At 40.7% G+C, this 246,454-nt stretch overlaps 2 protein-coding genes and 2 long non-coding RNA genes across 12 annotated transcripts; 2 read left to right on the forward strand and 2 right to left on the reverse strand.

Annotated features, from left to right (window-relative positions):
* Nucleotides 1-4,083: 4,083 nt before the first annotated feature.
* On the reverse strand, nt 4,084-5,556 carry LOC130602832 (uncharacterized). Its single transcript, XR_008972989.1, has 2 exons — nt 4,701-5,556; nt 4,084-4,662 (listed from the first exon to the last, which is right to left on the reverse strand). It is a non-coding gene; the product is annotated as an uncharacterized LOC130602832 (long non-coding RNA).
* A 3,477-nt stretch (nt 5,557-9,033) lies between these two features.
* SGPP1 (sphingosine-1-phosphate phosphatase 1) lies at nt 9,034-25,670 on the reverse strand. Its single transcript, XM_057416061.1, has 3 exons — nt 24,809-25,670; nt 12,722-12,811; nt 9,034-10,430 (listed from the first exon to the last, which is right to left on the reverse strand). The coding sequence occupies exons 1-3, from the start codon at nt 25,421-25,423 to the stop codon at nt 9,879-9,881; spliced, it is 1,257 nt and encodes a 418-aa protein (XP_057272044.1). The 5' UTR covers nt 25,424-25,670; the 3' UTR covers nt 9,034-9,878.
* LOC130602833 (uncharacterized) lies at nt 25,020-53,104 on the forward strand. The gene is made up of 4 exons (XR_008972990.1): nt 25,020-25,154; nt 32,914-33,121; nt 42,866-42,973; nt 52,970-53,104. It is a non-coding gene; the product is annotated as an uncharacterized LOC130602833 (long non-coding RNA).
* Nucleotides 53,105-57,952: 4,848 nt separating this feature from the next.
* On the forward strand, nt 57,953-242,733 carry SYNE2 (spectrin repeat containing nuclear envelope protein 2). Of its 9 annotated transcripts, XM_057416222.1 has the most exons (115): nt 57,953-58,072; nt 76,190-76,305; nt 84,727-84,788; nt 85,428-85,523; nt 85,787-85,864; nt 85,954-86,046; nt 87,363-87,544; nt 88,741-88,937; nt 89,407-89,507; nt 90,272-90,373; nt 91,152-91,289; nt 92,191-92,355; nt 94,264-94,376; nt 95,072-95,228; nt 96,951-97,047; nt 97,207-97,394; nt 97,543-97,707; nt 98,964-99,137; nt 100,912-101,067; nt 101,343-101,516; nt 102,708-102,842; nt 102,997-103,152; nt 104,312-104,523; nt 104,790-104,865; nt 105,941-106,059; nt 106,624-106,747; nt 107,602-107,759; nt 108,213-108,360; nt 110,029-110,627; nt 111,491-111,670; nt 112,663-112,813; nt 115,354-115,512; nt 116,201-116,362; nt 118,829-118,930; nt 120,184-120,384; nt 121,366-121,531; nt 122,256-122,368; nt 123,124-123,326; nt 123,696-123,815; nt 123,909-124,197; nt 124,953-125,122; nt 126,988-127,300; nt 128,025-128,189; nt 129,091-129,447; nt 129,909-130,043; nt 130,889-131,053; nt 132,276-132,422; nt 135,242-135,397; nt 135,800-136,065; nt 137,195-139,304; nt 140,800-141,122; nt 142,642-142,786; nt 143,525-143,740; nt 144,099-144,364; nt 145,050-145,203; nt 148,520-148,675; nt 151,498-151,638; nt 152,019-152,201; nt 152,745-152,882; nt 154,288-154,473; nt 155,877-155,999; nt 157,335-157,517; nt 161,355-161,477; nt 163,733-163,927; nt 164,506-164,580; nt 165,960-166,079; nt 166,741-166,848; nt 169,977-170,192; nt 171,962-172,129; nt 174,389-174,501; nt 174,752-174,893; nt 175,862-175,993; nt 176,567-176,719; nt 176,965-177,171; nt 178,321-178,422; nt 179,677-179,796; nt 179,965-180,165; nt 181,733-181,906; nt 182,454-182,585; nt 183,898-184,094; nt 185,148-185,280; nt 185,963-186,145; nt 186,569-186,715; nt 188,065-188,241; nt 190,017-190,172; nt 192,356-192,505; nt 196,521-196,691; nt 197,511-197,644; nt 197,949-198,153; nt 200,111-200,290; nt 200,935-201,063; nt 202,126-202,280; nt 202,602-202,743; nt 203,945-204,039; nt 206,010-206,244; nt 207,708-207,902; nt 208,630-208,755; nt 210,621-210,776; nt 214,487-214,645; nt 215,634-215,800; nt 227,606-227,768; nt 231,426-231,613; nt 231,777-231,927; nt 232,406-232,588; nt 233,745-233,882; nt 234,767-234,961; nt 235,758-236,040; nt 236,397-236,465; nt 237,268-237,404; nt 238,300-238,429; nt 239,580-239,791; nt 240,266-240,454; nt 241,137-241,226; nt 241,429-241,475; nt 242,433-242,733. In XM_057416222.1, exons 2-115 carry the CDS (start codon nt 76,227-76,229, stop codon nt 242,656-242,658), a joined length of 20,562 nt encoding a protein of 6,853 aa, XP_057272205.1. In that variant the 5' UTR covers nt 57,953-58,072; nt 76,190-76,226; the 3' UTR covers nt 242,659-242,733. The 9 variants fall into 9 exon arrangements, with proteins under 9 accessions (XP_057272205.1, XP_057272197.1, XP_057272200.1 ...); XM_057416214.1 differs by lacking the exons at nt 129,909-130,043; nt 241,429-241,475; nt 242,433-242,733 and having other exon boundaries at nt 164,506-164,589; nt 241,137-241,364; XM_057416217.1 differs by lacking the exons at nt 129,909-130,043; nt 241,429-241,475; nt 242,433-242,733 and having other exon boundaries at nt 241,137-241,364.
* Nucleotides 242,734-246,454: the final 3,721 nt, after the last annotated feature.

Genomic DNA, 246,454 nt, shown 5'->3' on the forward strand with positions numbered 1-246,454 from the left:
AACAGGCATTTTTTGGGCAATCTTCCCAAGGCAGTTGTGGACTTGATTAGCCACCAGAACTGAATTATCCACAGCAGGAATTACCCAAATATGGCTGTTGGCACACCAGGAGAGATGCTCAAACATGATGGATTAAATAATTCAGAGGAAATTTTTGTCTTTAACTGATATGGAAGCAGAATATTATGCTTATGCTTACTAAGCTATCATGTCAAATTAGCGTTATACACTTAAGAGGACTATAACTTTCAGAAAATGAACTTGATTGTTTTGGGTTTTTTTGGTTGTTCATTTTTATGTTTTGGATTTTTTTTTAAGATTCTGAAAAGATTAACTGCTGAATCCATCTAGAAAATCAAATATGAAACTACTTGTAATCAAACTGCATTAGAATTAGTACAGGCAATGAACTGTTCTCTGGCTACCATAGCAGATGACCACAACCCTAAGCCAAAATTGCTCCCCACTCTCAACTTCAGGGACAAAAAAAGAATAACATATTTTTTTTAAAGTTATTAAAAGATGGAATTGTTCCTAACTCCAAGGATGTTCTGAAAAGTGGAAAGGATTTATAGCTCCTGCCTTATTCACAACACTATTTATTCCTCAGCTCACTACTTTCCAACATCTCTGCAATTCTTTATGTCCTCCACTTACCTATTCCCACAACCCTTTTCTTCTCCATATCCAGTATCTTGCCTCTGCTATACACAGGTGCCTTCCCCCTCTTTCTTTCTTCCATGATCTAGTGACAAACTTTCTTGCTGTTTCTCACCCTCAGCAATCTTACTCTGCACATTTTAGACCAGACACTGTGTAATGCAGAAGGGAGATACCTGACCATGCAGAAGATGCATACCTGAAGGATATCAGAGTTTGGCACATGAAAGCTCTCTGTTGTGAGGTGAAAGAACCTTGTGCTGTGGCTTGTCACCAAGCATGAAGTATGGCTGTAGAGCTTGGAAGGATGCTGTTCTTTGGAGCTACCTGAAAAGAAAAAGCTGAAAAGTAAACGAGAAGTAAGTGTCAGCAAAGGTGAGGAAAATAGCATGTAGCACATGGGAAGGCTGCACATAGGAAAGCACCAGATGGCTGGGAGGCAAGTGGCCACTTGTACAGAATCAGAAAATCATTGCTTTCCCACCCAGGAAAGGCCGATCAGCATCTAGTTGAAGGTAATTTTGCCTACTGCTCACTGGCTGTTTTCTATCACTAACTTGGAGTGTTTTCTAGAGTAGAACAAATGCTTTAGTTCTGCTGAACTAACAAGTTTTAGAATAGTATCCACAGAAATAAGATCCTCTTGTTGAGTGGTCTAAACTTCTCTGAATTTCATTATGAAGGATCTGTTTAAGCAGCAGCTTTTCACTGATTTTTATGGCAGTGTAAAGGAATCTTGCTACTTTACTCCTGAGATTAAGAAAACTAGTTTGGCTCCCCTACAAATGGCTGCAATGCCTTTAGAGGGGAAAAAAAACAACCAAACAAACAACAAACCCCACAGATTATTAGCAGATTTAGAATCATTTCCCACACCTAAAAGATTTATTATGTAGTAAAAACACGAAAATACTTCTCTTCAGGATGTAAGCTATGTTCACTAGATGTGGGGACAGAAGAATGTATTTGTCCCAGAAGGGGAGGGAGGGTTGGAACATTAGAGGCAAGTAAAAAACAAGCATACCAGCCATACTTAGAAAGGAATGCTATAAACTGTACCAAACCCACCTCATCTGTAAACCAAGTATTTGCCATGCTATCTGGAAGAAGTTATTGTATGTGGTCAGAATAATTCACTTGTATAAAATCAGAGCATTCAGTTAAGTCAATAATAAATGGTGTAATAAATATTTTACAATTAAAAGGATAGTAAGAAAATCCTTCAAACAAGTAAACCAAGTGTCTCTACATCCAGTTGTTCTTCAGACCAAGTTCAAAGCACAGAGAAAGCTCTGAAACAAAATGTGAAATGGAGGGACAGTTCCCAGTGGAATGCAGTTCTAAGCTTTTGGGTTAGAACTTGCTTTTACTTTTGCAAAGTAATTAGCAAGTAAAAAATTAAATCAGACAATCTACATGTAAATCGTGGCTAAACTGATGTCAGGGTAATATTAGAGATGATTTGTACCTATAAAGGTTTATGTAGTTATCTTGTATCTCATCCACTCTTTTCATTGTAAAGTCTCATGGAAGGAGCAACAAATATACAACTGAGGAAGATCCAAATCTTAGGTCTATGGAGATTTAATTACCAATTCAGAAATATTTGGTCAGGATTGGCTTATCAGAAGAGCTCCAATTACACCTTTCTGGTTTCAATTCAGTAGCATAAACTAAACTGTCATGAGTCTATCAATTAAGCTCCATCAGCTGTTGAAGCAAAGAATGAATAATTCAAATCCTTTCAAAAATATTTCATTTAGTACTAATAATTAGACTAAGCACATATGAGTCACTTCATGAAGCAAGGGACCAGAGATTTACTTTAGTAACAACTTAAATCCTTACAATAAACCTTTGTTTCCTCAGCGGAGACCATAAATAGATAAAACATCAGTGGAATGATGAATTAAAATCTTGCCATCAAGGAGGTGAGATTTAGTTATATTTGTTGAGGTTCTTTTGAGTTTATCCTTTAGGGGGGTTGAGTGTTGGGTTTTTTTGTTGTCATTGGGGCTTTTGGGGGCATGTTTTTGTGTTGGGTTTGTTTTTTTTTATTTATTCCCCCCCCCCCCCATTTGTCTCAGCATCTTCAGAAGTAGCTTGAAACTTACAGAACAAACTCTTAACCAACAGATCGTGCACTGCTGTTGTGCTTGGATTTAACATCCTAGTCATCTACATTTTTGACAGCTGTAACAGGACAGAAAGGCTTTGGTAGGACAACAAAACAAAAGTCAGAGCAATCTCTTCAAGTGGCAGGACATTTGGTTAGCATAAAAGTGTTTACCTTATGTAACAAGTAGAATCTCCTGAACTATCTCCACATAAATCTTTCAGGCTATCAAACGGAGGAATGCTTTACAGTGCCCCATTAATGGATCTGAAATGGCCTAACAGCTTCTTTCCAAGGGGCAGTTACCACCTCTTATAGAGTGTTCTGCAACACTGTTCCGAAACATTACTTAACTGCTGAAACTTCCTCACTGGGCACTGTACACAGCAGGGAGAGAGGAAGTGAGAGTTGTGCCGACCAGTATTTTTTTTGCTGCACTTCTCCAAGTAACTTAAGGCTATTTAAAGGTAATGCAAATACACAAATGAACTAATACTTTCTCATGCCCGTATATTAAACAGCAGTTAAAGCATCTTGGGACCATGGTAAAACAAAATTCACAGCATTTGAAATTAATAGTATTCTGCAATTAAGCCTGTTTTACTAAGGAAGCAAAGCTCATGCAGATATACTGCCTACATAAATTCCATGGAAATCTGTAGATATTTAATAGTCTGAGGAATAAAAATACCCACAGTTGGCCAATTTTCAGAGCAGATTCAGGCGGCAGGTAGAAATCACTAGAAGGTGATCAATAGGATACAAATTCATCTGGTTGTTTTCCATAAGGACTCTGATTTCAGTCAAGGACTGAGCTGCCTCATTAAACTGACTGTGCAGTGTAAGTCAAAGCAGCTGTCAGACTGGAAATCGAAACTGAACAGTTCCAGAATTTGGGATATGATTCCTTTTTCCCCAAACAGGCACTTTCATAGAAAGCAAGTTTCTTGTCAGTTAGACTGAAAGCTTCCTTCCGTATTCATTTATCAGTGTGCAGCAATTGACAAAAGCTGTAGACAGACAGAACTTAAATCTTTGTTTACAGTTTGATCAATAGCTTGTTTTATTGTTTATATGAAGCTAAATAGTCCAGATTTTAAAGCAGTGGAAAAAGAAAAACCTCATTTCAGAATTTCCTTGTTCTTTTTTCCTAAACTTATGCATCTTAAGCCCACACCTTAAAAGACGATATTGCTCTAACAGTTACTGATAGATGAGTTTTCTTGTGATCCGTGTTTTACGCTTGTGGTATGTGTCCAACCACATGCCCCTCAGCACTGGAAGGAATAAAGACAACAAAACACAAGTGAATCCAACAATACTTTATTACCCACTCATTGCAGATGAAGTTAAGACGCTTCAGTTACCAGTCAATATGAGTTTAAACATTAGTTGACAACTGCAGAAGTGTACAATGAGTACAAAATCATTAAGGATAATATAACAAAAAGTTCCAATGTATTAATTTTTAAAACATCAGTTCTACACTATTATACAGCAACCATTATATGATACTCTACTAACTCAGGGCTTGCATTTGAAAGGTTTTTGTTTGTTTGTTTGTTTTGCTTTGTTTTTTTAAGTAGTTCTCCAAGAGGTTGAGATACTGGGGGTTACAGCTGCATTCTTTCCTGAAATACTACTAACACAAAACCTTGCCTTGTACAGACAAAGCTGGTTTATATTTCATGAACACTTGCTTTTATCAGGGAATGCAGTAACAAGAAAAAATCTTACATAAAAAATTAAACTCCAATATGCAAATTTTATATATATTATATTACAGATTTCATATAAATCAAGTATAGGCCAAATTTTGGCATTGTTTTTAAGTGCATTAATACAAAATCCTCCTCAGACTTTGCTCTTACTTTTCAGTTTACTGGCTCATGAACTGATCATTCTCAGTTACAATACCTCAGACATCTAGAACTGATCATTCTCAGTTACAATAATTTAGACATCTAGAACAGCCTTAAGATCTAATTTCCATTTCAGGAATATCACGCCTGTCTTTCTTTACGCTTCCTAACAGCAATTAAGTTGTGGGAAGACTGTAGTGACTAATTTAGTCAAAGTTTAGTGACTAATAAAAATTTCCAACTTGACAGGACTTTTTACTTACTTGTCAATAACTTGAAGATAATAGTCTCCTTTGTACTCCTCCATTCCTCTTTGATTCTCCAGGAACTGTTATTATTATATGCTGCAAACACATATTGCTTTGAAAGGACTCTTACCAACATACATATTATTTCTGGTGCAGAACAGAGTGCAGAGAAATGTTTCTAATGCATAGTTATATTTGCTTAAACTTCAACATGTGGTATTCGCTTTTTAGAGAACACCTACAGAGCTGTATCTTCTCTGCCATACAGTATCACATTCTGTTTCAATTAAGCTTTGTTTGCCTTTGTTTCATGAGTGACCCAACTAATCTATCAATTTGACAAATACAGTATTTACAGTAAACTTTAAAATAGGCTTATGTATTTTTGCTGAAACAAAAAGGCCACTTAAGCTTTTCCACTAGAATAAAGTTCTGGCATGAAGTCATTCAATAATACTTCCTCCTACAAAAAAAAGGTCAAAATTTCCTCAAAGACATTTGTAGAATATAGAAATTAATTGTATAACCTAGAAACAGCCTATATTAGATCAAAAAAACACCCAAGAATCAATTACAGTAAATTGAGTCACAGTACCGCAAGAAATCAATTCTCTCATTCTTTTACATACTGACATTATTCTGGGATCTCGGCATTCAGTGCAATCATGGTACAGAGTACTGCAAACATACAGCCAAATCCATCGACAGAAACAGCTTCCAAGTTAAGCCCTTTAAAAGTCTTGTAAAAACAGGGCTAAGTGTGAGTTTAAAAACAGCAATCTCAGACCTCAAAAGCAAGACTATTACATTTACACCTTAGAAAGCAAGTCACTTCACACACACTGATGCCTGCACGTTAGTGCATAGACATGACCTTCAGAACAGGAATTTAACAGCAATGCCTCTTCATATTATTGAGTTATTAAGTATCTGATGTATTTACTGTGTGAGAAAAGAAAAATCTCAATTTTGTATTGAGAAAGTAAATACTGAAATAGAAACAACTTTTAGCACAACAGATGTATTTACTTACAGCATGCAAGGTTTGTTTTTGTGTATTGGAGCAGCTAACAGCCACTAACAGCCCTTAAGTTTTTACAAGTTCAAAATTACAATCTTCACATAAGTAGCAATTGCTTACAAAAAGTTCAGGACAATCCCTGGGAAATAAGCAAGAAATGGAGTAATAAAAACTGAAAGCAGTATTAGCAAGATAGTAGTAAAGGAAAGCATAATAGCTTTTAAAATCCAGACAATTTAACACTGTTCTGGTAATAAAAAAATAAAAAAGCCACATAACCACATTTAGAGATGCCATTTTAAAAGAAATGCATCTTTCTGATTTTTTGTCTGGGTTTTTTTTGTTTATTTACTATTCTCTCCCACAGGAGACAATGTGTACATAAGCTTAAAAAACAAATCTCTAAGTAAGTAAACAAAATACAACACCCTTTGGTTCACCAATTTAACTTAAAATAGCTTATCCACCTCCTCTGCCCCCCAGTTTGCAAGGTAAGTGGTAAGGCAAATGTGATAAAATACTGAACAGCTTCATAGGTGAGCTTCATAGGAGAAAGATGCTTCAACCCCAGTGCATGATATGGGAAGCAGAAGTAATAGTTTTTTTTATAAACATGATTTTTTTCCCCGAAATAATAGCTTCTCAGAGTTGCCCAAGATGCAATGCATATGTTAGTTCTGACTGAGGGCCAGGTCAAGAAAAATCCTATTCCTGTGTTTAACACAGCCTGAGAATAATTCGAGTCTCTTCAGCCTCTTGGAAAACAGAATTTCATGCCAAATTGCACTCTACATGATTGTTTGTTTCAGGTGTTATTTCATATAGTAATCGAAGACAAATTTAACTCGTGGCTTTTTGTAATAAATGTGCATTTGTATCTGCTTCTATACGGTAGCAGTATTTATCTCCTTGGGACGATACAACCTGGAACTAGCAGTGACATGAATGTTTTTGCACCACTTCATGAAAGGTTTAATGTGTACTGTCCTTCTGAAGAGTCATTTAACTACCTTTTAAAGTTATGTTAAATTTATTTATAAATAATTTGGTACCAGCTGATGCTTATACAAGAACCAGTTTTCATGTTCAACTCTAGGAATTGCTTTGTGTAAAGGAAGTGCTCCAGTTATACCTGCTGTTTCATTATGCCCAATTTGAAGGATCTTAGATTCTTATTAGACATAAATATATTAAAATACAAGTATTTCATATTTAAAGTGGATTTTTACATTTTTGCATTTTTTATTCTTTATAACCGTATTCATATTGCATGATATTTTGTGCTCAACTACCCTCATGACTGTAACTCCTTATAAAACATGAAAATAGAATAGTAATATTTTTTTCATGTAAACTTCAGTAGAGTTGTTGCAGTCTTAGAAACAGGGTTGTGAAGGTGCATTGTGAAGTTGCTGTATAAACACTGATATACATTTTCTGTGGACTAGACTATGTGGTACATGGAACATGACATTTTGAAGTTACCCAATGTAATGTATAAAAATATAAAATATACCTTTATGAGTAACAGTAGTATATGGTACAGTGCAATTTTACTTCGCCCATTGAAAGCCCTACCTGCATATGTTTTTTTTCTCCCATTCTAGTTCTTCCACAGTGGATTTTATTTTCCATTCATAGAAGAGAGCAAGCACGGCTAGGAAAGACAGCTTTAAGAATACCCTTATGCTGTAAATCTGAAGTTCCTAGAATTCAAAAATGTACCGTAAAAGATCAGTCTTGCTTACTTGTCTCTTCTGTGCTACAATTTATACATTTTTTCGCTATAAAATGTAAAGCTAGGATATTCAAGAAGAATATGCCTTAAACTTCAGAGAAAGTTATCCTATTGTTTTCACCAGTCCTCAAACTAGTTTAATCTGATTTGAACTACATCGCTTGCTCAGGGCTTTAAGTGTAAGGCATTTTGTGTGCATTCCCCCCAGCTGTTTATTTAATGACTGTCTTAGTGTGCAAAGCCAAACAAGTGGAAATCCCTCCCTCAAAACCTTGGAAACCAATTTACCTTTTACTGCACATTCAGCATTAAACTGCAAAAGAGGGACAGAGAGAAAAATCAAATCCAGAAACACGCACTGAAATAAGCTAACCATTTTCTACTAAGGAAGGTCTTCTCAACTGTAGAAGTTGTTTAATACACTATCAGTTCTGAATACATCAGTTTGAGTACATTCATAGTGGTACATTCTTAGTGAACTGAAGAAATGCATCAGAAAAGTTAGTTTTTTACATCACCTAGTGCTGGCGTACCATAACTTTGCTGCTCTGAAGAAAGAGATTAACTTTTTTAATTTACATATTAACAGTTTGGAGTTACGAGCTCCAATACGAAAAATCTTTCCAATTCCAAATATTATTTACAAAAAAATTTAAGCTTTGTATTGTATTCTGTCACTAGACTTTTCAACCAAATTATGATTTTCCTGGGGGGAAAAAAAGTTCAATACAAAACTAAGTCATTCACATCTGGCCAGACAATGAGTCTGTTCCTGACATGGGAAGAACAGATTAAGCAACACGTGAACATAGACAAAATGAAATACAAGAGGCACATGAAATTCCAGTTGAAGGGTCATATTCTACTCATCACTGGGAAAAGGATCATGAAAAGCTGAAAAGTGCATAATAATTCAGTAATACTTAGATATGCACAAACTGTTTATACATTGACCATATTGTCTTGGCTGCTCACAATCTACCTATCAGAATGATTAAAAATTTAATTTGATCATTATATTGTCTTATAGCTATTTAAATGAAGTAAAAGTGATTTTTACCTTTAAATATGTTAATGAATAAAAATATGTGTAATTTTTTGAGAATAAGGATTATATTTCCTAAGAAAGTATCTAAAACCAATGTTTTTTCTAAATTAGTTTGGAATAATAAGTGAAGCCCATTTCTTTGCAGAATGGCATGTTTTTATTGTTTATATGTTTAGATAATTAATTTTGAATATATGTCCACTATATAAACAATCTCCAGAAAAATATATCCTCTTCCAGTAACTTACAATACACATTAAAAATACTTACAAAAGGGATTATTGTCCATTTACAACATTTTGAGCTTAAGAACATGATTCTTGCGTTATTTCATTTATGCATTTACAACATCTTGAGCTTAAGGATGTGATTCTTACGTTATTTCATTTATGCAATTTTGATTAGGCTAAACTGAATACTTTCCAGTTAACTTGAACCATGCCAGCAACATGATGGACAATCTAACATTTAAAAATATCTGCCTAATTATGTAGTATTTTAAATAAAATTTGGCATTTTTACATCACAGTAATATGGCATTTCTTAATTTAGTAACAGAAAGGCACAGTTATTAAACCATAAAATACAGTACCTGGATCATGTACACTTTAGTGGTATCTACCAATACAGTCCAGATATTTTACTCTGTAGAGCGGGGTAAAGAAAAAGGCTTCTGTTTACTTCTTTAGAAAAATTCAAACTCATTACAAGTTTGGTCCATTAGAAATGCCTATTAGCTGAAACATCTTGAAGCAAGGCTTCAGGAAAGAATAGAGGAAAACAAATTTAGCAGTCTATGGTCCAACAATTTGAGTAAGTTATTATGAAATGGCAAACAGGTCATGAATGAAGCTTTCTGATCAGCTGACATACCTGTTAAAATGTCAATGTACACAGGTACAGACATTCCAGATACATTAATTGCATCACACACACAGACTTTGTTACAGCAATAAGTCTAGACACAGCATTTATAGAGTTCAGCACTTCTTGTGGATTGATATTTGACTTTTGGCCCCATACCATACCCAAAGATGTGCAAAGTTCTTTAAATGCTTTGCCTTCTATGTATTGCTGTTAAAGTGAAGACCCTGCCAAAGTGAAGCTCACTAGCCTTGCCTTAGCAGACTGTGCACCTCTTTGAAAAACAACTAGCTCTGTTCTATTGAAAGTGATAAAACTGCATCAAGAAAGACCAATGAAGTGGAAGAGGCAAGGAACAATGAACATGAGGGAGAACCCAACCGTTCCATATGTAATATAACGATAGGGAAGCTCAACTTCCATGCGTTGTCTTGCTTTCCGTACATCATCATGTGGTATGCAAAATATTTTACATGCCAGTGGAATAGTGGCTTTTTTCATTGCTACTTTTGTTAACAGCAGAACTATTACTCCGATTAACAATCGCAATATGGCTTTTCCAAACACAGTCACAGTGAGAGAGGAAAGTGATAAAGGTAAAGTCTTGGGAGGAGGATCTAGATTGAGACCCATCATGTAGTTAATGTGAGAGCCGCAGGCTACTCCAGCACCACAGCCCAGTATCTGAGCTGTGTCGCCTCGAGATGTGCTCCAGGTGTCTAGAGTGAAAGAGAAGATGCCCAGGGCTAAATGGAGACTGATGATAATTAAAGGTGCATATTTGTAAGTTAAGTTGAAGTTATCAATCAGGTCCACAACTGGATGGAAGACAACCAAGATAAGAATAGCATACAGAAAGCCAGCAATAACATCCTGTTGAAGAGAGACAAAAATATGGTTTCAGTGTAATAACTATTTCAAAAAATAATTTAAGTTACTTTAGCAAGAAGAGAAATCTCATTGATCTGTTAAAAGCAACTTGTGAATTCCCATCTTCTTCCATTTACTGTCCACAATTACATTTTTTTTTTATGTTAAGGGTAAGGAATTGCATTTGACCACCTATTAATAGGACACCTGCATCATAATCAGATCATGAATGGAACTATGATCAAATGATCCATTATCAGAGTTGTAGATCTACAGATTTTCTAGCAAAGCCTGCAGTGAGAAGACAACAGGTACTTGTTTTAAACTAAAAGAGGGTACATCTAGACTAGATGCAAGGTAGAAATTTTTCACAATGAGGGTGGTAAAACACTGGAACCAGTTTCCTAGTGAGGTGACAGATGTCCCATCCCTGGAAACATGCAAGGTCAGGTTGGACAGGGCTATGAACAACCTCATCTAGGTTGCTCAACAACATGTTGAAGATGTTCCTGTTCATTGCAGGGATGTAGAATCAGATAGCCTTTAAAGGTCCCTGCCATTCCAGACCATTCTGTGATTCTTCTATGACTGTATTTGCTGGCTACAGTGGTCCTTATCCAGGCACCCAGCACAGCACTAGCTAGTCCAGTTAGGTCAGTTCTGCCAGCTGAGTCTGCTGTAACAGCTCAACACTGGATCTGAGTGCCAAGAGTGCCAAGACACAGGCACACTGGCAGCAACAGCTGGTAAGGCAGTGAAGGACCACTGCAGCTAGTCATTACAGTGGCTTAGACTTTCCACTCCAGCTTCAGAATTAACACTGCAAGAATAGAGAATTGTTTGCCACTATTAAAGGAGAGGAAGAAGTAACTTCTGTGGCTTCATACTTGATTTTCAGTTTTATTATTGCTTTTAAAATGTCTTTTCTTAATTAAAAGGTTCCTCAAATTCTTTTTTAATTTAACACTAAATTTCAGTTACTGCTGATTGATCACTCAGTTCCACAGAATTATCTGCAGCTTTTGTCACCTTTACTTTTTAAGGAGGAATTTTTTGAGAGCTTTTGGAAATCCAAGCTGTAGAAACAAGATCACCTTAATTCACATTTAACAACTTTTCCACATGAGCCAGGGGTAGGACATGCATCAGCAGTATTTGTATTGCTCCATCTTCAATGAATCACTCACTTCCACTAATAGAATGCTTGATAAAAGCTCTAACAGAATTGACTGAGAGGAAAATCAGACTTTCTCATTTCAAAAGCAATCACAACACCTTTCTCCCATATTTACCACCTTGAACCCTTCCTCCTTCCTCCTCCAACTTAAGCACCATGGTTGATTTTATTACAGGTAACACATGGTTAATTGTATTCATTCAAACATTACGGAGGAATCAGATATGAAACTGCTGAATAACCTACTCTACATGATGAATCACTATTTGTTGCATGACTTATAGACTATCTATCAGCTGACACTGTAATCTAAAATATCAGTTCATCCCACCGTCCCCCACATGTTCTGACTTGTGAAGCCTCCTAATCACTAATGCAAATATGTCAGTCAGTTTTTCCAAGCTGCCTTATTTTCATATGCTCCTTCTACACTGTGTTCATCAACCAGCTACTCACTACCAGGCTTGCTGTTTTCTGTTAACTTTTCTCCTTCTACCAAGTGATCCTCAAAAACCACTTTAACCATTCCTATTAATCGTCTTAAATTCTGATTACCATTTTATAGTGATCTTATTTTCCCATTCTTACATTGCTTGTATTTGAGTTTCAGTTTTATTCTTTTTAATCCTTTTTAATAAGCAACTCCCTTTTTCAAAGATGACAACTTTGTTATTTTGTTTTAGAAGTTTGTTAAGGGAAACTCTAGCATTTGGCATGGCATTCTGAAATGCACATGCTTTGAGTAGGTGATGTGGAACCCGAGTGGACATTTACAGCCACTCTCTCATCCCGCAAAATTATTTCTACTCTGCAGAGGAAACCTTAAGTCTATGATTTAGTGGGTGTCAATTTCAAAACTTAGCTGAAACATCAGCTAAGTTTCAACTGTGGATTGAGTTTATGAAAGAAAAGTATAAATTAACAGAAGTTTGACATCTAGTTTTAGCTATTGTACTCATGTACTGCTGGAGAAGTGCAAGTATTCTGTTCCTGTATGGTAGGCCATCCTGTAAAATGATCTACATACAATTACTGCACTGTAAAAGCTTAAGTGTGATGGAAGTTTATGAAATTAGAACAACATTAAAATAGAAGTTTAGTAGGATTATTTTCTTACCAAAATTGAATGCATTCCCATGTAAATTCGACTACAGCAAACCAACAAACACCAGCAGAATGCAAGGATGAGTCCAAACATAAGGGGATACTGGTAGGGAAAAAAGGTGGAGAGACTGTATTAGAGTTTTGAAAAAAATAATCTAAAAGAAATCACTCTAAGAATTCTGTAATAATTAATTATGTAATTAATTCCTATTAATGCAACTTATGCTTACCCTTTTCCTTGCCCTAGCCTACCCAAGCCTATTAGACCACCTCAAGGAAATCCACTTTTCATAACAGCAAAACATTATTAATGTTTTTCAACTTTTTCCTTGTCCTCTTCCTTTGCATTCAAGATATGAAGTTCAGCGCTTTGATCATATCTTCTCAGACAAAGCAGTAAGAAGTTAACAGATTTCAGTAGCAATTAGTCTTGCCTTCTTAACAGATCCTAAATTGGCAATATGGGCAGAGACAAGCCTTGTGTTATAAACTGCAGAAAAGTTTCACACTGTAGATTAACAATTATCCAGGCATAATCTAGTAGCTTCACCCTTCTTCTGAAAAGGAAGAACTCGTAACAATTTACAAATAAAGTCAATTCCTTTCTGTAGTCCCTGACTCAATATCTGAGCATCCATGTGAAACTCCTGGAATAGTAATCATTTTTGCTCTCCACAAACCCATATAAGTTTCCTATTGCAATCCATATTTATTGAACATAATCAAGGAATTATTTCAAATTATTTCCATCTTCTGATAGATTTTTAAATTAATAAGTACTGTTTACCAGGAACAAACAAAACACTTCATTTTAATCAGCATGTATCAGCATGTGCAGAAACCTAGCATTTTAACTTCCTTAGGTTTTGGATAAAAGCATTCCAATTCACATCTTGCAACACATTATGAAATACTTTCCCTAACTACCACATTGCAAAACATTGTACAAGACAGGATATGGCTTCCTCCTTTCAGTATTAATTATTCTATAAAAGAAGCAGTCACAAGACAAAATAGCATGCTTCCAACACTGCTTCACTTCCTACATGATAAGCATTTTCAATACAAACAGGCAGTGTAGATGTACTCAAATCCTGGAACACAAACTAAGAACTGCAGGCAGTTCTCTTGCCTTCTGCCTTGCTCCTTTCATGGGTAACCTGAAGGGTAGAACATCTAACAAATAAGAGAAAGTATCTTTAATCTTATTAGAGAAAGGTGTATATCCTCTCTGAAGGCCACTTGACAGACTGATAAGCTTCTCAATCAGTTTTTCAGTCAAAGGTTTGGGAGAAGATTATAAGTCTTCCACATTATTCCAACATTCTTTGAATTCTTAGCTCCAGGAGCACATTAGCATGACAAACCTAAAGAATTTCTTAAACTAATGGAAAATTGGGAAGCTTATGCTTCACATACAAAACAAATTTCACATTAAAATCAATTCTAAATGCCCAGCTCACAGTTGTGTTACATCTAGTTTAAACTCTAATTCCTGTATCAACATGTGTCTTTTTTTATAAGACATTCACCTACAAATTGTAACCTAAACAAAATTGCGTATTTAATGATTCATTTCTAACTGAAATGAAGAAGGAACAAATTCAGTTTCCTGCCTTTCAGAATTATGCTAATAACGGGCAATACACCACTAACTAGGTCACACTCAAGACATGACTGCAGAGTCATCAGATGCCAGCATTGTTACAGTAGCCACAAAAGCAGTCCTTGTTCCCTGTGCTGCCCCACCAGAATACATTACGCCGTTATGCCTCTTCCATCACTTCCATTGATCTCAGGGTACAAGTAGTGCTGCCTGCACCTGGAAGACACTTCAGCCACACAACCTCCTGCTCCACTCCCCCCTCACCCCTGAGGACGACCGAAGCAGAAATGCTGCATGTATATAGAGGGGTAAGTATATCCTATACTCTCTGAAGTAGAGAGGAGCTTCTAGCACATCCTTACCTGCTCCACAACATGAAAGCCTGGGAAGACAGACTTCTTGTTTCCCAGAGAGAAACTAGCAAGGGAAGATTAGTAACTCCAGAAGCAATGCAGACCTCTTGACTAGAAAAATTAATACCATCACAATTACTTGGTGGTAGAATGAACTTACATGTGTTCATATGGAAGTTTCAAACATTTTTGCGCATCACTTGATACCACCATATGCCCATTCTTGTTTCCTGGCACACATCTTTAGTCCTTTCAGGCCCTAATCAAGAATAAGATTTTTCTTTAATAAAGATTTTTCCTGTGTTTCTGAAACACCTGACAGAAACAGAAGCTGGAGCTTTAGCAAGAAGACCTATGAAGTGTCAGGCTCAGCAGGCTGTAGCAGCTAATGATACCATGGTTGGGGAGAAGTTACAGCAGCTAAAAAAGCAAGACTCTAAAAAGTATGAAGAAAAAAGTGTATGTGAGAAGTCTTATTTTAAGAGTCCTGGGCAGGTCATTGTGAACAGCAGGGAGAGTCAGATAAATTCTGAAAAGTAAAAGAAATGCTTGCTCTCAGTCAGGAGCTCTCAAGGGAGGAGTGTTTGAGGAAGAAGGGAATTGTCAGAAGCTCCAACTTTCAAGAAAAGTTCAAAAAGAGTATTTGACTCTCTCATATCTCACTCTAATTCTGTTTTTAATAATATCGAAAATACCCATTAAAATACCTGAAACCACTGGCTAGTTTAGTTCTTCTGTAGCAAAGCACCTGTATCTAAGAGCTCAAACACTTCCTTATTGAATCATAAATAAAATCCAATTATACATTTCACCCCAATTCATATCATCTTAAAGTGAAAGATATTTTAACTTAAACCCAGACAAAATATTCGTACTGAAATAGCTTTAGCATGATTTGTGCACAAATGTATCTGCAGTATTAGGGACATGCTGATTTATGGTATTTTTAATGCATGGTAATAATAATCATAGAAGTCCTAAACCCAGTTTATTTCCACCAAGAGTTTACTCACTACAGTGTGCTGAGCTGGGTTGTCCACAATGAAAAAGCAGAAGAACCAAACAATTATTCTAATTTCCTCTGGAATACTCCACAATACAACAGTTAAGTGTATTTTTGTGCTTAGTTCCCACACAAACCATTCTCTTCTATGCTCTCCCACTATATAACCAGCACTCTTTGACAACTGTCAGTTTATGTCTGAAGCTTACTTACCGACCAGTAAAATAACTATCAGTTTAAAGACATCTTTTCATATGAAGTATGGAAATAAAATTTCACCTAAAGAAGGTTTTAACCTTCATCTGTCCTGGTTTCTCCCCATGTTACATCCATACTTCCCTGCATTACTGATCAGAATTTCTTCCCACAACCCCAGCACCCCACTGCAGAGCATCATAAAGCTGTACATACACTTTGGGCCTTCACAGTTCACTGGCCTCCTTAGATACCACTAGAAATCAAGCAGAACCATCCACTACTTAAATACAAATAAAGCTCACAAATACCCTGCCTCCTCCTCGGACTGCTTTTTCACTCATACCATTTAAAAGCAGCCATTGGTTTCAAGAATTCCTAGGACACCAAACTGGCAGCACCTGCTTAAAAATATACCCTCAGGTGATAAGGCAACCACATGTTTTATCCTCACACATACAGATAAGTGTACAAGGTGACTAAAGGAGAATATTAACACTCCCACACATCTTTTAGCTTAGCAAGAAAACAGCTCAGCAGCATGCCAACCTGACATCACCTTGATGCCATAAATTTACTTTCAAATCACTGCCTGAAAATAAAGCAATGTCAAGGTACTAGCAAACATTTTCTACATGTTGTTTCATCTATAAATGATTAACTGCATGTATTTTGCATATATACATTGGGTATACCATGGTTGTATATCTGTAACCTCCCACTGCCCAGGCATAAGAAATCCGCTTAAATATCAAATACCTTCTATTAGTACAGTGCCTTAAACAACCCTTTTTAGACATAAAGGTCTCAAACCCTGTCTCCATGCCCTCAAGAGCATCGCATGTATATCCTCAAAAATTCATTATACTTACTATCTCCATAGCTATCATGCCACCCCAAAAATTTTTAGTATGGGGAATATTTATTGAACTGCATACTGCTTTCTTTTTTGCCAAATTAAGGAAAAATCCCAACTTGTGATCTGAAAATACTAATCTTATGCAAAAATAAAGATACTTGCATAGTACACTTAATGTGAACTTCAGAATCACATGTTGGCTCAAAACCAATATTTACCTGTCACTAATTCTCCTTGAGAAAAGTACCCACATTCCATATTAAATCAAATCACTGATATCTGGCTAGCACAAGCATTTTTCTGAAGGCCAGAATACAACTTTGATAATATGCATAAGCATGTAGTACAACTACAAGATTAGAATATGAAGTAAAAGCAGGTGGAATTGCAGCAAGGCAGAGATCAGGAACAGACACAAATTCAACACAGATATTAAAAAGATACTTTCGCCAGTATTTTGGCTTTAAAGTGTTTGAGGGCATCATACCCATTAAGAAGTGTCCAAGTGTTGACATGTGTGACTAAGGGACAGATCACCAAGCATCTTAATAAAAAAACAAAACAAAAACAAAAAAAATCCCCCCAAAACCCAACAAAATGGTTTATTGATTTCTTAAATTCACATATAAAGTTAAAGAAAAAGCTAGAAATAAAGCTGATTGAATCAACTACTCATCTGCTCTCAGACCTCAGTTTTGTTCCCAGATCCAGAATCTTGTTAATCAAAGAAACTGCATTAAATTGGTCCTATTTGGAAGTGAAACTATTTCCAATAAGCCTTTCAGAATTGTATGCTCTATATTTTCAATAGAAAATTCCCATTTTATTTGATTACATCCTCCAAAACATGCTTGCAAGCTTCTGACTGGATCTCATCAAAAATGTTTCCCTTAGCTGCCTATCCTCCTCCCTCCCAGTCTTCTTCTGACTTTTTGCCAAGAGTCTTAATAACATAACCATTGTTTGAAAATGCTCATAAGGAAGCAATCTGTCCTAAAAGCTTTGACCTAGGTCAGAAAATTCCTTCTTTCATAATGGAACATTCTGAAAATAAACTCTAGATACCCATTTCTTTACTTTTTTAAAGCACATTCTACACTGGGGAAGTTTCCAGCATCCACAAAGGGATCCAAACTATTTCCTAATATTTTCCGTATTCTACAATATTACTCAATGATCTTTTAAAATCATATGATAACTCAGAAGTCTACCTTCAGTTTGAGACAATTATTTTGTGCCAGAGTTCACTGAACGAATCTAAGCATCATACTTTGAAGAAGATATTTGGGCTATGTATTTGCATTAGTCATACAAAAAGCAGAGCATATAAATGATTGTGTGGACAGAGCAGAAAAGAAAGGAGAAGAGGATAATTAAAGAGGAAAGACCACTTATCTTTTTAGGAAAGATACAGACAAATCCCTGTTTTTTCAAAGGAGGCCAAGTGATAAATAACACTGATTAACCTGCATTTATCAATTATTTCCTTCTTTCTTGACTGACAAACATCAAAAAGCATAAAAGTTTGAGAATGCTACATGCCATTGCAAGAAACTCTTCTTTAAATTCCAAGACAAAGCTTTGAACACCAGCCCTGCTGGGAGTTAAAAGGTTTACTTTTCTGCTATACATCTTCTGAAAAGAAATCAAGGAGTGACAATAGGAATTGGAGCCTGTTACTTCTCTTATATCCTTAAAAATAAAAAAATCCCTCCCTGAACACACCCAGCAAGAATCACCTCCAGCTTGCTCTGCTTATGCCACCAACACCTAAAAATTATTTTCCTGCAAACTGAAGTCTGCTCAGGTTTAATCAGCACATCCTATTTGAAAGTGTGAGGAATGCTTTGTGTGTGTGTACAATCCACTAAGAAGGAAGAACTTGCATGAGAAAGATTACTTTTGAATCCTCTCCTCTTCAAAAACTGCATTTAAGTTTACAGCATTTTTTTACATATCCCCCCCCCCCCCGGATCATTTACATTAATTAAAGATCTGCTTATGAAAATCTGAAAAATATATTTAATGCCCGTCAACAGAGTTTACTAGGGCAGGATGCTGCATACTTCTGGCAAAGATCCCCATGAGATTTGTATGAACTGGCTATGCTCTTTTTAAACATTTAGGAGCACCCACATCAAACAGGCCACACAACTTTTCCCAGCTTCCTTTACAAATGAACTACAGACATTAATACGGCCCGCGAAATAAGACCTTATAACTCAAATGTACAAGACAAGGCAAGTGCTGACCCTCCAGATTGCCATCTTTCTGTCTCAGGAGCTCTTCAGTGCATAGGCAATTCTAGGATATCAGCAAAGCTTTTCATGTCAGAAGAGTTTTTGTTTGCTTATTTTAAGAAACACATCTAAGAAAACCAATTAGACAAGCACGTATCTCTTTGCCTGAGTTTCTTCACCACATTTTAGTATTTAAACCAAAATCCATTTGGGCTTCTCTGAGGTGAAGCATCTCTTCCCCAAAAGAATCTGTACTTGCTCTTACACACAGAATTTGTACAGAAGGGATGGCTTCCTATGTGTAGCTTCCAATTTTATCATCACATCAGCCTTAAACGATTATGCAAGCCTTTCAGCAAGGAGAGACACTTAAAGCTAGGATTTGCCCACTTCCACTAAAATTCTCACTATAGCACTGTCATTATACTATTCATCCAACCCCAACAACCAATTTTTCCTCATTCCCAGTGGGGATCTGAAATAAGCCTTTTGAATGGAAGAGCAGGAGGACAATCCTATAGGTAATAATTCATAATAGTCAATCTCAGAATCACAGAACTATGCAAATCCCTCTGGAATCCCAAAACAGATCCTCTCAAACCCACCTCCTCTGATTAGATTCATCAGCTTTGATTGACAGAAGTAATGATGCAGATGAAAGATTTCTGGAAAGGTGCTGGATGCAGTACAATGTGACAGTCTTACACAGTCAGAATTAAGGATAGAGTCAACAAATCACTAAGTAAATAAAAACTGAAAAATAATTTTAGGTGTGTCAGTCATAGAATCATAGAACAGTAAGGGTTGGAAAGGACCTTAAGGTCACCTAATTCCAACCCCTCTGCCATGGGCAGGGACACCTTCCACTAAACCATGCCACCCAAGGCTCTGTCCAACCTGGCCTTGAACACTGCCAGGGATGGAGCATTCACAAACTTCCTTGGGCAACTCATCCCAGTGCCTCACCACCCTTACAGTAATGAACTTCTTCCTTATATCCAATCTAAACTTCCCCTGTTTAAGTTTGAACCCGTTACCCTTGTCTTGTCACTACAGTCCCTAATGAAGAGTCCCTCCCCAGCATCCCTATAGGCCCCCTTCAGATACTGGAAGGCTGCTTTGAGGTCTCCACGCAGCCTTCTCTTCTCCAGGCTGAACAGCTCCAGCTTTCTCAGCCTGTCTTCATACGGGAGGTGCTCCAGTCCCCTGATCATCCTCGTGGCCCTCCTCTGGACTTGTTCCAACAGTTCCATGTCCTTTTTATGTTGAAGACACCAGAACTGTACACAATACTCCAAGTGAGATCTCATGAGAGCAGAGTAGAGGGGCAGGATCACCTCCTTCAACCTGCTGGTCACGCTCCTTTTGATGCAGCCCAGGATACGGTTGGCTTTCTGGGCTGCAAGCGCACGCTGAAGCCGGCTCGTGTTCATTTTCTCATCCACCAACACCCCCAAGTCCTTCTCCACAGGGCTGCTCTGAATCTCTTCTCTGCCCAACCTGTAGCTGTGCCTGAGATTGCTCCGACCCAGGTGTAGGACCTTGCACTTGTCATGGTTAAACCTCATGAGGTTGGCATCTGCCCACCTCACAAGCGTGTCAAGGTCCCTCTGGATGGCATTCCTTCCCTCCAGGGTATCAACCGAACCACACAGCTTGGTGTCATCGGCAAACTTGCTGAGGGCGCACTCAATCCCACTGTCTGTGTCAGTGACGAAGATGTTGAATAAGACCGGTCCCAACACCGATTCCTGAGGGACACCACTTGTTACTGGTCTCCAGCCGGACATTGAGCCATTGACCACAACTCTTTGTGTGCAGCCATCCAGCCAGTTCTTTATCCACTGAGTGGTCCATCTATCAAACTGATGTCTCTCCAATTTAGAGACAAAGTCAGCCATTAGCCATTTGGAGACAGTCAAGCCATTACAGAACAGATGCACTTGACTGCAGAAGTCACTGATGATAGGATTTGCAGACAAGCACACAGGGAGGACAATGCTGTCATATTTAAACTTCTTCAGAAGAGAAGTCCATTCAAACAGTGTTAATATAGAGAGCAGCTACTGCTCAGTTAGAGTTCTGGGTTCCTGATGAATATCAACTTAAAATTTGCTAACAGTGAGAATCGGCAGTTTCTGACTCAGCTTATTAATGCAGAGCTCAGGAGGGAGTGTTAAACCATCACTTCGTAACCTGAACAACTATTGCTAGAGCCAGGCTGCATCCTGGAGGTACTCTGGAAGAAAAGCATATTTTCTGTGTCTCTTTTTTTATTGTTGTTGTTTTTTCCCCTCCTCAAAATAAAACAGTAGGGTTATGACACATTCGGGTACCATCAACTCAAGCAACACTTCTAGTAAAATATGTAGTTCTATCTATTTGAAATCAGCTATTCAAAGGAATCAAATACAATATAAAAAGACACTTTTTTCCAGTAATCTCAGCCTGAGGCTTTTGGAAATTTTGTAGGTAATAAGCAACTGACACTATCTCTTCCTCCCCATTGAGAACATGATATAAGCCAGCCTGGCTCAAACTGTCAGTATTTCAAGGAAAGCAGGTTTTCCCCAGTGTGATGAAGTTATATTTCTTCCCCACATTGCATTGAGATCTACAACCTCACTGTCTTTTAAGAGTTTGCCCTTCTTTTTTAGGGTATAAAAGCTTCAATGACAGAAAGAAAAATATTAACATCTATAACACTCCTAAATTCTCATGAGCCTTTGTCATGCATGTTAAATTTCAAGATTACTGAAGTGTCTTCGAAACAAGTGGTTTTCCTGCTGAGCTTTAACAATAATAAATACAGATTATGCAAGCAGAATCAAAAGTTTTAAGCAAGCTCTTATAATACAATGAAAACCTGAAAATTTATATTCCAGAATGGACAGAACAGTCCATTGAAGATTCTCTTAACACATGTCTATCTGGAAGTCATTTGCATTGCATATTCCCTGTGTCCAAAGTATCTAATTGTAAATTGCCACAACCTTCTTTAAAATATCTTAATACTGAAAGTACTTTACTTGAACAATGACATTTATAAGCAAGTATTTTAGTTTTTCTCTGTATAGTCAAAACCTTTTTGAATACTACATGAAAGGAAAACAGTTGTAATAGGATTACTGTTAGGCATTGAAAACTTGGAAAGCACAAACTCAGTTCAACAGGTTAAAAGTAAACCTAGTGGAGTCAAAAAGTGTTGGTTTTAAATAGATAATTTGGGCCATACATAGAAAAGTAAGAACAGATATGCTCTGTTCTATTGTTCAAAGGAAAGACTCATAGATTGACAGAAACACCGTAGTACACAGGAAGTCATAGCTCAATGAAAGCAAACTCCAAATAAGCAATACAGGAAGGTGATTTCCTTCACACTGGAGTTAACCTCTTTTAGAACAAGAGTGACTTTATTTGGTTTAGTGTAAATTTCGAAGTGACAAACTCAATTAAAGTTACCTGTATTCCAGAATAAAAGTCTCTGCACAAAACTTATAGCTGTATCTGGTCAAAATCATGCTCAGTCTTGCTCCGCCATGACTTTTCTGAACAAGCAGTCCTAAAATGTGGACCCATCATGATCATGATCAGTGTAATGCTTGCTTTTATGGAATATATAGAAAGACTGAACCCAAACATTTGCTGACAAGTTTAAATCTAATCATCTGTATGTACTAATATGTCTAATTTAATAAAAAAAAACAGTTATTAAAAGCTTCTTTATCATTAATAGTTTCCCAAGAAGTTCTGAGGTCAGTCAGTAACCCCACCTATTTCCAGAAAAGTAAGACGAGAAGTTGTCATATAGATTCTGCTCCCTTTCAGTGCAAGTAAAATATGAAGAACAGAAGCAGCATTAGATGAAAGCTTAACTCTCTTTAGGGGTAAAACAAAAGATACTCAACATGCCATAGGTTAACTTTTGATGAATATTTGGAAATAAATTTAAAATACTAAGCCTGTTTTTTTCTTAAATTAATATTTTGAAAAAGCAGAAGTCGGTTTCAGAGAGCTATGTTATTCATAGCCATTTCATAAGAAGAAGGAATTAAAATTAAGACTCAAACATTTTGCTTCCTCATTTCTTAAGCATGGTTCTAAATAAATAACAACAAGACTCAATGTTGATGATTTCTTAATATGCATTCATTATAAATATGTTTAGTCAATTAGCACAGTATTTCACAGACCACAGTTGCAGGGCTGGCAAGCTGAAGATCTAACATGGCTCACTGGCAAAAATACCATTTCACACATTGTCAGTTTGCTGGTACTGGAAGAGCAATCAAACCAAGTTCTTCTCTGCACACATGACAACAGTCCATGTAAAGCCAATCGACTGATACTACTTAATGAAGTTTCGCACATGCAGAGAAACAGAAATCCAGTTCATTCTTCCAACTGGCATCAGCCCTACGTCTCTAACAAGTAATAAGCAAGCATTCCCATTTTAGTCATTTAAAAAAACAAAACAGATACCCAACAACCTGAAGAGCAAGTATCTCACTGTCAGAACTGCAAATACGTATTTCAAGCACCCACAAAACATGGCATTATATCTGATGCCTGTTCAACTCTAGCAAAGTGATACTTCATATTTTCCTAGCAAAGAATATAAACCCCTAATAGGTTTCTTTGGGGAACGCTGTATCACCCTGCAGTACTAACTTTGATTAAAGAGAAGCAAAATACAATCTGTAACTTTCAACTACCTTCTTCCTTTCAGGTACCCATTCCGTAGCTGAGATAAAACCACCAAGTGTCACACTGTAACAGCACAGAACTGCTAATTGTTAACAGTAACTGGAAAGACAAGAGTTCAGCCCCAGAAGAAAGTTCAAAGAGAGTTCTCTCTACCAAGATGACAAACATCTGACTTAAAATAGGCAGGTGTTATAGTAAGAGTCTGTAAACATTAACAACTTAACAGTAGCCTTATTACATAACTTCTTAAACATCACACACAGCACCCTCAAAACCCTACACTGAATATTTGTTGCCTGGGAAAGCCTTCCCCCTCATTGGGGCAGTGATTTAGAGAGCAGAGTATATGTTGTGCTTTCTTTAGAGTTCTTACTGTTGCCCATACTGCAAACAACAAGTGCTGAAGCAAATGCCTCAGATGCTCAACGGTCTTACTTCATCTATTAACCCAAAGTGCAACAGGCAGATCTTAAAATTCTGCTGAATTAAGGTGCTGAAAGGATCAGAGGTTATCCGTTCCTGCTATTTATTAGTACATTATTAGTAGTAAAAACACCTGAAGATATATGGACTCCTCAGAACACAAATAGTCATTTCCACTTCATGGGTAATGAGACTAAAAGCATTTTAAAGTCTAAAGCTACAGTCTAACTATATAAAGTGATGTAAAAGTAAAGAAGAATCAGCAAAAAAGCCTGTCTCTTCACCAAGTTTTCAGTCAGCAAACCCAAACGCCTTTAGAAACATAAGATGCTTATAGAACTTTGTACAAAGCACTTACCCTACAAGAAGTTTAAAAAAAAAAGAAAACTCACAAGAACAAAATGCAGATTGTTAACGCAGACGTTTAATGAACACTGAGCTAATCGTTCGGAAAGTCAGCAGAACTTCGACTCCGAAGACAGAATTATTAGAATAGGTCTTGTTACCTGAGCAATCGCGTGGATCACAGAAATAGCAAAAAAAAAAGGGGGGGGGGGGGGGGGGGGAACAAAGAAAAAAAGGCACAAATTTCACACTTTCCCAACCTCATTCAGCCACCTCCCCTCCAAAAAGAAAACAGGTCTGCCACATTGCCACATCCCCATACGCCGGGGCTGGGAAACACTGGTTGAAGGGCAAGAAGGTGCGCGTTACCTGCCAGCGGCCGTAGCTGAGCAGCAGGAGCGCCAGGGGGATGGCGGTGCCCGACATCGCGTGAGTGGAGGGCATGCTGTACTCCGAGTTGTAGAACACTTCCAGCTTCACCACAGGCGGGGAGGCAGGCCGCGGCCAGCGGATGACATCCTTGGTGCACTGCCCCAGGTACATCACCCATACCCAGATGATGATAAGCCTCCGGCCCAGCCAGGCGTCCAAGTTCCAAATGCAGAAGGGGAAGAAGAGGATGTAGAAAAGCTCGTTGCCGAGCTCCGTGCCCAGGCTGAAGAGATAGTAGAGGAAGCGACTACGGGTGGAGAACTCCTGGCTGCCGTCCTCCTCCGTGAGGGAGTTGCGCCGCGGCCTCCTCCACCGCTGCGGGGGACCCGCCCCAGCGGGCACAGTCCCGTTCCCGGCGGGATGCTCCTGCCCTCCCGCCCGCCCCGCGGCCGGCGGGCTGCCGTTAGCCACCGGCCCCCGGGCTCCGGCTCGCTGCTCCGCATCGGCCCAGCCCGTAGGCCCCTCCACCCCGCAGAGCCGTTGGAAGGCGGCCACTTTCTGTGGGTCTTGCAGGTGGGCGGCCAGCCGGGACAGGCGCCGGCAGAGAGCCATGACTGGAGGACGAGGCCGCCCGCGAGGGGCGGGCCGAAGGCGGCTAGGTTCTGCCCGGGCAAGCGGACGGGAAGCTGAGGGGGCTTCGCTTGCGGGGCTGCGGAAAGGACGGGGTATCCCGTGCGTGCGGCGGGGAAGAGAACGGTTCCCTCAGGAGAAACCCGCTCGAGGGCGAGGCGTCGCGGAGCGCGGCCACCGCCCGGCCCGAGCCGCCACCACCGCCCTCGCCTCAGCCCGGCTCCCCGCGCCGCTCTGGTGCCGGCTGGCTCGATCACTCTCTGTCGATCTCCCTCGCGCGCGCGCGACGGCCCGACACCGCCCCTCGCCGACACCACCCCGCCGCGCATGCGTACAGCAGCCGCTCGCGGGTACGGGGACCCCCGCAGGAAACCTCATCGCAGTGCGGATTGGCTGCTGCTCTCTCCCGATCCCGCCCCTCTGCTGAGGGGGATCCAGTCAGAGCTCGGCTTTGCGCGAGGCAGCGGGCGGCGTGCCTCGGCCTCGAGCGTGAAGAGCCGAAGCGGGTGCGGTGGTGGTGGTGGTTGTTCTCCGCTGGCTGTTAGTCTGGCTTGCGGTGCTCAGCGAGCCGGTTGCCCTTCCTTCGCGTTTACGGTGAGCCACTGCTGCCCTCGCCTCAGCCACCGTCTGGCTGCCTCTGCCCTCCTCTTCCTCCTTCTCCCACTGCCCGCGTCGACCCAGAAGGAGGAATCTGGTGGTATAAACATGAGCGGGAGAGCTGGTTTCAGACAGAGACTGTGAGTGGTCTTGACCCTGGCAGACAGGCCGTTTAGCTGTGGGGGTGGTGAGTTACCCACAGGGATGCAGAGCTGACAGGCACTTCGGGGGGGTCTGCAGGGTATTACGAGAGGAGGTTCCACGCCTCCCTGGCTGGGCGTGCATGGCTTAAAGTTCAGCAGGACCAGAACATTTGCAGTCAGGTACTTTGGAAGTCCACCGTTGCTGGGGTTTCCATCCTAGAAATGCCATGAGAAATGAAAGCTTCAGTCACCAGCGCTCTCTGATGCTGCTGTTTTAAAAAGAGTGAGCTATATGACCCAAATGACTGGTTAGCTTAATAGCTATCCTAACCAAAATAGAACATCTGATATAGAACTTAAATAATTAAAAGTTGAAATTAAAGAATATAACATAAGTCTACACAGTATTTTCGTAAAAACAGATGTTAACACTGTTCTGAAGAGGTACTTGACTCAGACTTAGTGCTTCATGATACTGTTACTAGCATTGGGTGCATGCAGTGCCAGTCAACCATGTAAATGGAATTTGCTGCCAGATCTCAAGAAGAGGAAGAGCTTAGTTGAAAGAAACGGTGTCTGAAGACGTTCCAGGAGTAGGTTCTATGTTGTACTATATTTTAGCAATGATCTGGAAGCAGGTCTGAACCTGCTGCTGCAAGAATTGAACTGCAGGATTAATGGAGTCATAAATAATGGTGAAGGTGGGCCAATGATCAGAATGGTCGGTACAAGCAGCCCATTCAAATGTCACTATTTTAATCCGGCAAACTATAAAGTTGTCTCTTCAGAAACTGTGGAGGCTGTAACTGGAGAATAAAAGACTGTAGCCTGGGAAGGTAATGACTTTGAGAAGGATTTAGGGGTCAGAATAAGCAAGCAATCAGATAAGGGCTGTCTTGTATGCGGCTATGGCAGAAAAGGATTAATCAATATATAAACAAAGGAATAAAAAAAATCTTTATTTTACCTCTCATGTTTGGCCTCAAAAATGTCATCCACGGGATAGTGCATACAGTTCCAGTTTTCAGATTTTAAGAAGCATGCTGGAAAATAAGAAAGACTGAAGCAAAATGTTCTGATGGTTAGAGAAAATGCATTACACTGGGAGGTTTTAAGCGCTCAGGCTGTTAAAATTTATCTCAAAGTGGACTGGGAGGTGATTTAATTGTAGTGTATAGGAATATTCCTGGGGGAAAATCCAGGATATTAAAGGGCTCTTTAATCTATTGAAGAGAGGCATAATAAGAAGTAATGGCCAGAGGCAAAAGCCAGACAAACTCAAATAGGAAATAAACCACACATTTTTACACCAGAACTCATTCCCAAGAGAAGCTGCATATTTTCTATCGTTTTATGTCTTCTCTTAAAGATAAGATGTATTTCTGAAAATTATTTTTAGCTGAGCAGAAATTATATTTTATCTGTTGAATGAATACAGTTTGAAATCTGATGGTCCATGGTATACATAGTGTCAGGTTAATCTAATGGGACCATCATGGTTTAAATTTTAAATGCCAGAAGCAGACATTTTCTTAATAACCGTGAGCATTAAAATAAATTTTTATTTTGCCTTAAAATATTTATGTGCTGTAAAAAAGCTGATCTAAATTAAGCTTTTGGCAGCAGAATGCACTTACTAAGACAGTATCTAAAGGTTTTGACCTTTTGCTTCCTAAATTAACACTTTGGGGATTATTTGGAAAAATTTATCTGCTTTTTAATTTAAACTTCTGAAGGAATGGGTCCTTAGAAGTAATTCATTTGGTGCATTCTGATTCTCTTGGCCTTGAGGCAATTTTACATAATTGATGTTCACATTATAAAATATTTCTTGGAGAAATATTACCCAGAGTGCTCAGATAACAATGCACCAAATGAATCCTGATAAATTTCCTATATTCTACAATATGTATATTTGTATGTTGCATATGTTTGCATCCTACATCCTTAACCTCCCTTGAGGCATTATAATAAACAATTATCAATGGAGGAGCAGCTATTACTGGAAGAGGGATGAATGAAATGTAAGTAAGATTTCAGATCATCAGCTTGGCAGAGAAACATGAAAAAAACACCCTGGAAATGGTACATGATCAATTTTTCTATCTCAAGAACGTAAGATATGTTGTCATTTCTCTGCCTTCTCTGAGAAATGAGCAACACTAATCCTGTGAGGAACATGTGTTTCCTAATTTACGTGCTTCCCTGGCTCTTGAGCAGAAAATGCAAAGACAGGAGCTGAAAAACAAGCTGCTGCCTTCTTTTGTGCCATTTTCCCAGAGTCAAGCCACAAACAATCTCCCCTTAAACACAGAACCACTGAAATCTGTTAATTAACTTGATGATGAATTCTGGAACGAGATCTGAATAACTGTACAGGGGAAAAAAATGCAGTGATTACAAATGATGAAGTGAGATGTCTTTCTGGTATGTACTTGGGAACTTGAAAAGCAGAAAGTTTTTTTGTGTGTGGTTGAAACTTGTTTAGTTTGACTTTGAACTGTTAGTGTGAAAATTATGCAACCTATACTACTGAAGGAGCTTTTAAATCACCTTTGCACATTTAAGCTAAGAAGCGATTGCAGTGGGCACTCCAAGAACAGTGTGGAGTGCACCTGATAATGGAACTTTTCCAGAAAATGTGTTTCTTTGTCCTGTCTGCAATAGCTGGCCCCAAAGATGTTCTGAATACATTTCAGGTTACTGCACAAGTGCTGCCATCTGAGCGTGACATCCATAACGCATGCATTTTCAGGGTTGCCTGGCAAAACAGCCTAATCACAGCCACATTCCCACAGGCTGTAAGAATTTGACATGACAGCTGAGGGAATCAATGGCAAATGAGGTGTACAGAATACATCAAGCTTGCAGCTGCTGCTGTGACCATCCTGCCCAAGTGACAAGAGCAGAACCAGGAGTTCATCTTTGAAGCAGAACATCTTGCTTGGCATCTATTTGGATGACCACTGTTTACTGAGTGTATTTAAGGTACTGGTTTTGCCTTGCAAAGCTTTAAACAATTGGAGACCAGTTTGAGTCATCAGCAGTCAGTTGTTTTCCTCTCCTAATATAACTGAAGGAGCAGGTGGCAGGACATTCTCTAGGACTGTGGGACTTATTTTCTGTCATCATCTGCAGTAGCTTGAATCAGGTCATCTTTTTGTGCAAAAGACATCTGTTTGATACCATTTTGTGAAGGAGAAATGAAATTATTTTCCAGAGTGATGAAGGATGGAAGGAGTATCAGTAGAGGTCTGAATGGCTAGTTTCCTGTTGAAATAATTATTCTAATGCTGCTAGGATTTTATTATATTATTAATGATGTTAAAGTGCCTAGAGTCAGAGGAAGGCTTCATTTTAGATTGTTTTGAATGTAAATGAATGTAAATCCAGTGAGAGCAGAATTATTTTAAGTTCTATTGGAAAAGCTATCATTAGTAAACATGTAAATAATGAACCAATGTATCACTTCTCTTAGATAGGTCTAACAAATATGTTAAGTCTCCATGGGTAAAAAAAGTTAAAGACTTTGGAAAGAATGAGGCTTGGTTCTTGTCTCTTTGGTATTCTGATTGCTATACTAAAAACTTTACCGACTGCAATAAAAGTAAGTTCAATGACTTGCTGCAATCCCCTGATTTCAGTTTTGCCTGGTTATGTATTTATTTCTGTAGGATGATGTCAAAGTTCCATATATAAGTGGTTTATTTTTTGTTTTTATAAAACTTTGTATTATTCTGAAAATTTGCTAAACTGTTCACGCACTATTAAATTGCTGTAGCATTTGGATATGATAGGGAAAGGTCACTGGATACCTCGGAAATCTGATCCGGTGGCAGATCAGACAAAGTGAACATGAAAGCCCAAACAATATTAACTTAGCAATAGCACTGTAAGCAACAAAAGCAAAAAATACAGGCTTTTTTTAAATGGTGGATGTTTGGCTTCAGAGTTACAAGCCTGGATTTCCAGGGAATGGAATCAGGTGGCTTTGCTGTGTTGCTATTTTAGCATGGAGTTGCACAGCAGCACATATTCTCATGTCACAAGACACTTCTTATACTGTCGCCTCATTCAGATGAGGGCTGAGTATGCCCATCATTACTGAATCTGCCCAGCTGCTTGGGTTGGGTTTTCTTTTTTTCTCTAGGTGTTTATATTGGCACATAATCTTGGAAAGGCACAGAATTTTAGTGACTAGGTAATTGTATGCAGATGCAAGGTGTACAATGTTGTTATTTGTTATAGCAAATAATAAGTAAAAAGTTAAAAATAAGTAATAAAAGAGACTGCAGCCGTAGGGTCTCCTCTGTAAAGTCATTCTAGGAATGCAGTTGTTGCAATCTTATCATTCTTCTCTGAACTTAAATCCATCTGTTTAACCATGTCCCATGCCATTTCAAACATAGATAGGGTGACATTATTTAAGGAGTGTTTCTATTGTGTTAAAAAGGAGATTATTCTGATTTTGACATTATCTTAAATTATTACATGTCCTCAGTTATAGCATGAGAGTATTTTACAGTCATTAATTGACACCTCCTCAGAACAACTCTATAAAGGAGTGGAATGTGTAATTGTCACCCCTGTCACTTTTCACCTAGGAATGAGATACAGATTTGGTAACAGTTTCAATATACTTCCATTTATTCCGTTTTCCAGGTTCCTGTAATTTTAATTTTTAAATTTTGTAATCTACTGTCTGTATGGTGAGAAAATTGAGGTTTTTTTCCCCATGATGTCTCAAAGTGACTAACAAATCCTAAAGCAATTACAAACCCTTTGTCTTTTTGCCTCCTCATGCCAGGATTTGGAATTGAAAGCAACTGAATTTTGGAAGGTGGAGGGAGAGGTTGGTTGCTTTGTGGGTGGGTACGGTTTGTTTGCTCTGTCTACCAGGAATTAAATTGTATAATTGCTTGCTTTTGCTTGGAATAGCTGACTGTACCTTCATTCCCATGCTCTGCTTGATTATTCACACCACTTGTCTATGGAAGAGACATGTTATTAACCAGATGCATGCACCTCTTTGGGTACCATCCCTGTATTATTTTATAGCTATATTTTATTACTAGCAAGACAGCAGAGGAAGGGTAGAATTAAAAAAAAAAAATTTGTGCATAACTCTTTATCAACCTAAAGACCAGAATTAGAGGGTTCCTTCTTCCCCACATCATCTGAACTTTTGTGCTTATACAATACTTGCAGCCTTTTTATCACTGTAATTTCTGCAGATCCCTTAAAAGATATTTGTCCTTTAAGAAATGAGTAAGTTCTTTCATGCTGACTTGCATTAACTGCAATTACTGCATATTGGATCAAATTTTGTGTGCAAGAGTAGGAGTTACATCAGTGTCTGCAAGCCAGCTGTGCTGCCAGGGCAAACAACTGCTGAGAACTCTCACCAGCAGGAAGCTTCTTGTTGGAACATGCCAAGAGCAGCAGGGATCCCAGCTCCCAGTTCCCCAGAGGCAGAACCTGCTTGCTGATGGGCCAGTTTAAAGAGCATATCCCCAGTCCAAGGATGAGAACAAGCCTCTCCACAGGGCACTGAAGAGTTGGGGTGGGGGCAGGACTCCCATCAGAGACAAGTGATCACATCCTAGGAGTTACAGCTTCATGAAGAAAAAGAAAAAGCAGCTTTTCAAGAGGCTAAACCTGTTCTGATTACTTGAACTTCTCAAAGGGGTGCACCCCACACTAGACCCAAGGGAAGGAAATAATGGGAATCAACCTGATTAGCGGATACAGAGAGTTTACCACGTGGCATCCTGGAACATGAGAGGCAGAGAAAGGAAACATGTTCAAATCCTACCATCAGGCTCAAAAGCTCATGGGCAGGAAACTAGGCAAGGCATGTACATACCAAATGAATCATTAGGGAAGCCAGATTCGATATGATGAGAAAATCAGGATACAAAGTATAAGATATACAGCAGATAGGAATTTGCCTTAACATGCCAGATGCATGTTTTAATCAGTTCTGGACTTTTTTTCCTTGAAAAACCCCAAATTGCCAAGTCTATGAAATCAAGCCAGTTCATGTTCAAGTTATTCATCATTAGAGGAGGAAGAGTGAAAGCTTCCTTAGGCTTCTTTCTGACATTTGTTCATTTTCCATTCAAAGGTGGAAAAGAAGCCACAGTTTGGGGAATATGTTCATAATTTACACTAATTAGGAATTCTCTTGGGTTTCAGCAGCGCCATTTGCAGCGATAGCTGTTATTATACATGAGGTCATCCGTATTTGAAGATTTGATCTGCAGCCAATAAAAAAGATATGTGTGAGCATGTTTAGCACTGCAGTATTGTAACCCCTAACATTCAGACTATAATCTAGAGTCCCTTACACTCTTCCTGCAATTCAATGGAGAAGGCAGATGCCTTGACAGACAGAACAGGAAGTCTACAGGCTGACGAGAGAGCTGTTTGGAGTTAGCTGATAACAAACCAAATGTGAGGATGGCTGTGAAACTCAATCCCACACCTCAGGCATGACTAAAAGTGAGATACCTTGAATTATGTGTGATATAGGATCTCCTCATGGTAGTCAGTTACAAGTACTTTTATTAATAATTGGGTAGATCTCACTTTCTTACAGGATAGGATGCCCACTTTTGATGTAAATGCCAAGTGGTCAGAGCTTTGTCCTGAGAAAGGACCTTTCTAAGCTCCTTTAACAATGTGATAGCCAATATTAATTCATTTTCACTATGGTATTGTTTGTTGCAGGTGTATTGAGAACATTCACAACACCACCAAGAGCCTCCTTCATTCAATCTGCTGAAAATGCCAATGAGCCACCTCCCTCAGTCTTCCATCTTTGAGATATTAAGTGCTCCCAGTCCTGGGAAGGTTCTTCAGAAAAGGCCAGGTGTGCTCAACACACATGATGATACTCAGAATACCTTGCTTGCCTTACTGCTGCACCCTTTTCAAGGTAATGCAACCTATGCATCCCAGAGCAATTCAGAACCTGTATGGCAAGTATTTTGAATGTAACCAGTCGTTCTACAGGCTCTTGCTTTCAGGGTAGCATGAACATTGCTGCTTTTCTTAATTACACAGAAAGTGCTCAGAGTTATGTGTCTGTGATATTCCCTCAAATGTAAATTAACCCTTAAAGTATCAACATGAAGTAGTAATTAAAATTTTAGGGTGGTGAGTTAAAATAGATAGGGGTTATATGACTTGCCCTCAGTCATCCAGGTCCTTAAATAAGTGCATTTTCATGATGAATAAGTTCTACAGTACTTACTTTGGGCACCAGAAATGGATTCATTTGGCCAAGTTAAAGAAAACTACCTATAAAAATCGCCCACTGTGGCAACTGTCTGACCCTACAGGTATGTAAAAGTTCCTACTACCTACTCATTTGTCCTGGCAGTTCTCCAGGTCACTAAACTGGAATGCCCATGGCTGCACAGGCAGCAGTGACAGGTGGGGCCAGGCTCTTGTCTGAATCCTGCCCTGGTCAAGGACAGCAAAGACATACCTATGTTCCAGCTGAATCCCTGGAGGAGCTTATTATGTTATGGACACTCGGAGCCTTGTAGAGCTGACTTCAGCCTTGTTCACAGAGAAGCCACAGGGTTCTGTGGAAAGGATGAAGAAAGAAGCACTAGAGCTTATCCTTCCCATAATAGCTTAATAAATGTAGTCATCTAGGGAGTGGGAAATCTTACTTCAGTTTCACCTTGGCCTGATAGGATGCAACCCACTCATGACTCAGAAGGCTGCTGTAGCCGCCAGGTTATGACAGAATCCAGGGCATTGCGTCTTTCATCCCTCCTCCTGAATTTACACTGTTGGCTGTAAAACACAGGGGGCTAGAAAGAGATCCAGCAAGGCTTTACATGACTTACAGTTTGGTGATTGGGATGTAGGATATCTACATTTGATGGAGCTTAACTGCTTTGGCTCGAAAGGGAGCAGAGGCACTTGATTAGGCGATCTGAATTGCCAGGTGTTGGAAGTTGCAATACTTGTATTGGAGGTCGCCTGAGTCCTGCTCTTGGAGTTTAGTGAGGTTAGTCATGTGACAGAAGTTAAGCAGATGTAGATTTGGAGTCAGGATATGTAAATGGTAGAAGTTGGCCAAGAACACAAGACTGCTGATTCACAGAGCTGTGGTGCAAGCATGCTTAAAGCATAACTTTAAGTTGCAGGAGTTCTGTTTTAGTTTGCCCATACATCTTGTGATATATCCTTGTGATCTGCTGTGTCTGCTGAAAAGCAAGCAATAAAATACAATATATAGTAAGAGAAGTATTTTTTAAATAAGTTATTAATATTTGGAGGCAGTGGAAGACTGCAGATTTTTTTTGACCACTGTATTTTAGAGAAAAAAAATATGTTCATAACTAAACAGGACTGGAGCAACTTGCAGTGTAGATTTATCAGTGAAGAGCGAAGAGCCTGAGTGTTCTAAAGATTGTTTAGTTTTGCACCTTTATTGTGTTAGAAACTACATACTGCTGATGAAGGGGCTTTTAAAACCAGCTGGGTCAGAGAACAAAGGAAGACAGAACACTATTCATGAAGGAGCTGGAGTTGTCACACTCATCCCAAATTTTGCAGTTTTTCTGGCTAATCAGATGTTTCTTCTCCTGATTTCTTGTAGGCTGTATATGCTCACTTTCTCTAATGTGGTTTTGCCTCATGACTGTCCTGCTCTCCACCTCTGTATATCTAGATAGAGACATATACGTATGCATGTACACCTTTTTTATATGCCGCTTTGTTTGGCCAATACTTAACCCATGTGTAGAGTCAGGAAGACCCTCAAAACCCTCTTTGTTTTTGTGTCATAGTGTGTAGGGCAGAGCTTTTGCAACCGCAAACTGTGCAGCCGTTTCTGTCCTAGTCTTTAATCCTACCAGCACTGGTGGACTGCTCACACTTCTGGTCATATTATAATACCAGGGTCATATTGCTGCATCTTAATGTGGTTTTCTCAGTGGCAGCTGAAGGAGGGTACTGACAGGGTCGTGACAATGACAGTAACAAGGGCAAAATTGGATTTGTTCTGGAAAAAAAAAAAAATAGTCCAGACAGAATCACTCCTTTAGCAGAGTCATTTGTTTGGAGGATATGGTTTATAAGTCCTACCTAGGACAGAACTCTTCCCCATTTTTCCTAGTGAACTTCGATTTCATTAAGAAACTGGAGACACAAAGTGACCCACTTGCTTGAGGACATATGTCTTTGGATGAGTATAATTATCCAATATCATTTATACAACCAAATCATAAACAAAGTATAACTAAAATGGCAAAGCTTCATAGATAGAATTGCAGGTTTCTGTGTATGTAAATAGAGCTTTTGTCCTAGAGAAATTTCCAGCCTCTGAGTTCGCAAGATCTGGCGTTCATGCTAGCAGTGGCTTGCTCAGTGTTGTGTCCAAAGAGTAATGGAGAGAACAAGACAAACGCAGTATAGCAATTACTAACAGCCCTGTTTCAGGTGCAGATTTAATAGGAACACCTTCTTAGGTCAACAAAATCACCACCCTCCAACCACGACTATAATGAGACCAGGACTTCTGGCACCTAGATGGTGCAAGAGGCTGTCCATCTAAATCTGTTGCATATCATGTTCAGGGGAATCCTGGCCAACAGGACTTTGCTGAAGTGACAGAACATATTGTTTAGCTAAATGACAACTGCCTGCAAGATTTTTAATGAAGATGATGTAGTTTCTTCCTGCAACGTAACAAGCTGGTTTGATTTTTAAAACAAGTGCTTGGAAAAGCCACGTCAGGCTCTTAATACGAGCTTGGTCTCTGTTGAGGTGCAGTCTTGCAGCACGCCAACAAACTGAGCAGAGGAGCCCTAGTGATGGCAGCTGCAAAGCTACAAGGAGGTATGGCCATGTTCAAGCCAGGAAGGCAAGTCAAGGAAGCAAAGACAGGATATGACAAAAGGACAGGCATAGAACGGCCTGGAAGAGACTTCTCACAGCTCTTTTCCCTGCGATCTTGTCCCTTCAAGGGACAGAGGTTACAGAGCTGACCCTGAAGATGGTCATCAAACCCCTCGGAGTGCCTGAAGAGGTTGCAGTGTGTTGATTTACAAAGGATCCTGACAGTGTGAAAACTAAAACGCAGTTGCATTTGTTAGGGCATGCAAAATACTTGCAAGAAAACCTGAAGCCAGCATAAAACAGAAATGTGAAGCTCAGATCAGATTTCTGTATAAACCTAGCTAAGTTTTATGATCTGTATCACTGCGCCATGTGTTCAACAAATCTGGCTTGATTTATATATTTGGCTTAAATGGTTTAAAGCCTGAAGTTTAAAACGTTTGTATAAATAGGCATTTACAGCCTTCTGGTTTCAGCTGCCTTTTTGCCACAATTACTAATATAACTACTCTTTTCATGCAGAGCTGGGGGAAGCCTGTATGCATGAACCTGGGTGGCATTAAAAAAAAAAAAAAGAAAAAAAGAAAAACTTAGAAAATGCCACCTTTTAAGGGTTATTTCTTATTTCTTACAAGGCAGTCTTTGTAGGCTTTCAGCATGAAGTGAGCTCTGAATTAAAGCAGCCACACCAGGCTCCCAAATGTGTACTTACAAAAAATACCTCTTTGTAATACCTCACCATCTGGAGAGGGTCTTTTTACAAGGGCATGTAGTGACAGGACAAGGGGGAATGGCTTTAAGCTGACAGAGGGGAAATTTAGATTTGATATTAGGAAGAAGTTCTTTATTGTGAGGGTAGTGAGGCACTGGCACAGGTTGCCCAGAGAAGCTGTGGTTGCCACATCCCTGGCAGTGTTCAAGGCCAGATTAGATGGGGCTTTAGGCAACCTGCTGTAGTACAAGGTATCCCTGCCCATGGCAGGGTGCTGGAACTGAATGAGCTTTCAGGTCCCTTCCAACTTAAACCATTCTATTATACTATGAGAAGTTTAATTTCCAGCGAAGATACCGACCGGTGCTGTGATTCTGCAAGGATTTATCCTTATGCATTATGCTCACACATCTCTTTGGAGTCATGTGGGTTGCACTCATTGCTGAAAATTGGACATACCTGAATCTTGGCAAGGTCGTAAAATCTTTTGAATGAGTTTTAAGAAACCTGTGCGACTACTGCAAACAGAATTAAGATGTAACTTCCTTTCTTGGTGTTGAAATAGTTGCTTAATGGGCCTCCAGGGCTCTCAATGGCAAATAAAGTCAAAGGGAAGCAAATATCTTCAACACCTCTGCAAGCCATTATCTTGTTAGCAGGCATAAACTGTAGCAAGCCCTTTTTCCAAACTGTGCTTCTGTACCAGTAAGAAGGAAATAAGGACACTCTTTTCCTTTGCAGATCATCTGATGAAAAGTGCCAGAAAAGCTGCTATCAATGAATACCTGCATTTGTGAATAATTTTCACATAGCCTTTCAGATGCAGGAACCGTGGTATCCATGTAGAAAAATACTATTACATTGAATCCACTGTTTTTAAATTATCGTTACAAATTAAAATATGAGGTATAAGCACAGTCCTTGATAAAAAAAAATCTGTTCTTTTCAAAAGGTGTTTTCACACTCTTCTCCATATGGTTTAGCTATACTCAAAAGAAAATTATTGAGAATATAGGATTATAATAACATTTGTTTGTTGTGCTGGAAAATCGATTTCAAAGTCCTTTACATGTCCTTCTAACTATACCAAAGCAGTAAAAAACATCACACCACAGCACCCATGTTTCCCATGTTTAGCATAAAACTGTTTCACAAAGGCATAAAAATATAGAATAGAATAAAATAATTCTGAAGATGATAAGAGAGGAGAAGCTTTCCAGAGGCATATCTAATAGAAATACTGACCTACATAAAGCATATGAAGTATTCCCATGACCAAGAGCCACAGCCTCTGTAGTGGATATCTCCAAGGGCTGGGGAGAAGGTTTAGGGCCTTTGTGGGCAGGAGGTGGCCTTGGCCTCAGTGGCTGGCAAGGCTGGGAGAGGTGTCCAGCTGCCTCCCACAGCAGCCCCAGGCTGTTACTTTGCTGTTCCCATCTGGGTGATGTCTCTGCCAGGGCTTGTACTAAGTGACAGGTATCACACAGAAACCCCTTTGTGCCCCCAGACCTGCAGCAGGTCAGGAAGCAGCCCTGGCACAGAAACCAGGCTCGCACTGCTCCTGTGCCACAGCTGTCTGCTCCAGCTTGTGGGCACAGTGACATAAGAAGAGTTGGTAGGAATTCATGGAAGGAAGCGTTTGAAAAGCGTGCAGGACTGGGATCGGAGTTTGCTTCCACAAGGACTGTTGGGCATGTAAATAAAGCTCCATGAGGTGGAGAAGGGACAAGAGAGTGTTTCACCTGAAAAAAAGTTTTGTATAAAGAGCAGAGCTGGCAGAAGAGTACAAAGTTTGATTTAAAAAAAACATCACAGGGCAAAATTTACAGATGTTGGCATGAGGAGGGGAGGCTGCAAAATGCTTACCCAGGGAGAGGGACATGGAACTGTTTTTTAATTACTCTGTCTGGGAAAAGATTATATAGAGATTAAGGGAAGCACATGTTTGCAGAGATAATACACCTTGAGGGACAGCCAAGAGATCAGAGGTTGTCCTGAGCTTTCCCAGTTGTCCTGTGCCTTTTAGTCACATACTGCGGCACTCACTGGTAGTGAAATACTGCCAGCACTGACTGGCAGGGTTATATTTCATGCTGTGCAGGTGCTTTAAGCTATGCTGGGCCAAAGCAAAAGCATGGATTATGATGAAAGGACTTGAGCATGACAAATCAGAACTTTTTTTTTGTTACGATTACTGTAACTGGACAGTCTGTCAGTAACTGGTCAGTCTGGACATGCACACCTACATGGAATACTGCAGGTAGGTCAGGGTATGTCAGTGTGGCACACACTGGGATACTGCAGGTGGCTTTTACCTGTGCTCCATGCTCACCAAAAGCTGTGTGCCTGCATTCATGTGGTGCTGAGCCCCAGTAGAAAAGCCCCTAGGAGCCGATTACATTGATTTTGAATCAGCACCAACCTAATGTGGTAACATGGCTTTTAAGCTCGCTGCTTGGACAGAGCTCACTTGAGTCTGAGTGGGTTATACCATGGGCTGTTACACTATGTAAAGGCTGCGTGAAAGTGCTTGTATAATGAAAACAAATGTATTCTCAATTGCTTTATTTATTGAGCTATATTACTGCCGTTTTACTAAGTGCCAGTTTGCTGTAATAAATTTCATTATTATCCTCTACTTCCCCCAGAAATCTGCTGTTAGTCCAGGGCCTCTGGGAAAGCTGTGCATTGAAAACCAGTTGGTGTAAAAAGCTGTCTGCTACAATCAGGGCAGAGACTTGGATCAAAACAGTGCACATCAGCACATGGCAACCCAGAGCAAGTAGTGCTGCATCAAAACAGAGCAGCTCCCAGTGCATTTTTCTCAGCCTCTTGCCAGCCTGGGTCCATCTTTGCTGATTATCTGCAGGTGGGAACCAGCTGTTAGAGGTAATCAAGTTCAAATGCAGCTCTGCTGTTTCCTAAAGCAGGAACTTTCTCCAGCTTTTTCATCAGCAACTGGCTTTCATCTTTGAAATCTTATCTGATGTGTGTAAAATTAGTTTCAGGATTAGTCCCCCTAAAATTTGTGTGTTTATCTCGTGTGTTACTGTGTTCTGCCTGAAAGAGCTGTTGGTGCAGCTTTTCATACCACTGAAGGGGACTTGGCAGGAGAGAGGTTTGTGGTTTCTCTCTAGCCATGTTTGTAATGGAAAATAAGAGTTAACTATATGAAAGGAAAAAATGTCTGAAATGAATGAAAAAGGCAAATCCTGAGCTCACCTGCCAAACTTAATATCTCTGAGGTCTGTGTCTACTCAACCCAGCTATATTTTACTTCCAATAAAACACTTGTTACTGAACATGGCCAAACTTAAAGAAAAACTAGGGGGGTGGTTGGTCTTTTTTAACACAGCTGTGGATTTATGACCCTCATCCTTCCCCCCACACTCTTCTGCACTCTAGTCAATGAGCCCCTCAGGGCTTTTCTCTTTTTAGACATTGAGTGCTCCTTGAAAAAGATACTGTCAATAGCCAGATATTTGCAGTGTTTAGGTGTGAGTAAAGATCTGTAGTTAAAAGGTTTAAGTGAAGTTAAAAACCAGAGTTAAATATCTGAAAAGGCAAACCCTGAGACCATGGTGAGTGAGACAATGCATTTCATTAAATAGTACACATCCTGTTTCTGGGTTATTAATTGGTTTATTCTGATAAATTACAAAAGTGTCTATCACAAAATCAGACACACTAGTAGTTTGCAAAGTTTCATACCTATACAGAAACATATCTGAGCAAATACGCTACTCAAAATCTAGAAGTAAGCTAGCTAGCTGTAACTAACTAGAAACTAACATTAGAAGGATAAAGATATTTCACTGTAAAAGTATGGGGAATTTAAGAGTTCAGCTGCTGAAGGATTAGCTTTCTTCTCCACCAGTTTAATTGCTGCACTTAAGAGCAGATTCATTGTACTTGTAGTGACCTCGAAGAAAGAAAGAAAAAGTACCGGCTGGAAAAGCCACCTAGTGGTATAGAGAAATGCTTCCAAGCAGAAGCAGGAGGCTCTGAGTTCCGAAGAAAGATTTGTTCTCATACTGGACCAGTGTGCTGTGGCATACTATGAAGGCTGTTTGTTATTACTCATGGGAGCCTAGAATGTGTATTACACACAAACAGGAAATCCACAGACATATTAAATACTTTTTCCAAAGGACAGTACTACAAAACTTTATGTTGGATCATTGCCTGTTCTATATATGCAGTGTAAACTACAAAATCTCATTTAGAGCTATTTCAGAGAATTAAACAAGGATGAATGAGTTTGCCCCATTTTGCTTTTCACCTGTCCAAATAAATGGAGGAGTTACTACTGTCCGCAGCCCAGAAAGAGAAGAAAGCCTATAAAGCATCTGCATTATTTACTTTAATCTTCATTATGTCATTGCTTTAAAGCACAACTTAATGTGTTTGTAGCGCTAAGGAATAGCTTTGGTTAGCTGTAGCTCTTTTCTGGATTCCCATGGTTGCTTTTTTTGAGGGTAATTTCTGCATCTGTTGGAAAGAACTGGGAAAGACACACAATTTGGGAAAGCAGAAAATCAAGCAAAAGGCTGTAGGTGAGGCAGATTCAAGACAGCACATGATCAACACGTGAAAGTCTGCCTCTTAAGAAAGGCTGAGAGCAGTTGGCAAATGATTACAACAGCTCCATTCCTTCAGGACCCTTCATCTCAGCTCAGGCAGTGAAGAATGAAGGCATACCTCCTCTCAGCACATCAATGATTAAACCAGAGCCTTTGTAAATAGTAATAGAATGGGTGGCATGTTCTTATCTACGTAGTCAAAATGCAAAGTTACGACTCGTATGCTGGAGGCTTGGTTTTTACAATGCCAAGATCTTTGCAGCTTTGTGCTCATTCCATAGTGCTTTCTCAGTTGTAGATTCATCTGTGAATGCACAGATCAGGGAGTTTTGCAAACATGGAGGGATTAGCTCATACACGTATGCAGCTATGCATATTGCTTAACCAGACCTTATAGGGTTCTTCAGCCTGTGCTGGTTGTGAGTGGGGATGGAGGGAGGGAGAAAGGGACACCATGCCAAACTACAGCTGGCTTATTGACCTGTTAGGAATTGTGGGACTGTGCAAGCAAACAGACCTTACTGCAGACTGCCTGTGACATGTGCATCTAGCTCTGAGGATTAAGCAGCCCGAGTCACTGCCTACCTCTAATGTAAGGAGCCATGGTGTGGGAAAGGGGGGATGGCAAAGCCCTATAAAAGACTAATATGAAAGAGGGGTCTATAAGATGGAGCTTCTTTAGGTAAATGGATTTTATCTTCAGAATTGGAAGCTTAACAAGTCAAGTTAGGCAATTAGAGTAATTATCCCTAAATGTTTAATTACATAAATGCATAAAGTACACACACACCAGGCCTGAGGTTTACTACATGTTGTAAGTGCATAAATGTGCCAATCTGCGCATCAAATAAATCACAGCATTTATGAAAGTGCACCAAGAGAACTGCATCTGCTGAGCTAAAGGACCAGTGAAGACATGCAGGAAAGTACTGGCATTGCCCCAGCTGACATCTCTCCTAGCTGGTAGCTAGGGATATCAGGCTGCAGGAGCAGGGAGCAAGGACAGCTAACCTTACAACTGGCTTGTGCACAATGGGACCTGCTTCAAGTCATGGGGTGTTGCTCTGAAGACATTAATTTCTTCTTTCTGTGGCAGTTGGCTACTGTAAGCCTTTGAGGCACCCTTAAGGCAGGTATGGCGTGGGCAGAGAGAAACCTAAACCAGGGGCATAGAAATCTGTGGCAGAAACCTGAGAAAGAAGTTCTGGAAATATGCCCAATTTGTAGGGTTGTGAGGAGCAGCATTCCCAGCTTGTGTGCACAGACATTACACATAGCATGGAGTAAATTAGTCATCTTTCCAGGTGAAGGTAGAGAAACCTGTGTGAGTGTGAGAAAGCACACGTAATCCTCCCAGGACACTCAAATTTGGTTCTTCCTGCTTATTAAAGGTAATGAGAATAGGAGGGTAATTTGGAGGATGTGGGGGTGTGTGTCAGAGTGCCTGAAAGTGCTAGCAATTACAGATGGACTCAGAGCTCCCATACGTCCCCTGCTTTTCTCTGGTTCTTTCTGTTTGCTAAAGATTTCCAGAAGTGTGGCAGCCAGAATCTCAGTGGACAATCTCCGTGACCACTTCCTGCATGTCAAGACATCCTGCATGACTGTAGAACCTGCATGCTGTGCTGCACATGTGTACAGCCTGTCCTCTGTTCTTCAGAAAACCTCAGCCACTGGGGCACGTTCAGTCCAGCTGCTTGATATATGTCCCAAATGGATTTAGGAGCATCACCCATGTGGGAATCACCATCATAAAAAATCTCACATGATGCTAGTATCCTTGAGTAAGACTGGTTACAGGCAGAGCCGCCTCATCTGGCACCTTTCCAAGCTTTAATAAAGGCTTTTAAAAGACACTGGGAAGTCACTGTGGTTTGCACTCTGGTCACTGTGGTGATGGTAAAGAGAAATGTGGAAGTTTCACGAGCAGATACTCTGATGAAATTTCTGCAATAGCTTTTCCCAGTATGCCCAGATTCCCAAATCTCCTCCTGCATTGTATCACCAAAAAAGGTGATCAGTAGAAATTTAGCAGCCTTCTATTTACTTCAACAGGGGAAAAAGAAACCCAAACCTGTTACAGTAAGCTGTTACCATCTCACTGTTTTTCAGTGAAGTTTCTTTGCTGCCCTTCCACAGAGCAAGTTCTCATCCACAAATCCCTTCACTGACAAGGAGCACTCAGAGCTTTCAAACACTGTTTTGTGATTATCTGGTTGTCAACCTGCATAACACAGGCCAGCACATTTCACATGGTACTTCTGCACTGCATCCCTCATTTTTGTGGGGAGTTTTAAAAGATCACAAATGAGCCTGTTGAAATCAGTTGGGCTTAATACTGGAGTAAAGTTCTGCTTGGCAAGGACAGCAAGAATACAGGCACATAACCTATAAGAAGTTACTGATCCATAATAAACTACTGTTTGAGTAAGGATAGATTAAAGGGGGCTGCATCGTGGGGGTTGTGTATCTGCCTTTTTCTGTACAGCTCTGAATACACAACTGGGAAATAAACCCTCCTGCTTTCATTGCTTTCCTGCTTGTGCACTGGTTTGTGCTTTATGGGCACACAGTGGGGACAAAAATCATTAAATCAGTAAAAAAGAAGCGCTGCTGCCTGAGTCACCTTGAGTGGAGAGTAGAGGAGATTTCCCAAGTCTTGGCAACGAGTTCGGTTGTCTGTGTCAGTAACTCCTGTTGTGTGAAGGAAAGGGGAACCCCAAGTTTGCACACTGAATTATAACATTAATTGAGAAGAGGATCAGGACTTGAAGGTTTTTGATCAGTAACATTCAAAGTTGCCTGCAAGCTGCTGGGAGCTGTAAAACATAAGTGGGTATGCATAACACAGCAGCAGCTTTACCACCCTCCATACTCAGGCAGAGTGCAGTGCTGCTGTGCATGTTATCTGTTGTTGTGCATATGCCCCTAAGGTGGGCGCTGGTGTGCCTGGTCCCAGTGTTCAAAAAGAGAAAGTAAATACGTATATATGGTGGGTCTGAAATACTGACACTGTTCTGGCCAAAGAAGCAATGCTGGGAGTTGGTTTTCAGTCTCTAGACCTGGCATTGGAGGTGGTAAGATAATAGTACAAGGCAGTCAAATTCAGATGTGCTTGCATGTTTGATATCATAGAATCACAGAATGGTTTGGGTTGGCAGGGACCTTAAAGCTCATCCAGTTTCAGCCCCCTGCCATCGGCAGGGACACCTTCCACTAGACCAGGTTGCTCCAAGCCCTGTCCAGCCTGGCCATGGATGAGGCAGCCACAGCTTCTCTGGGCAACCTGTGCCAAAGCCTCACCACCCTTCATAGTGATGAACTTATTTCCAATAATAATCTAAATCTACCCTGTTTCAGTCTGTACAGTCCACTTTGCTCTGAGCAGACACACCTCAGTGCTGGCAGGGATTACTTTCTGTCTTTCTCCAGCAGCTGCACATTTGCTTCAGCCAAGTTTCAAGTTAGGGTCCTAATAAAGCCTTAGCAAAACACCAAACTGCAAACACAAACAAAAGAGAGAAAAAAGGATACCAATAAGTAATGTGTAAAATCCTGTTGTATGACTGCAAGAACATAGGACACTGGGAACTGCTTGTGAAGACCACTTGCTTTAAAAGAAGCTATCCCAGTGGAAATCACTTCAGAAAAGTGCTCCTGCTTTCCAGTGTTTCTGTGTGCACCCACGGTGTGTGGATGAGGAGTCAACATCCCTCCATATCCAAGTCCTGCCATTCTTGCTGAGTCAGGCAGGGAGCCTTGCAGGGGGTGAAAGGGACATTGTGAGACACAAGACCCTTTATTCAGGGAGAAGTTTTATTGCCTATTCAATACACTCCCAGAGCAGAGAACATGAGAACATTTACCTTGAGATTTAGGTTGAACGCTACAGTAATCCCGAACAATCCCAGAGTTCTCTATTATTGTTAGGTTTTAAGGAACAAGCCTAAACTGAGGAATGCTTTAGTTCTCTGTGTAACTGAGCTCATTGTTTAAGGTCTTGATTAATTTTTCTCTTTGTCAAAAACTCATGCTGTTTGCAAAGTCTGTGGGACTGGGCAGCCCTGCCAATACTGCCTCACTGCCCCTCTCCCTGGGGAAGTCCTTGGAAGCCGCTTCTGACCCCATGTTGTCCTGTAGGCAAACTGGATCTTGCAGGAAGTTTAACCGACACAATCTGAAGACTATGCCCTGACATGCAACAGCTTTTTCCAAACAGGATATTTATGGGTAGACCTCATGCATTTTGAGTTGAAGAAGCAAAATAAACCTTAAATGCAGATCTCTCTCCTGGTTTTTCAGCTTCTCCTTACTGGCTTTGGTGGTAGAAGGTTTTTTTGGTAGCCTGCCATAGGCTCTCCCTCTTTAGTCTCACATTTATTTCTACACCATGGGAGGCTTATCATTCCCTTTAATATCTTTCTTATCAGTACTATAGAATGGGCTATAGCCTTTTCAGGTTTCTAGGGAAACAATTCCTCGTTTAACTTCTGATCCAACGTGTTGGCAAACCGTCCTTTAAAATCACAGAGAAGCAAGAGCTACAGGCACAACAATTCTCATTTCACGGTATCTCATGTCAGATATAACTGCGGAGGAGCAATACATAGCATGTGTCTCTATTTGGTGTTTACATAAACATGCAACATTAATCTCTCTAGTACAAAATAGGCAAAATATAGAGTTAAGATCGACAGTGAGATCCCTTCCTTCTGCTGCTTTAACCCTGCAGTTTTAAGTCTCGAACAAGAGGATTTGATTCCATGGTGCTTGAAATCGAATACAAACCAACAGGGCTGGTCTTAGCGGTGGGTATCAGCTCCCCCCAGAAACTCGAGGTCATGTAACGTTTACAGATAATTGGGACAGACTTTCAGTTTTTGTTCGTTGTTGATGCCTTTCCACCCACTCGCAACAGTGGTGCTAAGTCCCCCTTGGAAAAATCCCTTCCAAACGCTCATTACTTGCTGCCTGCAGGATTAACTGCGATTTTCCCGTTAGCGTAAATAATGCGCTTCCCCGCTAGATGTCATTGTTGCTTCTGCAAATCACATGGGGTTTGATTAAAAGCATTTAATAAAGGTCCCTCATTTAGACAGGCCTTCACCACACTGAGGAGAGAGTCCCCTACCTGCTGGCACTGGGACGAAACGCTTTCTGTAAGAGTTCTGTACCAAAATGCTTTTGACTCCCCTGTCAAGATTTGTCATGTCAGTATGTGTCACCAGGAGCACACCTACTACCCCTGCGCCTGGTGCCGTGCTCCAAAAGCCCACTAAGATCATTGGAGTTGTCTAATTTTCTTTGCTTTGTTGGAAATAAGGCTGTTTGTAATTAAATATGACCCACAGCACCCCAGTTTCACACAGCCATAAAGTCCCTGTGGATTTCAGTGCCCGTATCCTGACAAGTTGCTCTGGTTTGAGGGTCCAGCAGCCAGCGCTGGCACGGGGCAGGGTCCTGGCTTCAGCAAGAGCCTGCTCTGCAGGAGCAGAAGAGTGTTTGTCATTTTAAATGTGTTCAGTTACCTGGTTAAGGATAGCTCAAGAAATTGACAACTGAAAAAGCAGGAAAACTTGTTTTCTCCCTTTTACGTAAGAAGACAGCTGAGAAAGAGAACTAGCACTTCTGGAACCTTGAGATCCAGAAAAAAATCTACATCCAGTTACAAAGAAAGCTTGTTTATTGAATAAATCAGTTTTAATCTTTTATAAAGTATGAGTTCTGTGTCTTGTATATATCCAGTACAGGTAGGATATCTTTATAGTAAAAATACATCTTTAAGCACTTGTTTACTCATTTTTAATTGCAACCTGACCTCCATCCAGTCTGATCCAAGTGAAAAATAATATTGTTAACAAAAAGCATCATTTGATATTTCTAATAGTTTTATTAAAAAGGTAATTAGGAATCTGAATAAATCCATATGGCATACATACTCACTTGAATAAGTAAAACCGACAGGTACCCTCCTGGTTAGTCACATCTAATTAATTCTAGCAGTTGTTGAAATCAATATTTCTTTAAAAATTGAAATAATCCTGGAGACTCAATGTAAAAAGAAAATAAAAATACCAGATAGGTTTTTAAAATTAAGATTTCCTGATTGCTGAACTCTGTCATTGTTAAAGTTCATCTTTTCAGTCCATCCCTGGAATATACTGTTAATTGTCTCTTCTAAATACAATGCACAGGAGGCAGTTACCCTTTTGCAGCTACATCTCTGGATTCAGCTTTTTCATTAAAAAAATTTCGAAGTCATCATGAAAATAAAGGATTGGTAGCATTGAAAATGAAAGGTTGATGGCACGAACCAAACATGAGCAATGAGCAACTTCTGTTTGTATTTCAGCTCTGGCCTTTTACCCCATTCCCATTTCACTTCTGGACTTGCCTGAAGTGAATAAGGAGAACTGAGCCAAATTATACAGTGAACTTTGTTATTAAAACAGCATGGGATAATACTTTGGACTTGAGAGAGATTTACATTTTGGTTTAGACCATGGTGGCAATGGAATAACAGCATCTCTGTGTCACACAGGGCTTTCTTTGGGCCTATCTGGCACTAGCAGATGAGTTGTTTCATTGCTCCAGCAAGTACATGCTCTCCCACATCCAGCCTACCTTTGTCTGCAGTACCAAGAGTTCAGTTTTGTCCTAAAAGATGTGTTCTGTTATAGAAATACAGTCCGTTCACGCACACCTACCTGCAGCTTGTTTGCATTGCTGGAATGACCTTGACCTGGCTTTTTGTTCCACGCTGGTGAAATATCTGGAGCCCTGCGCTGCACCTCGCTACACAAGTGAGTGCTGCCACATGGCAGGACAGTTCATCGCACATCTGTGTGTGAGCATCAGTGTCTGCCTGCTGGCTGGCACTGCAGGTCTTGCTGTAGACCAACTCTGCTTCAAGGTCATATTGGAGGGGTGGCTTTAGGGTACAGCTCAGTGCATCAAATGCTGTCAAATCCAGCTCCCCTGATCCCTCGCGGTGGTGCTTACTGGCACAGTGAGTCACAGTGTGCAACCAGCCCAGACAGAAGCTATTTTTAATTTCTGCAATGAACTGTTGGTTGCTTCAGCTCCCTGAAGGGCAAGATTGCTGTGTGGTCAGTGCCAGTGCTGCAGTCCTGCCCAGCCACACGTGTCATGGGGAGGGGAACAGGGACCCAGCCATCCACACTGAGGCCTATGGGCAGGTAAATGGGTTCAGCCACATCAAAAAAAACCCATGCTTAAAATTACTACCTTTGCACTGCAGCTGTGATGACATGACCATGGGATGAACTTGTTCAGTATGCTCTTCTGATTGATCAGAAGCATCCCAAAAAGTACCTCCATGAAAGAGCAGAATAGAATATTTCAGCTGGAAAAGACCTACAGCCATCACCTAGTCCAACTGCCTGACCACTTCAGGGCTGACCGCAAGTTAAAACATGTAATTACAGGCATTGTCCAAATGCCTCTTAAATACTGATGGTCTTGGGGCATTAACTACCTCTCTAGGAAGCCTGTTCAGTGTTTGATCACCCTGTCAATAAGGAAAGGCTTCCTGCTAGTCTTCTGTTGGATCTCCTAGTTGAACTGACTCACCTTGGCAGCCTCTCATCACTAAATCTGGTGTAGGATGGAAGAAGAGGACACAGCTAGGGCGGCTCAGGATGTGATCACCCTACTGTGACTGCCCTGCTTAGGTCAGCGGAAACAAAATGCTGGGTCATGCTCACCTACGTGGACAGAGCTGCCAGAACCTGCAGCCTGTGCCCTGCCTGCCCCCCCCTTCTCTGATCGATCAGCCATGGACCCTTGCAGTGACTCCAACCACCCAACTGAAAACCAACTACATGCCTTTTTTCCTGACAATTCTGCAGCTGCATTGGCTCATTTAAGCTGGGATTTATGGCTCCCACATGCACCAGTCCTGGTGCAGAGATGTGAACAGCATCCGGCTAGAGGTGGTGGGGAAGGACAGAAATGCCTCTTGGAGCAGCAGCAAGGTTTTCTGTCAGCTGCCCTCCACCCAAGCTCTGGCCCTGCCAGGAGTTTATCATTCTTCACACTCAGGTTTCCCCCCTCCTTGACCTGCTCCTTCTCATCTCTGTGAGCTTCTGCTCTGCTGGGGACTCCTCTGCTCCTGTCTTCCTCTGGATGCTCACTGGGACCATCTTGCTCCATGTCCACCAAACCCTGAGAAGCCTTAAGCATCAGTTCGACTAATTTAGGCTAGAACAGGTCCAACCTCCACCTGCCTCCATTAGGAACAAGCTCCTGCATGGGCGCCCATAATGAGTCTATTGGCTCTGACACCTCCAGGGATGTGCACAGGCTCCTTTTACCCCTTTTTCTGCTACTGGCAGTGATATGCCCCTTTGCCACAGGAGAGTCTTGGATTTTATGCACTGCAAATCCTAATAATAACAACCCCCAGAAGAACTGCAAGCATCACAAAATTTCTGACCTGCAAGGCGTGCTTCTTTGACCTTTTTCCAGTGCAAGCAGTATACGACACATGATAATGTACTGCCCTGGCCTATATATCAGTGGATATTATCCAGAAATTAAAATTTGGAAAGAGCATTTATTTTGTTTCTGCAGAATAAGGGCCAGGGATTCACTGTACAGCAGATGCCCAGCAGCCCAAAGCTGGAGGGGGCAGCTGAGCACTCTGCTGCAGACCAAGACCCAGTCTTGGTAGCTTGTATCCAAGTACGTGATCTGGGACTTTCTGCAGGACAAGTCCACGTCACGAGCAATTTAGGAGCAATAATGAGTGGAGTAACCCTGATTGGCAAAGGAGACAAGGGGTTATCACTGCCCTTCAGGGATGAGGGAGCCCAAAGCTGGCTGCAGGAGGTGCGATTGTCAGTCTCTGAGAGCTGGGCTTGCCTAGGGGCTGGCAGCCACTGTGGTGGGTGAGCTCACCCTGACAAGTTGGCTGTGGGGAGCAGCATCCCCAGGGTGGGAGAGGTGTGGGGAGAATGGGGGCTGTGGGGTCCCACCCCGGGGCCCTGCAGGGCCTGGGATGTGATGACAGCAGTGCTGCACTGATCCTAGTAATTTAACCCCACCTTTGTTCTGCTACCAGCTCTTTTTGTGGTCATTTTCCTTTCCTTTGTTTGAGGTGCGTGGTGACTGCTGACAGCCCACAGCTCCATGGCTGGGCTAAGTGCAAAACAGTGTTTTTTTCCCCTGCCAATTGCAAGCAAGGTGTTCTGCAGTCAGCCCCGGGCAGAGGAAGTGCAAGCAAACCTGTAACCAGTACTAACAAGTGGCTGGTGGCTGCCCCCATGTGAGGGGCTGGTGGTACATACACTGCTGCAGAGCAGAAGGTCCCGCAGCACCCGGCACTGGTGCCTTCATAGCCAAAAATAGCTGGGCCTGTTGCAGAAGAGGAATACTGCCAGGGAGCAGGGGCCACATTTCAAGGGACAGTCTGTCACACAGAAAACACAACAGCATCTTATTTAGCATGCATTTCCCTTGGTTTCAGGAAAACTATTTACAAATAAATACCAGATATTTTGCTCAGCATAAGAGGAGTTGGCTAAAATCCTGCTGTGCAGCTGCACAAGTGTTTGGTAGCTCAGGATCCTCACACTGTTTTTAAGGGAGAAGACGTGTCACCTAATGCTGCTTTTAAAATAGACCAGTGTATAAATGAAAGAGCACTTTAAGGACTCTGGGTGTTGCAGGACAGCGAACAATATGGGAGCTGTCCCCACACAAATTATAGCAGATGACAGTTTACCAAACATACCTGAAGTGCCAAAACAAACAGCAGTAAACACCAAAACAAGAGGTCACTGAAGCCTGTCTTCCATGCGCCACAACTTTTCTTTCTGATCTGCAAGGTATTTTCTATTATAGAGTGTATGCAAGTGTCTGCTGGGGAGATGGATTCCCCCCTTGGAAAACACTATCAGTTGTGCCTTCTAGGGACAGTGCAATATCTCATTATAGTCCCTACCTATCCCTGTGACCAAAAAAGTCACAGTCACCCACAAAATCTTACACTGAAGACAACAATATTAAATGGGCGAGGACTGAGACTTTCGAGCTAGAGACCATTATAAATTGGAAAATAATAAAGGCAATGAAAAGTTAATTGTATCTCTTGCCCTGAAGTACATTTCAGATCCTGTCTGCTTTCCAGGCTTGTGCATAAATATGCATAATTCTGCATCTTTAATTGAAATATGTATTCAGCTTAGCTGTCTTTCTGATGACAGCTCAGTGGAGTTACACTGTTAATAATCGTAACAGTTATTCAGTGGTATTGCAGTCCTGCTATGAGAGCTGAGCCATGCTCTAAGAATATAGAAACCTCGAATCAAAATATATTCCCAGCCCAAGAGCTGAAATCCAATCATAAATTACATAGTAAAAAACCCTTTTCTTTCCTTTGTATGAAAATATCAGCCTAAGGGAGTCAGGAACCCACATCAAACTGAAACTCTTAGAAACCATAAATTTAATTCCCTCGGTCCTTCTTGCAAAGCCCGGCCAACTGCGTCAGCACTAAAATAATCATTTTAGTGGGATTCTTACATAGGCCCCTGCACAGGTCTCATCCCAAGTAAAAGCAGTACAGATCAGGGCAGTATCCAGGCAGGCTCATGTTCGCCTGAGCCTTGCAGACAAAATCCTGAACTCAAATGCATGGAAGATTGCTGTTGCTAATCTTATTTCACAGGAAAAAAAACATGTACTTCAACCAGCATCTGGCAAGATACAAGCTGTTAACTTCTGACTTAGAAGAAATGTTGTATGCATACACTTCATTGGCTGGTGAAGTTTCTGGAACTACCTTTTTCCTTTACAATTTTGAAGATGCAGCCTGAATTCCCCTTTCTGTGCTATCAATCACTGCCCAGTGGCAACAGAGCTGTAGACATTTCATAGGCCACAAAACCAGAATGGGCTTAATCCTCTTCTCACACTAGATTTACATTTGTGTTACTGTTAGTAAAGTTTGCAGCAAAGATGTTGACAGGGCTGAGGGCTGGCTGGGGTCCAAGGGCACTAATTTTTAAAGGTGGTGATCAGGATTAGTAAACCCTGCTTCCAAAAGAAGCCTTAGCCCCACTTCCTACCCTCAAGAGCTTTTTTGTTCTCAATTTAATCATCATTAAGAATTGGCTGTAGCCACCCAAGACATGTATGTGTTGCAGTGGAAGCAGAGGCAAATCAAACCCCTGCTGCCTGAGAGCTGCTGGAGGGTGCCCTACTCTGATGATGGAGGTGTGAGAAGGGTGCCCTGCATAGTGTGAGCGGGAGGCACATGCTGATGTTGTTTCTGTAGTCCTCAGCCCAGGTGTCCTAGAACTATCAAGACCTGCAACTACGGAGAAAGAGGCTTTTCCTGGAGGTGGCAAGGAAAGGGAAAAGGCTGTCAGGAGATTAAAATAGCCTCTGCTTAAAGTGAAACTACTGTAGGTCTTGGCTGAGCCTAAATAAAAGGGCTTCAGAAGTGAGAGGAGGCCATCAACTAAAACAGTGCATAAGACCTTGGGTGCCTTTTGCTGTCCAGTTCTGCTTTACAAGCACTGGGGCTTGCAGATGGCCTATTGGAGCTATTTTGCAAAGAAGCTGCTTACCAGTGGCTGTCATTTCCTTGTATATCCTGCAGGTTTCTGAATCCAGACCTGGCATTTGACACCTATGCCCTGCTTTTCCAGCTTCTGCTATGGTCACCTGAATAGTGTTTCTTGGCAGGCTCCTCTCACCCAGCTTCTGAAAAATAGAGCCAAAACTGAGATGCTAAACTGGTGGTGGGTACAGTGTGCCTGGAAGGTATCAGTCCACCTCGGAGCATGAGGGTAAGTGGATAGGACCAGTGTGATCTCGACCGCAGCCTCGTCACAGTGCTCTTACAAATACACTGCAGTACAAGTGCTGCAGCAGCGACAGTCTAAGGATAGGAGAGGTGATATTTTTTATTAGAATGGCTAATGTAAGTGAAAAAAAGTGGTTAAACTTCTGGGTTTAAGATAAGAGGATTCTGAGCCCAAAACCTTTGTGAGTTTAGCGATGAGATCTTGCTAAGGTCTAAAGGTCCATAAGACCATGACCCAGTCTTATCAGGAGCCTAACAGACTCATAGAACAGTCTGCTAAGCCCACAAAGCCCATCAGGAATGCAAGGCTTCAGGTGGGATCCAAAAAGGCACTTTAGCAGCTGATGCAAGAGGTGGACAGGTTGGAGGTTCCTCAAGTAGAAACAAGTGATCCAAGAGATTCCACTTAGCTGGTTTTGAGGGCTGGGAGAGCTCAGCTTTGAATTTTGATTTTCAGGGTGGAACCTGAAGTTACATCTCTTTGTGTAACAAACTTACTTTGCACCTAACTAAGAAAGTGGGGCACTTTGGAAGATGGGAAAATGTAGACTGGAAACCTTTATTCATGTACAGTGCCAGCATTATAAATGCAGCAGAATGAGCCCTGCCCGGTTCAGATTGCAGATGCCTGTCTTCAGGAGACACTTCGCATGAGCGGAGGCCGATGCCTCTGCTCTGAAAGATTTTGGGGTTCACATCAAACTGTCAGTTCAACATTAAGATAGCTACCCCCTTGAAACACCCCACTTATGCAATGCTGTACAGGAAGATGTAAGTGTAGGCTCATGGATGCTGCTGTAAGGTTCAGTCACTAATTTGTCAGTGTAGAAGTCTTCAGGGGAGAAAGGGAACTGAAGAAAAGGTTAGGATATTTACTTTGAGAAGTGTAGATTTACTAATTATGAACCTATTCCAGGAGATTTACTACAGATTTGCTGTGACTTCAGTGTTAATAACCTGTTTTTCAATTTTGGAGCTCTGCTGCTGTCCTTAAATTAGCCCATGACCTAACAAAAGCATTTAAGCATGTACAGCTTTAGTCATCTACATGTTTCCACTGACTTCAGCAGGAAAGATCAGGTGTTAAAGGCAGCATCCATGCCTAAGTGGTCTGTCTGCTGGATTGCCATCTTACGCACTGGAGACAGTGTCATACGTAATGTTTAGATTAAATGGGAGGAGAAGAGTGAGCATTTCTAACATGACTACAGTCAGATTTCCTTCTATGTTTTGCACAGGAAAATAGTATGCAAATGCTGCACATGCCTACATGGATTCAACCTTTCTTTCCTCTTTTTTGGTGTCTCCAGTTCTGACAAACAAGTTGCCTGTGACTGCTGAAGAGAAATTCTCCCTGAGGTTTTGGGCCATGGGGAGAGGCACTGCGGATTTAGGCAGACCCCTGTTTGCCTGCTTCTGGCTACACTTTCCTACTCTAACACTCTTCCTCCAGTTGCACAGTGGAGATGAGGTGATTTGTGCTTGGGAACTGAGCCAAAATAACTCAGGTGGGGAGTGCGCCGCTTTTTTAAAGAAGCCTCCCGGTCTGTTTCACGACACAATGGCACAAAGAGCTGCACCCGCACAGTGAAGGAGCATAACCCAACCACTCCATCAAAGTGCTGCTACCAAAAATGATGTCTGCAAAACCACAGCCTTGTTGTCTTATTTTCTTATTTCCTTATTTCCTGTGCCAGCAGCATGGAAGGTGGAAGAGTCCAAACGTGAGTTCCTACTCTCACCCCTCCCTCTCTTTCCCAATCCTTCTCTCTCCTGTGAGGGATGGGGTGAGTAGAAAACAGCTGAGCATGGAGGCTGATGTTTCTGGCATGGCACAGATGCCTTGTTCTTTTGCTGTATCATCCTGTTCCCAGCTCCAGCTTGTGCTGTGCATTCCTGTCCTTGTGCTGGACCCTGCTGCCCCCTAGTCATGCTGACTAGTGTATGTCCACACTGCAATCAAATCCTGGGAGCAATCCAGCTGAAAACAAGTATTCTTCTTCCAGGCTAATTTTTCTTCTGGCTTCCAGCTCCCCTGTGCAAGCATGGCACAGGGCGATGCACACAGGGAAAGAGGAGAGTCACTAGGCCAAAGGTTTGTAGCAGACTACAGAGCAAACATGACTTGAAGTATCCAAACAAACTCGGTTTACACAGCCATCACTACCTTTCACAGTTAACACTATCCAGTGGACTTGGGGCATTTGATCTCCCTCCAATGCTGGAATCTAATAGTGCAAATTCTGCATTACAAAAGGAATATCCTACCACAAAGCTCATGCCGTTCACCCACGTGGGGTCTGCAAGTGTGAGCGACTTGGATGCCTTGTACGAGAGATACCCAGCTTCGAGTTTGCTGCCAAAGGTGGTGTGGGAAGGCTGGGGCAAGACACACTGCTTAACTGACCATACATGTGTTGAGGAGTCACATGGGAATTGTGAGGGTCTCTCATCCTCACCAGAGTTATCTTCAAATTGTTGGTCATAGCTTGCACTGCTGCTCTGCAAGTCTTTCCCCCAGTGCGCCATGTATCCATGCAGGCATCTTGTTCTGGACACCCGTGGGCAGTAGGCGAGAGCCCTGCTCACACAACTTTCATCTGTTCACCTTCCACAAAGGCTGACCCCATGGCAGTCACTTGCTAGCTTTGCTGACAGCACCCATATACCTTTCAAGGCATTAGTCTGAGCTCAGGGCTTTAGCAGCTCCTAGCTGGAAGGCTGTGTGTAAAAAGAGATGAAAGTGAATTTTCAGAGTGCCAGGCTGTACTAAGTAATCAAGAGCCAAGAAATATGTATGTAAAGTAGGCATATGTGACTTAATTCTACCTTTGTGTCATGCACCTATTTTAAATAGTATTACTATGTAATTGCTTGCATTATGCCTGTCCAATAATACCATTTAGTGTTAGTAATACTTAGTGTCGTATCTTCAAAGTGGTTTACAAGGTAGTTATGAAATGCATAATTTAAGTGAAAACAAGCACCTTGGGGTGGGACCTGTGCTGGTGTTTGACAAAGCCTGGCAGGTGCCTGCAGTGCTGTGTAGCTCTGTGATACATAGCAGGGTTAAACTGGTGAGAGGAGCATGGAGTGACAGTGCAGGTGGTGTTCTTCAAGGCAGAAAAGTTCAAGACTCCATGAGACTTCTTCTGAATTTGATGGCAGGTGGAAGAGATTCAGATGATCAAGAGGGGTTTGAAATAATTCTTCAAGTAATAGAGCTTGGGTTTGAAACTGCATCTTCTTCTTTCTTAAACAGACTGAAATCTGGCAGTCAAAAGTACTGTATCAGTCAGAAACGCTTGTTTCGCTTCAAGGACATGTTAAAGCAGCCGTAACACAGAAGTTAGGAGACTACAGCACAGCTTGAATGCAGTCCTTTGCCTTCAACCATGTCCATGGAGTATTGAAAACAACTGTGTCAGAATACAAACACTAATTAATCCTCAATAAAACAGGTAAACAAAGTACACAAAGAGCACTCACAGGTCAATTTGCTGCAAGGACAGCATGAATTGCTGCAGGTGTTTTCCAACTCAGGGCAATCCTGACCAGCTTTGACAGATGTGTCCTTGTTCTTGGGCTCCAGCTGAAATAACACTCAAAAAGGTGCAGGGGTCACTTTTGCCTGGAGAAGAAAAATTTCCTTACATAAAATCTGGGCTCCAAATCTGGCAGAGTTTCTTCAGACACATCTGTGGGTAAAAGCTTGAGCAAGTAAGTGTATTTGGCTTTGTAGCCTTCAAATACAAGACCTCAGTTCCACTTTTTTAAGTCAATGTTTTATCAGCACAGGTGGAGGAGAAATATGATGTATTAGCACTGGCAGGAAGCAGCTTTTGGTAAGTTCCAGTTTTCTTTGGATAGCCAGTAAACCTCTGCGTAGGTAAAGCAAACCTCAATCTCAGTATTTGTGTCCTCTCACTTTGTTACAGCCAAAAATTATCCAGTATCAAATGGAGCCAATCTAATAAATTCCTTCTTTCTCCAAAACCCTTCCTCTGAAGTTCTGAAGAGCCCCTGATTTGCTCCATGTTCACATACCTGGTCCCCATCTAGAGTTCTGGCTGGGCAAGTCCAGGTGATACTGTCCCTAAAACTGAGGGAGGTCTGAATCTTGGAAGAGGAGGGAAAGTGCTCATGCCTGGGATGCGTGCGTAAGCTGGAGGGAGCCGGGCCTGAGGAGAGCTATGGTCGCTGTGTAGGAACCAGAGAGGTCTCCAATTTGTACCCACTTATATTCCATACCTTCTAAATCTGATTCAGGGGTGCTGCAGATTTGCGAAGTATTTTATTTCTTTATATCACCAGGGACCCCAAATCTTCCCAGCCCATAAACCGATTCTTAACACACTCTGTGGCCCTGCCTGGCTGTTCCCAGGGGGTGGGAGCAGCGGCACCGTCCCGATTAGCGCTGGGAGGGAAAACACCTGGAACTCCCAGCATGAAACCCAAGCCTGAGGACATGCGTGCCTGGGGAGCCGGGGGTCCTCCCCTTTCTCTCGCTGGGGCACCCCACGGAACACGCACGGCAGCCGGTTACTGGGGGGTTCTGGCAGGGAACTGCCGCCCCAGGGTAGGGAGCAAAGCCGCGGCAGCTCCTGCCTGCCTCAGATCTGGGTGCGGGGCTCAGAGCCCGCCCCGCTGATCCCCATCCGGCAGGACGGGCCCTCCCGCGGCAGCGGCGGGAGGCGGAGCGCGGCCGGCCCGGGCTGGACTGGGCTGGGCTGCGGGGGCCGCAGCCGCGCCGTCTTCCCGCCCGCGGGCGGTGAGCGCGCTCGCTCGCTGGCAGTGGTCGGGGCGGGGAGCGGCCGGTCCCTCCTCCTCCTCCTCCCAACCGCCCGCTCGCCCTCGCCACCCGCGCCCGCCGCCGATGCCGGGACTGCGCCCGCGGTGAGTCTGCCCGCCCGCGGGAAGTTGCTGCGCGGCCCGGCCGCGTCTCTGTCCGGGGAGCGGCTGCTCTGCGCGCCCCAGCCTCAGCCCCGGCCCCGGCCCCACCGGTGCCGCCTCCCGCCTGGCCCCGCTCCCCTCTGCTGCTCCGCCGCGCCGGTACCTGCCGCTCTTTGTTCCCCGCCGCCTCCTTTGTTCCCTCGGTGCCGGCGTCACCTTCGGCACCGCCCGTGCCCTGCGGGACCCCGCTCCCAGAGCGGCTCCATGTTGTCCCCCCGGCCCGGCTGCCCCCCCAGCCCTTTTGCTGGGGACAGGGGGAAACGGAACGAGGCAGCGGCGGCAATTCTCTTGGCGGAGGGGGGGCAGAGCGGCGGGGCTCTGCCGGCGGCGGGAGCGGGTCCTGTGGGTCCTCCGCCGCGCCCTGCCTCCCCGGAGCGGTGTCCGGCTCTGCGGGACAGTTTCCCCCGCTGAAAGCCAGAGTGGGCTCGTTGTGGGTGACGGGGAGCGCGCAGGTAAACGGGGCTGTCCTGCACCTCCCGTCCTGGGCAGGTGCCATGGATCGTCGCTTATAAAGTCGCTGTTTCTTGGGTTATGCCTGTGAAAACTGGTGGGGGATACTTTTCGGGCAAAGTTTTCGGTAAAAGGAGTGACTGCTTTCCTGCGAAAGCCACAGGAGGTACAAGCGCAGGGAGGCTTTTCTTCAGCCGCTGTATTTATGAGCCCGAAGTCGCTGCTGCTGCTTCTGCCCTGGATAGAATATGTCCTGCTGAGGGTTCACGCTCGCTGTTCTCACTGCATGTGGGCTTCTTCCCCGCCTTGTGAGCCGGCTTGCCTCCTGCCTTCCCTCCCTTCCCTCTCACAAGGGCTCCTGGCAGCCTCCCGTTTCCTCTCAGAGCAGTTATTACGGATCTGTGTTACTGCAGCTCAGGGCGCTGCTGCATGTAGGGCTCTCGGTCTGTAACTTGGTGCTCACTTTGTGTCAGGTGCTGCGTGTGTAAGGATTTAAGAGCAGGCGCGCTGTCCTCCTGTCACCTCCATGACTAAAGCCAGGCTCAGTGCTCTGCCTGTCCCCTCAAAACAGGGTTGTTGTTGTTCTCTGTTTTGCCCGAGAGCTGCTGGAGGAGTTGGGAGGTAGAGCAGGTTCATGCTAAAGTTACTCAAAATGTACAGAGAAAAAACTTGGAGCAAGTTTGTTTGAGTTTCTCCCAGCCTGTGTCAGATCAGCCACCGTGTTCCACTCACACCTCCACTTCCCTCTGTCAGGGTGCCTCATGTCCTTCTCTCCCTCTCTTTCCATCATTTCCATGTTTTCCTCCCTGTCAGCTTTCAGGATGATCTCCCATCACAGGGCAGACAGACCAAGACGTGAGTGCCATGTGCAGGATCTTAGCTCATCATGGTGACTATTGGCCAAGCTGACAAAACTGTATCTTGGCGGGCACATTTGTTTACACCTCTGTTCAAAACGCAGTTTCTGCAGGGGTCACATACGCGGCCTCTGGTGCCTGGTGAGCTGAGTTGTGGCCTTCAGCTCCTACTGGGGTGGCTTTACAGCTCTGAGAAGGAGCACGGTGGTGGCTGGTAGTGCTGCCCACAATAGCAGTATCCACCACCCCACAGGCGCACAGGCAGGCACCTCACAGTGAAATCAGGGCAGCCTAAATAATTGATTTCTGATGCAGAACAAGGCATGGCATAGCAGGAGAGGACGGGGTAGTGTGGAGCAAGTGTGAGGCAGTAGGGGAGCAGAAGCCTTGGCATCTGCAAGCAATGGCAGCAAGGATCTGCTGAAGCTGAGAAGGATGAGCAGTGACACCTGGGAACTTGGAGGGGTGGTGAAACATCAGCAGTGACCCGAATCAACGTTTTGCCCTGTACTGCTGTGTACTATGGTGAAGTTTGGGCCCCCCTTGTGCAGGGTGCTGTACAAACGTGTATTCAGAAGAGTATACATGGTGTTTGTTCTTCCCTTCATAACACAAGGTAATGAACGATAATTGCCTTTTTACCCTAGTTATCAATAAAAACGTATAGTAAAGTTCCTTTATTTAAACAGTTCTTTACAGATGAGTTCAGGAAACTGTATTTTAAGTGCTGTTGGTGTCATACCGTGCTAAAAGTTGAGCATGATGGTTTAAGAGGGGCAAAGGAACTTATTTTTCACCAGTTAAATCTGAACAAAGTTCATTAAAGTAAATGAGAACTTTGTTGGTGTCAGTAGCACTCAGCAAGTCCTGCAGTGTGCTAGCTACTTTTTATTTTTTCCATCAGGCACAGATTTTGAGCATAGACACAATGGAGTAATTCAAGAAGCAGCATGCATTACTGGCTAATGATCTAATAGGCTGAAAATGCTTTATCTCCCTAGCTGTTAATTTGAAGTTTTATGGTATAAGGGAAAGTAACAAAAGAAAAAGATGTTACTGTTTGTTCCTCTGCAGTTTTAACTGTGGGGTTTAGCTTATTTCTTCTGATAGGTTTTTGGGCAAAGTTGCTCCATATATCAGGAGAAAACTGCTTTGTTTGGGGGAAAAATGGACCACAGTTTAGCCATTTTACTGAGCTCTTTATACACACTTCAAAACCCCTTTACCAGTAATTAATTCTCTAAATGATGAGTTCAGCCCTGCTTGGTTTTCTTGCCATCTGAATATAGAAATGAACTAAAGCAAAAAGCCAAAGGGAGGCATGAAGTAGCACAGCTTGGAAGATCAGGTATAAAGAGCTTCATTCATGTTGGTTTATCTGTAGTACAGGGATATGCCCTTACTGCATGAATCATCTCCTGACATCTGTTTGCAGCGCTGTTTTCTTAGCAACTATGGCTCTGTTTTAGATCTGGACTCTCACTGGCTGGGTTTGTATGGAGAGATACGAAGAGACATCCAAACTCCTCCTCGCAAAGCTGTGGCTTTCAGCCCATTTACCCAATTCATTTTCTTCCCTGGGGCACAATAAATACCGGTTTTAAAAGTCTACCAGCTGAGATGCTGTTTCTGTGTATGCGCAGAGATGATTATCTGTTGCTTACCACAACTGAAGTGTTTCCCCAACAAGATCTGGCAGCGTGGGAGAGCACCCGTCAGGTTGCAGTGGTCTGTCCGTGTTGTTTCTCATGTCGAAGGAATGAGCCCTGTGTGCCACCACACTTGCTCTAGCTTTCCTGCAGTTTGTTTTGAACTGTCATGAGACTCTTAGATGTGGGAGAGGACGTGGTCTTGGAGGAATGCTGGAAATGTAGACAGTGGTGGCAAGGACCCACTCCTAGCAACGTGCCTGTTTGAACAAGTAGTCGGATTAGGTGGTGGGATTATACGTGTGGAGTGCTGTATGAGTAATGCTTCAGGGCTGGATCCATAAGATGTGATTAAAGGCAAGGTGACATTCCATACACCTCTCACCTAATCTTTCTTTGCCTGAATTTCATCCCTGGCTGGTGCAGGTTGAAGACTCCTGTAACTGAAACACAGGTGTCCATATAGCCACTGGGAGATGAGGTTGATTTGATTTTTCCCAGCTGTGCTTTGTGGAGGGGATCAAGGCTTCAATTGGGTTTGGGAGAATTTTTTACTTCAGCTGATGTGGATGAATTGGTCTGGAGTGTAAATATATGTTTGGGAGTAAAAATGGTATGTCCATGCTAAGGGCCAGGCTGTGTTCACCCTGCTTCTTCCTCTGCCAACATGCAGCTTCCCCAGGAGGAGCAGGAGATTATACCTGCAGTAGCACCTACAACTACTGGACTAAGAATCAAAAATACAGTGTATGTTACCCCACAGGACATGGGTTTGACTGTCTTAATCTTTCCTGGGCTGACTTCCATCCTGTGGAGCGTGAAGGGTGTCATCAGCAAGTGGTCACTGTGAAGGATGAATGTATTTCAGCTTGGGAGGGGACAGACCCCTGATATCTGGAGATTCTGTCTGCAAGGACATTGCAGAGTGGAAATGGGAAGGTTAACAGTGTCTCTGAATACTGGCCAGCTTCCTGTGACCTTCATGGATCACACAAAAATCCCAGTGTTTGTGGGGAAATGAAGAAGACAGGCACTACCTGAATCACAGTGTTTGTAGCAGGAGATGAAGCAAGCAGCTTCTATGGAGATGCGAAAGGGCCAGGATGGGTAAAGAAGAGGGGGTGGAGAAAACACTTCTGTTTAGCTCAGCTGCACACACAGGAAGGGAGCAGAAATCTGTGCTGGGGAAAGGGCTGGTGCAGAACAGGCTCTTATCTCCCCACAGGAGGGGAAATGGGGCAGAGCTTTGACTATGGACTTAACTTTGGTCTCTGGTCTCTTGTAGGGATGCATGTTTGCTTTCTGACCTTCCTGCAGCCTGCTGATAAGTCCCTACACAATATAGTGGCACAGATTGGCTCAAGAGGCTTTTAAGGAATTGCTGACCCTGGTACGAGAAGTACTGTTTGTGGCCAGGGATGGTGAAGAAGAGAAAAGAATGCTATTAGAGCTTTTTAATGGAGCTTTAAGACTCAGGCTGTAAGTTCTATCAAAGGAAATGACAATTAGGATGGAAAACAAAGCACTTGTAATTCCTTTCATGTAAGTGTAGGGAGGAGACAGAAATATGGGTTTTACAGGAAAAAGTTTTGCTTTCTGAATCTTTTGGCCTGTTGGTTGCCAGGAGAAAGACAAGAAGTTGGTGAATGATGGAGTGAAAAGGTGTGGCAGGGAGGAGAATGAATATGCTGCTGAGCATGTGCCTTGTCAGTCTGTGGCAAGCAGCCTGCATAGAGCTGGCCCTGAAAAGGTAGAGATATTTCATTAATGGGTTCAGTACAGTTTGCATTAATGACACCTGTGTTTCGTGTTGGGTTGGCTTGTGTTGACAATAACCACCAAAACTATACAGGGAGAGAAATGAAACTGCTCCACAAGCAGCATGTCCTGCTTCTTAGAGGCTCTTGTGTAGTGGGCAACATGGAGCTTTGCTTGCAGGAGTAGTTGGTAAAAGCTTCAAGTTCAATGACTAAATGAAGCTTTTCTAGGAAAGCCGAACCCTCTCTGTGGAGGTGGTTTCATGGTGTGTGTGTGACAAGATGTTTATGAGGGAGGAAAGCACAGAGCACTTGCACAGTGTATCCCTGGTGGAATCGACCTTTCTCACTTAAGTGTAAACTGAAGGGGGTGCTTGTTTACTTACTTCCTTTCCCCCAACTTAAAAGGGTGAAATTAATCTTGCCCAACTACAACATAATTATCTGCATGAGAGACAGTTCTCCAGACTACTTTCATAGTCACTAGAGAGGAGCAAACACTTTTGGGCCATGATTCATCCCTTGTGAGTTGGGTATCTAAAAATCATTGGATGCACTGCCTTAAAAGTGCCTGTTTCTCTCCATTGTTTCTGCAGAGTTCAAACAATGAATGCACATGGAGGCATCTCTTGTGTAGCTGTTTAGTGTCAGGAGAGCTGAATCTCAGCCAAAGTGTCTCATATCTGAGCAGAGATTCTAGGAGGGCTCCCAGTGTCCTCATTTCTATGAGACTCTGAATCTCCGTGTAGGGTGTAGGTCGCACAGCATAAGGTGGTGTGCCTGGAGTGCAGACTGTGATGTCCAGTTCAAAGCCATCCTCCTCCTCCCCTGGTCGGTCATTGGATTCGGAAAAGCTTCAGGCTGGACCCACAGCACCAGACAATCTTCTGCTATAAATAAGAGGCTGAAGGGGATTTGTGGAGTGGCTTTTTCAAGGTCGCACATCAGGTTAGTGGCAGAGATGGAAGCAATGAGGACGACCGCAGGCTCTCGGAGGTCTGTTCCTTCCCCTGCCCGTGCTCCTCACAGCTGCCTTGCAATCTGCTGCTCTGCTGCGGGTGAGACTGGCTGCCTGGCTCCTGGAGATGGACAGAACCCAGTAGGTGCTCCTTTCCTTTCTGTGAAAACTTTCTGCAAAATTACATAGCTCGTTACTCATCCTCCTTTCCCTTCCAAAAATCCATAGTTCAGGAACATATATACAAGCCTATATATATATATATATAGCCTATATATAGGCTTGTAGTAGCTTAAGACAACATGTGTGATTTTTCAGTGGTGTTCAGATGATAGGAGGAGACTCTTTAAACAGACATATCTAAACCTTGCAATACATATCTAAATGCAAACTTGGGGAGTTCTGGAGCTGCACAGGGAGCTGTGACCTGCTCTGCTCTGGACTGCTACTGGCACTTCTGTGTTATTTAGCGGCCTGGAAAAAAAAATCACTAGGTTTTCTGGAAAAAGTCTAACTTATCTGTGCAGGTAAACCAAATAGAGTAAGGATGAAATTCCTCCTGTGGGGAGAACTGGTTTACAGCAGAAAGACTTCTTTTGCTAAATGAGCTGTCTAGGGGGAGAATTTGTTGAAGGAATTTGCTTGAACAGCAGAGATACGGAGTACAGGCAAGTACTCAGTGTTAAAACACATCCTGCGCATTTCTGATTTCAGACAAATACCAGGGCTTTCTCCTATCTTTTTTGATATATGAGAAAGAACATGGTAACTGTGAAACAGAAAGAATGTGTTGCCTGAGCCAGGATTTGATTCCTTAAGCTCTGCTTAGGAGGTCCATGGGTGAACTCCAAGAGGTGAAACAAATTGCAATTTGATCCCAGGGAGAACAGCTGGGGAGAGGAGGGAAAGAGCAAACTATTAAATAAGAACCGGGAGAAAAGCCAGTCTCCAAAAATAAACATTGAAGATCAGTTCCAGGTATTTCCTGGTATTGTCATCCTGCTTCATCAACCACTTGGACTGTAACAAGTGGTTACAGTCTGTTTGCAGACTGGCAGGTTTAGGGTTGTTTTGGTTTGGGGGTTTGGATTTTTTTAGAGGAAAAAAAAGGTGTCTGGTAGATTGTTTGCAGTGTTGTTTCTTACGTGGAACTGGGTGGGATGCTGGTGATGAAATACCCCCGGGATGGGGAAAGCAGAGCTTGTAAGAGGGAAGCAAGAGAAGAGTCAGCTTCGTTTTGGAGGAGTGAAAAGACTGAATCTGAATTTTCTTCCCAGTCACATGCCCAGGGCACTTCACCAGTTCCTAAGGGGGAGGAAGCAGATACCTGTGTAATGCAGGTGTGAGCAAACATTGTTTCTGCAGAGCAGTTGTGCCTTACTAATGCTGTAGGTAGACTTGGAATAATAATTTCTGTTTACAGATAATGTTTGCAAGCTTCACCTTTGAGAAGCCTGGAGGTGACTCTGAACGTGTTTCTTCTTCCAAAGATTCTCTGAAAAGCCAGTCCAGGAGTTTACTGTACTGAAAGCCAGTGCATGATTGTAAGGAAATTGAAGCATATCCTGTTCCAGGGACTTGCACTGGTGGTCACACGACAGCTCCTTGCTGCCGTTTTGTACTGGATGATGACTCAGAGAGGTGTGTCTCTCCAAACGGTACAGAGCCATGCTTTGGTGGGCTGGAGTTGGCTTGGGCAGCCAGCTGTGGCTCGCAGCTTACTCACCTGCTTGGCTGTGGCCTTGCTTCACTGCCTGGCCCAGGAGGGAACGGTATGGCAGCTCTGTTTACGCAACACGCATTCTCTGTTGCTTGACTGAACCTGTGTAAAAGTAACTTCTGTGTTAGTAATGTTGCTGCCTTTCCGTGAGGGAGATGCACGGGGCTCATGGGCGTTCGTCCTCTTTTGTCTATGTTGTAAGAAATCTTGATTCTCAAAGAAAGCAGCCTGAACAGCTCTGCGATTCAGACACTGTTGAGGAGACTGTCATCCTGCATATGCGGAAGGTGAATGTGTGAAATACGTAAGGCATCCTTTAGTCTGGGCTATTTCTGCTATGGAGTCCTTGGCTTTGCAATTGCCACTGGTTTGGGTTTTTTTTTTTAGTACTGTTATTTTGCATAGTTTATTTAGTACTGTTATTTTGCATAGTTTATTCTAGCAGGTTATTGAGTAGCACCAAGTTCTTTCTCTTGGGTTGTCTGTGTGCAGTCTGACTGTTTGATCCTCTGTGACAACAGTACTGGTAAGAATAACAGTGTTTGGCCTGCTTTTCACTGCGCACAAGAAGTTATTCTACAAGTTTGAAACTATGCTATAAATCAGAGATTTAGATTTGTATGGTCAGCTAATTCTTTGAAAACAGAAACACATTGTATTTTTCTTAAGCAACAAACACAAGTGCTTTACCTGGCCAAGTGGTGCAGAAGCTCTCCTGAGTTGCCTGAGTGAAGCACTGGCTTTCTCCTGGTGCAGAGGGTCCTGTGTGGTCAGTGTGGGAGACACCATCATCAAAGGGCTCTCTTCGTGTGTGCAGAACCAGCACAGGCATGTGCTGCACTTGCTCCTTTGCCTACAAACCTTGAATTACATGGGACAGAAGGTATAAAACCAACCAAACAAGACCCTGGCTAGCACTTTGGAGGGTATTTTCAGCTGGAAGAATTACATGGACGTGGAAAACATTTTGGAGAGGCAGCCCCTCCGTGTCAGAGTGGAGGTGTGCTGGGGGAGGAGTGATAGTTTGCATTGCTGTAGCCTCTGTTGGACATACTTGAGAGAGAAGTTGATGAATTCACGGCTGCCAGTCTAGGACCTATTATTTAAATTGGAATTTGTCCTTCAAATTTGGCAAGCTTCATTTGCAGTTTGCTTGACAAATCTCTCTTTTGTGTTCTTCTGACTGCGTAAAACAGCAAGCACTGCTGGAGAGAGCTACTTGCAGTAGATTCCTTTTCTCTGCTGTATTTAGTGATCAAAACAAGTTTGTGATCTTTACAGGAATACTGCCAAAGCAGATAGGTTTAGCATGAGACATGCCTTTTCTCTTTTGGCTCCCAAATACACATTGCATTTCACTTTCCTTCCCTTTCCTGGCAGCCTCAATGGCTCTGTGCGCAGAGGTCTGTTGTGCAAACACTGCACTGCTGCTTCCAGTGATTTTGCTCAGTAAGGACAAGTCCCTGCTTCAGTGAAAACACCTGCATTTAGATTGCCACTATCCTTACCTTTCCCTTTGCTTAATTTCCTGGAAGAACAAATTACTGCTCTTCAGGAAGATCTTTGGGAACAAGAACAGCCTCACAATTTAATTGAGTAACTCCAGGCTTTTTATTCCTTAGGCGAGCTTCACTCAACAGAATAATCTGTTTGTTAACCATCTACTGTTCCCTTTATTTTGGGGAAAAGAGAATTAGGAAGGCAGTGGAAAAGAAACATTTCAGTTCCTTCAAAGGAAGAATATTCCTGGGAGCCTGATTCTCATTAATATCATGTCATTAATATAAAGCAGGTATAGTTATTACATACTGCTACTTTAAATACCTTTTTACACCATGTGAAGTGGCTCCAGTGTTAATGGGAAGCTGGCTGTGAATCTCTATTAAAACACGAACCAAAGAATCTCAGTTGCCATCCAGGGGAAAGAAAGAAACACTTGTAAATAGAAGAAAGAACTTCCGGCAATACTTCTTGCTTGCTTAAAGCCAGCAGTGTTGTCCAGTTTGCTCTCATCAGGCAGTCCCCAGCATGAAGGTTAAACTTGCTCTGATTGCAGGCAATACCCTCCCCCTTCCCTTCTTTATTGTAAAAACTGACCCTGAGCCAGGAAGCGCTGAGGATGGGGAGCAATGAGCTGTGGGACCCACTTCACTTTTGTGATGGGAACTGCACGCCTGAAGGTCAGAGGTCTGTTTGCGCCCTGCAGTGCTAGGGCTGCTGTAGCCACGCTGCCCTCTTTCCCCTTTCTGAAAGGAAGCCAGGCAGAGTGTGGCTACTCAGCGCTGTGCCTGGCCACTAGCCTTGTCTCAGCTCATGTAGCCGAGGCAATGGGGACACAGAGAGGCGTCTTCGTGTGAAAATGCAGAAGGGCTTGTAGGAGTGAAACGACAGCAATTGTCATCCTGTTGCCTGCTTTCCTTGTTACCCAAGTGGGTAGGAAGAGGTTATGTTTATGCACTGGATGTGTTTCCCAGGTACAGTGCAGCTCTTGAGCCAGCTTGTGTTTCTCATGTTGTTTTTACGATAACCGTTCCCCACAGCCCCGTTATCTGTGGGAAGCAACCTTGGGGCTGCGGCGTGGCTGGTGTTCTGGGTGGCAGGGAGGCGTGTGAATCACCCTGCTTTGGAAAAGCTTTTCCTTTCTGGCCTTGCTGCAACACGCCGTATAAACAACATGGCTTTTGCACAGCATTGGAGGCTTCTGGGCATTGCACAGGTAGATTTTGGCTGGGATGTGCTTACGGGCTGCGTGTTTTAGAGACTGAATTGTTATCCAGCCGCTTGACTTCAGTGGAGCCATTGAGTCACCATAATATTTTTTGCTTCCTGCATAGCAGTGTACCCAGGGGTGATGGAGAGGCATGGCACCAGCTTCCTGAGCTTCCAAGCTTATCACTCCCCTTTTTACATTAAGGATTATGATTTTGAATTCAATGTGGGAAAACTTGGGAACCAGTTGAAAACTGAATGTTTTCTCCAACTTTTGTAAGTATGCTTTAGCGCTGTATTTCCCCGTGGGAATAGATAAATGTGAGATAGGCTCGTATTTTGGGGCAAGCAAATACATCATGCACCGCCACAAGTCAGCTTTTGTGGTTGTGTGAACAAGGCTTAGCTCTATTGATGAAAGCATTTATGTGTGTGTTTGTGAACAACAGCATGTAGTTAGTGCAGTTCTCAAATTGTGTAATTGTACCAGGATGACATATATATTATCACCCCACCAAAAAAAAAAAGGTCAAGAAAGATACTTTTCTGATCACGTTTTTAAATTGATTAATGCAATGAGAAGATCTGTTATGCTTCTATAATAGAAAGTATTACTGATGTGTAAATCAAAGACAAACCAGCAACATTTGCTGGCCTTAAAAAGTGTTGTGGCTTTTGTATGCTCATATGCTTATCCTGGCATGTTTTCAAAAGCTATAAATAGATCACTGGGAAGTCCCTGGACAACAAAAATGTACTGCTGGTTGTCATAAATAAACTAATAAGAGATGTCTTGATCTTGCAGCTATTATTCTTCGGCAGAGTCCTTATTGTGCATATAGTTTCAGTGTGTCAGTTCATACAAGGCAAGACTCTTTCTGTGGCAGTCGAGTGTAGCTTTGTGTCAGTCTCTGGTTCTCTGCAGATCTAATGCTCTCTGGGCTTAGTTCATTCTGAGCAGAGTTGTTCAGCCTTTTCCAGGCTTTTCCCTTTTCAATTCCTTCATCTCCAGCTACTGATAGCTGAGGAAGACCCAAGGCTGGACTTGTTTCAGTGTGTTATCCCAGGCAGTGCAGACCCTTTCTAATGCCATGTGCTCTAATACCACTTACTAAAGACTGGCTGATACCCATCTGACTGCTGTTGGGTATTATGTAGGATCAGAAGGCTATAGCCTCTTTTCTCTATCACCTTCAAAGTGATGGAAACCTAATGAAGCCCTTTTCTTCCTCCAGGAAAGTGCAGAGAATGTGCCATTGTTGCTTACTGGCTGATGAAAAATACTTTTTTTCCTGCCAGAGAGAAGTTGTTGGCTCCTCAAGTCAGGAAGTTGGGGTAGATCTGTCAGTATGTTTGCTGTGTGATCCCACCCCTGCTGTTGACATGCATACAGTCTGAGATCACCCACAAAAGCAATATTGACAAGCATTTTGAATGTGTAAGGAATGAACTTCAGTCTGAAGTAGCACCTTAAGAAAACAGAGCACTTTAGTACAAAGATCTTGGAAAATGCATGTTTTCCTTCCTCCCCACCCCGACACAGGGTAAAAAGATGTTCAAACCCTTGTAAATGAAGTGTTGAGGAGAAAGCATAACCATCAAAATTAAGTGCTGTGTGAAATTCTCTGACTTGAGAGGTGTGAGACATTGGAAGTCAGGGGAAAAGAAAATATTATAAAAAGTCAAAACCCCAAAACAACATTATATAAGGGATATGATTTAGATTCCAACAAGTTGCCTTTAGGGAGGCTGTGACAGACTTAGGGAAAAATAGTTTGCCAAAAGAAGGCATCTCAGCAGCACTTTGAAGGGTTCAAGACTTGCACTTCTGAACGTTACTGCTTCTTTCTGAAGGTAAAACAAACAGATCTTTATTAATAACCAGAAAGTAAAAGGGTCTTCAGTCACTTTGCATGGTGGAGCTACTTCCTTTGGACTAGTTCACCAAAGATAAAAATCTGCCCTTTCTGTTCATGAGTTTGGCTCGACTGAATACATGAGTAATAATCTGTTGCTAGGAACAGACTTCAGTTTACATGTAGAGGCCTCTATGGAGGGAAAGTCTTTCGAGTCCCTGAGTGGGTCATAAATAATCAGTGGCACTTCAAAGGAGGCATAGTAAAAGCAAGCGGTTGGAGATGCCATGCGAAGATGTCTGTAATTCCTATTGCAACACCAGCGGAAAGCAACATAATTGGGAAAATATGGGGCATGTGTCTACAAAGGCAAAACCAACGAAGCAAGGATTTACTATCAGTGGGTGATAATACTCAGCTACCTCTAGCTGGGCTTGTTTACAAGGTATCTGCTGCTTTCAGCTTTAAGGAGTGTATATCTGGGCTAATTTCATGCCATATGATTTTCTAAGATTGGCTCCCAGGGAGGAGTCTGAGGGTGCGTTTGTGCAGCAGGCTGCAGCACAGTGTAAGGGTACAGAGCGGTTAGCAGTAAACTCGGAAGCTGAAGACTCTCTTACCTCGGACAGCGTTGAAATCACACCAAGTAGTTTACCTTGCTTACTAGTTAGATTGCACAGCTGTTTTGTAGAAGTAACCTTAAATAATTAATGAAATGCACATTTTATATTTTTACTATAGTTAAATAGTTTTTTTCATACAATGAAATCTTACCATGCTAAATACTTGGAACAGCGGAAAGGCAAGGTTTGCAAACCACCCCGATCTAAACTGTAACATTAAGGCTATGCAATCATTGCCAATGAATCCTCCAAATCCATCTGAAACTTTTTTCCCCCTTTCTTATGGGACAAGAATGTCCTTACAAAGACCCTGCTTAGGAAGAGCATCTCTTAGGTCTCACTGGGACTTAGGCTTCACTGGAGACATGGTTGTCAGTGTTGTTTGTTCTTATGATAATAGAACGTAAAGCTTTGGTATATTATCCAGTTAGTTCCTTGAGATTTGCAGTCTGCTGCTTGCTCTTAGGTTTCTCTCTGTCAACGTGCTTGTGTCTGTATGGTAATTCTCAGGAGGTTTTTTTCACTCTGCTGGCTAATTTCAACTGAACTTGGGAAAGGAGGAGAGATTCCAAGAGAGTGAAGTTGAAATTACATTGTATGACTGTGTTAATCTAATTCCTATCTGTATTTTCAGCTGGAGAGGTAAGGGAGAAATATTCTCTGAATACCCACTAGAGATTTGAGTTTTATGATTGCCCTTAACAAAGGAAAAGATTTTGTTGATGGTTGAACCATTTGAGCTGCAGGTTCAGCCCAGGTGGTCAAGAAGTTACACATTTGGAAAACACCATGGAAAGCTTTCCTCTTGATGAGGACATATATATTGCACCTTTCTTGTGTGACTTCTCCCATGCTGAATTAAAGATGAGCTTGGACAGCAATTCTGGTGCAGTTCATATAAGTTAATCAACAGGAAACAAATCCATTGGAAAGAAGGTCCCAGTGTTCCTGGAACTTTCTCTTTGGCTCTGTGATACTTCAGAGGTTATCCCAGGCTGTGAGCAGTTAATGCTTCTCTCATTAATGCTAGATTCTCCAGAAAGAGGGAAGGACATCATTCTCTTTACTTTTTGTTTTATTCCTGCTGAAAAGGCATGGTGTCATTCAAAAACATTTGGTTTACTTTCAGCCCTTTGGGTATATATTTCCTAGTTGTCCAGCGTTTCAGAGAAATGAAGGATTGGTTTAGCTGTGCAGTTTTTTAGTTGTTGTGGAACAAAATATTTGACTTAGATACGAAGCAGAAAAGTTGATTGTTCCTACTGTTTATGAAGAGCATTGCTAAGCAATCTTATGGATAGCTTGACTGTTTTAGACTCTTCAGAGATTGCTATGATATAGTTACACTTCATATGCATTATTTGGATGAAATTCAGGGGCAGGGAGGGCAAAGGGACTATCATATTGTTCCTGTATAATCCCTTCTCAGACAATCTGTACCTTGTACTATTTGAAGAATACTAATCCTTATGATATGTCCTCCAAGAGTGTGTGTCTCCCTTTCAAACCAGCTGTGGAGTCTTCTGCTGAGACAGGGCAGTAACCAGAGGCAGGACAAAGTATTGGGGTTATGCTGTGTTGGATAGTGAATGAAGGTTTTCAGGGACATGAAAGCTTATCATAAACTTACCTTGTATTAGCTGTGCATTTTTATAACCTGCACTGTGGATTTTTTGGGTGGATTTCTACATGTAATTAAAAAGTAATTTAAAATCCCACATTCTGTTGGGAAGGAGGCCATAGTTTGACCTTAGGAGCATATGCTTGCCTTTTTTTTTTCTTTATTTTTTTTTTCCAATTGTACATGTTCTATGATCATGTGCCATAATTTAACTTAATTAGTTACTAAATTAAGTAACTTAATAAAAGTTAATGCATTAAGGCTTAATGTACTTTCTGCTTTAAAATCCTGAAAGTTTTATTAACTTCAGCTACTTTCATGCTTGGAGACCTGAGCTGAGATTGGGGTCCCATCAGATGAAGTGCAGTATGGGCACATAAAAGCAGCCAGTATGTACTGTGTGGTTGTATAGCTACCGTAGGATGGGGACAGAGGAGGAACAGCCACAAAAAGGTTAAAAATGCATTTTGTTTGTTTATGAAACTTCCAACAGTGCTGTTCATGCCTCTTGCATATTTTCCTGTTATTATTGAGGAATTTTAATGCCAAATCCTGCTCCCTTTCTCTGGACTATGCTGCCAATGACTTCAGCATTGGAAAGGTTAGGTGAAGATGACTTGTCACCATCTCAAATTTGAATGTGTTGAAGTTGAACGGATGTGTTTTTACTGGGGATTTTGTGCTGCTTTTGTGCTTTAAAAGAAAATCCTTGATTAGTGATTAGTTTCAAATAAAATAAAAAATAAAGAGAATAAACATGTGTTAAAAGGAGTGTATGTTGTCACTGGTGTTGAGTGCATGCCCCAGAACCACAGGAACATAGATATATGCATAGTTTTCAGAATGTCCTGCTTGCAGGCTATGCTGATGTGGCCATGGTGGGTGTCTGTGTGTTTGCTTCTAGTCCTGTCCTCCTGCTTTACATGATACCTAATTTGAGTTACAACCTCAGGTTCAAATTCAGGCAAGCTCATTGATGTTACCCATGGATTCACTGTTGTCCAGGATGTACTATTACGTAATTATTTCTGAAGGCCTACTGGAAAATTCAAGGTGGAGCAAATGAAACTCCCTGTGTCCCGAGAGCAAAAAGCAACAAATCTGATGTGGTTTGGATTTTGCTTACATACTTCCCATTTGGGTCTTGCTGCTAACTTAATAGCCTTCAAGGTGGCAATCACAAAATCAAATTAAGGGCATACAGTGTTACCAAAAAAGGTTTTAAGGCCATCTGTCATTTTGCATATTTAGATTTTGGTTTTGTATTGCCTGCTCTTGAGATAAAGGGAAGGAGTTTCCCAGGAAAGATTGCACTGCCTTGGGCATAGGCAGTGCTGCTGGCAGAACTGGATTCTTGTTCAGCCCTTGCCCTTGCTCACTTCCTGCAAGATGTTAGCCATGGCACTTAAACCTCAGTTTTTGTCAGTGGTATCTGTGTGGTTTTATCTGGTTGTCTGACTTGTGAATTTTACTTCTGTCTTGAGAACAGAGGACTTCTGAAAGTTCTCCAGGGTTGGAAGTCCAAGAGTCCCTTTATTAAAGGCAATAACTTTGTTGTCTATTTCTGAAAAATGCCAATCTTAAAGTCATGTAAAGTTTTTGTGCTGCTTGCCAGTATGGGAAGGTTTTGTTAGAACCCAATATTTATCGTAGAATACCATGTTGGAAGGGACCTCAAGGATCATCTGGTCCAACCTTTCTTAGCAAAAGCACAATCTACCAGGGTGTCCCAGCACCCTGTCCAGCTGAATCTTAAAAGTGTCCAATATTGGGGAATCCACCACTTCCCTGGGGAGATGATTCCAATGGCTGATTGTTCTCATTGTGAAAACTTTTCCTCTTGTGTTCAGTCAGAATCTTCCTGGGAGTAACTTGTGCCCATTACCCCTTGTCTTTTCTATGTGACCCCTTGTAAAAAGGGAGTCTCAATCTTCTTTGTTGCCACCCTTTCAATACTGGAACATGGTGATAAGGTCTCCCCTGAGCCTTCTTTTCTCAAGGCCTACACAAGCCCATCTCTCCCAGCCTTTCCTCACATGGCTTCCCAGTCCTATCATCCTCATGGCCCTTCTCTGAACCCTCTCCAGCCTGTCCACTTTTTTTTTGTATAGTGGGGACCAAAACTGAACCCAGTATTCTAGGTGTGGCCTGACAAATGCGGAGTGGGACAATGACTTCTTTATCTCTGCTGGTGATGTCCTTGTTGATGCAACCCAGCGTCTTGTTGGTTTTCTTGATTTCCATTCTAACCTCAAGACATGGCTGATTTGTATCATCTTGTGCCTGCCAAAGATTGAATTAGTCCTTTTTCTCCTCTTTTTGCCAGGCCCCAGCTAGAATTCCCCTTTCTTGAATCTTGTGTGTTGAGTTTCAGTTTTAAGTTGTCAGTGACTTGTAGAAATGCTGCATACTCGCCACAGTAGCTGAATCAGTGCTTCAGTAAAATGAACGAATGTCCATTTTCTGGAAGATTAGAGTCAAATTAGCCACTGTTTTTTCCCTTTATTTTTTCTGTGCCTTTGGTAGTTGTTGGTAAAACAATGTTCTGTGGCAGGGCATTTGGACTTACATGATCTTTAAAGATCCTTTCCAACCCAAACTGTTCTGTGGTTCTAAATGTGGGCAATAACCCCTGATCTCACATAGATGCTGTAAACATGAATTGATTGATGTTTGTGAAGTGTTCAGATGCTGGGGTGATAAGTGCCATAGAAAATTGTGTGAGGGACTTAATAATCCTGTCATCAGAGGAGCTCTTGGATAAAGCACAAGGACACACATGGTTCAGAGTGAGGAAAACAAAATATTGAATAGCTCCTCATTAAATGCATGTTGTCCTTTCTGTGCAGTGGGGGAGACAGGGAGTGAGGAAAATATAGCATACAGTAGAGTAAACAAAGGCTACCTCATGATTCATATGAACAAGGGAATGAAGGTAGAATTTCTTTGGCATTCTTTAATGTTGTGTTTCTTTACTCATCTATTCATGCCCTTTATTTTGTCGTGTTCTTGGTGGATTAATTATGAACATAAACTGTGTAAATCCTGGTACTTCTGATGAAAAGGTTAGAGTTAGTTAGGTTGCAAAGTTTGTTTAAGGTTAGCCCTTATTTAATTTTCAGCTTTATTTCTTTTAGAATTTGTTTAAATTTATAATTCTTGATTAAAATGTGTCTGTATTTAAGTATATGGGTTTTACTACAGTGGCAGATTGATCATTGTACATATTGCAGTACCAGAAACAGTGTTAGTATTTGAAGAAAGATATTGTTCACTAAATCTGCATTAGAGATGGGGAGGTATCCATGGATTGGAAAATGGAGGAGTTGGAAAAAGAAACTCCTTCATGGGAGTTGAGGAGTAACAAAGGTACCAGAGACAGTGGTTGTGATTATTCTTATAATCGCTGCTTTTTCATTTCACCTTAATCTGTGTAGATTCTGCCTAAATTGTTCACATTTTGCAGTAATTATCTGGACAGGAAGAAAGGCTTGAAAAATACAAAGATCTTAAAAAATGAGGTTTGGCAGCAACAAATCTTCAAAAAGGCACCCTGGCTTTCTCAAAGAAAGCAACAGTGTTGTAATTTCCCTAGTCCCAGTGCTTTTGTTTTCATGGCAAGACACACTGGGGCCCGTGGTTGTGGAGTACTGCTGGCCACTGTTAGAGAAGTCAAGGGGCCAAAGCTTGGATTCACACAGTAGGAGCAGTTGCTGTATTCTGTATAAGCTAAGGAAACAGCCTACCAAGGGAAGAAAACCCAAAGCAAAATGCATGTCTTAGCACTGTACACTTGAACATCATCAGTTTTTATATAGAACTTTACTGATTTTTTTTTTTCTTTTTTCCTATGATTTTAGTTTGGAAATTGATTAAAGATTCTCCGTAGAATTCAGTATGGCATCAAAACAGTCATCTCCCTCAACAGAGGAGCAGGCTTCCTCTGAAATAGATGATCTCTATTTGTCGCTGCAAGGTAAGTTACTGTACCTTTTTAATGTAGATTTTTGGCAAAAAACTGTGACTGTGTGTAAGTTGAAGAGAATTCTGAGAAACCTGTAAAAAGTAGCATATGATCATTGTAGTTAGGCTGTGCTTCTTTGCAGATGTTTCTGTGTTTCATGAGACACCCTTTGGCAGCGAAATGAGAAATAACAGCTCTTGTCCTTTCTTGGGATATTTTCAGATGTGGTGCCTTTTGTGGTACAGATGTGGTCATCTTTCTTACCTTTTGTTACTCAGAATACATGTTACTGTAAACTATTTTCAAAGGAACTGCCAGCATGAAAACAGTTATGTCATTTTGTTAGTTTCCTTGCTTTCAATTTGCTGGCAATTAGTTGGTTGCATTAATGAGACTTAATTACAGTACAGTTTTATTTGTTTTTCTGTTCTTACTGCTATATCCCCAAGTGTAGAAGGATAGCTTGTGGCCAAAACATGTAGAAAAGTTTTGTGGCTTGTAAACAAATTTCTTGCAGGTCAGAGTCTTTCATCCTTACTTGTAGTGAGTTACAACTTGTAAAGGAAGCACTCACTGACTGATTTTTAATTCTTCCAATTTAATGGCAGCTACCTGGACTAGTTAGGTGATAATGAGCGCGTCAGAGCTGGCCTCTTGGATAGGCTTTATGGGTTTTCCCTAGTCACATGCTGAGTTTCCTGGGAAGGCTGGTTTTCCTCTGGATGTATACGTGAAAACATTAATGGAGGCTATCTAGGAGGCTAGTCCAGGCAGCAGGACCAATGCTGCTGGTAAGCCTGTCTTTGATGTGTTTAGAGCCTGATTATTCTAGGAAGGATGGAGTAAGTCATGTTTCCACAGAGCTATTTCCTTTTAGCTCACTTGCAATGAAATTACTATGGTGCTTAGTTGAGAAAAAATGTGTTTCAAACAGATGGTGCAAAAGAATATTGCACCGAGTGACTTTTACGATCCATATTTGCACCTGTGTTGTTGAAGCAGTGTGTTTTGATGAGTGAGTGTTAACAGTGGTCTACAGCCAAATGTCTTTAATGGTGAATTTTCTTCCATTTTGCTTCAGTATTACATTTCAGGAGAGCAAGCAAAACCTCATAGCAGACAGGAGCTAGTCTGCCTGTTGCACCAAGCACAGATTGTCAGACACACATTTGTTGTGCAAAACTCAGCTTTTTGTAGAAAGACTGAGTTGGCTGTTGTCATGAAATGGGTTTGGAAAGCCCTTTCTAGCTTTAAAGGAGAGAGTGCTGAATTAGTTACATGTGATGGTAGAATAAGGTTTTATTTTGAAGTAATATTAATGCTGCTTTCCGAAAAGTCATATTGGTGTTTATGTGTCCAATAACAGTAGTTTAGTCCGGGGATTTTACTCAGTGGAGGAGCCCTGATTGTTAAAATTGAAATGACTAAATTATATTTCTCTGCTGTAATAATTTGATCTCCTAGATGACGCTGAAATGAACACACTGCAAATCAGGGGTCAAGTTGTATGTACCTGACTGTTGTAAAACATTTGGAGACATCCCTTAGAAGTGACATAAGCAATTTTTGTAATGATTAAAGATGCAACAAACGGTACAGATGCATTCTATGTGTGGAGCTGTGACGCTGCAGCATTCACCCTTGGTCAAACAAAATGCAGCATTGTTTTTGGCTACCTGAACTAAGGAGGCATGTCACCTCCTTTGGAAAGAGAAGGGCTTTGTGGCAGTGCTTTGAGAACGGCTGGAGATTGACTACTCTACTGATGAGCAGGAGTGCGGGATTACAGTAAGGAGAATGTGGAAATATTTTTTGCTTTTGGGATGTAAATCTATACCTGTGGGAGGATCCAACCCCACTTTCCCTCCCATGCACAAATCCTTCCCCTTTCTTCCCTAGGACAGCAAACAGACACTATGTGTTATGCTTCCCCCCAAGTCTGTGCAGAACTCTATTTTCCCTTTCCTTTCTACCTTGCTGAACTAAGTCAGATACAGGAAAGTGTGTTTCAGGTCTCGGAGTTTGGAGCATGTGCTTCCTCTTTCACTGTTTAACTGCAGGGGTCCTAATTTTTGGCTCTGCTTATTAATCCCCGTACATATGACTGTCTATTACTGTAACCCAAACGATGATCATTTAAGAATGTGGCTGCTGAAACTGTTTTAAAAGTCTTTAATAATATAAATAAATCATGCTATTTTCATGCAGTTATGTCTAATCCTTTATGAGTAATTTCTTTTCAAGTGAGATTGAAAATATGGCGATATGTATGCATAGGTTTGTTGTGCAGCCTGTAGTAGTTTGCATTTATCTCCAATTAAAGAGACCTATTTAATTCATCCTGAGGTCAGGTAGACTACGAATTCTTACCCATCTTTTTTGTTGTTTCATTTCTAGCTGTACGCCTCATCTGTTGCAGCCAGGATGTTATTACAACTATACTTTGTTCTTTCTTTAACCAGGATAATAGAATCATAGAACAGTTTGTGTTGGAAGGGACCTTAAAGATCTAGTTCCAACCCCCCTGCCATAGGCAGGGGCACCTTCACTAGACCAGGTTGCTCAAAGCCTCACCCACCTGGCCTTGAGCACTGCCAGGGATGGGGCAGCCACAGCTTCTCTGGGCAACCTGTGCCAGTGCCTCAACACCTACATTAGACATTTTCCTAATGTCTAATCTAAATCTCCCCTCTTTCATCTTAAAGCCATTACCCATTTTTCTTTAACTACATGCTCTTGTAAAAAGTCCCTCTCCAGCTTTCTTGTAGGCCCCTTTAGGTACTGGAAGCTGCTCTGAGTTCTCCCCAAGAGTCTTCTCCAGGGTGAGCAACCCCAACTCTCTCAGCCTGTCTTTGCAGGAGAGGTGTTCCAGCCCTCTGATCATGTTTATTATGGTTTTTCAAGGTAACTTTTACAAATAGAAGAGTCCTATAGCAGCCACATAGGAATGTATGCCCTGTCTATGCTGCTTACTGTCTGGGCGAGGAGCTGGTCTGCAGTTTGGGTAACTGCATAGCTTCGTGGCATGTGATAGGGCTGATGGCACTGGAGAGGCAGCTAACACATGATGCTGCCTAAAAAAGAGTAAGTCATGGGTATTTTTGTCCATTTCACATGCCTAATGAATAAATAGATTGTATAGTTGTATAAATGTGTTCCCTACTAGATAAATGTCAATTTGTTAAATGCATTATCAAGTGCATAACTGGTTAAAAACTGGCATTAAAATGCCTAAGGAGTGGATGGCTTCAGAGGCGGCTATATAGAGCACTGAATGCCATTTATAGTCAATCCTCTGCTTCATTTGTGGCTTTTCTTTAAAATGTTAGAAAAGCCACTTAAGCCCTTATCTTTAAAAGTTTGTTGATTTCTAAATGATATGGCTTAATACCTGAATTTAACCTGCAGCCTCTCTATGCCCTCAAGTACTGCAGTACTAGTTCATGGGCTGTTGTGGCAGTAAAGACAGTGGTGGTTCCAGGCAGAGCTGCTCCACGATCCCAGCAATGAGAAGAGCAAAAGGGTTTAAGAAAGCCAGAGGCCAAAACTCACTGTGAACACATTTCCTGAGTTAGCAGCACCTGTGGTAAATTGGTAATTTGCTTTCAAAAGGAAAAGGAGGTTGAAAGGAATAGTACAGAAAGGAAAGTTCCCACTTGCTGCACAGACATGGCAGCAGTTAATTTGTTAATATTTATGCGATATTTGGTTTTGCAAAGACCCATTCCTGTAGAAGCATTTTCATCACCTTCCTGTGGATAAACTTTTCAATCTTGATTTAAAACATACTGTGGGGTTTTGTTTTGGTTTTAATTGCTTAACGCCATGTTGCTTAACATAAATGCTGGAAGTAAGTGTTTTCCCTGCTTTCCTGTCTGCAGAGAATCAAACTCTTACTGGGTGGAAGGGAAAGGATTATATAAAGGGTTCAGGGGTGAATTGCTCACTCTCTCTCTCCCTGGGCTGGCAAGTACTTAACAGTTCTTCTTATAGTTCCTGTCACTCACGCTCTGTGGTTTAGCTCAGATCAGCAGTACTCTCTTGAAGGAGTTCTCCCAGTTATCCGTTCTGACCATGCTTTGGTTCATTTCGTTGAGCCATCAGGGAGTGTGGAAATTGTTATTTGGGATGAAACTGAAATAAATGCTCCAAGGATGGAGCACTCCATGGCCCTCTGTGGGCATTCAGGCTAGATAGAGCTAGTCTAACACAGCCTTTCTGACCTGCGCATGTGGTGGGTGCTCTACTTCCTGAACACCAGCTCTTTTGAATTGCTGATCTGTTCCTGTTGAGCTCTGCTGCTTGCTACTGTAGATGTAGCCTGAGCTGACCTGAATGGTGAAAGGAAGATAACAAAAATATCATACAAAAGAGATAATGCCTTCTGACAGAGCAGAGATGGGAAGATGGCAGACAGACTTGTGCTCATTAATTTCAAATAATGATTTAATTTTTAAAAATTTATTTTAAAGAAAAAAGCCTCACAGTTTTAAATGGTTCACTGGTAGTGATGCACCAGTCCTCGCGACAGAAGAAAACCCATTTGCTGTTTGGTGATGTTGCTTGATGAGTGTGGATAGACAGGCTACGTCTGTTCTGCATAGTCTGATTCCCCCAGCTCCCTGCCAAGGGAGGAGATGGTGCTTTCCCTGGAGCTGCTGTCTCCCACCACAGGAAGGGAGGCACGGCAGACAACAGAGGAGAGGAGGTTAATATTAAGTCTGGCTTTTCTGTATTGCCGTTAAAGGAAGTCTGAGAGTAAAACCGTGACTGGCAGTGCTGCTGCCCCCCTCTTCCTCCTGGGAGAGCTCAGCACTGCCATGGTTCCCCCTGAGTCTCCATACTGCAGCCCTTAATGATTAGTGTGGTTTGTAGCACTTGCTGATAGCTCATTACTGGGTAAAACAGTCATTGTCCAGCGGTGTGTGTTGATTTTTGGCTAGCCTGTGTAACACACTGCTTCTATGTGTTATTCCTCTCTAAAGAGTTGTTCTGGCGATTACCTTTAAAACACAGGGTGAAATGTGATAGATTTTGAGTGGTTTAAGATTAGGGACTTCTTACTTTGTTTTCTACTTCCACTTTTTGACTTGGTGACTTTTGGCCCAAAGTGAATGAAATTATCAGGGTTTTTTTTTTTTTAATTCTGGGTCAATGACATTTTTAAAAGTAGGGCAAGAGAAAACCAAGGTCGCTCAGTGCCCTATAAAAAGGCCTAACAAAGAATCTATTCATCCTCATAAAAATAAAAATCTGTATTAATTGACCACGTGGTAGAGATAAGAATTTGAGAGCTTGATTAAATCATTAGCACCTCTGAACAGTAGAGTCAAGATGGAAGGTGGGAGGGAAAACAAAGCCTGAAAATTGCTATAAGACTGTCTGCCACGGTGACAGAAGCACATCTGTACCAAGCTTTGGGTTGTGTGGTCTGGGTGGAAGCAGTGAGTGCTGCACTACAGTCTGGGGAAATATTGGCAAGCATGGAATTTTGTTATTAATTCAGGAAGAGATTTTATTACTGTTATTAATTTGGGTAGGAAAATAAGCCACACTGCAGCTGAGGTGGCAGCTGCTTGGAAGACAGCTTCATGGGTTGCACTAGGCAGCGGCTGTAGCTTAGGGAAGGTTTAAGGTGTACTTAAGTGTGTGCAGTGAAATAACCGGCTTGTACATTCACCAGGCGAGACATTTGCCTGAAAGCTGCCAATGTGAATCAACACTTGCAGTGTCTGGCCCATATTGCATAATATAGCACTTTAGTAGGGAGAGATTTGACCACAAGACTAAACATCCTCATCCTAACCCTCTTTCTGTGACCAACCCAGGAGGAAGTTCTCTAAATCAGTAACAATAGAGTGTGGTTGGCGAGAGCTACAGCTGGCAGAATCACTGGCGTCAGGCAAAGCAGTCAATATTTGTTTTCCATTCCTTTCGAGTGCCAGCAATACCAGCCTTGCCTGCCTGATAAAATTGAGCGCAGCTACTCGATAATCACTCATTAGGTAATTGGAATGGCTCCCGCATGCATATTCAACCAAAGGGTGTGGATGAGCCCTGTGCTAACATGAAGCCAGTATCTCCATGCTATTTATGTCCTCCTTGTGAGCATTGAAACGCTGATCGGTCTGTGTGGCATGTTGCGCTTATTTTCTGTTTTCCAAACAAAACAGAATTTTGAGGTTGCATTTTTGTTCATGGCCTCAGGTCTGCCCTTATCTTACAGTACATCACAATCTCTCTAACACTTAAACACAAGCACAAAACAATCCAGCAAGTGGGGGAAATAGGCTGTTTCAGCTCTGACATGATCATAGTGGTGGAGACTAGAGGAGGACTGTTGAAAGATGTGTTAACTGCAGAATGCAAAACAGCCCTCAACACATGTAAGGAGGTCTGTGGGTTGGATGGTGGGTTTGGGAGCAGGAGTCTGTGTTATCCTTGCACAGCTTGCTTTGCTTCACGAGCTGATGAAGCTCTGTGCAGCAGGCCCTTCAGGCAATCCTGGATGATGAAAAGCCACCCAGAGCTGGGGTTTGTGGCTGCCAGATTCTCAGAGTGATAAACTGTGGGCCATTTTACTTTGAGTGGCATTTTCATATTCAGAGCAGTCAGGATTTTGTTTTTTTTTTTTTCCCCAAGGGCTTGCTATTTTTGGTATCTTTCATCATGCCCAGCCTACAAAAACATACATATCTATTACTGAGTAGCGTTGCACTTGCCTTATGATGTCAAACTTGCCTTCACGTTAACCTTTTGTGCAAGAGAGTGCTTTCAGAGACAGAAGAGATGATCTCTCCCACCCCATCTCCCTGCTTTGTTTCTTCTTGCAAACTGATGGCCTTGTCAGTCTCCAGCTGTGCTGCCCCTGCAGTGGGAGGATTTACCTCAGCTGGGAGGTGGGCAGTGAGTACTGCCGCAGCTGCCTTGCCCACCATCTTTCTCCAGGCCTGGCACACTGCCTGACCACCTGCTGGAGGTCAGGGAGCTGCACTGGGGCCATGGTGCACAACACGCATCATCCTCCTCTATCCGGCTGGCAGGGCTGGCATCACAAGGCCCATCTGCCTCCTTGTATGCAGGAGCTCGGATCCTCTGTGTCTGAGCCCCATCCTCCACTCCAGGCTACCTCATGCAGCCCCTCCTGCTGCCTGGCACAGCAGGGATAGGAGCTTGCTCTCGCTTGCTGCTTTTTACCTCTCCTGTCTCTCACAGTTTGCTTCTCTGCTGCCTGCAGTGAGAGACAGGAGCATTGCAGGCCAATCCCTGGGGAAGCTGCCTGTAGCCATGCATGGAGGGGTGTAACCTCAGGGCCAACACTTCTCTGCTGTTACCTCAGACCTGTTTACAGACGTTTAGCAGGAATGTGTGGTTTTGGTGGTGGTGTGTCTTGGGAATGGGATGGTTTTTTGGGGAGGAGCAAGGGCTGTGTCCCATGGACTGTGACCATAGACACGAATGGAGAGCTGGTCTCATCCACTTCTGCTGCTCGCACTCTGCTTCACCTTTGGGGGAATCAGACTTTTCTTCATCTCTGCTCCCCACAAACCATGGAGAAAGGCTTTTTCCTCTCTTTAACTCTACATTGGTGCAAGAAGCAGTTTAAATATTCTGATCTTTGAAACATGGGCTTAACCAACTTCCTATCTCCCTTCACAACTGCTGGTAGTTTATCACTGCGTACTGGCCTGGAGGACCTGGGTGAAGAGCTGGATCTCTGCATGATCAAGTCACGCTTTGAGTCCCATTTCACTGTTTTTTTTACTGGGGCATGAGATCCAGCATTTCCTCCTTCTTCCCTCTTATTCTAAGACCCCATGTGCCCCTTTCTGGCCAGATTAATGGTCTGTATACCCTAGGGAAGGCCCAGCACTGGAAAGGATATAGAGGGTATATTCACAGATGACAGCCTAATAACTCTCCCCAGCCTTTCAGTTAGGCAAGACATCCCATTCCTTGGCTTCACCCACAGGTCTGCATTTATCACCTGACGCCAGCCTCCCTCCATTGGTCTCTTCACCCAACCACATTAATGGCTTTTCCCAGATTTCAGGATGGATCTTGTACTGATGATATCCTTGAGCCTTACAAGAAATACATAGGAATGGATGGAGTTATTCTACATGTATTGCTCTGTAGAATTATGTGTTTATAACACTGTTTGCCTTTATTGAACTTTTGGGAAAATCTTCATTAGTTGCTCTTTGCTGTATTCAGTAGAAGTACGCTTGCTGGTTGTAGAGGTCCTTGCAGTGCAAGCAAGAAAATACCAGCTCTAAAATAAGAGTTGAAATAAAGCGGTATTAAATATCTCTTAATATCTGACCTTAGGTGTGAGATGGATGCCATGTATCTTTTTGAGAAAGAGAAATAAAACCAGATAATTTTTCCATTAATCGTTGATTTCTTCTTCCCCATGCCCCACCCCCCCAGTGCAGCGAGAGTTTACACAGAAGAAAACCTTCACTAGCTGGATAAATTCAATATTGGCAAAGGTAAGAAGGGGATTCTTTAAGAAAGACATGCTTTTTGCCTTTTTTGCTTCAGATGTGCTGCTTGGAGATTAAAAATTTTGGAAATAAACATTAAAGATTATTAGGTACTGCCTGGAAAAACAGCCTATGGAAAGCATTTGTTTTATAGGTGCAACAGCATTGTTCTGGTGATTGTCCAAGGACATTCGTAAGGTGTTCTGTAAGAAGAGAATAGTATCTTTCTTGCTGATGTGGTGAAATAAAAAAACTTGTGCTAGATTGTGGCACATGTTTCGGGGTTTTATGGGGGTCTGTATTTGTGCTTGGGATTGTCCTGACCCAAACGCAGGACCTTGCACCTTTCCCTTTGTCAGAGTTTTGGGGTCTTTTGCCACATGCCTCCTTGGAAAGTACAAATGATGCCTAAATAACCCTTATAAAATACAGAGGTAAGGCAAAAGGGAATACGAGACAAATGTAATAATGGGTTATAGAAGCAGGATATGGCTGGTTAGATGTAGGATTTATATTTCACTGTATTGAAAAATTAAAGGATGCTAAGAATTTTTTTTAACAGCAGAGTAACCTGTGATGTTCTGTAGCATGTTGAAGTCAAAATGACAAAAGATGGTGTGACAAGCATTGAAATTTATTTTGCAGCATACACCTCCTTATGTTATCTCAGACCTCTATACAGACATACAGCAAGGACATTTGCTTTTGGATCTGTTGGAAGTGCTTTCAGGTCAACATCTGGTAAGACAGAGTAGTAAAAATAATACCTCAATCCTTCATCAAATCCAGCAAAGATTTCTGGGTATGCTTAATTGTAATCATATGATTGATCCCTCTGGAGTCATAGAGCTTTCTGCAAGTAACTTATACCACTGACACTGAAACACACTGGAATAAGTTGATCCAAAGTAATTTGTGAATCTTTGTAGGACCTCCCTTATCAAAATATAAAATAAAATGAGTTTTTACAACTGAGGGTGTAACCTGTTCTTTCTGCTTTACAGCCACGGGAAAAAGGATTTAATATCTTCCAGTGCAGAAGTAACATAGAAAATGCTTTGACATTTTTAAAGAGCAGATCAGTGAGTATTAACTTCCAAATTCACAACTAAAGACAGTTTAGCTGGTGGAACATTTTCTTTGTTAACAATGATCCTTTTTTTTCCTGTAGCTCAAGCTCATAAATATTCATGTTGCTGACATTATTGAAGGAAAACCTTCCATTGTGCTTGGCCTAATTTGGACAATTATATTTCATTTTCACGTAAGTATTTCAGTGATGCAAGAGAATTTTAGTAGAGGGGAGAAACACAAAAATGTGTTGACTAAACGTGGTTGAAAAATGAGTTAGTACAAAGGAGAAGATTATATTCTGAGATCTGGAAGTAATGGCTCAGGGAGGAGATGCACCAGTACATCTTCCGTGTGTCTCTTAGCTGCTTCACCAATGCAACGATTGCAGCCTAATTGATGAATGCTATCTAGCTGCAAATGTTAAGAAGAAAAGATACTGAGTTTTTTTTAAAGTAGCCAATTAAAAAGTAGGCCAAACTTTGCCTGTATAAGGCCTGTGATGATATGTAGGCTGAATACAGCCTGCATTCAAACCCTTCCTTGCAGGAACTTTGTTGGGGGATTTGCAAGAAACAGAGACTAGAGAGACCAGATAATACAAATATAGATGTCTGATTTTATGTAGATTGATGAATTTCACGTTGTGGTCACTTCCACATTCAGGTCAAAGATGTAGCAGCTGGAGGCAGAATGCTTACATGCAGAATTGTTTTGGCAGGCACTTACAAGTGGCAGTGCCTGAAATAACATGGAGGCTGTCACAGTGATGTGTCTTATACAAGATACTGAGCTTGTATCTTGCATGGCATGAGTTTATGGCGATCTTTGAAAGCACATGGTGTTGCTTTAATCATGTTGTGGGACTCTAGAGGATGATGGAGCCAAACTGTCTTCTAGCAAGAACACAGCAGTGAATTAATATGGGCATGCTGGGGGTGAACTGGTGACTGGGGCTCAGGAGAACACTAAGAAGCAAAGTTATTTTAACATTATTGTAGCCTACATTTTTCTTGGTAAAGGTACTTTGGTGTTGAAGATTGTTGTACTGTAAGTAGACTGTGCATTATCTTTTTACCAAAACCAAGCTTCTCTAACCAAATGCAGATCTCTGAGGTCTGTTGAGATCTTTCCTGCACTCCAAGTGAGCAGGCAAACTCTGGGCACACCTAATACATGACACTGTTGACAACACAAAACCCAGCTGCCAGAGGCTGCTTTCACTGCTAGGAGGAGTGGAAAAGTGCATTGAGTTGAGAGGTCCATTACTGGTACCCATATGGAAGTCTTTGGATGAATATTTCCTGCCAAAAAATCACCTGAAGATGGTAATACAGCGCGAAATGATTTAGATTGAACAGATAAAAAAACCTGATCTGATCTTTGGGGGCAGAGTACTAATGGTACAGCTGTGACTGAGTTCTTTCCAATTGTCTGTGATTTTTCTGCCAATGTTGTCGTTGTAATTTTTCACTGAAGCTTGATTAACTCTCTCATCATCTCTGACAGATTGAAGAACTTGCCAGGACACTTGCTTGTACTTACAGTCAGCCTTCACTTGGTTGTTCAAGTGCTGTTGACTCCTCTCCAAAGGCAAGCCGATCAGCTAAGAAAAGTGCTAAAATTAAGGAACGGTGGAAGATGTCTGCTACAAAGGCTCTTTTGCTGTGGGCAAAAGAACAGTGTTCACTGTAAGTTTCATCCAAGACTTACAAATAATATATTACAAGTTGTATTTACTGTTTTCCTCTAAATGTGGTGATATTTCCCCAGTTTTTAAACATATTAGTGACAGCTTAGCAGAAAATCCTTTAAATTTTTACATGTTGTTACCAGTACTTTTAGCATCAATCAGGCCTTAAATGTTTTGACATGAGCCCTTTAAATATAATAATGTGAAGCTAATCCTACTAATAAGATACCACAATGTAAATTGAGTTGTTTGGGTTTTCTCTTTTAGGAGCTTCTGTGTAGTAAGTTCAGTAGAATGTTTACTAGCCTTAATCCTCATGGTTGGCACTGGTTCACAAAGTCTCAATTCTTTTTATTCTTTTCTGATGGAAAATGTAGGCCCTCTGCATTTCCTACGTCTCTTGTTTCTCTGTCAAAACACAGCATTGCTTGTTTCTCAGCAATATTGCTGTCTGTCCTGTAGCATCCTTTCTGAACTGTGATTGTGTTGAATGATTTTATTATCAGTGCATACTGTAGCTTTTGGTAAAGGAACAAATCTTGTAAGTCCTGGCCCATTGTTCTGTAACTAAATTTGGTCACCCAAAACCCCACTTCTTTTCCATTCGATAACATACTCACAATATGGAGGCTGTTTCTGGAAAGTTGTCCCAGAATTCACTGTGGTTTGCAGAGCTGGACACCTCAGAACACTGTCCAGGCACCACTTAATAGAAGATGTTTTAAAGACACTAAGCTAAATAAGGGAAAAAATATTTTTCTTGCAGAGGTAGATCAGTTTTAAGGTCTGTATTTTCTAAAATGGCAGAGATGATTCTGGTACTCAGTGCATTTACAGACAAATACCTACACGTTCTTCAGTGCTTTTCTAGTTGTTTTTCCATCCCATAGAATACATTGATACTGAGCTCCAATGTGATGTTCAGAAAGGATGTTGGATCAACAAGAGTTCATCTTCAGAATGCTACATAAGATAAAACGATTGAGTTATTTTGCAAAAAAAGTATAAAATATGTAATTGTAGCCATTGATAATACTGGCTCTATTGTTGTCTGATGAAGCATCTGCAGAAGTTCTCAATAACTCCTTGGTTCATACTCCATTTTCTTGAATGTATGTTCTATTTCTAAATTTGTACTTAACACATCCGAGGAAACAGACTATAACATTTTGTTTCTAATCATTTTGGGGATAGGCACGGCTCTATCAATGTGACCGATTTCAGGTCAAGCTGGAGAAGTGGTCTCCCTTTTTTAGCCATTATCCAGACCTTACGACCAGGTCTAGTTGATTTGGAGAAGGCAAAAGCTAGAAGCAATAAAGAAAACCTGAAAGAGGCTTTCAGAATTGCAGAACTGGAGCTGAATATTCCACGGCTTCTTGAACCTGAAGGTAAACAATTTGCCTTTTTTTAATCATTGTAATCAAGAGTGAGATTAATATAATCCTGTATGTGTGGACTTGTAATGCAGGAAAAGACTGCTTAAGTTTGAAATGGAACATTGTTCTTTACTGTAGTGTTCAAACCTGAGATTCTTTATATTATAACGCCAACTGCACTTAGGATTTTTAGGATTTTTGAATTGGTAGTAAATGCAGGAACAATATGCATAAGAAAGGGTATGAAACTTTCCTGTTCATGGGAGAAACTTTTTCAATTTTTGATCATGCTATATTAAAATATTCCCAAGGAAAAAAATGTTCACTACACATTAATTTCTGTCAGTGGTATGTTAACTGAGATGCTGTAAAATAAACATGTTTATGGTAATGTGTTTTAGTACCTGCAGCATAGCGTGTAATTACATGATCAGGCCTAGAAGGCTGCATGATTATGTAAATGGTGTATTGGCTCTTGTAGATGTTGACATTATGAATCCAGATGAAAAATCCATCATGACTTATGTGGCTCAGTTTTTGCAATACTCCAGGAATTCTCCTGAGTCTGAAGAAGACATGCAGGTATGTCATATGGTTTATCACTGAGGCGCTTTTAAATGAACATGTATCATGGATGTCAAGAATATCAGTACTGTCTTTGTCCAGTTTCTAACCTAACAACAGATAGTAGATCTTCTGACACAGCTATTGTCAGGGCTGAATTGGCTTGAATCTTCTGATGCTCTTTTGTGGTAGTCAGGACTCAATGTAATAGATATTTGATGATATATGTGGAAATGCTGTGCAGGTTGTGTTGTTTTTTTCATTTAGCTATTGCAAAGGACATTTTCAAGCCTCGTTGTCTTCATGTGTGCTCTGAAGTCTAGTCTGTCTACCTCTAGGGTAGAGGCAGACAGATTTGCAAATGTGCAAAACAACCAGCTTTAAATTTAATAGCTCACATGTAAACTGGACAGAAATTGTCTCTCATAGATTACCCTGGTTGAAAAAAACAAGTTTTCTGTTCCCTATATTCTCCTGTAAGAGCTTATGTATCAATTAGTTATTCACATATCTCCATACTGATAACCTCCTTTTGGCAGGACTGCAGTCAGTCTCTTTTCAGATGCCTTTATGTATCAAGGTGCCAGGTTTAAAACTTTGGCCTTGCTCTATAATAGTGGCTGACCTAAAATTCATTAGAGTCCAAGGAATTACTGTTTTTTTTAAAATAGCTTTGAACAGGGTTTATCATATGCTCAATATGTGCTGTTTTAATGGCACAATGTCAATTAAAAACAAGGCTTTCAAAATGGGAAAATGAAATTTTCTGTTCTTATTACCAGGAAATAGTAAGACAGGCCAAGAGCTGGTTGGCTGCACAGGAGAAGAAGTTAGCGAAGTTGCTGATCGATACAGAGAGTGAGACATATTATCAGAAGTACAAAGTAAGTTGCGTTTCATATTTAACTGCTTCTGTGAAAAGAATATATGTTTCTGGGAACATTTTTAATATTTTTCATCTTCATTGCCTAAATAGAAGCATTAAATAACCTTTTAAACAAGAGCTGGAAATCTGGCAATGAATTTGATAAGTGTCCTCATCTGATTAAGGGCACTTATCAAAGGGAAGGGTAGGATAAAATCCTTATTGTTAGGGAAAAGATGTGCTGCTTGGTTTCTGAACAGAGAAAGGGTTTTTTGGAGTTTTTTTTGAGTGATTAAATTAGTGTCTTAATTGACATAGTTGAAGACTTGGACAAAACTCAACACGCAAGTCCTTTACAGGGTCACCTTCACCATTTCTGTGATAATAATAACAGTAGGTTTTACCCAATTAATGTTGGGTAGTAGCTGAAATGTTTGCTGTAGATTGTATTGAAGTAAAATTTCCTTTAGTTTATATTGTAGCCAGAGTTTGTAATAAAATGGCCCATGGGGGACAGTGAGGGGAGGAATTTTCCCCTTTGCCTGGTGGGAGGGGAGAACCATGACTTGACTGCACTGACATTATATTAAATACAGATTTTGCTAGTGAATGGCACCTATAATTTCAGACACAAATACTGTCTGGAGGCAGCTTTGCCTCTTCCATCTTGCCTTCCTGTGCATCACACCCTTTGAAGTTAATGGAAGTCATACTAACTTGTTCAAAGGCAGTGCTTGGCTTCATGAGCTTGTATCTGAAGTCTTCTTCCATGAATTAATTTTTCTTTTTATCCCTAGGAAATGATGTCATTTACAGAAGCATTTAACCAAGGAAAAAAACCCTTTCTGCCTGTGTTGTCATCAAAAAGAAGTGAAGCTGAGCTGAGTGAAGGCCAGCAGCAGATAATAGAAGAGTGGGATAAACTGATCTCTCAGGTTAGAGGCATTTTTAGCTCACCTTGTTACCATCATGAGCATGTTTAATGGAGAAGCCTAAGTTTACCCCAGAAACTTGCACAGGGAGAAGTGGGGAGGTGATGCTTTATTTGGATTGGTAAAAGAGGTATTGACCCTGAACCTGAAGTCCAGACAAATTGAGTGGTGTACAGTGGCTGAGAGGAGGCAGAAGATGACTTTGTATTTCCCTTCTGAATCTTGAGCCTCAGGACTCTGAAACCTCTGCAAAAAATGGCCTGCACCTGATCATCTTTAAGCACTCTTCTGATCAAAGTTTTTGGCCAATCTATGCTTTAATTCTTTTGGGACATAATTATGGCTCAGATAATGATGCAGCTGGTAGAAGTGTGTTAATATATTCTTACCCGTGGCATGGATAGTGATATAGTGAAATCTGATTGGTCAGTGCTTTGCAGTGAGTTTGACTCTGTCATCTCCATCTGCCATGAGTGGGGATGTAGTGGTCCTTGCTGGTAATGCTCTTTAAGGATGTTCTCCTGTCACGCCCATGATGAAGGCTGTCCAGAGCATCCCTGTTTTGCCTCTGTTCTGCAACTAGTTTACTGTAAATTTACCTGTTGCTGGGCCTTGAGATGGTCACCAGCCAAGGATATCAACTGCCAAATTTTCTGTAGTATTTACAGAGAATACAGGCTGAAGATCAAACCTGGGTCTCAGGTAAACATAGCTGATTAGCAGCTGACTTCATTGGAAGCTCCCTTTTCTCAGTGGTGACAGGTGTTTATTTGTTTTGTTTTGTTGTATTTTTTTTTTTTCCCTGGGATGTTTTGAGCATCAGTTTATGGAGTTTATATCACTATCTTAGGGATGGGAAAGACAATAATAGTGAGAAATTTAATCATTTGGTTTTCTTTTTAAGATTAATGAATGGAAAGTGAAGCTAGACCAGATGTTGCCCTCCCCTCTGGATAGCATTGAGGCTTGGCTTCAGGAAGTAGAACATCTGGAGGCAGAAGATTTGCCTGATTTACAGCACCCATTTAAAGCAATGTTTGTCTTCAGAGAAATCATTGTAATATTTAAGGTATGCTGATCACAACGGAACATTCTGCCACAGTCTGACCTAGCAAAGTACTTGTTATGGAATTGCTGTTTGACATTTAGGTAGTGGTGTGTATATGTTTATCTTCTGAAGAGTAAAAGCTCTTATGAGCATACCTTTGAACAATGATGAATGTTGTGAAGTCACTTCATGAGTCTATAAGGAAGGTTTTTGACTTCACTGGGGTGAAATTAAATTTGAATGCTATCTGAACGAGTAAATTAAGGTATTCTTTTTATGTGGTTCCTGCAACTCGTTTGTTTGTTAGGTAGTAACATAGGGTAATTGCATCCTTATCTTTATGCTTAGTGCATACCTGTTCAGAAAAGCACTTGGGCTCAGGGTTACATTCCAGTGAGTTCACAAAGTTTGTGTGTTGAAAGTTAAGTATTTGCTGAATCACTCTGTAATTCCATTCAAAGCAATAGGAGGTATTTTGATAACCACGCAGGTGATTTATTCTGATCTTTTAATCATTGCACTGATAATAGTTTAAATGTCCTTTTGAGTCTGAAAAATCAGAAAAGAGTAGATGTGTTGATGCCTGGTTGATCGTCATAGTTTGTTTTTTTTTTTTTTAAATGAATGGGGAGAAGCTGGATGTTTTCGTGGCATGTCCTTAAAGAGAATTTGAAAGAATGGGAAATAGAGGTTCTTGAGTGGCTTGGTAACGTCACTTCTTTTTACTATTGCTAGTCAGTTCCTTATATGAGAGATGTTTTTTAACTGGTAACAGGTTTGCCAGACTTCAGCCATTTTATCTATGATTTATATTGTTCAGCCTCAGTAGTTCTGGCATTTCTAAGAATGAGATAGGGATATCATTGTTTTAGGGGTTCTTCTTTCCCATTGAACATGTATATAAAATCATTAAGTTCCTTAAGAAGAAACCCAAGACACTTAATTCCTGTCAAGCCCACTTTTCCTAATGGGAAGGCATTCTGCTGAGAATTCTCCACCCCAACCCCCACCTTTCCTCTAGTCAGGCCTTCCAGTATGTCTCATGTAGGGATCTTGTTGCCAAGGTGGTGCCTTATAATGGAAACTTTACTTTCTCTTAAGATCCATCAGATTACCTGCCAATGTTCATAACTGTCTGACTGTAATAGTATTAAGGTTACAAAATCAAGGATTTAAAATATGTGCACTACTTTTGGGGTTGAGGGCTGCCCCAGGATGTAGCCATTTCCATTAACATGTTTTGGCAGGTTGTATTACATAGAAATGAACTTTAAACATACTTCTTTTTATGCCACTTACGAATATGTGTATATTCTGTGCAATGCATTTTATGCTTGATTTTTACATAGCAAATTTGGTGCTCAGACACGTGCCTGTAAAATATTTCCCAGTCATGTGAAACTGGCCATCAGAAGATTACTGTGATATGCCATCAGCATGGTTTTAGATGGAAATTTATTGAGCAATCAGATAAAGTATTAAGCAATAGGAGTGACATAATAGGTTTGTTTGGGCATCCACAGCTTCTCTGGGCAACCTGTTCCAGTATCTCAGCACCCTCATAGTAAAGAATTTCTTCCTTTAATCTAAATCTATCCTCTGTCAGCTTAAAGCCACCCCCCTTTGTCCTATCACAGCCTGCCCTTATGAAAGTGCAGAAAAAACTGATAGGATGGGTAGTGTTGGTTAACGTTTCTTAACTAGATGCATAGTGCTAAGAGAAATCAGGCAGTACTGCACTAAATATGCACTTTATGAGGTGATGAGAGAAATACTTGCATTGTACTTTTATGAGTAAAGACACTGAAATATTGTCTTGTGCTGGCTAGTTCTTAATAGCTCTCACTCTAATGGCAGGTGACTTGCTGATTCCCGGATGTAAGACTCTAGAATTAACATGAAAGGCTTACCATGTCTTTTTCTCCCCAGGGCTTGATGGATTGTTTTGATTCTCATTTGGATGCCCTTCAGTCATTTAAGAATGAAGATGAGAAGAATACCCCACTAGTCCTGCCTGAAAAGTTAGAGGAAATGAAAAGAAGGTTGTGATCTTCATATTCCTGCTACTTTGACTGTGTTGTATTCTAACTCTGCTATTGACTTGCTCTGCTATTCTGAAAAAAGCATATAATTTATCCATGCCTTGCAGGAAAACAGCATTTTCCACCTAAGCATGGATTAACTGTTAAGTGGAGCAGGCACTTACTTATTCACTTATTGGTCCAGTGAATGTCTAATTATGTGTACAGAATGGGGCTCATCAACAGGACCTTTTTAAATGCCTTTTTCTAGTGTGGATAGGAAACATCCATTAGGGGTAGGAAACATGAATATTTTGTATGTGAAAATTTCTCAGGGGGATTTTGAAATTTCTAACTTCCACCTTTTAAAATCGCTGAGATCTACAGGTTGTGCAACCCCATATATCTGTTGGAGGATATTTTAAAAAATGACCAGTGAATCTATGTCCGTAACCTGAGACACTTTGACATACAGATGGCAGATGCTCCTTTTCTGGGTATTTAAGGTTTTTCATAAATTGAGCAGTCAATATTAACTCAAAATTGTTGCTACTTAAAAAAATGAACTGTCATTATCTTAAAATTTTACTCTTGTCATATCAAAATAATGTTTACATATATGTAATTTGGGGTTTTTAAGCTAAAAACCTTATCCATTAATGCTTTCTATATCCAATGATTTTGAATCAACTTTTAGAATGTTTCACTGTTTGCAGATTCAGCAATATTCGTTTCACAAACTTCAGCGCCTTTCTTGAATACCACTATGGACTGTGCTCAGCTATAGCCAATGAGGTGATGTTAAAGCTAAATATCTGGGACATGAAATATGGTACAAAAGACTCTGTGGAATCACTGCTGGAAAGTTGGAATGTAAGTTTAAAATATATATATCACACCCTGACAATAATTCTTCTTCCCACCTCTCTTTGAGTCAAGTTTGTGTCTGTCTTCATTGGAAGACAGTACAGTAGTTGATAGAAGAATGGCAAACTTGTGAAATCTGGAATTTATGTAAAGAAGGACAGGTAGACTTCTATAGAAGTTTTCTTCCCCCCCCCCCCCCCCCCAGCATCTTCCCATTTTACTCTGAATGAGAGTTCTTTCTTTAGTTTGGAGAAATAGAGCAAGCTGTGACTGTAATTTTCTCTCTGTCCTTTTTTATTCTTTATTGTGAAAATTTCTTTCTTTCTTTCTAGATGATAGAACCAGCAGTAGCAGCCCTTCCCTAGCTTAAATCAACACACACCTCTCTGGGGTAGTTCTGTAGTTCCTATCTTCAAAGCCAACTATGATTCACAATGCTGGTTAATGCTGCATTTTGCTGTTGCCTTTTCCTTTTCCCAGCTTCTTTACCTCCTTATGCTTCGTAGTGAATATGAATTGCCTTGGTTCATTTTGTGCTTAGCTCAGCTTCTGGGCTCAAATTATTAAAATGATGTCACATGTAGACTTATAGGAGGCACTGGATTACCCTACCCCAAATATTGACTAAGCATACTGCATAAAGAACAGAGGCAGAGATGTGAAAATGCTATGCCATCAATTTTGTTCCACTTCTAGTTAATGGGACTCCTTGTGAATTCCATTTTAAGAGTTTCTCAGAGGCTTTTCAGAGTGGCACATCACTAGTTAAATTAGCAGGAATTATACCAGCGTTAGAACTGTGGAAAGAGACAGCAAGAGGTTGTATAAATATCGGTTTTCCTGAGCAGTATTAACCTTCCCTCTGGTGAGATGGGAGTACAGACTTAAATCTGTGCTGAGTTTCTTGATTCAGTTGGTTTAATAAATACTTAATCATGTTATTTCTACAGTTGTGGTTCATGGCTCATGTTATTTCTACAGTTGTGGTCTTTCTCAGGCTGGTAGAATATAGAGCTTTCCCAAGGAGTTTAAGGCTTCTTGCTGGCTCTTCTTCTGGTCTCATGATGTGCAGTCCTGGCTGAGTGGTGGCGTGGTGGCCCAGGTTTGTCATGGTCACAGCAGAGGTTGTTCTTTAGCCTGCTGGATAGGGCATTTGTAGAAATGAGGAGCTCTAGCATGAGATGCTACTCAGAGTGGGGCTGAGAATCAACCCTTCTTCCCTGGGTTGAATGTTCAAAGCAGAAGTCCCCTCCTCTGCTCCCATTTCTTCCTCTTTCACTCTTTCCATCCCCAGTTTGGACCTTGCTTGATCTGTGGTAGGAACTAGACATGTCAATATTTCTGTGCATGCAGGGAAACCTACTTTTCATCACTTTTCTGATGTAGGTGACTAAATTCTGCCTGACTTGTTCTAGATACCATTTATAAGTATTGCCCTAGGGCTGTAACTTTTTGAAATAAGCAACCCTGATTCATGCAAACCTATGACTCAGACAATGGCATTGAGGAATTAATATTCTCATTTAAGTTACTCTCTGTGCAGAAAAAAGCCTAGGTCTTTTTAAGACTACAGGGTGCAAATGAGTTGCTGAATGGGCTTTGCTCAATTCACTTTTAATGGCAGGTTTTGGACTCATATTAAAAAAGAAATATATCCCAATCTGCATTTCCTACTTAGTTTTTTGTGGGTTAGTGTTACCCATGAGAATTACTTTTCCCTTTGGGCAGAATTTCATTGAAGAAGAGAGAGTTGAAACACAGCTAGAAACTGCTACTCACATCTGTGAAGATTTGAAAAATAAAAACATAACTGGTCCTGACTTAGGTAAGTGTGCACATAAACTGGTATGAAGACCTCTTATTTTGAACTGATGTGCTGTCACCAGTTTTACTTCCCTCTTATATTTTGTGTAAAATACTGCTTCAATGTAATTAACCTCCCTGTTTCCAAACATATAACGCTATTCCCTATTTGATGTCCTAGCTGGAAATCCTCAAGAAATTAGCAGACTCTTTAAGACAGTGGAGTCAAAGATTTCTGTGTGCAGAGACTATATTTCCAATGTAAATACCACCCTACAGAAAGTCCTATCTTCCTGGAGTAATTATACAGAAAACATCCATTTGCTAAAGATGTGGCTGGAAGAAAAACGGAATGAGAATCCAAATGAGGTAATGTAATGACAGAGATACTTTGAAGCCTCCTGGATGGAAAGCATTATATAGGACAGTGGTGGTTGTTGTTGCTTTTCTGTTCTTCATTTTGGAAATAAACTTCTGACAGGGTTCTGCTTAAAATTATTTCAATGCCTCTGTCTAGATCCCTGCTGAGATCCTGGCAAAGTGGAATTTGGTTCATGCTTCCTTAAATGAAGCTGGTAACTATCTCATTGAAGTCAGCAAAGACCAAGTTGGATCGAATATTGCCAAAGAGCTGAAGAAGTTGAACAGGAGATGGGCTAAATTCATCAAGAGAGCACAGTTTGTAAGTTTATTAGTTTCATATGACTCTTTTGCCATGCAGCCTTCAAAGTCCTGTTTTCTGGACTTAACAGCTTGCTAATCAGAGATGAATAAATCTTTCAGTCAACTCACTATTGCCTATTTTAAAATGGGAACAGAGAATACACAAGGGCATTCCGTTCTTAAGTCTTTGTGACTCAGTTAAATGCTCTTCATAACACACTGGAAAATGTTCAAATTTTTAAATAGAATATTTTAAACCACTTATAAAAGGAAATCTTTTTGCAGAATAAAGCTCTTTATTCAGTTTTAGAGATGGAAGTAATCAATTTGTTAAGAGCTAGTGAGCCTCTGCTAAATTTTATAATCTCTGCCTCAGCTAGTAGAAAGAAATTATTGCAGCATAGATGTTTCTAGGGTTGTGCCATGTTACACCAGCTCACTTAGCAGGTTTTTAGGCTGCTATAAATTCCTATACAACATGCTTAATGTTACACATATTAAATTTCCTAGAATACTTTCACAAGAATGACATTTTCATTCTGCCTGGGAATATTGGAGCTCTTAATTTTCTAAGCTGAGCCTTTCACTGACCTTTATTAAAGGTACTGCTGTGACATTAAATGGTGGCAAAAGATTACAGTATCTTTGTAGATGAGCTTAGTGAGAATGCAAGAAGATCAAAGGAAACATATTCCCTAGGGTGGGGATATCCAGGGTTTCCTAGAAAAACCCTTAGTAGGAGGTGCTATTAGGAAATACATTCATAAAGCAGAGATAAAAAGGCCTCTTGTACTCTTACAAGGCCTTAAAGACTTCAGGAGTTATTTTTCTGTCCTTGCTTTGGACATTGTGGCTATAATATAGGTAATACTTACCTTTTTGTATGAAAAGGCAAGGGCAAATGCTTGAGCTTGCCCTGTGACTGCTGTACCATTAAATTGTTAGCATGCTCCTTGGTCTTGGTTTGACCAGCACCAGGTGGGGGATGCTGCAGCCAAGGAGTTGTTCTCCATGATAGTGTGGCTGTGGCTGCTTGCTTGTAAGGGAGGGAAACAGTTTGTGCTATTCCACTTGAACAGGTTATGCTATTCCACTTGCCCTCTGAGTTGAAAAACTGAACCTCACATGCCTTATGCGTTTACTTGTCCTTTGATCCCTGTTGGGGGCAACAGCTGGGAAGTAACCTAAGAGATGACTGTGTGTTACAGGAAGGTAGTGGAGAGACACGTGAACTGATGACAGGAATGAACATCTTATCCTGCTCTTTGTTTATAGCTTGGTGAAGAGAGCACAGATACTGCTGGAAAGACCAGAGAACTTCCAGGGAGCTTGGAGAAAATAGAAGAGCTCCTTGGCAGGGTGGACAGCTGGACAGCAGAGACTGGGCGCCTGCTTAGTGAGATCAGTCATGAGGGGCCTGTGGAGTCTGAGATGGAGGAACATTTGCAGGTAAAAATGGAAATATACTGCTTAAAATATCTGTTCGTCAGATTCTCATCTTTCAGCATGGAATTCATGGCTGGGGTAAAATGAGCCATCACTGGTGAAGTAGAAATGAATGTGGATTTTGTGCTGTAACACTGGTAAAAAATCAAAGCAATGCTAGTGCTTTGTTATTTTTCAGGATCACTCCCAGATGAGCTATAAATGAATCTTCCAGCATCAGTGTGTCCAGGTGACAGGCAGGTGCCAATGAAATGCCATTGGCGCTGCTGATCGGCAGCTTGCTCTAGAGTGATACTAATTACTCCCTGCCCAGCACAACATTTGCAGCAGTCTAAAACTTTGCAGGGTGCCAAGCTGAGAATTTCCCCTTGTCATACAGTCCTTTCTAGCGCCTACCTTCCAGTGCAGGGAGGCTGTTTGAGGCAACTTTGGCTGTATTGAAGGCTTTCCTGTCAAAAACTGGAATACTCGAAGTGTTTTCAGGAGCATGCTGGGTAATTTGTGTATCTCGGCATATAGACAGTTGCTCTACAGATTCGCAGTGAGCACTGATGAATTTCTTCCGCTAGTCTCCATTGTTTTCCATGTTTGTCTGCCAGGGATCACTACCCACCCCCTACCCCCTGCAGATGGCGGGTGGCAGTATGTACATATAACTTGTTAGCTTCAGTACAATGTCAGATTTGTTTTCTTCATCTGCCAGTGAAGGTGAGACTGAAGAAAGATGCCAACCTTAGCACTAGAGAAGGTGGAGCACTGTCTTATGTTGCCTTTTGCTATTCCTGCAGCAGGGCCAGTATAATCTAACAGTAGAAAGATGACCACCAGAAGGGAGGTATCACTGGAGCTGTTCTGACTAAGAGCTAAAATTAAGCAGAAATCTTTTTTAGTACATTAAATCCACTTACAGTAACTGTGAATCAGAATTACTGTTAGTTTACTTTTGGTTTGCCCCTTTTTGCACTATGTTTAGTCGACAGAATTATGAGTGTGAGCCTACAAAAAGAATCTATTCATATTTTTGTAATTATGGGCATATGCTTATAAAATAAGCCTCATTTTGCAGTATAACAGTAGTTTGTTAAATAACAATGAAGTAACTAAATACAGCCTCCAAAAACGTGACTGTTACTGTATCTCTGTGTCTTTGAGCAGAAGAGATCATGTCACTTATTACCTGCAGTACAATAGGTTGAAATCTAGAATAAAGCACTGATTATCAATAGAAGAATGCTAACTGACAACTTCAAACAGGAAAACGTGTTGAATATTCATAGATAAAAACAGCTCTCAGAATGACATTTCATGATAAATATTCAAATACTGCACACGGCTTTTGCATGCAAAATATTCAGCTGCTTCCTGCTTTTTGGTAGTGAATGCCACAAGAAAATCAGAGCCTTAATAGGTGCTTACTTTTGGATGACTTCATGATCAGACAATGCATATCCAAATGTGTGGTTTGTACATTCATTTGGAAAGCTATGTGGATGGGAGCGCATATTTAAAAAATACTTGTAATTGGCTCTGAGGCAAAGACATGAGAGAGATCACATTGACAGACTGTTTCAGCAAACGGAATCCCCTGTGGATGGCAGCAAACATCTTTCTCTACACAGAGATTTTGCAGTACAATCCACTCACCACAATTGGAATATAAGATTTTAATTTGACCAAATATTGATCATCCATGATCAAGACTGGCTTTTTCATTCAGTTCCTTTAAACAAAAAGACATAAATGCCATAGAGGCTTCTAATATTTTTCATTCAACCAGAGCTTGGCTGCAAGGGGAACTTCATGCCGAGAACAAGTTGTGGCAGCAGAAGAGAGATTGCAATCCCTGACGCAAAATGTTTCAAGTCAGTTGCCCCAACAGCATTCTTATGCTGGGCTGCAGGCACGAATTAAAGAAGCCAAAGACAAAATAGAGGTACAACTTTATTTATCATTTCTTTTTTATTGTACTTTATACACGCAGACATCTCTTCTCTAAATTTAGCATTATGTGATTATGAAGACTCCTTGTCAGTCATGTAAAATAGAAAAGGCTGTTGGAATTGGTCTCCCAGGCTCTTGCTGGGGCAAAACCAAGAACATTGCAAAGATCAGTATCTCAACCAGAAAAACTTGAGTGATGTTATGAAGCAATAACTTTATGTAATTACTGACACTCGGGCACGTTCTGAAAAGTCTCTTTCTTCCAAGGCTGTTATGGGTGACATGAATAACTTCTTGTTTAAATCTGAGAAGAGACCCACAGAGAAGGAGGCTTTGCTCAATTTTGAAGAATCCCAGAAAGAACTAGAGGCCTTCATTTCCAAGGCTGTGCAACTTGTCAGTCAAGAGTTCAGTCCTGAAGAATCTATTTCAAGATATGAGGTGGGTTTGTTTTCCTAGATAGCTGAATCTGAGTATTTCTTAGTGCTGTTTAGTCTCTAAAAGTCTAAGGTACCGCAGGGAGAAAAATACTGGCTTTTTTTTTAATAGTTATTAATGCTTTTCTCAGTTTTTTGATTTTAACACTGTTATCATATATTATCTTGGCAGACAGCTTGGAGAGGAACTTTACGCAAGAGCATGTATTCGTAAGACAAGGTGTAATGGCTTTAAGTTGAAAGTGGATATAGATATAGATACAGATATAAGGAAGAAATTATTTACTGTGAGGGTGTTGAGACATTGGAACAGGTTGCCCAGAGAAACTTGGGCTGCCTCATACCTGGCAGTATTCAAGGCCAGGTTGGACAGGACTTTGGGCAACCTGGACTAGTGAAAGATGTCCCTGCCCATGGCAGGGTGGTTGGAACAAGGTGATCTTAAGGTCCCTTCCAGCCCAAAACACAATAATTCTGTGATTCTGTAGAAATGTCAGTCTGTACAGGAGTTAGTTCAGGACCCTGTCTTAAATTACTCCATCACCCCATCAGAACTCCTTATCTTCTGAACTACAGCCATTTTTATTGCTTTATTACTAATGACGATTCCCACCAAGAATACTATGCCTGAATTCCTGGACTGGTTTTTAAAGTGTTATTATAAATATTGAATCTCTTCTTTATCCCAGTGTCAGACTAGTAAAAGAAAGTGTCCAATCTCAAAATCTGGATCTCTTGAAGGGGGTCCTTAGTGAGATACCAAAATGGAAGTGCCCAAATTTGTGTTGCCTCGTCTTGCACAGTGAGGCCTTGGCAGTCATGTGCTGGGAGCAGCGCCGAGCCTCGCTCCAGACTGTCTCTAGGACCCCATTGCACTGATGCAGGCCTGTCACCCTCTCTCTGACAGGCAGAGTACATGACCTTGTATATTCCCTAGAAATGAGGCAGAGTTCAGGGACCTTAATCTTTTTTTGGTACCGAATTTGCCTGCAAGAGAACAGCTACAAGAAAACCATGTACTTTTCTCCAAAAAGCATACACTCATACTGCCTGCAGAATGGTCTTGTACCCCCTCATACAAGGTATGCATGTTTTATGGGTGGTTTTTGTGTACTATTCATGTAATTTTCTTAGGTAAATAAGCTACATTCAGTTCTGGGTTTTTTTTTTTTTCATTATGATGCTTTTCTTGCAGGAATTTTATAATTCCCTGGACAATAAAGCTCTTGACAAATTCTTGAAAACAGCTGAACAACTGAAAAATATTTCATCAGATTGTGAAAAGGTGTCAGTGGAAGAAAAGAGTAAAGATGTTCGTAAAAGATGGGAGGTGAGGTAATATAGGAAGAAGGATCCACTGTTTGTTCTCATTAGGCCTGACACCTTTGAAAAACAATTTTTTTTTGTCACAATGTGTTCTGTGATTATTTACTTAGTAATAGTGTCTCACCGCCTCACAGAGACAATATGTTTGATTTTTGCAGGCAGTTCATCATGAAATTACATCCTGCCTCCAGCTCATAGTAGAAAGGGAAAAAAAGAAATTTAATGCAACTTTAAAAAAAATCAATAAGCAATTAGGCAAAGAGAAGAAACTCCTAAGTATGGATAAAACCAGAGGGCTCATCAAGGAGCATGAGGTACCTGACACACTCACTTTCTGCTCACCTCCTCTTTGTGAATACTTTGTCTGTCCTTGCTCCTTTTTAGGTACATTATTGCCACATGTATTTGTGGAACATGGCCCTCGTTCTGCCTGCTACATAAATACATAACCAGGAGGCCACCTAAATTATTCCTTTGCCTATTTTGACTGCAGATGTTTGCCTCCTTGCAGACTTTCAGAATTGTTGCGTGGATGGTATCTTTTTTCCATTTCTTTTTTTGTGACAGCCTTGAAACATTAAAACAGATCTACTTGTGCAGAGTATAAAGATAAGAATGATTACCTGTTCTGCCAGTCCCTTGATTTGTTACAGTTGCACAGATGGTGTTAGATGCCTTCAAGTGAGAGTATCTTCTCACAGTGTAATAGCTGCCCTTTACCTCTGTGTTTGTGATATAAGCCACAGAGTTAGACATCAGAAGTTCATGTTTCTTTTGCCAGTGTGAGTTACAGTGAATCTTACATATTACATAAGCAATGGGTTTCACACTTCATTGCTTCTAGTATTTTACTTCATCTTGCTCTTTGAGATGCATTGATCTGGCCAGTTTACTACTTACAAGGGTAAGAAATTGCTCTGTGATGAAATTCTGGTCTTTAAGGATTTCAGTGGAGTTTTAGTCTTTGCTTCTCATGGATTCCTAATCAGCAAATATTAGGTATGCAAGAGTAAAGAGAAATAGGTGTTTTCAGGTGCATTCTTCTGCTCATATTTTTCTTAGATGTTTAGTATATCTTGATTTCACTATGGGAAGTATTAATATTGATGGGAAATATTTAAAATAGGTTTTCCAATTCTGCTTCTGTTGTCAATGAGACATGTCAGTGTGAGGAGGATTTGGGACTTCTCATTATGTTATTACAATTTTCCCTACTTTAATTTCAAAGTCAAGCAAGAGTCAGTATAGTCTTGTGAAAGAAGCTGGGGAACGTGTTGCCAGAAATCCTAATGTCGTTCCTGGCTCTATTTGAAAAAGAACTGAGGGAAAATAAATGTTTCTTTCCTGGTTTGACAGCTTACACTTTAAGTGCACTCATCCGAGAAGACAATGAAAATAGAAAAAACTGTATGAGAATAACAGCATATCTGTGTGACTTAACATTAAGGTTATTCTTTGCTTTTCTTTGTTTAGGCCTTTTTTTCACATGAAGGCAGCCTGAGGGAACTTAGCAAGTCATTAGAAGACCTTAAAATACTGGGAAGACTATTAGAAGAAACTGTCCCAGGGGTACGGACACTGACTGCAGACTGTGAACAAAAGCTAGAAAAGATTCAACAAATTGTGGCAGATACTCACACAGCTCTGCTGTCTCGAGCTGGAAAAGGACAGTCATCTAAGAAAGGGTGGGTGACTCGGTGCCTGATGTGCTGTAGCTTCATTGAAGTCAGATATATGGATAGATTTTATGATACTGTAAATGTACTGCCAAGTATATTACTGTGGACAACTGTACATTTAAACATTTACTGTTAAGCGTCATAAACTAGCAAGTACAATATTTGAGTACCTTTCATCACAGATACACTGTTTTTTAATCATTAGCCAGGATTTCTTTTTCCCCTTGTATTTCATGTTTTGATCTTCAGCTGAAATTTCTTTTAAACCATAGGAGCTCCATTACTGCTTCTGAGAATGGAGAAAAGCCCGGTTCTTCTCAACAAATAGATATTGTTTCAGTACAGGAGGTAAGAAGTCTGTACTTACTGTAGAAAACAGTGCTCTGTCTAGGGGAGATCATTGCCAAAAGGAAAACTGATTATTTCTCTTACTATTTTTATTGTGGAAGGACCTCAGGCCTCTGCTCAGATGTCAAAAACCCATTGTGCTTGGGAATGTGGACTGAGTAAATACTAAAAAGTAACATGCAAGGAACAGAACTGGGCATCTGAGGAGATGTCTCCAACTTTGCATTTTATTTTTCTAAAGGGTGGTTTTCAGCTGCAAGAATCGTGTGTGAAGCTGTGTTCAAGTGCAAATCCTCCATAGTGTCCCAGTAATCTGATCAATTTTCAGAGGACAGATTTAAAGTAGTGAGGAGTTGGAGGTATTTGCCTTAGAAAAATACAGGGAGAAACAGAACACATGTATTTTCTTAGAAATAACTTCAAGGAGAGAATATGCTGCACTTCGCCATTTGTATGCCACAGAAGATGTCTCATTTAGGGTAAACATTAATGCAAGTAAGGCTGAAGACAGCTCATCAGACAGCCTTCTGAATGGTGATTTCTAGGAAGGGACCTGCTGCATTTACATGGAGTTTGAAGATATGTAGGAATTGGCTATTGAGAAGGAACATCTCTTGTAAGGCTGCTAATACTGTCCCTAATACAATGATGAAATCTGTTCTGGGTAATCAAAAGTATGAATTGTATAACATCAGTTGGCTTCAAATTGAGTAGTAGAAAGCATGCTGGAATACAGGCAGGAGATACGCAAAAGCATTTGATATAAGCAGCCTGACAAAAGCTGCAGAAGACAGTTGTGGTTTGCCCATGTATGTCCATGGAACTGCAGCAAAAACTTTCACAGGGGATTGTGCATGCCAAGGACCCACTATCTGTGGAAGGAATGAATGACCTGGCTGCAAGTGTTCAAAAATTTGCTCTTTTGGTTCATGATAGAGTTTAAAAACAATTTGTATTCATGAATGGTATCTCCCATCTCCTGTGGAACACTTGAGCAATTGGTCTTCTATGTTTGTTGGTCTTCACTATTGACACATGATGCAGAGGTCACTGTCACCTTTTTATTTTTACGTAGCCCTCAAGACCTGTTGCAGATACAGTTTTGGAACCAGATGTGAAACATCATAATGGAGAAAGCTGTGTAAAGAAATTTGAGGAGGACAGTGATTTATCCGTATCAGCTTTATTAGAGAGGTATTTTTTAAAGGATAAAATGCATGTATATTAAAAGATGATACTATGCTAGACATTCATAAATCAACTGAATGTAATAAACATAGGGTACACTTTTGCTATTCAGAACTCTGTTGAATACTTTACTGATTGTTGCTCTGTAATTGATAAGAAAGCACTACAGTAGCTACACGCTTCAACCATTAGGATTTTCTAGCAAGAACACTTAAAGTTATAAAACTTCTTCTGCTCTTTTCTTGGGCCAGAAAAATTTGTACCTGCCTTACTAATAACTTAAAATATTGCAAAATTTTAAAGAACTGTAATTTTTGCATTCATAAAACTTAATGTAGAGTGTGCAGGCAGGCATTCATACTTGAAAATTAGCCAGATGAGCAATTTATCAGCTGTTTTATATGCTTCTCATCTATGCCCATTCATTTCGGATTTAGGTAAAAATATGCATTTGCAATAGACCGTGCTTATTTTATATGGTAATCTATTGGTCAGCAAGTCCCATACCCTGCTATGTTCCATTAAATTACAAGTAACAGTGTTTCTGCAAGTGACTGCTTCTTTCTTTAGCTATAATACACAGATAGGGAACATGGAGGAACTTCTACACATCAGCAGAGATAAAGTAGCATCTGGCTTTACTGATGAAATAAGAGGCACTTCATGCCTTCAGAATAAGCTGATGGAACTACAGGTAAGTATTTGTCTTTCACAAATATACTTGGTGCCTAAATTGTTATTTTCTCACCTTTCTCTTATGTGTATTGAGGAAAAAGGGGCATCCTTACAACCAGGTTTATTAGAAGTAGAGGGGAAATCAAAGGTTTAGCATTCGGGAGAACTGCATTCCTACTTAGCACTAGAGTTTTATGAGTGCTGCTGGAAGAAGAAATTAGGGTGTCTCAGTTTGTGATCTGCAGGCTGAAGTAGGTCTAATGCAAAAAATAACTACAGAAAGCAGCTTTTTTTTCAGCAGGAGCGGTAAGTGGTGGACCATGGTCAGGGCTGGAGGAGTCATCACTGAACCATCAAATGGCAGTGGTTTATGTGCAGAATGGAACTGTTCCAGAACTTATAACTTGATTATGTTTGTGAGAACCTTAAGGGGATGATAAAAGGCCCATAATTGATGTTGAGAAATTTATTACTGCAATTTTTCAAATCTTTGTTTGAAAAGAATACAAAGTTCATCTAGCATCTCAGAACTTCGTTCAGTTCTACGTTTGTTTTTTGTTCTTTCAAGAAGAGCTAAGTTGAGGTATCTTCCATTCAGTCTTGTAGTAAAAATGGTTGAGCCATATTTATTGAACCTTCTCTAAAATGTAGACAAGGTATATGTCTGACCTGGGAATTTTCATCATAAAAAGTTGTGAGGGATTTGCATGTAGCTAAAAATAATTAATGAAGAAGAAAGCAATAGATAACTCTTACTTTTGGGTGATAATTTCACTTTTTCTGTAGACTCTTGTGACTGTAATTTTATGAACTGCCCAATCCATTGAGAAATACATTATGATATTAATGCAGGTAGTGCTGCATATCTTTCAGGTGATAGAGAGTGAAATGAGTTCTGGTTGGACACAATTGGAAAACATCTCATCTACCTTAGAAAATCTTGTGGTTGAAGCACAGCAGGCTGCTATCTCTGAGACAAGAGGCAAACTGAAAGGAGAATGGAAAGAGCTTCAAGATATTATAAGTACCAGGTATAGAATAACATTTCATAATATTAGCTAAGAAACAGTTCATTGTAACTAATTTGTGTATTGTGAAGGGAATAGTGTGTGTTACAGAAAATACCTGCACATTTTTAACCTTTAAAAAAAGTAATTAATATGATTAAGCTTTTCTTAATTATCCTTGCTTCATACACACACTGCAGACAGGATGAATCTCTCCAATAAGCACAGCGCCAGATCTTCGTAACATGACTGTGCAGTATTCCCGTTTGCTGTTAGTTCCTTCAACCTTTTGGCTAAATTCACTGGGATTCACACTGCTTTTTTTATAAATCAATAGAAAAACTCCTTTGACCTCAGGAGGACTAGGATCAGATCTGTTAGTCAATTACATTATCTTTGTGGCTTTTTGTGCTGTAAAATATTGTGTGTCTTTTCTTGTTTGTTTTCACAGTTCATGTTTTGTTACCTTTCTTGTAGAACAAACTCATTAAGGACTGCATTGGAAATTGTTTTGCCAATAGAAAATGAATCCATTCTTCTATGTGAATTAGATCAGCGGATGAAAAAAAAGGACATTCAGCAGTTTAATCTGATGAATAGTGATCTTGCTTATAGGGAACTAAAGGTAAGGGAAAATGCAGAGACCACACCTTAGCCAGAATGTTTTTTAGTACATCTAGTAACTGGGGAACTTCATGGGATTTTCACTTGGGAGTTTGGGACCACTTCCCAGATCTTCTAAAGACAGTAACAGCATTTTACTTCCTTTGCTTTAAATGTCATTGCTCCTGTAGAGCCAGACAGGGACCCTCGGTAGGTTCTACTATAAAAACCATGGTCGTGAACATCTTGGCTTACTTTCCTTTGATCCAGATTTTGTCTTCCCTCCTGGCTTTTGTATCACTTGAGTTATTTACATAATGTGGTGTTAATCTGTGAGCCAAGCTAAGCTACCTGTGTCATATCTGCTGAGGTGTCTGAGCAAACCTCAGGATGCTTTTGGAAGCTTCATGTATGCAGTAACTTGTTCACCTGCTATCAATATCTTATTCTTAGGCTCTGCTCTGTCTATTAGACAGGGTGAATATTCATAGAATCATAGAATGGTTAGGGTTGGAAAGGACCTTAAGATCATCTAGTGCCAATGCCCCTGCCATGGTCAGGGACGCCTCACTCTAGACCGTGCTGCCCAAGGCTCTGTCCAACTTGGCCTTGAGCACCTCCAGGGATGAAGCATTCACAACTTCATTAGGCAACCTGTGCCATTGCCTCACCTCCCTCGCAGTAAAAAACTTCTTCCTTATATCTAATCTAAACTTCCCCTGTTTAAGTTTAAACCTATTATCCCTTGTCCTATTGCTACAGTCCCTGATGAAGAATCCTCTCTGGCATCCCTAAAGGCCCTGTCAGATACTGGAAGGCTGCTATGAGGTCTTCACACACCTGTCTTTTCCACGCTGAACAGCCCGTGTCTTTTTTTTCAGTCCTCACTCTCATAGACTTATCAAACCAAACTCTTTTTCTGCATAGGAGACTGTTTTTCCATCTGTCTCTTCCCAGTTTCTCAGCCTTACTTCATATGTGAGGTGCTCCAGCTGTCCAGAACTGCAAGTTTGCATTTGTCTGTCCTTGGCTCTCAAGCAAAGCATGGTTTAGGTGTCTCAAGCTGTAGGGCAGCGAGTATGTGCACTCTCTGTCTGAGGTAACTCTTTTTGGCTGGAAGGACCCAGATTTCTTTCCCAGGTCTTAGCACTTTTGGAGTTTCATAACACTGACACACTGCTGTTTGCCTGAGGGCTGTAACCAGGTAGAACGCAGACTTCACCAAGAGATTTTTAAATGCATGTAAGTCTCCTCAAAAAGTATAGCACAAAGAAATTAAAAGTCAGCAGAGTAACATCTATGTGCCTGCCTGTGCTCTGGGTGATCTCCCACTGCAAGAGCCTGCTGGTTTCAGTCTCAGGACTTTCATCATCTTTCTCTCCTTTTTGACTGATTGCTGGAAAGAGGCTTGGGGTTTCTGTCATACTGACCAAATTCCCTGTGTGTAGCGATTTAGCTGTTTCTTTCTTCCTTCCACTGGAGTGTAGATTAGGGAAAAAGGGGTTTTCTTTCTTCACTGCCCTTAATAAAATTAATATAAATAAATACAATAATAACCACCCTAATAACGTAAGTTTAGTGCTTATTTTATTGCTAGTATAATTTATTTTTCAGTCATAAGTTCAGCTTTAATGCAGGATACAGGTTTTCCTTCACTTGCTAACACTGTTGGTCATTCTCTCAATTTTAGGAACTGCAGAGATCCATATTAAATCAGATTGAAGTGTGCAAACAATTGGAACACCTTGATAGTTCAGCAAGAGATGAATTTAATCCAATAGATCTGCAAGCTGCAAGTAAAATTATGTTTTACTATCAAAATCAGTTTGAAGAAATGAGCCATAAAATGCAGATCCGTGAGACAGTCCTTAAAGATCTGGAAATTTTCATGGCCTCATTGAGGAAGATTCAGTGTTCCATAAAATGCCTCACAGATCTCCCAGGTGAGCCTGAAATGCATGGAAAAGCATTGAGAGAGGCTGCACAAGAAGTTTCTCGTATGGCAGAAGAGGCCAAATGTTTGGATGAACGCTTGAAAACAGTTGATATCTCTTTGGAAGATTCTGAATGCGGGAGAAAGACTTGCTGTGAAAACCTTGTTCTGACTTTATCTGAAGAGCTAAATGTGACTTATGATCCCTCAAGGGAGCAGATGCTTACAGACGAAAAAGACTTATACAAGACTTTTTCTGCAAAAAACAGTGAACTCCTTAAAAGCATTCAGGATCTACGTGACAGAATTAATAAAATAGGCTTGAAGGATCCAACAGTTCCAGCTATTCAACAAAGGTGAATTTGTTTTTAAAGCTCTTTCACTTTCATAATTTCAGTGAACTCAGAGAGCCTGTGGCACTTTCACTGAAATCTGAATGTGTGGTGAAGCATCTGTGGAGCTTTGGAAGAAACAGTAAACTTAACATTTTATTTCTTTTGCTATAGCCTAAATAAGGAAGCCTTCTCCGTGTTTTCTTTCAAACTCCTATTTATGTGTTTGTTTGAAGCAGTGTTAATGAAGAAAAAATAGGAGGAGGTTGATTATGATCTTAATTTTGAGTGAGAAAACTGTCAAACAGGGAGATGGGTCTTCTTGCTGAGCACTAATGCACGTGGTCTGAAACTTCGCCTTCTGTTACTTTACCACAACCTGAGAAAGCAATAACATGATCTATGTGTCTCAGATAATGTTATTGGCTGTCAGAGGAGCTTTGTGCAGCCTTGCAAAGGATGAATAAACAACTTAGTACTGTTTATAGGAAGGAAAAAAGTGAGGGGAGAGGGGATGATAAGATGTGACCATTTTTAAGTTATGGAATCCCACACTATGGTATAGCTTCCTTTCTTAGACCATATTTTAAGATAGCCAGAATGTGCTTAAATTTTAATACAAAAGAATTCACTACGTTCATACAGACCCTATTGGTCTCCAGGATTTCTGATTACTTTGTCAAAGGGCTTAGGTCAGCATAACTCATCTGAAGGACCGTGTCAAATTACTTCAAAAACTGAAGATAAATTTAGACTTTCTGTGATGTCATTCAGTATAGTATGTGCAGCTCGAGATGAATTTCTTAGGAAATTTCTATAATTACATTGGGGAAAAATCAGAGGCTTACTTTAATATAAAGCTGTATTTCATTTTTTTCCTAATGAAGGGTAAAATCATTAACAGAATTGGAAGAAGAATTGGCTTGTGCTGCTGTTGAAATGAAACCTATGCAAGAAATTGCTAATAAGCTCCTACAGATCAAAGAGGAAAAAGCAGAGGAAGCCAATGAACTGTGCAGAGTTACAGAGAGATTATGGGAGGATACAAAATTCTTGCTTGCTGAATGGTAAGGAGAAAGGCTACATCTTAAAGTAGAATTGTACAAGTAAGAAGTTTGCTTGTAAAATGAAACAGCAAAAAAGCCTTAGACCATACTTTAAAGTAAATGAAATACTGGTACAGTAGCAAATGTTACTGTTAAGATGCTAGAACTGTCATAAAGGAAAGAATTGTACATGGAAGTTTGCATCCAGTGCTCCTGAACGTTACATATTTTAAAGACATCACAGTCTCATCATTTAGCAGGTATGTAGTGGTATGTTGGACTTAGTTGGTACCCAAAATAAAAACCTGGCTGCTGCAGGGAATGCTGTGCTTTCTGTATTTGCTGTGAATTTCATGCCAGCACATTCAAAAAGAAAAGTCAAACTGAAGCAAACGAAAGAAGAGAGCTGGAAAAACAGTCTCTTATTCAGGAAAAGACTAAAGGAGCTTGGCTTGGTAAGTCTGTGAGAGTGAGGACTGGGAAAGGCTATGATTGATCACCCAGGGCATCTGTCCTTCTCTTACAGTTTTTAAAGGTGCCTGGAATCTTTGTATGGACTGGCACAGTTCTGCTAATCCTCATGGTTTGCACAGGTGTCAGTAGGAATAATCTGTTTCCATATCCCACTGAAGGCTGGGCTGAGGTGGCATTTCCCACTGCCCAGCACCCAAGCTGCATGTTGTATTCCAGTTTACTGGTGACTGAGCATGCCTTTCATGTGGAGAGTATCATACAGACAGAACTGCTCAATTCAGATCACAATTAAATGTAAATCAGAAGCATCCAATGGTGAAGGGAATTTTTGATTGCAAAACCTGTCCAAATACCACACCAGGTATCCCATAGTATCGCGGGGTTTATGACTGGTACAATTTATCTCCCTTTTCTCTCTTCCAGATATAGTAATATAAAATCCCCACATGTTTGAATATAGAAGAAGGAAACTGACAAGAGGTTGAGGCTGCTGTTTTATGCTTGGGCCTTAAATAATGCATCTCTTTTATTTTTAATAGCCAGGAGCAGTGTGCAAGGGCTCTGGAGCTCCTGAAGCAATATCAAAGCTGCAAAACTAGTCTGACCAGCATCATCCAGAAACAGGAGATTGTGCTTTCCCAGCAAACTTCTTACATGGGGAAGGAGAATTTGAACAGACTAATAACAAAGGTGAGTTACAAGAACTTACTGAAAAGGAAACAAAAGCCTTTCCTGGGAGCGTTTATATGTAAGTTTGCCCTTGTACACTCAGCCTTCAAGGAGTATGTTAAGACCTTGCTTCCACTTCAGCTTCCAAAATAGATTTAGAGCCCATACCCTGGTTTTGTTTTAAGTTGATGTCTAGTTCTGCATAGTGAGTCTATGTCTTGCTTCATAGATTCGGAAGGATTAAAAACCCACCAACCAACCAGCCAAACCCAAAACAAACACAAAACTCGACAACAAGGGAAAACTACGATCTAGTATGAAAATAAGACAAAATCCTGTTCTACCAAAACTTCATGTTGGAATCAGCCATTTTCACCCATACCCATTAGAATATTTATTTTCTACCAAGTTAAACAGCTTATAGTGGGCAGTTTGTAACTATACAAAATTAGTGAATTAATCTGTTGCTAAGAAGATGCTTTAAAATGTTGTACCACCAAAAGCTAAAATAATAGGTAATGCAGCTCCTTGTGGCTGCTTTTTTCTCTGCCATCACTGTAGCTTATAACCAAGAATTTAGACCTGTATTATCTCCTTGCTCATGTTGCTGGGTCCCAGGCCGGGCTGTGGGGTTTGTCTGCACTGTCCAGTGCTGTGCAGAAATCTTCAAGCAAGCTGGATCAGGAACAGTAGCAGTAAGGTTATGTCAGCATGGCACATCTGCTCAGAGACTGTGTCATGACAGATCTATCCTGCTTCCCAGGCTGGAGCTTGTGTACCTCACTATATGTCATTGCCACCAGGGACAGCGTGGAGCTTGGCTGGCGTGCTGCTACCTTAGGATGTGGATTAGGAGGCCAAAATGGTTTTGAGTGATTTTACAGTGTTTCCTTGAGCTGCTTACATTTGCAGCATGATTCTCTGCCATCACACTGACTTTGCTGACCAAAATTTGTTGTGGTTAGAAGTCATAACAACATAGTTCAGTATTTCTCCTCTCACTTGTCTTATGTCACAAACATACTTGGAAGACAGACCTTCTGTATAATAGCCTTGGCCTCTGTCATTAGCATTTGCTGCATGCTGTCTGTGATAGCAGTTCAAACATTTGCAGTAGCTTTTACATTAGCTGAGGAGACTGAATGAGCAGGTATTGCTGGACACCCCCTCAATTTAGTTTACCACCTTTTCAGGCAAAAAATTGGATAGCTAGCTACATTCTTAGCTAAGTGAATACAATCATTGGACATAATTGTCCTTGGCTAATGGGATTACTGAACAGCAGCATGTCCATTGTGACCATTTTACTGTACAGGTTTCACGTTTCCTGGATGGGTTATATAGTGGGCTGTTCAGATCTGATTTTTAGGCTTTCTCATGAAGCATCACCCATATGAACACTTGCTCTCAGGCAGTGCCTGGGATGGTTAAATTCAAGAAGGAATGTAAGGTTTCTTCCTCCAGGCTTTGGTACGGTGTCTCTGTGTGCCACACTGTTTAGGTGAGACAGAATGAGACTCTGGCATCTCGTATCACTCAGGCGTATCACATCATTTCACCAGTGAGACTTCTGGCATGCCATATCACTCAGGCTCCTGCTGCAGGGGATATTGCCTGCATACCCTGGTCCCTGCTTGTATGAAGACCCCTCTCTCTGGTTGCAGCTCTTCATCCTCGCCCTCAGTTTTGCAATTGCCACTCTCAGAACTGTGGTCTGCAATAGCTGTGGCACAGTACAGGCATGTCCTTGAGGCCTGGTAATTTTTTTATTTATAATTATATAAATAGTAGCAGAGAAGCTCCTCTACTTTGTTCTGATCTGTGAGTGCTGCTCCGCTTATCACAGTGGCTGTAACAGGCTCGTCTCCGTGACTTGAGAGCTTTTAATATCAAGTTGTCTAACACTAGAGGTCAGTGTTTCTTTTCCATCGAGCTTCCATGTTGTTTGTAAACACTGATGTTACAATTAAGCACAAAGAAGCAGTCTAGTGTTTAAATAGAAAGTAGGAAAAAGGGACATACCAGTTTCTGGCAATGGCATATTTGACAGTGCTATATTTAAGTAGGATTTAAGCTTTTTTAAAACAGCAGTTAAAAACCTAGGGATCAGAATGCCAGGTTATATTTTTTTATTAGTTGTAATAGTATCTCAGACAATTTTTATATTATGCATTGTGTATTTCTGTGATTGAGGTTCTGTGTATAGATGTACAGTCCCCTTAGATCTTTCAATTGCAAATTTTAAAGCAAACCATAGTTTTGGCTCTTTTAGTCATAAATACATTATCCATAGTTCCCACTCAGCTGCTTTGTAACCAATAACAGAATAATACAGTTTTCTAACAAAGAAATGTTCCTATCAGCATGACAGGGATATAACAATGCAGAATACATTCTTAGTCTCGTTATATATGAAATTCCTGATATAAAAAATAGGTTATTTTTTGTAAGGCTGTTGTTTCTCTAAACTGAAAAGAGCAGTGCATCATTTAAAAATATTTTGCTGAATAAACAGTCATAAGTAAGCATATTCATAAGTATCCATTTGACATTTTTCACAGATTGAAGAGGCAAAAGAGGAATTTAATGATCATGCTGAAGATGTAGACAAAATAAATCAGATCTGCAAAAATCTTCAATTCCAGCTCAATAAAATGAGAAGCTTTGAGGAGTCTCCGTTTGAGAATGAGGCTAACGTTATTGTGGACAGATGGCTGGATGTATGTAAAAAGTAAATTATCAGGGTGGTCTTATCTCTTATGCATTATAGTAATTGATTCTGACATGTGTGTAATATTTGCAATAAATTAAGTGCAGAGATTCTTAAGAGATAAATCCAAGTGTTTACCAGAGCAGAGCTTGTCGAGCGGCTATTGGCGTAACGTTTCTCATCCCTCAGGTAGTTTATATCATGGGTACTCCTTGGCGGTAAATAAATCTAGAAAAGGCAGAAAGGCAATATTTGAGCTTTCTGCATGAATCTGTAAGCTTCCATAACAACTTCTGTGGATTTAGACTTTGGAGACAATCTGGAGAATTACAGTGCTGGTGCTTTTGGTGAGAAATGTTTGCCACTGTCAATCTAAGCAGTGCATCAGTACTGAGATTAGATAGTATTTTCTGAGAGTAGATAAACATACATGAGCAAGGCTCCTTCCTAAACCTGCCCTAAAACTGGCAAGCTGCTGTTGTGATTGGTATGTTTGGTGACATGTGTGGCAGGGATTTAAATATCTTCTCCATGACCAGTTCACTGTGAAGGCATGAGATTTATTTTTTTTCCCTTGCCCCACTTGTTTTTGTGGGTGGTTTCATTTTGCTCTGATTTTATTATGCTGATTTTGCTTTTAGAATATAACTCTCATTTTGAAATCCGTGTGTGTTTTCTGTACATAAATCTCATGGTAGATCAGTGAAAAGACTGAAAACTACTGTGATAATTTGGGAAGAGCTCAGGCTTTGTGGGACAAACTTCTTAGTTTATCTGGCACAATCGACGCTTGGGCACATGCAGAACTTAAGAACGCAGAAGGCCATTGTCTGACTGAAGAGAACCTTACACAGTTGAAGGTAAGTTGAATGGAAATTTTTTATTCTTAACTGGAGTGATATGGACTTTGGACTGTAAACATGCACATCACAGAAATATCAGCACTGCAAAAGCGAGGAAGTTGTAACATTTGCAATTGTATATGCGTAGTTTCACTCAAGATACTGTACAATATATTGGGGTGCAAGTCTTGGAAACATAAATGGAGTATATGTGTACTAAATTGTTTGAAATTAATGCAACACGGCAAATGCTGCTTTAGACTACAGAAACCCTCTCATTCCTTTGTGCTGTACAAACAGCAAGGAAGGCTTGGGAAGCTTGTAGTCTAGAGTACAATGGTGCACGTTTCCTTGTGCCTAGAGAAGAAAGAGAAGAGGTTGTGTATAGGGTAGTTGCTAGTTTTCTAGTTAGAAATTGCCTATCAGTGAAGATGCTGGAGCCTCAGAAATGACTGGACAATGCACAGTTCAGGAAGAGGTTGCAGAGATGGCTTATTTGTTCCTGCAATCTTCATTCCGGTGTGCTCTCCAGCAAACATAGTGTGGCCTTAGTAGTGGCTGGCTGCTAAAGGTCTCCAGAGGCTGCATCAGCAGAGCCTGAGCTGCCCATGCCCCTGTTGCACAGACTGTGTCTTTAACTCTTGGTATCATGGTGCAGTTGGATGTAAAAACACACACACAAGCTCTGTGCCATTGAAGATCCTCACATACAGGGGTAAATATTTAGATTTCTGGCTTTAGATCCATAACTGACCAGCTATGCCACTTTGTTGGTATATACTACCTATATGCCAGTATCTACTAAACAAAAATATTTCCTGCTTGCATAGGGTTGAGACATAAATATATCTCATATGTGCTTGTCTGAAAATATGCATGCATTTTTTTCTCAGTGTTTACACACTACAAATGCCCTGGTTTTAATTACACTTATTTGCAGCATTTCTGCTACTGTTAGCACAGAGCACAGCTCATTTATTTTAATTTGCAGAGCAGTAAAAAGCCAAGGTCTTCTTTTTATATAGATTTTCTCAATGAGCCAGTAGTATAAACACTGTGCAGAGGTTGATATTTTGTCACATTGTTATTGCCTTTACCATTGTATGGTTGGAATTTACCTGGGGTGGTTCAGGTCCCTGATGGCTCCAGTAAAAATGCACCAGCTGGCAACTGCATTTTAAGAGCCATTTTGTTACCTGGAAACTGCTCAAGCCCAGCATGATGTGACCATGCCCCCAGCACGCCTCTGTTGGTGCTTAGGAAGGGCTGTGCTGGAAGTGGCTGCGATAAGGTTCCTCTGCTGCTCCTTGCGAGAGGATGGCTCTCAGAGGGGAGAAAAGGGCAAGGGAAAGAGAAACCATGTTTCCTATGAGCTACTATAAAAGCAGAATAGAGGAGAGAAAACTGAACTCTATGTGTTGCTATTTTTTTTTTTTTAATACCTCAGAGCACCTCAGGTTCATGTATCCATTTACTATTATTTCTTTTGTTGTTGATCCTGAAGCATCTCTACATTAATGTTAATTACAAAAAAAAAAACAACCCAGGGTCCTTTGTGACCACTCAACAGAACACTGGTGCTCCTGCTTTCAAGAAGCCTGCCACCAAAGAAAAGAGTAATGAATTATTTGCCTGTATACTTAAAAATAATTTCACTATAAATAATGTGAGAGAAGTCCTGCTTTCCACTGTAGCAAGTCTGCAAACACAAATGGGAACTCTTTTAAGGGCTGCAGCACATGAGCTGGTTTTGATGATTGCTTGTATAGAGGCTGTAGAAAGAGTACTTTGTCCTGAGGGAGTTTGGAGTACCAGTTTGGGAATATGAGACAACGTGACTATCCTGTTTCGTAAGTTGAACCTGGTATTTTACTTCCACATTACTGGCTTGTTCCAAAGTCCATTCAAAGGTAGAGGTCTTTTCATATACAAAGGATCTACATTAAAAAAGTGCTTAGAGCATGACTTGTATTTTATCGAGTCCCTAGCAAAGTGTATCATCAGGATGCCAGTTCTAGGCTGAAACGTCTAAGAATATCCCTTTTTATTAGTAGCAGCAAAAAATAAATACAAAATTAAAGATTATTTTCTTGCAAATATATTTTGCTTAATATAGAATAAGTTATTCTACAACAAAAATAATATATAATAATAATATAGAATATTATAGAATAAATATTCATAATAATATATTTATATATTATTATAATAATTATATAAATGTAATCATACAATAAAATAATAACTATTGTTAACTTTATGGTAGATTTGCATTAACAACTGCTTTGCCTGCAAAACAGTGTTTCTGACTCTGACACAAAAAGAAGTCTGAATTATTAAAATGAAAATCAGGATATGGATTAGCTGTGAAAGCTCTATATGCCGCATTGCAGAATCACAATATAAGCCATGTAATTTTCTAAGAGAAAGATGGAAGTTTAATCTGGGGGAAACACAGTTACCAATGTGTTTTTCCACCTTTAGGCATGCTTACAAGCCCAAGAGGAGAAACTGCAGAAGTTTGATAACACAGTGGCTGAGATAGAAGAACTTCTAAATAGTAATGAACCTCCACTGGAGCTACAGGTATGAAGGCACTTTTACAGCTAATACACCAGTACTTCTATTATCATCTTTGCCACAAGCATGTCTTGGTTTGACTTAAATCAAGCCAAAGAGAATTGGAAGCATTTTGTTGGCTGTTAGCAGCGACTTTTCATTTGTTGCCTTCCTACAGCTGTTAGAACCAAACCTGTCATTTTAAACACAAAGGCCTCTTTCAGTCCTGCGCCTTTTAGGAACTTAGCCATGACCCAACTGTTGTGCAGACCTGCTGAAAGAGGCCAATATGAGTGATATCTGGCTTTTAGCTGTTGGCCAGTAACAGTGGGCCTCATCATCCCTTTGGTGATCCCAGTAACTCAGCATGCTGACTGTTTTAAACTGTACCTTTATCTGGATACGGCATAAGGTAGCTTGGTAGCATGTAGCTATTTGCATAGAGTGGTGTTTTCCTGTGATGTTTTCCTTTGGGATATTATAAGGAAATCTACATCTTTTTGTGTTAACTTCACACAGCAAAGAATAAATTTATTCTCCACTGCTTGAGACCACGTTAGCCTACGTTTATCCTGTACCAGTTCCCTAAACACGTGATTCCGGTGTCCGTCAGATGCACCTTGAGCTTGACCTGGTTTGCCTATTTGTGTTTATCCTCAGCAAGCAGTGAACTCAGAGGAGATTCACTGGGTAAAGTGATCTAAGGAGCTTAGGAAAGGACTCGGCAACCTTGTACCATGCACACTGCTCCTTGAGAGCACCAGATGCCCTTGAGTTGCTGTCTCTTGCAAATCTGCGCAAGCCTTAAGGACAAGGTTAAGGACCTATTGTTCCTTGTGACTGGTCTGAGCCAGAGCTCCCCGCCTTTCTGCTCTCCTTGCCTGTTGTTTGGATCAGCATGGGGAATTTCCCCTAGTGGGATCACTGCAGGGAGGTGTGTTACAGGGAGAGCTGGCACCCTCTTTTTCATGGTAGCCAAAGTGCAGGTAAGGCCGTCATCCACCTGAGGGTAGACTGACAAATAAATTTGTTAGTAAAGCAGCACCAGTAAATGACATCACAAATAAAGATGAAATCAGCCATGCTAGGAAGAACAGGGCTTAAATACTATTATTTTTCAATTTGTGGAGTGGGAGAGAAAGAAACTGAAACAAGCTGTGATTGAAATATCTGGATTTCAGGTAATTTTATTGCTTTTTAAGTCTGTCATGGAGTTCAGTAATATTCTAGGACATCAATCTGCTATGGTTTCTTAACTATGTTTTATTTTCAATTTTAAGGTCATCAGATCATCTGTTGTGCAAAAAATGGAGCTAATAAAAGAGCTCTTGTCAACGAAGAGGGGGACCAGCGAACTCAGCTTGAATACAGCAGAACTAAAAGGAGACCTTGATTTGGCCAAGACACAGATTGGAATGACTGAATCTCTTTTAAAAGCTTTATCTCCTTCTGACACCTTAGAGATCTTTACTAAGTTAGAGGTAGCGTGCCACAAATTATGCATCTTTTATAATTTTGTTCATTATTTCTCTCCTGGGCAAGACTTCATAAGTGTTTCTCCTATGTATGTTGTAAAGTGCTAGAATAATTCAGGTGAAGAGCCTGGCTTGAATATTTTCTTAAGCTGCCAGAAGCATGAAAGAAGGCCTGTTTTCACTAGATGTTATCAGATGTAGTTAGTTAATCCTTGCAGCTATTGCAAAGAGTTAGTGATGGGCATGACAACAGTGTACTATCGACTGTAGGTTGAAGCAGTAGGGGGGGTACTAGGTTATATCTTTTCCAAGACTGGGTAACACACAGAGGTTTTCTTTGTGCAAGGGAAGCTCCCAGTAGACAATTTGAGCCAACTTTTCATACTCTTTGCAGCAGGGATAGAGGTGAATAAAGCTACTTCTTGATTAGAGCTTGAAGGCTGGCAAGATTTAAGCCTTCTGTTGAGGAGTGGATTATGCACATTCTGAGCATCAGACTGCTAGTGTTTGGGGCCGTGAAATCACAGGCATTGGAAGAAAGATGCTTTTTAAAGCTCCCTCCAAGTTGTTTTTCAACCCACAGGGACTTGACCTACAGAGTAAGGCATTTAGGGGTAGAATAATACCTGTGGCAGCTAAGGCATTATAGTTTCTAAATATTATATTCTCTGGAACATACTATATTACTGTGAACGTCACAAACCTATTTTGTGTGATGCCAAAATGTTCAAGGGTGACTATATGTGTGATTATGTATGCATACAGATGTATACATACTGCTCAAGGAGAGTTTAGTGCTTGTATTTACCTATTTGATTGCCTTATTAATTCGGTATACTTTCAGAAATTATTTTGGCACATAGACAGGACTAAATCCTTTTGCAAAACCCCGGTTGGTACGACAGCAGCTCTGTACAGGGAACTTCTGCTTGCACTTCAGCATTTTTTTTGTAACAGTTGTCCTTTTTTTTTTTTTTTTATATTCAGGAGATACACCAGAAAATTCTGCAGCAAGAACACTATGTGACATTACTCCAAGAAGAGACAGATTGTCCTGATGTGGATGAATTAAATAAGCAGCTTAAATGTGTCACTGATTTATTTAATAAGAAGAAACATGTGTTTCAAGATCACTTTATTGGTGTTCTGAACCGTAAGCAAACATATTTCACATTTACATAGGTTTATAGGTTTGTATTGACCGTCATAATCTCTTAAAGGTTATACAATTAATTTATTCTTGGCTTGGTGTCTGAAACTGCTTCAATAGCTCAAACAGCTTCAGGGTTCTGAACAAGATAAAGATTTGGATAAAAATGGCTTTTGATTCCAAAAAACCACTCAGTCTGAATCAAAGTATTTTGTTTCTTATTTTCACATGTAATAAAATAGGTAAATATAAATATAATTCAGGAAAATATGTCAGAACATTACCTGAAAAAAATACAAAAATCAAAATATTTTCATTTTTGCCAGTCATTTTTTACTTAAACTTAGTTATGAGAATGAATAACATTATTAGGTAATTTTTAGTTTTATACAGATACAGGGTTGTGCAGGTGTAGAATTAGGCCCGAAGGTAGTCTCATCTTCAGATAGTTTTTGAGTGATATTTATTTGTGTGGAAATGCTAAGAGTTGCCAGTAGGCAAACTTGGGACGGACACTGTCCCTCGCAAATGAACAGTTATGTTTATTGCCAATTAAAAAAAAGTATGAGCTACAGCATTTTTTGTCACGAGTCCTAGTGTGCAAAGCAACCTTTGACAGTAGCACTGACAAATGTAATTACATATTGTCTGAAATCTTCATGTTAAATAGGATTTTCTTTTACACAATACAGTTAATGAAGAAAATTGGAATGTATGCTTTTTTCAGGTCAATGCAAGAATTTTAATGACTGGTTCAGCAGCACTCAGCTGTCTTTGAAGGACTGCTTTGACCCCTTGGAAACAAAACCGATACTGGAAGACAGACTGCAGAGGCTAAAGGTAAAGTATTAAAATGTTCAAATTTCTAAAGTTGACTGTACTCTGTTTTATTTTTTACACAGCAGACTGTTCTTGGGAGCAAATTCATCTACAGTAGTTTTGTAACTTGAGGCTGAAAGAACATTTCTTGTAACTTAAAGCATTATGTCAGTAAGTAGATTGAAAATAAACTATTTCAAAATGGAGTATCAGTGTTCATGTTCAGACATAGCTGGGCAAGTGAGAGACAGGACAGTAGTTAGTGAAAGTCAATGGACCAAGTACTTCAGTGTGCAAAGATGCAGAAAATCAAATAGGGGAGAGTAAAATGAAATTCTGACTCCCATTTGACTCAAATATGAAAAAATTGCATTCACTTTTCTGTGTCCAGATTTTCACTCTAAGTCAGACAGAATCAACAGAAAAGAGGGAAAGTCACAACATCTGTGAGCAGCAATCACACTTAAGCAGCAGCAAAAGACATAGTGATGCCAGTGCTAGATATGAATGCTGCTTGCCTATTTCTTCTCTGTGTATTTGTACTGTAGAGAGGAAAATCGAAGTCATCTGCCTCCCTTTCTCCTTATTTTGCAAACAGCAACTTTTCCATTTACAAGTGGAATCGTCAGCAAACTGTCAAATAACATATATTCTGTTTCAGGGACTGGAAGGAAATATTATGGAGATAACAGGAATTGAAAAACTCTTGTAACATAAGTATCTATTATACAACAGAAAATTTGACAGATGCATCTTGTGTTTATTCTCTTATTCAGCACTTCCTAACATCGGAAGGTAAAGACAGAGATATCCAAGAGGTTAAAACTTTGTTGAATAAAGTGAAGCATTACTTGCCCAAAGCAAGCATTAACCACCTTAACAGCCGTGTAAGAGATCAAGAAGCAGAACTACAAAGATTGATCTCCAGATGTCAGAAACGGGCAAAGGAACTTGGTGCTTCTCTCCAGAAGCTCAGTAGGTAGGGAACTCATGTAGTTTCTGACATTTTAATCACAAAGGATGCAAAATGATTCATTATTAAACAGCCGTAGTGAATGGCAAACAACCTTGCTTTTTTATTAAAGATGGATTTTCATAAAGGGTAATGAGTGTTTTGTTGTATGGTTTGTGTGTTTTTTCACTTCATAGCAGACTCGGTGTTATATGGGAGTATGTGCTTATGGATAGTCTCAGTGACATGAACGGAGATACTAAAAATTAAGCTTATGCTTAAAACTGCATGATGAGGCACATTACATTACTTTTTCAGCAAAACACTGCTATCAGCAGGTTTTAGTCATGTAATGTCTCTTATTTTGACCTATGTTTGTATTTATATTCTCTTTAGCCTTGAAGAAAGCAGTACAGTCTTGGAAGGATGGCTCACTGCTCAGGAAGAAAAACTGAAAGAGATTAAAAACGATGAGACAAAACTTGAAAAGTTGTATAGAACACTGTTAATGCAGAGGTATTGTTTTCTTTGGTCTCTGTTGAAGAACTGTCTTCTAAAGAAGTTGTTGTCACAGCAAATAGATGTTTATTAATTTTTTGTATTTTTCAGAAAACCATTTGACTCCATGGCTCAGCTTGCAAGTTCCTTGAGGGAGGTTGGGCTAACAGAATATCAAACTGTTTCAGAAGCCAGTGGTCTTATTAGTAGATACCAGACACTGATAACACATGTAAGTGAAATGGCAGGGAATACTGAGAGACTTCCTGTGGAAGGACAGAATTTTGAAGAATTTGCCCAGGATGTTTCTTGCTGGATCAAAAAGCTCGAGGAGGCTATTAATAAGCTGAATTCACAGGAAAGTGAGTTGCCATCAGACGAAAGGATTAATCAAGTAAAGGTATTGGGTAAAAAGTATTCCTTTTCCACTTCATAGTTCATGCTAATATCAGAGGAAAGTTTTATGAGTCACTACCCCGTAAAAGATACTGTCCCTGCTGATTGCCTGTGGTTTTGGGACTTATTTGGGGGCAGAGAAGTGTGTTTGGATGGGTTGATTGATTTGGTTTTGTGTAGTTTATTATGCACATAAGATGAGATTCTCTGTTGTATGTCTGGGTGGAGCAGCACCCGGTGGTTGTGCAGCTTCCCATCATAGCCTGTTCCAGAGGTGAAGTGGGTGGTCAGTATTATAGCTGGGACATCTCTCATGGCTTTGCAGGTGTGCTGAAGTGCCATTGTGCTGGGCTGCTCCACTGCCTGGGTGGTGGGTCTCTCAGGCCTCTTCTGTATCTCCTCTCTCTGAGGAGTTAGGATAAAGATGCTGGGTTTTACACGTGGAAGGGGTGGCATTGTGACAAATCTCTTTCTCTAAGATTTGAAGCATTTTTTTTTTTTTTTATCAGCACAATACTGTGGGTTGGGTTTGGTTTTTTTTAATGTAGAGAGCAATTAATATATCAGCTTCATTATCCCAGACATTCTAAAACTAGGTGATCTGTCCATCTATGAATCAATTACGTAATATATTGGAAGGAGAATTCTTTTGTCTTGAACAGGAGTGTACAAAAGTGTGAACAAATTGTTGGTAGTACCTTCTATTTTGTACCCAAAAATAGTTGTGGATGTACTGTGTCTGCTTCTTGTTTAATACAGGAAATCACAGCTCTCAGAGATGCAGGAGAGGCCAAAATACAGCACATGGTAGCTCTAGGAGAAACTTTAATGAGAAATGAAAAAAATAAAAAGCCAATAGTTCAGCAGACTATTTCTGAGCTCCGGCACAAGTGGGAAAGCACCTGTCAGCTAGCCACAGAATACAGAAGGTAATGTGGAATTTGCCAAGAGGTAATTCTGCTATACTGACTTTGTTCTCTTCTTCCTGTACCAGTTCCACTGGATTTGTGTTCTCTGGGGGCAGAACGAGATAGCTACAGAAATCACTGGCTTTCTGCAGTGTTGGGTTGAAAGGTCAAGTGGGGGATGTAGCCAGGATGTGTTAGGGATGTGGCAGGACAGCTGATGGGGTCTGCCCAGCTTGCCTCAGATTTGCTTTTGATACTGAAGTAGCTCAGCCACTCCTGTAAGGAAATGAAAAAAAAAACAAAACCAACCCAAACAAATATGCACCCAATGCTCCTTGTTTCATTAGGCTGTGCAGTGAGGGTACACTGATTTAGCCACTGTGGTGGCCCTTCCATGCTCTGTGCCCCAGGCATTGGGGTGGGATCCACCTTTCCACAAATTTGTACTGTTTCAGAAGAGAGTTTGGGATAAATCCAGGAGGTTGGGATTTTTTAATTGTTTTTAAAGCCTATTTTAGTCTGGCTTTCTGAGAGGCTTTTTTGGCTCTAGCAGCTGGTAAAGGCACTTTGGTGTTGCTGGCACTGTGGCAACTGTGTCTGAGAGCCAGATTGATCCTTTAAAACATACCAGATGATTTCAGGTGTGTTGCATGAACATAAACTTGCACATACAGACACTTTCAAGATATTTGTTTGCCATAACCTCCTTGAACCAGCTTTAAGTAAAAGCACTGGAAACTTTGCTGTATGCTTCTTTAAAATCGTCCAGGGAATGAATTACTAAAACAAGTATTTTTTGAGAATATTCAGTTGCCTTCTCTTATTACTGAGCACTTGGTGCAAGCAATACGAGTGGCATTCAGAAAGGTAGAGCTTTGGCTGTATTGGATCCAATACAGCAAAATGCAGAGCACCCTCTTCACAATGTGTTGGAGGGAGGAGATGGGGTGCTGAGTACATCTGAAGAGTTTTTCAGGACTTTACAGGATCAGATCTATGAATAACAGGTGTGACATGGTAATGGCAGCAGTGCAAAGCTGGAATAGGGAACTTGAAGCAAAGAGTACTTAACACATGTGAGGCTAACACTTTATTTCTCGTTTTCCAAAAAATACGAATCATAAGGGGCAAAAAATGAAACACTTAAGCTTTGCTTTTGTCCTCACTTATCCTCATGTACTTTACAGAATTATAACCAGACTTTATTTATTTGGATTTGATTGTGTGGGATCATAATTTCAAATGTTGGCATTTAAGTTCCATCTGGAAAATATCTGAGTTTCATCACTAAATGTGAACATAGAAATCTCACTTTTGTCTCACTGATCATAGTTGCATATTTCCTGTGGGCAAATGCAACTTGTTCACCTACAGCAGGCCAGCATGCATGGTCATAAAGCACACAATCTGCAGTCCAATGTCAAGGTCAGGAAAGTAGGCACTGGGTTGTGCTAGCATGACCCATATTCCATATGCTAGTTTTGTTGTCTATATCTCTAAAACACTCCTGCACCTCCCATCTCAACTAATGCAATGTGTATCATCTACAGAACATTCCCTTTCAGGAGACTGTCATAAGAAGTTGTTAAAGAAAATGAATTCATAGCCATACTGTAGTTTTTAAACAGAACTTCTGCTGTAATGAAAAGTGAAAAAATATGAAGCCTGAGCGTCATGTCTCAGATGCTAGAAACTAAGGCTTTAGAAGACTAAGGTTTAAGCAGGTTAGTCACTTGTCCAGTTCAGTAGCAATAACTTCAATAATTTAAAACCTGAAAAAAAAGTATTCAGCATGCTCTAAGTTCAGTCTAATTATTGACTTGTTCAGTTTGACATTTTCTAAGAAATTAATAAAAAATTTTAATAAACACAGTATTTTTTCTTAGTCCTCAGGAGCAGCTTCAGTTCAACAGGGAGCAATATGAACAAAGCAAAGAAGATCTGAGACTGGCTTTAACCAATCTGGAGAAAAAGCAACAGGAGATAGGTTTTGCCCTTCAACCTGGTTTACAAGAGAAGCAAGCTCAGCTGACAAATTATTCCAGCCTCCTGCAGAAAGCAGAAGATTTGACTTCCCTATTTAATGAATTGAAAAGCCAAGAAGATCACCTACGGGGTCATGCTGGGGATACTTGCTTCACAGAGTTGGAATGGTTGGAATTAAAGCAACAACATGAAAATCTGCTTAGCCAGCTACAGGTTGGAACCTCCCTCTCTTTCCTTTCAGGATTATTGGTATGCCTGTTGATTGCAGCTCTCACTGTTTGCCTGTAGTGTCATTCAGTTGGCAAGTTTATAGGTAAAACTGGGGGTTGAAATTTCCTCTGTAGAGCAGGGAATTTCCCCTTCCCCCCGTAGGAAAAAGAGCACCAGAAGATCATTTTTTTCACCACCTTGTGCTTTGCAGAGGGATAAATTTAAACAAATGAAACCACAGTATGTACGAAGAACATTTTGTACCTGTATAAACAAATTCAGATAGCTGTAATATGAAGCATTTGTTCCTATAATAAGTTGGTTATTTTTTTTTTTTTTCTTTTTGGAAGGATGAATGGCTTTTTCTGCATCTTGTTTGTTATTGGTTCCATCCAGTTTAGCGCAAATTGCTTTTGCACCCTGTGTGGCATTCTGCATCTAATCTTTAATCTATTTTGAGTAGCAGACATCACTTTTAGAGGTATATTATTATGGAGGGCAAATTCCTCTGCTTTCTGCTACTAATGAGCATTTTGTTCACCATGGAGGCCATGATGTGCTGGGAAGAGGGACAGGTATTTCTTGTGCACCTATGGTTAGCTATGTATTTTATAGCAGGCCGGTTTTTTGTGCTGCTGAGGTCCTGGGAAAGCTGTAATAGTCTGTGGGTAAATTACATTTGTTTGAGCTAATGGTAGACTAATCCTAGAAATTCCTTGGCTTCTAGACCATAGTGCAGACATTAGAAAGTCATGTTCAAGAGCACCAGCAGTTTCAGGATATGGTATCAGACCTGAGCACTGAGCCGAAAACTCCCTCTGAGAAGCTTGCTGATTGTGAAGGTCCAGCAACAGAGCAAACATCAGTGGAGCAAGCCCAGTTGAAATCACAGGTATGCTCCATGTTTTGCATCATGGAGAAAGTGGGTCAATGTCCTAGGGGCTTGTACAGACAATCATTAACAAGAACTGGTAATGTGTCAAACCCCCCAAAAATAAGAAATGTTTCCAAAATACAAAGTATATGTTATATTCATTTTATCAAGATAACTGTAGGCCTAAACACAGTCTTAATGAACTGAGTGGACTTTTATTGTCAGCTGAACTGAAAACAGGATTGTCCTAGCTCAAGCAAGGCTTCTTCAATTTTGTTGTTTTGTTTGGGTTTTTTTGCTGTTGTTGTTTGATTTTTGTGGGTTTTTTTTTTGTTTTCTCTCTGGGCATAACTAGGAGAGAGATTAAATTTGGTGTTAGTCGGTGTCTTTAAATTAGCCAGAGCAGAAAGTTTAGGAAGATGTTGGTGAACATTTTTAAGAAGTGTCCTTCACACATGAGTAGACATTCGTTTGCACTGTGGCAGGTTGGGTAACAAAGTCTTGTAGCTGTGAGCATAGAGAGCTACTGAAAGCTGAGACAATAGCTCAGATATGGATCACTGCAATTCCCCATTCTCCAGTATTTGCTATACCTCTAACTAGGAAAAAGGAGTAAGAGAAGGTGGGGATTATTTGCTCAGAACTTGGAAAGATCATCATACACTTCGCAGCATACCGTCTGATTATTTTATCTTGTCTTGATGCTTATAGCTTCAGGTGTTCTCTGCTTATTAAAATGACTCGCTAAAATTACTGGTTTAGTATTTGACCTTTTGCAGCAAATAGGTCTGCCTGTGCTTTTCAGCACACTTTGTTGCTCACAACAAATACTTATGATTTTAATGATTGACTTTAGATCTTAACATTAAATATATTGAGTGAGGATACTTTCCAATAAAATGTTTCTTTGTGTTTAAAGGAACAACAAGGACCTCTTAGTAGAGGTGAAGACACGTTAAAGAAGATTTCGGTTTTAGCAGAAACTGTTAAACAAAACACCTCTTCATCAGGACAGAAGTTTAGCAAGGATGAGATTGAAACACTTCAAAGTGAACACAGAAGTCTGGAAGAGAAACTTGAAAATGTCAAGCAAAAGAAAGAAAATGTTTCAAGTGGAGCCCTTGAGTTTAAAGATGAGTTTGGTACTGAAATACAGATGAAAGTTAAGGCAGATACAATGTTGAAGAGAGACATACAGATCACTTCTGATACTCCTGTTGCTGCAGAAGAGAGCCTGACTGCACTGGAGTTAAAGGAGCCTTCGGAAAAGCATGATGTGAGTATATTTGTTGACAGTTATGACAGTGGAAGACAGATTAAAAAGGCATCTGTCTCTCAGATGCATCCTTTATTTCATTGAAATTAAACCTGTAAGTACATGTGTATAAAAATCAAATATGTGGTGAAGAGCTCCCTTAACTTGTTATACGAAGTCTGTAACAAGCCAGTAGTATCTGTTCAAAAGTGTAGTACAGCTTTGTCTTGCACTTAATTAGAGCAGGTATCTTTAATCAGGACACAGAGGGAGAAGGTATATAGATGAGAAAATTTCAGATACACTTCTGCAAAAGAACTCTGAGAGCTTCTTTTAAACCAGTAAGACTTGTTTACAACTGCAGCACAATATTTGTTCTGTTTGTTTTCCTAGAAAACAATTTTTGCCATTCAGAGATTTAATGGTAAAATACAATATTTACAGTCACACAAGTGGGTTTTGTTTGATATCATTTCTCTTAGGGTCAAGATGTAAATGGAAGTATGCCAGAGAAAGAGAAGCAAAATGATCCACTTTTGGAGGAAAACAGTGTATTGTCAGACAGCCCTTTACAGGGTGTCTGTCAAAGCAAGGATAAATTGGGGCAGACTGTTCAGGTGCTTGACCAATATGTTGCAATACATGTCAGTGTATATATATCCGTGTGTGTCTGTCCACTAGAAATGCATATGTAATTCCTTAAAATTTGTAGTCTTACAGAGACTTAATTTACTTATCTGATGAAGGGAATAATAAAGTATCTTCTCCAAATTATCCGTTCAGCCTTGCACATGAGAAGTGTGTGAGAGATCAATGTGATGATCTCTGTAAGCCCACAGGGCTTGGACGCGCTTTCTCCATGATGCAAAACCTGTAACATACCTGTAATTTCAACAAGTTTGGTCAACTATGTGGTGACAAATGAGATGTAATGAGAGGTCACTGACCTGGAACTGCTGATCTTTAGGGGACGTAAAGAAAGACATTCACACTGTAAACGACTTCACATGCACAAAGCTGAGGGAACAATTTAGAGAACTTCCTCACTGACCTGAACATGGAGTGGTAACAGCAGTAGGGAGAGATCAACATTATGAGAATAGAAACATCAACATTATGAGAGTAGAAACCGTCTGTACTGGCATTTCTGGAGAAGGAGCAAGACCAGTAGTTAAAAGTTGCCAAATGTGTCTAAATAGAAACTTCTGTGACAGTATTAAAAATCATGTGAGCACTTATTCCAGTTCAGTTTCTCCTGGAACTCTTCATTGTGATTAAGGTCGTGATATGGCAAAATGAACTGAACAGGTGTTACTAAAAGACTCTGAGTTTGGGTTACCTCAGCCATTTCCTTCATTCATTAAGTTAATTGAAGATGGCTTGTGGAGTGTGTCATTCCTTTGTAAACTCAGATTTTGGACTGTGGCTTTTACTAGTTGTAAACATTTTGTATTTTTCAAAGCAGGGGGATGCCAATAAAGAGAGCCCAAGTATGGAAAAGCATGGTAGGGTTCAAGATGAAGTTCTGGACAGTGCAGTTCAGGGTGGTGAAGCAGAACTGGAAAGACATCAGAATGGTGTTGGTATTGAAGGTGATGACACAAGAAAGGCGACCCATCCAGCAGAGGTAACTGGACAGGAGATTATGCAACAGTGATTGAGTCTAAGGGTATATGTAGTGGGGATACTTCTAATAAATAGTGAAAACCTCAAGTTACATCAAGCTATTTTTGTCTGATGTGCTGTATACTTAGTATGCATTAACCCTCTGAATCCTTTTCTGTACATTTAAAATCAATATGGAGGGATTTATGTTTTCTTCATTAGTGGCTTCCTGAGGATATTGCATTCTGAGGCACCTGTATGTATTGTGAGGTCATCTTACCATTTTCCTTGAATTCTGTTATTGTGCTTGAGTCTCATTTATTTAGATTTCTAATTTACATATTCTGCATTTATGAGGCTGCGTTTGAAATGCTGTGTCCTGTTTTGTGCACCCTGGTACAAGGGGAATTTTGACAGACTAGAACAGCGTTTAGGAGTTGGAACCATAATAAGTGGGAAGAGGCTAAGTTCGTGTTAGACATAGAAAGCCTAAGAGGCATATAAGCAGTGTATTTGTGACAAGATGGAGCACAGTATGCACCCATGAGCTGGCTGAGAATTAGGGTAAATTCATTTATTCTGGCTGTTCTTGGCTACTTTCACTACATCTAAATTGTAGCCACCAGCTGAGATATCTGTGCAGCATGGACAGGTCCCTGATGCTGTGTTCTCCCCCATGGTCATACTGTAAGGATTTGCCATTCTTTAGTTTGTGTGGTTGGCTGATTTATTTTATCTGTCTCCATATGATAAACAAACTTGGGCAGAACTTACAGTCAGCAAATACCTTAGCATGTACATGCAGCAAATCCCCAGGCTGCCCCTGGGAATATCCTGCCTGGCTGGGTGTCATAACCACAGACTGTCTGTCTACAGTACAAGATTGGAGCCCCAGGAAGAAGCTAAACCTTCTAAAAAATGCATTCAAGACTGTATCCAGGGGTACACAGTCCATGCTTAGAATAATGAAAGATGAACAGCGTAGGTCAGAGGAATTATATCTGCACTTTTTCTACAAATTTATAACAAAATTATAGCACTGCTGCTTCTAAATGGTTTCATCTGCCATAACCCTGCCCACAATAGAGATGTAACTGTGGTTTTCCTCATCTGCCTATAATTACGGGCTTTGTAACTCTTGTCATCTTGAGCACTGTTATTAGTACTGAGCAGGTTTGATTAGGGCTTTTTGAATACTTGTATGTTTGTTTGTTTGGGTTTTTTTTTCATTTCTTACAAAAAAGGAGAAATGTAGTGATGTCAAGAATCAGTCATATAAAGAAGACTTGGAGCAGGTTCAACAAAAGGTGTGCCAGAAGAGTTGTGTCCCAGAATCTTCAGCAGCTGAGAGAGATAGTCTGGAACCTAATCCCTCAGTTTTTGCACATCAGGTAACCCACATTCTGTTATTTCAAGCTAAATTTCTCACTCATTGCCTTTTTTGTTTCCACATGGGCTTCAGCTGAAGTTCTGTTGTAAAAGAAGAGGAATTATTGTCACATCAAAATCGAGACCATTGTGTGTAGTTCTGCTTTGTGTCCATGGTAGTTACAAACTTTATCCAAAGGGCTAGCCGCACCATATTTTTCAGTGGATCTGTTCAAAAAGAGAAATATTGGTTTTCAGAGCCATCATAATCAATCTTTATGATATTTAGAGTTTCTATTTAAGTTATTAATCAATGCAACTTATTTCCATGTTATTGTCGTTAGCTGTGATAGTTTTGCCATCACAGGGAGGGCAGATCAGAAAACTGAAATCCAAGGTGATCCAGCATAAGAAAATAAAGGAAATAGAGAAAGGAGAATTAATTCAAGCCGAATGAATAACAATTTACAAATTTGAGAAGGATGTAAAAGTCCTTGAATGCATCCAGAGGAGAGCAACAAAGCTTGTGAAAGGGCTGTAAGATTTGACCTATTAGGAGCAGCTATGGACTTTGGTGTTGTCTAGTTTGAAGAAAAGGAGGCTGAGGGGTGACCTCATTGCTCTCTACAGCTTCCTGAGGAGGAGAGGTGGAGAAGGGTGGTGCTGATCTCCCTGTTATTCGTGATAGCATGCATGGGAATGGTCCAAAGCTGCACTAGGAGGGGTTTAGACTAGGCATTTGGAAGCATGTCTTTACCAAGAGGGTGGTCAAAAACTGAACAGGCTTCCTAGAGAGGTGGTTGATGCCTGTCAGTTTTTAAGAGTCATTTGGACAGTGCCTTTAATAACATGCTTTAACTTTTGGTCAGCCCTGAAGTGCTTAGACAGTTGGACTAGGTGATGGCTGTAGGTACCTTCCAACTGAAAATATTTTATTCTATTCTAGATTGACTAATTTTCAGTTTTAAATGTGATCTTTAAGCATGACAAACTTGGGGTTTGCAAAGAGAAAGGGATGTAGGTTTTGCTGATTTCCTGAGGAAGGTATTGGATAAGAAAGGATTTTGAGTGAGGGCTATGCCTTAGCCTGAAGCCAGAGTCATGTTTTGTCAGTTTCCCTTGGCCCTACACTGTGAAGAGTCAGCAGTGGAGCCCTGGCTGCTCTGTACCTGAAAGACAGTAGCTGATTAGCAACACCCATGCTCTTACCTTCTCATTTTTTCATCCCTCTCCAACCATCTGATGATACTGAAAACATTAAAACTAGTGTCTGGGGAGAATGATACTGTCTGTATGTCTGTGTATATGGGGAGGCAGTGCCACAATATACGTTGAGAACATGATGGAACAAGCAAAATGTCTACACAGCAAGCCTGGGGTTTTCCTTAGTGTTAGGACACTTTACTGTGTGTTTTGATGTGTTTATATTTTATTCTGCTAAAGTGGATTTACTCCTCACTCTGTGATAACTTACCTGAGTTTTTCAGCTTACTTAATTCAATGGCACTCCAAAGTTTCCTAAGATGAAATCTTATGTTTGAATTGATACAACTGTTGCAGATGTTTACACAGAGAAATGAAAAAGTTCTCTGATGGACTATTTTTTGAGAGCTCCCCTTCAGTTTTGACTGAAAAGAACCAAAAGAGTTCAAATGAATAGAGTTATTATTTTCTGATAATGTCTACAATGTGCTACCTGTTTCGCACAATTGGAAGCAGGTATATTTTGGATAGCTCATGACCAGCAGGGAGACAGAGACAGTGATAGCTTACAAGGGATATGGCTGCTGGGATAGCTGGCTGCTTCCTAGTAAAATAATCTAAAGTATCAATATAGTAAATTTGTCAAACAAGAATATGTCATTGTTACTCGTTTATATGTTGGTACTATGAACAAGCTCACACTGTAGTTGCATCTGTATATCTGTATGTATTCACTCACACAAAGTCTATACGTGAAACACATCACAGTTTACACCAGGTATAGGGGGAAGGTAAGCACAGAAAGATTTTTAAGTTATTGCCATGTGACAATAAGCCTGTGACATTTCATTTATATTGTTGTCTGCAATAGCTGAAGCTGATATAAAGGATTACATTTTGCATCTGAACTGAGTTGAGATGAGAGTATCCACCTGGGCAACCTCAGCTCAGCTGATGGGCTGTTAAACCTGGCACACCCCAAGTGACTTGTCCTTCTGTCATTGTGGGAATTGATGTGCCAGGGTCTGGTTCAGGAGCCCCCTATTCCCTTCCTCCCCACCCCAACTGAGACATGGCTCCCTAGCACTCTTGTCTTACCCCTGATGTCAGATAGCATTTGTAGTAGCAGCCGTGGCTTTGTGTCACATGCCTGAGTTGCTTTGTGCTTCATGCATGAGTTGCCCTGTGAAGAACAGCTGAAGAAAAGGTCCTGGTAAAGGCTGCATCAGTGTATCAAGGCATGTGCTGAGCAGAAGGAATGTGGGGATGAGGGGAGACTAAAGATCTATGAATTTATAAGGAAGAGGGGAAAAAGACAGGATAGACCTGTGAATATATCAGTAGGAGAGGTGGGTGCAGGGAGAATGTTATTTGAAGGTGGGGATATCAGAATTTCAAATTTAAAATGATGGGCAGGAATTACATAGCTAGCTGAGCAGTGCTGTCAAGCTGGGGTGACCACAAAGGTGGGTGGTTGTGGTGTAGGTTCCAACCTCTGGGTCGTGGTTGACCCACAAAGGCTGTGGAGGATGCTGCAGTAGGATTTAGGCATGACTTAAACATGTGAAGCCAAGTGCTGCAATCAGAAAACTTTCTGGTTTAGGACCTTCAGAAATAAGAATCCTGTTTTGTGTTGTAGGACACAGATGCAGAAGTGGTTGTCCAGAAGGAGCTACTTCCTGGGGTGCAAATAAACACTGAATATTTTGAAGAGGAACAAAAGGTCAATGAGCTGAAAAATGAAGCGGCTGAACTGGATATTGTGCTTATAAATGAACAATTAAAAGAGCTGGAGGTATGGAAAGTGCAAAGCCATTCCTCATTGTTAATGTAGTGATACACTTACAGAATTATGATTCACTTGGGCAAAATGAAATTGTTGCATATCATCCTATCTGAAGTTTGACTGCATGATTAGTCAGTATGTCTACCAGGTAATCTAAAAACACTGTGCCTTAATGCAAGTATGTCTATGTAAATACCATATTTTGTAGTGCTGTTCTAGAGTGCAGTAGTAGATACATCTATGATTGCACATGTGCTTCCATGATGTACACAGGCATGGATGTTCATTTGCATGTGAATGAACAAGTGTATATTTGTAGATATATTGGTATTTAACTGTATTTTGTGTTGAAAGCTGAAAGTGGTTTGAGATCCTCTTTTAATCCCCTCTCTGTGGTGGGCTTGATTGTAGAATTTACAAGCTGAACTGGAAACATGGAAGGCAAAATCTTTGTGTCATAGTCAAGAAGCTTTTCCCAATGCAACAGGATCGAACAGAGCAGGGCTGCAAACCACAGATTCTGCAGTGCCCTGCTGGGACAGGCTGCTTCAAGAACTTGATGCTGTTAAGGCAGTGAAGCAACAACAGTACTGTTTAATTAATGAGTACCAGAAAAATCTTTCTGCTGCACAGTCCTCAATGAAAAATCTGTCAACAGAAAAAGATAACATAAAGCTGTAAGTATAATTGAGAGTTTCTGATAATAGGTTGCAGAACAAATATGGTCCTAGACTGAACTTTGTGCCATGCCTGAATAATACTCAGCAAGAACACGATGTTTTATCCATCTCATTAATAATTGGGTACCCAGAGAAGTTTCATTGGTTTGTAAATTTAAGAACCTTAAACAGAAGCATTTTGGGGGGTTCTCTGCTAATCTTTAGCAACATCAACTCTTCTATTTTTTAGGCAAAACAAAGAAATGGTTGCTGTGATCAAAACCTATGTAAAAGCCATATTAAAATAATTTTTAAAAATTATGGTAGATGTGAAATATTAATTTTTCTTTAAGGACTCATCAGTTCTGTTTTTTCCTGAGTGAAATATCTCATTACTCTGAAAATTAATCTTATTTGATGGGAAGAATTCTGTGGCAGGAAGTAAGTCTACGGTATCAATTCAGAGGTAACGATGCACACAAAATATTTAGCACCTTTTATGAATTAGCCTTCAAAACATGGAACTAGCCTATCATTCACAATAATGTATCACAATAATTTTAAAATCTTTAAAATAAATAATGTTAATTTACAGCACAGAGATTCACAAAAATAAAAATCTAGCTGCTGAATGTATTTTAGGTGGGAATTTCAAAATACTCCTGGAAATAAAAGATGAATAGATAATCTCTTGAATAAATGGGAATTTTTAAAGTTTTTCTTATAACTAAGCTCTATCTTCATCATAAATAAGAAATTACCATAAAGTATTAATTCACTTAGAGATGAACAAACACTTTTGCTGATTTTTAAAATTTTATTTATTATAACTTTAAAGGGAGGTTACATTCCTTTAGGAAATCACAAATTAACAAATACTGCAGTTTTAGAGAATATAAATTAGAATATACCTTTCTTGCAGAGTTATCTATAAATAACTAGTGATGTACAAATAAGCAAGAAATAATGATACTGAAACAGTGGTGAGGAAATTTGTGAGAGAGCATTGAGAGATACATATGATTAAATGAATAAAGTGAGTGAATAATTTTCTAAAAACTAAAATAACTTTTTTTTTTTAAATGTGTCTATTCCATGTTTTAGGAGTTGCTTTGTTATTCTAAAACACTACTCATATTTTTGGCAGGGGCCCTATGAACAACACAGTTCTTCTGGAGAAAATTAAGGCATGCATAGAGTCCTTAAAAAAAGAAAGAGATGTCTTAAACCAGTTGAAGACTCAGCAAGAAAGTTTATCTCAGCATTTAACATGCATGGATAAAGTGTTAACTGAAAGCCAAATGAGGCAACTGGAACAATGGTGGCAACACATGGAACAAACAGTGCAAAAGAAGCATGATCAAGTTGTAGCAGAAATCGATGAATTTAACCTGCTTATGGATAAAGCACGTGATATTCAGAGACTGATACAAGAACAGTATGTACAAGCAGAGTTACATTCTTCAGCTGCAGGAAAAGCCAATTACCCTGTACTTTGGACTACAGAGCTACAGGACATTAAACATGGTCTTTCTCTATTAAAAAGAAGGATTGAACTGCAGATGAAAAGAATTTGGAGTGATCAAGAGAAGGTAGCTTTGGAGAACTCTATACATGATTTGCAGAGCAAATTGGAAGCATTATCAGCACAACAAACTCTTCGAGAGGATGTTCAGGTCACTGGTCCTGCTCTCATGAAAAATGAAATTATGAAGAAGCTGAAAGAAAATATTTCATGGGTCAAAGATTCACTGTCCTCTCTTGATCAAAAAGCAGCACTTTTTCCCAGTAATGTTAAATCACAAATCGGAAGTTGTCAGCTTCTGATCACAGAAGTTCAAAACAGAGAACCTGTGATTCTGTCACTGAATTATGGACTCCAGCACATCATTCCCAGCTTAAAGCCAGAGGAGAGCTCTGATATGACCTTCCTTGTACAAACATTGCAGAATTCATACAAGGCTCTTGTTTTAAAATCTGCTCAAAGATTACAGCACCTAGAGCTCCAGCTGGAGGAGAGGCAAAAACTTATTGCAGAAGTAGAAAAAGTTCACTGTCAGCTTCGCAATGCTGAGATTCTTGCTAGGCCTGACATGAACCAAAGCAGCACGTGGTCAGAGTTAATCAATCAACAAGCCATTTTAAAGGAGATTTTGAAGGATATACAGGAAATAGAAGGGCTGATCTCATCCCACTGTACAGAAAGCCAGGTCACAGCTGGGGAGCTGAGCCTGTCTGAACAACTATTTTTGATTGATCAGTTAAGAAGTCTGAAGAACAGAGCAAGGAAGACACAGAGGCAAATTCAGAGTAAACTTCATGAAGTAGAAAGAAAGATAGTTGTCTACAAAGAGTTTGCTGAGGGAGTAATTTTACTGCAGAGAGATCTTGATGATCTGCATTCTGGTGAAATTAACCTGGAAGAAGATGAATTATTAAGTGCCCAGGTGGAAGTGAAGGATAAATGCAAGGCACTTCAAGAAAAAGTAATAGTGTTTCAATCCAATTTGTCACAAATCATGAAGTACAAAGAAATCTTTGAATGTGTAGGCCTAAAATGGGACTCACTGCAGCTGGATGAATTGCGAACTAATTTTTTAAAAATTAAAAATAAAATTAAAGGGAAGATAATACATTTTGATAATGTTGTTAGGGAATATGATAAGATTCAAGCACTGCTAAATGAAATCCAGACTGTGATATCTACTGTAAGAAAAGAAGCTAACATTCTAAATGATAGCTGTAGCTCTTCTCCAGCTGAGGATCTTATATCTGCCCTGATTCTGTTTCAGACCGTTCAACAAATATTGTACTTAATCCAGGAGGCAGCAAATCAACTAAACAAAAATGAGGTCTTTGATACACCATTCAAAGAATCTAAGAGGAAAGAAATAAAGAACCTGGAGAAAGATGTTGAGGAATTGAATCAGCTTCTTAAAAACTTGGTCTCTGGTCTCCAGGGTATAAACAAGGAAGGTAGTCAGAATGAATCAGAGCATCTATCCCACATCATAAAGTATATTCAATCAGAGCTCCAGCAGCCACTTCTGGTAGATATAAAAACAATGCAGTATGAAAAAATACGATGGGAAGCAATTCAGAATATGATCCAAGCAAAGTTTTCTGCTATTAAATGTGTAATGGAAAAAGAGAGGGAAGAAAAACAAGAAAAATTTATTGCTGCTGGTACAGATGCAAAATTAGAGACACTGCAGGATCATGGAATACAGCTGAAGACAGACATTGCTGCCCGTGTTGTAAGTATATTTAATAAAAGTAAGGTATGGCTTTATGTCTTTTCACAATAATCAGATGATCTGTGGGTGACTAGCATTTATATTTTCAGGACTTATATCCTTGGCTCATGATCATCTCTGCGTTGGGGGATATGATAGGAATCATGATAAGAAAATAACGATCCAGAAAAATTGTTTTTTTTCAATTTGATTATAATCAAGCAGTGGGGATTTGCATAAAAGAAAAGTAAAGGGGAGGAAGGAAAAGGTTGAGTTGAATATTGAGCTGAAGAGAGACTGGGTGCAATTTTTGTGGGACTATTCTTGGGACTGATTTTATGTACCATTTTCAACTGTGACAATGATAAAAAATCCCAGAAGTTCGTTGTTTCTACTGTAAAGAAAAAGCTTATAAGTTGGGAATGATCAAGGAGAGTAAAGCACGGGTCAAACCAATGGGATCAGGGCTCAGGAAGAGTGAGGAAAGGAATGGCAACCAGGATCCAGGGCTTCAATTACAAGTATATAAGTCATTGATAAAGGATTGTTGGAGGGTTGACCTGATTCTTGATGCTTTTGTCAGGTAAAGTCCACTTAAAAAAGAGCAGATGGTGTTAGAGGGATGAGGAGTGTTGAGAGCAGTTAATAAAAGTGAATTTGCTCAAGCTGGTAAACTGTGGACAAATGGGAAATCTAGCTGAGATATAATTAAGCAAGGGGTAGACTTAATGGATTGAAAAGGACTGCTTAAGCTAAAGAGAAGTGTTAATACAAAGAGAAAGTGTTTGTGATAAATTTATGTTGGAAACCAAAAGATGGTAATTTTCCTAGCAGAGAGGTTCTGGAATTGTGTTGTGATCAAGAAAACCTGTGCCTTGACTGCTCAAGAGATTCATGGGGACAAACAAGGAAATATAAGGTAGTAGCTAATAACAGGGAGCAGAACTCAGTGTCCCTGATGGACTTACGGTCCTGCTGCCAGATTTCCTGGTTTGCTGTGTTACATCTTTGCTGCTTGGGTATTGTGTGGAAAGCACAATGCCAAAAGTTCTCTGCCATGTGGGAATCCAGTAGCTGGCAAAGTCACACGTCACACATTATTCTGTGTATAAATATATACAAGAAGAGGCTTTAGCTTGAAGCAGTTCTGCAAGTCATAGCAGAGATATCCCCTCCATAAACAAATACAGCATCAATGTTTGGGCTTTCCTTGTCTGAACGGATCATAAGATTGTATACTGCCATATCCATAAGGGATCTTGCAGCTCTTGTGTTCTGCCATCCTTCTCTATTGACTTTTCTAGTTTTGACCTGTTCCTATGGTTGAGGGCAGTCAGTCCATACTTGCAGCACTGCTCTGTGACTGCCTACGGAGTATAGTCACCTCCTCAGGCCAATTACGGGGAATATTAGTCTCAGTGACAGCCAGGTGTGAAAATCTGAGAAGACTATCTGGTATCCAGAGGAGCACAGTAGCTTTTTTTTGATTGTTCCTGTGTCTTTTTAACATTTTCAGAGTACTCTGGAGGAGGCATGTAAGGCTGGTGAGCTTTATACCGTGGCTGTTCAGAGGGCTGCCAGGTTGCTTGAGGACTACAAAACTCAAGTCCAGTCTGCCGCACCAGAGCTCAGTGGCTCAGAGGAGGGCTATCAGACCCCACAGTGGGAACCAGAAGTGTTCAACTCTGCAAAGGCTAACATAGAAAACCTGTACTCCAAGCTGAAAAGCCTAGTGAAACCAGAAGACAAAACATATCTGGAAAATACTTTAACAGAATTAATCAATAAGAGCTTGGCATTAAAGAATAAGGCTCACAGAAAGGAAGCTGATGAACAGAGGTAGGTTTTAGAGATCTTAATGTTCCTTATTATAAGAAATTCGACTGATAATAAATGCAGTGTTGGTTTTATGGTAATTTAGCAGAAAGAACTTTAAGCATTTCTGTTGCTCCAAGGTGTGATTGGAAGGAAAATTACTAGACAATAATTACATTGCTACTAATTTACAATGCAGTCATTTTTAGCATATTCAAAGAAGTATCTATGGGATATGACTGAGGGTCATAGGGTACCACAATCAGAAGAAAGCATATTTCCATTGTCTCTAATCAGTGCTGGTGGAGGTTAGAACAATCTTCAGAGGTGCCAAGGGACTCTAATGCATGTCTTCCATAGACTATTCTGATGAATTAAGAAAGTAAAGACCAAACAAGATGCAGGCCATAGTTTCTTTCCTTCAAATATAGGTATGGAAGAGAGCTGAAGGTGCATACCTTCAGATGTACCTCCATGTGTATACACTGAAAAAGTTTGTGAGATAGTGTAAAAGGTCCTGCACCTGCGTCAGGGCAATCCCAAGCACAGATAAATGCTGGGCAGATAATGGATTGAGAGCAGCCCTGAGAAGAAAGACTTAGGGGGGTTGATGGACAGGAAGCTCAGCATAACCTGGCAATGTGCACTTGCAGCCTAGAAAGCCAGCTGTATACTGGGCTATATCAAAAGAAATGTGACCAGAAGGTTGACGGAGGCCATTCTCCCCTCTACTCCTCTCTTACCCCACCTGGAGTACTGTATCCAACATAAGAAGGGCCTGTAATGGCTTTAAACTGAAACAGGGTAGATTTAAGTTACATATTGGGAAGAAATTCTTTACTGTGAGGGTTTTTTGACACTGGAACAGGTTGTCCAGAGAAGTTGTGGATGCCCCATCCCTTGCAGTGTTCAAGGCCAGGTTGGGTGAGGCTTTGAGCAATCTGGTCTAGCAGAAGGTGTCTCTGCCCATGGCAGGGGGTTGGAACTAGCTGGTCTTTAAGGTCTCTTCCAACCCAAACCATTCAATCATTCTATGTTTCTAAAATTGTGTGCTGATGATCCAGTGCTTCTGGTTCTGTTGAGCATAACCTTCAAATCTCCTTTTAGAATAAAAGAATTGGATGACTTTAAAGGCTTTATTAATAACAAAGAGATAGCAAGATATAGAAATAAAAAAAAACAGAATTGTACAGTCCCCACGCATTGTAGGGACAAATAGACTGTGTGGAATATATGAATGTGTGGGAACTAACTTTTGGTAATGCCTGGGGAGGACGGAGACTTAGATCACAGCATACAATTCTTTTGAGTAGCTCCATGTCTGATATATGGATATATATACCTGCTTTTCTTTACCTCTGGGGCACTTAGGCCTCTTGACCTAATAACAATGCTCCAGTGCCCTAAGAACAAATGCTAATTGAAGATAATTTCTAAAATAGTAAGGACTACCAGCTCAGAAGATTTTCTTTTTAATTCTAGTGAGCATTATGGTTGGAGAGAGCAACCGCAACAAATTTGATTGGTCTATTGTTTCCTACAGGTATTTAGAAAAATATGAAAGCTACATAAAAACCAAAGATAAGGTGTGTGATAATCTTAACAGACTGGAGAAGATGCTTAGACAGTCTTTGTCTCAATCACCAATGTCTTATAAAGAAGCTTTGGACCACTTAGAAGAAAGCAAGGTAAAAAAGGCTCTGAAGAACTGAAAAATCTCATGCAAAACTGTTATGCAGTTATGAACACTGTATGAACACTGTTCCATCCTAGTAGAAAGAAGTGAAATTCTTTGACCTATATTTCTGTATATATAAACCCACATGATACGTTTATATACCTATAAAAAGACTGGATTATAATAGGCCATGTCAGATGAGTACATCTTACTGCTGTAGAAATCACACATTATCAGTGCCTATGGTAGTGCTGCATTTCTGTTCTGATTCCTTGTTGCTTCTTTGCAGCACCTGGACTGATCAGTTTTCTAACATTGCTGTTGTTTTCCCTCAGAAGTGGAAATCTGAGATTTTCCAGTTTCCTGGGAAGTTTTCCCTTGCTGTTTTCCCCATCAAGCCACTGCTATAAGCAGCCTCTTGGCTGCCTTCTATTTTACTACTCATTGTATTGCAAGCTTATCATTTTATGTATCTGTAACTCCTGCTCATTTCTCTTCCTTTCCAAATAACAACAAAAAAGTAAGAACAATGTAATTGCCTAGGCCCACTGTTCTGTTTGCTTTGTTTTATTTACCCCATCTTTCTCCATATTCTTAGCAAAGAGAATTCTTGTATTGCAACCATATTTAACCAGCTCAGGGGAGTGACTGCCATTTTATTTGAGGATCCTAATCATGTTACTGAATGCTTCATTAACACTTCTGACTGCATTATTTTGTCGATTTATTGATTTATTTTTCCTATAAGATTTTAGTCTCCAACATTGAGTCTGCTGAAGATGATCTTGTGAAGCTGAGGCAGGTCTCTGGAGAGTTGATGAGATTATGCAGGAGAAGTGACAGGGCCCTGCGCAGGATGGTGACAGCACTGTGGGAAAATTGGCTGGGTTTGCTTGAGGTGGCAAAAGGGCTGGAAATAAACTGTGAAGAACTAAAGCAGGAATGGAAATTCATCAATGAAGAGGTGAGTTGCTCAACAAACCATAAATTTTGGGGAATGTGGTAGAGATGAGGTTGAGGTTAGTGCAGAACATCATTTCTTTCCCACTGATCAGCCACTTATCCCCAGCCTTTCTTGAACTTAGATACAGAAATGATGGGGATATTTATAGCATGAGTTCTCTAGACCCAGAGGTACTCTATGGGGGGATTATGTGCTTTGTTAGAGCAAACCCAAATGTTTTGGCACACTAAAGAGATCAAGCTCTCTGGCTATGTAATTCCCAATAGTTAGTCATGCGTATGAGTAAATGAATAATGTAACTTAAGGTGATAGAATAAAAGAGCACTTTATCTCATGCTTTGACATGCTGTTTACTTAGCTGGAACGAGAAACAATAATTCTGGATAAGCTCCAGGAAGAACAGCCAGAAGGTCTTAAAGAGAAAGAAAAGGCCACCAGAGAGGAACTGGTAGAATTACTAGATTTTGTGAACTCATTAGAGGAAAACATCAACCAGCAACAGCTCCTCTTACTCCTACTTCTTCAACGAATAAGAAACATCCTGAATACATCTGAAAATACTGAGGCAGAAGCTGCCCTTCCTGCTTTTTGTGAGATAAAGGCAATGCAAGATCGCTGTAAAAAGTAAGTAGTGTGAAATTTCTCTTGAAGAGAGACATAGGACTACTTAGAAGCACAGTGTTTTATTGGGTATGCACTTAAAAAGATAGTGAATTCTCTCCAGGGTCAGACTAATGCTCCATCTAACCCATCTGCTATCTCCTCCATGGGCACTGGAAGGTATTAGTTAGGGGTGATATGACCATGTCATGTGTGGGCTGCAATTTATCTTTAAATGTAGCAGGAATCAGAAGGGATAACTATCAATTTTGGAGGTTCCAGGCTCTTGTGAACTTGAATGAGGTTTGTGGGTCTTCCAGTCTTATGAAAATGAGACCTGGTGCTTTTTCAACACTTCAACTTTTGCCTTACTGAGTGCTACTGTTTGAAATTTGCCTCAAATATTTATTTATTTTTTTTTTTTCAAATCTGTGATTGTACTTGCCCTCTCTGTGCCCATTTTTTTTACATGGAAATCTTTGCGATGTCTTCTGTTCTTCCAGCATCTTGAGACTGAGAAGCTGAGCTGTTTGCAGTTTAAATATGCATGCTTTTGATTCAGTCTACCAGACATACTTTGCTTAGCAATATCTGAAGTCTCATTTTTGGAGAAAAAGAGACAATAAAGGCCAGAATCTCAGAGTTTTGTTACAGACGATAATTCTAAAATAGAGTATAACCATGTGTTCTTGCTGGAAAACTTTCATAGGTTGTATGAAAAGATCCAGGACCATAAGGATTCTGTACAAGCTGAGATTCAACAGAGGAACAAGTTCGCTGAAGAAATAAGTGCTGTGACACATGCGTTACAGAGTGCTCCTGTGTTACTACAAGGTGCTTCTGGAAAGCCAGGACAGTTGGAGGTTGGTGAAGGCTCTGTTATTGTGTGTGGACATTCAGAATATGTTCTCTTTTATGCTGGGCCTTGAACTTGCTCCAAATAAAATTAGTGGCAAAGTATCTACATAGGCATATGCACATTATCATAGAATCATAGAACGGTTAGGGTTGGAAAGGACCTTAAGATCATCTAGTTCCAACCCCCTGCCATGGACAGAGAACCTCACATTAGACCATGTCACCCCAAGGGTATGTCCAACCTGGCCTTGACTTAAAGAGAATGAATCTGACTCAGCAGGCCATGATTGGCCCTGCCATGTCCACAGCCAGATGCATGCCTTTTAGAAGGACTGCTTATATGTCCTGTCCCCCTTCCCCATCTGGTACCTAGTCCGGGCCACTTCAGATGCTCTGGACTTATATCCCTCATCAGGGGTTAACCTGCTAAATGGTTCTTAGGAATCAAATTGTGATCAAGACAACAGTCTCCACCAGCAGCAACCAGCACTCTGCAGCAACATAGTCTATACGTTTATGTCGTTTAACTATTTTTCTGTTGTTCTTCTTTGAATTACTGACTTTATGAAATTCTGTTATTCATAACAGTTTATTATTTTAATTGTATTTATTTCAAACTAGTTTAACTGTGTTTATATTACTGTCTTAATTATTTAATCTTGTTTAAAAATACTTTTAATTATATTTGAGTTATCTTTTAACAATAGAACTTCATAATTTATTTATTCTAACCTACTAAGGTCCATTACAAATTCGGGTTCTCTGCTGAGTTTTATATAAAAACTAGTTGCAGGTTCCCACCATGTATTTTCTTTAGAAGATGAATGCTTGAAGCTGGTAAAGCACTAGGAAAAGTACAGAAGCTGAAGACCATAGTGGCAGATATGAGCATTATTATAGGGGTTAGCATGAGAGAGAAATGTTAACTACATCTGAGAACACATGAGCCAGCATCACTGTGGTAGAACCTTGTCAATTTGTCTGAAAGGGTTGATTTTCTATTGAAAATTATCTAGAATTAGAATTGGATCTACTGTTTTACTGAATTCTTCGTATCCAAGAGGAGATGTTACCACTGCAAGTGCTTGATGCCTGGTCTTTTCCCTTGCACCCAAACTGTGCTACTCTGAGCACCTAAAATTCACCCAAAAGTGAGTTTAGACCTGTCGTGGTTTAAACCCAGTCAGGCAACTCGTTCACTCACTTCCCCCCCTTTCTTGCCCTCCCCCTGCTCCCGGAGGGATGGAGAGGAGAATCAAAAAGAATGCAACTCCCACGGGTTGAGATAAGAACAGTTTAGTAACTAAGGTATAACACAAATCACTGCTGCTACCACCAGTGATAATAATGATAAAGGAAATAACAAGGGAAGAGAATACAACACCTCAGCACCAGCCAACCGATAACTTGCCCCCCTCAGCCCGACCAAGCTCCGACCGATACCTCCTCCAACCCTGCAGTCTCCCAGCTCTTCCGGCTAACTCCCAGTTACATCCTGGGCGTGACGTGCTGTGGTATGGAATACCTCTTTGGTCAGTTTGGGTCAGGTGTCCTGTCTCTGCTTCCTCCTGCCTTCCCCTCCTCCTTGGCAGAGCATGAGGCTCCCAAAGTCCTTGGCCAAACCAAAACATCGCTATCAGCTCTGTTCCCAGGCTGAAAGTCAAAACACTGCACTGCACCAGCTACCAAGAAGGGGAAAAATGACTACTACTGCTGAACCCAGGACAAGACCTTGTCCTGTTCCTTACGTCAGTTGGCACAAACAAATGTTAGCAGCAATCCTGTTAAATGATTTCTTTGTAGCAGTAGAAAATTCAGCTGAAAGGATTGAAAATTTTCATAATTTTAACTAATACAAACACCAGTAAGCCAAAATCTGCACTACAGTTTCATCTCTTCTTCTAAAGAAAACCTAGTTTCTATAAAATCTATAACATTACTTGGTGCTCCATTGCATTTTTTTAAATGGAAATGCCTATTTCCCTTCCAGATGACAAATCTAGGTTAGTCAGGTGGTGAAGTTTTAACTCGCCACCATAGATGAGTGTGCAAATGGGAGATAATTTCATCTAGTCCCCTAGGAGAAAGATTGGGACAGTTTTCACAAGCATATGGTTTCCAGCTAAATAGTCTGAAATGTGAACATTCATTTATATACAGAAACCAGTTTGCAAAGAAATGTTTCGTTTTGAAGACTGATGTATCTGATTCTTTCAAATTCAAGTCAGGGAATCTATAAACCCCTGTAAATACTGGCACAATCTTAACTGGGTCATTTGACAACAGCAGCCTTCTCTATGGTAGAACGAGGCACGTGGCTGTTTCATGGTTTTGAGTTTTCTAGTATCAGACCCAGTTGTCATGAGATGATAGAAAATAAGTCAATCTCAGATTCCTACATATTTCTTCTGTGCATTGTATTTGTATGAGGGAAATGATTTCCAAGTGAAGACTAGGAGTTAATGGATTACTATTACCCCTGATTGAAAAAGCAAAGGATTTAATTTTAATGTCTTTCATTGTCTTTCATTGGTAGGAACTTTGGATCATTTTCCCAAATAACTTGACTTAAAATTTGAGTTTCTTAAATAGCTGAACAGTGGGAAAAGGAACCATAAAGCAAACAAACGGAACTTTTCAACTTGAAATTCTAGAAAGCCTTCAAAACAAATGAGTTTCTTCTTTCTTTCTGCAAGAGGACTTAGATCAGATTTTATTTCTAGGCCACAGGTCTAGAAACAGTTGTTCAAGTCTTTTCTCATAAAACCTGCATTCTTTGTGCAGAACTGGAAACTACTGTTTTGAAAGGAGCCTGCTGTGCTGCTCTGCGTAATTGCCTGAAAGCAGACACTTCAGCTTGAAACCTGTTGCTTTTTGAGGTCTTTGTGTTGTTTATAATAATGAAGGAATGAATGTTGGCTATTAAATGTCTTTCAAAGAGAAAATGCACTTTTGGCAAAAGGGAGAGCCCAGAGGTTAACATTTAATCATAGGGGCACTTCAAATATTACATTGCTATACCTCTCAATATAATGTAAGTGCGTCAGTTGCTTGACCTGGAGTACTATCAAGTTTAATTAATTCTTACAGATTGAAAAGCATAATTTGGTTAAATGAGTGAGTATTTCTCAAAGTTAATCTGCTTGCAGAGGTAATCAAATGAGACTTGATATACCCCCCCCAACTTTTCCAGACTATAATCATGGTAAGAAATAGCAAACACAATATGTATGCGTGTGTATATATATATATACATATGTACATATGCATATGCACTCAGTGTAAACTGGTGAAACTGCTGAATTATTCTTAATTTTGTAGGAGATTCAGAATGTGATTGGTAAAGAAAGTCAAACTCTAAAGGACATCATGGAGAAACTCCGGATCAAATATTCTGAATTGCATACAATAATTCCTGCAGAGATCGAAACGCAGTTGGAGGACTGCAAGAAAGTATTGCAAGACCTAGAAGACAAGGTAACTGTTGATGTATTTTTCGTGTTTACGTTTTTGTAGTGTGTAAATAAGTATAGTAGTATTTGATGAAAGCTGTAACTGTAAATTTCAACTTGAAACATTGATTATATATATTTGCACTTTTCCTCTCTGTGAAAGTGAATGCATGAGGAAAGATAACTCATGTTAACTGTCTCCTTTACAGAATGACCTTGCAGCAAGCAGTGTGAATATAAGATTTTTCTTTTCCATTAAAAAAGGGCATGGCAGACCCACTACTAATAAAGTCTTGGGTATGATATGGGTGCTGTCTTGTATCCAGTCTGGTTCTTAAACTGAACTAGTAGTTAAGAGTTGATTGGGAAGGTTGTATAGCTTAACTGAGAAGATATTTTCTAAACTGAGTTAAAAGAGGACTTTGAAAACAGATTTTTTTTTTTTTTTTAATCTAATTTGCACATGTGTTAGGGTATCATGGCATTCTTTATACCACCCCTCGGGACATGGTTGCATTCCTTTAAAAGCAGGCCGGGAATTTAAATAACTAACTGACATTGCATCGACTTTTGGCAGTGTTCTCTATTTAGGGGGGATATAAACAATTAACTGGAAGCAAAATTAAAGGAAAATGGAGTTATACTATAAGTTTGGGGTAAAATTTTAGCCTGGTATAATCATGGTCATTTTTATTTATTTGTGTTACTTTTAAAAAAAAAAACAAAACCTTCTTTTATTTCAGGAATAATAAGTTTAATGCTAATTTTAAAGGGTAAATCTCAGTCAATTTGATGACATCTGAAAGTTCAATAAAACAATTTTGAAGTCCGGTTACTTGTTAGTATCTATGAGGTTATTCATTCTTTTTATCTTGTATTAAGTATTTAGAGACTTATTCATTACAGCTTATTAGTTTTCATTTAGTTATCTTTGTAACATCTATTTCAAAAGAAACCAGGCTTTTCAGAGCCAACAACTGGGTAGGAGAGAGGAGAAGAAAGGAAATAATACAGTATTTATGCTTTGGGTTTGTTGGGGTTCTTTTTGTTGTTGTTTGCTGTTTCATTTACTGAGATAAAAGATTATCTCAATGTATACATTACACGTCAGAGTGAAAGAACTGATACTGGAAACTAGATGACATCTTCTTTTCACATTTAGGTAGTGGAAAACAATATAAATTATCTTGGAAATTTTCAAAATGCATTTAGGAAACAAAATAAATCCTGGTGGAACTGGTGGTCAGTTTAGTTACATACTAAGAAATACCAGCATGTGTTAAATTGAATTAACTTATCATATTTTGATGGCATTCTGCCTCCTTCTAAACCTGCTTAACCTGAAGATGAAAATAAATTGTAATATTGATGCCATGCATTTTATGTGAAAAAATATAATAAATTTATCCCAGATTTATCCCAGTAAGAACTCTAGAAATTAAAATCCTACCCTGCTGATCACAACAGATGCAGCATTTTTTCTGAGGAAACATATGAAGTCAGTGCTTGGTCTGCTTTCTCATTTCCAGCTGTTGTATCACTCCTACACGGTTCTCTTCTATTTTGGAAACTAGCACTACAAACATCAGTATTTTTTCATGTTTCGTATGCTCTAGGGTAGTTGTAATGGTCAAGTGCTTGGTGATTACAGTCTTGAGTTCCTTCTTCTAAAGAGTCTTAGGCACTAAGTACAGCTTGGACATCATAGCTTTTTTTGTATAAGCATGAGTATTTGAGAGGAGCACTGTAGTTCTTTCTGGTATATATTCATCCTGATAACACAATTTTATCAATGCAATATTTTGCAATCGGTATGATTATTTTGGTCTGATACTACATGCTGGAATCCATAAATAATGAATAATTTTAATAATATTAAGAAATAAAATGGATAAATAATTCATTAACTTACTTATCTTAATTCCTCTTCCCAGAAAAAGGATATAATGTATAGGAAGCTTCAGAACAGAATAACTACTAAACTAGACATCTTTGCGTCAGTGCAACATAAAGCTGTTCAATGTGCATATGCCCCAAAAATCCTAGGGCTGCAGCACACACAGAATTTACCATGATTTAACAATTTCCTGGTGCTTGTCTGACCCTAAGAGCTAGCAGGGTTTAGTAAGAAAAGATGAAACTCTGGGCCAAGAGCAAGAACTTTCTCACTCCCTGCACTTCATCTAGTCCATAGTAACCTGGTGCCTAGTAACTGTCGCTCAGGCAAGTACTCAGTTTCAGCTTACTTGAGAGTTTCTCTTATTACATAAAAAAAATCAGGCCTTCCAGTGTACTGATTTTTCATTCCTGTGGAGTTCTTAAGACTAAAATTAATTTCCACATACTTTTGGGGCTTGGAGCCTTTTATTTTGTTGCTAAATCTCTAAATGTTTATTTAGAAATTCATAATACATTGATGCACTTCTATATTCCCAGATTTGTTACATGGAAGTAATAGCTGTCAGCTGAGACATAGAGGTGTCATTCTAGGTTTCTTACAGTATGTATCTAAATGTGACCCTTTCCACAATGCAGCATGATTAGCCTCTGTTACAGATTAGTTTAAAAGGGGCAGCTAAGCACCTAGGGAGCTGCAGTGTCTTATTGTTAGTTTCTTCACGGATTGTATTTCTTGAACAGTTACTTTTGAGTGAGAGGAAATTACTGAACAACACGTAAACATTGAACTTGCTCACATTAATGCTTCTTCCTGCAAATGTAATTCCATTCCTGAGGTTTTAAGTGACTCGTCAAGAGAAACATAAAAAGAATATGAATAATTTTGGTGAGGAGGTGTAGAGAAACATGCAAACCTTTATAATCTTCCTTCTTGTTTTCTCTTTACAGGTGAGCTTTGAAACCTTGCAGAGCTCTCCTCAGAATGTGCTGAAAAGAAAAGCAGAAACTATTAACAATGGCCTTCAAGCTATTGAAAAGATGTTGCAACAGAAGAGTGAAAACATTGCAAAAGCCAAAGAAGTTCAGAAGGTAATCTCGCAAAAAAACAACACCAAACCCAAAAAAACAACAATAATAAAAAAAAACCACCTGTGAATGTTGAAAGATTTTTGGTTGTTTCTACAGAGCCTGTTTTAGCAGGAGCATAAAATGGCCCTACATTCATTTTACATCTGTAAAAGGAGAGGTACAAGCAAGCATTTAGCTGATAAATATTTACCAGTTCTTTCTCATAGTAAAATATGTGGGTTTTTTCAACTGTGAATCACACCTGTAGATGCAGCATGTTCTGTTTGCATCATATCAGTTCCAAAATCTTTAATTCTTCATGCCCCACAAGAAGAACAAATAACTCTGCTGTTATCTTTGAGCCTAACCTCTTATTTCATTTCCCCTCTCTGTCCATGCAGCAAATCTGGGATATGCTGGACCTTTGGCATTACAAACTCAATGAACTGGATGCAGAAGTGCATGATATAGTAGAGCAAAATTCCTGCCATGCACAGGAGTTGATGGATATCTTAGTGTCCCCCCTTCAACAGTATCAACAGGTCTCACAACTTGCAGAGTGCAGAACTGCTATTTTGAACAAGGTAGATGCAAATGTAAAAGTATAAGACAAAAAAACCCCCACATCTTAGAAAAACCTTAAATAAAGTCTTTTCATAAAATATCATCCAAAGCTGTCAAATGAGTCAAAAAGCTCAAAAGCCTGCTGTAGGTGTATCATCTTATTGTAGCTCAGTTTCTGGACTCGCAAACGTCACATTCAGCTGCAATCCCAAAAGACCAGTTACGCACCATGGCTAATGTGGGTTTGCATGGGAAATTCATGCCTCTGGGTAGGCGATAGGAGGGTTCTCTATGACTGTGCTAATGCGCTATCTGTTAAATTAACATTGCAACAATGCCTCCAGTAATTTGCTTTGATTAGAGGAAACAGCCTGAAATCATGAAACTGTTTCAGAAAAATTATGATCTTTATTTCATCATACTAATTAAACTGAGCTTCATGAAAACGCATTCTGTTTTCTTTTAGTCTTGTCCATAGATGCATTTATCCTATACAGTGAATAAAAGTGCATTTATCTTCTTTGTAAAATTTTGTCATTTATGCTTCTTTGTAAAATTTCTAGGCTGCCAACAAGATGGAAGAATACAATGAACTCCTGAAGAATGTGAAAGTTTGGATAGAAAACACCAACTGCTTGCTAAGAGCAGATGCTCAAAATGACTCTGCAAAAAGTTTGTGCAAACATACTGGTGACCTTCAGGTAAGTGTTGATGCAGATACATGGTCTTATTAGAACAGATTGCTCTGCGGAAACACAAATTTGCATTCTTAAGTCTTACTGACATAAATAATTTACCATTTTCAGTAAAGCCTTTAAGTGAAAAAGAGAGAGAGACACTCATGAAATATAGATTGATACTTTTTGGTGTTGGACATGCCTGTCTTGTGAATGTGCTGAAATACATGATTGTCTTCTGTTACCCTACTGTGTGGCTATAATTGGTTTTGACTGCCTGAATATACATGGTTCTTTTTGTATAGTGTGTATGTAATCCAAAACGGGTAAAGTGGTGTTTAATGTCTGTGTGTTAGGTGGAAGCTTCGAAGTAAACTGTGGTTTGGAAGGCCATTTTCTCTATATTTTGAAGGGCATTCTGACTAGTAATTTCATGAATCAAATGTTTGTCATGTTACAGGGAAGATCAGGGCTAAGCAAGTGCCAAGATGATTTATGGAAATTCCAGATTTTGAAATTTAATTTTTTATACATCCATTCCTTGACTTATGCCAAGGGACAGTTGGTGCTCTGAACACAGGTTTTCATACTAAAGCTAGTAAAAATTCCTTACAAAAACTAGCTGACTGCTCTGGGCTGATATGTTACAGAGCATGTAGCCACGATCAGGAGATTTTGATTTCTAAAATGTGTGAACATTTTTGTGACAAAATTTTATTGTCCCCTGCATTTGTGAATTTTGTGTTCTGAGCTGGGAAACTAGTGGATTTGAAAATGCACACAAAGTTTTTATTAGAGTTGAGGTATGCATTTGGTCCTTTCCTTCATATGCCACAGAGATACGTGGATCACATGCATTTCTTGCAACCCTCGCTTGTTCTTCGTGAAGACATTTACTATAATTAATCCAAAAGCTCATCCAGTTAGCTGCAGATGGGAAGAATCTTCCCATCATAAACAACTGGCCAGGTACCTTCTGGAGCATCTTATTACATCTGCTCTCTGCAAGCTGGTGTGCAGAAAACTTTTTTCAGGTGTCTGGCTGACATGTCTTGCTCATATACTTGGGGTCAGCCTGACCATTGCAAAGGAGCTGGAGAGGAATCTTCTCCAGGATCTCATACTTTTTTTTGTAGTGGGTCCTCTCTCTGAGTTCATCCTCCTCTTTATACCTTTTGTCATGCTCATGTAGACTTATTTTATCCGATTCCCTTAAAATCGTGCCACATCTCTCATTTTTCTGCCTGCAGAATGCAGCAGTTCAGTTCCCTTATGAGTCAAGTGTTTTGGTCTGAACTAAGCTTTTGGGAATATAAGCAGTGGTCAATGACATATAGGAAATTAAAACTGATTCATTCTGGTACTAACCTCTGTGAAACTTTCATGTTCACCATTGCTGAATCAAAGTAAGCTCTTATTTTGTCTCCAGATGGCTTTGGAAGATTCGGAGCAAAAGCAAAACCTTCTACACAGTGTTTACTTGGAGCTGGAGGAGCTAACACCAATCTTTGAAACAGACAGTATAATGCAGCAGCTAAATGAAATAGATGAACAAGTCGCAGCTTTACAGCATGAGATAGCAGAGATTCTTCCACAGATCCAGCATGTGGCTGACGTAAGTGCCTTTTATCAGGTGCTTCATCATATGTTATGAAATACAGATTATATTGCCTTCACAGGTAAAAAGGTGTGCTGTTTTTAGTACGTGTAACAAGTGAGGAAATAAATTGTTTGGAAACAAACCATCTCAGAATGTGTTTGATATCTAATTAAGCTGCAAAGTTCAGGAGTATTAATGAAACTCCTTGTTTAGGAGGAGAAATGCAGGGCTGGTTGACTGACAAATTAAAAGGACTTATCTTGCCAGAGGGTAGGGCTCCTGTTCAGAGGCACCCAAACTCACACCATGGCTAGAAAAGTTGATTAAGTTCAACAGAGACAAATGCAAAGTCTGGCACCTGGAGGGGACATGTCCAAACAGAGGCCAGGGGGCCAACAAGCTGGAAAGCAGCTCTGCCAAAGGATTGTGGTCCCGGTGGACAAGTTGATAATGGTGTAGTAGCATGGCCTTGCAACAAGACCATCAGCATCCTGGGCTGCCTGAGAGATCATATGTGGGTACTGTGCCCAGTTTTAGGTTTCCCAGTGGAAGACATAGACATTCCTGAAGTGAGCCAAGGAAGGCTTTCAAGGTGGTTGGGGGACTGTAGCATGGCACATAGGAGGAAAGGCTCGGAAACCTGGGTCAGTTCAGTATGGAAACGAGACAGCTGGGGGTGGGTATTACTGCTGTCTACTACTACATAATAGGATAGAGCCAGACTTTTCTTAGACTCTGCAGAGTAAAGATGAGCAGTAACAGACCCAAATGATAACAGAGGAAATACCATCTACATATTAAAAAGGAATCTTTTTTTTGTTTGTTTTGTTTTGTTTCAGTAAGATTGGTTAAAAACTAGATCAGTGGCCCACAGTGGTAGGTTCAAGTCCCCATCCTAGGAGATACGTAACTGTCAAAAGGATCATGCCCCAGACAATGTGCTTTGATGGGCACCAGAGATCTCTCAAGGTCCCTTCCAACCTAATTTATTCTGTGACTCCACAAGAGTTCACAGCAGCTGGACTTTATGCGGATCCATTTTCAATGTGACGTAATACTCTTCCAACAGAAAGTTGCAAGCGTGTATTTAGACAGTTTCCTATGCTGATAACTGTCACCACTGCAGAAATGTCTTGTCGCTACTGGTAATTTATAATGTGACTTTTCAAGGATATTTCAATTCTGTATTCAGGGTTTAAAATGGACCAGGTAACCTTAGAAATTTAATTCCTTTAGAAGTTAATTATGATACATAATCTATAATAACTAATCTTTTGTTTGATAGCATCCATTAACATATCCTGCATACACTGCACTAGTTTTTCAGTATTTCTTTTTAAATGTAAGTGAAAGGCAGAAATGCAAGCTGGCTTATACTTGTGCTATCTACAAATACTCTCTCTTTTCCCAAAATCTAGCAATTGGATGCCATCGAATCTCACATTAAAGTGTTTGAGAAGGACATTGTCAAAATGAAGACAAGCCTGTCATCTGAAGATCTGTTAGAATTTTCTCCTAAAGACCAACTTAAACATGGACAGGTCTGTGAAAACTCCTATATGGACTTTTATGCTAACTTATGCATAAATATATAAAGAAAAATATGTTTTCACAAGCTGCTTTTTGACTTCTGCAATTTACCAGCTTCTAGCATATGATTTTGAAATGTTAGTATCACACAAATTCTAACTTTCAGGTCAAAGATTGAAAGTATTTTTATAGTCATGATTTCACCTACGTATTTCTACAGTAGCAAGTAGTGCAATCCAAGAGGAGCACATTGGTAGGGCAAGACAGCTGGTGCAAAGGACCTGATATCTGTGTTGTATGTGTCTTGGGGGCTTACTTTGGACTGATCCTGTAGAATGGACTTCCATTAGTGGCTGGGTGTCTTCTGCTTTAGCTTTATTTGAAAGGAATACAGTTTGCATGGTCCAAGACAACTGCTCAGTGTAAACACCAAGGTGAGACTGTTGGGAGAGCCCTTCAAGCACAGTCGTGGTTTGAGTGAAAACATTTTAAATTAAAGCACTATTGAGAAAATGCCCATAATGAACTCGAATATGTAACTTAAGTACATGTTGTCAGACATACCTGCTGCATTTGAGTGTCTCCATTTTTGAACAGTTTATGGCCTCACTCTCAGAGGCGCTGCATATCACTCTACTTAGCATCAAACAGTAAGTAATCTGAAAGTCTCAAAATCAGGCCCTATTTTTCAAAAAATGGAGGCAAAGTTTAGTAGACATTTCTGGAAAGGCAAGCTGGAGTGACTTGCTGTAAAACCGTTTCATCCTGCAGAGGCTTCACTCCAAAGACTTCTCGGCCACATGGTTTTCCTTTCTCTGCTTGAGTGAAGCAAAGCAAAGCATTATAGTATCTTTTCTTCTATACCACATGCATTTAGTTAGGTAACTGAAATGCAAGAAGCATGGATTCAGTATCAGGGAAGAGATGAGTGTCATCGTATCTTTCATAGATTTGTTATCCAGAGAATGATTTTGTAATGGCTACATTACATGGTAAAAATAAACTGATATTTGTTCTGGAAAATAATGTTCACCCACTTCCTCATTTTAAATTGAAACGATATGCTTAGTAAATAGTAATTAATCTGAATATGATCCTTTGTCACTGTGCAAACTGTATGTATATGCAGAAAAGGCAAAATTGTAAATGTTAGTTATATATTTGTCTTGCTTTAGACAACCTCACTATAAATTTTCAGTTGTTTGTTCCAAGATTAAAATATTCTTCATTCTTAAATGGGAAACTCACTAGAGAGAACTTTTGCACATTATGACAGTAGTATAAATTTTCAGTTTTGATTTTTTCCAACTCAGTATCATGTCAATGATCTCTCTGTATCCTAATAGGTTATACTGGGCCATGTTGGTCCCATGATGAAAAGCATTGTACATATACAGTCCTATGAAGATACACTACTGCTACCAGGAGTGAAAATGCAACCTTTCTCAGTCTTTCAGAGAGCAAGGCAGCTTTTGAGAGATTTGAAGAAATTAGAAAAAATTACTAAAGAACAAAATGATCTTCTGGAGGTAACTGATTTTTTTTTTCTTTACTGTCACCTAAACCACCTTTATTTTTTAAGAATTTTAATCACTAGACAACACATCATGCCCACTATATAAACTTGGGGGAGTTACTCAGAAGGCCCCAATCACTGCTTGGGTCATGCTGGGTATCGGTTGGCAGGTGGTGAGCAATTGTATTCTCTCCCCTTGTCATTTCCCTTATCATTATTATTATTGGTGGTAGCAGTAGTGGTTTTGTGTTATACCTTAGTTACTAGAATGTTCTTACCTCAACCCATCGGAGTTACATTCTTTCCATTCTCTTCCCCATCCCTTTGGGAGCAGCAGGGGGAAAGGGTGAGAGTGAGCGAGTGGCTCTGTGGGTCTGAGCTACCAGCTGGGCTTAAACAACGACACAGGTATATAGCACATCTTCTATGACTCTATGTAATGGTTTGGGGTCTTTTTGTGATTTGATACAAGGCCCAAGTGTCTTATGATCCTGGTTTGCGCAGCTAATGATTAAGTCCAGTGTTACATGCAGGTGCTCACATCTGCAAAGTTCAAGTACTTAAACTTACTTGAACATGAAATTGAATAGAAATTGATGACAGCAGAAACTGGTTTAGTAAAGATGATCTTCCCAAATCAGTGAGCCAGGAAAGCAACTGTTTTCCACTAGTGTCACTTGGTTTTGAGGCATGCCAGCTCCTGCCCTCAGAAGGTCCAAGAGTGTATCCACATAAGTGAATATGGGGGGGGGGGGGGGGGGGGTTGGAGATGCTGTTGACAGGTTTGGAAACAGAAACGATGTAACAGCATTGGTGTGACACATGGCTGTAAGAGAAGGCAGTGCTGATGGGTCAGTGAGTGTTAACTCATGGGCAGTAAGGATTATGAAACAGCAATACTGGCCCCAAACCTGAAGTGGTATCTCTGCAGCACTTCACTGAGTGATGTGGTTGTACCAGCTCAAGAAGGTTTTAATTCAGGGATATTTCCATCATGTTCCACTGCCCAGGGTATATATACTTGGGGACAACCTGGAGTTTGGTTATGCATGTTCCCAAGTGAGCAGAGGTATGAAAATTCTCATATGACCCATCCATTTCTCAGCAGGATTATAGCAGCACTTAGAAAAATAATACAGTATCTTTACTGATTTGGTTTTCCAGCCCTATTACAGTACAGCAGATGCTTTAAAACATCCAACTTCCTACTGGGTATTTCAGAACCCAGACAGAAACAAGTGACAGCTAAAATGTGAACGTCCATCTCTGATTTTCAGTTTGTGAAATGAAGAGCAGCACACCAAGAGAAAAACTCAAATATGGTACATGACTAATGCTTGGAGTTTGGGGGAAAAAAACAAATAAACAAAAAAAATGACTGTGTGAGATCCATATGATTCCTGCGGTCTTAGTATTTTTAGTCCATACAGTTTCTTATGTCTGAAAAATGGATGTGGTAAAATGTACCTTTTTCAACGAGTTACCAGATTAAATACTTGAGAATTTTCAAAACACTTTAAAACTATCAGAAACAGGGTGCTTTCCAATTATGAAGTGTTACCATGAGATTTCTAACTGGTTTATGTGAAGCATTAGGTCAAAGCTTAGATCTTTCTCCTTTTTGAAACAGCTGTAACCTTTTTTGCTCAGCATTTGCCCTTGTCTTGTAAGCACCCAACAATCTGTAGCTGAGTGGTATTTGTGAGAGAGCAGATTGGGAAAACTGCAATTCTTGGCAGCTAGGATATCAAACTGTGCAAAAAAGATTTTCCAGTCCTGTTGAATGGGTTGAAAGAAGGAGTACTACAATAGAAGTCTAACACCAGCAAAGACATAACAAAGAATAAAGCTATTAAAGGATGGCATGTTGAGTACTGCATGAAAAGGTAGTAAGTATCCTGATAGAGAGGAAAGCAAATGGGAGGCAAGTTTCCTGTACAAATATATATACGTACTAATTTTTTTCCTGAGGATTAGTTTTGAAACCTCAGTGCTTGGGTGCATTTGCCCATATTTTGCTATTGGTGATGCAACAGGATATTGCAGTAGTAATTTTTGCTTAATTAAGTTGCACCTGAAAAAGTGTAACAGTAACAAAATGTGAAAGCTTTGGGGAAGGATTTTAGGTAACTTAGATCTGAATTGAATGTTGCCCTCTGTTATTATTATGGCCTGTCAAGTAGTTAAAGAACATCATCAGGAGGAGGAGTTGGAAGACGCAGCTGCTTCTACTGGTTTTCTGTGCAAGAGAGTGTCTCTGTTAGCGTAAATGCTGGTTTACTGTGTTCATTTTTAGAAAGCTCTTTCATAACAAAAAATGTTGCCTGCCTGCCTGTACACTATAGGCAGGTGGCCCTTTGCCATGGGTAAGTCTTCTAGTATTACCGCAACAGGAAAAGTAAAGAGCAAATGTCAAGCAGGAAATAACTTAAAAGAGAGTCAACGCTCCTAGGAAGATACTCAGTCCCACATATATGGCATAATTTATGTTCTATTAAGAGAAGGATAAAACAAGATTTTTTTTTTTTTGTGTGCCTCAGTGCAAGGCAGAGAACTGATGAGCTCTCTTCAGGCAAGTAGCTGTGGTCACATGTTGGCGCATGACAGGAGACATTGGAGTCTGTATACAAATTATTCATATTCTTTAATCAATGAAGTTTTGAGGTAGTACACATTTTACCTATTACTAAACAGTCCTATTAATGTGGAAGTGAAGGTATGGTAAGAGAATCACCCTTTTAGAGGACTTTTAGTTTCTCATAGAACTGAAGACCTATTCTTTGTTTTCCTCCTCTGATTCTTAATGCTATTGTATTAAGATCATAGGCCACAATTAAATATCTTCTTCTCCAATCTGGCTTTTTTTTCTGTTACTGTTCATAGCAGGAGAGACTCTTTGCTCTGAAAGGCAGAATCTGTGCAGTTTGCAGAGAGATTAGCCTGTCAGGCTCAAAAAAATGCTGCTATCAGCAGCATTTCAAGTAGACTGCATTTTGTTCATTACATTTTGCAGACACCTGAGGAACAGCTCATGGGTCAGAAACAGAGAGACACCGAATGTGTTTTGCAAGTTAACTCGTTTCAGAAAATATTCTGTTTTGTAGATGTAACAATTTCTTAATTACCTGAGACATTGTAACAGGCAGTGGCTTGCAAACACAAGCAGTGTTGGGGGGGAACTGCCTATTTCTGCACAAACAATAAAGCATGGGGGTTGATGAGATTTTGCTGTCACTCTCAAATAAGTAAATTTGGCTCTTTATAATGTATATGTTTTCCAGTAAGCTATGTAAGCAGCAGAAGCTCACACCAAGTAGAAATACTTACCCTTTTTATAGGAAGTATTCAAATTGTCAGATACTGTGGTTAGCTTATCCTCTGAGCTGCAGTGTCTGCTTGATGTGCAGCACAGTTCATTTGTGGTCAGTGCAGAACTAGCTGGCAGTAAAGACCTGAGCACCAATAAAAACCAGGTAGGCTTTCTAACTTGATATGACTCCCTGTAATTTCTCCCTTTTTTTCAACCTATTATAAATTGTAGTGAATATGATTTAATATGCTTTTTGCATTTTATAACCAAATTCATAGTTCCACTCTGGAGTAAGCAAAGGCTTCTAAGCAGAATACTCCACCATACTTCAGTTTATGGATAGAGCAGTTTGTCTTTAGCAAGTGAATAATAAATAGTGAAGATAGGGTTGTGCAAAGTTAGCAGACCAAATACTTTTACATGCAACTACAGATACAAAGCAGGCGTCAGTACTCTTCAGCACAAGTTTCTTCCATTACTGACTAGTTTGTTTCTCTATTACTGAATTCACAATTATTTATGAGGATTATAATTTCACAGGAAGCTGTAAAGAAAACAGAAGAATGTGAGCAAGAAATGGAAAAGTTGAAACAATTCCTAAAGAACCCCTTAGTAGAAATATCACAAGATCAATCACTGGCTCAGAAGACTCATTGTCCAGAGGTGAGTTTTACTGTTTACTCTCTCATGGCTGCTACTTTTCCTGGCTAACATTAATCACGATGATGCGGAGCACTGAGAAATATCAGTGTGCTTCCCCTCCCCACCGTGCATGGTCAAGCAGTCAATTAAATGACATTGTTTGACTATACATATGTAAGTTGACATATACCGAGAGATATTACAATTAATATTAGTTGGGTATATTTTCCATAATTTACTTCCTATTGATTTTGATGTGTTGTTTGTACCTATATCAACTTTTAAGGAAAACTTAGAATGTTGCTTTCATGACAGCTGACAGCTGTTTTGGTGAAACAATATGTAGAATTCATATCTTGCCTGTGCTCAGCATCCAGATAATGTTGCTGAGGTAGCAACTTGGGATTATGCATAAGCAGAGAACTGAGTCCATTTCTGATCACTGACCATGCAGCAGTACTTTTGGTGGCTCTATTTAGAAATTCTTTAGACTCCTTTTGCTGTCCTCACTGCCACACTGTTTTCATTAACTCATAAACATGTGTTGCTTTTCTCCCTGCAATCAGCTGCTTTCTGTAGTGGATTGATTATTTAATCAGAAGTAAGATGTGTTTTAAGGACAGCACTGCAAAAGTCAGGAAATGACTAATTGAGTGTAATAGCTGTTTATAAAGTGTCTCTGAAATTCAGCTTTTTGCAGTCAGTCCCAATAAAGTTAATATACATACATTGTACTTGCCTAATAACTATAATTACTTGGTAGGCTTCTAAATACATAGCTGCTTTGCTTTCAGGTGGTTGGATGTTGCAGGCTTGATGTTAGTATGAGGCATGACTCATTTCCCTGTTCCTGTTTTTGTCTTTTAGTGTAGGATTTTCTGTTTAATAGCTCCTAGTTTAGAGGAAAACCTTTTCACAACTGTAGCATTTCATGAATAGATGTGGGCAATGGAATTGCCTATCTTATTGAGGGGCTTCAGATGAAGAAGTGGCATTAATAATGAGTTGGTTTCTGAGGAAGCTTTTGGCTAGTGAAGTTTGCCAAACAGTATCTGGTGAATGTATGCTGCAGTCTTCTCCTGCAATGAATCAAATAGAAATATGCCAAATTGTCAGGATGGCTTTTTCTTCATTCCAATGGCTTTTTCTTGTCTCTACCTTTGGAAGATTTTTATCTTGTGGGTTTGAGTATACAAAAGGAAAAAAAGACTCTTGCCTGAGCCAAGTTTCCATGTCCTTTGAAAATTTCCTGGGATTTTGCCTCTACGTACCCAGTCCTGCAGCCACACTAGCATTATTAACAGAAGAAGCTGTAGTTGAGATGGAAGCAGTAGTCTCTACGGCTTTCATCTGTCTCAGATTATTACTTGCATAGCATCAAAGCTTGGTCTGATGGACTGAGCCCAGTGTGCAATGAGATATTTATCCATATTACAGTTTTCTGAGCAACTAACAATGCTTCAAAGAGCTTTAGCACTTTCAGTAATGGAGTAGGGCTTTTTATTCCTTGCCCTGTCTTACTCTGTGATTTGTTGTGCTTTCTTTGCTCACCTGGAGACTGAGTGATAAGGAAAGGTCCGAGCAGAACACCAGCTGGAGCCAGCTCTAGCTCTTCAGGGAGGAGACAAAGACAGATTTGTTTCCCTCCCTATAATATAAAGATATTATAATCTTTATAAATGCAGTTACTTGGATTATTGTTCAATCCCTGCAGACTGGGGATAATTGCTCCCAATGTCACATTGAAAGACATGGGATAGTTTTGGCCCAGTACATGTCACTAAAAGCCAGTGAAGAGTTTGTTTCCTTCTTTTAGGCCAGCTTCAGCAAAGAAAACTGAGCTACCCTTATTGTTGTCTTTGACCTCATCAAGGCTATCCTAAGTGGTTTGTGTCAGGTTTCCAGAGAAGGTAGTTCATCACCTGCTCTGACACACAGTAATGTAACCCAGCTGCATTCCCTCTGTCCTGAAGGAAACTCATATCCCCATGGCTATGCAGGACCTAGTTAGAATTAGTTACCCAGCCATTTACTTCCAGGCCACCAACTTCTGCATTACAGGCAGCAAGTGCTGTTCTGAGTTCAATGTGTTGCTGCTGTTTTGCATGTATCTAGACATCTTCTGTAGTGACAATGGGGAACTGTCCGAATGCCCTGAAAAAGGAAAAAAGGGAAATAGCCCCAGTTTCAGTAAGATGCATCACTGTTATCATGAGTTACATTACTGTTTGGTTAAGTAATAAAAATGGATGCTTATGGATATTGTTGCTCCTTAGGGAGACATGGAAGCTGTAAAAGAAGAAATCATAAAGCTGTGCCAAAGAAAGGAAGATGTCCTTACCGGAATGAAGAATTCAATGTCTGAGCTTCACCAGCGCTTACAGCAAGAAGTGCCTGAATCAGAAGATGAACCTACAGCCTCTGTATTAGCACAAAGTGACTTGGTTGGAACTGATGTTTCTGGTCAGCGGGTAAGTGGAGCACCACATTGTGATCATTTACCTGAAAGCTGAGGAGGCAGGTAAATAACCTTTCTTCCTCCAGGAGGAGTGGTATTGAGAGAGGAGCACCCCTGCAGCTGTGAGTTAATACTTCTCCTCCCCGTTGTGCTTCTCAATGGTCCCAGAAGGACTGAGTATGATGCATGTATAGGAGAAGGCAGAAGAAGTGTACCTCTGATTATTTTTTTTAGCGTGAGCAGATCCAACATGAAGTTTGCATCAAGCAATCAACAGCAAAATCCTCAATGTGTAGTTTTGTGGATAATCAGTTGTTATGGGATTTTCAGTAAATTGTTTTTATGGAGCAGAATGAAATTTGACCTTATTATAGCTGTGATGTTAAAACAGTATAGCACAGAAAAAGTCCCAATTTTCAGAGGTGCTTAGTACCTGCAGTTTTCAATTACTTTAATGTAGCATGGCAGATGTTCAATGCTTCTCTAAAAATTGACCTCAAGTGGTAGCTTTCTTTTGGTTTACAAGCAGAAGAGGCTTTTATTGTGCTTGTCATGAATAACTGGACTGTCTTTTTGTGTGTATTTTTATAGTTTAAAAAAAGAGGAATGATGTCTCTTCTACCTTCCTTGGATGAAGAATCAGAAGACTCTTCTTTCCACAGCAAGGTGAGTTTGGTACTTATCTTGCATATACAGACGTGTATGTAAGACACCAGATTTTGGTACAGGACGAATTATGAAAAATATGTTAATCCAGAACACTTTAGAACAAATTAAAGTATCTTTTATTGCTCCAGGATACTAAGAAATTGCGCTTGAGCCAGCCTACCAGTATTACAATATCAGTGTTACACAGCACCTCATTCTGTGATTATTGATCCTTCTTTTGGTGGCATTGTTTAGACAGTAATACCCCCTTTATGGAAGTGTTCATGGCAAAATATGAGCCTAAATGCCAATATTTATATGTGGGATGGGGTTTAGAGAGAATTGGGCAGCCTCTGAAATGTTAAAACTTAATCAAAATTATTTGTATGTTTGAGCTTAAGAAAAAACGACATGATCAGACTATTGGAAGGAAGTGAAGGAGAGATTTCTGGGAGAATGGTAGACACTGCTCAGCAGGTTGCTCTGAACCTGTGGAGTCTAAATGCCCATGTAAACCGCAGAGGAACAAAGCTGGGGTAAAGTTACATGATGTAGTTAATAGCTTTTGGGAAAAAAAAAAAAAAATCCATGAAAATTTCTGCACACTTTTTCTGCATCCCAGGGACTAAATGAGAGTTACTTGAATGAAATCAGGAATGTGCAGAAGTGCCGGTGAACTTGTAACCTAGATACCCATTCACACAGCAGTTCACAGCCTCCCTGGGCCAATAATGACAAGCTGCCCTCGTATACATCTCCTGGAAGGGACTATGGTCTCAATCAAGTTTTGAAGAATCTCCATTTCTCTGAAGTCCTTGCTATGGATATTAATTAGAATTTTTGATACACCTTTGTAACAAGAATCAAAAGGAAATGAGTCCAAGAGGTGATAGGGTGTTGAAGGGGTTGTTTTAGGCTAGGCAAGGATGAAAATACATGGCTTGACAGTGTGAAGAAGTCCCAACAGCCTGCATAGAGGTTGTGTCTTACTACTCTGATCCAACCACTTCAGTTGCAAGGTTTCTGCTCCTTCATTGCTGTGGTTTTGTTTACATACAGGGTGTTTTAGGGGACAGGAGAAAGTTTGTTTCTTGGGTTTGTTGTTTTTTTTTTTTTATATATAGTGTGAAAAAAATGAGGATATTCTGTGGTCTCTAGAGAAAACTATTAGTGTCATCGAATTGCCATTCATTTTGCAGCAGAGCTACAGAGCAATGGAAGGAGTGGGTTTGGGAAACACAATAAGGATAGATAAAGCAGAAATAGACCAGTGTGTTACTGAAGGTTTAGCAGAAACAGACCAATGTGTTACTGAAGGTTTGCAGTAATTTACATTGCTTGAAGGAATATGAGCTTCCTGTTCACAATCTAATGCATAGCTGTTTCTGCTTTCAAAGCGAGGTACAGCCACAGAGAAAGATGAAAAATTCTGGCCTTTGGAAAGGAATGATGAAAGGCACAAGGAAGACAGTGCAACCTCCTGGTCTTCTGGTACCTTGTCAGATGGCCTCGTTCAGGTAATGCACCTGGGGTTATCTCCAATGGGACTGGGTCTCATCTTTGTAGAAAAGATCTGCACAAGTCCTAGGTATTGCTGAAGTGTGCAAAGCAAGAGAACCGTATAAGTGCAGGACATGATGGCCTTGTTCAGATCTTCCATCTTCCACATCATGCTAAATCTTGCCATTTAAAGTCTCTTCTCTTGTTGCACATTTTGGTTGAACTCACTGACCTTGGGTTTTCCAACCTAAGTGATTCTGTTATTGAATATTAATTTCTTCTAGCTTGTCAAAACCTGCAAAGACAGAAATGAACATTTGGTAGCAGCAATTTGTTTCACTAATTACTAGAAAGGCTATAAAATGTGCATTCTGTTGGGGGATCCTTTGTGGAAGAGGTTCTCTTTGTACATAAGAAGACCAGCATCTGGTCATTTTGGTTGTGGTCTGTTTTGCATAGTGTCTCAATAAGGTAATAACTGCAGTTGTTTCTGCAGAACAAAGCAATAATCATAGAATCATTTAGGTTGGAAAGACTTTTAAGATCATTGACTCCAACTGTAAACTTAACACTACCAAGTCCAGCAACAAACTAATTTCCTAAATGCCATGTCTACACTTACTACACATCACATTACTAATGATACAAATACTTTCAGTGTTGCTTCTCTTTCTACAGGATGTTGATGACATGACGGAATTGCACAGTAAACATGGTGAGGAAACTTCTATGCAAACTTTGCAGAGTACTGAAGACCCTGCTGCAGGTGATGGCAGTCACGCTATGGTGAGTTTGAAGGCATGAAGTAGGCTGAACAAGGTGATTTTCTCTGCTTGTTGTGCAACCTACCTAGTAGGCAGAGGCCCTGATTCATTATGGTTATGCTACTGGAGTTTGTTGCAGTATTTATGATATGGTAGGATACCTACAACCCTTTGAGGGCCTCTTCAGATTACTGCTTTGGGTGATTTTGATTTGCTCCTTGCAAATGCCATTTACTAACGAACAAAATGGAGAGTTTTCAGGAAATAAAAAGCTGGCATTCATACAGGCATTAATGGAGGCGTTCAGGTGATGCAAGTGTACATCAACTATGGGATTTTTAAGTGGGAGTTAAAGGAGAAATTAAGGAGATTGAAACTCATATATATTGCTGCTTTGTGGAAGGCGTGCTACAGTCTAAGGGAGGAGTGAGCAGTAGCCCATAGGTTATACATAGTATAATATCTTCTGGCTGTTCAAGAAGTTAATCAGTACCCCCTGGTGAACTGCCCTGAGGGACTAGGCTGCAGGACAGAGCTGGCAGATCTTAATGACACTTTCCATAGAGTACAAGAGATCTCAGTCTCCGAGTGTACGAAATCAGGAAAGGATGACATGAATGCGTCAAGGTCTTGCATGACTTAGTGGCCTTCTGTGGTGGAATGACTACATCAATGGACAAAGGAAGAGCTATGGTTATCATCTGTGTGGAATTCTGTAAGTCCAGATTTCTATAAGGCCTTTGACATGGTCCCCCACAACATCCTTTCTGAATTGGAGAGAGGTGGATTTAATGGACAGACTGGTGGATGAGGAATTGGATGGCTGGTTGCATCCAGAGTAGTGGTCAACATCTCCATGTCCAGACAGAGATCATGATGAGTGATGTCCTTCAGAGGTCTGTAGTAGGACCAGTACTGTTTAATATCTTCATCAGTGGCACAGACAGTGGAATTGAGTGCACACTCAGTAGGTTTACAGATGACACCAAGCTGTGTAGTGCACTTGGCATGCCTGAGGGACAGGATACTATCCAGAGGGACCTGGACAAGCTTGAGAAATGGGCCCATGTGAACCTGATAAGGTTCAGCAAAGCCAGGCACAAAGTCCTGAACCTGGGTCAGAGTAACCCCCAGTATCAACACAGGCCGGGGGATGAACAGATTGAGAGTAGCCCTGCAGAGGAGCACTTGATGGATGAAAAGGTAGACATGAGCTGGCAGCTCACAGCCCAGAAAGCCAGCCATATCCTGAGCTGCATTGAAAGGACCATGGCCAGTATGTCAAGGGGGATGATTCTCCTCCCTGCTACTCTGATCTAGCAAGATCCCACTTTTACACTTCAGTGTTTTGCTATACTGTGACAATTCCATGTTATCCAAATCCCTGTAGAGAGTGATATTTTTCTTTCTTTTTTTTTTTTTAATGATGTTAGTGATTGCTGAATGATACCATGTCCTCCCTCTGGCATGTTGTCCCTTCCGTGGAAACGTTTGTGCTTCCAAATTCAGTTATAGCAGCCTAAAACATGATTTAGGATTCAGAAAAACATTTGAATTACTAAATGAGGAAGAAAAGGTGGGCTGTAGTGGTAGGTGATTCCCTTCAGGGTAACAGAGGGCCCAGTACTCTGGACAGATCCTACTCTGAAAGAAGGCTGCTGCTTCCCTGGCACCTGAGTTAAAGGCATCGCTAGGAAGTTTGGTTGCCTGGTATGGCCTTGGAATATTATTACCAAAACATGCTCTTCCACATGAGTGATTCTAAAGCCGTGACACGCAGTCAGAAGGTGGTCAGAAGATTCTGCGATTGTGTTGTCATTTGAGCCATGGTAACTGTCCATTGTTGCCTCCATGAAGTGTACACAGACAACCGTGCACACCATACCAGTGTGTTTCATCAAACTGATTTGACTACATATCTGAATTTCTGTGGAGGAGGGGGGACCAAGTTTACTGCAATAACCCTGCCTAGCTGGGCATGCTGGCAGTGTAAACTAAATGCTTAGGTGCACATACGTGTGTGATGAAAGGGTGTCAGCACAGTATTATACATTTGTACTGTTTTCTTATTTTGATTAATGAACTAGAACAAACAGGGCTAGAACTGAGTTGGAAGTTTCTGGTGGAGGCTGAAGTAAGTTGGTACTTTTTTATTTCTTCAGTCATGTATACCTCAGGAGACATAGTTAGACTGTTCTGGGAATTGTAAGCTCAGATATCCTTTTTGTGTTTAATGGCACTGTCCCATGGTGTCTCAGAGGCAAAGAACGGTAGTGGTTAAGACATTGATAGGTGAAACCATGCACTTTTGCTCCCTGTTTTTCTGCCAAATCTCATCTTAGCATGAAGCTTGTACACTACCAGTGACTGTCTCAGCTGCCTGAATGTATGCTCTAGGGCCATGGTAGTGTATAGGTAATTTTATTCTTGGTATAGGTAATATTTATAGATAATATTTATTCTATAGGTAATATTTACAGGTAATATTTATTCTTGTGGTGTTTTACTTGACTTACTTATCAAGTATCAGTATTTGTATGTATGGGGGTATATATACACCTGTACAGCCTTCCAAGCAACTGCAGATGTCTTAGTACATTCTAGATTTCTCCTTATTAAAAGTGTGCAATATTGCTTTTTTAAAGGAATGCAAGTTAGAAAGAACTACATGAGACATACTTAAAAATATATATTATTTTTCTGTGTGACCTAAAGCCCAAATAAAGCACTGGTTGAATTTTGGAACAGAACATGTGCAAGTAGCATGTAAGCATTGCCCAACAGCTTGCTTTGCAGCTTATAAACTGCATAGCTTTTACATCTAACTCCTGCAGGAAAACATCTCTCCTCAGGGGAGAGCTGGTTAATGGTGCATCATCCCTCTTCCTCTTGTTCAGGTATACCTGTGCAAATGCAAATTGCTGCCTGGAAACCTGTTACACCAGATCCTGGATCATTTGGCTTGCTGAGTTTCCCTTTCTTTTTCTTTTTTCCTTTTTTTTTCTTTCACTTTTAATTTGGGAACATGATGGCAGAGTTGTTTCGGAGCTCTGTGATTGCAAAAGTTAAATATTTCCCACTGGTAAGGGGAAGGGAAAGAAAGGATAAAGCAGATAGATAACCACATTTCTTCCATGTGCTTTCCTTCAGAATGACAAGCCGCCTCCTGTCCCTGACATCACCTGGGGCTCTCGAGGGAAAGCTGTACGTCCCAGCAGGTTGGAACCAGAAAAGATCCTCCAGGTGTGCCATGCCCAAGTTGCTGAGGTAGAGCAGTGGCTAGACAAAACTAAAGTGTCCCTGAAGTCAGACCCCCAGACCCCCAAAATGCAGCATGCGGTGGAAATGCAGCTTGCCTATTACCAGGTAAGACAGAGCAGTTTACTGCTGCTATCCATACACGTTGCACTTCCCTGAGGGGTGTGTCTGCAGAAAAGCAATGCTCACTGCTTCTGCTCTCCCCACTTAATCGCCTTCATTACACTGTACAGAAAACATGTAACTGCTTGGCTTCAGTTTCAGGTGCAGCTTTCCAAGGGCTTAGTTAAAAAAACTAGATTTGGGATCTTTATGCATCTGGGAATTTAGGTAGAATTCTTGAGTATTTTTAAAGCTTTTTTTGTCTTTGGATTATTTTCAGAAACATGGCTTAGTATAGTTTGAATCCTCCATTAAAAGGCAGTTTTTCATTGGTCTCAATTGTGAAAAATCAGCTAGGATAAAATGATTTTGTTTTCTGTGGCACTTTCACTTGGTTCAAAAGACTGGTGTAAGAATGCTTCCCAGTTGGTAAAATTTTCTTTATGCAGGGCAGCTGCCAGCATGGGTAGAAAAACAGGGACTTGTCCCCTGCCTTCTGTGAGCTGTGGTGGTATTTGGACCTACCACCAGGGCATCCTATTGCCAGGCGCAGATGGCAGCAGGATAGGGGTAGGTGGTACTTGTTGGTGAAAACAGGTGGATGCAAGCAGGACTGACATGAGATGCTGGGCTGGGTGGGAGCCTGGCATGCAGCTTTTTCTCTGGCATGCAGATTATAAGAAAGTGGCAGGCATGCCACTTTGAAGTTCCCTGTGGTGCCAGTCTGGTGTACCAGTTTGCTCCAAGCACTGTCTCTACGTGAAGCAACAAATTTCACTTGCTATAAAAGACCCAATACCAAAATGTCCCCATTTAAAATTGCTAGGAGACATTTCCAGCTGTTTTGTTGTTGTTGGGTGGTATGTTTTTTAATAGGAACCGAGTCCATGCCAAGAAATGCCTCTAGGTTTAAGCTGTTATTCAGCCGAGCACTCAGGTGCTGAACTCTGCAGGAATTAGGGTCTTGAATGCACCTAAGTAACTGTGTCTGGATCGCTTTTGAGGTTCGTGTTGGCACAGGCAGGGCAGTTCAGCTGGTAAAAACAAGGTGGCTTCAGGCAGCTGTAAGTGCTGCTGAACTCCTGTCAGCATTTAATGACTTGCCTCAATGTTAAGACAAGAGCTTGGTAGTGGTGGGAGGTTTTTCTAACCTAGTAAAGATCTACAGAGAAAAACTCAAATAGCATGAGCAGAAACAGTCTCTAGATATGGATGTATGATGTAAAGCAGTTAATTTACTGCAGTTGATTACTTTGCAGCTGAGCCATAGTACCTTGTCTCCACACTCACCTGAAAAATGTGGGTTTAAAATAATGCAGTAACTTTGATTCAGAGCAGCTTGAATCAAAAAACAGATCCCAACAGTTTACGATAGCCTGGCTGACGTACTGTAATGTTACTATGTTTTGGTAATTCAGCATCATTCCTCCCAAAGGGTGATGTGATCAGTCTGTGCACTGCCTCCTTCCCCACTGAGGTGTGTTGTCTTCTTGGTTGCATCCAGATGGAGTCTTTCATTTCTCCTCTCCTCTTTTATTCTGTATCTGAGTTAATACAAATTCCTGCGGAGGCTATTGTTGAAACACTTTTATGACTAACTGTACAAAATTTATTATTTAATTGTTTAGAGAAAATCTGGGGGGTTTGAAGCTCTGTCTTTTTTTGCCTCCGTGTTTCTTTTGGCGGGGGAGAAGTGTTAGCATTGACTTCAGAACATTATCCAGAAAGAAGTGTTGTACTTCTAAGAATGAATAATTGACTGCTGTCCCTTCTAGGCGGTGATAGCAGACATTGAACTAAAGATCCTTAATTTAATGGAAGATTCTGGGGCTAGTGCAGACTATGAACAAGAGGTAGAAGGTCTTTCCCTGAAGCTGAAGGAAGTGAAGTGCAGTTTGGAAGAATTCCAGATGATGCTTCAAGAAAAATGCAACGAAGAACAGGTAAAGCGTATGAATGCTATGCAGAGCAAGAGTGAGAGAGTTAATGGCACTTTAATGTGCGGTAGTTGCTGAAGAACAGTTAGAAGTAAGAAAGGGGGAAAAGTCAATCAGAAACATCAGACTTGCTGTCGTTCTGCTATACAGTGCTGTAGAATTATTTATAGTTTGCATCAAGCAGTGGATTTTTAATGAGTCTCTGAACAACGTTTTCCTGCTTTAAGTTCTCAGTGACAAGTCACGATTTTGCAAGCAGTACAGGAAAGGGGTTGTTTGGTGGTTTTTTTTTTGTTTTTGTTTTTTTAAATGCATTTAAAATGCTATGATATTTGTGACAGCATCACAGCAGAGAGTCCTTTAATCAGTAGTTTTCTCTTTGAAGAATCTGTAAATGGCAATGATAGTGACTTCCAGCTCTTGTGAGCCAGAGCTGTGCTCTCTTTTCTGAGTTTTCCAGTGAATGAGACAGTAACTCCTGGCTCAGCAGCATTCCCCACTGTTCAGGGAGCTGGAGAAGCTCACCTGATGTGCTTGGTTAAAGTGACTACAGTCTCTCCAGCACTGGGGGAGCACAGTCTTAAGTGGGAGCTTGCATAGCCCAGGAGAGAACTAGTACTTGTAAAGGCTCCTGTTGAAATATGTCTGTCATCACAGACAGGTAGAAAATGGAGTTGTGTGAGCAAATTTATAAGCATAAATTACACATCCCTTTAATTTGGTCAAACTGGAAGAATAAAAGATTAGTATAAATTCATCTGCTAACAGGAAAAGCAAAACAAGCCTTGTAACTGTCAGGGAGAGAAGTGTGAGGACTTCAGCAGCAAGTTAGAGTAGATCAAACGTTCAGTAAATGGAACTGAAAGTTTGCAAGAGTAGCAGCTGTGTTTCATACACTGCTGATTCTGTGTATGGTTAAGTCTGAGCTCCACTTTTGCCATTTCCCCAAACTGCACCTATAGGTTCTGCTGCCTTGTCAAGTCTGGAAGCCTTCCTATAGTATTCCTTCCTTTACAGATTCACAAAAGACAATGGAAAGAGCCCCTTGAGATCTGACACTCAAATGGCTCTAGCATGCCCCAGTTTGCCCTTGCTGAACAGCTGCTCATTTGGAGGGTAATTCCCCTACCATCCAGGAGCCAGGCTATTCCACATCCCCTGTGGCTGGGGGGCACAGGTGCATTTATTACCTGCTGCAGTTTTCATTGTGGGATCAAATCTGTTCAGGGTTGGTTTCAGCCACCTGTCACCTCCAGGATTTGTTTGCATGTGTTGGTCAGGATGGAAAAAGGCCTCACCCCTGAAATCCCATGTGCAGAAGGTTTAGTAGCACTGCCACTTGCCTTGTAGGGATTCAGATGGCATCACCCATTCTTCCAATCTCCTATCTTTGAAGCACTGATGTATTATGAAGTTTGAACTTATTTATTGACATTGCTAAAGCCAAAGCTTTGTGAATGTTTTTCTATGGGCTAACTCACGATGACTTTAAAGTTGTTAACACAATAAAAAAATCCTACTATATTCTGTGCTCTGTAAACTACTTCTGTTTTGCTAACTGAAAATTTGCTTTTGCCCTTTTCATACTATTAGAAAAGAGTTAGAGAAAATGATCCAGCATGAGCTGCTAAAATTGCTCACTCTTCACTTGACACTCTTTTTTACTAATGGAACTCCGCCTCATATTTGAGCAAATCTCCATTTTCTTTCCTTTTTCTCTGTAAAAAGATGGCAGTTGATGGCCTTTAAATTTCTGTATGTGAATAATTTTTTTATGACTGGTGGGTTTTGCTTTTAAAACTGGCTCAGTCAGAAATATATTCTGTAAAAATACACATCTTCAGAAAGAGGTTTGTTTGGTAATCTCATGTTTACATATAAACTGCATTTTATTCTGATAGATATATTCTTATTTTATATTTATGTATTTATTATTTATATTTAGATATAAGGAAGAAGTTCTTTCCTGTCAGGGTGGTGAGGCACTGGAATGGGTTGCCCAAGGAAGCTGTGAATGCTCCATCCCTGGCAGTGTTCAAGGCTGGGTTGGACAGAGCCTTGGGTGACATGGTTTAATGTGCGATGTCCCTGCCCATGGCAGGGGGGTTGGAAATAGATGATGTTAGGGTCCTTTCTAACCCTAACTATTCTATGATTCTATGATTTTCTTTGCTAAATGAATTCACGTAAAATGTGATTGGAAAAGCACAATCGGATTAATACAGTGCACATAATTTTACTGTTCACACTATTTTCTGTCCACAGGATCCAGAAATAAAAGCAGCTGCACAGAAAAGCCTCTTTGACTTCATTGAATTGTGCGTGGAAAAAATGCAGCCACAGGTTGAGGACAGCGTGACTTCAAAATTAGAATCAAGGTACAAAATACCAAAACCAGTTACCAGATTCAGTGATGTGAAACTGAGAGATGGAGGCTGTCAGCACGCCCATCAGGTTTTTCACAGGGAGGGAAAAGCCCAAATAAATGTATCAAAGTTTGGATTAAAGATCATCCATGCACTTGGTTTCACTTTGGTTTTGAGGCAGGAGCAATAGGAAGTCTTGCAAATCTAATTTTCCTTATTCTGTTTCAGTATTTGCCATGCTAATAGCATTTTCTCAATGCAGCAATGGAGAATCTGATCCAGAGATCAAACTGGCTGATTCCTCTTTAGCTCCAAAGGACCAAACTGGTAATAAATGGCAGTACTTACAACAAGAGCTGTCATCAAAGATGAAATCTCCTCTCTGCCAGCTTGTGGAACCTCAGGTTTGTTTAAGTTCAGTAAAACACTCTTTCTGTGGGCAGTTGGTTGTGGTATAAAGATAGCAATTAGGCTATCTTCCTGCGTTGTCATGTCATGTCTCTTCATCAGGTAACTGAAATCTGTGCAAACATTTTCCAGATGAAATTGTTACTGCATACTGTTTTCATGATTGTCTTTTGATTTTACTGCACAGTAATGTTAATAATATCTCTGAAGTAGTGACTACTAAGCATAGTGTGGGAGCAGATTGGTGAATCCTTGTAGTTAACATTCAGACAAGATGTTATCTGCTTAATTCTTTTAAGAGAACTAAGAGAGTTATTTAACGAGTTCCCAGATGATTTTCATGGATGTGAGTTAAGTCTCAGTTCTTGCAAGTTGAAAAAAAAAAAAAAATTTGTCAAAGCAAATCTCTGCCGTAAATTTTGCCATTCACTGTTGTGTTCTGTCTTTCTCACATACCAAAAGTGGAGTTTGAACTGCAACAGGAGCACACTGTGTATATATACATATATGTGTGTATATATATATGTATTCTGAACAGACTGCAGAATTTTACTGTTTGGACAAAGCTGTAATTTCTGTCATTCACAGTTTTGATCACATTAAATTGACTACATTTCCTGTTCTCTAAAATTGCTGTATTACATGGAACACTCTCAGTCATGTAGAAGAATGAATGTCAGCTTTTTCAGGCAAGACTTCCACTGCAGTAGGCAGTAGGCCTGTCTTATCACAAACTACAACTTGTAACCCTTAAAGCTGGGAATCAGAGGCTGCTTTTTCAACCAGTGTCCCAACAGAGCATAGACTGCCCAACTGATTTTTGCCAGTAAAAAGGGAACCCAAATGCTTTATATAATGCCTTGAAACTTTAATGCTTTCTGAGAGGTGTGTTGTCTAGTTGCCCAAAGCCCTGTCTTCATTTGAGCTTTTCACCTAATTGCAATGTTCTTTTTCCAAATGTTAGATTACAGCAAAGATGAACATGCTACCCCGAGGCATATTTGCTAGTGCAGGCACCCCCACTGTGGAAGAGCTGAAAACTTACACTGTCCAGCTGGGGGACCTAAGCCAAGAAGCGAATGTGGTTCATACGCAGGTAAAAATGTCATGTCCTAGCACTGAAAAAAAATACAAGGAATTCTAGACACAAGGCACTGTTTGGGCACTGGGAAGTAGCAATAATCATATTATTTCAAATAGCACTCACTGTAGTATAGCTTTTGCATCAGGTGTGGACTATGAAATAGAAATCATCCTAGGATTTTGAGAGGAAACATTTCAAGTTTCAGCTATGATATTTCTGCTGCCTCAATCCAAAGATTTGCTAGTGTGGGTAGAACGCCTCAAACTGTATAAAGCAAGGAGCCTGTGAATGATTTCAGTAAATCTGCAGTATTGGTGCTGACAAGTTGTGTTGTGCCCATTCATGAAATTAGACACTTGTAAGACCACAGCCACTTTCAATACATAAATGGTCATTGTCTCAGCTTTGGCCTTGACAGCTCTGAATATTACATGCATATTACTGTCTCGTCCAAATATGTTCCTCGGTATTTCATTAATTCCATTTTGTTACTGGCTGACTGAACCTCTAACTTTTCACGAGTGAATAAATCTTAGCCATGACTTGGATGAAAATAATGAAAACTTCTTACTTGCCTTTACCCAGCATAATGTTGCAGAGGAAGTCTCTTCTTATTTGGACAGAAAATTATTTGAACTGCTTCTGGCAATCAGCCAGTGTTTGAATAACATGGAGGAGATGCTAAACACCTCGGTTCTCTCTGCTGAAGAGGCACCTGTGCAGCAGGCTCTTTACGAGGTAACTGTCCTAAAGCATCAAGGGAAAGAGAATCCCCAGTAGATTTCTTTTACAGCAGAATATACGTGGCATGATATTTTCTCTCTGTCATTCAGGAATAACACTATCAAACTCGGTGTTGCACAGATTTGAGCCTATTGCTTTTAACAACGATTATCAACTTGAAACCTGCTTCTTTATACGGTCAAGAGTCCTTGGAGAGAGAGACTCATTTCACTCTTGTTATCTTTCTTTCAAACCTTTAGACTCTTTCTGTGGAGCTGCAAAACCTTCACGCTGATCTGAGTGATAAAAAGGATGATCTAAAGTCTGTTATCCGTGCTGGTGGGAGCACAGATGTGTTCTCTGAGTGCTTTAACAACTTGCAGGCACGGCTGGAACAAACTCAAGCTGCCACTGCTTTAAGGAGCAACTCAATGAAAGCTGGGCTGAATCATAATAGCAATTACCAGGTACTCCACTGCCAAATGCATATCTTACTTCACACCATCTGTTAGGCTTGTCAGTGTTAATGCATTTTGGTTACAGATGAGTAACCTGTGATGGGCTTTCCTTTTTCTTTTGGTACTAAAAAAGCTTGTCTTGGCCTCTCAAGAAGCAAATTAATTTTGCTGTTTATGCAGTGCTGTTTGCAGTGCTGAGTGCCATAGAGGCCTTGATCACAGGAGAAAGTTTGCATGCAGAAAGGATGGAAGTCACCTGGGATCCCATGCACACTGAGCTACAGGCTAAAGCAAGTTTCTGTGTGTAGGGATCAGACCAAGAAAGATTTTGTGTATTCTTTCTAATGCTTTGTGGGCTCTTTCCCTTTTCTGGGTTCTTCGCCTTTGCTGCCATGTCTGGCACTGGGCAGCTACATACTGGAGGTTGATTTGACCCTTTGTATTTACTGTTCCTTTAGATTTTGTGCCACAGTAGCAGAAGCTATAGTTCTGCAAATTTGCCTTTTTTATTCATCTTCAGAAAAGCAGATAATAAGAAAGTTTTATGTAGATTCTCATGTTGGGCTAAATCTACTAGCTGTTGCTGGGAAATATTCAGATCGGGTATTTAGGCTGAAGTAAGGAAAGAAAATCCTAATCTTTGAAATACAGTTTGCAATGTCCAGCAAAACTCCAGTGTGCTCATCATCTGCAAGTCAGCCTAGTTCTTTACTGTTGAACATTAAAACAGTTCCTTTGAACAGTGGGATGTTGTCTCCAGACAGTAGCAGGACTAGTCTTGCAATGTCTGCTTATGCAGATCCGTGGAGCTCCATCAGTGGCCAGTAATGAGCACATTTTCAGAAGGAAAGAATTTTTTTAAGTTTCACAGATTTTTATGGTCATAGAGGATCACTGTTATGGGAGTAATCTGCTTTTATACATAACACAGACTACAGAATTTCCTTCTCTAAAATACTGCTTTAAATAATGCACATGCTTTATTTTGTTGTGGTGGTTTGGGTTGGGTTTTTTTTGTTTGGTATTTTGTTTGGTTTTTAAGAGGAAAAAAAGTGCTTTTGCCATAACAGGTAGTCATTTTGTTTGTTATGTAATTTTGTCTGGTTGTTACTATATTCCTGCTACGTGATATACCTCTGATGCTTGTTTCTTTTGCAGAATGAAACCAGGCTGCTTTATGATCAGTTAACTGAGAAGAAGGCTGCTTTGCAGCAATGCTTGAATGCAATACATGGACATAATATTTCTGAAGAGCTTCAGGTAATTTCATTCAACATAAAGGAAAGGAAGAACTCTCAGCATTTGATTTTATTTCCATTTTTTTGCAATCTGTTAAGTTTCGTGTTTTCTAAAGTTTGAGTCTCACTTAGGTTTTAAGAATGGGAAAGAAGAGAGTAACAAAAAAAAAACCCTTTTTTGTTGCTACACCTGTTTCTGTAGTCAGACTTAATTCCAGTCCTTTTAGTAGTTGGGGTGGAGGAACTGTAAACTTCTTCTCAGTGAGGGTGACGGAACACTGGAACAGGCTGCCCAGGGAGGTTGTGGAGTCTCCTTCCCTGGAGACATTCAAAACCCGCCTGGACATATTCCTGTGTAACACTATCTAGGTGTTCCTGCTCCGGCAGGGGGATTGGACTAGATGATCTTTTGAGGTCCCTTCCAATCTCTAGCATACTGTGATACTGTGAACCAGTCTCTCCGCAGTCTCTCAGAGCAAATACGCTCCACCTTCTGGCAGGGAAGAACAGAGCTGCGTAAGTTACAGCACTTCACATGTGATGTTTCTTTTTATTTGTGGAAATAGGACTGCAGTATTTATATCTACTCATTCAGCATTTCTGAGCACTTTATCGTAGGACATTTGACCAGTTAAGCTATTTTCTTCAACTTTCATAAGGACCAGCAGAGAATTAAAATTCTCTATAGGCTACATATCCTCCGCAGAATGGTCATCTGCTATCTGTCTACTTCTTGGTGAAGCAACACTTTCGTTACAGGCCCATAACCTTGTTTATAGGCAGAATTTTTCTGTCAGGGTGAAAGCTACATTCAGAACTGCTGAATCCCCTAGCAAGGACTGTTGCCTTACATATATTCTGTCAAGTAACCACTCTTGAAAAAGGAATGCCAAAAGTATATAGCTTCCCTTCCTTCAGAAAGAACCTGACTCAATCCGCCCCTGACTGGGTTGTTCTACTTCATAAGAAAAAATGGTATTTTCTGAGTACATGATTCCTTTTAGTGGCTGCTCTTGAATTAGTAAACTGAAGTGCATGTTGAAGGTTGGACTGAGACACAAGGCCTGAATTCTCTTCTGGCTGTGCCATGAGAACCCAATAAGCTGTGTCATGAACAATTTTACCTATTTAGTTTATAAGCTCATTGGATATCAGTGTTTCCTTGTAAACTTATGAAGTGCTAGCACAGCCACTGGATCTGCTGTGCTACTAGTGATAATGGAAAGTTTAATGGAACTAGAGCTCTTCTTAATAGCTTATTTTGTCCTTAATTCAGAAAACTGATGCCTGTGCTTTGGAGCTGCAAGACCTTGAAAAACAAGTAGCAAAACTGAGAGGCCATGGGGAAAGACTTCAGTTACCTATCACCTTAATCCAGGAAGTTTATAAATTAGAGGTAAGAGCACAGTACAGTTTCCACTTACTCAGCAAGGATTAATCCTCCAAACAATATATTTTTAGCATCAAAAGGCTGATGATTATTTTGCATTCTGGGAATGTATGTGCAGGTTTGTAAAATCCGTTTTTGTCCTTCGTAAATCACTAAACTGTGTTTACATTGTAGGATGTTTTGGACGACATGTGGGGGATCCTGAAAAGAAAGTATGAGGAGCTGAACTCTACTTCCATCAGTAGAAGCCAGTATGAGGAGTTACTGCATGGATTTGCAGAGCTGGTAGCTATTGGACAGGAGAAAATTGCACAAGATCCAAAGCAGCTAATCAAAAGCAGAGCAGCTCTACAGTCTCACCTGGAAGATCACAAGGTATAAGATGCTTATCACAGCACTGCTCAGATCAACATAGCAGGAGCACTATATTCTTTGACTGATTTCTCTCCAGTGTTATGGAGAAAATAACTAGCTTATAGCATAGGGGAGGGACTGGAGTACATGCAGAAAGCAAAACAGAGTTTTTCCATAGATCAAAATAGGACACAATAAAATATGAAAGAGAGGTTGTTACTACAACTGCAGTTTTGGTGATTAATCAAGATCAGGATTTCAGTTTTGTCAGTTTAATACTACTGTGGCTTACCTCAGAAGATATTGATGTGTGAGGAAAACACATGTACTCCTAATTACTGGTAATAAATCAATAGTGAGGTTCTTGAAGTTGCTGTCTAGCAATTGGGAGGGCTCTTTTGCTTTCAGCATTCTGCACTATCATGATCGAATGGAAGAAACTTACGTCATAACAGCTCCTTAGCTCCTTTCCTAAATGGAGGATAGTTTAGATCCTCCCCTTGGCAGCCCTGTGTCCCTGTACTCAGCTGCTACATGCTTGATGGGAGATGGCTGAGAATGCACCTGCATCCTCACTGTCTTGCTGTTTGGCAAGAAGGCCTGGCCAATGCTAGTCACTTGATGATGACTCTGTTATGTCAGTGCTTTGATTTAAGTGGTCCACATAGCTCAAACTTCCTTAAAAATTGTTTCAGGATGCTAAGCACTGCAAATCACTACTCCATAGTGGTAAGAATGGTGTTTGTCTCTCGCAAATTAACCCTTAATTGTCCAAAGCAAAATGTTAGGAATTCATTTACAAAGGAAAGCAAAGAATATATCTGCAGTCCAAATATACATACATTGTTTTACAAAAGCAAAAAAAAGTGCAAAAGCCATTTTCCCTCCCCTGGTAATCAGGACTTAGCAGGATGTTCACATAACCTATGCCTGGGTCCTTAAGTGAAATTCTTGGTACTTGGTCATTAGTCCTTAGTAAAGATGATCTTGACTGAAGAGCGTGAAGTTAAACCCTCAAAACTTTTTTGTGGGGATAAATATTTTGTTCAGACATTTCTCAGGAGCTCAGCTGAACCATAGATAAAGCAAGCTGTTACCTTATACTTATCCCAGAGGATTACTGTGCCTTGCATACTACTTAACCCCTAGAACTGCTAATACCTTTGGTGCTTGGAGTCATCTTGCATCCAGGTGAAACAAATTGAATAATGGCTATCCAGTGATAACTACCTCATGCTAAATTATGAATTTAGATATAGTTAAATTCTTCCTACCATCATCTTCATACAGTGTATTTCACAGTTCGTATTTCATATGAGCTGAAGGTATAAATGTAAATCTTTTCCTTTAGAAATGTATATCTGAGATTAGCGTATGCAACTCATCACTGGTTCCTGACTAAATGTAAAATGATCAATAACTACACGTCTAGGGGTGATGCAGAATTTGGGTAGAAAGCTCCTGAGTCCAGCTATGAGAGACCTTGAAACTGGATGGTCTTCTTGATGAGTCTTCTCTGTCTTCTTCATATTCCTGCTGTGGGTATGTGGTCTCTCTTAAAAAGCAAGTTTAAATTTGTTTTTTTCAGGACTTTTTCCGCAGCCTCGTTACCCACATGGCTTTCATACAAGCGTTTTCAAAGAAAGTGAGTCCTTCCATCCTACAAAACAAAGAGGAATTTTGGAGAGAGACGGTGAATGAAGTCACATTGCTGGAGCAGAAGGCCTGCCAGTACGGTATACACTTAGAGAGCTTGTTAAAGGTAATGAGTCAAAAGAAACCCAGAGTAGAGGCTGGAGGGAAGAAAAAGAGTTGCATCTAGGGAAACCCTTTCTGCACCAGTGATTTCTTAGTCTAGTAGTTGTCCTTTCATGTCTCCACTGGACAGCAGAAGTCTATTACTTGTTCTCTGTGTGTCTGGCTTTTTTCCTTGAAAACCTCTGAAAGTGGACATTTCAAACCATTACTCTGACATGGGTGGGAATTTATGACTTCTTAGTCATTTTGGAGTGCCTGGACTGACAGAAGAGTCCTTTAAGGCACAAACCTACCAACACCACTTTAAAATAAAACGTAAAATAGATCTTAAAGCACCCTTAGAGAATAAAAAAGTAACCGTACCACTTTAAAATAAGAAATGTTAAAAATATTGGCAAATTAAATAATTCATCTGTGCTAAAATCATTCTTCACCTTTTTTTTGTGTTCTGTTTCATTAAAGCAAGAGCTGCTCATGATAGAATAAGCAGTCTAGTGTGGCAAAAATGCAGACAGATATGTGCTATGTTCATGCTACAATGTATTTTTTAGGAATGGATGGAATTTGAGGATGAATACCTACTTTTGAGTAAGGAGATGGAGGCAATTACCTCTACGTTGCCTTCTGTGAGTTTGGTTGATGAAACAGAAGAAAGATTGATGGAAAGGATTGCACTTCTGGAGGTATTTATACATCTATCTTTCTGACTTGTTCTCTTCATGTAGCTGTAGAATTGGCAAAAAGAATAGTTAGAATATGAGGTGAAGATTGTTTGCAGGGCACTGTTTCCTTTGTGTGCTTGTCTGTGTGTGGATGCAAGCTGAAAATTTACATTTAAAAGTAGCAGGGGTTCAGGCTGCTAATTTCAGCCAGGGCTACAAGTTCATTTAAGTGGGAGTAATGACTATAGCTACTTTAGAACTTGGTCTTCAAATACAAATAATTGGGAGAAAATGGTGTGATGGCTACATGGATCCCAAGGACAGCAGGGAGCCTTGGAGTGAAAACAGAGCTACTTCTCTGTAACTCAGGAATGGTTTTCATGCCATGATGTAAAACCTATGGAAGAGGAGAATCAACCTAGTAGCTTCAAATATCTGAACTTCTAGTTACTTCTGAACAGAAGGTCTACAGGTTTATCAGCTACTTTTAAAATCCTGAGAATTCAAAATGAAATGTTCTGATTTCTGTCTTCTGGGGGGAAGGGGAGGAGTCCCAGCACTTGAGCTTCACAGTTTCAAGGACACAGCAGAATCAAGTTTCCTTATTCTTAATTCTTAGTTCCTGTGAGAGAAATATCCCTATTAACAATATTGTAGAAGCCCTTTATTCCTGGAGGCAAATCATGCAATTCCTACTTTCTGCCTTTTCCCTGGAATTGATTTACTTCCTAAGGTGTTTTTTCTTTTTTTCCCTTTTTTCATTTTGACCTTGCAGTGAAGCATAGTAATGCTAAAATGATGCTTTGCTTTTTTTCACCCATCTAAGCGAACCAGACCACTCCTTTACTTAATGTCTTCACTGTTAATTCTTCATTCCTCCCTGCCACCATTATTCAATAATTACACCAACAGCTTCCTTCAAAAGACTGGTGACATTTTTAAAATAGGATAGAGTCTGAAGGCCCTCTAAGAACAGGAGGGCATAACTTCCTGCTGAGGACAGTAATATGTTTGGACAGTGCAACCAGATGTGATAGAGAGTGTTTGTTCATTGCCTGAGGTTTAAATGTATCAAAAAAGCCCATCAAATCATAAGACAGTCATTCTACTAATGTATGAAATTATGCCGAGTTCTGTCTTGATCTATTCAGAGGAAACAAAACAAGCTGTGTCCCTTTTGCATGTAATGAAGTACAGGTTCCTTCTGTTTGGAAAACAAAATGCATGATAGAGGAAATGTGAGATTAAGAAGTTAGAACAAATGATATATTTTGCTAGTTGTTTTTTCAGTTTTTAAAATATTATTGTTTTGTAAACCTCCGTATTCTCATAGCAAATCAAAACCAGTGTTAATGAAAAGCATGCCAGGCTGTACCAGATGGTGAAAGAAGGGAAGAAATTGCTGACTGCTGTGAGCTGTCCAGAAATAAGCTACCAGATTGGGAAGCTGGAAGAGCAATGGTTATCTTTAACCAAAAAAGTTGGCCATGAACTACACCGACTTCAAACGTTACTCAAACTCTTGGTCAGGTGGGTATAGGAAAGCAGTTAGAGATATCATCTAGAAATTATTTTCTGATCTCTTGTTGATTTATTTTCTGAAATATGACAGTGAATTAATAAATACGAGAGCTCCTTTGACCTAAAAATGAGGGGAAAAAAAACCCAACAAAACCAAAAATACAAAAGCAGTGGTGATCAGAACAGTGGCTCCTGATTAGACAGCTGATCTCTCACTGTGTAGACAAGTCATTTACTTCCTGCTTACTTTGTAGGATCAATGTTTTAATTGCTGCCATTGCAAAGTCAGTGCAATGGTGAGAGTTAGCTGCATCGTGCTGCAATTTTTACGTTGGAAGTGTTAACAGAATCTCTAGTCACGCTACCCTAAGCATTTTGGCCTGCTACAAATGCAAGCTAGGCTTGATTTATATGGAAAGGTGTAATGTGTCAGTCTGTGCATGTACACTATCCACCTTGCAAATACCGAATACTGGCTGATATGCTTTTCTTTTGAAGCTCTTCAAAGGGGAAAGACCCTGTGTTTTCACATGCCCCAAGCCAACTGTCAGTGCAGTCCTGGCAGTCGGGTGGAGAAAGTTTGGGGCTCTATATCACAGTCCACCACCTGATGTACCAAGCATACCTTGTCTGTGTGCTCTGAGCTCGGGATGGCTGGACCCATAGTGTGGATGGAGCATACTAGTGTTTGTTGGTATTTACCCCTGCTGTGTATTGTACACTGTATCTGCAGTGTGCACAATCTCTTCTGGTGGTTCTGACCTCCAGCAAAGCTTTCTTCTGCCATGTGAGCTTGTCCTGGCAACTGCTGGGTGAATACAGAAAGAGAATTTCAGGGAGAGCAGACCAGCTGAAAAGAGCTGATAGGAACAGTTTTGTGTACATCCAGCAGAACTGTTGTGTTGCACATTGATCCATCCTGTAGCCATTCTGTAGGGTTATGTAGCAGCATAGGTGCCAGATAGCCCACCTCCTAACAGAGAGGACAACTTGGAGGGCGAGAAATGTATCCTAGACTCACCTTGGAGATGTATGTTTGTGTGCTTTGTTTTCTGCTTGTAGCTACAACAGACACTCAGAGGAACTAATGAAATGGCTGGATTCTGCTCAGCAGAGAATGATTATTTTGAAGGAGGAGTCTCTCAATGTGGCACAATATCCTGTCACCATCAGAAATAACATCAAGAGCTTGTTTGTAAGTAATTTCTCTTGTCAGGTTTAGATAAGACATTGTGTCTTCCAGTGAAAATGACCTTTTCAGTGGTTTTTGTGTTTGCCATGACCCAGAAGCTGCCCACATAATATAGTATTAATGGCGTGTGTCCCAAAGGCACCCCATTGCGTGTGAGAACCATGAGGATGGGAAACTACCAAAGACCTTCCTTCAGACTGGGAGGCCAGGTAGAGTGCATAAATTGTAATGGAGTCCTCATAATGAACTCAGCTGTAAGGCATCACAGCCCAGACAGGATCTCTTAAACACCTGCAATGTAATAGTATGATTTCTGTCTTGCTCCTGATGCCAAATACAGCAGTTCAGCCCAGCTGATGGGCCACTTACCAACTGAATCTGGAGTGTGGGTGTAGTGAACACTAAGGCTGTTCCTCACTAGGGACCAGGTCGTGAAGATGGTTTCCCAAATGGTGTTCCCAATCCCTGTGGAGCAAAAGGTGGAATTCAGCTTTGTATCAAGGTGGGCAGGAAAAGGCCTTGCCTGCTGCCAGAACATGTTGAATTTAGGTTTTCTGAACTTTACAAACTTGCTAAAATCTGGTTGTTAAGGCAGCTCATCCTTTGACTAAAGAACTTGTTTGTCTTCTTTATTTAAAAAGATATATAAAAATTTACCCTCTGAAATTTCTCCTGTGCATCTCAGACATTATCTAAGGAGATTGATGAAAAATCTTCCCTGAAGTCATCTGTGGTGAGCACTGCCAACCAGCTCTTTCACATGAAGCAAGGTGATACTGCAGCAATTAAGTCATCTTTGGCAAAGGTTGAGCAAGAATGGGGAGAACTGATTACACAGCTCCCAGCCATCCAAGAAAAGCTTCACCAGGTGAGAAACTGCTGACATCTCTCAGTTCAAGCTAAGTAATTATTTTAAAATGTTTTTGTGGGATTCAGTTGGCTGCTCCATAAACCCCTCCTTCCTAATTAGCTGTCTTCTTGCTGTCAGAATATCCCCAGTATTGTACTGCAGTTTAATTATTGCTGTGTTCTTTCTGGGCTGTTTTGTACATGTCTATCATATTTACAGTTCGATGTGTAAGTCTGTGACAGTTAGAATTTTACCTCGAATTTCTGAATTTTCAACCTTTTCTTACATCATATATCCCTCTGTAGTACAGGGCTCACTTTCAAGTTCATACCTCAGTAATTGCAATTATAGTGCCCGAGCCTTTCTAAAAGTATGGGTGTCATCTTCCTTGATTTTTCTAACAAGCGGAGTGTAGAGGATTTATTATATGATCTTCCCCAGCTTCAGATGGAAAAGCGTTCATCAATGGAAGCTGTTGTTGACCTAATGAGCTGGCTGCATGATGAGGAATTTGAGCAGAAATATAAGGAGCCAATAAATGCACAGTGGAGTGCTGTCCAAGTCAGAAACCTCCTTCAGAAGTACAAGGTAAGTGAGAAACTGTAAGTCCAGGCCTTCTGCAAGGTGTTTGGCTGTAGAAAGGATGAAAACAGCCTACAAGCACAGTGATATCCTTCACCTTGCTGTAAAGAGGGTTCCTTAAACAGTTTGAAAGGTGCCTTAACATCTTCCTTTATAAAAACCTTTTGTGTCTATGGCACACAAAACACTGCCAGCCCTGCAGTACGGCTACTGCCTGCTGTGCTATAATCTCATGCTGTCCCATCTGTCTCGCTTATCTTCTCTGACATTTAGATTATAAAACATGTTCACTAGGAAAGCTTTCCTTCCTTAGGAAGATAGACTCTGTGTTTATGCTGTATTTTACTCTGTCTTTTCAACAAGGAATACCTTGTAATGGAGCTCCATAACCACAATCCCTTTAACTAGAGAGCAGGGGTTTTGAATACTATGTTTCATCAGCTGCAGTTCACAGGCACGTTGGTACTGCACATAAGGCAAGTGCCAACATAAAAATTTCTTTCAGAGTGCGTTAGTATAGCATTATATAATATTTTGGTCTATATCAATTCAATTTGGTAGTTAGAACATGTAGATGAGGTGCTGGTTTTAACCCTTTGGATATTTAGGCATCAGTTTGTTGGTGTGTCTTCTGCACTTGTCAGCAATGTGGGGATGCGTGTGCTGGGAAGAAAGCTGGGATCAGGGTCACAAATTCCTACAGGAAAGCAGCTACAGCTTCAGTACCTCTACTGTGGTATTCCCTAGTGGCTTTTCTCCAGGTGCTACTAGATACAGTAAGGAGCCCTTTCCTCCCCTCTTATAAGACCTGAAATAAAAAGGCATTCCTTTATGATATTCTCACTTTGCATGTAGTTTCTCACTCATCTCTGTGGGCAAGTACACTCATACTGGAGGACACTCTCCTCCCAGATATTCTGATACCAGGTATTTTGATAAAGGAGCATAAGCCCTTCTCTACACTTGTCTGTGACTCATGGGAGTGTGGGAAGGCCTCGATCTTAGTGTAATCTGGGCCCATGGCAGTGTGATGGTATTGTCCAATGGATAAAGTACTGGGTCTTGTACCTGCAGGTTTATTCACTGCTCCAGCACTAGTTCCTACCTTGAGCTAATCACATAATGGTAGGGATTTTCTGCAAAAGTTCCCAGTGAATGGAAATAGCTACAAGAATGTAAAAGTTGAGAATTATTCCTACAGCCAGGTGTCTTTCAGAAAAATATTTTAGGTTCAGAATAAGCCATCAATGTCCCATAACTATACTTGAAGCATCTGTGGAACTGATCAGAATAAAACTGGCAAACTGATTGTTTTATGTTTTTGGTTTTTCTTGTGTCTTCCCTCCCCCCTCCAGGAATATATGATGGAAATGAACGTTAAACAGTGGACAGTAGATTTTGTTAACCAGTCACTCTTGCAGATGAGCACTTGTGATGTGGAAAGCAAGAGATATGAAAGGACAGAATTTGCAGAGTATCTTGGAGAAATGAACCTGCAGTGGCACAGAGTGCAGGCATCTCTGAACAGAAAGGTTTGACTGAGTTCTTCCTGCTTTCTTTCTCACAGCTCTCATCTTGCCTCTGCCAGTGCTCTGTATTGTGCAAGCAGCCTTTCTCTCTAAGTCTGAAAACACTTTTGAACACAGTAAAGCTCCCTGTGCTCTCTGCTGTCTATCCATGATGCTGTCCAGCATGGGAGCCTATGGAGTGGCCTTGTAGCACATCAGCTATCAGCTAGTGGGCAGGCATCTAAACATCTGCAAGGTCTGGGAAGGTAAACTCTCCTGTAACTTGCATGATCAAAAAGTAGACAAAACCTGCTCTTCATGACAGTCTGGGGTTTACCCTAGTTAATTCTATTAGGTGGAAAAAATAAGATTCCTCATATGAAGAAAATGCAGTCAGTGACATGTCAACAAAGAAGATCTATATTGAGAAAACTGTGTAAAAGAAGAATTCAGGATAGTGTCTGCAAGGAAACCTGTTAGTGAGATCTGTCAATTGGGGAAAATTAGGGAGCTGTGAAATTTGGGGCATTTAAAACTTAATGGGAAAATATACTGGATGGTTTGTGGAAAGAAGAGGTGCTACACTGCTTGGTACAAACAGTCAGGCCCTGCTCAGCAAACACAGCACCAGAAAAGCAAACCCCTCTACATGCCGTATGATGCAAATAAGAAATAGGGATATAGTTAAGCTATCACCCATTTTCCTATTGTAGCAGTTGGATTTGCCAAAAAAGTAATTAATAAGAAAGAAGTGTTGGCAGCTGTATTCAGATAGAGATATATGTGCTGGAAAAGGCACAGCAGGGATCAGTTCCCAGTCCTGCTCCAGCCCTGCTAGGTCACTGGAAATGGGTTGCTGTCTGTCTGCGTCCTCCTTGTGAAGTAATTAAATATGGTTTCCCAATGGAGTGCTTTAGAACAGCAGCTATAGACAAATTCTACATGTAGACTAACTGTAGATCATCTTTCTCAGTAGAAAATCTGTTTCAGGCAGTGCCTCGGAATTATTGTAGTGAGGCTACAAAATAATCCGTGCATCCAGAATTAGATGCCACTGCTTGTGTGGCCCAGTGCGTAGAAAAGCTAGTGTGACTCATGTGATACAGGGAAGGTTAGAATCCCAAAATGCAAGCATGAGGCTGCTGGAATGCAGCCTTTTACCAGCACATTCCTTTTCTCATCTCTTTTTCTCTCCTGAATGTACAGGGAAAAAGCTATGCTTTGGGCAGCTTTGGGAGAAGCTGCCCACCCTGAATCCAGATACAAAGTCTGCTGAACAAACAGAAAATTCCCAAATTTTTCCAGCTCATAAAGCCTTCAAGAAACATGTTCAAGTGGAAAATCTGGTTCCTGCACAATTGAAACTTTCCATTATGAAATTCAAATTGGAGGGGGAAGTTATCTTCTCTAACCATTTTCAAGAAACTGCATTCTAGGATTTAATAGGTCCTCAAGGCCTAAGATTGAGGTTAGGAGACTTGAGCTCCCTTGCTTTTGGGTTTGAGGAAGAATGAGGTTTTCAGACTTCATATGAATGTGTCCACATAGCCTAGGGTCCCCCACCTTGTCAGGTCTACAGGCTGCCAGCTCTAAAACCCCCACTGCTGTGTTTTCTTCCTAGGGAAAAGGTCAGATCCTAAAAAGCCAGTAAAACTTTTCAACTTTCCCTTTCAAAATGTTTTCTCTTAATAGTACTTTCAATGTAGATACTGTCATCTCAAATTTTGTCATGGAAGGGGGAGCCCTGTTTCTGCTCTCATCTAGGTTTAAGTAAGTTAAAATAGTTCTGTAACTTTCAGATACAAGACCTGGAAGATGTTTTGGAGGATATTACTGAAAATGAGAACAAAGCACAGAATCTACACAATTGGCTGGAAGCTCAGAGTGAGCGACTGAGGTCTTTACAAACTCCAGCAAGTCTGATCTCTGCACAGAACACATTAGATGATTGCAAGGTAAAGCCTTGTATGTGTGATGTTATTGTAAAAACATTTAGTGCTTTCTTGAATCCAGACTAAAGAACTGCAAAGATTTTAACAGAAAATAATAAGGAAGTTGGTGTTTTCTAGAAGAATGCTACAGTGTAATTCTAATTAAGCATGTTAGATTCAGGTGATAAAGAGCCAGATCCACTTTGTCCTGGGTTCAGCAGTAGCAGTCATTTTTCTCCCTCTTAGCAGCTGGTGCAGTGCTGTGGTTTTGACTTTCAGCCTGGGAACAACACTGATAACACCGATGATTTTAGTTGTTGCTAAGTAATGTTTACTCTGACCAAGGACTTTCTGAGTCTCATGCTCTGGCAGGGAGGAGGGGAAGCCGGGAGGAAGCAGAGACAGGAAACCTGACCCAAACTAACCAAAGAGGTATTCCATATCACAGCACATCATGCCCACCATATAAACTGGGGGCAGTTACCCAGAAGGCCGAGATCACTGCTTGGGTCGGGCTGAGTATCAGTTGCAGATGTAGAGCCGTTGTATTCTCTTCCCTTGTTATTTATCATTATTATTATTGGTGGTAGCAGTAGTGATTTGTGTTATACCTTAGTTACTGGGCTGTTCTTATCTCAACCCGTGGGAGTTACATTCTTTTGATTCTCCTCCCCATCCCTCTGAGAGCAGGGGAGGAAGGGGGGGAGTGAGTGAGTGGCTGTGTGGTTCTGAGTTACTGGCTGGGCTTTAACAACAACACACTTTTAATGTGAATTGCTATTTTATGTTTTTTTTCTTCCAATTGAAGATGCGTCTGCTGTTGTTCTGTGGTATTTGGAATGTTGTGCAGCAATACTGTAGATCTTATTCCGCGATGTCTCCAAAGGAAGTTGTTCTCAGTTCAGCACAGCCATGGCAAAAGCTATCCATCCCATTAGTTTGAAGAACTGTGGTGAAAGTGTCGGAAAACTACACAGTCCCATTTGGAAAAATAGCAACTCCCTCTACTCTTGCCACAGAATGTAGTCTGTCTGCACCAGCTTCAGGCATCTGGGTGTCCTTTGGTTTTGTTGTGTTTTACTAGGCATCAGCTCCCTCAAAATAAGTATAGGTGGAGCCAACTAATAATTGGCTCCTATTTCTCTGACAGTCTGCTCTTTTCATTGATTACAGTGTTCCCTCTCTATTTTTTTAACATGGAATATTTGTTCTTCCATTGCCATGGTTACATCTCTCTCTTGTTGGTTCTCTCTTGGGCTGCTTTTATTGCCCAGAGTGCTCTGTTACACACTTGTGTCTCTGAAGTACTCTGAAATATATTGAGGGGCCAGAATGGAAGAAAGGCACAGGGTATCTCTGACTAAAATACTAACCTGCTTCCAGAAACGTATATTGCTAGCATGCAGGTGGCTAAAATGTTTCATTAAAATTCATTTTCTCAATAAAAGTTAGGTCTAAATTTGAAAATGTTTTAGGGACAGTAAGAAGGGGGAAGGGAAATGGTCATGGCTTTAAGTATAGTGTTACAGGAAAATTTTACAGCCCATTGCATGTATGGATATTTACTCACATTGCGAAGAGCTTACTGCTGAGCTTTCCCTGGCATGTTAAGACTAGTTTATAAACTTGTTGATTGTGTTGGGGGAAAGTTATTCTCCCAGGCATTTCCATTGATTTCAGTGAAGTTCCTCGCCTGGGAGGACAAGCTGAAAATAATTGTCTAGAAGTAGTTAGAATGTCAGGGACTCTCATATTAAAAATCAGTTCCTGTCTTACATCTGTCTGGTGGAACAGACGAGACCTGAATGCTACCCTGCCCAAGAAAACGTTCAGCTGCATTAACAGGAAAACTTTGGCATCATGTAGGAGAGGTACAGAGGCCTGCGTGGTGGCTGCGGAATTGTCTCCTGATTATGTCCTTCCCAAGTAGGATGTACAGTGCTCATGCTGATACTAAATGGACTGATTCTTGCTCTACTTGCAGGACACTGTCTGAAGCAGTCACTATCATTTCAAATTCCTGTAAAACAGTTGTTCTGTATGAGAGTCGAAATGGTGGTTTTGTTGCACGGCTGAAGAATCACACATTTGTTTTAGAGAAGCTTTTAAGCTTTTCACACAGAACGTTTTTCTATGATCTCATCAAAAGATCTTATTTCTCTTCCTTTTTTTTTTTAATGTATTTTTTATTTTCTTCTTTAATTTAGGAGCTAGAAGATCAACTTGCAACTAAATCCAGAACTCTTGATGAGCTCAAACAGTGTTTGAGTTTGAATAGTAGTGCAGAACAAACCCCGGAAGCTCAGCCTGTCACATTAGCTGAGCTGAGTATAGCGCTGAACAGCCTTACAAACCAGGTAAAAGCTTTGTTTGCATTCAGATTTCCTCCACTACATGTTTTTGCCACCTTCTGACTGATGTGCCAGGCCATCTGATCCACAGAGTCCAGTAAACATGAACTGGTTCTCTAGTTCAGTTGTATTATTCATTGCCAAGGTTTGGGTCATTGTCATGCTTGTGGTTGGGGTTTGAGTAGTCGCAGGTACTGGTCACAGGAACTAAAACAGCTGCAGCGCTTGTCACCGAAGATTGAATTGCCACCATACTTGCTGCTGGGGTTTGAGTGGCTGCAGTGCTTGTCAAGGGGATAAAAATAACTGCAATTGATGCTGCTGGAGTTTGAGCAGATACTAGTCATCAGAATTTGAGTAGTTACAGTGCCTGTTGTGGAGATTGAAATGGCTCCAGTGCTTGTCACTGGAGTTTGAGTAGCTCTGCAGTGTGTGTTGCAAGGGCTGAAGCAGCCAAAATCCTTGTCACTGGAATTTGAGCAGCCACAGTGGCTGTCGCTGAAGCTTCAGTTCCTCTTCTTCTCCTTCAAGCCGCAGTGCTTCTCATGCAGGTTGGAATGGCTCACATACAGCTGTTTAAGCCTAAGCAAGATATGAACTGTATTCAACAACATATTGATTCCTAGCGGTAGGGCCAGGCTGGTTTAAGGATCCCAAGATGCTGAAAGAATAGTCAAAATTTTCAAACTTCTCAAATGCTGCTGTAAATAACCTGGTGAGGGAGATACCCTCCATTGGTTGGCATTCCGAGGAGAAATGGCAAAAGGTATAATTATTAATAGCTCCTGTTAGATGGCTCCCAAAATATAGAGGCGATGAAAATGGTGAGAACACATACCAGATAAGTTTCATGACCAGCGATTCTACCGTATCACAAGCCACTATTACAAAGCACAATAAAACAAGAACCTTAGCTCAGGCACCAAAGCCAGTAAACACCAAAACGGGGAATGCAGGCTGTAATTATGGTGTTACAGAACTCTGAGACCAAGTGCAACAGCTACAAGAGCAAATAACATTGTGAATGGTGGCTATTAATACAATATAATGAATGCTTATAGCAAATTTGTTTTGACACACCCTGGTCAAATCTGTCATTATCTCAACCCTTTGATCCCCATGCTGGGTGCAAAAAAGGACTGTTGTGGTTTAAACCTAGCCGGTAACTAAGTACCACTCTTCCTTTTTTTTTCTTTTTTCATTTAGAAGCTAGAAAATCAACTCACAACTAAATCCTTAATTCTTCATGAGCTCAGACAGTATTTGGCTTTGGTTAGTAGTGCAGAACAACACCCAGAAGCTCATTCTCTCAGGGTAGTTGAGCTGTGTGAAATGGACAGACTTGTAAACCAGATAAAAGCTTTGTTTGAGTTTAGTTTTCCTCCAGTGCATATTCTTACCACCAGTCTTACCGGTATTCTTCATAGGATTGCAGGAGCTGGTACAAAAAAGATGCAAAGTATTCCTTATTTTTAACCTTCCTAAGATTTTCTTTTGAAGTCTTTACCATAATGTAAATTAATGTATTAACAGAGAGAAAGTCTGATCTTGAAGTAGTAGTAGTAGATAATCTGCAGTTTAATAAAATAAAAAATAAAAAAAAACAGCACTGCTATTTTTCTGTCAAGTTGGAACCAGAAACCTGTTTTCTCTTACTTGATCTGGTTCTCTTTCATGCCCTGGTCTTTCTCCCCTGTAGTACACTGGTGGAAGGTACTTACTCCTGCCCCATTCTCACTGCAGCTTTTCCATCCTCCAGCTATTCTCTTGTCAACACAACTGGATGGATTTCGCTATCTTCAAATCCTATGAAGTTTCCAGTTGTTTCAGGGAGAGTCTTGCAGATTGACTCTCCAGCAGTTTGTCTTTGTAGTTATATCCTCTTTATACTTGGAACTGATCTTTTTAATCTAGATTTAATTGATAGGCGCAGAAGATATAATAACAAGTACATTTGTTTAGATGCAAATTTGTGATAATAAACAACCATCTGCTGCAGAGAATGTCTGCACGTACAGTGAAACACTGCATACTGCTTACTTCCCATGGATGACTGCTCTCAGCTCAGCCAGGATGTGATTTCAGACATAGGTCTAAGGAGATGCGATACCTTGATTGCATTGTTCATAGGTTGATCTCAAGACTGTGAGTCTGTGGCCCAGAGCTCTCATGAGCGTAATGTCTTTCCATCTTCCTTGTGTGGCGGTAATTAGCTGCAGCCTACAAAAAACAAGTAAAGATTCCTCCCACCTATACCATGATTCAGATACGAACACAGATGATTAATCCATCAACACATGCATGCCTGGAACTTGGATACTAGGATACAATGATCTATGCAGTATATTTAGGGTGAACTATGGTGTAGAAAAGTTTTCATCTTCCATTATGTGGATTCATAGTAAGAACTAAAATATAGCATCTATTTTTGTCAGGTCCTATGCTTGTTCATTTGCCTGGTTTTCATGCTCTTAAAAGTATCTTGTACTGGTATGACTTAAAATAGATATTGAACTAGATGAATATTGAATCTAACCCAGGATAAGCTTCAGCAGGGCCAAGTGCAAGGTCCTGCATCTGGGTCAGGCAAATCCCAAGTACAAATAAGAGGCTGGGTGGAGAATGGATTGAGAGCAGCTCTGAAGAGAAGGACCTGGGGCTGTTGGTTGACCAGAAGCTCATCAAGGTGCAGCAATGTGCACTCATAGCCCAGAAAGCCAACCATATACTGGGCTGCATCAAAAGAAGTGTGACCAGCGGGTCAAGGGAGGTGATTGTCACCATCTACTTTGCCCTCGTGAGACCTCACCTGGAATGCTGCATTCAGCTCTGGGGCCTCCAACACAAGAGGGTTATGGACCTGTAAGAATTAGCCCAGAGGAGAGCCATGAAGATGATCAGAGCGCTGGAGCACCTCTCCTGTGGAGACAGGCTGAGACAGTAGGGATTGTGCAGCCTGGAGAAGAAAAGGCTCTGAGGAGACCTTAGAGCAGCCTTCCAGTAATTATAAGGTCCTACAAGAAAGCTGGAGAGATCTTTTTTGCAAGGGCATGTAGTGACAGGAGAAGGGAGAATAGCTTTAAACTGAAAGAGGAAAGACTTGGATGAGATATTGGGAAGAAATTCTTTACTGTGAGGGCGGTGAGGCACCTAGCACAGGTTGCCCAGAGAAACTGTGGATTCCCCATCCCTAGCAGTGTTGAAGGCCAGGTTGGATGAGGCTTTGAGCAACCTGGTTTAGTGGAAGGTGTCCCTGCCCATGGCAGAGGGATGGAACTAGATGATCTTTAAGGTTCCTTCCAACCCAAACCATCCTGTGATCATATGATATGCCTTATATACTTACCAGATAGAGAAGGGTAAAAAGAACAAATAATGATGAGTTAGGATTGTGATTTTGTGTTTGCAGTGTCTAGGACTATGTGGCAAATAGAAACCATGCTTGCCCCCATATCAACAAGTGCAGCAATTAAAGAGATAAAGAAAGTGGATATCTATAATTTAGTTTTATATGAGAATCCTGAAGTTCCTAGACTGTGATTCAGAGGGGCCTACATTGTTAAAGCACAATGGGATAAGAGAGATGATATCTCTCCAGAGTATCGTAGTAGCGTCTTCTTCCATACAAAGCAATTTCTGTTCAAATTTTCTCTAAAAGGAAACTTGATCTCTGGATCAAACTATATGCTTCCTAAGAATATTAATGCTCTCAACTTCTTCCCATGTCAGGTTGATTTTGACAGGAAGAAATAAGCAGTTCATTATGTCAGTATCTTTTACTTTTTGGGTTCTTCTGGAGTTTTGGCTGACAGAATAGTGCTACCTTTGAACCTTGGTTAAATTTCTGTTTCCGTGAAATATGCATGGTTTGAAGCCTGCACAGTTCCTTACCAAGTAGGAAAATACTCCAGTTCTTTGGATTGTCATGGAGTGAGCACTGATCCTAGATTTTACGTCAATTTAAGATGTTTTATATGTCAAGACTACTTAAGAAGGAGTAACAAGAGTCACTCATTTGCAGGTTGCACAGTTAAAGACCTCAATGCAGTCAATACTGGAGCAGTGGAGAGTATATGAGGAAGCTTATGAAGAAGTCAGCCTGATGACGACAAGATATTTGTATTGCATAGACCAGTGTAAACCTTCCGAGGTGTCACTGGAAGCTTTGAAAAAGCAGATCAAAACTCTTCAGGTAAATCTACTGAAGTTGTCTTACTTCCAAAAATAACTTTCTTCCTGTGCCTTTAAACAAAGACAAAAAAGCCCCAAACACAACTGAAAAAAAGATAGAAAAATTTATATGAGCAAATTCAGTGGAGTTTTATTATTTTTTTCTTTTACCTCCAGAGATCCTTGGGTGTGAGGTGTCCCTGCCTATGGTGGGGGGGTGGAACTTGATCATCTTAAGGTCCTTTCCAACCCTAACGATTCTGTGATACTGAGGACTATTTTTAGACTTCTTACTATATTTTGTGCATAAATTCAACTTCATTGAAAGTTAGGTACCAAGGTTCAAGAAATAAGTACAGGTCAGCTGCTAGTCTGTCTCCCTGCAAAGCCTCTATTTTGGATTGCAAAGATCCCTTGATGTTTTTAGTCTTCTGCCCGTGCTGAAAGGCATCCCAATGTGAAGCATCAGGTCCTCATGCAGCCATGGAGAGGGGTTGTCAGGTCAACTTTATTGCCAGTAGAAATTTTCCTGAAACAGTGGCCTAAAATAAAAACCGTTCTGGTTTCCACTGAATTAATTTAATCAGTTCAAGGCTGTGGGTTTGTTAAATGAGGGGTTTCTGTAAGAGCAAATAAATTACCTCCTGAACAATTTTTTTATTTTTTAAACTTGAACCATTTCACCTCTTTTTAGGATCAGGTATTATCACATTTTTCACAAACATTTTGATCCATGCTGCAGACCTGTGGCATTATTGCTACCCTATCCCTACCAGACTCTAAGGGAAACTGTACTTAGGTCGTTCATCTCCACAACTAATTGCTCTAATCCATTTTGCAGTCTCTTCAAGATGAATCAGAGAACAATGAAGAATGTTTGGCCAAGCTCCAGGCTGCTGCCAGTAACCTGAAGAAGAAGTGCTCTCCCTCCTTTGCAGAGATTATTGAACGGAAGTGCACGGAGGCACACACTAGGTAAGCGTGCAGAAAAGACCTCCAGTTATTAGTATTTAAAAAAAAAAAAAGTTGCTGAAGCAGAACTTGAACATGTCTGATTTGTAAATCCATATTAATACAACTCGCCTGTCTAAGGGTACCTGAGTGGTGAATTACTGAGGCTACCTTTTTGTGATGGATCAGAGCACAAAATGGTGCTGTTAGTGGGCTTTCAATCACATGGGTATGAATGCAAAGAAACTCCCACAGGAATCCTACACCAAATCATACTCTGGAGGAGAATCTGCTAGAGAAGTGCTCTTATCTTTTGATATGTTGGCAGGTGGAACTCAGTAAATGAAGACATCACAGATCAACTGCGGGCAGCACAAGTGACCCTGCAGCTTTTGGAGCCCTTTGATACTTCATGCACGGAGGCGGCAGCCAAGTTACAGCAGCACAGAGAGCAGTGCACTCAGCTCTTGGATGCTCACATGCCTGAGGATAACATGATAGAAACCCTGACGAAGAGGATACAGGATTTAAGGGTACATAAATATGTTTTTGCTGCCTGTAACAAACCAGGCTTTATTTTTTTTTTTGAGCAAGAATACCTTCTTCCCCCTCCTCACCCAAATCCAGGCAGTGGAAAACTAAAAAATCTGTGGATTTTTTCCAGTAACAAGCACTTTATATTTCCTTTAAATACTTGGACCAGATCCTGAGACCAAACAAAACAAGAGTTAACATAGGATGGGAAGAGAGAGAAGGGAGCAATTGTCTTCCATCTTTGCCCCTTTCTGCTCTATACAAAGAATCAGACCTGTGGTGGAAAGAATCATTAAACAAAAATTATTTACTTTATGGGGCACTGCTTGAGAGGAGAGATAATATCTACTAGAACTGGGGAAAAAAGACCAGTTTTCCAGAACACCAGACTATTTTGAGGTCTTCTGCAGTCTTCAGATAGGCTTTATTTTGGTTTGGTACTTTTTCTTTTAGCCTGGTCTGATAAATTCACAGATTTCTAAGCTTATTAGATTATTCTAAGTGCTTCTGACTTCAGGCAAATGAGATCTCATGCTGAGACCACAGGGTACAGTTCACTCTCTCAGGCAGCAAAGCTGTCATTAGGTTCTCACACTGCAATAAAGAAATACAATAATCCTGTTTCAGGACAGAGCAGTGATTAATCATGCTTTATGCACCTCTAGCCACACATTGGAGGGAGTCCAAAGTTACCCCATTGTGCTTGTGGCCAATTAAGAAACTTCACATTATGAGAAAGGAAGAAATATATGAATTTTCTATGTCAGAAACAACTGACAGCAGCAAAGTTTAGACCAAAACATTTTCACTTTCTTCTGATCTGTTAATGGCTGTGACATAAATTTATCAGTATGTCAGCAAAAAGGCATCACATTTTCTGGAATTTTTTGGGAAGAGTTTTGCACGTGCTAAGCAAGGCATAACCACTAGAGTGCCATTAACAGTATAGATCCTGTCCTGGTGTGTGTGAGTAGGATACACAGAATTTATTGTGGTTTTTTTTAAAGTGACAAGTTAGAAGAATGGAGATCAGTGATATGGCATATGATTATGTGCATTTGAAAATGCATATGCATTACAAAACTGTATTTTAATATCTCTAATATTTAGTCTATATTAGGAAAAATTATGGATTTATAGAACTCTGTCACCGCAATAAATAAAAATAAATGCAGAGAGAGTGTAGGAAATCAAAATGGGTTATTTATTAAGTGGCTGAAGTGACAGTTTACAGCATGATCCTTTCCAAAGACAGGGGTTGTGAACCAATAGCCATCTTGATTTTTAGGGAAACATGTTTGTTCTTTGCTATCAATCAGAAGTCTTTGTTCAGTACTCACAGAAAAGACAATATACAGTGGCAAATTCCAGGGGATTTCTTAGCTATAAGTAAACTGCAGCTGTCCAGGTTAAAAAAAAAAATTGATAAAGTACATTGAACAAGTACAACATGACTTATCTTTGTTCTTGTGCCATCTTTAGGGTTTAAATTTATAGCATCACTTCTGTAGTAAAGGCAAACAAATAAAACCAAATCCATAATCCTCCATCACTAAGGGATCCAAAGTACTGATGTGTTTGTAACGTGATAGCATTTCTCATCTGCAGCATGGGCCAGTTTATCCATCTGCTGGTGTATATTCATTCTATAGAGAAGAATATTCTGATTTCTCTCCATAATCTCCTCTGTAGTAGTAGCATCCCACTGCCTGAAGTCTCTGGTGTTCACTGAACTTTGAACTGCACCTTTTCTAACACTAGAGTCAAAGGATGCACTTCCAATTATCCTCCCAGTAAAAGACTGAAACTTTCACCATAGCTGAATTCGGCTCCCAAAGGAGATCAACAAAAAGAACTCAGTTACAGAAAAAAAAAGATACTAAATGAAATTGGCACATGACTGATGATCTGATTCATTTGCTGACATTTTTTTTTTCTTTCCCCTTCTCTCATCAGAATTTACAGCAGGACCTTCTAAACATAACAGTGTGCCGTGACCAGATTTCTTTGATGGCTGGTAGGATAAAACAGCAGGCTGGAGTAGCTGTACAAGCCTTTCTATTGGAGAAGATGGAACCACTCCAGAGGCCGTTCTATTTGGAAAAGACAGTACAGAGGAAGTTACATGAATTTGAGGTATTTTTTTATAATATTAAATCAGCTACCATTCATTCCTTATTGAAACGTGCTGCTTTGATATTCTAAGAGATGTGGAGAATAATTTTTACCAGAAAGAAGAAACTTTCCCAGTGCTCTTCTCCCTGACCCAAAGAAACCAACCTAGGGAATAAAAAAGTTGAATTCCAGCCCTAGTTATTTCCCCTGACAGAGTGCAGGCAAGATACACAGCCTTGGCTGTAGGCACATGGGAACATGCTCTGTGTGTAGCTCAAAGGAAACTCATTTTCACAAGTTTCTTCTCTCTGATAAGCTAAGTTTTGGCTTTCCAATTTCACAAAAAATCAAACATCCCAAAGCTACAAAAAGGTATCACAGGTACCCTTATTCCTTCCAGATAGAGATGAATCTCTCAGGATTTAGAGATTCGGTTTCTTGTCCTCTGCTTTGGCTTAGATTTTTGTTTTATCCAGTGCAAAAAGAAAGAGTTCAGTGAGTGAGTTAAAAATACAGGTGAATTCGGGTTTAACATCTTTTTGGTTTCCTGACTGTACTGCTTATTGCACCTTTTTGTATACTGTGTATTAAATTTTTGTATACTGTGTATTTTGTATACTGTGTATTAAATAATAATTAACATAAATATGCAATATTTACCCTAGTTCAATCTTCTACAACTGGAGGATTTCAACAACCGCCTTGAAACACTGGAGAGCAATGTCAATAATTGCATAGATGCCTTTGATAGTCTCTGTCTAGCGGGAGAAACAGACGACTCAGAGTTGCTCATGGTATGTTCGGATTGCCAAGTACAAAAAGATAGTACTCAGGATTTTAGAGCCTACAGGATATCAGCTGTTGCCTACTTCAAGAAACTCTTTGTGTCCCAAGCATTTTAGTTACCTCATTTCCATCAGAGTAACTATAATCTCATCCAAAACACAAAAAGCAGTGATATAAGTTCATAAAAAGTCTAGATACACATTGCAGGCCAAACACCTGCATGGAGGGGAGGAAAATCACATAGATTTGAGATTGATGGAAGATCCTTTTCCCCACATTTGGTGTGGAGCTAACCTGTTGCCCTGGATTTAGGGTCAAAGTAAATCATAGAATCAATCACAGAATCATAGACTGGTTTGGGTTGGAAGGAACCTTAAAGATCATCTAGTTCCATCCCTCTGCCATGGGCAGGGACACCTTCCACTAAACCAGGTTGCTCAAAGCCCCATCCAACCTGGCCTTCAACACTGCTAGGGATGGGGAATCCACAGCTTCTCTGGGCAACCTGTGCCAGTGCCACACCACCCTCACTACTTCCTAGTATTTCATCCAAGTCTTTCCTCTTTCAGTTTAAAGCCATTCCCCCATGTCATCTCACTGCATGCTCTTGCAAAAAAAGACCTCTGAGCTTTCTTGTAGGCCCCTATAATTACTGGAAGGCTGCTCTAAGGTCTCCTCAGAGCCTTTTCTTCTCCAGGCTGCACAATCCCGACTGTCTCAGCCTGTCTCCACAGGAGAGGTGCTCCAGCGCTCTGATCGTCTTCATGGCCTCTTCTGGTCTCATTCTTACAGATCCAATTCCTTCTTATGTTGGGGGCCCCAATATATGGGTACCAGCACTTGAGTATCTGTTCAATACTGTTGGAAAAATGGACATTGTGTAAGGGAATTGCGAATTTTTTGTTTCCTATAGCTGAAGTTAGACAGAAACGGCTTGGGGTTTGGCTGAGCACTTTGGATGTGTAGCATTCAGATGCTTCCTACAGAAGAGAATAGGCTTCTGTATTTCTTTGAAATGCACCAAAGGCAGTATTTTTTGCAATTAATTTGGCTTTTTTTTTTACTTCCAGAATCACACTCTGAAGCTTGCTGAGCTTTCTCCAAGCATAGAGAGTTTGAATGAAGCAAGCATTAGGTTGCCACTCAGTGACTTCATCCTGAAGAAAATGCAGAGCCTGATTCGGCAGTGGAGTCAGAAAACATCAGCTGCTCTGGAATACTGCAGGTCCGAAATGCAAACACAAAATCACCACTAACCATTTCTGTGAGAATAATCAAAACCAAATTAAAGCATGGGAAGTCTTACAATGTGTTCTTAACTTTCTCAGAAGCTTTCCAAGCTTGAACTCTTGCCCTTTCAGTAGCTATGTGTATTCCAAATCACTTGGAGCAAAAATCTGGATATTCATAGGTGAAGAAGGTAGCAAAGTGCCAAGCAAAACCCCACCATGTTATTATTACCAAGTCCCATGTTAGACCATATGCAAGCATAGGCAGAAAAACAACCACAACACAATAGTTTCTGATTATTTCTTTTGTTTTACAGCATGGAAACTGAAAATGATGAAAAGAAGTTCTTTCAGAAATGTGAAAACTGGATGAAATTCCTAGAAAAAATGAAAGAGACCTCAAAAACAAATATTCCAGTACGGTTTGAAGAACTGCAAGAGCAACAAAGAGTGTATGAGGTAAAGCTAACTCCAAAAATGGAAGCATCTTGGGGGGAAATCGCTAAAAATGCTACACCTTTTGAAATTAGACTTGGGCAGAGTTTTACAGAGCATGTCGCTCTTGAAATGTGGCCTTGTACTTATTGAGAGGAAAACTTTGAAATGTGAAAATCTTTTTTCAAAATGAATGGCTCCTTTTTTTGCAGCAATTAGACCTTTAGGACTGCATCCTCAAGTGCTGTGTCATGGAAGTCCTAGATTTCTCCAACTGTGAGGTTGCTTGCCTGTCTGCCTGTCCAAGGGCACTGAAGCCTGTGGCAACTAGCTAGGCAGTTTGTTGGCAATCTGGCAGGAACCTTAACAGTTTCTGGAAGAACTGCACTTAAAACAAAATGTTTTCACAGTATATTTCCATTTTGACCAGTTGTCAGATTTTGGTGGAAATCTGTTTTCTCTGGCATTTTCCTAAACACTTGCTAGTTGTTAGTGTTTCACATGCGTATGATACTATCCATTCGGAGGAGAAGGTACGCTGCATGCTAGTGGTAGCATGTGGATGTAATTCTGAGCAAAGTGTCTGTCTACAGACTTTGTCCTATTGGTGGGAGGGTGGGAAAGCAACCAAAATAGAGAAAATAAATAAAGTAAAACCAAGTGGTAAATGGTAAACATCATGAACAGTTAGGGTGAGCTTTGTGCTGCTGCAGTGGAGCATAGCTTAACACTACCCAAAGTGCTGTCGCTAATTCCATGGGGTATTAAGTGATGTTAGTGATACTCATTAGGGTCTACAGAATCTACAGAAAGTTATTTTCTCTCTTTTACTTAGACTCTCCTGATCAATTCAGTCATTGATTTCTAGAATAAACTTATACTTGTTGTGATAAAGAGTAAATTCGCCCTTATAGGTAGCTTTTTTAACACCTTTTCTATGGATTTCTGTCTAGATTGCATTTCTCCTGAATGAGTCCAGTAAACTTTAGGTATCAGATTACTTACGCAGCTCGTGGTGGGTTCTGCTATTGCATATGTGCAAATTCCTCCTGTTATCCAGAAAGTGTGGAATTTTTTAGGATGCATTTGATGCTAGCTCTTGAAAATAATAGAGCTTTCAGCATTTAAAATTAAATAAAAGCTGCCCCTCTAGAGAAGCAGAAGCAGCTTTCACAGCGAAAGTTGTTCAATGAATAGATAAAACTCGTTTTTATGGTATTTTCAGATGCTGCAAACTGAGATTTCCGTAAGTCAGCAGACATGTAATTCTATCACAGCAAAAGTTCTACTCTCCTTGGAATCTGAAGAAGCAGCACAAAGGTAATCTATCAGATTTTCTCCCTAAAATCTCAGTAATTTAGTGAATATGCTCTCTTCCTTGGATGTGTTGAATCTTTGTTTTCATGAGGACATAAACCCAAATTCTTGAGTTGGTTCACTCTTTAAATAACTTCATGGCACATTTTGCACAAGTGTGAAGAGATGCAAAGACAAAGAAATGCTGGTGCCCTGGCCAGACTGCGTTTTGGATCATAACTGGATGTTCTGTCTAACAAAAATAATTACTCCTGAACAGGAGGCTTCCTGGGCTACTGCTATCCTGGAGTTGTTGAAACTACAGTGGTTGAGAAGCTACTTTCTTACAGAGCATAATGAGAATGCTGCATATAAAGGATCCTTTCTCTCTTTCTAGACTTCTACTTTTTAAAGTGCAGAGGTCTGAGATTATCTACATTTCCCTTGGCACGCATGATAGGGCATTGAGTCACCAGCACACAATCCAAAACATATAGTAACTAAACCTGGTTTTTTAAAAAAACCTTACTTTTCTCTCAATCAGTGTAGAGTGTGAAGCAGCAAGTAATAACTGTAAGCAGAGGTTCAACTGCCTTAGGTGTTTCTGCTGTGAACACATCACCTCTCTGCCAGAGCTTGCTGCTCCCAGAGATGTGGCAGGACATTGTGTGTGCTCCCCTTGACCACTTCAGTATGAAAACCGTAGCTTAGCTTAAAGCTGCTAGGGAAGTAGGACTAAACTAAGCAAAGCTGCTGGATTTTTGTATGGAAGCTAGCTCCACAAACACAGGTGTTTGTGTAAGAGCTATTCTGGGGGCCAGGGCCTCCTGCAGAGGAGCAGAATTGATAGATAGGAGTTGTCTTAATCACTCCAGCTAGACCTGCTGGATCTATATACTGGGGTACATCAAAAGAAGCGTGACCAGTAGGTCGAAGGAGAGGTTAGCCTTCCCCTCTGCTCTCCTCTCGTGTGACCCCACTTGGATCATTGTGTGCAGTTCTGGTGTCCTCAACACAAAAAGAACATGGAACTGTTGGAACAAGTCCAGAGGAGGGCCACAAGGATGATCAGGGGACTGGAGCACCTCCCGTATGAAGACAGGCTGAGAAAGTTGGGGCTGTTCAACCTGGAGAAGAGAAGGCTGCGTGGAGACCTCATAGCAGCCTTCCAGTATCTGAAGGGGGCCTACAAAGATGCCAGAGATGGACTCTTCATCAGGGTCTGTAGCAACAGGACAAGGGGTAACGGGTTTAAATTTAAACGGGGGAAATTCAGGTTAGATACAAGGAAGAAATTCTTTACTGTGAGGGTGGTGAGGCACTGGCACAGGTTGCCTAAAGAAGTGGTAAATGTTCCATCCCTGGTGGTGTTCAAGGCTGGGTTGGACACAGCCTTGGGCGACATAGTCTAGTGTGAGGTGTCCCTGCCCGTGGCAGGGGGATTGGAGCTAGATGATCTTAAGGTCCTTTCCAACCCCAACCATTCTATGATTCAGTGATGTAAACCATGTTGTAGAAGAAGCCAAAAAATGGCTTGAATGGGTTCAGTAACAACACAGAGCCTTTTCACTTTGCAGTCAGGTCCCGCTGCTGTAGGATACAGTGATGTTTGAACTCCTGCTTACAGCCTCGTAAAAGCAGAGATCAATTTTGCAGCATAATCACAGACCTTGTCTTACTTGCATTGACCTTCTTGTTCTCCAGGGAAGTGTTTAGTGCTTATTGTTTCTGTGATTGCTGTACTATGTATGTTGCTGTACCGCAACAGCAGGAATGACTTGCATTATCCATTGTTGTATCATATAAAAAGTTTTTTAGATTGCATAAAAGATGAAATACAGAGAGCAAGGGTGAACTTAGGGCTGCATGGAGCTTTTTGCATAGTTGAGCATCATGACTGGCCTAAAATGTTGCAAACTGAAATCCGTCACAATTACTGTAAAATGCAGCCTTGAGATCAAAATATGTTAACACTCAGCATTTGTCATTTACAGAACAGAGTTTATTTCCAAGCTCACATTGCTGAAAGAACAGTGGCAGAATATCATCCGGATGGTTCAGCAGAGGAAGATGGATATTGATGGACGCATGAACCAGTGGCAGCTCTTCAAGAGTTCTCTGCAGAGTCTCAGCAGACTTCTTGATGATACAAACAGCTTCCTTATAGCTGTGAAGAGCCAGGACTGCTATAGCCTTTACCAGCTTAGAATTCTAATTTATGATTGCAAGGTACCGTATTTATCTCTTCATAAATCTAAAATATGTGGGTTTTTCTCAGATTGAAACAACTTCTGTCCAGTAGGGTGGAAAAAAAAAAAAAAGATTGCATGCTTTATGGGGAAAACCAATTGCTGACACTTTGTCTTAAAGCTGAGCACAGATGAGAAAACAATGACATTGTGAAAGACTCATTATACCAGGAAACTTCCTGGTCATTTAGTAGCCTTGTATGCTTTAAAAATATTACTGATATGAACATGGAAATGCAGGGTGCTAGGGAAATTAGGCAGAAACCCTGGTAAACAAATACCCTCTAGGTATGTGTGGATCTTATTGACATGGCTACTGAATGCAGGCCTTGCAGTTCACCTGAAGGAAGCAGAAACATGCGTGGCAGGATGGGCTATATGGGTCCTGTGTGTGCAGGGACAGGCAGGAGGAGCCGGGAGCACAGAATAAAGCACTTAGAAGGGGGTCTGTCCTTGGAGCCACCACTCCAGGATGCACAGACCTGGGCAGCAGTTCTTCAGAGCATTTGAGTTCTGCATTTTACATGCAGTGAGAAAAAAAAAAAAAACAACACCAAACAATAAACAGAACAAAAACCCCAACATTCTCCTTTGTTAATTTTGTATATTTTGGGTTTCAATTTAATTATGCACCTTTTTGTTTTATAGGAAAATAAAAACAAGCAGTGAACTTGATGGTTACTTAAAGCAATCTAAAACCCTTAAAAAATATATTACTGAATGCTAGTGACACAGTCTGAGATTTACTGTGTTCCCGCACCCCTAATGTTGATGGGTTAGCACATTACCACCATTCCTTTTGGTGCTTGCCATATTCATTTCATCTGTATTTTTACCTGCTGTGGGAAGATGATTTTCAGTAGATTTTACAAGTTAGCATTCATGCTTTTCCTTCATGAGAAAAGCCATAAAAGTCTTCTCCCTCCTACTCCAAATTGGCCTTCCCTCCTGCTGTTGTTTTGCAGAAAGAAACAATGATCATATCTGCTTGTGTTATAGACCAGTTTGTGTTTCAAGCAAAGTATTAATGATGGCTTACTTCACTTGGAACATGTCATGGTTAACAGACTTGTTATCTCTGAAAAAATTGTGCTAGTTGTTGATGCTAGAGGTACTAGCAGAACTTAAACTGGTTTGTTACTCTGAATAACTCATACAACGGAATTTCCATCTTTTTGTAATTGCTGCAGTTTTACTCTATAGATTCAGTCTGTGAAAAGCTACTGTACAATTTTATCAATAAGATCAAAAAGAATCTTGTTTTTTCTGAAATTAAAAAAGCAGATAGGAAATGAGCTATTCATTACTGTTTCATGAATGTGAACAAATAGTGCCTTGAAACTCCCTTTGTATGTCTTCACTTGTTCCCTAGTGAAATGCCAGGTGTGTGCTTCTAAAGCTTGCTAAGAAAAGCTTAGAAACTTTCTTATTTCTCTTTTAAAGGCTAAGGCAGTGATTCTTCAGAGGTGGCAAGCCATGTACTCCTTAACAGTTGATGTCGGGGAGAAATTGCACACTGTTTCGGATCCAGAGACCAGCACTCTTCTCCAGGAGCAGCTCATCCAATTACAGAAGAGTTGGGGGAACACCGAGACCCTGCTGCAGGAGAAGATAATGCAGCTCAGCAGTACCATACAGGTACATGATGCCCTCCCCAGGGAGGAGCAGCACCTGCTTCTCTGACGTTGGGTCTCAAGAGCTGCCCTGCCCCATTGTCCTCAGGGCTGAGCTCTCTAGCAACAAGGCAAATGCTGAACTGCTGCTTACAGCAGAGGGGCTCTGAGAGAAGTGCTTGTCATATGCCATTAGGGCTTGCGGCAAACTGATCCCCTGATTCTCCAAAGGGAATGGGTTGGCATCCATTTCTTGCAGCAATGGATGTACGTGCTCTGATTATTCTCATGATCCCTGTGGCCTGGAGAGCTTTCCTGTTTTGGGTTGTGAAGCCTGAGCTAAAATTCAGCTTAGATGGTTTTGATACTCCTGTTGTTGCATCTCTAAAAAGAAGGGTAGCCATTTCCTTAGAGCAGTGAATTTTCTTTCATGGCTAACAGCACACATGCTGTCATCAGTACTATCCCAAAACCAAAGACTACGCTTAACACCTGTTGGGTTGGACAAAACAAGATGGGCAAAAATGCTTTGTAAGGCAAACCTTAAATACAAGAGAGGGTTCAAGTTCTGTAAATCCATGAGTCAAATTCTTGTGGGTGGTATGTAACGAAAAGAAAATGCAAATAACCAGAGCACATGATTGTTTATTTAAGTTGGTTGAAGAGGCTATTTTGCAACATATCCATGTGGTTCAGTATGTCATACTGAAGTATCTTCACCTTTTATAACTTCCTTGTGTCTCCTTGAGCAGAACTGGGACTGCTGTGAAAAGCAAACAAAGGAATTAGAAAGCAGGCTGCAGGAGCTAAAGGAGAAAGTAAAAGATCCGCTTCCTAATGAACATGAAGAACTCTACAAAGCCAAGGAACACATGAAGGTATCAAACTGCCTTATTGTATTTAAATAGATGTAGTCTTTGCAGGACACCTGATCCCTGTAAAATCAGTTTTCTTTCTTACCTGTCTTTAGTGACAGTGCATTTCTCTCCTTTATATGATCCTGACTGCTGCTAACAAGAATAGTAGTGTTTGGTTTTTGTTTTTCCTGCTTCTGCTCCCTTTCCACAGTCTTAATTTACAAAATAAGCAGTTCCTTAAACAAAAGGAAAAAAGCTCCTGGTCTCAGCTCAATTGGCTGCTGTCCTAGTGGCTGAATCTCCCTTTTTGTTTTCAGTCCATTTTGGACAGGGAGCTCCTCAAGCAAGAGACTTTCTATGTCTGCAGAACACCGTGCACACCTGTGGGATCTGACCGTAATTAAAGAAAAGGAAAATTAAGAGTAAGGGAGTGGCAGAAACCCTGGCAACCCATAGTGCACCCTGAAAATTAAATGGCAAGGAAAGTAATTCCAAGTGGTAGGAGGCATTTTGTCTGGACTGGTCAATCTTTCATCATCCTTTTATGAAGTGAATTGTTGACCTATGTAGTGGGAACAAATAAGCTTATTAACGAGCCAAGGCTTTGAACTCATTATCAGCTGTCTGAAATCTTCTTTGTGAGTTCTGGCAGCCTTTCCCACAGCAGCAGTCTTGCTGTAGCCCTGAATTATTTGTGAGATGGCAGCACACAGCTCCTGCCCCTGACTCTAGTAAGAGAAATTTAGCCGCAGAGGCATCAGGGTCAGACAGTGCCACTGCAGTTACTACTCTTGGGTGTCACAGTATAATAAAAAAAAAAGGGCCAAAATGGCATGGGGGGGACGTTCTTTCCTCTCCCTGCATTTCACTTTTCTATGGAATAAAGCTGTTTTTCTCTATAAGCCTAGACCTTATACAAGGCTCATACAAAGTCCCGTGAAATTCCATCATTAGTTCAATTAATGCAGAGATTCAGCCCTTGTCAAGATATATAAATGCATATTTGCACATCCATAGGGAGTGATTTGTCGTGAGCTCCAGTAAATTTTAGTCTCAGGTTGTGGGTTTTTTTTTCCTCCAGCGTTGAAGCAGATCAGAGTTCTTTTATGATTTAGGTAAGTGACAGGCTCAGAAGACCTCTGAAAATGCTCACGGGGCTTGGACCCAGCACACGTCTCCTGATACAAACACTCGCCATTTTTGCCCTCTGAAATGAGACAAATTGGATCCTCTGTAGGAGCTGGTTTTTGTTAGAGGAGCCAATGACCCTTCCCAGCAACTGCTTTGCAACATGAGACTAGTACCTGGTGTGTAGAGTGCCATGTTTCCCAGATGTGTGCAGTGGTGTCTCTGCTTTTTAGGTGACAATTTTAACACTGATAGGAAAGTGTATAAACTTGTTATAAAGGGAAAGGAGAGTTGGAGGAACAACAGAGAAAAGAGACTGTTTCTGTGAATGAGCAGTTCGAAATCTCCACAGTCTGATAGAAGTGCCTGTTAAATCACTTAATTAGACAAGGGAACCAAATTTACTTTATTTAAATGCATAAGCTGAAACTGGGGAAAAAATGCTGGTGGAAAGCAACTTGGCCTAAATAATAGAAAAAAAGAAGTGGGCGCATGCCTTCTGGGATGTGACACCCCGAACGCTGCCGTGAAGCATGGGGGGCTGCAGGGATCATGCAGCGGGGCTGCCACACTCCTCAACAGCTCTGCCCTGGAGTCCGGGGGCTCGGAGCTGGCCCTCAGCCCACCGGAGAGCCTGCATGTGCTGTGCACGTTCCCATCCTCTCCTCCCCCACGGGCCGGGCAGAGGATTAACGAGCAGGTTTGGAAAACTAGAGGAGCTTAGTGCCAAGGCTTGTTCTGGGTGCGTTTCCATGCAGGAGCTGGAGCAGTCGCTGGCAGATTGGGCCCACAGTATGAAGGAGGTGCGAGCCCGGACGGTGAAGCTGGTGGACTGGGTCCTCACCGAGGATGCATCGGTGCTCAAGGAGCACATTGAACATCTGCACAGGCAGTGGGGAGAGCTCTGCTTGCGGGTAAGGCTTCCTCCTCCTCTGGAGTCTTGTAGTGGGACGTTAACAGGGCCTGGCAGCAAAGGGGCAGTGGGTTAGCAGGCAGGATTTAGGATTTCTCTTGGACTGGGTCTCGGATGGGAGCGTGGTTTCTCCTGGTACTGCTGACCAGGGCTGAAGTTTGCCCTTGTTTCCTGGACCTAGACTGCTGAGTTTTCTTCTTTGCAAACCCTTTGTAACTAGTGAATGCCTGAATTGCGCAGAGCTCTGATGCAGCTGTTTACCGAAATAGGTGGCTTTGTTCTGGGCTGCCAAAGGGAGGGAGGAGGGAGGTAGGGGAGAGGGAGAAATACAGGAATTGCCTGAGGGTATGAGGCAGGGAGAGGAAGGGGGAGGTCATGTAATCTGATGTTAAAAAAATGCCAGGAGAGCTGATAAAGAAAACTTCGATGTGTTTAAATACTGGCTCCTTGGGTTTAAACACATTAAGACCTCACTTGTTTTTTCTGTAACAGTACAATGCTGCGAAACATTTGCATTCTTTGTGGCTTGTTGCTATATTACACTTAATTTAGTGCTGCGTGTAAAATTGCTGGGGAGCATTTACCAGCAAAGTCACATGAACTTGATTCGGGACATTGTTATGCAGTTTGTGTGTTTGCTTTACCCTGTTAACAGGATTGGAAGAAGTAAAATACTTCGGGGTCTTAAGTTAGGCTGGATGGCTCTACATGCCCACAAGCCAGACTCTTGCCTCTTTTACTCACAAGTCAATAGCTTTTATTTTACACTTTGTAAAGCAGTAATTATGTGAGTTAGCATTTTGTGCCTAAGCCTTAATTGGCCAAAGGTAAAGCAGTCTTGGTGGGAATATTGCCAGAGTAATGAACAGCTGTGCTTATTTCAAAAACTTCGGTGTGATGAAAATAGTAATCTGGGTTAGGTGTTTGGATTCTGTTTTGCATTGCAGTGGGAAAGAAAATTTAGTTTATTTGGCTTAAACTGGGCTTTGCCTTTATCTACAGCCAGCTTTCTCTGTGTTAATTCTTTCTGAACTCTGAAAATAATTCCAGAGACACCTTCTCCCTCCTGAGATAGAACATTTTTTTTTTAAATCAAAATGCCTGAACCATTTTCCTAATGGAAATCTGTGGTTGAACCTGTAAGTGAGAGAACTTTATTGTTTTTTTTGGTCATCTGCTGATGCTGTTTCAACTGTTGTGAGCAGCTCTGAAAATTAACCTGTCTTTTGCATGTACCCCACTACACTCCACCCAAGTAGTAATTTCCTGTAGTAATTTAAAGTTCTGATTTTATTCAAAATTTCCATTTTAGTTTCCTGAGGGAACAACATTTAGTTCGGTCTGACTTGGAGACAAGAAAAGGGTGACATTAATGTGACACTGTTAGGCACACACAAGTCTGTAGTGGGAGGAATCTCTTCCGTGCTGGAGTGGAGGGAAGAGTTGAAATGTTTACACAGCCCTGGTGGGCCTTCGTGCTCAGCCTGCGCCGATGCTCAGTGCTAGACACAAGGGTATGAAAGCAGACTTGATGGGTTGTGCTGCTAGCATGACTGCCTTGCTTTGGCTAACAAAATAGAGGAGTCAGGATGTACTGTGTGAAGAAAAATCTGCAGTATAGATGCAGAGAGGTGAAAGCTGTTCAGATGGAACCACTCTGCATCTGTCACAGCCACGAGAGCAGGGCGGGCATATGCCTGTGCTAGACTGGGCAGGGACACTTGTACACTTAGTGAGCATATGCACGCAAGTGATTAGTGTTTACATAGCTGCCCTTGCAAGCTACATGTAGGTCAAAGATTCAACTACTTATATCAGCAAGTACCCTGTCCTAACGAACACTAGGGTATAGGTTGCACCTGACCTTGATAGAATTTTTAGCCTCCCTTGGGAATGCTCAGGTTGCTCCTGCATCATACTGTGGGGACAAAATGGAGCTGGTACCAGAGCACCTGGTCCAAGGAGAAAGTGCTCAAAGCAGTGGCTCGAAGGGGCCACTTGTCTGGGAGATTTTTCCTGGTTTACCCCCAGTCTGTACTTCTTAGCCAGGTAAAAGGTGCTTCTTGCTCTTAAAATCCTGCCTTGTCCATGCTTAGCAGGCAAAAATTGAGTCAGGATTGTAACAGTGGTTTTGCTGACATGCGTAGTGTCTTATTCCACAGACCAAGTTAAGTTGTATCAGCACAAGGGAGATTGGGGGCTGGAACTAAATGATCTTAAGGTCTTTTCCAGCCCTAACTATTCTTTGATTCCATGAGATGCTGCAAGTGGTAGAAGAAGGATGAAGGATTTACCCTTCATACTTCTGAGGCTGAAGGAATGAGGGAGCATCCCAGAGCAGAGGCCTTCTTAGGGAGGCTTTTTGAGGTCCCTGAGGTCTCCAGGAGACTTCTTCCCATTCAGAACTTTAAAGATGGTCTCCCAAGACACAGTGCTTTTGGCTCATCTCTTTGCTTAGATCAGCATTAAAGATTCAGAAATCACTTTCATTCCCCACCTCTTTGCTTATATCAGCATTAAAAATTCAGAATCACTTTCATTCTCCATTCCCTGCTTAAAAAAAAGAAGTTGAAATTTAAAGGACAAAAGCAATATATTGGAAGATCACTTGGTGCCTTATGTTTTGATCCTGGTGTTATGTGGAGCTGTTCTTGCTTCCACACTTAACTTGACCCTGAGGTACAAAATAGTGTTAGAGATTAGCCTAGCAGAATCACTAGTGGAATTTTGAGGAGTCACATGTTGTATATGGTGCACATGAGATGTGAAGAGGGAGTCTTTCTTGCCATTGGGTGATATTTAGAGTGGCGATTTATGGCCAAGGCAAGCAAAATGCTCAGTCTTTACACAGAGTTCTTTGTCAAGGGTAAAGGATTAGTTGTTTGTCTTGTTTTATTTTAGTAGAACTTCAACCATTTTTCGCTTCCTTTGTCCCATATATCTTAGTACAGGAATCCATCAAAACAGGTAAATGAATAAAAAAGTGTTATTTAAGACCCCTAGGCTAAAACCAAGTACTGTTAGCTAGTAGAAGAGTGACTGTGCTTCTTTCTGAGATGTTGGAGCAGTGATACTAACTTTGGTGGTTCAGGCAGCATCAGACCTTAATTTCTCTGTCTAGACAATTTGTTTATCCATTGTGGCAAATGTAATTTTGATGGGAAAAAAAAAATCCATAGTTCTCAATAAAAAGGATAGATTTTTGATGCTGATTTTTTGGAAGCTCTCCAAGAACTGGTGAGCAAACGGAAAGAAAAGAGGGAAGTTTTTATATAAACAAAATAATTACAGTCAGTACTTGCAAAGTTTCTCTTACAGTTGCAGAAAAATAAGAACTTACCTAGCTATTATTTCTCTTGTGTTATAAATGAGACCGTACTAAACAATATGTAGTAGTTCTTTGTTTGGCATTTTCAGGTTTTCACTGAGGAATATTCAAATTGTTATTTAAGCTCATTATGTATAAAGCTGTCACTCAGTTTAATTCTTCTGAGGGAGAGAATCTGGCTAGTCAACTTTTTGCTCTGCTATCCAAAATAAGATGCAGTAACAATCTGCTTGCTGGCTTTGAAAAGAAAGCTAGAGATATTTGATAACTGCTCTTGCAAAATGGAATGTTATCAATGCAGACTAGAAATTAGAAGGTTCATAATTGCTGGTTCCTTCCTGAGAAAGATGTTGCCAGCAGCTGATGTGTGTGTTTATCCATAGGTGTCTGTCCACAAGCAGGAGATCGAGGACAAGCTCAATGCCTGGATTGTGTTCAATGAAAAGAATAAGGAGCTGTGTGCCTGGCTGGTACAAATGGAAAGCAAAGTATTGCAGACTGCAGATGTTAGCATTGAAGACATGATAGACAAATTGCAAAAGGTAAGTAGTAATGCCACTTTTCTTCAATTGCAGTCTGATAGCTCATTATAAAGACACCATTCCTCATGTCTTCCTTGGCTCTCAAAAGCAATACATGATATAAAACCAGTATGTACAGGCTTTTAGGAGAAGATGAGCTTTTCTAGGATCAGTTCTTAACCTTCTTCTTGATGTTCAGACTTGGAGCATAATGCAAAACAGAAATGCTGCCTGACTGCATTTAGGCATGGAGCGTGATGTTTGTGAGTATGGGGGGGGGGGGGGGGGGGGGGGGGGTCTGGGTTGTTGGGTGCCAGCACTGCTCAGAGCTTTCCCTGCTGGTGCTCAGCTGTGTCCTGGGAGCCTCTCACTGTTCTCAGCACCTCCACCCTTGTCATAAATTACAAAAATAGTATTCAGAGGGCAAAGAAAAGATGGAAGCATGGGGTAGGTGTTATGCCAGGCAAACAAGAAGTTAATTTCCCCCTTCTCCTTGCTAGTTAGTGCTTTTTAATACTTTTGTATTAGCTTGATTTTAAACAGAACCATTATTTTGTTGCAGTGTTCCTCCCCATGGCTTAAATGTCTCAATATGTAATCCCAGGTCTCCTCTGGATAATACCAGCAAAATAAAGCTGTCATTGACTTGAATTTGGGTTCTTTTGAGGTAGCTTGATTGAAAAATTATGTTAAATCAGGAAAGCAGACACAAAATTAGAACATTAAACTGCTATTTTTAGGAATACTTGCTCCTGGCACTTGCAAGTCTTTAAGCTACTTATGTTTTTCATAGTGGCTTCATTGTGAGAGTGCTTTTCCATTGAGGTTTGGTTTTGGTTTAGTTTGTTTTAAGTGAAAGAGTTCTACATGCTAATGTAGAAACCTCAGCCATGGCAAGCCAAACCTGACTTCAAATCACACACATGGGAAAAGAAACTGATAGTTTTGTTTTGGTTTTGTTGCTTTGTTTTGCCCAGGAATTAATCAATGTTTGTGTGTATTTTATCAGGATTACATGGAAGAAATAAATCTGTTCAGTGAAAATAAGCTTAATTTGAAACAAATGGGCGATGAGCTAATAAAGGCTAGCAACAAGAGCCGGGTTGCAGAAATAAATGATAAACTCAACAAAATCAATGATCGCTGGCAGCATCTCTTTGATGTCATTGGAGCACGGTAAGAAAATCATTTTCAATATTTTGTATGAGATAAGTTAGAGGCCAGTGCACTTGACCATCAGAAACAGATTGACATAACTTCTCAGTTCTGTTGAAATTTATTGTGAGTCAAATTACACTGAAGTTAATGTTTTTTCGTTATGACTTGTTTCTGTATTATGACACCAAATGTCTTAATTTATTTGATGGTTAGAGGGCAAAGCATTAAGAACTCATATGTAGTATAATTTTAATGGTAACTGCATAAAAAGAAGCGTCAAAGTGATTTCTTTGTTGCATGTGTTGAATTGCAGCTTAATTTTAAGGCAGTGTGGTAAGAGTTCATTTTTGCTCTTAGGAGAGTCTCCTGTTTTAAGACAAGCCTGTATTTCACCCTATGTCTGAATGCAGAGAAATTTGTGATAGACTCTTGGCCTACCTCTGTAGTCAGTCATATTTATATAATTATAATGTTCCTTTCTTACATTCAAAAGTGTATGACATTTCATTTAATATTAGTGCTATTTCTTTACTCAGTCTCTTTCCTAAAAGCAACTGGAAGACCATGCCATGAGTTTATTTTTTAAATTCAGGATTTTCTGCATGATCATGAAATGGAAAATACTATCAGTTGAAATTAAAACAAAAACCAGCATAATCTAAGCAATAACCTCTTTTTAAAGGATTTAACATCTTTATTATAATTGACAGAGCTAAGACCATCATGATCATTTCAGTATTAGCCTTACTGAGATGATGCCATTTCACTGTTATGTCTGGGTAAAAACCCAGATAAAAATCACAGTTTGGGAGGAGGATGCTGGGTCTCATGGCCTGTCTGGGTTTATTAGTAAGCCAGAAACAGTAAGGTTAACATCAAGTTAGTGTTGGTCTAAACTTCTCTCTGAAGGTTTTGCTTTGCCTGTAACCACCCTCAGACACTCTCTTGCTTAGTTAGCTTTTGGGACAGATAACGCGGGTGGTTGTGCTGTGACAGTGTACTGCTGAGTGTGCTGGATCTTAATCAAGAATGAGATCTGAATGAAGAGTGACACATGAGCTGTGAATAATTAAGCACAGAAGATGCCTTCTTAAGATGTAACACTTAGCAGATAGTCTTGCAACAGTTGTCTCTAGGTGCCTTTGTGTTTGAGATGGTGTAGGAAACAAAGACTCTCTTTTATAACAGCACTTTTTCTGTTCTGATATTAGGGTAACATATCACTTTTCAAGCACTTTTCATGATCATGTTTTGCTGTGTGTTAGTTTTGAATTGTAGCAATTTTAAAATGCAGATCAAATGCACCATTTTAAAACTGAGGTAAACGTGGCACATTTCTAGTAATCTTTAGGAAAATGTGCTAAGGAACTGATAGAATATTTAAGGAGAGATCTGTCAGTCTTACTCAAGTAGTCTGTGACAGCAGAGCACTTGTTTGTCTACCTGGGATGTCTTAAATCTTTACCTTCAGACAAGTGTATGGTGGTGCTTTGAGGTACATTAATGCGGATTTGCCTAGAGCATCAGCATAGCTCCCAGTATTGGATATCTAAATGGATATTGCAGCTCTTGGAGAGTTGGTATGATGCTTTATGCTCGTTCCCATGTTCTTAATCCCAAAAAAGGTCTGGAATATGCCAGTTTCTACTTGTGATTTCCACCAACTTTGTGCTCAGGGCCAGAGTAATGAACTTGAAAGGACTTGACAGATTATGGTTTGAAGCAGCTCCCTCAGTGGTCCTAGGTTATCAGGCAGCCCATTGGGCTCTGCTGGTCCTCTAGGATTCAATACTCATGGAGGTTCAGCACTTTGCAGCATGGGTGTAGCACATCTCCTTCCTCACCTAACCAATCTTGCTTGGGCTTGGCTTCCAGATCAGCTGTTCTCAGCTGTTCAGTCATCACTAACCTTCAGGCTGGACACTCACAATAGAATCTGTGTATGGTCCTAAAGGTTTATTTTGCCCTGTTTACAACCTTCCAACTTTTTGTTTCAAGATCCCTGCCTTAGTGGTGGTTTGAAGGAATTAAATTAGGCTTCAGTTGACTGGAATTTACACCTCAGTCACAGGTATGCTTTGGGGGTACCTGGGAGGAGGATCTTCCTGTGCTTTTGGGTAGCCTTTCTTAAGTTCAAGTACTGGGGAGGAGGCAGCAGTTCAGCCGATCACTGATGTGCCATAAGTTTGGCTTCCTGTGGGAGCAGAGCAGAGCAAAGGAGCCTTGGGCTGGAGGCAAGATGAGCTGTGAGCATGGATTGTAATGTCCCGTGCTGACAAACTGTCTCCTTTTTCTTCAAATTGCTTTTGCAAAAAACTTAAAAAAAAAAAAAATTATTTAAGTTGTGTTAAAAAAGCTCATGAAAATAGAGTGGTGGCAGAATATCATGTTGGTCCCATTGCATGAAGCCATCACAGTCCAGACAGCCTCACACCATTTCAAGAACCCACAGTCACCAGTTTCATATGGTATATAGAATGGGTGGGCTCCAGGGAGCTCAGAGCCTGTGTTTCACAGGGGCTGTGAAACCTCTGCTGTCTGGCAGAAGGGAAATTGCAGCATTGCACAACTGCTGCTGTAGCAGCATGCTGAGCACTGCTTCATTTCTTGGGGAAGATGAAAGAGATGCTTCAGGGCAGGACTACCAGAGGGCTGTGGGAGCTTTGAGGCAGCTGAGGTGGGAGAATGCTGCCTGGAGAGAAATGGTTGATTTTGACTGTGACAGGGAGGCTATCTTGTCTTGGTCCTGAAGAAACTACTTGTAGAAACTTCTATTTTTACAGCACCTCCATATGCTGTAAAATGAGAAGGTGGGAGGAGTATAAAATAATCTGTATCCATAATGGAGTATAAATGAGATTTATAGCTAGTATCAATTCTGTAGTTTCTGATGTCTTCATGACTGACCCTGAAACCTTGAGTAACATTTTATCTTCTCTATAGCACAGCGTATGGCTGTATGATAACAAACATGAAACCAAACCATTCTTGAGCCAATGTGTCAATACAGAGCATTCCTCCAAACAGTTCAATTTCACCTTTTTAAACCAATAAATGTCCTGGGACAGATGGACAGATTAGGGGAGCTCTCCATTTAGTCCCTGAAGTGATTCTCATAGTTCATGGTGACAAGTTCAGATTGGCCATATGGTGGCACTTGCAGGACTTAACGCTTCCGTTATATGCCTGTGCTCAGCTTGTGTGGAAGTCTCAGAATTTTAATTCTCATTGGGATAAAGTAACCATCAAGACACTGGCATGCCTGGAAAGGAGAACAAATGAATTTCTGTTCAGCTTGCAAGGTACTCTTACCAGCAAAGACTTTTTATGAAGTCTCTGTTGATAGAGCAGGAATGCAAACATACTAACAGGCAGAAAGGGAGCATTGGGCTATATGTAAAAATGGACACAGTAAACCTCTTTTGTTCTCTTGTCACCAACCTTGTAGCATCACCCTGTCAGAAGAAACTGCTGCATGCTTGGTACGCACTTGGTATACAACAGTAGGAGAAGGAGTGCACATGCTGCATGTGGGTGATAGACAGCCAAAACCCCTTTGAGTAGCATTTACATCCCCAGCCATGAAGTTAATGGGCAAGAATTGCCAAGGAACTGTGGTGTGCGTGGCCATGTTCCTCAGTGTACTTCCCTGGTCCATTCACCACTGATACCAGCTTCCCAGCCCCACGGGGAAGTGTTTGCCTTCTGTGTTGATATTTGCATAGTGCCTGCTGGCAGGCTGGAGGAGCATCTATGTGTTATGGAAGGATGTGTGCACTGCCTGGCATAGTGCAGTGTGTTGGGATTTTGCTTGAGCCTTCATTAAAGCTACCAGCTTCATCAGGGGCTTCCTCCAGCAAGCTGGGTCTGCAGTATTGTGTTTACAGTAACACGTTGCATTTCTATACCTCAAGGCACCTGGCAGCTCTTCTCACTGCTGCTAAGCTGTGGATGAGGGATGCCTTTTCTCAGGTGTTCTGGCTGTGGGAACTCTCTGATGTGTTTTCTTTACTTGGTGGGTCTGGTCCATGTTTTCAGCCTTGTAGAGAAAGGCACATTTTTTTGTGAAGATAGCAGGAATGGGATCAAATGACCGATGAATGTGAGCATGAAAACACAGGGAAGCCAGCAAGGCCAGATGTGCCTGCACATTCTGTTAAATGTTAATCCTCAGCAACTAGTGTTTAGAAGCTGCCAGCCATCGTTGCAGTACCCAGGAATCTTAAATTGCCACAACCAAAGTCAGCCCCTTCCTTCCCACTTGGGAGAGTCATGGTGTTTTCATCTGTTTTCCTGCATACCCTAGCTGAAATTCCCAAACAGCCTGAAACTGCAGGTTGCAGTAAAATGGTATGGAATTGAAGTTCTCCAGTGACACCACTTTGAGCTGTGCAAAGGCTCCATGGAGGTTTTATTTATATAGCTGCTGCTCTGTGCCTACCCTTCCTCCCTGCACTGCACTGCAGCTGGGCTGCCACTCCAGAAGCAGCTGGCTTCAGCTTGGTAGGCGCAAGGAGCAAACAAGTTCACAGCGCCTCTTGGCTGGTCTTTCTATTTATTTTCCACCACATTGCTTATTACCCTTTGGCAGGGCAAACGCTCAGGCACCACGTGTTGGTGTGTTGTCTTACCCTGCTGCAGCTCACAGTCAGTTCAAAGGTCTTTTTAAATTGCTGCAGATTAGTATTGCATGGCAAGGGAAGCAAAGTATGCTGCAGGGAGGCCCCCAGGTGAACGTTAACAGCCATGTTCAGCAGAGTTGTGCTGGTTTGTGTCAGTGCCACTGTAAAAATCTCATTCTTGTATTTATTTTGGTGAGAAAAAAAAAAAAGTAAAATACCCGGACAGTTGAAGTCTCCCTTGCAAAGTGCACGATTTTTTCAGTGTTCTCCAGGCTCCCTGTCCTTTAGGGATTATGCTTTTCTTCAGTGCAAAACCTGTGACAGAATTCATTATCTTATTAGGCAGGATGGTTGGACTTATTTTGGTTATGCAATGTGTGCTGAGGTGTGGCAGCAGCAGGGTGAGCTGCCTGTGCAAGGGCAGTCCTTGTCTCCTCTAGGCTTTCACCATTCCCAGTGCCTGCCTGTCAAGCTGCAAGCGTTATTTCCCCATTTTCTGAGATGTACCATTTTGAATGTGTTTTTGAACCTCCCTGGGCCATAATCGGGTTAAAACTGCCGAGTGACTGGGCATGATTTACCTGTGCAAATGTCTGAAGCTCTCTCAGTGGTGTGCAGGGTCTTCCCAGGCACTTTTTATCCTGCCATGTATTGAATGAGTGATTGGCAAGCCAGTACAGGTCGGTGGAAAATTACCTGAATACTGAAAAACCTTCGCATTTTTTGTGGGATTATCATAGCTTCTTTATTTTTTCCCTGATACTGCCTGGGTGGGGAGTGACTTTTAATCCAAGGTTCTCCAACTTCCGCCTTTTTTCCCCACCCCGTGATCTCTGGCAGTCATAACACAAATCATGACATTGTGTTTTTCACAAATGAATGATGACATAAATGAAGATTAGGGGTTATTTTGTCCTCCAGTATAACAAGCTACTTGCACTGGAGGCCTTCTGCCTACACTGGAAGGTTAAAGAGAGGACAGGTTAGTGTGTGGGAGATTTAATTCATGCTTAAATACCTGGGATACAGTGGTAAAGGCGTGAGAGCAGGGGAAGTAAGGATATATCTGTGTGCATGGTGCCTGTGCATGGATGTACATTTTCTCGTGGTGTTTTGTGCTCGCTTCAAATTGACTCTGCTGCAAATCATCTGGGTCCGAGGCTCCAGTCCCTCTCTCACACAAGAACGAGCACCACATCTACCTTTTTCAGTGCCGAAGTCTCCAGCGTGCAACCTTTTTGTCGCCAGCTGCAGGCAACCGCTCAGCTGCATTTCCTCCTGTGCTAATTCTCTTGTGTCAGAATAAAGCTCTCGTGGCTTTGTTCTGAGAAGGGATGCGGCCATTTGCCAGGTAAAATACCAACCCAAAATGCAGGGGTTAAAACTGGGGAGAGCTGCAGTGTCTCCCCTCCTCGGGGGTCGGGGAGGAGGATGACGGGCGAGCCTGCCCCCCGACACGCGATGCTAAAGCGATGAATAAATAGAGCATCTGTGGAGGAGGGGTTTCCTCTTCCATGCCTGCCGTGGTCGCACAGACGGTTGGTCCCCCTTGCAGCTTGGGATTTGCAAGCTGAGGAATGGTTTTTTCTTGCAAACCGTAAGTGCTATGTTGGTAGGCGGCTGCGGGTGCGGTCGCGGTGGGGTTAGTTGGAGCAGGCATCGCTGGCGCAGCGGGTCTGGCCTTGGCAGCGGGGGGGGCGGAGGGCAGCGATGCGCCAGTGGCTCCCTGCGATTCGCCTTGGACAAGTGGATGAGCGGGAGATGCGGCACGTTAGCAGGAGGAATAGTGCTCAGACGCCTCTCGCTTAAAATCAGCCGTGTTTAGGGGCTTTGCACCCACGGCGGTGGAGGGCTGCGTCAACCTTTTGGGCTTCCTGGCAGGGTAACATGAGAAAAGCCTCCTCCGGCACAGTCGCTGTTTGCTCTGCTTACTGTGCTAACACAGCCCACAAACACTGGGGCTTCCTGTCATTGTACTGGGGCCCCGTGCTGTACAAAGAAACAGCCTTGCATTTTATATGAAGGCCTAAAATTTGCCTTTGACATCACCTCTCCAGATCAGGTCTTCTTTCCTGTTACATGGTTAAGCTCAGCCGGCAGCTTACTGAACAAAGGTTTCCTGGTCTGTGCATCTCATTTGCTTCACGGGATGGTAAACAATCCTATCAGCTGGAAGGGCAAGTTCAGCTCCTCTTCGGTTAAAAAGAAATGTATGTGCTATCTTCTTCTGAAGATGTTTGTGCTTGTGAAGGGGAGTTTGGAATATATGTCAGGATGTTTTTCGTCAGGCACTAAAATTTGAATGTCACTTTTTACCTTATTTGAGCTTCCCTGTACCTTTTAATGCAGCAATTTGACAACTAATGCAATGCAGTTGCCAGGCATTTTGCAATTCTTTGTTTGTGTGAATACATTTCAGTGAACCTGGAAGTGCCTTCTACTCCTGTATACTTCCTGAGTAGTTTCTACAAAATATTCTGTGTATCTGTGGGCTGTGCGGTGATTCAGCCTGAAGCAGCTTAACGCATTTCTCTTGTAACCCAATGCTGGCAACTTCATGGAGGGTATTAAGATTCAAATCCAATCTTGAGTCAGGTCAGTTAGTCCTTCTGTTCACTTTTGCCGCCAGCTTTTAGTTACAATCTACTAGTTTTGTTCTTTTTCTGCCATTTCTATTTTGGTGTAAAGATTAAGACATTTTTGGCTTATTCCAAGCGTGTTATGCATGTGTCCAAACACTGTTTTGAATCAGGGTATCTTTTAAGCTGGGCCCATTGCAAAGTACAATAGATGTTTGAGTTTGTTGGGGTTTTTAGATTAGTGGTGATATTTGTTAGAGTTTTTCAGTTGTTTTTTTGTTTGGTTTTGTGGTTGGTTTTTGTTGGGTTTTGGGTGGGTTTTTTTTTTTTGCTTCTGGGGGCATGTTGACTGGTGGGTTCTCATTGGGAAGTCAACTGCAGGTAGGTAGTCCTTTATTCAATAATAAGTCAGTTTTGCCTGTTTGACCAAGTAACTTGAGAACAAGACTGTAGAGGAAGAATTCAAGCAACAGTGGTGGCAGCCTATTCAACTTCTGGGTAACTGGGAGGAGCTGCTGCACTTGAATTTTTATTGCTCTTAATTCAGTGTGTGTTCGGTGATTTGTTACCTGGATGTGGGGGGAGCTTTTGCCTCCAGGCTTGGAGGCTTGCACTGCGTACCCCCTCCAAAGCTCCCAGGAGGCCTGTCTTTCTGAACAAATAGCCCCTTCAGGATGTATCTCAGAGAAGCTGATGAGGTTTCTTTCATGCAAAGAGCAGGTAATTTGAAAGAATACTGACAGGGTGCAGAAATGCAGCTGAGAATGGTTGTTGGGAAATACTTTTTGTGATTGTAATTAGTGTGTTTCACCTTTTTTTTTTTGAGCTGTAGCCAGTCAACTTGCAATTCCCTATGACTTCTGTTGCTTCAGTGTAGAACCCTACCACCTTACCTTGGGCTCTTTGTCTGCTGACTGCAGCAAGAGCAGATCAGCCACTGTAAGCATCTGGACGTGGCTGCCTTCCTATCAACATGCTGCACTAGTGTGAACTTCTGTTAGGGTTTTATTCTTCTCTGGCTGCTTAGCTCAAGTTTGAGATTAATGATTTAGAATATTGAGGGTGGTTAAATTACTGACAAATGGCATATTCTATCCAGAATATGTAACAGATTAAATTACTAAATTACAATGGGGTGTCTGTAATGGCAATTGCTAGACAGTAAATACAAGGTTGCAGTACCAACAGTGTTGCTGCCTTTGATGCTGTTGCTTCTAGTAACACTAGTAGATAAAGCCCAACCTGTTTATGGTAATATCAGTAATGGATTTTAGAGTGATGCCTAAGCCAAAATAATACTCTTGGGGATTCTTTTGGTGCAAACCCCCCACTTGCGTTCTAAAACTATTGCTTTTTAATTTATTCCGTGTGCTCTCAGTCATAGAAAAATTTATTTATAATCTAATATTGCTTTGTTTTTCTTCCTTTGCTACTTTCACCTGCCTGTTATCCAATATGCAGACTGAAGAAAGATATCTTGCAACCCCTGAGGTTTTTTGTAATGCAGCTTCATGATGGCGAAGAGGTGGATACAAACAGAGAAGGGAGTACAGGGAAGCAGAGATGATACACACCACAGTAAACTGTTGTCTCAGCAGGTCAGCTGTGGCATCAGATGGTCCCAACACGTTCATCTTTTGCAGTTCACCAGAGAGAAATATCCAAAGCACTAGTGAGGAATGTCATAGAATAAATTGTCACTGTATACAGCCAGGGAGGGACAGCTCAGCAATGGAGCCTTGCTTTCCTCCTGACTGGCCTGAAGTCATGCAAAGTTAACAATGCAACAGCATAGGTGTTTGGCTTAGACTTTTCCACAGGCCTGTCTCTTCTAGTGCTTCTTCCCTTCAGTGCTCAGTACAGAGCCTGTATCATTACACCTCTCCAGGGAGAACAGTTCCCCAGTCACCTGTCTTTGGTGGGCCACATACCCTGGGGAGTCACAGGCCCTGTTGAGCATCATAACCAACTGGATCTAAAGTGACTGGTGGGGCAGAAGCAGGGGATAGGGTGGAGAAAGAATTTGTTCTCCCAGGTAAGTTACTGCCAGCCCATGATAGCACAAGAAAGTGCAGTTACAGTTACCAGAGTAGGTCATGTTCATTGAGCACCACTTAATAGAAGCAGAGCCAGGAGCAGGAAGATTTATATAGCAGCTGTTTGCTTGGGAGCCAGATGCATTCTGCATGCAGGGTTGACCTTGGGAGCAGAGCTCTGAAAAGAGCTTGTTAAGGAAAGCAAGAGCAGCTAAATGCCTTTCTTACCCACTGACTTCCTCTCTGTCAGCTGCAGCAGTAGAAAGTACTGTCAGTGCACAGGGGCAGAAGCAGCTGCTTTGCACGTTACACCAGTATCAATGGCTTTGTGGTTGCAAGGAACAAGGTGGATCATGGACTTCTGTCAAATTCTTCAGTCTGGCTTGCAGGGTTGCATCAACCAGACAAGACTAATTTTATGTTTTAGAGTGTGCAGAGTTGCTAAATGCTTGCCAGGAGTCCTGCTGTAGCACTGTGCTCTTCTCACCCTCCTTGTAAAACAACTGAAAGTGCTTACTCGTCCTTCTGGGACAAGATGCAGGGGAAGGTGCCTCCCATGCTGCGAATCCATATGAGACTCCAGATTTGCTAGCCTTACTCAGTACCTTCACAGTAATGAATAGGACTGAAGAAATCCAGCAGGATCATTTCCCACATCTCCTCCCTAAGTGCTTTACCTTAAATCAGGTCTAGCTGCTGTGTGTATCCTCTTTGATTACCTTCAGGTTGCTAATAAGATGGGCTGTTGCTTAGCAAGTGACATATTCATTATGAATTAGCTGTCCTGTATTTCTTCTGTCATTGTATCATATTCTGCAACAGGCAGCTGCAAAAGCCACTCTGTTGCAGGCAGTTTGGATCCTTCTCCTCTAAAACTTTCTATAATAGTTTGGCAGCAGGCAGGATGGCGGCCCAGAAAATGGATTTTTCTTGCAAAGAAGGGCAGGACCAGCATCCAGGTACCCTGTCAGGACACTGCTGTCTTGGTGTAATCCTTCACTGCACTAGATGAGTTTACATCTCCCCATGATGCTCCAGACCTGGCCTGTAAAACACTGGTTTTGCAAAGTATGTTAAAGTTTGTCTCAGACCCCTAGTGATAGTTCCCAGCCGAGGAGGCTAATTAATGCAGAATGTTTTGGCCTTTTCACAGTGCATACTTTTTGTCCTGCACTTAGATAATGAGGCTAATATGGGTGGTTGCTAGACTAGGCAGTAACTGAGGGTTTAATTCAGGAATCTGCATTTTAAAAATGACATGCAAGGTCCAAAAATCCCTCCCAAGGCACAGGGACAGAACTACATGTCAGAGGGAGGCAAGCAGCCAGAGCAGCGCAGTGAAGCAATGCTGGCTTAGAAGTGGGTTCTCCCTAAGGCAGGTATGGAATGATTTCACCTGACTTAGCATCTGCAGTGTTCATGTTTATAATACTGCAGGGGAGACCATTGCAGTTCATGGAGACAAGTACATGCTTTTTGGTACTGTTCATCTCGTCTGGTGATTTGAATGTTTAATACAGGTCTGATGGAAATCATGATCTAGGTTATTATATTTTTTTCTCCATTAACTACAAAGTCTAGATGGCAAGCTCTGATACCAGTCTGAAGACAGAAGAGAGAAGTGTCATCCCACCATTGTGCTTTTTAGTGATTTTTGTTTGGAATTGCGATAAATGAGAATTTCAAGGAAAGATCTGAGAGCAGTGAGGTAGTTTAACAGACATTCTTCCAACACATGGGGTTGTACAAAATGTACAAATATGCTACTCGTGTAACCAAAGGGGCTGGTAAGGGGTTTTGACAAGGGAATATGCTGTAAAGGCTGGGAATAAAGAAAACCTTGTCTGCAGTTTGAGACCTGTGCTACAAACAGCTGTAAGAAAAGTAAATTGTTGTAATGGTTCATTTGCTTGTCTCCTTCACAACTCTCTCTAGTGCTTGGGTGTTCTCTCTCTTCAGGATTGTGTGTGGTTTTTTCTTTTTTATTTTCACCCACCAGGAGAGCCTGGTACATCTCTACACATTTCAGAATGTTATTTAGAAGAGCTATAATGTTGTGGCGCTGTAAGTTCATACCTTTGTTCAGGCCGTCTCCTCTCTTGCCAGCATCCATTTGACTAGGGTGTTGGACCTGTGCTTTGGGAAAAGTCTGCCTCCATTGGCAGAGTGGTACCTTGCTGATTAGAGTGGGCCTGTTGGTTACTGAAGAAGACACTGGATATAATTCACAGCAGGGAAATCAGACCATAGATACCCATCTTAGTTTAACTGTGGCATGTTATGGTATAAACTCCCACTGAAACAAATGTCCAGAAGCTGAATGAAGAGCTAACTAGCATGTGAAAATTCACTCTGCTCATATAGTTTCGTTAAAGAATTCACACAAGAGCTTCCTGCAGCTGTAGAGCAGGGCCCTGCTGAGCCAATTTAGGTAGGTTTTGACTAAAACATGGCTCCTGATTTACAGGCAACATATTGGTGCAACAATAAGTGCTTCATAAAGCCATGCCTGTCATCACCTTCTGCTAACATCATTTCCACTTATTGCAGATCTTTGTAACGAAGTGTTCTTACTGGTCTGCTTAGGGTGAAGAAACTGAAGGAGACATTTGAATTTATGCAGCTGTTGGACAAAAACATGAGTAACCTTCGCACCTGGTTGGCTCAGATTGAGTCTGAGCTTTCCAAGCCTGTGATTTATGACATCTGTGATGACCAAGAAATCCAGAAGAGACTGGCAGAACAGCAGGTAGGAAATAGCAGCAGCCAGAGTAAATGAGCCAAAATGCTGCTTATTACATTGGTCCTGGTTTAAAATCACCTGTTTCTTTTCTTTAGCAAGGCCTTCTAACTGCTTGCTTTTCATGGCATATTCCTGCCAAGATGCATTACATGGAAAACTTTAATTCGCTTGCTGTAATTTCAGTATGTTGTTGACTTATCCCCCCGCTTCTCCTCCTCTCCACCCAAGGAAAACACAAACAAAAGCATTTTTACATTTGCTCAGTTAAGTACAGCAGGTTTCATAATGGATAAGCAGGGCACAGGCAGCGGACAAAATACATGAGGATGATTTAGGCTGACAAGGCGTGAATGCCAGGTCTCCTGCAAACTAGCTGTGACAGATTTAGGTGCTGTGATTTGATATTGATATAGTGCCCTCACTAGCTCAGTTCTCTTCTGCTACTTGCAGGCAACAGAGCAAGCTTGACAAAGAAGGATGTTTTAAGTTTTGGAGGGTGGACTTGTGCAAACAAACGTTTGACTGAGGCCTGATCCAGTAAGCAGGCCTCTGATGATCACCTCAGGGTTGGGTGAGATGGTGCATGAATCCTTAGAGGCGTGTGAAGCAGCCTAGCACTGTTGAGTGCTGGCTGAGTGTGTGTAGGCATTTGTCCAGGACAGTGGCTTACCAGGGAGATCTTCAGGATTTATCCTAGTTTTAAATGCTGGAGATTGCAAGGGTTGGGTACAGCTGAATGTGCCAGGTATCCAGCCAAGTGGAAGTGTGAGATGTTTTAGATAGTCCTGGAGTAAATGTCTGTCTTTAGCAGCCAGGAAGAAAAGAAACAAAACTTCTCCAAAGCACAGGCTTGCTGATGGAGGCAGCCTTTTCTCAGGGCTGTGCTGTAAGTCTGCTCCAGGTCAAAGTGCCTCTGTGGGAAGGCTGAGAACCACCTGTAATCTTGCCCTTGGGTTAAACAAGAATATTTACCCTAAAACCGAGGATCAAGATCAAAGCTGTCAAGCATGGAAGCTTTATGGCATCTGCCTTTAAGAACACCTATGGGTGTTCTTCCCGTCATTCCCATCTTCTCTCTCTGCCTGCTGCTTTCATGTTTAAGGAAAGATCCCTAAGTGACCCAGACCTGAGGGCTGTGTTCCATGGTTGATATGGCTCTCCATGTGTTCATGTCCCATACATCATGGGAAGGGCCAGCTCCACTGCAACAGGAGTTGAGATGGCTCCCACCAGCTCCACTGCAGGAGTTGGTCACACACCAGAAGCCTTGGTCCAGTGCCTCTAGTGGTTTCACCCTGCGTTATGAATGGTTGTATAAAGAATAAGAAATTATTTTCTCCCCATCCAAACCTTTTGCATTCTCAAAGGCTGTGATAAACTGCCAGGTTGAGAAGAATGTTAGGCACAAAGGAATTGTGTCTGAACTGTTTTTATTATGAGGGTTCAAGCTTCAGCTCGCTGTTAAGAGCCATCATTTGCTGCTCAAAGCTACTTACTGCTTTGTTGTTTGGATTGTTTCGAACACACCTCTAAGCACCTCTAGACTCCTGCTGCAAACTTTTAGTAGACTGTGTATGAGAAGACTATGCTGATTAAAAAGACCACAGTTAAAAAAAAAAAAATCACAAAAAACCTCTTTTGCTCTGCAATAGCAATAGAGAAAGCTTTATCTGAGTGTGACAAGTAAAAGGATCTTCCCCAGTTATATTCAACAGTTATTTCAGCAAGAGCAGAATGATGGTGAGAAATATGCCCTGCAGGCTTCTTTTGTTTGACATCCATGACTAGAAAATCTTTACCTGTTCAGTCTTGAATAATGACATTCAAAAGCATTGTGCATCCACAGAGATGTTTTATAGCATGTTTGTTCAATTAAAGGATGAAGAGTAAAATGTTAGTAGTATTAATTTTAAGATTTCAAAGCTGTTCTGGTAATGCAGATGTCTAGCAGTAGCATGTAGTCTGTTTAAGCTCTCTGGGCAATGCTGTGCAGAGTTGGAAGGAAGAGCACCTTTTGGGGCTCTGTGTATGTTCCTGGCTCCATTACTTAGTTTGCTGTGTTTGTTTCACCATAATACAGTCGGGTCATTTGGAATAACACCTTGGAAAATGGTGAGGATTCTGACTAAGGTTATTCTATGAACCCAGCCATGACTGAAAGTAATGACATTGTGTCAGCAACATTACCACAGTGCAGTTAGAGTGGATTTGTAATCTGTGGTCCAAATTCTTATCTTCACTAATACAGCTGTAAATCCAGTGCAATTTAATGAGTTCAGTAGAGTCTCTCTGGTACTAGTAGTAGGGTAGAACCTGTGTTAAAAGACACTGCTGCCTCTTGCTCAAAAAATGGCTGTAAATCTTAGTAAGCTGTCAAAAATTATGCTGGGTCTGCTTCTGGCAGTCTCTCATCTGTGTAAAGATTTTGGCTTCCACATTCCTTAAAGCTGTACATTACCACAGGATCCCACAAGCCAAATTTTGACCATTTATGCCTCAGACCTTCTGTCAGGTACCCATGTAAGACCACTGAAGACTGCTACCGGGTGATTCTGAGGTCCTTGCAGCTTGTTGACTTCTGGGAAGGCCTTCCTTCACCTCTTTTTGTATTTACAACAAGCTGTGTCTGTGTTGGGGCTTTTTTATTTGCTTAATTTTGTTTTGGTTTTGTAAATCTAAAGTAACACCAGTTCGGCTTCATCTGCCCACTGAAATCACTAATACCATTTAATGGGGAGTTCCTGTTCACCGTTGTCAGAAAAAATGTTCCTTTGTATTTGTTGTTCTAGTATTATTCAAACAATAGAGACTGTTGCTTGAGTAAGTGTTATCCAAGCAACAGTCTTCATATCCTTTGTTAGGAAAGCCAGAAAAGAGTTGAACAAATGGAATTAGGGTGAACACTGTAATTTCATTCATATTTACAGTTGCTAGCATTGTACAGAGCTGTCTTTTCAATAAGAAGTACTTAGATAAGGCTTTGTTTTTCTGTTATTCAATTACATTGAATAGGTAGGACTAGGTATAGGTACAGAATGAGACTGTGCTGGAGACTATGATGGATATGCAGGCTCTGGAGAAGAAATCTGCAGTGTAGATTAGAAAAAGGGTCTTTTCCAGAACCTTTAAAATAGTCTGTCAAAACGGGAGCTCTGCAGGAGGGGGTAAGAAAAGCAGTGTAACATCAGATACTCGTGTGCTGTGTTTCTTGATACCAGCCTGTGATCAGATAGTCACTAAGTACATGAACTGTTCTACGAGTTCTCTGTCAAGTCTCACAGGGTAGTAAGCTGATACGAGGCACTGTCATCTTACACTGTCAAATTTAGTAAGTATGTGGTTACTTTTTTGTGTTTGTGATGCGTGTAAGGTTTGGATTTTGTATGCACATTAAAATGGTGCATGCAGACTGTTAATGAGAAAATCGAACTTTCACTGAAAAACGGAAGCCAAACAATCCCTTTTTGCATGGCAGTTCTGTTCTGACCTGTCAGCCTGTCATCTGCACAGCTCATCCTGCAAGTCTGTTTTCTAAAGCTAAATAAGCTTTTCGTGACATACATATTGCTCTTTCCTCATCTTCTGCAGCATTTTGGAAGGATATGTGTGAAGTCTAGCCATGCATGTTTCCTTCTACTCAAGCTATTCTTTTGCCAATGGCAGGACCTGCAACGAGACATAGAGCAACACACCGCAGGGGTGGAATCTGTGTTTAATATTTGTGAAGTCCTACTACACGATTCAGATGCATGTGCTAATGAGACAGAGTGTGACTCCATCCAGCAGACTACCAGGAGTTTGGACAGAAGGTGGAGAAACATATGTGCCATGTCTATGGAAAGGCGAATGAAGTAAGTCTTTTTCTTACCCCTCTGAAGAAGCCTGTGGCAGCATTTTTGACAAACACTGTAGCTTTTGCCACAAGCTGAATTCTGAAAAAGGAAAAAAAAATCCAAATTAATAGTTGGCTTGTGATAAAATCTCTCAATTTTTACATCTTCCTTTACATCTTAGAATTGAGGAAACCTGGCGCCTATGGCAGAGGTTTCTGGACGACTACTCTCGCTTTGAAGATTGGCTAGTAGCATCAGAATGGATAGCAGCTAGGCCTAATTCCTCAGAGGTTTTGTACACACATGCAAAGGAGGAGCTGAAGAAATTTGAGGTGAATTTTTTAACATAATTTCTTTATGGTCAGCAGCAGGCTGAATGTCCAGACTGCTGAATTCTTAATGTCTCAGTCACTGAAAAAACACCAGTTAGGCAGTGGTGGCATTGAGAACATAAATAATATGGCCACTGTGTGGCTGCTAGATGTCTGGCTGATTCATTTGGTTTGTTTATTTTTCTTTATTGTGGAGAAGCAAATACTATAAACAGACAAGATCCTGCTCATAAGTTAAATGTTTACATTTTGTAGGCTGGAGATGTTTATGGGTTGAATTTTTTTCTTTTCCTTTTCTTTTCCTAATGTACTGAGTCTGAGCAGATTAGTGAAAATACAGGTCCATCTCCGAATTTAATTTTGTAGTTAGAAAGTCTGATTTTAAGGGGAGGGCATCATCATCTCTTGTGATAAATAGTATCATCCAGATCCTTTCTCTTACTGGCAAGGGAGCTGACTTCCTTGATTCACCTTGTAGGCATTCCAGAGGCAAGTTCATGAACGACTCACTCAGTTGGAGCTGATCAATAAGCAGTACAGGCGCCTTGCCCGCGAGAACCGCACAGACTCAGCCAGCAAGTTGAAGCAGATGGTACACGAGGGCAACCAGCGCTGGGATTATCTCCAGAAACGAGTCGCTGCTATTCTGAGGAGACTCAAGGTAATTGCACGGGGGGGTGAGAGAGTGAGGAGCACTTACAAGTTTCTGTAGGAATTACCCAAGGGCAAAACCAATACTGGAGCAACTACCTTGTGTTGTTTTTTGTCTTGAGTTACCAGTGTAGAAAAAGAGATCTAGAGAGGTATCACCAAGTATATGGTGTAAACGTATCCGTGGTAGATCATAGAATCATAGAATAGTTAGGGTTGGAAAGGACTTTAAGATCATCTAGTTCAGGCCCTCCTGCCATGGGCTCTTGGTAGTTGAAGACTATAACACATTGTTCTTCTGTGCTTTCTGCCTGACAGAGGAATGTTGTATTACACTGAAGAATGTATTTGTGACACATCAGTGAAGTGTCCTGCTTGTCCAGTTAAACTGATTTCTGAGCAGATATTCTGTGCTGTGCCCTGGGGAAAACTTATCACTCCCTGACTTGTAATTATAGCAGTGCTGCAAGCAATTGACAGGCAAAAACTGTTAGATTCTAAAAGTCAGTGAATGAGGCTGTGAGAGTGCTCACAGGTTTGCTCTGTGCAGTTAGAGTTTGGGATGTTCTGCGATTCCTTTCCTGAACAGTAAATCCACTGAGAAGAAATGGGGTACCACAAGATGCATGTCTTTTAGCTTTTGTGGGGGACGGCAGCAGGGAGAAGTCCTCCTGGCTTCCATGCCAAATGATGCATTAATTACACTGGCATGGTCATCTGAGATCTAGCTTCTTCATTGTTTTACTAACGTCAATGTTATAGTTTTAAGCACTTTAATTAACGATGGGGCTTGCTTCCTTTGTCTGTCTTCTAAATTTAGAACAAATTAGATGTTAAACCTGAGTCCAAATAGCTGTTACACTGGTATAATGATGTGGGAGAAGATAGCCAGTGTGGAAGCAGGAATATAATTTTATAAGCACATCTTGCTCTGCCTAAGTTTTACTGTCTCTCTCGTACAAATAATGTACTAACATAGGACACTTTGTTCCAGCATCACTACAGGAAAGGGGCAGTTTTCACACATGGCATGCTGCTGTTTGTTCCCCAACAGCCCTTAAGGTTAACAGCAATTTTGAAACAAAACACTGTTTTCAGAGGGCTTCTATGACCACCTTTTTTAGTAGCTGAAGTCTTATAATCCTGCCTCTCTTCTTCCTATTCAGCACTTCACCAATCGGAGAGATGAATTTGAGGGGACAAGAGAAAGCATCCTTGTTTGGCTCACAGAAATGGACCTCCAGCTGACAAATGTGGAGCACTTCTCAGAAAGTAATTTTGATGACAAAATGCGCCAGTTAAATGTACGTATCCTTGTAAAGTAGTTGTTTAATAGCAGCAGTCCAGCTAATCCTGTTGGGTTGCCTGCTCTTGACAGAATCATCTTATTTTCTGGAACTTCACAATAACCAACAGATCTCTGTAGGACTATATTTGTATTAAGACACCACTCATTTGTTAAGGCCTATCCTTAATCAAGATTAAACTGTATTTAAATTCAGGCTCAGTGTTCAAGTTCTGTTCTATCCTGCCTGTTTTTCCTAACACTGAGAGTCAATGAAGTGATATCTCTCTGGGAAAGGACCACATGCAAGTTAACAGTAAAAGCTACGTTCCCAAATTCAGGTGTTTTTTTCTCATTAGAAGGTTTTTTGAATTGGCATTAAGGTAGGATCTCTCCTCTGAGTGCATTGTTTGTAGCTGGGACTTCCAACTGAAAGGCAGCAGGTGTGTGCAGTGATTCTAAAGAATATACTAGTTCTGTGCTACCTGTTCATGTGCTTGTTTCTTCCTTCTCCCTGCACTGTTAATCTTTTTGGGATGTAGATTTACTGTTGTGTAGGCTGGAGGCCCAAGCAGGCAAACAAACTTCTTCATTACTGAGGAAAAGAGAGCAGAGAAGGATAAATTCTGATAAGCTGAGCTCCTCTGTCATGATCCCCTGCAGGCCCAGGACACTGCAATTATATTGAAATACACATGTGTGCAAAATGCCACTTCACTTGGAACTGTAATCCTGCTAATAAAACAAACCTCTGGACCTCTTGAGTAAAAGTATATTTGCCAAATGACATTAGACAACAATGTCAATGGCTGCTTTTCTTTCAGTGCAATGAAAAGAAACCCAAAACTTAAGCTAAAAAGGGGTGTTGCAGAAATAATTATTTTTCTTCTGTGTTCCAAATAGGGTTTCCAGCAGGAAATAACACTAAACACCAACAAGATTGATCAACTAATCGTTTTTGGGGAGCAGCTGATTCAGAAGAGTGAGCCTTTGGATGCTGCTGTTATTGAGAACGAATTGGAAGAACTTCATCGATACTGTCAGGAAGTGTTTGGGCGAGTTGCCCGCTTCCATCAAAGACTGACTTCAAGGCATCCTGTAAGAAGCAACAGTTGTTTTGATGCTTGGGGAAGATTTTGATGTTTGAACTGCAATTCTTATTGCTTATTCTTAGCAGCTTAACCAAGTGGCTTGAGCTCAAAGGTGTCAGGACCTACTCAGTAGTTTTGCCAGCTTTGCTAAACGTTTGTCACCAGTCTTTTCTCCTCACACCTCTCGTTTTGGGACTCCATCTGCAGAATCTGGATAATTGCATGGAAGTAGTTTACAGGGTTAACATTATTACAGTAGTGGTTTGAGGGCTTTTTTGGTGGGTTTAGTATCACTTTTTTTTTCTCTAAATTCAGTAATGTGCTTAGAATACCCGTTTGTCCAATTTCTTGGGATAACCTTGAATGGAGAACAGCATGCTCTTCTCACTGGAACATTTAGATGATTCTCAATTTGCTTTGGCTCAAAAAGAAAGAGCATCTATTGGAAAGCAAGGTTGAGGAAGTAACATGAACATCTATGAGCAGCTGTTCACCCCGACCTGAGCATCATTTCATTGCTGCCTATTTGGAACTGGTACCTCTCTCTGCAAACTAGAGAAAGATGGTGGTGGTTGCGTGTTGTGAAAAAAGGGAGGTTGCTGCTGATGCGAGGATTGTTTTGGCTAAAGAGAAAGGACGCAGAACTGATGCTTCTCTTCAGTTTTAGGCACATGGTCTTCGATTGCTGCAGCTGACCAGGAAATAGTCCCCCGTAGTAGCATGTGGCTCAATCATTAGCTCATTAAGCAGCTTAGATCTATTGTAAATCTTATTAATATGCAATAATTGTTATTTATTTTTAGGGACTGGATGATGACAGAGACACCTCTGAAAATGAGACAGATCCAGAAGACTCCAGAGAAATCCAGAACGATCCCTGGTGTAAGAAGGCCATCAGCGAGGGGCCCAATTCAACACAGTCCCTTTGCCACCTTATGCCCCCTACTCAGGGTCATGAAAGATCAGGCTGTGAAACCCCTGTCAGTGTTGACTCCATCCCACTCGAGTGGGATCACACAGGTGATGTGGGAGGTTCTTCCTCTCATGAAGATGAAGAAGAAGCGACATACTACAGTGCTCTGTCAGGTGAGAACCAATTGCCAGCTGTTTGTTTTGACATGGACAGCTGCAGGATGTCCCTGTGTGGGAAGGGAGGGGGATTGAGGTCTTCCTCCCACATTGTTGGTTCATTTTCAGGTACTATTAATAGATGTGAGCAGTCTCATCTCGTAGATGTCTCGGTGAAGGGAATGGTATTGTCTAAACCAAGCTTATCTTTTCGGAAACATAAGGGTTTTAGAAACCTTACTTTCTAAGACTGTTAGATGAAAATAGTACCAACTTATTTTGTGCTTTGTCTTTGCTGTCCTTCATTGTTTCAGTTGTTCTTAATAGTTGGAAAATATTAAATAGTGAGGAAAATGACATTATTCTTTTTTCAGATGTAGAAATCACTGAAAATCCTGAGGCATATCTTAAAATGACCACAAAAACTTTGAAAGCATCTTCTGGTAGGCACCTGCTAATGCATGTGTCTGAACATGGCAATCTCCCTGTGCTGCACGCTATATTCCTCAACCTCTCTCATACGTAATGTCTGACTTCCTGCCTTGTGTGGACACCATGTCTCATCCTGCCATGGTGTTCTTACGCTGCAGTATTCACATGTACATTACAAAGCAGTCAAGAACATACCATTTAGATTTTGCCTGGTAAATGCCAAGGTGGTTAATGTGCATTTCTTTGTATTGATCCAAAGTCTTTTGGTACTTTCTTGGTGGTTTGCTTTGGGTAGTGTCACTTTTTTGGTTGTTTCTAATTTTGATTGCATAATTACTGAAGGCAGTAGTTCCAACTCTGCAGGTGTTTTTTGTGGTTTGTGCATGACAGAACTGCGTGTGTCCTGTCTTTTAAATCCAAACCAAACATTCCCCAAATGAGGACATGTCTATAGTTGTCCCTATTGACATGTGTTGCAGATGTGTGATAGTGTTATTGGGATGCAAACTTTCCAAAACCACAGTGCAGCCTTTTTATTTTTTTTTTTTGAATGCTCAAACATGTGTTAAAGCATTTTCCAGAAGAAAACAGAATGTCCCATAACTGCATGGCTCTCATCTCATTACCTTTAGAACGCTGTTCATGTTTTGCAGATGTGCATGCTTTGCAAGGAAAGCTGCAAAACTATCATTTTTTTGCCATAAGTTGATGCCATTTTATTCAAAGCGCTTTCTAACAACACAAAGCAACATCTTCCTTGTGGAGATGGGATTTTGCACTCATGGTGTATGGGTTTGGTTTTATTTGTTTCAGGAAAATCTGTTTCAGAAGCTCATCCTTGGCATTCCCCAGACAGTCCAGTCCGCAGGAAACACCAATATAAACAGGCAGAAGTGGTTGGAAATATGTCGTCTGATCCAGAGACGAGTACTTGCTATAAGCCAGACTATGTGAGTTGGAAGGTATATGGGCACTAAACCTTTACTACACGGTCTATTGTTCCTATAACTCCATCTTCTTCCCTCCTCCAGCACCAAGGAAAAGATTAGTCTTAGGGGGAATGTTCACTTCATGCAAATTTAGACATTATTCCTGGTGGCTCAGGTAACCAGTGAGAGTCTCTATCCACTCACTATGGAAGCTTCTTTAAAGGAATTCGGAATAATCATGCTAAGCTCCTGATAAAAGTCAGTGTCTGGAGGAATTTATGTCCTTGTTGTCATAAAATCTAGGGGAATCTAACCTCCCCAGAGGAGAGAGTGTTGAATGAATACCCTCCCTTGATAGTTAGTGATGTATCTATCTTCCTTTCCTAGGCAGACCGATTTGAAGGGTGCTTTTCTAACATGCAACCCACCATTTAATCTGCTTCTGGGCACTAAAAAATATGCCAAAATGGCTCTTGTTCATTGGTACCTTAGCCTTGGTGGCTGGATGCCTGCTGTGACTTTGCCAGCAGCTGCCAGCCTTAGTGGACCAGTTGTAAGCACTCTTCTGAGCACAAGAAACTGGTATCTGGTTGCTTTTATCAGTCAGTAATCCAGTTTTAGTCAATAATCCAAGACCCAATATCCAACAAAGACAGTTGGTAAATGTACATTGTCTACTACATGTAGTGCAAAAACAATTAATTTGCCGTGCTCAGTCTTGTAATAATTAGTGTCACTATGGTATGTGTTTGTTTACTGAGAAGGCATGGAGAGCCAGAATAAACTGTTAAAAAAGGTGCAGAAGCCCAGTACTAAAACTGATGCACCACCCAGCCACCCCAAAGTAACAGAAATTAAGCTTGAGCTTTGACAGCTTGACAGCCTGCAGGACTCACCTACCAAAATGTCATTCCAGGTGCATCAGCTCAGCTCTGCAAGCAGCAGCAGCATCAACAATGAGAAAATTACAACTCCTGACATGAACAATGAAGAACCCCAATTTGAGCAAGAGCTTGTGAATATAGCAGCTGCAGAGAATCAGTCAGGTACAGAGCATTTGGAGTGGCTTTGGTGCTGGGGTATTTGGCCTGTGACTGTGTAAGACAAAGCAGAGATGGCACAAAGGCAGCATATTTGCCTTGGAAACAAAATAGAAGTAAACCAATATCCTCTAAATTGATGTATTTTGCTAAAATTTGCTGAGCTGCCTTCTCACCTCTTACCATCCAACCTGTATTTGCTGTTCTAAGTTTTTACATTTTCTGCCAGATTTGAGATTTTTATCACTCATAGTATACTTCTTTGTTGATTGGAATGAATGGGAACAATTTCACTTCTGTGTGATAATGAATACTTCACAGACTTAATCATATTTCAAACCAAAGTAGTGCATCTCTTTTTCTAAATTAAGATTGCTGTAGTTAATTTTCTCAGTTATTGGTACTCCATATGACAAGATGCTACAGCTCCCATTTACAGAAATGCTTTGTCAATGCTGGTAATGTATTCTGTCCTTCACTTTTTCGCTGCAGCCCTTTCTTCCAAATAGGCTAACAACCTGGTTCTCTTAACCTTTTAGGACCTCGTTCCTGGTTTCAGGTGCTTGAGATTGTAATAACACATCTGTACTGCAATCACAAAAGTGAATTAAGTGACTGCAAGACTGCAGCTATATGCACCAGGTTACTTAGGTTTTGTCACAAATGGACCAGGATTGAGTCCCATACATGGGATGGGCAGGAAGACCTCTGAGAAGGGCTTAGATGTGCTTCCAGAAATAGTGTTAGTGAACACACAGGTGGCGTCTGCAGCTCCTTTAGCATGGGACTGATGAATCATAAACCCAAGTCCTAACTGCTGTTAGGATCCTCCTAAAAGATTATACTTTATCACATGATGAATTTTGGTGTCTACTAAATCATGGCTTGGCTCATTGAATTCTGTCTCCTTAGATTTGAATTAAAACATCTTCAACTAATGTGTAGCATTACTATGTGGATAACTTGACCGGTAATATGAAACTTACAGACTTGCAGAATCTCAAGAAAATTGTGTCTGGATAACAGTAGTACTTGGTAGCAATTATTTGGCCTTGACTAGATTGAAGAATAATGTACTCGTAAACCTCCTTTCATTGTGTTTACACACTCTTCACCTTACTGAAGATTTAAACATTTGTTGTTCTATCATTTGTAGGCATTATTGATAGGCAGGAGCTCATCCAAGCTCAAGACTTCAGAAGTGACCTTGAAATAAAACAGAAATTGCAGCAGTGGCAGCAGCTGAACTCAGATCTTAGCAACATCCCTGCTTGGCTTGATAAAACGGAGGAAGAGCTGGAGAAGCTGCAAAAAGCGACAGCTCAAGACAGCATGCAGGTGTTGGAACAAAGGGTCAAGAAATTGAAGGTAAGTTATGGCATACTGAGAAGTGGGATTTCAAGATGCTCATGTTTTTTATCATTGTCTTTGTGCTCTTGGGGTCAGTCAGTAGCAGGAATGCTGGGAAGTTTAGACTGGATATTAGGAAAATTTCTTCATAGAGATTGCCTATATTTTTTTCCATAATTATGCATCATAATAATAATATGGATTAAGTTTCTTATGGACAGTATATTCTGGTGTAAGACTTCCAATTTCAAACATTTAATGTCTTTTTGCTATGGATTAATTACTACTAGAATTATTTCTGTTAGTTCAAGCAAGTACAATCAGTCTCTTCGAGAGATCTTCATTTCATATGTAGGTGTAATAGTCATTCTTGTGTATTGCGGATTCTCAGGCAGGTTGAGTTGTTCTTTAAAGCCTTCTAGAGTTCCTCCATGAGAACATCCTTAAAGTTGAGAGTAAAAGTCTGTTGTACTGGTTTTTATTTGTTCTAAGCAACTACAGAAAGAGCTGCTGGAACAACAGCTTAAAGTGAACTTGCGTCAAGAACTCACAGCTTATCTGCTGCTTAAATCAAATGCTGATGACACTGAAACTGATGAGAAGGTCCGTGTAATTGGAAGGAAACTGAAAGACCTTACTGAACAGGTTTCATGTGACTTAAAAACCATACAAGGAGATCTGGTGAGTTAAAGTTTCAGTACTTGTTCATGGATCTTTGATACTGAAAAGTAATAACATACTAAGAGTAAAGGCATTTATAAAAGTCTGACTTTAAACTTAAGTGCTTTCATAAGCTGAAAAAAAGAATAATGAAGTCTGTCTATAGGAAAAACTTCAGCACCACAAGGTTAGTACAGTATAGAAGCAGATTGTCCAGAGATGTTGTGCAGTCTCTATCCTTGAAGGATTTGAAGAGCAGACAGGATAAAGCTTTGAATAAGGGTTTTGGTTTGGTCTTATAGGTGACCTTGCTTTGAGCAGGGACTAGATGAACTTCCTGATGTCCCTTCCAACCTGAATTATCCTATGAGCCATACCAAGTGTTGAGCTAGGAGTGTGTAATGAATGCATAGGAGTTGTAGTTCATAGCAATACATTGCTTATCTTGAGGGCTGTCAGATAAAAGATATTTTCAAGTTAATACCTGTATGCATCTGTTCCATTACAATTCTTTTGTGTTGTGCATAGTAAAATATTTGTTTATGCTGGAGAAGTGGAGCATCCATTTACCACTGGTTATGCACATGTAAAGAGGCATTTGTCTGTGCACGCACAGAGAGCCAGTGAAGCATGGCTCTTTGCACTTCACCTGTTATGAGTTTTGAACATGCATTTTAAAGAAGAATACATGGTTACCTTTTAGGATACCAGAGCATTGCTGCTAGTTCCAGATGACTTGGACTCAGGGGTCTATAATCAAGTCACAGAGAAATCCAACCCTGCTGCGAAACAGGCAAGTATTTTTTTCTAATATTTTCCTGTCAGCATATAGCATATTTTGACATTTAGCCTGAAAGTTCCTGAAATGTAATCATTTTACCTTTTAGGTGCATGTACATTATTACAGAATTTACAACAGGGCTGTAAATTTTACAACTGTCTTCTTTGAGAAATTCTTTGTAGTTTCTGAAAATAAAAGCTATTTCTTTCAACAGATCACCATACAGAGAGCTTCAGATGACAGAAAAAGCAGCAGCAGAAGGTATTATTTTATATTTGCTTGCCTCATCCCTGACGGTGTTCAAGGCCAGGCTGGACAGGGTTTTTGAGCAACCTGGTCTAGCGGAAGGTGACCCTGCCCATGATGTTTAAGGTCCCTTCCAACCCAAAGCATTCTATGATTCTGTGATCTCTTGAAGGATAGTGAGAAAGACAGAGATGAGCTGAGAGCCAGCAGAAACCCAGGCAGCTATTTTCATAGGTTACATATGTACAGGTAGAGGTGATTTCTGCATACCTGTAGTGTCTCTTCTACTGCCCAGCTCTGAGTTGCATCTTGGTGAATGCTTTCCTTTAGCACTCCTGTTCCTAGACCTCTGCACCAATGTGCAACCTTGGCTTGTCTTTACTCTTGAGAAAATACTTTTTGTGACAAATGAGAAAATATTTCAGTTGTAAAACCTCCTTTAATTCCACTAGCATCCCTGGAAAAAGAAACTTGCAGCTTGGAGCCACTTAACAACAACACTTACAAACAGACCATGAAGGACAAAGGTAGAACTTCACTCCAGTAGATAAGGGCCTGCCCAAAGGACATATCTCAGTAATGGCAAAAGAGAGAAGAGGCTAAGCAGTCTGAATGATGGCTTTCCTTTATACTTTAATATGTGTTTAGAGTGGTTTGTTTGTCTCCAGGGAAAAGTTAAGTTTGTATCTGAAAATAGGGTAAAAATGCAGTGATCTAAGCTATGGCAAATAAATGTTTCTTCTTCAGCAGTAAGGACAGTAAGCCCAGAACAGCCGCTGGCTTCCCACTGAGCAGCCTTGCACTCTTTCAAGTTACAGTTAGTGTATTTTGCTGTAGATGGGCAGCCCTGCATCTTGGAAGGGTAGGGTGAACCCTAGAGACCAAGTTAAACAACTTGTTTAATTCAGACTCTAAAGTGCTTTGTTTTTTCTCTTCCCTCCCCACCCCCACTCCTTTTTATCTCCTTTTCAGAGGTGAAAGCCATCCACAACCTACTCAAGCAACTCCTCAGACTCCCTACTTCTTTTACCGTGTATTACGAGCAGCGTTTCCACTTCAGTTGTTCCTCCTACTGCTTTTACTAGTGGCTTGTATAATTCCATCTTCTGAGGAAGACTACAGCTGCACAAGGGCAAACAATTTTGCCCGTTCTTTGCATCTGATGCTGCAGTATCTTAATGGGCCTCCACCAATTTAGGAAGGAGCCCTTGCCTCTTCAGTTATACCAAAATGCATTCTTTTGGACTTCTAAATAAACTATAAGCAGCACACTTTATACGCTAAGGCAATAAACAGAACATTTTATAGGTTAAGTTGTCTTAAACTTGCAAGATTATTTTATAGCTGTCTTAAATTTGCAAGGTAATAAAATACTGAGTAGATGCAGAAAGTACATCACAGTAATCTTAAAGATAGCACTCTGTCTCAGGTTAGCATAGCAAACTTTGGGGTTTAGTATCACAACTTTAGAAGAGGCACTTTGGCTAAAATGATTACCACACACACTTCTTGTTACCTGTATTTTTTAGTACTGTAGTCACTTGTTGGAAACAAAAAAGAAATATTCAAAAATCTAGTTTTGAATCTTTGTCACAGTATTTTATTCATCTAAAACATTTAATAAGTAGGTGCACATTTGTTTTGTATTACATATTGTGTTCTAGGGACTAGGACTGCTGTGTTGTCTTTTTATACTACCTTTGAAATAAGAAACTGTTGCATTGCATGGAAGTGGTTTATAATGCACATATTTTCTAGATGAATATGATTATGTAGACTATCCCTGGTGTATACAAATCATGTAATGACTTTTTTAATGAAAGATTTTTTCAGTTTTTAACCTGCTGAATAGTGTACAGTATCTTGGGAGAGAATTGTGCATTTTTATAAGCTTCATCTTTAAAATGTAACTGACACTTGGCAGTGGCTGGAGAATCACTGTGTACTGTCAGCATTGCCATTGCTTCTTGGTTGTACAGTTTGAGTACTGTCATTAAAATTTAGCCAATGTCTGGAGGGACTCTTGGTGTGTCTAGTGGGGGGCAGCTTCTGTGTATGTCAACTCAATTTGCATCCTACTGCAAGTGTCAGAAGAAGCACAACCACTCATTTGTTTGTCAGAGCCAGAGATTATAACTTGCAAGTGGAGCCTGTGTTCAGTGGCACAGATCCTTTCCTTTGCAACTAATTTCCTGAAGGAAGAATACAAAGTTTCACCAGGCATTTCTGTAATGCTTGCCTATAGAAATAAGGATTTATCATTAGCCTGTAAGAATTCTCCACCTTTTCTTCACTTGTCCCTACTGGTGATTGCTTATTCCTCATCTTCTGGCAAGGGGATTTATGAAGCAAGTTGCTTTGCATTCTTATGGTCAGTCCCTGTAGCAAATTAACAGCTTCTTCCCCACCTATGGTTGCAAAAAAGCATGGCTTATTTCCAGGATACTGTACTAATGTTTTAACTGATATGGTTAAGCTTGCAAAATTAGCAACATGGAAAGTCAAAGCCTGCAATTTGACACATCTTATAGTAGTACCATACAGTAGTTTACATCAACCCTCTGTGCTCAAGTATGGGTCAAGGCATGCCAGCTCCATACTGGTATGTCTCAACCTCAATCCCAAGCACAGGGCTGAAGCACCTCTCCTGTGAAGACAGGCTGAGAGCACTGGGTTTGTTCAGCCTGGAGAAGAGGAGGCTCCAGGGAGACCTAAATGTGCCAACAAGAAAGCTGTAGAGGGACATTTTACAAGGGCATGTAATGATAAGACAAGAGGAATGGCTTTAAACTGATGGAGGGGAGATTTAGATTACATACTAGGAAGAAGTTCTTCATTTATGAGGGTGCTGAGGCACTGACAGGCTGCCCAGGGAAGCTGTGGCTGCCCCATCCCTGGCAGTTTTCAAGGCCAGGTTGGATGGGGCTTTGAGCAGTCTGGTGCAGTGGAAGGTGTCCCTGCCCATGGCAGGGAGGTTGGAACTAGATGGATCTTTTAAGTTCCTTTCCAACCCAAACCATCCTATGATTCCAAGTAGCAGTGCCCGGGCTCCAGCTTGCTAAAGACACATGGATCAGCAGCGCTTCCAGAGCTTGCAGTGTTCACAGCCTGTAAGCTAGCACACTGCTCCATGTAGCTGTGTCTGTGGAGCCAGGCTTGTGCTCCAGCTATGACTTTCACAGCTACAGCTCACAGAAGTGCTGTATCCATAGATAAATGACGGATCCTCTCCACCCCTTGCCACACAGAGACATTTAAGCTCATTTAAGTTTCTGCCTCTGTAGAAGTCAGCCAACTCTAACCATTATTTCATTGCCAGGTTGTCACAAAATGCCCATGCAAACCTTTCCACCAAGAACTAATAGTCAGTTGCTGACATGATATTCAGTTCTTCTGCCATTAAGGAACCTATGCAGGGGAAAAAAAAACTGAAGCATGTTAAAAGGTCTAAAGAAAATTCCATAGCCAGCAATTTCATTTCATTATGTACAGTTACAGCAAATAGTTCAGTTGATGTAATAAATAAAAGGAAGAGATTTCATGAGATTGTCTCAAAATGTCACCAAAAAAAAATAATTCTAGGAAAGTAACTTTTTTTTTTTCCCTAAAAACCTATTTTAAATCGTTTTTCTTCTAGTTGATAATAACCACGGCACTGTAGGCTGACACTGAGTCTGCTTCAAACAAGTCATCATATATACCCACCAGTTTCTTAGTGGCAGCCTCTCATTCAGGACTGGGTCATTAGTGTTCAGTGAAGGGAAGGGAAAAAATTAATAGAGTGCAAGAACAATAGTGAGAGCAAGCATGCATGTCCATGCTTTTGCACATGCATTTTATGAAGGAGTGGAACCAGGCCAAAACTAATTTTGAGTTAAGTCTTCTTTCTTTGTCAGGGAGATGAGACCTCAATCTGCTGTCAGCTATACCTACTCCCTATTCCCCCTCCACCCATGGAACCAGGCTGAGCTCAGCTACAGGAAATAAGTGAATAAAAAGCCATGTATTACTTAGGTTTCATGATACCTGTTTATTCAGCCACAACAGTCTACAACTGAATGAAACACACATCACTAGACAAATACTACAAGTAAATTCACAGAACTGAAGAGCAGCTGAAAGGATGGAATCATGTTTTTTTTTCACATTAGTATTACATACATAAAATACTTGAAAAGGCACCAGCTTCAGTCATAAACCTGTTTCCATTACAAATATGCAGTGAAGGTGGAACATTTAAACTAAAATTACATACAAAATGGCACTCAGAACAGAAAATTCTGGGGAAAACGGATACAGGAAACATGCAATATCACTGTTAATGGCCATGCTGGCTCCTTAGTACAGGATTATTGATGACCTAACGTTTTGTCAGTTGAGGCAGTGGCAGCAGAAGTTGGCGTTTTTATAGCAAAGCAGTCTTGTTTTCCTTATGGAGATAAATTGAAATCACTGACACTCAATAATGCATGAGTGGAGGTGACTCTTATGTATAAAGATGGAAAGAGATCATAAGTAAAATGAAGCCTTCACTAGGAAACAGTGTGCCATGTAATTTACCACAGTTCAGTAGTAAAACACAGTGAAAAATTAATAATACTTATTTTCCAGATTTTAGCAGTTTGCTTGCTCTTCATTTCCCCATTTACAATGCTCTAGTGCTGGTTTAGGCACTGGCTCAGCACAACAGATGACCATGTCCTTAACTGCTTTGCTGAACAATTATTTTGCAGGACATAAATAATGTTAAATGCTTTCTTCCAAGACAAACGGTGGTGATAGCAAGGTGCTCCCGTGACTTCCAACTCTGTGTGGAAGGATCACGGGACCATGCACCATGGAAAGAAGTGGTGCAGCCTATAGCTGAGCTAATAAAAGTAGCTGCTGGTGACTCTCCTTGGCTGTGCTCACTTGCAGTAGCCAGGAAGGGGGTTTATAACCTTCTCTGCCATCTAAAGAACTGAGCAGGATAGATCTTTTGAATATTATGTACA

The sequence above is a fragment of the Pezoporus wallicus genome, unplaced genomic scaffold, assembly GCF_028554395.1.
Source record: "Pezoporus wallicus isolate ANWC-B61680 ecotype Strahan unplaced genomic scaffold, APGP_CSIRO_Pwel_v1 scaffold_2146, whole genome shotgun sequence".
Lineage (NCBI taxonomy): Eukaryota > Metazoa > Chordata > Aves > Psittaciformes > Psittacidae > Pezoporus > Pezoporus wallicus.

Bases quoted from the DNA above. Each gene is read 5' to 3' on its own strand.
- SGPP1 (XM_057416061.1), bottom strand. From the start codon at position 25,423: ATGGCTCTCTGCCGGCGCCTGTCCCGGCTGGCCGCCCACCTGCAAGAC. The intron at 12,812-24,808 runs GTAACGCGCACC...TTTCCCTACCAG, and splicing joins TCAGCTACGGCCGCTGGCAG to TATCCCCTTATGTTTGGACT. The intron at 10,431-12,721 runs GTAAGAAAATAA...TCTCTTCAACAG, and splicing joins TGGGAATGCATTCAATTTTG to GATGTTATTGCTGGCTTTCT.
- SYNE2 (XM_057416222.1), top strand. From the start codon at position 76,227: ATGGCATCAAAACAGTCATCTCCCTCAACAGAGGAGCAGGCTTCCTCT. The intron at 136,066-137,194 runs GTAAGTATAATT...TATTTTTGGCAG, and splicing joins GAAAAAGATAACATAAAGCT to GGGCCCTATGAACAACACAG. The intron at 190,173-192,355 runs GTAAAGCCTTGT...TCTTTAATTTAG, and splicing joins ACACATTAGATGATTGCAAG to GAGCTAGAAGATCAACTTGC.